The 238,012-nt window shown below is 36.4% G+C and overlaps 25 protein-coding genes and 2 pseudogenes across 54 annotated transcripts; 19 read left to right on the plus strand and 8 right to left on the minus strand.

Moving 5' to 3' along the window:
• Positions 1-336: 336 nt before the first annotated feature.
• Positions 337-8,837, plus strand: LOC109054674 (zinc finger protein 287-like). The gene is made up of 2 exons (XM_019071908.2): positions 337-662; positions 3,600-8,837. The coding sequence occupies exon 2, from the start codon at positions 3,680-3,682 to the stop codon at positions 7,295-7,297; it is 3,618 nt and encodes a 1,205-aa protein (XP_018927453.2). The 5' UTR covers positions 337-662; positions 3,600-3,679; the 3' UTR covers positions 7,298-8,837.
• Positions 8,838-14,098: 5,261 nt separating this feature from the next.
• On the plus strand, positions 14,099-23,490 carry LOC109097277 (zinc finger protein 420-like). The gene is made up of 3 exons (XM_042772482.1): positions 14,099-14,229; positions 15,361-17,996; positions 22,578-23,490. Exons 2-3 carry the CDS (start codon positions 15,412-15,414, stop codon positions 22,870-22,872), a joined length of 2,880 nt encoding a protein of 959 aa, XP_042628416.1. The 5' UTR covers positions 14,099-14,229; positions 15,361-15,411; the 3' UTR covers positions 22,873-23,490.
• On the minus strand, positions 18,833-21,394 carry prss1 (serine protease 1). Its single transcript, XM_042772484.1, has 5 exons — positions 21,270-21,394; positions 20,934-21,093; positions 19,417-19,670; positions 19,174-19,310; positions 18,833-19,068 (listed from the first exon to the last, which is right to left on the minus strand). Exons 1-5 carry the CDS (start codon positions 21,307-21,309, stop codon positions 18,919-18,921), a joined length of 741 nt encoding a protein of 246 aa, XP_042628418.1. The 5' UTR covers positions 21,310-21,394; the 3' UTR covers positions 18,833-18,918.
• LOC109097175 (trypsin-3) lies at positions 23,414-25,432 on the minus strand. Its single transcript, XM_042772483.1, has 5 exons — positions 25,289-25,432; positions 24,955-25,114; positions 23,998-24,251; positions 23,755-23,891; positions 23,414-23,649 (listed from the first exon to the last, which is right to left on the minus strand). The coding sequence occupies exons 1-5, from the start codon at positions 25,326-25,328 to the stop codon at positions 23,500-23,502; spliced, it is 741 nt and encodes a 246-aa protein (XP_042628417.1). The 5' UTR covers positions 25,329-25,432; the 3' UTR covers positions 23,414-23,499.
• A 2,267-nt stretch (positions 25,433-27,699) lies between these two features.
• LOC109097276 (myb-related transcription factor, partner of profilin-like) lies at positions 27,700-31,981 on the plus strand. Its single transcript, XM_019110896.2, has 4 exons — positions 27,700-28,011; positions 28,127-28,839; positions 30,004-30,429; positions 30,525-31,981. The coding sequence occupies exons 2-4, from the start codon at positions 28,533-28,535 to the stop codon at positions 31,310-31,312; spliced, it is 1,521 nt and encodes a 506-aa protein (XP_018966441.1). The 5' UTR covers positions 27,700-28,011; positions 28,127-28,532; the 3' UTR covers positions 31,313-31,981.
• A 518-nt stretch (positions 31,982-32,499) lies between these two features.
• On the plus strand, positions 32,500-37,818 carry LOC109054688. The gene is made up of 2 exons (XM_042772485.1): positions 32,500-32,922; positions 34,133-37,818. The coding sequence occupies exons 1-2, from the start codon at positions 32,550-32,552 to the stop codon at positions 37,660-37,662; spliced, it is 3,903 nt and encodes a 1,300-aa protein (XP_042628419.1). The 5' UTR covers positions 32,500-32,549; the 3' UTR covers positions 37,663-37,818.
• A 13,996-nt stretch (positions 37,819-51,814) lies between these two features.
• LOC109054671 (trypsin-like) lies at positions 51,815-53,767 on the plus strand. Its single transcript, XM_042772486.1, has 5 exons — positions 51,815-51,948; positions 52,177-52,333; positions 52,622-52,881; positions 53,275-53,411; positions 53,504-53,767. Exons 1-5 carry the CDS (start codon positions 51,909-51,911, stop codon positions 53,651-53,653), a joined length of 744 nt encoding a protein of 247 aa, XP_042628420.1. The 5' UTR covers positions 51,815-51,908; the 3' UTR covers positions 53,654-53,767.
• A 4,216-nt stretch (positions 53,768-57,983) lies between these two features.
• LOC109054686 (myoneurin-like) lies at positions 57,984-65,328 on the plus strand. Of its 2 annotated transcripts, XM_042772487.1 has the most exons (5): positions 57,984-58,143; positions 58,837-58,877; positions 60,562-61,225; positions 61,485-62,003; positions 62,299-65,328. In XM_042772487.1, exons 3-5 carry the CDS (start codon positions 60,613-60,615, stop codon positions 62,697-62,699), a joined length of 1,533 nt encoding a protein of 510 aa, XP_042628421.1. In that variant the 5' UTR covers positions 57,984-58,143; positions 58,837-58,877; positions 60,562-60,612; the 3' UTR covers positions 62,700-65,328. The 2 variants fall into 2 exon arrangements, with proteins under 2 accessions (XP_042628421.1, XP_018927469.2); XM_019071924.2 differs by lacking the exon at positions 58,837-58,877.
• A 50-nt stretch (positions 65,329-65,378) lies between these two features.
• LOC109054670 lies at positions 65,379-69,572 on the plus strand. The gene is made up of 7 exons (XM_042772488.1): positions 65,379-65,731; positions 65,880-66,105; positions 66,456-66,617; positions 66,756-66,845; positions 66,933-67,122; positions 67,213-67,420; positions 67,922-69,572. Exons 1-7 carry the CDS (start codon positions 65,390-65,392, stop codon positions 69,161-69,163), a joined length of 2,460 nt encoding a protein of 819 aa, XP_042628422.1. The 5' UTR covers positions 65,379-65,389; the 3' UTR covers positions 69,164-69,572.
• Positions 69,573-69,750: 178 nt separating this feature from the next.
• On the plus strand, positions 69,751-74,428 carry LOC109054669 (zinc finger protein 436-like). Of its 4 annotated transcripts, none has more exons than XM_042772490.1 (5): positions 69,751-69,907; positions 70,682-70,857; positions 71,313-71,428; positions 72,651-72,794; positions 73,044-74,428. In XM_042772490.1, exons 2-5 carry the CDS (start codon positions 70,713-70,715, stop codon positions 73,800-73,802), a joined length of 1,164 nt encoding a protein of 387 aa, XP_042628424.1. In that variant the 5' UTR covers positions 69,751-69,907; positions 70,682-70,712; the 3' UTR covers positions 73,803-74,428. The 4 variants fall into 4 exon arrangements, with proteins under 4 accessions (XP_042628424.1, XP_042628425.1, XP_042628426.1 ...); XM_042772491.1 differs by having other exon boundaries at positions 69,755-69,907; positions 70,685-70,857; XM_042772492.1 differs by lacking the exon at positions 69,751-69,907 and adding an exon at positions 70,038-70,407.
• Positions 74,429-76,468: 2,040 nt separating this feature from the next.
• On the plus strand, positions 76,469-83,350 carry LOC109054668 (zinc finger protein 586-like). 6 transcript variants are annotated; one of them, XM_042772498.1, is made up of 5 exons: positions 76,469-76,741; positions 77,022-77,633; positions 79,225-80,201; positions 81,618-81,648; positions 81,760-81,962. In XM_042772498.1, exons 2-5 carry the CDS (start codon positions 77,027-77,029, stop codon positions 81,825-81,827), a joined length of 1,683 nt encoding a protein of 560 aa, XP_042628432.1. In that variant the 5' UTR covers positions 76,469-76,741; positions 77,022-77,026; the 3' UTR covers positions 81,828-81,962. The 6 variants fall into 6 exon arrangements, with proteins under 6 accessions (XP_042628432.1, XP_042628434.1, XP_042628431.1 ...); XM_042772500.1 differs by having other exon boundaries at positions 76,470-76,741; positions 81,618-81,671; positions 81,760-81,897; XM_042772497.1 differs by lacking the exon at positions 81,618-81,648 and having other exon boundaries at positions 76,471-76,755; positions 76,962-77,633; positions 81,760-83,350.
• A 320-nt stretch (positions 83,351-83,670) lies between these two features.
• On the plus strand, positions 83,671-85,809 carry hcst (hematopoietic cell signal transducer). 3 transcript variants are annotated; one of them, XM_042772503.1, is made up of 5 exons: positions 83,671-84,178; positions 84,629-84,712; positions 85,062-85,082; positions 85,250-85,381; positions 85,486-85,809. In XM_042772503.1, the coding sequence occupies exons 3-5, from the start codon at positions 85,064-85,066 to the stop codon at positions 85,527-85,529; spliced, it is 195 nt and encodes a 64-aa protein (XP_042628437.1). In that variant the 5' UTR covers positions 83,671-84,178; positions 84,629-84,712; positions 85,062-85,063; the 3' UTR covers positions 85,530-85,809. The 3 variants fall into 3 exon arrangements, with proteins under 3 accessions (XP_042628437.1, XP_042628435.1, XP_042628436.1); XM_042772501.1 differs by having other exon boundaries at positions 83,672-84,178; positions 84,629-84,708; XM_042772502.1 differs by lacking the exons at positions 83,671-84,178; positions 84,629-84,712 and adding an exon at positions 84,744-84,854.
• Positions 85,810-88,210: 2,401 nt separating this feature from the next.
• LOC109105263 (TYRO protein tyrosine kinase-binding protein-like) lies at positions 88,211-90,300 on the plus strand. The gene is made up of 5 exons (XM_042773347.1): positions 88,211-88,706; positions 89,274-89,297; positions 89,395-89,553; positions 89,632-89,696; positions 89,854-90,300. The coding sequence occupies exons 1-5, from the start codon at positions 88,661-88,663 to the stop codon at positions 89,908-89,910; spliced, it is 351 nt and encodes a 116-aa protein (XP_042629281.1). The 5' UTR covers positions 88,211-88,660; the 3' UTR covers positions 89,911-90,300.
• A 1,121-nt stretch (positions 90,301-91,421) lies between these two features.
• LOC109104689 (kelch-like protein 38) lies at positions 91,422-113,043 on the plus strand. Of its 3 annotated transcripts, XM_042772506.1 has the most exons (5): positions 91,422-91,599; positions 105,278-105,431; positions 110,327-111,680; positions 111,776-111,881; positions 112,139-113,043. In XM_042772506.1, exons 3-5 carry the CDS (start codon positions 110,511-110,513, stop codon positions 112,426-112,428), a joined length of 1,566 nt encoding a protein of 521 aa, XP_042628440.1. In that variant the 5' UTR covers positions 91,422-91,599; positions 105,278-105,431; positions 110,327-110,510; the 3' UTR covers positions 112,429-113,043. The 3 variants fall into 3 exon arrangements, with proteins under 3 accessions (XP_042628440.1, XP_042628438.1, XP_042628439.1); XM_042772504.1 differs by lacking the exons at positions 91,422-91,599; positions 105,278-105,431 and adding an exon at positions 109,162-109,506; XM_042772505.1 differs by lacking the exons at positions 91,422-91,599; positions 105,278-105,431 and adding an exon at positions 109,170-109,496.
• On the minus strand, positions 100,404-102,546 carry LOC109104698 (protein LRATD2-like). The gene has a single exon (XM_042772507.1). The coding sequence runs from the start codon at positions 102,242-102,244 to the stop codon at positions 101,258-101,260; it is 987 nt and encodes a 328-aa protein (XP_042628441.1). The 5' UTR covers positions 102,245-102,546; the 3' UTR covers positions 100,404-101,257.
• Positions 113,044-116,744: 3,701 nt separating the features above from the next.
• On the plus strand, positions 116,745-124,189 carry LOC109104694 (F-box only protein 32). Its single transcript, XM_042772508.1, has 9 exons — positions 116,745-117,005; positions 117,695-117,804; positions 117,882-117,931; positions 118,010-118,102; positions 121,076-121,169; positions 121,697-121,881; positions 122,320-122,502; positions 122,649-122,792; positions 122,888-124,189. The coding sequence occupies exons 1-9, from the start codon at positions 116,884-116,886 to the stop codon at positions 122,975-122,977; spliced, it is 1,071 nt and encodes a 356-aa protein (XP_042628442.1). The 5' UTR covers positions 116,745-116,883; the 3' UTR covers positions 122,978-124,189.
• Positions 124,190-128,163: 3,974 nt separating this feature from the next.
• Positions 128,164-130,097, minus strand: LOC109105264 (annotated as a pseudogene).
• LOC109104699 lies at positions 130,073-134,512 on the plus strand. 2 transcript variants are annotated; one of them, XM_019117987.2, is made up of 5 exons: positions 130,073-130,224; positions 131,946-132,209; positions 132,339-132,389; positions 132,721-132,855; positions 133,620-134,512. In XM_019117987.2, the coding sequence occupies exons 2-5, from the start codon at positions 131,987-131,989 to the stop codon at positions 133,808-133,810; spliced, it is 600 nt and encodes a 199-aa protein (XP_018973532.1). In that variant the 5' UTR covers positions 130,073-130,224; positions 131,946-131,986; the 3' UTR covers positions 133,811-134,512. The 2 variants fall into 2 exon arrangements, with proteins under 2 accessions (XP_018973532.1, XP_018973531.1); XM_019117986.2 differs by lacking the exon at positions 130,073-130,224 and adding an exon at positions 131,196-131,338.
• A 352-nt stretch (positions 134,513-134,864) lies between these two features.
• Positions 134,865-138,023, plus strand: LOC109104708 (annotated as a pseudogene).
• Positions 138,024-139,519: 1,496 nt separating this feature from the next.
• On the plus strand, positions 139,520-149,248 carry LOC109104687 (cytoplasmic dynein 1 intermediate chain 1-like). Of its 9 annotated transcripts, none has more exons than XM_042772513.1 (18): positions 139,521-139,714; positions 140,545-140,669; positions 140,765-140,879; positions 142,249-142,390; positions 143,060-143,065; positions 143,256-143,315; positions 143,516-143,631; positions 143,762-143,848; positions 143,941-144,103; positions 144,312-144,411; positions 145,189-145,314; positions 145,844-145,990; positions 146,275-146,388; positions 146,483-146,616; positions 146,747-146,891; positions 146,975-147,115; positions 148,321-148,446; positions 148,618-149,248. In XM_042772513.1, exons 2-18 carry the CDS (start codon positions 140,562-140,564, stop codon positions 148,729-148,731), a joined length of 1,944 nt encoding a protein of 647 aa, XP_042628447.1. In that variant the 5' UTR covers positions 139,521-139,714; positions 140,545-140,561; the 3' UTR covers positions 148,732-149,248. The 9 variants fall into 9 exon arrangements, with proteins under 9 accessions (XP_042628451.1, XP_042628447.1, XP_042628449.1 ...); XM_042772515.1 differs by having other exon boundaries at positions 139,521-139,706; XM_042772521.1 differs by having other exon boundaries at positions 139,522-139,714; positions 142,333-142,390.
• A 272-nt stretch (positions 149,249-149,520) lies between these two features.
• LOC109104682 (zinc finger protein ZFAT-like) lies at positions 149,521-161,126 on the plus strand. Of its 2 annotated transcripts, none has more exons than XM_042772509.1 (16): positions 149,521-151,492; positions 152,414-152,575; positions 152,791-153,051; positions 153,134-153,310; positions 153,391-153,544; positions 154,113-155,431; positions 155,720-155,952; positions 156,034-156,118; positions 156,191-156,340; positions 156,424-156,597; positions 157,598-157,686; positions 157,774-157,912; positions 158,038-158,162; positions 158,949-159,069; positions 159,147-159,295; positions 160,446-161,126. In XM_042772509.1, exons 1-16 carry the CDS (start codon positions 151,474-151,476, stop codon positions 160,659-160,661), a joined length of 3,573 nt encoding a protein of 1,190 aa, XP_042628443.1. In that variant the 5' UTR covers positions 149,521-151,473; the 3' UTR covers positions 160,662-161,126. The 2 variants fall into 2 exon arrangements, with proteins under 2 accessions (XP_042628443.1, XP_042628445.1); XM_042772511.1 differs by having other exon boundaries at positions 149,521-149,711.
• A 1,315-nt stretch (positions 161,127-162,441) lies between these two features.
• Positions 162,442-167,404, minus strand: LOC109104705 (activity-dependent neuroprotector homeobox protein 2-like). The gene is made up of 4 exons (XM_042772512.1): positions 167,119-167,404; positions 166,650-166,767; positions 165,961-166,053; positions 162,442-165,756 (listed from the first exon to the last, which is right to left on the minus strand). Exons 2-4 carry the CDS (start codon positions 166,755-166,757, stop codon positions 163,051-163,053), a joined length of 2,907 nt encoding a protein of 968 aa, XP_042628446.1. The 5' UTR covers positions 166,758-166,767; positions 167,119-167,404; the 3' UTR covers positions 162,442-163,050.
• A 1,887-nt stretch (positions 167,405-169,291) lies between these two features.
• LOC109078126 (partitioning defective 6 homolog gamma-like) lies at positions 169,292-172,503 on the minus strand. Its single transcript, XM_019093436.2, has 3 exons — positions 172,415-172,503; positions 171,686-171,908; positions 169,292-170,772 (listed from the first exon to the last, which is right to left on the minus strand). Exons 1-3 carry the CDS (start codon positions 172,478-172,480, stop codon positions 169,835-169,837), a joined length of 1,227 nt encoding a protein of 408 aa, XP_018948981.2. The 5' UTR covers positions 172,481-172,503; the 3' UTR covers positions 169,292-169,834.
• Positions 172,504-174,360: 1,857 nt separating this feature from the next.
• On the minus strand, positions 174,361-177,136 carry LOC122147988 (probable 2-ketogluconate reductase). Its single transcript, XM_042772523.1, has 6 exons — positions 176,944-177,136; positions 176,454-176,829; positions 176,195-176,366; positions 175,180-175,358; positions 175,006-175,102; positions 174,361-174,866 (listed from the first exon to the last, which is right to left on the minus strand). Exons 2-6 carry the CDS (start codon positions 176,824-176,826, stop codon positions 174,713-174,715), a joined length of 975 nt encoding a protein of 324 aa, XP_042628457.1. The 5' UTR covers positions 176,827-176,829; positions 176,944-177,136; the 3' UTR covers positions 174,361-174,712.
• Positions 177,137-180,020: 2,884 nt separating this feature from the next.
• On the plus strand, positions 180,021-210,427 carry LOC109061591 (protein Jumonji-like). The gene is given in 19 exon segments (XM_042772524.1): positions 180,021-180,629; positions 189,894-190,017; positions 191,784-191,928; positions 192,924-193,015; positions 193,018-193,089; positions 197,196-197,366; positions 201,396-201,559; positions 203,400-204,378; positions 204,991-205,469; positions 205,557-205,649; positions 205,746-205,864; positions 206,588-206,658; positions 206,824-206,938; positions 207,022-207,127; positions 207,285-207,467; positions 207,617-207,741; positions 208,043-208,220; positions 208,385-208,492; positions 208,728-210,427. Coding segments are annotated over 19 exon segments (3,525 nt in total). The 5' UTR covers positions 180,021-180,584; the 3' UTR covers positions 208,884-210,427.
• On the minus strand, positions 210,231-225,804 carry LOC109104769 (dysbindin-A-like). Of its 7 annotated transcripts, none has more exons than XM_042772528.1 (11): positions 225,328-225,804; positions 224,636-224,689; positions 223,883-223,933; positions 223,631-223,691; positions 223,409-223,541; positions 221,047-221,179; positions 220,327-220,349; positions 213,632-213,787; positions 213,096-213,197; positions 212,877-213,020; positions 210,231-211,663 (listed from the first exon to the last, which is right to left on the minus strand). In XM_042772528.1, the coding sequence occupies exons 1-11, from the start codon at positions 225,381-225,383 to the stop codon at positions 211,374-211,376; spliced, it is 1,203 nt and encodes a 400-aa protein (XP_042628462.1). In that variant the 5' UTR covers positions 225,384-225,804; the 3' UTR covers positions 210,231-211,373. The 7 variants fall into 7 exon arrangements, with proteins under 7 accessions (XP_042628462.1, XP_042628461.1, XP_042628460.1 ...); XM_042772527.1 differs by having other exon boundaries at positions 210,231-211,666; positions 223,883-223,930; positions 225,328-225,777; XM_042772526.1 differs by having other exon boundaries at positions 210,231-211,666; positions 225,328-225,772.
• A 428-nt stretch (positions 225,805-226,232) lies between these two features.
• On the plus strand, positions 226,233-232,484 carry LOC109104770 (E3 ubiquitin-protein ligase MYLIP-B). Its single transcript, XM_042772525.1, has 7 exons — positions 226,233-226,576; positions 227,079-227,269; positions 229,474-229,659; positions 229,803-230,000; positions 230,106-230,270; positions 230,717-231,134; positions 231,911-232,484. The coding sequence occupies exons 1-7, from the start codon at positions 226,490-226,492 to the stop codon at positions 232,076-232,078; spliced, it is 1,413 nt and encodes a 470-aa protein (XP_042628459.1). The 5' UTR covers positions 226,233-226,489; the 3' UTR covers positions 232,079-232,484.
• Positions 232,485-238,012: the final 5,528 nt, after the last annotated feature.

Genomic DNA, 238,012 nt, shown 5'->3' on the forward strand with positions numbered 1-238,012 from the left:
AGTCTGGGATCAGTAAGATTTAACATAACCATTTTATATTTTAATATACTTTAAAATATAATTTATTCCTGGGAAGCAAAGCTGAATATTCAACATCATTACTCCAGTCTTCAGTGTCATAGGATCCTTCAGAAATCCTTCTAATATGCTGATTTATTATCAGTGCTGGAAACAGTTGTGCTGCTTAATATTTTTTGAGACCTATGATATTTTTTCAGGATATATATATAATAGGCCTGTGTGTGTGTCCCTTATTATGTCCCTTATTTTTCTATGAAAAACCACGATTTTCATTTTATGAAGTTGGCAACCCCAACTTGTGCTGCAGTTCTAATCCATGGATGCTTTTTCCCGCCAGTTCTTCGGTCCAGTCACGTGAATGAAAGCTATGAATTAGTAATATCTGTATTTAATGAGAAAGGTGAAGGTCTGTTTCTGGGGGTAAATCGGACCGGTCCCTCACACCAGTTGATGGCGGTGTATTTAAGCCTTACATGTGAGGAATGGGAGTGAGCGCTCAGATATACTGCCCTCTATAGTGAACGGCGGGAATTACACATCTCTACAGAAACTGGGTGCAAAATATATACCGCTACTCCGATTGAAAATAAATAACTTATTTTATTAAAATCATGCAAGTTTGCAAATTGTACTTTCCCAAGGTGAGTGCAAGCTAGTAACTGTTTGAGGTACTTGTTATGGTTCGTTTTTATTTCGTGCATACACAGCCCTTATAGTTGCTGTTTTTGTCATTCAGGTCCCTTGTGCAGCACGCGAATGACATGTTCCGCATGCACTGTATCCCCCCAAGAAGAATTAGCTACAGAGCGCGTTTGATTTTGTAAAGAGGTGTAATTGAGCGTTGAAATGTTGCGGACTGATTGTATAGTTCTATCTGTGTTTATCAGAAGAGCATGCTAAATCTGCAGCATCCATTGCAATGCTTGTCATTAGCATTTGTTAGATTATTCACGCTTTTTTTATACTTTCGACTAAAACTAAATGACGATTAGTCTGCAGATTACCCTGGTTTTGCGTTTTAATTGATGTGAAACGGCGTTTATTTAAACATTTTAGTGAAGTGCAACGGTAAGTGGCCAGGCCTATCAAAATCGGTAAGCATGAGCAGGCTTGCTTTTTTCTGCCTCGGTTGTTGCTAAATTTGAAACGTAGGCTGTGTATAAGGAATACTTGAACTCAACTTAAAAACGAAAGCTGTGCAGCAGTTTTAGAAAACAGCTGGAGAAATGAGTTGTCTCATTTAAATATGCATGAACTCACTGACAGTTGTATGTGATTGGTTGCATGCGGTAGGTGATTTGGAAAGATTTCCGCTTTTTAACCAAGTATATAACTATAATTACGGTTGCCAAGTTTTTAGAAAGCTTATCTTTGTATAAAAGATGGTTTTACACAAATTAAAAAGTACTTAAAATAAATTCCAGATTAAAGATGCTTTTAAACATATGATTACGTTCCCCTAATGTCATATCAAGAAATGTTCAGTATTTAAACATCACATTTGTTATGTTTTTGTTTAAATAATAATAATATTAATAACAAAAATGTAAAACAATTCATTGTGTTACTGTATTGAATATTGTGCTTTACTGTATACATTTATTCTGTATACACATATATTTTAATTTCATGCGTCCTAGAAAATAGTGAAGAGTTTGTTTTTGACGCTAGTTTATTAATGTTTTTTTTTTTTTTTTATTTGTTTTGTGCATATTTATAAAATTGGTAAGTAGTTTGTTTTTTTGATTTTTTTTTAATTTTTTAAATTTTTTTCTTTTGTTTTGAAACATCACTGAACTCATAGGCAGTGTTAGGTGTAATTAATTACAGTAATTTAATTACTTTACCCTTGAAAAAGTAAAGTAATGGATTACTCTCAATTTTTTATTTACTTCTAAATACTGTCCCAGATAGCACACGTACATCTGCAAGATGTTTGTTAAAGATCGCTTCATACGGAAAGCATCTGCTATGTACAAACATCTGATAGACGTCTTTAAGATGTCCGTTTTACATACATTCTAAATCATAAACCTCTTAAAGACATCTTCTAAACATCTATTTGACATCTGATGGGAAACGTCCTATAGCCTAGATGTATTGCTGATGAGCAAACACTCAGATGTAAATGCAGACATCTCCGTGATGTACGTGATATCAGGGGTAGATTATAGAACTATTCAATATTAAATAATAGTAGATTTACCATCAAAATGTAACCTCTAATGTTAAAATTTATGTTTTTACTGTAACCTTCTCTTATTAAATACTTTGGTTAGTTCATGAATAATTTATGGAATTATATATATATATAAAAAAATTTTTATTAAAAGAGCAGTTTCATATCTGTACTCCTATTGTTTAAGGTTGAAGATGATATGGGATTTTAAAAGTAATTAGTAGTAAGTGTGCAATTCTTTTTTACTTTTTAGAATAACTTACCTGACAGTGCTCTTAGTAGGGCTGCTCGATTATGGCAAAAATCTTAATCACAATAATTTTTGTCAATATTGTAATCACAATTATTTAACACGATTATGAGTGGGCCACATGACCAAAACTTTATATGAGTGATTTATTTAAAGATAGCGATATATATCAAATATATATTTTCTGTAAATAAGGTCGCTATGACATCTATTTTCGAGAAATTTAGAGAAATTTCACATTTCTCAATACCACAGCAGAATACTAGGATAACTAATATTAGTAAAAAAAATAGTTATTGAAAATAATTAAATGGTCATTAACTGTGTTTATAAGTTTTCATGCAGTATTCAGCTAACAGCCTACTACAGAAATTGAATGTAAAATAAAACAGAATACTATTCTTCACTGTAAGAATTCAACTTCCTTTGTTTCTAATTAAAGCTACAAAAGTCCTTCAGTCAAGAGCAGTGATTGATTTTTTTTCTTTGTCTTTTGTTGTTTGATTAATGTTAAGCACACAGTTAGCAGCAGGAATATTAACCTGCTGCCACTTTAAGAGATCCAAGATCCAATTTACTGTTACACATGTATTTTCATTCTCCTGTTTACGTTCACTTATTACATGCGCGATGAGGGTTCATGTGAATAATCAACAAGTGCCGCATTAAACACCGTTTAGGCACGCACCTTAAGCTAAAAGTTGACTTTACACGTTTGTGTTCTGTTCCGTCTCTGAGTGCATGCACAAAAAGCCTCTTGAGGAACAGTGCAAGTTCTCTTTCGTGCTTTTAAAAACATGAATAAATCTAATAAACTTTAATAAATAAATCATGTCCCATTTTGCGAAAGTCATGTTACAAGATTTTACTGATTTGCATGTGAAATTGGGCTTTCATGGAGGAGCAAAAGTGCACAGCTGGGAAGGGGGCAGAATGATGTGAAATATTTGTTTTATCTCGATTATTGTATTTTAATAATCGTTGGAGGCAAAAATGTAAACTGTATTTTGATTAATTGCACAGCTCTAGCTCATAGGGCCCTAAACATTACATCATATGTAAATATAACATTTTATGATTTATTTCTGAATTGAAAACATTTGAACTCATTCTATGCCACTAATGTTGTTTGTTTGCTTTCTTTTTTAGGCGATACTAAAAAATAACAAAGACATTGGTATCATTTATTAAATTTAACATTGGCAGAGGAATCATCTGGAGCCTACAAAATGCTTGGACTTCAAGAAACAAGTTCTACTGGAAGTCCTAAAACATACAGCTGTGTGGCATGCTCAGCTACTTTTCATAGTTTGGCATCACTCCTGGTACACCAACCGTCTCATGCAAGTGAAATCTCTCAACAGCCAGAATCAGCACTACCTACTTGTGTCAGCTGTGGAAGCTTATTTGCGAGCAAAGATCTCCTTGAAAAACACCACTGTATAATGTTGCCCACTCCAGCATCTCCAGCCCTCACCTACATATGTGGCTGTGGCCAGGAGTTTAGTGGTTTTACAGCTCTTGAGGACCATAAAAAACAACATGGTTCAGAAAACAAGGTCAAATCAAATTTGGAGAGTATTCCAGTTGTGCCAGATGGCAAAACAGACTCCAGCCATCCTGTCTCAGACCAAGTTTTTCACAATCTATCACCATCCCATTTAAATGAAAAATCCCTTTCACAAGCTCCACCTCCTACTTCAAATACTGACATCAAGGAGAATGAATCCACTGCAGATGTGGAAAGCAACACCTTGAAGCCATCTGAATCCCACCCTGTGACCGAAGAGCAAGTGCAATTACCTGAGAAGGACAGTGATGCTTTAAAAACCTCCAACGTGGTAAACCATTCTGTGGAAGACCATGAGAAATCACCAGAATCTGGCGAAGATTCAGCTGCATTTAATAAAAAATCAATCCTGAAGATGCTAGCATCTGCCTACATGAGTCATAGACAACCCATCCAAATTAAACAGAGGAACTTGCCCCCCAGAAAAGCTTCACCGAGAGCACCCATGCAACCTGCGATCACCATGATGATATCAAAACCCAAACCACTGGAGAATCAATCAAAGGTGAAAAAAGACACAGTGGTCAGTGTGAAAACTGGAAAAATGTTGCCTAAAAAGGGCAAGATTATATCTGTGACACAAACTCTGTGTCCTGTGGTGGTTCTTGAGACTCGGCAAAAACTTTTTGGCCGGGACAACGTGGAAGGCAGACATCAGTGCAGACTCTGCCGTAGGGTTTTCCAGGACATAGACACCTTGATAATGCATCATGCCCTGCATAAAAAAGAAAGAGTTAAATTTTGTCTTTGTTGTCAACAATTTGTGATAACTATAATCTCTGTCCCCGAAAGCCATGTCTGCTCTGATGGATTTTCTAGAAACCATCAACCTTTGATGGGAAAAATGTCTCTGAAACCAATCAACCCTACAGCTCAAGAGGCAGAAAAAATTTTCTACTGTTCTTTATGCAAGCGTGGTTACAGACGGATGCGCAGCCTCAAAAAGCACAACTGTCCATGTAAAGCTTCTCTGAAATCCTCGGCCACTCCAGGGACCTGCGGTAATGTCAAACTCCAAAACTTGGAGGCATGCAATAGAGCTGTCCCAAACTCAAGAAATAATCAAATGTCAACACAACATAAAAATATTGGAATAGGCACAGAGCTGATAAAGACTGAGGAACAAAACATAGAACTTCCTATTGGCAAGAAAGATCAGATTGGGTTGAAGATGCTGCTCAAGGATCAGTTGAATCCCACAGAAACCCTTGAGTCCATCTTTGCCAGTGTTTCTAACTCAAAACCAACTGAATCAACTGAAAACTCTGTTGGAGTACCAGCCGACATGGTTGGAATAAAACAAGAGGAAAGAGATAAACTGGTTGAAAAGCAGTGGACCATGCCTTTGGATGATGCTGAAATTGATGTACTAATAGATGTGGATCAAAAGGACTCGGATGAGGATGATTTGACAGACGTGGCTAGAGACGACTGTGATGAAGGTGAGGATGTTGTCATCGTAGAGCCTCGTGAGGACAAGGAAATGTCAGCTGTACCTGGTAATGGCTTTCAGGTGCATGTGACTAATAAAGGCTTAAAGCGGTTTGTTTGCAATGGGTGCCAGAGAAGCTATTCCCGCCTATTTACTCTAAAGGAGCACCTGAAGATTTGCGGGACAAGAAAGTTAAAGCCGCAAAATGTTACATCATCTAATATAATTGGGCCAATTAAAAGCTTTCCATGTCCTCATTGTGGTAAGTTCTTTAGCCGCAAAGACAATATGAATAGCCATCGAAAGAAGTGCCATGCAACAAACACTAATTCCGCAGTAAGTAACAGAACTGTAGAGTTTAAAACACCTGTAGCTCAGGAAAACTTATTCGTCCTGTCACCATCTACAGAAAACCAAGCAGTCCGACAAGAAAGCACTCAGAATACTAGCAGTAACAGAAACTGGGGGATTATGTCACTTCCATCTGTGCTTCCAAGAAGAGTGACGTGTGAATGCGGAGCCTCGTTCACGTGTCCACGACTTCTCTTCGAACATCTGCAACAGCATGCGCAGGAGTCCTATATTTGTCCACACTGTGGTGAGAACTTGCAGTCGTGGATGGACTTCGAGGCACATCAGCAATTGCACAACCAATCTCAAAGCTCTACAAGTGAGCAAAGAGCTTCCCAGCAACAACCTCATTCATCTTCCCAAGCGTTACCATCACACGCTCCGACTCGGCCGCAACTGTCTTCAGGTTTTTCTGAGCATAACATAAAAGCACAACCGCCTGCACTCTTGGCACCTCAACATTTGAACCAGAGGCCATTTCCTGAGACATTGACTTGCCATAAATGCAAAAAGAACTTCAGCCTTCGCAGTTCCTTGTCAAGACACATACGGTTGCGTTGTACTGGCGATACTGCAGGTCAGAAGAAACACACCTGCTCTCGTTGTGGTACAACATTCCAAAGCCCATTGATGCTTAAAGTTCACATTCAAAGCAATACCTGTAAACCTGCATTTAAACCGATTAGGTGCCCGGTGTGTGTGCGTTGGTTCAGTTGTCTAGATGGGCTCAAGAGACACCTGGTCTCACACAGCAGGCAATCCATCTTGACATGTTCGATTTGTGACCAGAACTTTCCAACTCCTCAGGCACTCGAGGAGCATAAAAGAAATGTTCATAGAATTAACAGCAGAATGATGCCAGTGGAGAATGCACAGGAACAGTTGCACCAAGCAGGTGTACAAACCAATCCATCTACTCTATTTCAATGTCACATCTGCCTTCGCAATTATCCAAAGCTTCAATCCCTGAAGGATCACTTGAGGAAAGTTCATCGCCCTAAACAGCCTAAACAAACTAATCTAGGAACCGTGGAACCAGTCCGTTCTGGACCGTTTCAGTGTCAGATATGTGACCGCTCCTATCCTAACATAAAATCCTTGAAAAACCACAGAAGAAGAGTGCATCACATTGTGGGTGGTGTGTTTCTGCCATCAAAGGGAGTTGAGCAAAACATCACTCCCAATCAGTTTCAGTGTCACATTTGCCCACGCAGCTATCCAGATGAAAAGTCCCTCCGAAACCACAGAAGGAGGGTCCATCATATAGTGGAAGGTCTTCAGCTGTCGAGGGGAATCACTCAACACAATCTATACAAGTGTCAAATTTGCCAGCGCAGCTATCCTGACGTAGTGTCCCTTAAAAATCATAGGAGGAGGGTTCATCGCATATTAGGGCCAGTGCCTGAAACTACACCACTACCACCACCACCACCAACAACAACATATAATGACACAGAAGATGCTCTAGAGCAAAAACCGATACCTTTCCTGTGAACGGTGTCCATGCATTCCTAAAAGGTGGATCTGCTGCTTGCATTTATTGCTGTGTATGCAATCAAAATGTTGAAATGTTGAAAAAGAAGTCATAAGGCAGCACCTGTTAAGTAGATCTATAGCATTATAGAAAAAAAATTAATAGCTAAAAAAAATTATATCTGGGCATGTATTCACAAAACATCTTAAGGCTAAAAGTAGCTCATAACAGAAGAGAATTTAGAAGAGAATGTTTAAAATAATGTCAATCCTAAATTTAGGACTTCTAAACTTTTGCTTTAAGAGTATTTTACAAAGCGTTTTAGCTCTAAAACTAGCTCCTAAATCTGTGAAATGTTAGGAATAGTGAAGAGGACTCCTAAGTCACTAAGATCAAACCACAAATTATCCTAAAATGGCTGTTGCCGGCAATCCGTCTCTGAATTTAAACATTTTAGAAACATCTGATGAGAATGACTTTTTAAAAAGGTATCGCCTTTGGTTTTGAAGGTTATCCCAACTCTAAATTTTCCTTTGATTATACCCTTGTTTTTGTTAACCAGTTGGGTAAGAAGTAACAGCTGGGCCCGTATGTATAGAACTTCTCAGAAACTCTCTTAAGAATAGTCTTAAGGTTTGACTTAAGTGTCAAAAAATTATTAGTAAAAAGTAGGACTTTTCTAAGAGTAGGAGACTTGTATAAAGAAGCTAAAAGAAACTTTCAGTAAAGTCTAAGACTGATTCTTAAGTGTTGACTGAGGTGACACTTAAGTGTTGTGAACTAAGAACTACAATGATGTCAACACAAAATGGCTGACCTCAACCTCTAAATCAGCCAATAGTGAGCCTGCTCATGTAAAGTCACAGCAGCACAACACCAATCATTTAATGTAACTACAATAAAATCATTTAATTAAGGCACTGAAATATTTTAATATTTAAATGTTGTTGTTGTTTTTTTTTAAACTTCACATTGTGCAAAATTATCACAAATTATTACTGATGCTTCATTTTCTATTGGTATGTCTCCTCGTTTACAGTTGGAGCAATGATGTGAACATGAATTCCATCAGTGGCTCCAACAACTCCAGGAAAGCCCACAATCCTCAAAAAAGTGGCTTGTTTTTGCAATATGTTTTGGCAGTCAGTTGGAAAGTTAATTCACTGCCATATAGTAGTGGCCAAAAGTGAGGTCCGGCCTAGGAAATTGGACATCTTCACCCTTAATTAAAATAATTAAGGGTGCGGTCATATTTTTTGGCATGCTGTCATACAAAGAAATTATGAACACATACAAAAACAAGAGGACCAATGAAATAATAATTTATATTGTAGTCAGTGTGCCAGTGTTGCCAATTTAGTGAAGTCTAGCAATAAAATCTATTTCTTGGACAAACCTTATGTACATTCCGAGACGCTCCCATGACGTCATAAAGGCGAGTTCACTGATCTATATAAATATAAATATAGATCAGTGAACTCGCATTTAGGAGATCATCTAGCAACATTAAATGACCAGTTTTAGCTACTTTCAATTGCAAGCAGTTGGCAACACTGGTCAGAGTCTTTATATATATATATATATATATATATATATATTTATATATATATATATATATATACGCATCACTTTTGGCCACTGTTGTGTTTGGTGGGGTTAGTGCCACAATATGTTAGACCCTGCTTACTGTGTCATCACCAGTGCATTGCTGCATTTTTCAAATTTTCCAGCCAAAAAAATGAATTACTACTTTCATTTCTGCAGTTAGAGCAGTGACTTATAGAATGGAAGAGGTTATTAAATTTCTTACTTTGTCAGTTACAAAAACAAATTGACAATCAAGTTTGTATCATTTTATCAACTCCATATCTTCATATAACTCCAATATGTGATATCTTCGTTGGGGAGTGTTTGTCTCCTCTTTTTTTGCTGCCGTCTTGTTACTCCCAGCTAGGTTAGGAGACCTCTCCAGCTCTCTTAAATAATTTAGGAGCTGAGTCCTAGTCTTAACACTTAGGAACCTTTATGAATCACACTTATTGTTAAGTTAAGGAATAAGAGTAAAATTACGCCATTCTTTGAATTTTGACACACTTAAGACTAAACTTTTACTCTGAGCGGCTTTATACATATGGCCCTGTTCTGGCATCCAGGTTTTTTGTTTGTTTGTTTGTTTGTTTGTTTGTTTTTTTACATTTGCATGTATTACTATCAGCCATGATTATTCTACTCAAGATTCTTCTACTCACATTCACTAATTGTTTACGAGAAGCATACATGTAAGAGGCTGACAATTAGCTGAACATATACTTGTTTAATTAGTGACAGCCTGCATTTTAAAATCTTTAGTTGAATGTGGCAACATTTTTATTTTTTAAACCTTTATATATGGCAACATCGTGCTCTACAACAGTGGTTCCCAACCATGTTCCTGGAGGCCCCGCAAAGCTGCATGTTTTCCATGTCACCTTAATCAAACAAACCTGATTCAAAACATCAGCTCATTAGTAGAGACTCCAAGACCTGAATTGGGTGTGTCAGACTAAGGAGAGATGCAAAATGTGCAGTGTTGGGGGGCCTCCAGGAACGTGGTTGGGAACCACTGCTCTACAATATTTCTATGAATTAATCTCTGACAGAGACCCCTTCCCTATCAGCCAATCACTGTGTGTATAGTTAGTAAGTATGCTGACATCATCCACAGCAACAAGGTCAGCCTCGCCCTTAATCTTACTTTAAGACTTCTCTCTATTTGTTAGTAAAAGTTTGTCTCAGCAGCTTTGTGAATAGGTTTTAAGCGAAAACTCTTAGCTAAAAACTTTTACTGCTATTTAGGAGAACTCTTAGTGGTAAGATAAAATGTTTTGTGAATACGGGCCCAGATCAGTAGTCTAACAGTGTTTTGTTGTTGTTGTTGTTTGTTTGTTTTTTGTCTTGTTAATATCATTGTTCAGCTTCCTCTGTATTTCATTGATGTTGCCTTAATTTAATTCATCTACTGAATACAGATTTTTTTTTTCAATACAAATAGAAAGATTTTTGGTGAATGCACTGTATAAATGTAAAATAGAACAGTTGATGGCTGTTTTTAAGGTAGCCAATGTGTATTGTTAGTGAACTGTAAATACATTTTGATGTAAACATCCTACATTGCCTCAATAAACACAATAGTGACACCTTTCCAAGTCTCCCGTAGACCAATAACAGGTGAGGTCCTGCACACGTTCATTTAAGATTAAAGTTTGAGTGTGTTATACTGTGCTTAATGTTGCTAGTAATAGTAAAACTGGCAGGACAAATCTAAATGATGAAGATTGATTTGGTGAGCTGATTAAGTACTGATGGAGGACTGAACGAATAAATGGATTAATTGCTAAAGGCATGAAGCTTAGTCAAACAAATTAAATTAAATTTGCATCTGATACAAAGCCTTGGGAGGGACACAAAAATGTCAGAATTGTCTTTCAACTATCATATGTGGTAGGAGTTCTGTAGTGCTTGTGTAAAGATTATTTTGGCAACTGTTTACAAGTTTCTATATGTTAAAGTAATTAATGCAATAGCAAACATGAAAAACAATGAACAATATTTTTACATTTTGCAAGGATAATATTAATTTATATGTACTGGTACATTTTTAACACAAATAAGTGTAAATTAATATTGGTTCATAATATGTATTAGGAACAAACAATTAACTGATCAATAGTAGGCTATTTATAATTTTACATTAACTTTAATATATTATGTAAATATTGTTCATTGTTAGTTTGTGATGCCTTTTAATGAATCAACATGATGCTCATTTCTGTGTAAATGTAATACAGCATCACATCAGCCCTAATCTTCCTGTTGTCTTGACATGCACAGTCAGTTTAATGGCTTATCATTTATGGTTTCATATTTTTCATTTATAAATTCATACTTTCATGTATAATTTCATATTTGATTTTAAGCAATTTCTGCAGTTGTAATTTTTGTTTAACTTGTGCAGTGTCAAAACACTTTGTTTTCTGAAACATTTTAATGTATCTTTTAACTGTAAATAAAACCTATTAAAATTCATACCCATACCCAGCCTTTATATGCAATTGATGGTATGACATACATTATATGTTGCGCGTTAAATGCAGTCAACTAGAATGAATTAACATTTATTTATTTGCAAATTAGGTGATTGCCTTCACACAGCCACACATCCAGAAAGAGATTGTGTCGAAGAGGCTTTTATTGGGAAACAGAAAAGGAAACGCTGTTTGAGAGGTACAAGAATAAATATAAATACGGGGAAGGAATCGGCAATAGATCTTACTTTAGTATCTAACTCTCTAGCTGGTGTTAGTAAATGGGAAGTTTGGACAAGTGATACAGTAGTGTGACGTGACATTCAGCCAAGTATGGTGACCCATACTCAGAATTTGTGCTCTGCATTTAACCCATCCGAAGTGCACACACACACAGAGCAGTGAACACACACACACACTGTGAACACACACCCGGAGCAGTGGGCAGCCATTTTTATGCTGTGGCGCCCGGGGAGCAGTTGGGGGTTCGATGCCTTGCTCAAGGGCACCTAAGTCATGGTATTGAAGGTGGAGAGAGAAATTGCACATGCACTCCCCCCACCCACAATTCCTGCCGGCCCGAGACTCGAACTCACAACCCTTCGATTGGGAGTTCGACTCTCTAACCATTAGGCCACGACTGATCATTACCCAGTCGTCTGTTCAATTGAAGAAAGAGAGGAAATAAGATCAAGTGATGGAAATCCAAAATGGATATTTGGAAAAGCAGATTGGGACACGTTTCAGAAACTGAGTGAGGAAGCAATTACAGTGGTTGATTTATCTGATGATATAGACACAATGAACAATCAGATTACATCACCAATTATAATGGCAGCAGACGGTTCCATTCCAAAGAGTAAAAATAGGAAAGAGAGAAAACTGGTACCATGGTGGACAGAGGAATGTCAGGCAGTGAGGAATAGGAATAAAGCATTCAGATTAGTCAAAAGAACCCACAATATGCAGCATTTGATACAGTACAAGAAAGCTCATGCTAGTGAGAAGAACAGTATGTCAGGCTAAGAGGGCTAGTTGGAGGAATTTTTGCGATGGAATAGGAAGAACAACACCAGTGGGAGAGGTATGGGGAATGATAAAGATAAAGAGTTTTTAATTGGATAAAATATTTCTTGTTTGAAAGGAATATCCAAGTAAGAATAGGATCAGAATGGTCAGACCAATATACTGTAGAAAATGGTACACCTCAAGGTAGTGTGGTAAGCCCACTACTATTCATAATAATGATAAATGATATATTTTTAAAGGTACCAGCTGATATAGGTAGGTCTCTTTTTGCAGACGATGGAGCCCTGTGGAAGAGAGGGAGAAATATGGAGTATGTAGTTAGGTAAGTGCAAGGAGCTTTAGATAAGGTGGTGGAATGGGGGAGTTAATGGGGGTGTAGATTCTCAGTGGAAAAAACACAAAGTGTTTTCTTTACAAATAAAAGAACTGATGAAAGACTGAAAATAAGGATGTATGGAAAAGAAATAGAAAGAGTTGGAACATTTAAGTTTCTGGGGGTGCTTTTTGATTCCCGGTTAACATGGGCAGAACATATTAGAAGCGTAAAGGAGAAAAGTGATAAATGTAATGAGATGCTTGACTGGTAGAGAATGGGGTGCAAGTTGCCAATCTTTGAATATCATTTATATGGCCTTGATTAGATCTACGATGGACTATGGTAGTATAGTGTATACATCAGCAGCTAGATCTCATTTAAAAAAAAATTGGATGTAATTCAGTCTCAGGCATTGCAAGTGTGTAGTGGAGCTTTTAAGACGTCGCCTGTCTCAGCTATACAGGTAGAGCTAGGAGAAATGCCACTGGAAGTAAGAAAGAAGCATCTGATAGCAAACTACTGGGTTAATTTGCAGGGGCACAATGACTTGCATCCCACAAAATAAGTGCTGAAGGAGTGCTGGATGAAAGAGAGTAGTAAAAAGGACAACTTTGGTCATATAGGGAACAAAATAGCAAAAGATCTTGGGGTGATTGATATGAAAATGAGTTCTGCAATAGTACATTCAGTCATGGCCCCATGGAAATGTCCGGAGGTAGACTGGCATCTGTTAGAGATTAAAAGGAAAAAGAAGAATGTGCTGATTTGGTTGGGGTGTTTAATGATCATGTTACAGAAGTATATAAAAACTATACTCAAATCTTTACTGATGGTACTAAGAACCCGGAGACAGGAGTAACAGGAATTGGTGTGGTGGTTCCAGCAAGAGGAAGAGAAGTCAACAGAAGAACATCTAACAGTTTAGCAGTATATACAGTGGAGATGGTGGCAATTTTAGTTGCATTACGTCGGGTGGGAAAAACGAAAATAGACAAAGTTGTAATATGCTCAGATTCAGCTTCAGTCTTAGTAAGTTTAATGTCTTTCCATTCAAAAAGTCGACAAGTAATACTTTATAAAATTCTCTACTCCGTTACAAGAATAACAAACCTGGGAGGACAAGTTACATTTTTATGAGTCCCAGCGCACATAGGAGTGAAAGGGAATGAAAGAGTGGACATGGTTGCAAAGAAGGCCTTAAAGAAGGAAAATGTAGAAATGCAAATAAGAATCAGTAAAGCAGAGGTGAATTGAATAATATGGATATAGAAATGAAAAATGTTGGGGTGGGAAAGGAAAAAAAAAGGGTTTTTTTGTTTGGTTATCCTTTTTCGCCTCACTTGTCCCCCTCAACCACTAATTTATAGTAGAAATAACTTTCTTACGATCCACACTCCGGAACAGAAGGGGGCGGTAATGCACCAATAAGATGGATACCAACCGCCATTAAAAAAAAAGAAAAGAAGAGGAAGAAGAAGAAGAAACGCCGTTTGTTTAGCCCTAAACCGTAGTTCATTGGTGCTAAAAAGAAAGAGCATGAAAGGTTGGTGTATACTGCCTAGCTTTGGTTTGCTTTTTTTCCTCATGTACTTTCTAAAAGATAAAGGCAGGATCTAATTTAATGCAGTCGAGCAATCAATGGGCAATTTTGCATAAGTGGTTTTCTTAAAATATACGTTTTGAGGTTTTGAAATGATGATTATATAGGTCCAGTGTCGGGTAGCGTTGAATTAACCCACAATCACGTTAATCCTGTTATGTATAAATACGCTCATTTCGCTTTTCAGAATAAACTCGTTCTTAAAGGACAGGTTGTGCTGTGTTGATAGATGCAGTGCTGACTTTAACAGAGCATGCATAAAGCAGTACAGAAAACGTGCATTGTTGATGGCAGGAACGGCCTATGCAGACGCGTGCAGAGCGCCATCACTCTGTGCCACTATCTACTGCGGCACGGGAAAAATATATATTTTTACCCGAGCTGAAGTGCGTTTGCAGTCTGAATTGAACACCATGAAATCAAACTACTGGATAAGAACTAACAAATACAGAGGCAATGAATGGAGAACACTTCTCTGTGTTTCTTCCTTTTTTTCTTTTTTTTTTTTCTTTGTGGTTAGATTCAATAACGAATGACTCGTATGAACCGGTTCTTTGAATGAACCACTGGCGGAATGATAGAAACATGTGAAACAAACGCATCTATAAAAAAAATAATCATGAAGTATTCAGCTACTCATTATTATTTTTAAAATTCTCAATTTGGGTATTACTGACAATATGCATTTATGGATATTTTAATATAAATAATCAAAAATCATAATACAGCGATACTATTTCACCCCGATACAAATTTTTGTAACGTTACATGGGGTAAAAGCTTTTTAAAAAATATACCAATAAAGTCAAAATCATGTGGCAATAAATGTAAATCTACATCAGCCATGCTTACATTATGATCACATATATGAAAATATTCTTTTGTAAAACTGTTTTGTATGTTTATCTTGTTGCTGTTTATTGTTATGTACTTTCACAATTATGTACTACACCTATCTATATTAATACATTAATCTCTCCACTTGGATAACAGGTGAAGCAGCTGCTTAGCATTAGATGCAATGTATCTTATAAGAGGTTGTCTTATCTTTGATTCTTTTTTCCTTCTGTTTAGTTTTAGCTTGAGTTGGGGGAAACTCAGGCACCAGCAGGCAATTCGCACATCATGCTTGAAGAAGAGGCCAAGAATCAAGAAACCAACTCTGATGAGGCCGATACCAAGGAACAATCAGTGAAGAGAGGAATGGGGGAATTCATTTCAAAAGGTCTGGCATTAAGCTCCCAGAACAGAAGTGTGGAGGAACCATCACCTGTAGCCACTAATGTCCTACCCAACTCCTTGCCCTGTTATGCTGAGGAAAAAGAGAGAGAAAAAGGCTCCTGTGAAGCAGATGTAGATACATTTCCACAGCAATTAAACTCTGATTTTACCCCTGTCAACAAGGCTGATATGGATGCACAGAAAAATTCTCATGGTCTTTCCAGCACCACAGATAATGAACCAAAATCGCTGCTGCTTAATGATGAATTAAATGAACCACAAATCAACACTCAGATGTCTGTTACAACAGATGAAATCTCAAGTAGTCAGTCTGACAGGAAGTACTCAACTGTCCAAACATCTGATGAAGCTGTCTGTGATACATCCTGCCCTAATAAAAGTAATAGCCAATGTGAAGAATATTCTGACAAAGGAATCCATAAGGACACTGCAGATGTGAAAGTTTCTGACACTGAAAAACAAGGACCCTTGCCTTCTGACAAATTAAACGAAAAAAATGTAACACTGGATGACGCCTTTGTAGATTATTTACCTGAGAGAAAACAGGAGGCAAATTCAGAGAATAATAACCAAATACCTTCGACCGATGCCAATGCTGAGGCAAGCAGTATGGAAATCACAGAAGGCAAACATGGATATCCTTCCTTTTCTCGCGGACGGCCACGCAAAGAAAAACGGATTATCAAATGTGAACATTGCGGACGCCCTTTCAATCATTCCTCTGCGTATATTATTCATCTGCGTGTCCACACAGGTGAGAAGCCCTTCACCTGCCAGGATTGTGGCAAAGCCTTCGCTCAACTCTCCAACCTTCGATCCCACAGCAAAGTCCATAAATCCAAAAGAAGGAAACATGCACACAGACACCAAGATAGAGCCACACCTGAGAAAACTGTGGATGAGAACAAAGTAATCATGACTGACAAACTGGAAAGTGACTGTCATAGTAATCAAATCACCCCTAAAAGGAGGAGGGGGCGAAGAAGAGGGAAAGGGAAACCCCATACATGTCCGATCTGTGGCAAAGTCTTTTGCTACAAGTCTGTCCTCAATACCCATCTTCGTATTCACAGTGGAGAAAAACCATACTCTTGTAAGGTGTGTGGCAAATCATTTACTCAAGCGTGCACTGCACGTGTCCATGAGAAAGTACATTGGTCCATTAGACCTTTCTTATGTTCAAGATGTGGTAAGGGATTTTCTCAGATTGGGCCATTAAAAGTGCACACTTGTGAGGGTAAAAAACACCCACATGCCACCTTGAAAGATATGGAATTTGAAGGTGTTATCCGCTTCAGGTGTCACCTTTGCAAAAAGTGCTTTGGCACCAGAGATGAGTATGATTTACATTTGCAAGGTCACACTGATACCCAGCGTTACAGTTGTGACCGCTGCAAGCAGACGTTTAGCCTTCTCTCAGAGCTACATACTCACAACAAGCATTGCATTTCCATGCGGCTTACAAAAGCAAAGTCTTCTGGTTACAGTTCCCCTCACAGACTACAACCCAAAAACTCCTTGAAAAGGAGAACTCCTCAAAGAGTGTGGAGTGCAAGTCCAGTAAAATCTTCTCCAAAAGATTTTTCCATTCCGAGGAAGCTCAAAAAATGCTCCTCTTTACTTGCTTGCCCACTTCAGGTCATGGCCACCACTGATTATGACTCTCAGAATAACCTCTATTCAGTCAGTCAGCCGATCAAATCCAGCTATTTCGTAACTCAACTGAACAGTACTCACCAGAAATCAGATCCAAGAAAGTACTTCTGCCCACAATGTGGACGAATGTTCCAGCACATAGGAAGGCTGAGAGCCCATATGCTCACTCATTCACGGGGTCAAAGCTTTAAATGTATTGATTGCAACAGGATGTTTAAAAACTGGAACAAATTTTGGATTCATCAGCGGCTGCATAGACAGAAAAGAGGGCGCTTTTTTTGTCCCAAGTGCGGTCAAGGGTTTCGATTTGTGGGACTGTACAATGAACATCTGCGGAAGCATCCAGAACTTAATGCTCACGCTTGTCCCTTCTGTCCTCACACATTCTCAAATGCGCAAAAGTTGAAAAATCACCAGCAAGAGTGGCACCACTCAACTATGCCCTTTATTTGTGATATTTGCGGAAAAGGTTTTGAAAGTGCAAATATTCTTAAGCGACATGGAGTTGTTCACTGCTCAAATGATCCGATGGAGGCGCATTACACCATTGATCCGCATTCCACTGTGCATCCTTACGAATGCGGTACATGCAGTGCCAGTTTTGAGAACTTGGACTTGCTTTTCCACCATCAACTCTGTCACAAGCCTGTAGATAAAGGCTCAATAGCAATGAAAGGCCAGCTACTTATGACTGAGGAACATCGATCTCACCATCTCCAGCATCAACGCTATGATTACAGCATTTATGATAATCAGATGCAAGAGAAGCCCCTCTCATTCCCCCATTCAAATGGAGGAGAAATGCCTCGTCGGTTGTCACACTTTAGTCCCCCAACCTTACATCCATCACAAAAGCCAAAACGAAGCACTGAAGCCCCAAGCACCACCAGAACTAATTCTCAGAGTAATGAGAGGCAACTGGTTGAAAAACACACTAAGGACAGTTTTTCAGGAGTTGAAGAATTAAATGGTATAAGACAGTCACCGTCCATATTGAAGACAGAAGACAAAACCGGTGACTTAATTTGCTCTGAATGTAATGCTTGTTTTTCCAACCTTATAGAACTGCATGGACATTACCTGGAGCATGCCAGAGGCGAAATATAAATGTTCTGTAAATGTTCTCTTTTTTCAGTGAGTGTGTGATGAACATTTGTATGAGAATCACATACTTCTGAAACTTTTGAAAATGTTTAGTGTTTATGAATATTTGTTTTTCATGTAATATCAACATAACTATAATGTGCTGACACCCAATTTTGTTAGTATATATATAATTCAAATAGAAATTTCCTGTTGTTGACAGTATTGTTTTATTTAGCTATCCTGTTGTTGAGTTAGATATCTGTTAGTGTTGGTGCTGTAATTGAAATTTTATTGGAAGATGTTGTTGTTAACAGATTAAACATCTTGTCTGACATTGCTCAAGTCTGATTCGTTAAATGAAAATTGTCAAGGATGTTCAAAGATGGCATTAGGATATTTTTCCCCAAAAATACTGTCATTTAGCAAAGAGGTTTTAATATTTCACCACATACTACTTGTATAACGGGTCAGATTGTAACTAAATTAATGGTGTTTAATTAATAGGGAAACATTTCTCATAGAACTTATGTTTATATAAAAAATTACGAATAATACTGTGAAACAATGTTTGTACTTAAATTTTTATTTTGGTTTGCCAAATGATATAGAAACATGCCATGATTATGGCTTCAAAAAATCTGTGGGAGCTCAGTTGGAGTTCATGGTGTTTCTGATCCAGGTGGTGAAGTTGCAGACCTTGGCATAGACCCCAGGTTTGTTCTTCTGGGCACAGCCGTAACCCCAGGACACAATACCCTGCAGCTGGTTGTTGCACACCACTGGGCCACCAGAGTCACCCTGCAAAGCAGAAGTGTTTCAGATAAGTCAGTTATTGCCTTCAAAACAAAAGGATGTTTATATCTATTAGCATGACATTAACGCTGTAAATAGCAGTGATCTTACCTGGCAGGAGTCCTTGCCTCCCTCCATAAAGCCAGCACAGAACATGTTGGAGGAGATCTGACCAGGGTAGGCATTTCTGCAGGTAGTGTCACTCAGGATAGGAGCCCACAGGCACATCAGGCGGCTGGGGTAGTTGCCTAAGAAAACATTAAGTGCCTACTAGGTGAGTTTGCATGTGTTCACTGTCTTATTCTAAGATTGCCTAATGATTCATGCAGAAAGTGTTATGCATGAAGTACGCACTTCCGGAGGCGCTCATGTTTCCCCATCCAGAGATCAGGCAGTTGGTACCAGCTGAAGCACAGCTTGAAGGCAGAGAAACGGTCTGAACGTAGCTGTTCAGAGTGGCGGTGCTGGCCAGCTTGATCAGCATGACGTCATTGTCCAGAGTATTGCTGTTGTAACTGGGGTGTCTAATGACCGTTTCGGAGTTGATGAACTGCTCGGTGCCCTCAGTGGTGTCAATGTTGTGCTCACCCAGACGCACCTGGACACGTCTGAGAATAGAGATAAGTAAGTTAAATTACTTTTAACATCTTTCTGCATTTAATTTTTATTCAACTTAAGAAAATGTGTGTGCACTTTGTTGGCTGAAACTGTGATTTCTAATACTTATGTGCCTCTTATTAGATTTATTTTTGAAAGGTAATTTCTAGATACGTATGTTAAAATCTTGACTACAATAAAGCTACTGAACATTTCTATCCCAACAGCAGGGCATATTGTCACACTGTGTACACTACTATTCAAACGTTTGCAGTCAGAAAGCTGAATTTTAAGCAGCTGTTACTCCAGTCTTCAGAAATAATTTTAATATCTTGATTTGGTGCTCAAGAAACATTGTTATTATTGTCAATTTTCAAAACAGTTGTGCTGCTTAATATTTTTGTGGGAACTTTTTTTTTTCAGGATTCTTTGGTGAATAGGACGTTCAGAATAACAGCATTTATTTGAAATAGAAATCTATTGGAACATAATCAGTCTTTTTTTATGTATGTATAATACTGTCTTTTTATATATATATATATGTGACCCTGGACCACAAAGGCTTATGAGTCAATTTTTCGAAATTGAGATTTATACAACATCTGGAAGCAGAATAAATAAGCTTTCCATTGATGTATGGTTTGTTATCATAGGACAATATTTGGCCGAGATACAACTATTTGAACATCTGGAATCTGAGGGTGCAAAAAAAATCTAAATACTGAGAAAATCACCTTTGAAGTTGTCCAAATGAAGTTCTTAACAATGCATATTTTTGTAAAAAAAAAAAAAAAAAAAAAAAAATTAATTTACAAAATATCTTCATGAAACATGATCTTAACTTAATATCCTAATGATTTTTGACATAAAAGAAAAATCTATAATTTTGACCCATACAATGTATTTTTGGCTATTGCTACAAATATACCCCAGGGTCATATATGTGTAATACATCATTGCTTAATAAATTTATTTTACTTCAAACATTTGAATGTAGTGGGAACAGAGAAAATTTAAAGGGATAAAAAAGCACAGAACAATTTATAACATAAAATGTTAAAAGTAACAGAAAATACCTATCTTCTTTTATTAAATAGTAAAAATCATTAAACAAAAATATTCATTCAATTCTAAAGAACTTTGTGCAACTGAATTCAAAACCTTAGTTACTGAGATATAATTATTTTGACAACTTCCCCATGTGACAAATAGTTCCAGTCTTCCCGATATATATGCACATGCCAAAAAACAAAACAAAAACAAATTTCACTTACGACTTGTAACAGTGAGCAGCAGACACAACCCAGCGGTTGCTGATCAGAGAGCCACCGCAAAAGTGGTAGCCACTGTTCAGGGAAACCTGGTACTGAACACCATTCTTAGTACACTCAAATCCACCAACGATCTTATCATCCTCATCCAGAGGAGCGGCGTCTGGGAAAACATACGTATTTTACAAAAATAATTGAACAGAGCAGTAACCACTTGGAATTAAAATAGATTCAAAGTATATTCTGCAGTACATGATGCATTTCTGTTTAGAAAGCCCCTAAAACCTTAAGAAATCTGTATTAATTCCAGTCTAAATTTTCCCTGCCCCGTATACTTACAAGCCACAGCAAACAGAGCCAGAAGAATGAAAGCCTTCATGTTGAAGCTGTTAAGTGGTGTGTTCTGAAGCTTTTAAGACCCACCTTTTATACTCTGTCCACTCCACAGCTCTAGATAACTTTCAAGGACATACACAAACATTTGGTTCCTTACATAAGCAAGAAGTGTGTGACTGTAGCATGTGCTTTAATGTACAGATGTTCTTTCTAGCACGTTACTGCAAATCATTTTTGTATTGTTATGAAAAAAAAACTATTCACAAATCATTAGTTTATGGATGTTTCTTATTATTTTGTTATTTGCAGCAATTATTTGAAAGGGAAAAAGTTTGGTTACATAATTGTCATGAGAAGTAAATATTAATGTGTTCTTTAAAGAAAAATTTTCTTGTTAAAGCATGTTTAGGCACTAATAAAAACTTTTATTTATTTGTTTATTTATTTATTTATCATTTTTTCATGACAAGCTCTTGAATTTTGAAGATAAGGCACTTAATTGTAATCAGATTTAAGTCTTGACTATGTTACATGAGTTGAAATTACATTGTAATGTAATTGTCTGTACAGTCTATGGTTTCACTTTAAAAAGTTATTATTTTTAAACAAAGTGATGCAAAAAAGCCAATTTTTTTCAAACTGTAGACAAGATTTCAAGTTGCACTAATGTGAGACATGAACAGGTTTCATTGAAAGTGGGCACTGATGAATATCTCTTTGTGACATTACATTATTTCCCCTTGATTATTAAAAAAAAAGTTGTGAAATCTTGGCTGATAGTAACCATGTTTTCCATGGTAAGGCTTTTACTAAAACCGTAGGAAATCTAAGGTTAATCTAGTTTTTTTTTTAACCCTTTGAGGCATGGTGTCAGCTACACTGGACAGATCTTTAAAATTCATTTCTAAGCATTGTTACAATTAAAATTCAAATTACCTTTCACCCTTTTTCATAATTCTATATGACTGCCCTCTTAATATTTCTTAGTTTACTTATGAATATTCATGTACATTTATTTACTTTAAAAAAATCAATTTAAACAAATTAATGAACATTTATGTGTGATTTATATACATAAATTCAACGTGGTTAAGGAAAGTAAGGTACCAGGTACCTCTAGAATATCTATCACCTTGTGTTCTAGGAGATACAGACAGCTAATGACACTTTTATTAAGATATTGTTAATTATTTATACTGGACATCACATTGCATTGAAACATGAAAGACGTCACTTTTAAAATTCATATTTTAAAAAGTTATGGCCACCCAGTGAACAATTAAATGTTCACTGGGTGGCCATACTTTAGTGGTTGTCACACTTTAGTCCCTCAACCTTACATCCATCACAAAAGCCAAAACGAAACACTGAAGCCCCAAGCACCACCAGAACTAATTCTCAGAGTAATGAGAGGCAACTGGTTGAAAGACACACTAAGGACAGTTTTTCAGCAGTTGAAGAATTAAATGGTGTAAGACAGTCACCGTCCATATTGAAGACAGAAGACAAAACTGGTGACTTAATTTGCTCTGAATGTAATGCTTGTTTTTCCAACCTTATAGAACTGCATGGACATTACCTGGAGCATGCCAGAGGCGAAATATAAATGTTCTGTAAATGTTCTCTTTTTTCAGTGAGTGTGTGATGAACATTTGTATGAGAATCACATACTTCTGAAACTTTTGAAAATGTTTAGTGTGTATGAATATTTGTTTTTCATGTAATATCAACATCACTATAATGTGCTGACACCCAATTGTGTTAGTATATATATAATTCAAATAGAAATTTCCTGTTGTTGACAGTATTGTTTTATTTAGCTATCCTGTTGTTGAGTTAGATATCTGTTAGTGTTGGTGCTGTAATTGAAATTTTATTGGAAGATGTTGTTGTTAACAGATTAAACATCTTGTCTGACATTGCTCAAGTCTTATTCGTTAAATGAAAATTGTCAAGGATGTTCAAAGATGGCATTACGATATTTTTCCCCAAAAATACTGTCATTTAGCAAAGAGCTTTTAATATTTCACCACATACTACTTGTATAACGGGTCAGATTGTAACTAAATTAATGGTGTTTAATTAATAGAGAAACATTCCTCATAGAACTTCTGTTTATATAAAAAATTACAAATAATACTGTGAAACAATGTTTGTACTTAAATTTTTATTTTGGTTTGCCAAATGATATAGAAACATGCCATGATTATGGCTTCAAAAAATCTGTGGGAGCTCAGTTGGAGTTCATGGTGTTTCTGATCCAGGTGGTGAAGTTGCAGACCTTGGCATAGACACCAGGTTTGTTCTTCTGGGCACAGCCGTAACCCCAGGACACAATACCCTGCAGCTGGTTGTTGCACACCACTGGGCCACCAGAGTCACCCTGCAAAGCAGAAGTGTTTCAGATAAGTCAATAATTGCCTTCAAAACAAAAGGATGTTTATATCTATTAGCATGACATTAACGCTGTAAATAGCAGTGATCTTACCTGGCAGGAGTCCTTGCCTCCCTCCATAAAGCCAGCACAGAACATGTTGGAGGAGATCTGACCAGGGTAGGCATTTCTGCAGGAAGTGTCACTCAGGATAGGAGCCCACAGGCACATCAGGCGGCTGGGGTAGTTGCCTAAGAAAACATCAAGTGTCTACTAGGTGAGTTTGCATGTGTTCACTGTCTTATTCTAAGATTGCCTAATGATTCATGCAGAAAGTGTTATGCATGAAGTACGCACTTCCGGAGGCGCTCATGTTTCCCCATCCAGAGATCAGGCAGTTGGTACCAGCTGAAGCACAGCTTGAAGGCAGAGAAACGGTCTGAACGTAGCTGTTCAGAGTGGCGGTGCTGGCCAGCTTGATCAGCATGATGTCATTGTCCAGAGTATTGCTGTTGTAACTGGGGTGTCTAATGACCGTTTCGGAGTTGATGAACTGCTCGGTGCCCTCAGTGGTGTCAATGTTGTGCTCACCCAGACGCACCTGGACACGTCTGAGAATAGAGATAAGTAAGTTAAATTACTTTTAACATCTTTCTGCATTTAATTTTTATTCAACTTAAGAAAATGTGTGTGCACTTTGTTGGCTGAAACTGTGATTTCTAATACTTATGTGCCTCTTATTAGATTTATTTTGAAAGGTAATTTCTAGATACATATGTTAAAATCTTGACTACAATAAAGCTACTGAACATTTATATCCCAACAGCAGGGCATATTGTCACACTGTGTACACTACTATTCAAACGTTTGCAGTCAGAAAGCTGAATTTTAAGCAGCTGTTACTCCAGTCTTCAGAAATAATTTTAATATCTTGATTTGGTGCTCAAGAAACACGTTATTATTGTCAATTTTCAAAACAGTTGTGCTGCTTAATATTTTTGTGGGAACTTTTTTTTTTCAGGATTCTTTGGTGAATAGAACGTTCAGAATAACAGCATTTATTTGAAATAGAAATCTATTGGAACATAATCAGTCTTTTTTTATGTATGTATAATACTGTCTTTTTATTATATAGTAAAAATCATTAAACAAAAATATTCATTCAATTCTAAAGAACTTTGTGCAACTGAATTCAAAACCTTATAGTTACTGAGATATAATTATTTTGACAACTTCCCCATGTGACAAATAGTTCCAGTCTTCCCGATATATATGCACATGCCAAAAAACAAAACAAAAACAAATTTCACTTACGACTTGTAACAGTGAGCAGCAGACACAACCCAGCGGTTGCTGATCAGAGAGCCACCGCAAAAGTGGTAGCCACTGTTCAGGGAAACCTGGTACTGAACACCATTCTTAGTACACTCAAATCCACCAACGATCTTATCATCCTCATCCAGAGGAGCGGCGTCTGGGAAAACACGTATTTTACAAAAATAATTGAACAGAGCAGTAACCACTTGGAATTAAAATAGATTCAAAGTATATTCTGCTGTACATGATGCATTTCTGTTTAGAAAGCCCCTAAAACCTTAAGTGATCTGTATTAATTCCAGTCTAAATTTTCCCTGCCCCGTATACTTACAAGCCACAGCAAACAGAGCCAGAAGAATGAAAGCCTTCATGTTGAAGCTGTTAAGTGGTGTGTTCTGAAGCTTTTAAGACCCACCTTTTATACTCTGTCCACTCCACAGCTCTAGATAACTTTCAAGGACATATACAAACATTTGGTTCCTTACATAAGCAAGAAGTGTGTGACTGTAGCATGTGCTTTAATGTACAGATGTTCTTTCTAGCACGTTACTGCAAATCATTTTTGTATTGTTATGAAAAAAAAAACTATATTCACAAATCATTACTTTATGGATGTTTCTTATTATTTTGTTATTTGCAGCAATTATTTAAAAGGGAAAATTTTTGGTTACATAATTGTCATGAGAAGTAAATATTAATGTGTTCTTTAAAGAAAAATGTTCTTGTTAAAGCATGTTTAGGCACTAATAAACTTTTATTTATTTGTTTATTTATTTATTTATTTATCATTTTTTCATGACAAGCTCTTGAATTTTGAAGATAAGGCACTTAATTGTAATCAGATTTAAGTCTTGACTATGGTACATGAGTTGAAATTACATTACAAATTACAAATACATTACATTACAAATTGTCTGTACAGTCTATGGTTTCACTTTAAAAAGTTATTATTTTTAAACAAAGTGATGCAAAAAAGCCAATTTTTTTCAAACTGTAGACAAGATTTCAAGTTGCACTAATGTGAGACATGAACAGGTTTCATTGAAAGTGGGCACTGATGAATATCTCTTTGTGACATTACATTATTTACCCTTGATTATTAAAGAAAAGTTGTGAAATCTTGGCTGATAGTAACCATGTTTTCCATGGTAAGGCTTTTACTAAAACCGTAGGAAATTTAAGGTTAATCTAGTTTTTTTTAACCCTTTGAGGCATGGTGTCAGCTACACTGGACAGATCTTTAAAATTCATTTCTAAGCATTGTTACAATTAAAATCCAAATTACCCTTTCACCCTTTTTCATAATTCTATATGACTGCCCTCTTAATATTTCTTAGTTTACTTATGAATATTCATGTATATTTATTTACATTAAAAAAATCAATTTAAACAAATTAATGAACATTTATGTGTGATTTATATACATAAATTCAACGTGGTTAAGGAAAGTGAAGTACCAGGTACCTCTAGAATATCTATCACCTTGTGTTCTAGGAGATACAGACAGCTAATGACACTTTTATTAAGATATTGTTAATTATTTATACTGGACATCACATTGCATTGAAACATGAAAGACGTCACTTTTAAAATTCATATTTTAAAAAGTTATGGCCACCCAGTGAACAATTAAATATTTTACATACAAAGGAGGTGAACAGAAACAAAACTTTACAAAAAAATTACTTGTTGGCACTATGTGAGGTGAAATCTTTGGTGATTCCATGAAATCACAGATAAATCATTAACTCTTGTGGGAGCGTACAGGTGGCAGATGAAGGCTATGGAAAGATAAAAAAAAAAAATCCTGCTGAATCTGTTTTTCCTTTGTTTAACCCTATTATTTTATAGACTTTATTGTCTGCCTTTATTGACTTTGCAAAAAGATTTTGTACTCGTATAAATCAATATCACTTTGTTAAGGAAACCAGGCTGGTTGCCACATGCATTGGCCACTGGACATTGTCACAAGGGATATCTCTAAGATTTTTGTTAAAAGTTCAGTAGCATAAATAGGCCAGCTACATAAGGGAGGATGATTTAAAGGCATCCTGAGAAATGTTCACACTCTGATGAGAGCAAGTAATAATAAAAGTGCAGTCCAAGCCATTGCATGTTTTTTCTTTATAATGTGAGAACTGGGAACAGCTATATCATTCTAATCAAGTGCATCATACTTTTTTCTCATTTAGACAGTATAGACGGCTACATTTATTTCCACTTATTCAAGATTTTTTTTTTTATTCGTCACATACACGATTATATAGGAAATATTTAACCAGTAGTGAAATGTGAGTCTTTATTCTTTATTCTTATTGCTACTACCTATTTAATGCATTGACATTTGGAAGATAAATATAAGTATTCAAATAATTGTGCAAGCCCTGAGTTCTCCAGAAGACTTATGTGGTAACATCTGGAATCGTACCAGATTAAGAACGAAACAGCTACATTGGCACCAAGCCTGCTTTTTGTTTCACCACCATTTGAAAACAATGTTTCAGATAAAACTTTTATTTAGTGTTTTATCGCTTGAAAAGTTAATGCAAACTTGTAGGCCTAATGCACCTCACAGATTTCGGTATTTTAATTTTTTTTTTTTTTTTTTTTTTTTTTTTTTTTTTTTTTTTTTTTTGCGCAAGATGACAAAAGACTGGCGTGTTTAAATATACTGTCGCCGTTTAAATTTGTAAAATATCACTTTCAAAGTTTCAGACAGCCACACGGCAAATATCTTTGTGATGTCATATTCCTGCGACGATTTGGCTTCTGTGTACATTTAGGATTTTAAGAGGTTAGCTTTGCATCTATGCGCTTAAATCGTTTTAGCATTATGTTTTAAACTCTCTAGCCAATTGTCACAGTACGGTGTGAGCACGGATTATTCGTTTCCAAAATTAGATCTTTCTCGTAATGCGGGCTCGTCGCATACATGACTTTTACACGAACAGCAGTATTTGCTTGAGGAGAGCTAGTGGCGGCTAACGTAATTTATGCGGAATGCGCATCCATTGCGGATGTGGTGCAGAATATATGCGCATTGCTGCGACACAGGTAATTTCGGCCTTTATATTTAAAATTCCCTTAATTAAACAATTAGTCAAATTTGAATTATTATCCGAATATATTGTTCTTTGTTTGTTTTTATTTCTCGCCCTCTCCTCTGTAGCCTCGGATCTTTACATGTCATTGCTAGATTTACTGTCAACTAGGAGAGCTCGAAGATGTTTGCATGTCATGAATGATACAAATACATAATGTCAGACATAACCGAATTTCAGAAGAACATCTCCGAGTTTTGCTTTTGGAGGGAAGCCACAGGTTTTGGTTTTCTTGGTCTAATAAGATACAGACAACAAAACATCGCAATAATTGCGCAGAATCAGTGTAAATGAACACAGTCCCTTTCTAAAATGACACGTTAACCTATTGTTGTAACGTAGCAAATATCTATTTTCTGTGGCTGTGTATTACTGAGCCCATTATTAAGGCTGTTCTTGTCAGACATCACAATGAAGCAATGAACGCCTTCCCATGGAGCAGCATGGTGGCTCTTCACCCTGCTTGTGAATGGCATGTTGTCCACCAGTCACATTGGTGTGTCTGTAAGCCACAACATATCCATGACTGAATACTACGAGGAGGGGGGGTTGCTGTATGAGCACTCACCTCCCATGCACATCAAAGTGGAGTCTCCAGAGGGTCCCTTTGGAGGCGGGGTTTCAGAGGACGGTTTCCCCAGGGAAGATGAGGACTCAGAGGGAAGTTGTGACCACCAGAATGGCGGGTTGCCCAGCAGCCTGCCCTTTAATGTTGTGGTTGTGCATCCTAACATAGTCGCACCTGGAATGTCTTCAGATGACCTCATCCCAATCGAACAAAGTAAGTCTTAGATGTTAGGAAGTCTTTAATGATATGCGATTTTATACTGAAATATTACTGCTAACATTACAGTAATATTTAAAGGTGCACTCTGTTATTGTTCCCTCATTACTAAAGTTTTACAAATATAGAAATTTATAGTACATGTAAAATATTTAAAATCATGTACACCCACATAGGATGAAGACTTTTTGAGATTAGGGCTGAAAAATTATGACAAAAATCATAATTGTTGATTATTCCCTTGAAACTGTAATTGTGATTATTAATTATGATTATCACAATTTACATTGAATGATGTTGATGTCTAGCCCTGAAGATAACATGTAGAAAGAAAAAACGCATCTTAAGCATGCAGAATAACATAAGTGGACTTTGAACGATTACATAATTGTGGCATCCATAATTATAATCGCAATTAGAAATTTGATTAATTGTGCAGCCCTAGTTGAGATCATGTACAATTCTACTTACAAATGTCTTTTTTTGAAAATTATGATATGTACACCTAAAGTGAATAGAAGTGTATATGTGTGTGTATATATAAAATGTATGGTACGACAATGAATATTAAAAAATGACATTTTATAAAAACCTGGCATTTGCATTTTGAACCAGATTTATATATAAAATGCATTTGCATTTTGAACCAGATGGAATTAGTTAGAAAAGGTTTTTTTTTTTTTTTTTTTTTTTTTTTTTTTTTTTATGTATGGAACTACCATGAATACAAAAAATACATTTTATAAAAATTTGCATTTGAAGTAGATTGAAAATATGAAATATAAATTTTGAAGACGATTGAAGTAGATATTTAAATATGAAATTAGATTTTTTTTTTTCAAAAAGAAAACCACCATGAATACAAAAATGACATTTTCTATAAACTTTGCATTTGCATTTTGAACTAGATTTTACATTATTTCTCCTTATCATCATCCCAGATATCCTTGTCTGCCATTGACCCTTGAAAAGTGTCATCAGTAACAGAAAATTTTACTTTAATGATGCATTCATGCAGCTATATGTCAATATTAGCCCAATAGACCATTAGTGCCATATTGACCATTGCAACAAAAGCCAAAAAATGTACTTGGTGCACTTTTTGAATAGAAATGCAAAAACTAGTTTTGTGTTATATAAATATTTGCCTTTTATTTAAAGACAGGGGTGTGTCTTCAGCATTAGCGGCAGGAGGTGTAGGGAAAAGGAAGAGCCGCTTTAGCGGGGCAGAGCTGGAGGTCTTGGTATCAGAGGTGACTCGGTGTGAGGGGGAGCTGTTCGGTCCAGCAGGGAGGCTCCGGCGCCGAGAAAGAGAGCGCATTTGGGCTGGCATACTTGAGCGTGTCAATGCTGTGTCTAGAGTACCTCGGACTCTGAGAGAAGTGAAGAAACGCTGGGATGACCTGAAGAGACGTAATGGTGGTAGACTGGCTGATGCGAGGCACCGCACCTGCTACCTGCCATCAAGCAGAGGGGCTGCAATTTTGGGAAGGTCGACCCAAGTCAGTCCCAGGCTCCAGCAATCTCGTCAAAAGCAGAGCACCAGAGGAAAAGCCAGTTTCATGTGTTTGTCAGACACTGATCCAGGTAACCTTTTTGGGTTTGGATTGATCCCACATATCTGATTCTACAGTAAAGTCTGAGAATATTGTAAGTTTATGTATATGGTTTCACTCTTTCAGTTACAGTTGGAGATAGTTCTGAAAGAGATGGTTTCGAAAAGGACGATGAAGCTGGTGAGCAAGAAGGTGAAGATGGAGATGATTGTGAGGGTGTGGAGCACAGCATGGAGGACAAACTGGGTTTGGGCTTGGGTCTGGGAATAGTACCACCTCCAACTTCAGAACGCTGGCTACCTCCTTCACCCCTTTACAGTGCCCCGTTCCTCAACGGCACTCCTCAGCCAAGTCCAGAACCATCTTTAGGAACCCACCAGGGTCCACTGGAGCCCCCTCCACCACGCACTTCCTGGCTGGAAGATGAACTTCGTGGGCTGGGAGAAGCAGCCATGCAGCTTGGAGATCGCATGGAGCAGAACCTGCGCGAGTTTGGAGAAGGCTTCAGACGTGATATGCGGACGCTTGTGGCTTCGCAAGAGGCCCTTACAAGTTGCTTGCAGCAAAATAATGTACTTTTGCAACGTTTGTTGGGTCTACTTGAGATGCAGAATCAGCCGTCTCAGCAACAAATTCCACAACAACAACAACTTCAGCAACAACAAATACAGCAACCTGCACAGCATCAACAGCAACAGGAACCTCCACAACAGCAGCCTTATGAACCAATGTTATTGCCACAGGAGCAGCCACAGCTAGAGCAGCAAATCCCAGCAACTGTTCCACCTCTACCACCACCTCCAGATATTTTAGATGGTACTCGGCACACTGAACCATCGAATGACATAAATGGAGTAACTCAACAGCCACGCCGTGGCAGAACAGTAGACCTCAGACGAAGACGCAGACGTTGATGTTACCGTGAGATGTGGACAAATGAACTGTATTCGGTTACAGTAAATTTATTTATTTAAGCAATGTTTTATAAGGTTAACTAATTGCGGATTGTGCCATGTCATATTGCAGCCACATTTTATGTTATGCCTGTCACAGATATATAATAAAATGTATAATATGTATGCCAAAAAGCTATATCTAAATTGACTTCTCCACTCTTGTTGCTGATAGAAAATTACTGACATTTTATGGATCTGCTTGCTTAAGTTTACATATAATAACTGCAAGTTTAGAAAAAAAAAATCCTCTAGGCAAGCTTAAAAACTTAAGTATTCATGTTATGGCATAATAAACATCATACATTTTTATTTTTTGATTGAGGCACAAAATATCAGTGCAAAATTAAATTTTACTTTTGCTACTTTCGGTGTTTAAGAAATATCTAAATGCTGTTTTAAGGGACATGCTATTGCATAGAATCTCTGGAAATAAATGCAGTTATCTGAATTGCTGGCTAATGTAGAGATCTAAGGTCACCTGGTCACTCTGCATGCAATGCAAGATAGCCAAACACAAATATACTATTTTGCAAACTTTTCACCATGTAAAAAAAAAAAGTCACTTGTTGTACTTGGAAAAAATGTCTGCATATGAACAAGTTTTAATAAAAGCAATCAATATATAAATCATCTTTTTTCTGTTATCACAGGAATACACACATACAACTGCTTTTAACATAATAGGAAATGTTTTTTTTTTTCTTTTAGTAGGACTCAGAATATTAGAAAGATTTCTGCAAATTAGAAAAATTTCTTAAGGACCTTGTGACATATTTCATCACGAAATGAAAACAGTTGTTTTAATTGTTTCACAATTGTATTATTTTAGTGTGTTTGATTCTAAAAAAAAATGCACCCTTGGTACACCAGCTGCATATTTCTGGGTACCAAGTTTTTAGATTTCTATTTTAAATAAAGATTATCTAACGTTACACAAAAAGGACGTGCATACATACGTTACATACCTGGCTGACCAAGGTTATCAACAGAACTGCTAAATCAATAAAACTAGTCCTGTATGTAAATCTAAAATGCAAATAAGTCCCCGATTCCGAACCGGCAATATTTATCGAAAGGTGTCGCTTTAAACGTAAGTTAGTCGCAGAGGGCGCATGTGACGTAGCACGCGCTTCCAATCAATCGTTGGCTTCCATGTTTTTAGGGGTGGAGAAAAGAGAAAAATAATATGTGAAAAATGGCTACAGTGCAGTCAGAATCCGAACAGCCAGTAGATAATAAACTCATTAACGGTACACTCGCTGAAAATAAACCTGAACCCGCTACAGTAACTGATGGTGATGCAGAGGTTTGTGCACAAGGCAGCGACGTAAAGGGAACGACAGACCCTGCTGTTCCGTCTTCACCAGCAAGTGAAAATCCATCTCCACATGGCGTTGCTCTTTCACCACGCAACAAAGATCCATCAGAAATGTCTTGTCATTTTCAATCTAGGGAAGACGTGCAAAACACGGATGTGCTGCTTGAAAATAATAACAGTGATCTGATTTCAGCTGAGGCCGGAACGGACTGCGATGTGAAATCAGATCGTTTGCACAATGAACACATTGGTAAGTACAAGTTTGCATCAAGGCCAGACAGTAAAGGGCACGCAGCGATTTCTTGAACATCGCATAGACTTGTGCAATTTCACACATTTATTCAGCCGTAGGAAGAGCATGCAGAAACTCTTGGAGGGTGTTTTTTTTTTATTCCTGAAAGCAATTAATTAATCTGTAATTGGCCTGTTCTAACCCAGTCAGAAACACAATTGCTTGTTTAACCCTTTCGTGCATGAAGCTAAAGACTCGTTTTAGAGGTTTTAATTAAGTGCATACACTAAAGCGTCGTAAAGGTTAATTGAAAGACATTTTCTGAGTAAGTTATCAGTTTTAATAATAAAAAAAAAATGTATGCAACTGTTTTTAAAGGCTTTATTTATTTAATTATTATTATTTATTTATTTTAGTTTGAAGCCTAGTCCGCATTTTTCAAATGGTTTGAAATAGCTATGTTTAACAGTGGGATTCTTGGTGGTACACTCCCAATAAGCACTGGATTTGAAGTCAGTTCTCCCTGCAGTTTCCAACAGCTTGCATATTTTGCAATAACTGATCAAAAAGTTTTATTTTGCCATCATTTTTAATTCGATTCTGTAACTTGTAGTGCTTCATGAGATTGTAGTTCTTCATCTCATTGAAGCTGTTTACAAGGTCTTATACATTGTAGCTGGTCGATTTGGTTCATTGCTTATAACTCCTAAACAATTACTTTTTTTAAATCCCTGAGGGAAAAATTAATGGGAAAAAATCTTACGAAACCAGGGCCACTGAAAAAGTGGACAAGCAGCACTTTTGATCATCTTATCTATATCTATAGTGAAAACCACTCATTTATACAGTATAGTAATTACAATATCTGTTGGTCAAAACCGTAGTTTGATATGTTTGAGTTTTTATCTTTTAAATCTTTACTTGTTTTTTTATTTAATCATTTATATTTATCTAATTTATAGCTTTTTTTATCTAAAATAATAGCTGAAAAGCCTTTAATAGACAGTTTATAAGGTATGCTGTCACAAAAGACAATAATGGTGGTAGTATTTAATATTTTTTTTGTTCCCAACATGTCAAATTTTTCAAAATTCTTTAAACCTTTTAAAAGATTGATGTAATAGAAACAGTTTATTACAATTATAAATCTGAATGACTAAATTAACTATTGGGTTTGTACACTGGAAATTACTTCATATCTAATGTTTTTGTTGCTATCACTCTACAGGGCAAGAAACAGACAAAGAAGAAACAGACAAAGAAGAAACAGAGGACAAAACTGCAGAAAATGTGAGCAATGAGTCAAAGCATGCCACCAAGGAAGAACACCCCCCAAAACAAGAAGAAGAGTCGACAAATAAAAGTGAAGTATCAAAGTCTCATAGCAAGGCAATGCAAAGCACAGAAGAGAAGATCGAGGAAACAGGAGATCCCAAAAGCATAGAAAAGATTAAGGAAATCACAGAAGAGAAGGAAGGACAGGATGAATCAAAGAGTGATGGGAAAACTATAGTTGTCAAGCGAAGGAAAAGCAGACTGGAATGCAACGAATGTGGTAAAAAGTTCACTCGCAGGGAAACATACAACCTGCATCGACATTTTCACATGCACCAAGATGAGCAGGCTTCCCTTGTTTGTAAAGAATGTGGCATTACTTTTCAGCATCGAAGTGACCTCATCAAACACCGCAGTATTCATAAAGAAAACAGCCAACCAAGCCTGTCGCATTCAAAACGCTCTGAGAGGATATACAAGGAACGGAGGAAATTTCAATGTGAGCATTGTGGTATGTGTTTCTCAACAATGATGCGATTAAGGCTTCATGTTTGTGAACAAAATGTGGAAAAGCCTTTTCGCTGCCCTCTGTGCCGCAAAGAGTTCCAGTACAGGGTGTCCATTAATGCCCACATGCAGAGTCACTCTTTAGACAGTCCTTATCGGTGCCTTGAGTGCAACAAAGGCTTTCAGAGTTTAGTGACGCTTCATATACACCAACGATCTCACGCTGCACTGAAGCCGTATGAGTGTCCAGATTGTAGTATGGTCTTCAGGCATCGCTATGTCATGGAGAACCATCGACGCAGGCACGCGGAAGAAAGAGCCCACCTGTGCAAAATCTGTGGAAAGAACTTCAAATACAGCAGCCTTTTGCAGCAGCACCAATATCTCCACACAGGCCAAAAGCCTTACCACTGTTCATACTGTGGAAAAACGTTCGCTTTTGCACAAAATATGCGAGCACATTATCGGCAACACAAAAAGATCTCAGCTAGGTCTGAGGCACATATTACAAACCATAACGCATCTCTTGTGGGGCAAGTAGGTAAAGAGAATGTGACTGTTGAGCAGCGGCGCAACTGTCCTCTGTGCCCTCAAATTTTTTATAAAGCATCTGATTTAAGAGCACACATGTTAATCCATGAAGCAGAGTATGAAAGGATGAGTAATGGCAAAAGATTTGATAAGGTCTATGCATGCCAGTATTGTCCTCTTAAATTCCAGTCAGAATCCTGCCTGCAATCCCATTCACAAACACATATGACTAACATTTTGGGTTTAAACACAACACGTATCACAAATCAGGTTAAAGCGGTACTTGAAAAGCAGGATGATGTTGGTATGGATGAGGCAGATATTGACAGTATGTCAGGAGTAGGGGGATTAGGGGACCAGACAGAGAAGAAACCGTTCAGATGTCGAGATTGTGGAAAGTGCTTTCGCTACCGATCAGTGTTAGAGCTTCACATGCGCATACACAACAAGGGTTACCAGTGTCAAGTATGTAAAAAGTCCTTTAGATTTAGTAGCTATTTGCAGCAACATTCAATTATCCACACTGGGAAGAAGCCATACAAGTGCCCGGACTGTGGTAAGGATTTTGCATTTCATCACAACATGAAAACACACCAGCGGCTGCATCAACAAAAGCCGTTTCGCTGCACGCAGTGCCGTAAGGGCTACAGCGATGAGAGTCAGCTTCAGCGGCACATGCTTTCCCATACAGGTGAGAAACCTTACAAGTGTCATATGTGTGACAAGAGCTTTGCTTTGGCCTACTTGCTCCGAGACCATCTAAACACTCATACTGGGGAGAGACCACACCGCTGCCAGGAGTGCCATAAGTCGTTCCCTTGGCTTAGTAGTCTGCTTGTGCATCAAAAGATTCATGTGCGTAAACGGCAAGGCCAGAGTCACAGTTATCCACTGTCCATACATTCTCAAAGAGGTAGAGTAAGTTCCGGCAGGAGAGGTAGGCCAAGGTTAGATCGAGACAACCGAAGGATGGCACCTCTACCTGGTAGAATCATGTCAGATGCACTGTTGCCAAATGTGGTTCCACACCATTCCCGTAGCTTCGATGCAAATAGACATCAACGCATGCAGCTTAGATCGCAGCCCTTGCAGACTAGAAATCATTCCCAGCAGGTTCATTTGCAGCAAGAATGGCGGTTACAAATGCCACCTTCATCAGAAGAGCTGCTGCACTCTCAAAAGCCCTTGAATTTATTGGAAGCCCAGCCAAGCAATGCTGTGCAGATACAGTGGCCAGGAAGTCACCTTAAGACGATCTTGCCTAAATGTGATGGTCTCCCAGAGCTCATGCACCAGCAGCAACCTTCTCAAGCAAATGTACCGATGTCAGCACAACCTAATCATTACTCGGAGATAAACGTATCTGAAACAGAGCAAAAAGGAAAACATTCACAGCACCAAGTGGACAGGCCTTCACCTCTGGATGTAAAAAGGCAATCACCGAGATCCATTCAAGACTCGCAGCAATCGCAGTGGCCAGTACTCTGTGATTCAGTGCAAACAGCTGAACCAGAGCTGTTCAATAATTCATTTGAAGATGGCAATGTAACTGCTGACTTAGAAGCACCAACCAAAAGTGAATCTGATAAACTCGCTCATGATTTACAAATGCCAAATTCCTCAGGTCTGGCTAAAACAGAAATGGGTCAGACTGGTGGTATAGTGCTACCCGCTGGTGCTTCTGGTCTACCAAATACCCCTCCATGGGGTATGAAAACATCTTTAGAGATGTCTACATCTGTGGGCTTACAAGAAATACCTGGAGATTCATTAGAGAAGCAGCAAAACAGACTAATCCAGCACTTGCCTCAGCACTTGCCTCAGCACATGCAGGTTCCACAGCAGCTTCTTCAACAACAGCTTCATCAGACACAGCTCCAGCATCAAGCTCAAATACCTCATACTTGGGTTAGTGCAACTCCTCCAAACCAGATGGGACCAGTGAACATGCCGTATGCACCAGCTCGTTTTCCTCTTGGGGACAGACCTCCGATGTGGGGGTTTCAGGCTGCTCCAGTTGTTTCCCAGGCCCTTGTAAATGGACCAGTTCAACAAGGCCACATCCGGGCACAACAGCATGTAACTCTAATTTCTGGCCAACAGATTTCTCTAAATCAGCCTTCATCTTTTATCTCACCACCTTTTCCTCCACCAGCTTTGAATATGCCTGTTCCGCATCAAATGCATTCTGTTGGAAGACAGCTTCCAGGTCCGTTACCACAAGGGATCTTCTTCACCTCACAGGGCACCATAAATGAGATGCCAATCATGCCACAAGTAACAAACTTACCTCAGTTAGCCCAACAAACTGAGTCACACAAAATGGGCAATAAAATGCCTTTTGCCCCAGATCACCTGTTCCAGTGCATGATATGTGGTGGTTCTTTGCCTGGAGAATTAGAATTACAGATGCATTATATGCAACATGCACAGCGAGATGTGTGAGTTTGATTTTAGAAATTATACATACAAAACAATAGTTCCGTTTAGACTGTGTCTTTGCTGTTTTATTGTACATTGCTGTTAATCTGCTGGAGTGTGTTGAAGATTTAAAATGTATAAATGTTTTTATTCAGTTATTAAATTTTCCAGCTGAACATATGTCCTAGTTTCATGTGCTTTGTTATCCTCATACAATATACCATACAAACCAAAGTAACATAATTATTTTTAAATAAACTTTTTATAAAGAACTGCAGTGTTATTTAAATTTATAGTCAACCACATTTTGACTTTAGTTGCTAAAATTATATAGAAATATTGGTAATATGGTAGTAATATGGTGTTCATGTTAGAAGACTAAAAGTTAGTGAGCATTGCTATGCCATTAAGCATGTTAATAATGTGTGCTTTGTTTTGATTGTAAATACTGGAGGTAAATTTATAATGAGTTTTGTGATGTATGTTTTGGATTAGATTTAAAATCTCTAAAGTAATTGGCATGCCATGGTGTATGTGCAATATAAAAATTTCTGAAAAGCTGTAATTATTTTTTTTTTCCCTTAAGTTTTCCCCCCAATGTTTTTCACAACCTTTTAGGGTTCAAATAAAATGACAAATAAAATATATATATATTTTAATGTTTTATTAACATTATACACACATACGTTGGGACACCTATCATTATGAGGACTTTCCATAGGCGCAGGGGCAATGCGCAAGTGTACCAAGGACAAAAGCTATTTTAAACGTAAAAGGTGATCACACCAAATGTTGATTTGATTTAATTTAAAATAATTGATCAAATCTATTTATGAAATTTCTTTAAGCATCTTGGAGATGTCGCCACAGTTTTTCTCGATTTAATCTCAGTTTTTTCTGTTTCTTCATGTCATTCCAGATGGACTGGATGATGCTGAGATCAGATCTCTGTGTGGAGCACTGGCTGGTGTCAGACTCCTTGTGCATACAAAAATCTCAGTTATAACAATTGCAAAAGCAAAATAGTAGTGTGTGTGTGTGTGTGTTGGGGGGGGGGTGGGGGGTAGGTAATGTGAACTAGATCCTTTTGTCTTTTGTTTTGGTATTGCAGAATGCATGTGTATTACCAGAAATAGGCTACATCCTGCCAGACTGAGCCACATTCAATCTAAGGAAGTGTTTTGTCTTATTGGTGACGCTTATGCAAAATACTAGAATAATGGTTTACAACTAATAATTCCAATAATTCATATCATAATATACCACACAGGAAAATTCACCCCTGCATTTTCTATATAATAAATAATAATTTTAAAAAAAGCACCGTGTAAAGTTTAAAAAAATTGATTATTTGATTATTACATCTCGATAGAAACATGACCCGACAAATTATACACAATGTCCGGGCCGAAAAGCTCCTCCCATTTTCACATCGCTACCATATTTTGTATCATTACATATCTTATTTTATATCTATACATTTATATCGTATTGTCCACATCTTATTATTTTATGTCCTGATCCTATATATATAGCCAGCTAAGGCTATTATATATGAATATTAATTTGTTCAGGCCGGTTCAGGCAGACGTTGCATGATAACCTTCTTGGAGCCACAAGAAACCTAAGTAGCCTAATTAATATTCATGAGCGAAGCTTTCGCCATAGTAGAATTCGTAAGCTTGCCTCCCCCCAAAACAATACTCCTTTACCGCGAAACGCGTGGTGCCTTTCCTATCGAGGAGGGCTTGAGCTGGCTAGAACCATTATGGCTGCTGGTAATTCTGCAAATTATGGTAGTTTGCAATCAAATAATGAATGTTTGTCCTCTGAATATGAGAAAGGTGCCGCCCAAGAGGTACACATCGATCCAGTGAGCAATAGCAAACCCACTAATGCTAAAAACACGGAGGAAGACATGGAATCAAGTCCCAGTGGCCCTGTGTTACAAGCCCAGGACCACGCCGAAGTTGTTGCAGCCAATGCTGAAGATCCACCCATGAAGATTAAAGTAGAACAAGAAGAGGAAGATGAATGTGTAGTTGTTGATATAGACGAGGTCGAGGAAGGAAATCTGGCTTTTATGTCTAACGTTACCAACGAAGGAGACTCGTCTGAGAGAGAGAAAAGTGCCGAAGGTAAGCAACATTTGTTGTTGTTGACAACACCGACCTTTCAGTTAGTTAGTTACTAGTTATCTTTTACTTTGAAATAAATAAAGTCACCTAAACACAAATTCTCTTCTTTTTACACAGTCTAGGACTCTGTGCGATCATATACACATAACCCTTACATCATTTATTATTATCATTTAATTGTGCAAATAATGATCTTATTTATTAGGGATGATATTTTGCTCTAAAACTGCTAAATTAATTTGCACCAGCGGAATGACAAGACGACAGTGCAGTACTGATTCTGTTTTAAACATGTCCTTCTTACTGCCTGTTACTATTTCTTAGTATAGGATTGACTGATTTTGGCTGGCATTTCACAAAATGTATTTCGTCTTAGACTAAATAAATTCTTTGTCATTTCAAACCAGGTGTGCAGTCGTTGTAGCAGAAGAGGTTAGTTTCTCGTTCATATAATCTGCTCCACCTTAAATGATATTGCAGTATTGTTATGTTGCCAGTAGAGGGTATGGTTTAATCGAGCGGCAGCCTCCCGGAAGTGACTAAAACTGCAATTCATCGACTGGCCGCTTGAGGCTGTCTGCAAGAGGGAGTCAGTCCCATAGACTCCCCATGTAAAATGCCCAACTTCACTAGCTTGACACTGCCCACTATGTGCTTCAATTATTTTTTACTTTTTTTTTTTTTTTATATATATATAAATAGTGCACATAGAATAATACAACCATCAACATAAAGGCGGTAGACAATAATAACACAAAATAAAGTAGAAACAAACACCAACAATAAAAAAAGGACAAAAAAAATCAGAAAGGGGGGTGTTAATACATTACATCCTAAAAGAATAAAATTGAGACTTACATGTCATTTAAATATAAGAAAAGAGTTACAGACAGATAAAGTTTTTAAGGCTTTTTTGTTCTTTGAGAACTTGATTAATGAAAGGTATTGCTCAATTTCTTTTATAAAAACAAAGAGGTCTAGAGTTTGAATATTTGTATCTGTGGATGTGAAATTTAGCAAGAAGCAAAATCAGATTCAGTACATAAAATTGTTTCTTTTTAGATGGTTCATACTCGATAAAACCCAGTACTACGTCCTTCCAAAATAGAATACATTCATTGTAAATGTTACTCCTAATGAAACTTAAAACATCTTGCCAAAATTTCTTTGTAAATGGACCGTTCCAAAAGAGATGGACAACAGTTTCAACAGAGTCATCACAAAAAGAGCAACTGGAGGAAATATCACTTTTGGATTTTTTTTAAGTAATGCTTTGCAGGATAGAACTTATGAATTATTTTGTAGGAAATCTCCTTTACTTTGTTGGTTAGTAAACAAGTATGAGGAAGCATCCACACTTTTTTCCTGCAGATGTTACCCACTGCATTATTCCAATAAGCAGTCACAGCTGGCAGGGTAATAATATTCTTCTGAAATAATGAACTAACTATCCTATTATTATTTTTGCCTGGAGATGCAAAACATAATCTACCAACAAAAGTATCAACCTAATTAGGAGAAACCGGTGACAAAGGATGGGTACCTCTCAGTAAAGCAACAACACCTGATGGGATAGACCCCATAACTATGGGAAATTCTTTTGGAGAGACAGGAATTGAAAGTGAAATAAAAATTCTTTATATGAAAATAACAACCCTTGAGAGTTCATTAACTGACTGATCAACAGTATGTTTTTATCAAACCAAAAAAATATGGATTTACTCTTGTATAAAACATTACGGTTATTCCAAATAAAAGATCTGTGGGGTGAAAAGTTGTGCTTGAATATTAACGACCAAGCCAAGAGAACCTGCCTATGGAAAGCACATAATATAGCCAGTAGTTTATAAATCTTATAGTTACACATGAGAAGAAAATCAAGTCCACCAAACTGAGACTTTCTAACTGTTTAAGCCAATTGATCTTGAAAGTGTAACTTTAAGACCCCCTTTATCATATGTGTTGATTACAACAGATTTTCTAATATAATGTATTGAACGCTTCCATAAAAAAATTAAAGAGTAGCTGGTCAACACTTTTACCTAGTTTTGGGTCCAGAGGAACAGACTGAGCGACATAAATAAGCCTCGAAAGGCCTTCTGCTTTTGTAAGAAGTACCCTACCTCTCAAAGATAGGTCCCTTTGTAGCCACTGGTTAAATCTTTTCTGTGTTTTATCAATAAGGGGTTGATAATTAAGATTACATCTTTCTTTCTGATCCTTAGCAATAAGCACACCTAGATAACAATTTTTCTTTCCCTGGAATATTATGGACAAAGGATTTATTACAGTCTTTAATGGCAAAAAGTTCACACTTTTGAATATTTAAGTTTAAACCCGAGGCTTTAGAAAATGAATCAATAACATTTATTGCAAGTGAAGTCTGTCTTTTATCTTTAAGAAAAAGGGTTGTGTCGTCAGCAAGCTGACTGATAATTACCTCTCTTTCAGCAATAGTTAGTCCTTTTAAACTACTGGCTTTTATATGAGAACAAAGAATCTGAGCTGCAAGAAGAAAAAGGTAAGGGGAAATAGGGCAGCCCTGCCGAATGCCCCTTAATAATTCAAAACGACGAGTTGTTCCATTTTTTTAAATAACTGAACTACTACCATTCATATATAAAGTTTTAATGGCACTACAAAAATTGTTTCCAAAACCAAACTTTCGAGACATTGAAAAATAAAGAATAAGTAGAGAATAAGAATATAAAGAATAAAGAATAAGTAGGTGAATTAAATATTATTTTACTATTTCCAGTGTTTGTATTTAAATAATATAAGTATTCTAAATAATATATTTGGAAAATATATTTTAACATTTATATTAGTTTTCTAATATTTCGTCTTGTTGATCCATGCGGTCGAAATCATTTAAGGTGGAACAAATCATTTGAATAAGACGCCAACTTGTTCTGTCGTTACCTGGTAACATATTTCTTCTACAGAGCTGCAAGTCAGATCGTCTTCATTTACAGCTGTGCAGAATGTAACAATGAGACAATCATTTTTTGTTTTGTAGTTTTATGAATGTATTTTTGTTATTCTTATTATGATGTTACTAAGAAAAAAGTAGACTGTTTTTCTGTGTCTTTGCTTATAATTTGTGTAATTGTTTCTGCTGGTTGCAATATACCCTTTTTATACACATTTTATAAAAAGCAATAATAGAGACTGTTTATTTTTTGTCTTGTGTTCCTAATCCCCTGTTTACCAGAATAAATAAATTATTTTCACTTTATGATTATTATTGTTATATATATATATATATATATATATATACACACACACAGTACAGGTCAAAAGTTTGGAAACATTACTATTTTTAATGTTTTTGCAAGAAGTCTCTTCTGCTCATCAAGCCTGCATTATATTTGATCAAAAATACAGAATAAACAGTAATATTGTGAAATATTATTACAACTTAAAATAATAGTTTTCTATTTGAATATACTTTTAAAAAATAATTTATTCCTGTGATGCAAAGATGAATTTCAGCAGCATCATTACTCCAGCCTTCAGTGTCACATGTAACATCCAGTCTATCACATGATCATTTAGAAATCATTCTAATATTCTGATTTATTATGAGTGTTGGAAACAGTTCTGCTGTCTAATATATTTGATGAATAAAAGGTTAAAAGAACTGCATTTATTTAAAATAATAAAAAAAAATTCTAATAATATATATTCTAATAATATATTTTCTTTACTATCACTTTTTATCAATTTAACACATCCTTGCTGAATAAAAGTATTGATTTTATTTAAAAAAAAGAAAGAAAGAAAAATTACTGACCCAAAATTACTGACCAGTAGTGTATATTGTTATTACAAAATATTTATAAAATAAACATAGCTTCTTTTTTTTTTTTTGTTGTTTTTTTTACTTTTTATTCATCAAAGTATCCTAAAAAAGTATCACATGTTCTGAAAAAATATTAAGCAGCAGAACTGTTTCCAACTTTGATAATGAATCATCATATTAGAATGATTTCTAAAGGATCATGTGATAATGATCCTAAAAAATTCAGCTTTGCATCACAGAAATAAATGATAATTTAAAGTATAATAAATTTAAAAACAATTATTTTAAATTGTAATAATATATCACGATATAACATTTTTTTTTTCTGTATTTTTGATCAAATAAATGCAGGCTTGATGAGCAGAAGAAACTTCTTTCAAAAACATTAAAAATAGTAATGTTTCCAAACTTTTGACCTGTACTGTATATATATATATATATATATATATATATATATATATATATATATATATATATATATATATATATATATATATGGTGTGCTGTATATATATGTATGTATGTATATATGTGTGTGTGTGACCCTGGACCACAAAACCAGTCTCAAGTGTCAATTTTTTTGAAATTGAGATTTATACATCATCTGAAAGCTGAATAAATAAGATTTCCATTGATATATGGTTTATTAGGATCGGATAACATTTGGCCGAGATAAAACTATTTGAAAATCTGGAATCTGAGGGTGTTAAAAAATTCAAAATACTGAGAAAATCGCCTTTGAAGTTGTCCAAATGAACTCTTAGCTATGCATATTACTAATTAAAAATTACGTTTTGATATATTTACGGTAGGAAATTTACAAAATATCTTCATGGAACATGATCTTTACTTAATATCCTAATGATGTTTGGCATAAAAGAAAAATCGATAATTTTGACCCATACAATATTTTTTTGACTATTGCTAAAATATACCCCAGCGACTTAAGACTGTTTTTGTGGTCCAGGGTCACATACATATATATATAAATATATATAATAACTTTCTTGAACATTTGGAGTAAAGGAGGCTTTTTTTATGTCTTTTTTAATTTTATTTGTTGCCTCTATACATTTATTTTTCTCTCTCATCTGGCAACAGGAGTCGCCCTGACCTCCCATTTCCCCTTTCTGTTTTTAGGGGATTGGCCATTTCGCAGTGAAGATTGCAGTGAGGCATTTGGGAACAAGGAGGATTACCTGGGGCACCATAGTGAGCATATCCACGATGGTCCCATAGTCTGCTTGGACACAGATTCGCAGTGGGATGACCTGCTCATCTCGACTGATGGAGGCCGGAGAACGTTGTTCTGTGCCCTCTGTGGACAAAAGTTTTCAAGCTCGAAAGGCTTTTTCAGCCATCAACTGAAGCACCGGAAACAAGCCATTAAACAGGGGATAGGTGAGGGTGCCGTAAGGCAGAAGCTTTTCGAATGTAAGGATTGTGGTAAAGCTTTTTCCACTGTTGGTCATTGTCTCAACCACCAGCGTTCACATAAACAGGCCTCAAAGTCAGTTTTTCATCAGCTGGCTCATCTAAAGAAAAAGTCATTTCAGTGCCCCACCTGTGGACGCTGTTACTCTCGAGCTTCGGCTCTTGAAGCACATCGCCGTTGTCATGAGGTAAAGCTAGTGAAATCCAAAAGCTGTGAAAATGAGAAAACTTTGTCACTTAATGAAGCTCCAGGTCAAACTGAAGACAATGGGACAAGCTCTGAACAGAATGAGGAGCCGGAGCAAAAGGTTTTTCAGTGCTTCTGTGGCAAATCTTTTCGCACCATGTCTGGCCTTGGCACGCACCAGAGATTCTCAACCAGCTGTTCAGAAGGAAAGGTGAAGGAGCAAATTAAGCATCCGTTTGTTTGCTCTGAATGCGGGAAGACCTATGTTAGCTCTGTGGCTCTGTTGTGCCATCAGCATTGGCATAAAAGACGGGCACAACTTATCTGCAATGGCCAGCCATATAAATGTACTGAGTGCGGCAAGGTCTTCACCTCACTTACGTTCTACAATAAGCACCAACGATTGGCGCACAGTGAAGAGCTCCCAGCAAAATCATTTCTTCATCAAGTTATTCAACTCAAGAAGAAGGCTTTTGAGTGCGAGGAGTGTGGTCGTCGGTTCTCGCGAGCATCTGCCCTACAGTCGCATCAGCTCTGTCATACTAATGTCTTCTGTGACATCATGGAGAAGAAGTCTGACATGAGCACCACCACTCAACCAGTAAAAATATATCAGAATGACAATGCTGACAGTGTTGTTTTTCATTCTCTGGACATATCACATGCTCAAGTTCAAGAGAAGGATTTTAACTGCCACAACACAGTAGAAGAGGATGAGGCCGTAGATGTTGATTATGAAGTTGTCCAGATAACGGCTTCAGATGATTATGAGAACAACAGTGGTCTCTCTCAGGATCAAAACCCCGATCTTGAGTTAGTGTGTGAATCAGACCATGAGGAAAAAGATGGCTTGGGTTTCAACTCGAGTCAAACTGAATGCACGTCCTCCCTGCAGTTGAATCCAGAAATCGATGTCGAAATTGTACAGATTGATTATGAGCACTTAAATGATGAACCATTAATAAACGCAGAACTCATAAGTAAAAGTAGTCCTCAAGAGGCAAAGTATGATTGTCCACATTGTGATCGAAAGTTCGTCAAGGCTTTGTCCTTGCGCTGTCACATACTTTGGCACAAAGGGTGCATGGGAAAAAAATCAGGTGGGAGGCAGAAGTTTGACATGTTGATGCCAACTAAGAGGACCCTTTTAACATGTGAGGTTTGTGGCCATGAAAGTGCATCCAAAAGTGCTCATTACTTGCACATGGCCAAGCATGAGGATAAAGTAGCATATAAGTCTATTTCGTACCAACTTGAAAATCTGCAAAAGAACAATATTAAATGTGAAGAGTGTGGCATGTCTTTTTCCCGACTGTCTGCATTGCATTCTCACCAACAACATCACAATAGAAGCAAAAAAACTTTTGCTTGCCTGGAGTGTGACAGGAGCTATGCGACTGCAAGTGGTCTGTACAACCACCAGAAGATTTGCTGTGGCAGTGCCAAAGGTGAAAAGACAAAGCATTTCAACCCAACCAAGTCACTTTTAGGCCCAAAAGTTCATCACTGTAAAAAGTGTGGTAAAGGGTTTTGGTCTTTGGGAGCTTTCTATCATCACAAGCAAAACCACTTGGAGTGCGCAAATGTTGAGATGAGGCCTGCCGGTACACCAGACTCTGAGAATGGTCACATACGACACAAGAAAAGGGGTCGTAGGGGTGGTTATAAAAAAGTGAAGACAATGAATTCAAAAGAGGAACATAAATGCGAGGTGTGTGGCAAATCATACCACATGCTAGCTTGTTTTCTTAAACACAAGCTTGTCCATGATGCCCAAGGTGTCCAACCTGCTGTGAAATCTTTTGACTATCAAGTCCAGCAGTTGAAAAAGAACTCCTACCAATGTCCTGAGTGCAGAAAAGTTTTCTCCCGTGCCATGGCCCTCCAATTTCACATGAAAAGTCATGGCTTTGAGACTGGCCTTCCTTTAATTGACTCTGACTTATCTGAGCGACCTCAGTGCCCAACATGCTATGCTTTTTTTGCATCTGAGTCAACACTACAAAATCATCAAAAGCACTGTTCAAAACTAGAGGACAATGTGGAATTTCCAGAAGAATGTAGGACAGTTGGGATAGATGCATCCTTGCGAAAAGCGGAAGATGTTTGTGACTCTTCTCATTCGGTTGATTCTGAAAGAGAACAGAAAACATCTTTAGCTTCGGATTTGAAATATAAATGTCAGGACTGTAGCAGAAGCTTTTCGGTAATTGGTGCGCTCAATTTTCACAAGCGAATTCATAGAAAAGGTCACCAATCTAAAAAGCCGAATTCCCACTCGGCAGAACAGTTAAAGCTGGTCAAAGTAAAGTCAGAGATGTTTTTGCCAAAATCGTCTTTTGCTTGTGCTGAATGCGGAAGATATTTTAGCTCCAATTCAGCTCTAGGCACACATAGGAGATGGCACAAAGACAAAAAATTTGCCCGATTTCTCTCAAAGACCAATAAGATACGCTCAAGGAAAATTGTGGACGGTGGACCATATTTATGCAATGTATGCGGGAAAGGATTCTTTTATCTTTGTGTTCTTCGCCGACATCAGCTAAATCACCCTCCCATGAAGGCTCAACCCCAAAAAGAGCACAAAGTTCCTGAATCAAATAGTGTTTTTACCTGTCCAGATTGTCAGATGTCTTTCTCAAGTGGGTCTCTTCTAACAACTCACTTTGCAGAACATCACAGCAAGCCTACTGAGACTGAGAAACTACAGTCTGAAATCCTCCATACAGATACAGAGTTGGTTACATCCATCAAACAATCATACACATCCAAAACCAATGTTACTAAGCAAGAGAAGACTAAGGTGCAACGCCATCGGTGCTCCAACTGTAATAGGAGCTTCTTGAACATACGTGGCCTTCGTGCACACAAATGGCAGAAACACCACAAGGTTGGCAAACAACCCACTGCGTCTCTAGAAGAGCAGAAGCCCTTTGCTAAAATGTTAAAAAAAAGTACCCTTCCTAAAATGTCGACTAAGAAAGAGCAGAAAACTTCTATGGAGGAAGAACCTGTACAACGTAGTCGAAATGTAGAACTCACTAAAAGTTTTTTCAAATGTGATAAATGTGCTAAAGCATTTCCCAGTGAGGAGAAGTTAAACGCTCACAAAGAGGTGGCAAAGACTCGTCCACACTGCTGCGCTCTTTGCTGCCGCGGTTACTGGACTGAAAACCAGCTTCAGCAACATCTCGCATGGCACAACGAAGCACGCCAGCATCTCCCAACCGAACTGCGATACAAACTGAGTGCTTCCATGGCACCTGGGCCTTCAGACAACCTGCAAGTTTTATCACACAGATCTGAGTCTATAGTCAAGCTGCCTGTAGCCCTTGTAAGTCCACAACTCGGTAGCCATAAATGTCAACACTGTGGAAAAACATTCTTGTCTCCTCGTGCTTTGCAGCAGCACCAGACTCTTCACAAAAACGCAGCGCCGTACCATTGTTCTTTTTGTTCACAGACCTTTACTGATATCAGAAATCTTATTGACCACCATCAGGAGTGCTTGGATAATAAAGAGCTAAAAGACAGGAACTCTACTTCTGCAGTAAGAGACATGGTTAACCTAACTTGCATTGAGTGTGGGATATTCTTCAAACGGGAAACAGAACTGCATCAGCATTATATTGAACATGCACGTGGGCTCTAAAATGTGTAAAAATGCATGAAGATGGATATTGGTTTCTGGTACACTGTTTACTGCACCTACCTGATTTAATTTAGTACTTGAGTCAAGATTTTTGTTACCTGCTGTGAGTTATAGTATACAGTAGAAGAACTGTATGTCTTAAAGGGGAAGGAAAATGCCACGATCAGCTTTTAAATTCTTGTAGAGAGAAAGATGTCTGCTAAATTGAAAGCATTATCACAGATGTTCTTTAAACCAAATAGTGTGTTCTCATTACTTACATAAAAGTTGTACATTTCTATTACTCCCTTTAAAATCTCTTTAGACCTCTTCAAAGTGTTTCAGTGTATTTTATGGGATTTTAAAGATTTATATTCTTTATCTTTTTTTTTTTGACTACTAAATTTAGTTTCTCTGTTGCTTTTCACCTTGTACTTTGAAAGAGTTCTTAATTTAAACTACCAAGGTGTTTGTTAGATATTAGTTGTACGTTAATTAAAAAGCTGCTTTTTTGAAAGCATTACAGCTTAAATCTCATGTTTTGTCTTGCTAGACACTGATTTGTGATTTGTGCCATTGTCATTGTTCCTTTATTGCCGTCACCATTTTACAGCTTAAAACACATTTCTCTAACATTGAGGTTTTGGTTTTCCTTTCTTAAATATAATGCTATGTTCCTTGCATAACATCCCTCAAGTCATGTTAATGACATTAAGAATGTAGGAATAAGATGCAAACTGGTCAGTAGAGGCAGTGTTTTTTGTGTAGGTCTGGCATGTTGAATCGTAATGAGAATAGCTCATCATTTGAACAAATGAAAAACCCTTGATAGTAAATTGAACAGTTATGTTAACATTTCATTTTTTCAAGTCTTGGGTGGGTGGTGATTGTGAAAGTTTATAGTTGGTTTGTTAATAAAAGACCATCCTTTAATTTAAGTTGATTCACTTTCAAAATGTGTAAGATTACCCAGGAATTAAACATTGTATGACTTGATTAGGTACAAAATATGCATGCATCCAGATGGAAGAGAAATTCCAAGTAATAATAATAATAATAATTGTGGACTGAAACTTTCATTGATGTATCATCAAACTTTGGACCTCACTTGCACTGAAACTTCAGTGGAACATGGTCATTTCAAATGGTCACTCCCAAAATACTGTACATGTTGTTTGCTGATAGATACAGTGTGTGTTGAATGCCTTAAAGACTTAAAGAGTTTTAAGACAAACATTACTAATTGGGAGTTGTTTCATGTTGCTCTTGGTATGATTGATTGTACTTAACTAAACCTGCTTTTGTTTGGTTTTCTAATAATTACAGTTTTTCACTTTAATGTTTACCCATGTTTAAAAAAACAAACCAAAAGTAAGAAATTAAATGTTGAATTTCAATGAAAAATTGTCTTTATTATTTCACCTTGTTAGATAGGCCTCGTTCATGTAGCTATAGCCTGTTTGTTCTCCCACTCCCTCTTTAAATACAGTGGTGATACAGAAGCCGTGAGAATAAACCAGTTTGATTGTACAGTATCACTGAATGGTATGAAATATTTTTGCATTTGTCATTCTTTTTTTCCTTTTCCAGTGACATCATTCATGGAATGCTACTAACAAAACAAGAAAAGACAGGAGAAATTTGTCTCTAATGGAAATAAAAATGGTCTGGAATATGTTACAAAAAAAGTGAAAGAAGAAAAAGAAACAGATGAAGTTTAATTCTTTGACAGATCTGCCCTGGTGTTGCTATGCTGTTAGAGGAAGAAAAGCCAGTGTATGCAAAGACAAACTGGGTCTACACCTGCGCTGTCTGCGGAAAGGTCTGTTCCTAGCTTGAGTCTTTCAGAAATCACCAGAAACTGCACATAGCTAACAGCCTGAAATCCGCGGTTAAAGATGTGAGAAAACTTTCAATCGTCCAGTCTCTCTCACACTTCATCTACAACTAAGCAAGCAGTGTGTTCCTGAAGAGCCTTGTAACCTTCACTGTGAACGGTGTGATAAAGCTTTTTCCTCTGCTGTGGCCTCTGGTACAAGCAGGGGCCTTTCTGGTGTGATGTATGTGCTAAAGGTTTCAGAAGTTCAGTAGGATTGGAAAGACGCTTGCTTGGCCATGACAACAAAAAACACACCTGCAACATCTGCCAGAAGTCCTTTCGGGTTCCAGCAGAACTAGTACCATTACAACACTGGCGCCAAGCCTTACATGTGCGATGAGCTTCACATGCATTCTATGAAGCATGCAAGTGGGGAAGTTTACAGTATACAGTATATACAGTATGCTTATAATTAAACTGGCACTTTGACTTACTTTTTTCTCAATAACTGAATGTCTCAATGACCAAAGTAAGTCTAATTGACACACAAGACTATTAGATGACTTTAAAATGCATTATATATTATATATAGTTTTACTCTCTGAGTTCATTTTGGGATGATGTTGGTTTAATCACCAGATTGCCTGCTTTGCTTTTGTACATAATTGCTTGCTTATCATTGAAATTCTATGTTTTACCCCATTATCTGAGAGGCCTTAATTTAGTAAGAAATGGAATTTGTCACTAACATTTATCACTGCTTTAAACTAGCTGTTTATGCCCCTGACATGTTTATGTCAGTTTCTTTCTAACGTCTTGAATCAAGAATCTTGGTTGGTTGAAGTTGGGAAATTTTTTATTATAGAATATAGTTTCTTTTATTGCTTTTAAGTTTTGAATTGTTACTTGTTGCTGGTTATTACGAGTTATTATTTGTGTGTTGAGTCAATGCATGATCAATACACCATGTGCAAATGATAACTGGCTGCCCTTAAGTTGTGCTTCCCTAAAAAGAAAAAGTTTTTTATTTATATTTAAGCTTTGTACTCTCATGTGTGTGCACTACCTTGGATTTATCATGCTTATGGAAAACAGTGTGATAAGAACTGTTGTCCCAGGTGCTATGTTTCTCTACGGAATCAATTTCCTTGATCTTATTGGTTGTTGTACAGTTATCAGTGTTAAATCAACCACTTAAAAATATGAATGCTGTTCATGAACTTGTCTGGATGTGAGCACTCCTCTTCTCCACTGCAATGAAGAATATTGTTTTAGCTTTGCTGGTTGTGGCTGTGGGTATGTTGATCTTTCTTATTAATTACTGTGCCAATTATTAGTTTCCTACACTGATCTGTAATATTCCTTAGTCTTTAACGTTAATAAGAGACATACATACTACAGATGTTAACTAGATGAAACTACAAATATTACAAAGAAACACAAGCTCAAGTAATCATTCAATTATATTGTGATTTCATTTGCTTTATCTTGCTTTCTGTTAACAATTAAACATAATTTTTATGGCTTGCAGCGCAGATGATAAAATCATTGGAGGTTATGAATGTTCGGCAAACTCCCAGCCCTGGCAGATCTACCTTACTTATGATAATGGGCAACGCTGGTGTGGAGCATCTCTGATTAATGAAAGATGGGTTGTTTCTGCTGCTCACTGCTATGTTTCGTGAGTATAACATACGTTTGTTAAAACTCATCAAACATGTTTTTAATAAGTTAATATTTTGTGTATTGTGAATGTGTACACTCAAATTGATGACTGTAAAATGTAACAGCTGCAGGATTTCTAAATCAAAGGCTATGGAAAAAAGTTACACATTTCATTCTGTAATAAAGATGAGTACATTAACCAATCATTTGAGACTCTTATCCATAGATGTAATATGTAGATAGACAATATTACTGATAAAAGTTGTATTACAGCCCAGTAATGTGTGGGTTCCTTGTCAAATAGAGCTTCTCGTCTGACTGTCCACCTGGGAGAGCACAATGTGTACGTTGAAGAAGGCACAGAGCAGCGGGTCGGGGCAGAGAAAGTGATTCCTCACCCGAAATATAACGATTATACGTATGACAATGATTTCATGCTGATCAAGCTGAAAGAGCCTGCTGTCTTCAACCAGTACGTTCAGCCAATCCCTCTGGCAACCAGCTGCTCTTTTGCTGGGGAGCAGTGCTTGGTTTCTGGATGGGGCAATCAGATCACCACTGGAGGTGAGATAATGGAGGCTGAGTAATGAAAGTCTTCTGTGTTATAAAACAGCTCGGTCTTCAAAATTGATTGATTGAGCGGCAAGATGTGATAAATCTCCCCCTCTCTCCCCTACTATTTGAGGTGACAGCCATTTGTATGTATAAGGGGCGATTTCGGATGCAGAGTAGGCTATGGTTCCATCCAGGCGGAGGATATCAAACATGTTTGTTATTTTTAGCCATTTTTAGATGACATACTGTGGATCATGCATCTAGAGAAAAATAAAGATAGACATTTTTGATTAAGTGTTCAGTACGACTTGAGAATCTAGTAGTGTGTACGAGCCTCCATTGTTTAGTGTATTATGCACAGTTTTTCAAAGCTTCAGCATTGTTCATATCCTCTTTTTCCAGTTAACTATGCTGATAAACTGCAGTGTTTGGATTTGCCTGTACTGTCAAGGGCCCAGTGTGAGAGTGCGTATGGATGGCAAATAACTAATAACATGTTCTGTGCTGGATTCATGGAGGGAGGCAAAGACTCATGCCAGGTATGTTATTGACATAGTCGTCTTCTTTATATGTGTTATGTATTTTCATACAAAACCACACTTTTCTAATTTTATTTTCCAAACTTTCACAGGGTGATTCTGGCGGCCCTGTAGTGTGTAATGGGGAACTGCGAGGAGTTGTTTCTTGGGGCTATGGCTGTGCTCAAAAACGCTATCCTGGGGTTTATGCTGAGGTGTGCCGCTACACTGACTGGGTCCAGTCCACCATAGCTAACAATTAACTATTTGCTCAGCCAAGTTGGACCTTTTGATTACATGATCATTTTTCTGAAATATCCGCAATTAAATTTAGCTTGGAACAAATAAAAGTGTTTCTATCCTTTGTTTTATATGGATATAGTGTTTTTAAGTTTTTTTTTCAGCCACTTGGGACATACAAATTTCAGGCTATCCACGTCCTGTAGCCACTGCAAGTCCACAGCTTGTCACTTTGTGCATTACAACAAGACCAGGATCTTCATAAAACCGAGGGAGTCACATTACTTTTATTTATGTTCACAATCACAGACTTGTGATATAAACATTTTTACTGATCACTAATAAAGAGATAAGTAAAGGATGATGTACTGTCAGCTGGTCATTATTGCAAAATGAACAGTGTGATCAGGAGGCACTGTTCAAGGTGTTTATTTTGTGATAATGACTGATTTACATGGCTATTAACCAAATAAAAGCATGGACATGATATATTGTTTTGAGTCAAAATTTTCTATAATAAAAAGTCTGTCCATGTATTAAACAAACAGTTGGCCTGTTGGGGTAGTCATTTCATTGGGGAGTCTGAGCTTCACATGCACTGAAGCATGCAAGACAGGAAGTTTGATATATGCTCATTTTTAGACATCATTTGCCTTAACTGCTATCATATTGACACCCAAGGCTACTGGATGCCTTTCAAAAATGCAATAATAGATGGTTCCTTTCTGAGTAAATTTTGGCACTTAAATAATGTTTGTTTAATCACTTTATTGCCTGATTTGGATCTGGGACCCCTTAGATAAACTGTAATCTGAGAGGCATTGTTTTAAGAATTAATATTTGGTCCTAATATTTTTCACTGCTTAAACTAGCTGTTTATGGCCTTGACATAGCAATAACAGGATAACATGAATGAATGACTGCGTGATTGGATCATTTTAATTAATTCAACAATAAAAAATTTTTAGACTGATATTGACATGCAGAGGGCAGACATTTTAGGTGGGGAATCTCTTATCAGTTAGGGGGGAAAAACAGTTTAGGAGCAATGAATGGTTTTGATCAAGAAGGAAATGAAAAAAGGATGCAGAGGAAAAGAAGTTGATGAGATTGACAATGACAGCTACCTCTTTATATGACAGGGAATCATCTGACTCTAGTGATTCAGATTGTTTAGGTGAGGCACAAAAAGAGAATTTGCAAGACCAGGAAATTCAGAAAGACAGGGAGGGTTTTGAATGTGGGAGTATGACTTTCATATGCATTAAATGAGCCATGAAAGTTATATATATATAGTTTTATATGTTCATTCACTCTGCTTTTGGACACAGCCACTAAAGTTTCAGCTAACTGCACAAGGTATTAGTTTATTATTGGTTTAGTAATCATTAATATCTGGCACTAACATTTATCACATTTTTATAAACATTAATGCTTTTCCTGAACTTTGCAGAATCTCTTTGTAAACTCTCCTCCACTGCAATGAGGACTATCATGTTTGCTTTGCTGGCTGTGACTGTGGGTATGTAGATATCTCTTATTAGTTATTATCCATGTCAGCTGTTATAGTTTATAACTTATAGTATACACTGACCTATAATATTCCTTAAATAGTCTTTAACATACTATGATTCATACTACAAAAATGAATAGATTAACTGTAAACATGACAGACCAACAAATATCAGAGACATGCACATTTTGCAAAATTACGTGTAATTTTTTTTTTCTGTGTTCAATAATTCAATAATTTTTTTCAGAAGCTTGTAGCGCTGGTAAGAAAATTATTGGAGGTTATGAATATCCACACAACTCCCAGCCCTGGTAAGTCTACCTTACTTCTAATAGGCAACACTGGTGTGGAGCATCTCTGATCAATGAAAGATGGGTTATTTCTGCTGCTCACTGCAATATTACGTGAGTATAGGTCCTCACTTTATTTATTTATTTATTTATTTATAAAAAGGAAAAAATAATATTTTATTGTTTATTCATGTCTAAATGTGTACACTGAAATCGATGGTTATAAAGCAGGGGCAGGATTTTAAAAATAATTATTTATTACCTATAATACTTGACATCACCATAATGTCTCTATCTAAGTATCCATAGATGTATTATAATGGTATAGGCAATATTACTGATAAAAGTTACAGCCCATAAGTTCCTTGTTAAATAGAGCTTCTGATCTTTCTGTCCAGCTGGGAGAGCACAATGTGTACGTTGAAGAAGGCAAAGAGCAGCGGATCGGGGCAGAGAAGGTGATTCCACACCCAGACTAAAATGATCAGTCATTTAACAATGATTTCATGCTTATCAAGCTGAAAGAGCCTGCCATCTTTAATAAGTATGTAAATCCAATACCTCTGGCGACCAGATTCTCTTCTGCAGGGGAGCAGTGCTTGGTTTCTGGATGGGGCCGCACTGAGGGTGATATGTCAAGTAATAAAATAATTGTATTTATTTATTTCAATTAGGTCAGTGTTTAAAGCATTACATTCATCAACAATTGATATCTGTAAAACATAAGAAACTTTAAAGTTTTTCCACACACACACACACACACACACACACACACATATCACACATATATATATATATTTATTTTTTTTTTTTTTTTTTTTTTGGTTTGATTTTGTTGTGTGGTGTTTTGTTTTGCCTTTACTGTAATGTGAAGGGTGTGGTTTTGGTTTTGGTTTTGTTAGTGTTGAAAAACATGTTCTCATGAAATGAGGCAAAGACTCATGTCAGGGACCTCACTGGCTTAATTGTGTGTTATATATTTCATACAGAGACACATTTCTTATAATTTTCCTTTTTTTTTCTCAGGGTGATTCTGGTGGCCCTGTAGTGTGCAATGGGGAACTGCGGGGAGTTGTTTCCTGAGGTGAAGACTGTGCTAAACAAGGCAAGCCTGGGGTTTATGCTGAGGTGTGCCGCTACACTGACTGGACTAACTTTTCCTCTCTTTTTTTTTTTTTTTTAGAAACATCTTGAAAAAAATCAATTCCACATTTCTAGTTATTGTACAGTTCATTCTCATATTGTATTTTTGTATTTTCAGAAAGTTTTGGAATTTTTTCCTCTCCCCAAATTTGTCATTACTGAAACACAGTAATTTATAATTTAATACGAAGGGTTATATTGACATATTAACATTTTGTTTACATCTAGCTTGTAAATATATATTTTTGCTATTTTATTAAAAGCTTTTCAGAGGTAAATCAATAACAATTACAATTCAAACAATATTTTTATATAATGAGATTTGTTGTATTTTGAATCCAATCTTTCTCAAAAAGGCATAAAGTTGATCATACTGATTTCAAAGTAAAGGATTCATTAGTCTGAATATACATTGAACCAAACATCATCATAATATCTTAGTTGATAATTAAATATACTTTATTTTTGACAAAACATCTCATGTTTCGGTTGTGACTGCACATTTTCGGTAGTGACAGTAATGTTCTGGTAGCGACCACATCACATCACTGAATTTTAACTCACATACTAAAACACTATTAAAACACAAAAATTCTATATATTTGCATAACTGTACTACAATAAAAAATAAAAAAGGTGTTCGGTAGTGATGTTCCTTAAAGTTACACACAGATTTTCAGACTTTTGAACACATTTACCTCAAAATGATGGGACCAATCTACTCACCATGTAGCCATGAGAGAGAAGGACACATGAATATTTCCTGATCATAAATGTAGGGGTGTAGTTAAAATCAGTCTCAGCCAATCGACTAAAACATGCACTGTTTCAGTAGTGACATGATAATACGGTACACATTTTTTTTTACATAAAGTTTCATAATTTAAAAGAAAAATATCAAATAAAAAGAAATTTTAACCAAAAAAAAAAAAAAAAAAAAAGATCAAAAATATATTTTTAGAAACACCATGGAATAAAATGCAAAAAAATATTTCAATGTCATTTTCGTAAGTTGAAATTTAGGGTTTATGGTTCGGGACAACTGCTTCCCAATTGAAAGTACCCAATAAATAAAGATGTAATAAATATTAAGCTTACTGATATTTTAAATATTATTGTGTTTCAATAGAGAATAGAAGGATCTTAGTAAGCATCTAAGATATGAATACTTAAAAGCTTTTTAAATGTGTTTTTTGGTTGTGGGACAGTTTACACCAATTCTAGAATGGCCCACTTATGTGACCTCAATGTTATATCCTATATAATGCTCTGATATCCACGAAATATCTTGGATAAATATCAACTTACATCTATATTTCGCCCCATCTTTGAGGTGCAATGAGATCCCTGAAATCACCAGTATTTATTTCAAGGACTACAACTATTTCTGCGAACTACAACTCCCACATAGAATCTCTGTTTGTGCATGACGTCACACAACCTGCATCTCAGTGAGTGTTGTGATATGGCGATCTCGCATGAAGCCCATCAGATAATGGCAAAACCAATGGTTTATCAAGGAAATGTTGAGTAGAAAAGACGCTGGGAGGATGAAAAATGAAAATCGGTGAGTTTGGGGCTCATATTAGTTATATGCAGTCACATACATATGGCTGTGCACACAACCGCGCACAGACACGCGCCATAACATGCAGTTTTGCACACAATGGGTTACAACTGCAAACCCTCTTGTTGGCGAAACGTAGAAGGATCTACCACTGCATGAGTGGGAGTAAACAGACATATTCTTGTAGTCGTGTTTATTTTGGCTTCTCTTTCTTTCGTCCCTCAAATGATTTTAATAAAGCAGCGAGGTGGGCTGTGTCTCAAATCCTAGTGATGATGTACCTTCATAGACCGCAGATTTATCACGTCAATAACCACTTGTACTGGTTTCATTGTATTGTACACCTTACCAAGACAACTACTACATTAATTTGTTATATGAATGTTTCATTGCATAGGTTGCATTTCCACTATTATTTTATCTAACAGTTCTTATAAGACAGTTAGGTGTAGTTTCATTGAACACTGAGAGTGCTGGTATAATACAATAGCACTTTTCACTGTTTGTGTCACTTCATAATATGGAGTCCATATGTATGTATTGTATGTGTTGTGTGTTCCAGACAGGCTGTCAGTCTGTGCATTAGTGGTGGGGATTGTTCATTGACTCTTTCTGTTGGTTACATTGATAGAGGAACCATTTTTTTGAGTGAGTCATTGAATCAAATCGTTCATAAATACTAATTTTTTTTAGGAAGATAACACCACAATTGTACTTTGCTCGGAGATGCAATGGTAAGATTCTGCTTTGGCTTTGTTCAGAATTATCTCTGTTAGCAGAGCAAAATTTAAAAAGAATCTATGGCAGTATGTCTGTAAAATTGATGTGCCTATAAGTACTATAACAGTAATCCACTTTTTAAATAGATAGCCTGATTAATTATCAAAGAATCAAAATGCATTTATTTAATATAATATGACGGATTTACATTAAAATATAGTATCCCTATATATATATATATATATATATATATATATATATATATATATATATATATATATATATATATATATATATATATAAGTAGGTTTAAAGTGTCCATATTATGCTAATTTAATGTTAATTAATTAAAGTTAATTTTAATTTTGGGGTCTGCTAGAATGCATTTAGGCCTGCATGATTTAAAGTAAAAAAAAAAAAAAGTATGTGTGTATAAATATATTTATTTCACATTATTTTCTCATAACTGAAATGGCCTAACATACCCTCTGCCTGAAATGCTTTGTATAAGTTCCTGCGTCTTTAAAGCCACCATTCGGAAAAGCCTTCTTGTGATCTTGTCATGTTGCCAATTACATAAATCAGTTTAATTTTGTCAGTCTGTGTCAAAAAATAAGAGTGTTCAGGTGAGAGATTAATGTGTAAGGCCCACTTTATTGGAAGCCTGTTCAGATATCCTTAAAGGGATACTCCACCCCAAAATGAAAATTTTGTCATTATTCACTTACCCCCATGTCGTTCCAAACCCGTAAAAGCTCTGTTCGTCTTCGGAACACAATTTAAGATATTTTGGATGAAAACCGGGATGCCTGTGTCTGTCCCATTGACTGCCAAGTAAATAACAGTGTAAAGGTCCATAAAAGGTATGAAAGTCGTCATCAGAATACTCCTCCTGCCATCAGACATTCAATCTGGGATATATGAAGCGACGGTAACATGTTTTGTAAGCGAAGAAAACAAAAATAACAACTTTATTCAACAATTCCTTTGTCAGCAAGCTCCTCTGTGTCTCTCCATATCACCGTATGCTGTGTATGCTCTTCTGTATCTTCCACGCCACAAGGATGCACTGTTTCTACGTGTATTTAGCTTTGATTTAAAGGAAACAGCGCATCCTTGTGGCGTGGCTGATATGGAGAGACACAGAGGAGACCGTTGACAAAGGAATTATTGAAAAAAAGTCATTATTTTTCTTTTCTTCGCTTACAAAAAGTGTTCCCATCACTTCATATAACCCAGATTGCACATCTGATGGCAGATAGAGTATTCTGATGACGACTTGCATACCTTTTATGGACCTTGACACTGTTATTTACTTGGCAGTCTATCACAAGCCTCACGGTTTTCATCCAAAATATCTTAAATTGTGTTCCAAAGACGAACGAAGCTTTTACAGGTTTGGAACGACATGGGGGTAAGTGATTAATGACAATTTTCATTTTCGGGTGGAGTATCCCTTTAATAAACTTAGATATGACTGGGCTTTATAGACTTACTTCTTCCACCATGCTAATTATTGATATTTACATGCTAACATGTCTAAAGAATCCAGAGTTGTACAATTATACAGTGGTAAATTTTGGCTCTTTTGTTATTTCAAAACTGTATGGTGCATTGGCACATTGGATGTGTATTTATGTTTTTAGTGTGTTCCTTTTATTTTTCTAAATTAACTTGCATACTTTCTTTCTATTTTAGGAGAACTTTAGAGATCTGAATTCAATTTAACACCATCAAAAGTTGAGCATCATGGACCTTGCTAATGACCCACTCTGTGAACCATCTGCTTCTGAAGCAAATCTGCACAATGAGCAGCTTTCACTTTCAGACCGCCTTTCTCCTTTGGAAGCACCATTAGATAGTACTGTACATGGAATAGAGGCTACAGAGGGTACAGAACGAAACAGTGGCCTTGAGTTGAAGCTGGACCTCTATGTCCCGGCACCACCAATAATAGAGCCTGTAACCCCTGTAGAGGAAACAGTGGAGCATTGTGCACTTCCTGTAGCAACAGAAAAGGAAAGCACACAACCTGAAGCCGTTAAAGAGGGATCAGATAAAACTGCTAACTTTGAAGGCTTTCATTGCAAAAATCAGACAAGTCTGGCTGAGTCGAGTTCGAATACTGTGACAGAAGTGGGATGTGAGCATTCATCCAATGAAACAAGCTCTTCAGACTGTACAGCTGAAAGTTGTATGCCTGTAGAGCCCATAAGCTCTAATGAAACGCCAAAAAGTCATGCCAGTATTAAATCATCAATTGGAAGTACAGTAGACAATGCCGACAGAAAGAACATCCCTCCAAAGAAGGACAAATTTAACCCTTTGAGAATTGACATGGCCAAAGTAATACCTCTCACCTGTAAGTTGTTTGACTCTTATGTGTGTTTCTCCATAGCCTAGATGAAATATTGTTACGTTCCTCATATTTTTACAAATGTCGGCATGAAACTGAAATTGATATTATTTTCTTAATGCATATTACTGGTCTTATTTTGAAGGATTGATTCATTTGATTTTTTAATAAATACATTTGTTATAAAATTGTCATAACTTGCTCTTTCTGTGGTGTGATTCACTTTTCTAATATGCATTGTTTTGTTTTTAATACCAACTTCTAGCATCCCAACTCTCTCTGCAGTGCCTAGAATGTCACATCATCTTCAGTGACTCCAAAAGCAAAGAACGGCACCTTAAAATGAGCCACCCTGCAGAATATCAGCAATGCATGCTGGGCGATGCTCTCTTTACTTGCTATGTTTGTGATCAGCATTTCACCACCTCCACAGAGCTCATGGCCCATCAACGCACACACACAGGTAACGAGCGATTCAAGTGCCCGTTCTGTAGTGAGGCCTTCTACCGTTCCTGTGAACTAACAAGTCACAAAAAAAAAAATCACTTCAGCAAACATGGATACACCTGCCCAGAGTGTGGCAAGCCTTTCAAAACCTTTACTTTGCTCAGATACCACCAACGGGTACACACAGAGGAAAAGCCTTTTGTTTGCACACATAAACACTGTGGTAGAAAGTTTTCTGCATCCAAGTCTCTTCAGCACCACTTAGAAAAACATCAGAAAGAAGATAACCAGGATAACAAGACTGCTTCAACTACCACAAAGAAAAAGAGGGATAAAGGTAAATGACCAAAACCTTAAAACACTAAAAAGACATCAACGGTAATCTAATATCCAATATCTGTTGATATATACAATACCAATAACTTCAATTCTAATATCTGCTGATAACCAATATGGTACCAATAAATTGTACATCTTTTTATTAAACTGTGCTTTCATCACTCGCTTTAAAGATCAAATATGATTAGAAGGATGAAGATGGATGTTTAACAATTTGGTGCCATTGCAGATTGTTAAAAGTAAATGTTGCTGTGCTGACAATTTGATTTCTTTATACTTTTATTTTTCTGCAGGAAAAAATGTGCGGAAATTTCCATGTTCACAGTGTGCTGCAGTCTTCAAGACTTCTAAAGCCCAACAACTTCACATCAAAAATAAACACTCTCAAGAGTCACAAAGTAGCACTGTGATGGTGCCACAACTGAAGCCAACTGGACCTGCTCTGACACAGACGGCAAATGGACAACCACAGACGTTGATCATGGAAACTGTCGGACCAGCACCACAGCAAATGGATAAGCTGGATCCTGAGCAAATAAAAAGGCTAATTGAGAAACTTGGAAATGTACAGAAAGTGAATCAGTTGGTTATATTGCCTTTGCAGCCACAAAGCTTTGGGTCACCATCAACAGCCATTAATGCAACCATTACATGTGAATTTTACTCAATCAACCATTCAGCCAACACAATGTGAGAAATCTGACACAAACTCATCAAAAACAGAGCAAATTAATCTTCACTTGTCTGCAGAAATGGGAGATTTGCAACAAAAGGAAAATGTTCTGTTACAAGAGGAAAAAAATATTTCATCAGAAAACTCAGAGAACCAAGTAAGAGCTGTTGAACTGACACAAACAGAGGTCCAAACAGAAATGGATGAAATTCACCTTGAACTTATACCAATACAGACTGATACTTCTGTTTTGCTGGATCAAACATCTTTACAGGTTGAAGCACCACAGAATGATTCTGTTAATGAGATGGCACAAATAGCAGAGGAATATATTCCAGTCACACAAGGCATTGCAGCTTTGGAAACAAACAGTGAACTACCTTTAATTCCTCAACCGGAAACTGCAAAGTCTCATCATGTGGAGGAGGACAATGTGCCAGTTGACACCGTAGCATTGGAGGAAACAGTTAGCCATGTAGAGATGCCATGTCCTGCACAAATACTAGATTCAACAGAATTGTCAGTGGAATCTGAGTCAATGGTGGTAAGTGAAAAGTGTGATGTAGTCAAATTAAGTGAACCTCAAGAACTTCAGGAAATCCAAGCTGAATCAGAGAAAGAACCATCCATCCCTGTGGAACCACAATCTCAGCCCGATTCTCTTAACAGTGTGCAGAATGACGCCGTAATTGACCTTCAACAAAGCTCTGTGCTAACACAAGACCAGACCAGAGCCAGCTTACAGGATTTCCCTTTTGTTCAGAAGAAACTTCCAACAAAGAAAAAAAGATCTAAGAAACAATTGGCTGACAAAATAGAGACTAAGGAAGCAAGTAAAGTATGTGATGGTCAGGTAGCATCAACCAAGAAAGTTAATACTTCATCAAAAGTAATTACTAAAAAAAGACAAAAGGCAAAGAACAAAAAGCTTGTTGTCAAATTTGGACCAAGTGAGAAGAAAAAATCCTCTAAAGCGAAGGTAATAAAAACATCAAAAACCAAACAAAACCAGAACCAGCAAATTAGTGATCAAGACCAAGTTTCTGTATTGTCTCAGCATGACAATAAACTGGATTTAAACCAAAAAGTGCAAAAAGATAAAAAAGGAAAGGAGATTGAAAGTCCTTCAGAAGCAGCAGTGAAGACAACGGGTCAGATGACTAATTCATCAGACACTGTTTTGGCTGAACTAGAAGCAACACAACAAGGGAAACCCCAGAAGAGAAAAATAAAGAATCAAAACAATTTGGACAAGAAGGCAAACTATGTCCAGGAGGCTCACGAAAATGAAACACTGGTACCTGTACAAAAGAAAAAGAAGCAGGGAAAAAAATCCGAAGACAAATGTCCCAAAAACCCCAAAGTTAGGAAGACCCAAAGTGATGATTTTAAGAAGAATACCCACAAATTACCCAAGCATAAAGTTACAAAGGGAAAATCTAGACCTGATGTTACAGACCTGGCTCACATAGAGAAACAAGCTTTGCTCTTACTAAAAGGCCACAAGCAGCCTCAGCTGAAGGTACACAAGTTGGATGCTACTGAACTCGAGAAATCACCCCCAAGCAAGTGTGATAAGGTACTGAAAAAAACAAAAAGTGCACCAATCAAATCCTTGAATAAAGCACACCAAAAGAAATCAAAATCAGGTGAAAATAATTTGTTGGAGTATCAGGGAGAGCCCCTTTTATTTGAAATGCCCTCTGTTGAGAACAGCCCTGGTTCTGTGACTACAAAGCCCAAAATTGTACGGAAACGCAAAGCTCCTACAAAGATAGACCAGGAAATTGCCTTGAGCCCCCCGTATTCTCAACTTACCCTTGGGTGCCAGGACTGTGGAAAGACGTTCTCAGAAGTGTCTGCTTTACAGGAACACATGGCATCCTGGCACTCAGCTGGAAAGGTGCCCTTCCCAGATGAGACATTTGATGTTGCTAAAAAACGACTCATAAGACCTGGTCCTAATGAAAAATGTATTTCACCTAATGTCTTTGAAATTCAAGTTGCAACAGATTGGGACATGGAGACTGAGGTGGGGGAGATTGTGGGAGAAAGACTATCATTCCCAGTTAAGTCCGTCTCCTTCTTTGAAAATTGCTTCTGGTGGTGTTGAAGGAAAGGAACAAGGAGGAGTCAAAGATTTTGAAGGAATTGTTTCTGGAATTGAGCAGCCTCCTGAGCAAAATCCTTCCCAGGCTTCAACCCCAGCCTCAGGCAAAAGTATTGTAACCCAGGAGCACACAAAAAATACTAGTGAGTATGAGTCAGTAAAAGAACAGAGTAATGGGGTCGGGTCTATCACAGAAACATCTTGCGCTGAACTCAAAGATGCAGCAGAGGAAGAAATTAAAGAAGAACTGCCTTCAGAGTTTAATTTAGTCATGGTTGGTGAAAAAAATGTGGAAGAGAACCATAACACTCAGATGAATAACATTTCAGGTGACTCTCAAGAGCTTGAAAATGAAGTGCGCAATCTAGGTTCTCAGGCTCAAGAGTCTGCAAAAGATGCCAGTGTAGTAATGACTCAAAATGTTCTTACTGAACCAGAGATAAAGCAAGAAGAAGAGGAGGTACTTGTACGTAGAGTTGATGATCATAAAAGAGTGAAGGGAGAAAATTCTGCAACAATAGATGGTAAGAAGGTTGTTGGAAGAAGTAGTAGGAGGAGGCTTTTTGGAAGAAGTAGTGGAGTAGAAAGAAGTAGTAAGGAGATGGTGGAAGGAAATAAGGATCCACAAGAATGCCAAGTTCTCTATCATCTGTGTGTACTTGATACTCCAGAGGGAAAGAGCAAAGAAAAGGACAAGAATGGAGTTAATGCCTCTGAAACTGGTCAACCATTGTCTTCTGAGGAGGCTCCTGAGGAACAGGTTGTTTTTGAGTTGGATTCTGTTACCACAAGTGTAATGGATATTGTAAACTCTGGAGACAGTTCATTTGAAGAATCTAGAGAGCTGGTTCGAGACGGCAGCTCACCTGGAATCATACTGGAAAAATTCTTGACTGCTCGGGAGAGAAATATGGAAAATCCAAACACCCAAATTCGGATTAGGGTGAGGGTTTTGCATGTTTTTTCAGACTCTTCAGATGTTGGCCTTTAGCATTAGAGTATTGACTTTTAAACCCTTTTAGAGTGTATCAAGTATTTATTGTGTAAAGTAATGTATTATGTATCACATTTACCTAATGTTCCTATTAAAGGCAAACTCCTTGTTGGATACCAGTAAGGTGACTTCAGCTAACACATCAGCTGACGTGAAAATAGAAGAACGTTCTTCAAACCTGCTTCACCACAGTCTGATTTCTTCTGAGAGTGGTGCAATGCATGGAGTACAAATGTTTTTTGTCAAAGCGGAAGACCACTTGACTACAAATGAGATGTTTCAGGCACTCCAGCCCATGGATCATCATCGAGTTACATGTCAAGGTCAGTTTTAACCAAATTATTTAACTGAATAAATGTTAGTTTCTGTTCTAATACAGCAGTATCAGGAAAATCGCTTGTCTGCAAAATCTTGAGTATTTAAACCTTTTATCATTTTTTATTTATAGAAATGCTTTTTATTGATTCATGCATGTCTATTAATTTGTGTTAATACAGCAGTATCAAGAAAATACATTTTACAAACTTTTTCTGGTGTACCCTTTCTGCAAAAAAAGTTTTATTTAAACTTTTTTTATTATATTTTATTTATTGATATACTTTATTCTTTCCAAATTTGTGGAAAAAATTCAGTTTGTGTGTCTTTTTTTTCTTTTGTTTTATTCCTCTTTTAGATAAGACCATTTATAGGAATAGAGATGGCACCTCTTCGGACTCTCATGTAGTACCCCTGCAGTCCTACAGCAAGCAATGTATATTTTATCCTGTTAAGGAGGAAGAGAGGGAACATTTAGTGGAGCCTCCTCGGACATTCTTGAATTCGGGGGAACTTGCAGGTGAGAGACTATGCTGGATTTTATAAGCTGTATAAGAATTTATCTTATTTTAATTGCAATATTGAATACATATGTGTGTTTTTGTATGTTTTGTATTATTGTGTCCCACCTATAACTTCTCAACTGTAACACCTGTAGGGACTTCATCTGGAATTGAAGAATGTGAGGAAGTCAGGGTGGGTTCAGTACAAATGGACATCCAACATCTATACACAACATCTGAAGAGGGTAAATAAAAGAATAGGCAGTTTAATGCTTTAATGTATAGTCTGTCCCATTAGCATAGTTTAAGAAAGTGACCTGTTGTATTTGTAGGTGATGTTAGTGCTGAACAGCAAAGAGCTCAAGGCTTTTTAGAATTCCTTTCGGAGAATTCAGACACGGATGATGCCGATAATGTCCACTCTGAACCAGAAGCTGAAACCACGGTGATGTCCTGTTACCATGGAATACAGAGTAATGGTACAGTACATCAAAATGAGAGATATGGTCCAAGTGGCAGAATGTGAGTATTGTTGGCATAACGTAAAATACTAGGTGTGCCAAATTACTGTCAATCAGCAGTCTTTAACAGCCATTTTTCTCTTTTCTTTAGAAACGTGGGTGCCTCTCCAACAAGGCACACAGAACCAGAGAGGCAGCTCAACTGGAAGCCCATTAACTACTTCAATCAGTATTTTAGTTTGGACGCGTGGAATGAAATTGCTGTTTGCACAAGAGAAACATCAAAACTGCCAAACCTTGTTACAGAAAAAGAGGTTGCACAGTATGTAGGAATCCACATTGCAATGGGAACTCTGAAGGTTAGTACATGACAACATTTGAAAAATGGGACACTCCCAAATGATGGTGAAAAAACATTGTCCTTCACATTTCAGTAATGGAAAAAGATTTTGAATAATCTATGCATAATTCTGTAACGGTTTATTAAATAATATGAATTTGTTTGACTTTATATTGGTTTTGCATGTTTTATTACGTTTTTTTTTTATTATGTAAATTTGTCAAGTCCCCTAAAAAACACTTGCACCATTATTATGACATTTAGTTATTTATTGCTCATTTTGTTTTCTTGGGTTAAACATCAGTGCAAGGTTTAAAAAGTGTGCAAAAAATTATAGAATAATAAATATGAGGTTATGTTGAAAAAAATTAATTACATTAAAAATGTCATTTATTTTATGCCATGTTTAAAATATACAATGTATCGATTTTAGTCTAATCAGTGGTATGTTTTAAGATGATATTGTCTCCATCTTATTGTTGTCTCTCTTTGTCTTTTTATTTTATTTTTTACCACAAAGTTTCCAAGCACAAAGCTCTACTGGGAAGATTGCACACGAGTACCTCTGATCTCCGATGCTATGTCGGCTTCAAGATTCTGTGAGCTTACTCGTGAAGTGAAGCTGGCCAGTTCTGGTGGAGCTTCTGTGGGGACGAGTAGCGATCAGCAGTCTGAGGAAAGCAACAGAGACCAGCCAGGACAGAGTAATGAAGCTCACAGTAATGAAGAGGCACATAATTGCACAAACTTAAAGACAGATCCTTTGTGGAAGGTAATGCCGTTGATAAGAAGAGTTCAAAACGGTTGTCGGGCACTGAAGCGACATGGAAACTATGGGGTCGACCAGTACCCCCTTCCTTTTCAAAGACACCCAACCCATTCATTACTTCACACGGTTGTAATAAATGGTGGAGGGTTGGTTGTGGACTTCATCTTGAGTGTAGATGACTCCAACAGAGAAGATGTAGTTGAGAAAATGGTCTCTAGAGGTAAGGAGGGAAACGAAGGGATGGTGTTTCTTTGCAAACCAGAGCTTTCTACACCTTCTATGCTGGAGCATCTTTTAGCGGCTGGTGTGCAAAGCGCTGGCAAGGTTGGTGGGGCAAGAGGACAGATAGGTGATGAGTTTGTGAGCTCGGATGGAAAACTCAAGCTGTTCAGATGTCATCATGGCTTTATTCTTTCAGCAGTGGTAAAGGAAAAACCTCGTTCAACATCACTTGTCAGTGGCTTCGAGCGAGCAATTAAGGCTGCAAATCTTAACCGTGACTTGAGAAGTCTTTATCGCACACCCTGCACGAACTCGGCAGTCAGTGCTTGGCCGCAGTCTGTTCTCTGGGACTTGATCGATCTGGTTTTAGTAAACGCATGGATACAGTACAAGCAAGATTACAGTCATATTACAGATCTGTTATCACTTATGGCATTTCGGTTGGAGGTGGCCAAAGCATTGATTCTCTCCAGTGGTGTTGACGCACAAGACTCATCACCTCCCTGCCCTCCTGCTCCAAAACTACATGGTCCAGATACAAACTCAAGACCTTCTCAGGTTCTTGAGACCCCTTTGCCTGATGTAAATACACGGTATGATGGCTTTGGGCACTGGCCGGAGCAGCTGGCAGAGGGCGAGGAGGCCAGGAGGTGTCGATTCGGGGGCTGTGAGAGGACATCACGTGTGCGGTGTCTTAAATGCTGTGTGTTCCTGTGCATTTCTCGAAACCACAACTGCTTCCTGAAGTTTCACAGTCAGGGGTCTTCATGAGGCAGATAGACTGTGCCCATTTTAACCTAAACCTTTACTCATTTATTTAAAAAGACGGTTAATCATTAAGTTATTGCTCATCGTGACTCCATCCTTGAACCATCCTTGTCTATTCTTGTCCAGGTTTTGTAGTTGTGCAAATACTCAAATTAGCCCATTTGGATGTATAATGAATGTTATATTTTGATTTTTATATCTTTGTATGTTGCTACTGAAAATGTATTGTCTTTTAAACCTAGCAAACATTAGAATGTATGCCATGCATTGTTTGGTTTCTATTTCCTAAAAGGAAAAGTTGATTTTAGAATGTGATGTTTTCTTTAATTCCCGACTATGTTGATTCCTGCTCATTGTGCTTTGTAAAGGCATCTTGATTTTATTTGTATAAAATAAAAGCTTTTACATTTTATAGTATGGGTTCAGTGTTGTGATAAACCCTTTCACGCATTTATATCTAACCGGTTCAATTATAGTGTAGTTATTTTCTTTGCATATGCATTTAACAATGTTATCTCATTTTAGAAGCCATGAACTTATTTTGGATGACAAACAGGCAATCTCGATACCTGTTCTGCTTTTCTATGAACACAACGGAAAGTACAGCGGACGCCTTGGCACGTGATGCAGGTTTTTTTTTAGTCTTAACAGCGGGTCACTGACTACACGTTTGCGCCCCCTTTATTTTCAAATATATGTTTTGGCCTATGCCTTTTCCCTCCAGCTAAAAAGGATATTCTCTTTAAGGTAAGAGTTCTGCTAAATTATTTTTAAGACTGAAATTTAATTAATTTAAAACATAAATATTTCCCTCTTTTTTGGACATTGTTTTTGGCCAGCGAACTTGGTTGTTAGTCTGCACCAAGTTTAACCTCGAACTCAGCTGCTGGCTAATGTAATAGCAGCTTAATACAAAAATAAAAACGCATAGCACCGTTCAAACAGCTAAAGTTTATTTTTTTACAGCAGTTTCGATGCATCGGTAGTGGGACTAATTTCAACACATTAAGTAATGAGCTAGTTAGCTAAATAGCATTGGTATGGTTTACTGTAGGCCTCGTTAGCCGGTAGCATTTAGCTTAGCGTAGCTTAGTTAATGCGAACAAACGGTAGGCGGCTCTAAAACGCGCGATTGGAGACGTTTGGTTTCCCAACCCCCTGTTTTCTAAAACGAAACCATATTTTAATATTATGAACAAAATTTTTAGGCTGCTGTGATTTGAGTTCTTAGTGTGTGTGAAACAAAGGTATGTAAATATATGTTACTAAGCACGTCTGCTATGTTGTGTTTCAATGGCTCAGGTGACTTTGCTTATTCAGCAGCAGTGTGAAAACTTACATCTGAGAACTGATGTAGAAACGGTTTAGTTGGATCCTTACGTTATTTAATAATTTGAGTGAAGCCTTTTAAATGTATAACGGGTGATAATTGCGATACTTGCATACTGCAATACGTTTATACCGTACATATTTGTATACATAGGCTAGATTGATTGACTGTCATCTCTTCGGTATTTCCAGCAGACGTACATTGAATTCTTAATCCCTCATAATGGACTCTAACATACTGAATATAGAGGAGATAGTAATGGGCGGAGGAGAGGCTGCTGCCCCTGCTGAACTGCCCTCTGAGAAGACAGAGGAGACCTACACCACCTCCATTCAGGAACATGCACCACCTCCTGTCATTCAGTCATGTGAGTGTGAAGGAAAATCTTTGATTCGTACTATAATCAGTTATGGATAGACCTCCGGGGTTTAGTGTATGTTTCTCATGGGCACCTGTTGCATAAAGCTACTGTTATGCCTGTAATGGTGAATGGTGTTTTTGCATTTTTTAAAAGCTGGGATGGGAAAAATAATATATTTTTTAAGTCTTAGGGAGTAAGATTAATAATAATTATAATAAACAGGATTACTGAAATATCCCAGGATACATATATTAATGGATTAATAATATTGTGCTATACTTAATCAAATTTTTTAAATAAGTTATACTTTTAAATGCTTTTTTTAATGTCTGCTGTTAGCCCATTTTATGTCTTGATTTTACACTAGGTATATAGTTTTATTATAAACTTGTAATTAGCATTGTCTCCCATACTGGTGTTTAAATTTGTCCTTCTCTCTCTCTCTCTATATATATATCCAGACCAGCATGAAAGCCTGCAGTGTTTCCAATGTTTTATTACTTTCTGCAACTCAAAAGCCAAGGAAAGGCATATGAAGAAAAGTCATCGGGAAGAGTACAAACAGCAGCTTCAGCAGGTTAGTTGAAGAATTACTTTGATAGTACCATAGCACACATCTCTGATTTTTTGGGATTCATTCAGTCATTTACAGCATTCACAGTTTGATTTGAGTAGATATGGTCAAACTTCTAGATAATATTATTACTAGATACTAGCACTAATCTAGATGATCTTTGTTATTGTCTCCTTATGATTGTCGCTTTTGGTATTCCTGATTTGTAAGCAGCTTTGGATAAAACATCTAAAATTAATAAATGTAACTGATCAAAACAAAATTAATATACTTAATATTCTAAAAATATGAACCTTCTGCTTCAAACTCTAGAATGGTTTCTCAGTTTAGTTTGCTAGTGTCAGTTCTCAAAATTGAGTGAGGATGTTGCTTTGTGTCTGTTGTTAAAGCATTCTTCTAACGCCACTGAATTTCACAGAAGCTTGCAGATGTCCCTAGAGATGAGTTGATATATTTTTGTTGGTGCAAGCACTCCATTATCCCAAAGGAAATGACTAATAAAGTAGGAAAGCAAAGAGAAACAGTCTGTTTATTGTATGTAAATATTATTCTTACTGAATCTGAAAAACACCACTGGCTTCACTCTTTTACACTTGATTATATTTGTTTGGTGATTACATCCTTATTTTGTTGAGCTTCATTTATGAACTGGCAACGTTTTCTGCAACAAAATCAGAGTTTCTTTACCTGTGCACCAAATACATGACTTTTCTGTCAAAATGACTGAATCTACTTTCGAATGATCTGTTTATATTTTAAATGACAGAAAATTCCTTAAACAACTTGCATCCGCTATTGTGTCAGTTTTATTTGACACACTTGGTCAACTGAAAGCTGTGAATTTGCCACCAGGTGAACGAGATGCTTTTTTAGAGGAAGGAGCTGTTTCCACTGTGCTTCCCTTTTATTTTTAACATAGTGGATACTACAGTTTTAACTGTTGTAGCGTGTTTGATTCCATGAGTTGCATGTGATTTATGCCACCATATAACCATTGTATAACTAATACAATACACACATGCACACAAATATATATATATAAATATATATATATATATATATATATATATAAATATATATATATAACCTAAGTCTAATTAAAAACATTGTGCTGAATGGATACTTGTGTAATGAATTCAAACGTATTCCATTATTTGTTTTGATTTTTAATTAGTTTGGTTTGCTTCTGTGTATATTCACAAACCTGTTGTCTTTGCATCAACAGTGTGATACTCTTTTCACATGCTACGTGTGCGATCGAACCTTCCCCTCCTCTGAGGAACTGACACAACATCAGTCGACCCACAACAAGGAGGACAAGCCCTTCAAATGTGCACATTGCCAAGAATGTTTCCGCACATTCTCAGAGGTAAGAGGAGTTTTAAATGAATTTAAAAAGAAAATGCTTGAATTTTTAGGTACTGCATAAAAATTTATTGTTCTAATTAATTGAGAAAATTTAACTTGATTACCAAAAATAGGCAATATACAGCTAAACGTTATGCCATTGTTATCGTAGTGTTTAAGAGCATGGCCAGCTATGTATTGTACACATGCCATGATTCTAATTGTAAGCCTATGTTTAATATTTCAACATGTGCCACTTTCTTTCCACAAGTTAACAACACATCGGCGGCAGGTATGTCCTGAACGTCAGTTTGTTTGCAAAGAATGCAACGAGACATTTCGAAGCCCTGGACTTTTGCGTAACCATCGTTTGGCCCAGCACCCCGTGCCCATGGACGGAGAGGATGCAGAGGATTCCACTAAGACCTACCGATGTGGTAAATGTGGTAGGGGATTTGAAGAAGAGGCAGAGCTCCTGCAACATCAGGAGAACCATGCAGGAGACCGGCACTGCAACGGTAGTGCCGCCGTCAAACGTCGAGGAAGACCGCCAAAAACTGACGCTGGAGCAGCCGGTGAAAAGAAAGCAAAGCAAAAGAATAAGGAGGAAGAAGCAGAGGAGCCTGAGGAAACCAACCATTCAGAAGACGCTTCTGCAAAACCAGCCACAGCTGAAGTGAAGGCAGGAGGAAGACGAGGACGCCCCGCCAAATCTACCCAGGAGCCCAAGGCAGAAGATGATAAAGCAGCTCTGCAGATCCCTTGCACTGAATGTGACCTCACTTTCCCCAGCCTGACGCAGCTTCGAGCACATAAGAAAGAGAAGCACACGCAGCGCAAGCCTCACGCTTGTGGAGAATGTGAGGAGAGTTTTAACCGACCTGAGCAGTTGGAGGCCCATATGGCACGGGCACACAGTGCCGGCCGGCACACTTGCCCCACATGTGGAAAAAGCTTTGGCAGAGAAAGTAACCTGAAGGCTCATCAACAGAGTCATGGAAAAGAAGAGAAGCCACTCGGAAAGAGATAATTCAGTCTGGGAGAATTTTGAGGGTGTATGTTAGCAGAATATGAATTCAGTTTTAAAAATGTTGTGTATAGAAATGTAGGTGGGGACAGGGTTCACTTTAGATTTGAAGTTGTAACATAGCCGGGGATCCTTCAGCTGTGTGACCCTTGAGAGATCAACACTATGTGAACATGTTATTTGAAAACTGGAAACCCAAAGGGTAGTGAGTTCACGGTTAACAGCCTCATTGTGTCTTGACATCTGTACATAGCTTTGGCATGTTAAGGATTCATACCCTGACTGAATTCTCATTTGTAGGGTAACCTTGTTGTAACTTATACCATCAAGAGAAACCCACAGAAAAGCCTTGTTATATTGTCTAAGGCTTCATATTGCTGTTTTCTTTATTTTTTGGAACTTTTAAAGTGTTTTCTATGAATATAATGTGTTATTGTTTTTACATTATTTTTAGAAGTGTGTACAATGGTGAGTGGAAAGATTTACTAAATGATGTTTTCTGCCGAGATCTGACTAAATATGATTTCAGATGTTTCCATTTTTTACAGGTATGACTTGACATTTGACTTGAACTTAAATGTTACCCACAACTGAGACTCTCTGAGTGAAGTAAATGTCTGAATAATTAATTGAAAGTGTTTTATTATTATTAATAATATTATTTATGGGGCACCCTTAGAGAATTTCCATGATGATGAATTATCGCTATCACAGATTAAAGTTTCTGCCTTTTTGCCGTACATCATTTTGGGGTAATGGTAACATTTCTGCCTAATTGTGAAGCATTAAATGAAAAATCATTTGATATTATATTTGCATAATCATTTTGCACACTACTGCATTTGCCCTTTAAAAAGATCAGCTTGAACATCTGTTTCACAAGTTGAACAATATCTGTATTTATGGTTCGTGAAGATTGGGGAAAGTTCATACAGCTAAAAGTGCAATGGTCAGAATAAACTTTTCTCTTTCATTACATTTCCAGTTAGTCTTTGGTTAGCAAGCTCAGCATACTTGGAGTTAGAATAGAACTTAAGTGGTTAAGGAAAGCTTGTTTGATTAACTAGAACATGATTTCAGGACAGCACGTTCATGGACAGGCATATGATTTTCTGTGACACTGAAGAGGCTGGCAACATCTTCATTTGGGCAAAACCAGTTTTAGTTGCCATAGTAACCCATACATTTACATTGGAAGAACAAGAAAGAATTATAATACTTCGAGGCAAAAAATAAAAAATCCAGAAATGCATTTTTCTTGCTTTCTAGATTATAATAAAATAAAATAAAAAAAACCTGAAAGAGGACTGTGAGAAAGAACTCCTGTGGAATCCAAGCTGACATTTTACTACTGGTGAATCAAATAATATAATTATAATACAATTATATGCATACTAATAATTTAGAGCAGGGGTCACCAAACTCTGTCCTGGAGGGCCGGTGTCCTGCAGAGTTTAGCTCCAACTTGCCAGGGGCGCCCCCAAGGGGTGGCCACGGCCACCCCTGTATAAACTCTGGCAGGTTTTGTGTCCAAAAACCGTGATTCCCATCCACTTACATTATAAGACTGATAGACAGGGGATCTATTAATTTTAGATCTATATAATTTACATATCATTTAATATAGTTACTATCACACGAAGAGTGACGTTTTTCTCCAGAAGTCTGCATAATTGCAAATGTGACATTGATTTCATACAACAGTTCAATAAACAAGAGGTTAATATCAAGAGTTTTACGTTTTAGACAACATATTCACTTTTTGCGCTCTATTTCTAAAAACAAAAATCATTCCAAACACAGCCACTCTTTTGCGTCTCTGAGCAACATGATAGTGTTTCGTTCCTGAATGAATCAACCGTTTAAATGATTCGGTTCAATCGCAATGACTCACTTATTAACAGTGACTCGCTACACACCTACTGGCTGTTTTTAATTTCACATTTAAGGTACCATTTCATTTTTTAAACAATTTCAAACATCAGTTTTCAATGTTTTATGTTTAAAATATCAAAAACATTATTTATTAATTTGTAACTCCGGGTTAAAGTATTCCATGTCCCTCAGAGCTCCATTAAACAGTGTGTAAAAACATCTAAATGGCACTTCAGATGCAGTTTCTGTTTTCTCTGCATTGCAAAGATCAATTTTGTTGATACTGATAACAGCCCAAATGCAAGTGTCTGACTTAAAAGATGGTGCACACTTTTAGAAAAAAATGGAGTAAAGGTTAAAAAAAAAAAACATAGCCTCAGCTGTCAGCACACTTAGAAATAAGATATCAGCACAATAACACACACAGCAAAATATTGTCTAATTTTCGTTATCGATAAAATCCCAGAAATTACAGAGATATCATTTTTTTTTTTTTGTCAATATTGCAAACCCTTTATTTATTTATTTATTTTTTGATGTGCCACTCCAAGATTTACTGTGGCCTCATCTGGCCACCCCTATTAAAATTTTCTGGGGGCGCCACTGCAACTTGCCTCAACACACCTGCCTGGAAGCATCAAGTATAGTGTGACCCTGATTTGCTGGTTCAGATGTGTTTGATTAGGGTTAGAGCTGAACTCTGCAGGACACCGGCCCTCCAGGACCTGAGAGAAACCCGTCCGCTGTGAGCGGCTTTAACGCTCCCCTCCTGCAGATGGCAACATCCACATTCTAGTCAGGTATTTTATACCGGAAGTATCGGATGGACAGTGGCTCACCTTATTTCTTATATATGCTCGCGCAACTTGATTTGAGCTTGATTAGTGACTAAACAGTTTTAACACTGGCAGCAGTTACAATCACGCATTATACATTTGTGGTTTATTGCCATAATAGATGTCGCTGAGCAGCTAATAAACACGGCATGATCAGGGATTGACTCTTGCATTCCTGAACAGTAGATCCTGAAGCGAAGGTGCTTTCAAATGCTCGTCGAAGACTTCAAGGTAATATGAATGAAGTAAGCTTGCTTCTGTATTCACTGTAGTGATTGAATTAACAGAACAAAATGTCTTTAAGCCATGCAGTTCATCTTAGATGATGTAGACACTGTATGTTTGCAAATAGGAAAGCCCTCTTTTGCTATAATACCACCTTAGTAATGTCAAATATATATATATATATATTTACATATAATAATAATTACAACCCTTAATGTCTCGACAGCAAAACTGAACAAACCTGCACAGACGGTTTTTCCTATTTTCCTATTTTTTCTTCTTCAAGGCACCATGTCAGAGTTTACCCTCGATATCCAGCTGACAGAGTTGGGGTTCTCAAACTGGAGTTTCCCTCTCTGTGAACCACAGAGTGTTAAAGAGAACATTTTGCCGACCCAGACTGGCACTGAAAAGCCAGCACCAGAGACTGAAAGGCCTGCAAACTCTCATGAAGATGCTTGCATTGTTGCGAGTGAATCTGCTGACAAAAGCTTTCTACAGGACCATCAATATTCCACTCCCTTCAAAGATAACTCTTCAAGTAATGCAGAAACCGCTCAAAGCAATTCCAAAATCATTTCCACAGGGCAGAAGGATAAAGTCATTTGCAATTCGTGGAAAAGAGGAAGAAGAAGAGAGGGGACAGAACTGAGAAATGATGATGTAGGGCAAAACGGAAAAGAGGGAAAGGAAAATAATGACAAGGAACAGAAATATTCAGAGTTGAGCCAGGAAGCCTCTGGTCTCATGACAGATGATGTTATGTCTAGTGAGGAAAGGACAGATGAGGATGCAGAATTAGTTTTGACTGAGGATGATGATGAGGAGGATGAGGAAGATGATGATGGTGAGGAGGAGAAGGAAGAAGAAGATGATGATGGTGGTGTGTCCTGGTCAGGTACTCCATCATTTTCCAAATAATGGATTGTGATTTAATTTATACACTATTTTGCAGGTTTTGTTATTTACCTTATTTAAAAATAAGAATTTTGTTCCACTGACACAGAAAAGGTTTACTTGCTCCACCACAAAAAATTAATACATAAATAAATCTACACACACCCACACACACTACCAGTCAAATGTTTGGGATCAGTAAGACTTCTAATGTTTTTTTAAAGAAGTCTCTTATGCTCATCAAGGCTGCATTTATTTGATAAAAAAAATACAGAAAGCAGTAATCTTGATAAATGTTATTACAATATAAAATAATGGTTTATATTTTTATATTCTTTAAAATATAATTTATTTCTGTGATGCAAAGCTGAATTTCCATCTGCCATTACTTCAGTATAAAGTGTCACATGATTCTTCAGAAATCATTTTAATATGCTGATTTATTATTAGAATTATAAATGTTGGCAACAGTTAAGCTGCCAAATATTTTTTTGGAAACTGCGATACTTTTTTCAGGACTCTTTAATGAAATAAAAGTTAAATAGAACAGCATTTATTCAAAATATAAATATTTTCTAATGTTATAAATATTTGCTATCACTTCTTAACAATTTAACACATCCTTGCTAAATAAAAGTTTTAATTTCTTAAAAAAAAAAGAAAGCATAAAAATGTACTGACCCCAAACTTTTGAACTGTTGTGTGTATTGTTAGAAAATATTTATATTTTAAATAAATGCTCTTTTAACTTTTTAATTCATCAAAGAATCCTGAAAAAAAGTATCACAGGTTCCAAAAAAAAAAAATATTAAGCAGCACAACAGTTTCCAGCACTGATAATAAATCAGCATATTAGAATGATTTCTGAAGGATCATGTGACACTGAAGACTGGAGTAATGATGCTGAAAATTCAGCTTTGCATCACAGGAATAAATTAGATTTTAATGTATATTAAAATAGACAAACGTTATTTTACATCATAATAATATTTCACAATATTTTTTTTTTCCTGTATTTTGAATCCGATAAATTCAGCCTTGATGAGCATAAGAAACTCCTGTAAAAGACATATATATGATCATGAAAAGTTGATCCTTACATTCACAAATAATTTAAAATTAAAAATAATAAAATGTAAATTTTAGCACATAAGCTTTTGTTCTAAACAATAATAATAAAATGTGATCTTTAGTAAACCTAGAAATATAAAATTTTCATACTGTGTTATGTAGAATAAAGCATTTTAAATAATTGATTAGAGTTTTTATTTTTTTATTTTTTTCATTTGTTTAAAAAATGTTTATCTGCAGAATTTACATTTTCTAGACTTTTTTTTTTCTGTGTCATTAAGTCTATAATGAAATAGTTATTTTAAATTGTTCAGCAATTATGTAACTCCTTGGCAGCTTAATTGTAAATCCATACACAATTTTTATTTATTTGTTTGCTGGAAAATTATGGTATATAATTCAAAACATTACTGATTAGTTGGTAATTTCCAGCCCATTCTAACTGATGATTGCAAAAGCCTGACAAGACAAATGATTTCCTGTTACAGCAGCTACTGATGCACGTTTTTCTTCAATTTCAGAGACAAATGGATCTGGAGAGAATGAAGAGAATCGCTGCCATGTATGTGATCTCACCTTCTCCTCTCTCTTCTTACTCCGAGAACATTTAAACATGCATACGGGTGTTCGCCCCTACCGCTGCGATGAATGTGGCAAGCAGTTCTGCCAGTTAGTCAATTACCGTGCACACCTTCGCTCGCACTCCCAGAAGGCCTCCATCCACTGTCGCGTTTGCTCAAACACCTTTGAGACCGAGGACCAGCTCCAGCAGCACTTGGACACCAACCATTTTGAGAAAGAGTTCTATCAGTGTGATTTTTGCAAGCAGATTTTCACTGACCTGGATGTGTGCAAGGGTCATGTCGAAGCACACAGGCAACAGGCGAAGCGACACTTGTGCCTCAAATGTGGCACCAGTTTTCGTCTTCGCAACTCACTGCTCCGTCACCTGGAATGGCACAGCAGAGGCATCTTCTCCTGCTCGGACTGTGAGCGGACCTTCTCCAGCAAGGCTTCTTTGTTACGCCACAGTTTCGCTCACTTGGGAGTCTTACCGTACACGTGCCTAAAGTGCAAACGCCATTTCCGTTTGCCCTCTCTCTACCACAACCACGAGTGTAAGCCAGAGAACATCCAGTGCATGGCGTGTTTGGTTTTCTTTCAGAGTCAGGAGGACTTTGATAAGCATAAGAAGGACACAGGATGTTGGGGTCATCAAGGGGCTTTGCCTACCAAGACAGACGAGATCCGCTGCATGGAGTGTGGCCAAGTCTTTGCAAGCATTGAGAAATTAAAGAAGCACGGAAGCACTCACCAGAGGGTCCTAAAATGTGCTGAATGTGGGATGGGTTTCCGCTCGTCACTCATGCTTATGTCACACATGGGAGGGCATGCGGGACAGCGGCCATGTCTCTGCCAGGACTGTGGCCTGGGCTTCCCACATCAACAGGGTTATGACAGCCACCTGAAGACATGTGGAGTTGTGACACCTCCAGTGGTAAGCTTTTTTCATTCTTCAAATACCTAGTGTCTTGTAATAAATAAAAATGGATCAAATTAACATTGATTGAATTTGACATAACAGTTTAATTCCAGTGTTGTTATTGTTAATTAAAACTATTAAAATCTTGATTGGAACAAAGCTAAAATAAAAGAAAATATATTAGATAGCCACATACTATTCTCTGAATTTAAAATTTAATCAGATAAGAAAGAATTTGGTTATATTAAAGTTTTAGGACCTTTCAAGGACTTTCCAGGTCCAGTACCCTCCAATTCAAGGACTTAATGTGGGGACACATTTCAAGTGAGAGCGAGGTTACATCGTGTTATCTTGTAAGATACATTGTTACAGTTTTCATGTGTCAAACACAACTATGCAAAAAACTTTTTGCATTTATTTTTGGCCATATGACAGAGATCTGATATTCTATTTGTTTTGCATAAAACTGAAGAATATTGGGTATCCTATAATGTATTCTAAAATGATCTGATATTAACTTTTGGATGGATTTTATTGAAAAGAGCTTAGGCTCATGTAACCAGAAGTTTTAAGATATATGAATATGTTTTTCTTGCCTCATGGGTTTACATTATCTTAACAAGCAAAGCAATTCAACATTAATTTCCACGAGTGTCTGTGAAACATAGAGGTACCATCCTAGTAGTTTTGTGCATTCATGACCATAACATGTACTGTGACCATATTTAAGTTTTCCAAAAAGAGGACAGTGGATGTGGGCGGGGCGGGGGGCTGGTGTGTGGTGTGGTTAGTTGGTGGTTAAAGTAGTGCCCAAAGTAGTGCAATGACCATATCCCAAATATCAAAACTGAAAATATCATTTCCATACCTAAAATACATATTTTACAGTCACTGTTATGCATATTGTTCATAAACACAGCTAAAAAGCTTCCTACCAGTGGCCCTCCTTCACAAAACTTAACATCTAGCACAGTTTTATCATAGGCATAATGCAAATGTTTCTATACAAGCATTTCAGTCAAATGAAATTAAGCAACATTTCCTACCCTTAACCCACGGGGGAAAAACAACCCATTAACAGTTTAAAAGTAGGAAAAAAAATGCAGACTTGGCAACCCTGCATTCAACATGAGCTGCGGGAGTCAGATTTTACTGATCACGGGTGAAGGAGAGAGAGATGGCTGATTCAAAAGAGATTTAAATACTCTGTGTATTGATAGCGGCTCCCGTAAAATAATGTAAATCAAGCAAGCTTGTATGATTGGGCATAGATGTGTTTAATTAATAAAGTTTAGAGTGGGCTAGGGGGTGTTGTATGGATTTTTTATTGAAGGATTATTGGGAAAAATAAATTCAAGCACTTTCAAGGACCTGCATCAATGTATGTTTATTTTAAAAACTTTCCAGAGCCTTGACATTTTTTTTTTTCAGATTCACGAACTTTCAAGGATTTCAAGGACCCGTGGGAACCCGGTTTAATTTACAGTTAAAATTCATGCTTAACATAAAAAATGTTGAAAACTCCTGCTTTAAAGAGCTTCAAGCTATATAAATCTGTTACTTCTGTTTACAGGCTGCTGTGAAGAAACCCAAACCGAAAGCAACTCCCTCTCCACAAATAATGCAACCAATTACTCCTAACTTAATTATCCAAACTGTTGCTCAGGCATCAACGCCTGCCACATTCCCCAATAGCTTGAAGGAAGTCCACATGGTTCCATTCGGTGACAAGAATAAGCCTTCTGATGGTAGGTGGAAGCTTACTTTAAATAAACAGCCTCCTCCAGGTATGCCTTTAGTCATGCTTCTGCCAGTTTCCACTACACAGTACTCATCTACCTCAGATCCTACCCAGAGCTCCCAAAACGTTTTACCATCCTCTCTGGTCTTAGAAACACCCTCATCTGCTCCACGTGTGGTCTCCATGCCGGTGGTCCCATCCGGCACTGTCATTAATACAGAGGCAGAGAAAGACTCAGTAGAGTCCTGCAGAACCAATATTCCTTCAAATACACTCATTCCTGAGCAAAGTCATGACAGTACCTCAAAGAAGAGGTGGACCGTTTTAGAAGATCAGGGTTCTGTTCAAGTGTTTAGGGCAGAAAATTTAAAGGCAGGTGAACAGGCTGCAGTAGCAAATCAGGAAATGAACATTACTGCTCAAGTAGAAGCAGAGAATGAGCAGAAAACTTCAAATTTGACGCCTAATGCACTGTGCGTTGAAAAAACGCTTCCAGGGAGTCCATCGGATACTGCATCTCTCAATCTCACATGCCCCATGACACCATTATGCCTAAAGGAGGAGAAGGATGACGGTGACAGCATCAAGAAAAGGTCTTCAATTTTGAAGGACCTCAACTCCCTGCCTGTAATGGCAGGAGTAGAAGTTTGTGCCCCTTTAAAAAGAAAATCAGAAAAGGAAACGCTGGATTCCCCGCAAACAGGGTCTCATAATCTACTTTCTGATTCTTCAGAAATTACTTACCACAAAAAGGCCAGTAAAGATCAGAGATCGTTCAAAGAAGTTGTGTCATCTGACAGGATGTGCGCACAAATGGAATTTACCATGACGGGGGACAAATCAGAAAACTGTCCGCAGGGGCAAAATGAATCTGGATTTGATGTAGAGGTGGAAATGAATGAAGATGTGGAATCGAGCAGCATGGAAGTGGAGATTGGGGATGAAGACAGCGGAGTTGATATGTTGGAAGGTATGCTTCATGAGTGTGTGACTTGTGGACAAGTCCTTCCTGAAAAGGATTTGATCCAGCACTACATGAAGCATGCAGCCGACACCGACAGTCCTGAGCTCTCTCCTAACTGTGCCTCTCACACTACAGAACAATCCCCTGCATGTAGTCCATCAAGAAAAAGACTGCGATCTGGCATGGAGTTTTGACCCTCAATTCAAGAGTATTTCTTATTATAATTATTATTATTTTAAATTGATTTGGAGTTATTGATATTACACAATCTTTACTTCCATTCCATTTACTTGGAAAACCGGGGCCACAATAATTTTTACCAAATTACAATTTGGGAAAGATTAGTGTTTCTTAAAACCAAGTGTGTTTTGAATGTGCTATACTTTTGACATTTCTTTCACAGTATCTTATTTCATTTTCACATTGTCACATAAGATACAATAAATGTAGATTGGAAAATTTGGAAAAAAGCTTTCTTTTGTTAATTGTTCTGTGTGTGTCTGTGTATAGGTTGAGAGATATGTGTGTGTGTTTGTGTGTGTGTTTGTGTGTATGTATGTATATATAAAATGTAAGATATCAGTAAAAACAATAATATATATGAAAAAATAGATTTAAAAAAAATGTCGTGCATTTCTGTATCAGAAATGTTGGATATAAGGAACCATGTCTGTTTACTGAATGTAAAAGCATTTACTCATAAAGTTTAATTGGTTTATTCCAATTATTATTTAAATTGTCTAAGGAGTTGTTTAAAAAAACAACAACAACAACAAAAAAACAGTTGTTAAGGGAAGCTGTGAGCTAGCGGAGATTGCAGGTGGTTTGTTTTAGACTGAAATGTGTTTCAGCACGTTCAGTTCTTTCTGGGTGTATGCCAAATAATTCCTCTTGGCGGCCGTCACTTTAAGAATTTAGAATCATGATACTGTATTTGTGAAACAGAACTTAATGAGAAATATCGTTTTTCATAAATAAAAATAATTTTAAGATCATTTCAAATTGAGAACACGGGTGTTTATTACTCAAAATAAAAGTGTGAAATAATCGAAAGTGATATCGTGGTGTTTTTTTACTCAAAATAAAGTGTGGAATAATCGACAGTGTAGGCTATATATTCAGGTCTTTGACTGACCCATAAAGGTCTCATAAATATTCCTTTGGGTGGTGCGCATAAGCTACACCAACTGAAATGATTCATAAAGGAAACTTAAAAACCGAGTGGGCGGAAGGTTAACCGATCAACAACTTCATTTCCAAAGTAAATCGCTGCACAGCACTTCATTGGTAAGAGCAACTCTGTTCGTTGTTTTAAAGTAGGCCTATTTAAATAGCTTTTAATTGAAAAAGTTTTTTTAATTGTAAAATGCGAGTCAAAACATTATTTATTTTTGTTAAAAGCGTCCTCGTGTGGTCGTCTCGCTCAACTTGCATGTGTTAGACTTGTTTTAATAGTCAAGTATGTTTATAAGGCTTATTATCATATATGCTAAAACTTGTGATAATCCGTTATATTTCGTTCTTGTATGTAAAATACGGTCGGTAAAGTATGTATGTTCCCTGCTTTGACGTCAGTTTAAGTACACTTTTATCGTAAATTGTATAACTAGTATTTGTTTTAGTAATATCTAAAGTAAATGATAATGTTTTATTTGAACACTAGTTTCAGTATGTGATATTTTCTGAAATTGTATATATTGAACACGGCTGCATTTTATTTTTTCTTTCTCCTGTTAGATGAAAGATCTAACATACAAGTGTTACACAGGAAATGACAAAGAAAAGCCTTCTTGCATTTTTTCCCCTCTCTCTGCTAGGTAGGTGAGACAATGTTTCTTTCTGTCTTTCTTTCTTTCTTTCCACACCCACTCTGCCCGAGACCACCGTGCACAGTAGTTTGCAGCAATATCCTTTTAGATGGGTGCACTTTCTGAGGAAGCAAATGAACGCTTTGTTAATAGAGGTGTTATTTTCCATATATTGTTTAGTGTTGGTGGTTTAGGCAAATTATGCATAACACTGATAATTGTGTCCATCATTACATGAGCATGGTGTTATTTTGTAGTGTATCACATTGTAAACAATGTCCAATATTAAAATAACTATATTACATGTGTTTCTTTTCTATTAACCACCTTCTTCTTCTTCGTCTTGGTCGTCGTATGTCAAGCTATGGTCAGTGCTGCTCAAGGTAAGAAAGATTTTGTTTTGCTCGGCATGTTCATTATTTGTTCAGTCACTTGCATAGCTACAGTTCGTCATATAAATTCTTTATACACTCGACAGCCTCCTGCACAATCATTTGTACCTGTTTACATGAATGTATTAAACAGGATGTACTGGTGTTGTTTCTCATAGACAAAGACTTATGTTATGGATTCGGTTCTGGCACCATAGCAGGGATTATATTCGCTGATGTTGCAGTGACGGTCCTCATTGTCACTATCACCTACTGGTATGCCAGCAAGCGCAGACAAAAGAAAGAAAACGGTGAGATATTACATAGACACACACTGATTTTCTCTAGCAATCTTTAAATAGTCATATCAGTGCACAGAAATATTTAACATGCATGTGTTCATGTGTTTCTTTAGCTGACGAAGTCTACATGAATGTCAGAGCAAACTGCAAAACATGAAGATCTTTGGAAGGCTGACATGAACAATGGAAGACCTACTGACATTCAATAGTATACGACATTTAATCGTAGTTGATTTATATTTTAAATTGCCACAGTTTAAATATAGCTTAGCCTACGGCTCTGCACAATTAAAGCAGTGTTCATATCTTAGTTGCTTTGTAAATAAGATAAAATTAGCTTATTTATGTCACACAAAATCACACTGAAAACTTTAATAATACATGTAATGGAACTCTGTCTAGCACGTTATCAACAGCAATAAATGCAGTGAAAAACACTGACACCTAGTGGATAATTCAGACCTGCTACTATTTTCTTCCACTAGAACAGAGGTGTCCAAACATTTCAGTGTGAGGGGCCAATGATTAAACTGGACTGCACGTGACCCAAAAATAAATGTTGCCTTATATCCAACTATACAATATTAAAATGTATTAAATGTATTTTTAATCATTAAATTTAAATATATTTTATTATTATTTTTTATATATATATATAATCAAATGCAAATAATAAAACAAAAAAATGAAATAAAAAGATAAATTAGAAATTAAGGTTGTTAGTTTTTTTAATGATTTTTATGATGACTTTTTTTTAAACAATTATTTCCTTCCTCTTGTGATGTGGCAAGGCGGGCCAAACAGCGGGCTCTGGTTTGGGTATCTCTGTCCTAGAAGTCACTGTCACATCAACTTTCCTTTTAATTAGAATATTTAATTGTTTGGGATCTGTTAAAGTTTTGCAAGCAAAATTTTCATCAAATCTCGCTTGATACAAGACTTCAGATGCTCAGCAGTCTGTGATCGTTGTTGTCTGATTCTGCTTTTCATGATGGGCTATACATAGGAGACAGATCCGGACTGCAGGCAGGCTAGTCTAGCACATTCACTCTGTGTCCACAAAACCACGTTGTTGTTGCACATGCAGAATTGAGACCTGGCATTGTCTTGATCTAATAACCACGGACTTCCCATGAAAGACATCATCTTGATGGCAGTATATGCCTCTGTACAATTCTAATGTATAACTCCATGTCAATGGTACCTTCGCACATATGCCAGGCACCCATGCTGTTTGTCTCGCTGCACCCCATACCACAACAGACGCTTGCTTTTGCATCTGATGAAAATCTGGATGGTCCCTTTGGTCTTTGGGACTGAGAAGTCGACATCATTTTTCCCAGAAACGAGTTGAAATGTGGACTCATCTGAGCACAGCACACATTTCCAGGGTGTTTTTGACTATCTGAGATGAGCTCTGGCCCAGAGAACCCCATGGCATCACTGCATAGGATTGATGTATAGTTTTCTCCTAGAGTAACAGAGATTTGAGTTGCATTCATTGATGTGTTAAGTGACAGCATTTTATTTAAGTACTCCTGAGCCCATGTGGCTATATTTAACATCACAGCATGACAGTTTCTTGTGCAATGTCATCTGAGGGCTCAAAGGTCATGCACATGCAACTGAGATTTCCTGCTTTGTCCTACACAGACTGAGATTTCTCTGGATTCCATGAATCTTTTCACAATATCATGTACTGTAGTTGATGAAAGACCTAAATTCTTTGCAATTTTGTTAAGAGAAATGTGATTTTGATTTGTTTGACATTTCTCTCATGAAATTTGGCACAAAGTGATGAGCCATAATCCAGCTTTGCTTGCAAAGACTGAGATGCTCCTTTTATTCCCAAACATGACACCCTCACCTATTACTTACTGTGAACTGTTTCAAAACAGTTTAACATGGATAAACTATAACCTTTTCACTTTTATTTTGCCTCTGTTCCAACTTTTTTGGAGTGTGTTGCAGCCATCAAAATTTGTTTATATTTACAAAATACATTTAGGTTGGTCAGTGAAAACTTTGGAAATCTTTTACATTAGTGTGTTATTTTTTGAGTATTGTTATAAATATGAAAAGTAATAAATGACTGTGACCTGGAATCTCCCAGAAATTCCTATGTCCAGCACAAGACTGTGACTCTTCCACTGAAAAAAAAGAGGAAACAGAAATTGTCTTTACAAGCCAATTTTCATCACATACATTTCTACATTTATTTGGCTATTCAGTAATGATAGATATTATGTTAGAGAACTTAACAATTTAATTGCTTTAACAAAATGTTGCCTGTTTGCATACAAAAATGTGGATTCAATATTTATGCAGTAAACAGTAAAATAGTATACCCCTCCCCCATGTCCATTGACATTAAAATCTACAAATTATTTTAAATACACTCAGTGCATAAATATAAACATCACAAACACTTTTTTGAAAATTTTAAGTTACGAAACTATGCAGAATAATCTTTAAAAAGCTCATGTGCTTTAAGGTACTGTAAGGCAAAGGTCATTTATCTGTCCGACTGAGCTTTAGGAAATAACCTAACAGTACCTCATCAATTTATCTGTCTACTAAACAAGGCAGGTCTTCAGGTGAAACTGAACTACACACTCCTGTTTCACTGATGTAAAAACCAACATCCTTTTTTTTAATAAAATGATATTGTAAGTGGAACAGGATATACGTTTTGCTTTTTACCTGTTTGGGGTTATCAGATACTGGCTTTAGTAGTCACATCCTGTGCTGTGAGGCTTTTAACCGCATTAACACCCAGGTCCCTCTCACTAGCCTCTTGCTCACATATCTAACTTACTAAGAAATGAAACTATACATTTACTAAGAAGGACATACGAAAACGCATATATTTTCAGCTGCATGTAATGTAAATGAACTGCATGCTCACTGTATGATTTAGTTTTCAATTTAATTTTGTGATTTAAACCTAGGAGTATTTTAACAGTGACAGGATAAAATGTAAACAAATTAAATACTGAACTAGGTTAAGTGTGTGTGTGTGTGTGTGAGAGAGAGAGAGATAGAGAGAGAGAGAGCGAGGGATAACACATCAGCACGTGTAGCTCCTCCCCAGTATCCTTTGGTTCTATTTTGATGGATGGTGATAAGTCATCAGCACATATGCTGTGATTTTTTCACACACAGGCAATTTCCATATCATTCAGTCTCATATTCAAGGGGTTTTAGCTTCCTGTGCTCTTTTAAAGAGACCTCAAGTCAGGGCTGCACCAAACCCTGAGAAATTCTCTCCCAAAACCCACATTCATTATGAGAAGGATACTATACCTAATGGTCCCCATGAATGGACTACTCGGTGAGTGCATTTTGAAAACTTTCACATACTCGTTTCAAGATTAAATGAACTTCAACATATTTTATATATATACATTCTTCACAAATTAAATTAAACAAATTTTGGCATCATTTTCAGCACAACAATCAACAAGATGATAGATGGTAATTCAATATCTATGTAGAGAAAGCATAACAAGATTTCATTTTTTAAGTTACACATCACCGTATGAGAAGTGTTGTATTTTCTGTATTATATACTTTATTCTACATTAATATATAATAAGTATGTACATACATTGTATAATGTCTGTAATAGTATATCATGAATAGATTTTTATTTCTGGAAAAACCTGCCTAGGATTCCAGCCAATATAAATATAAATATAAAGCTGTATAGGTTTAATGGAGTTGTGAAAAAGGGAATTACATAATTATTTGTGTATGTGTTTTGTTTGAGGATTTATATGAATTCAGTGATTAATGCAAGAGATCAAGAGGAAATGGCATTTTCAGTTCTGTTAATTGGCTTGAGAACACGCTATTATAAAAATTGATCTTCCCTCTCTTCTGTTCTCACTTTCATCAGCTGGCCTTGTTGAGGGGAATCAAGGTAATTCCTCTATAGATATCTGAAATTCAGTTGTTGATTTTTTGACTTGTTTTGGCATATCACAATGAATGTGCCGATGTATTTTTCTGATTCTCAGACTGCACTTCATGTTACCAGTTGGACACTGGAGTGGCTATTGGGATCATCACTTGTGACATAATCCTCACATTCCTCATTGCTCTCTCAGTCTATTGTTTCATTTCCCATCAGAAAAGAAGAAGCAGTTTACATACACATGCCAGATGCTGTGGGTCAGGTATGTCTGTTCGTAAGAGAAATCAGTACAGAATTACAGCTGTTCCAGTCAAAATGACAACATTTTTCTGATGTTTAGGTAAAGCAAAAACTCACCAGCCATCAACGAGGCCAAAGACAATTGAAATGGAATCACCTTATCAGGTAAAATGAGCAATATCAGCTATGCGTTTAACGTACCAAAAAACTTTTTTTCTTTTATCTACAAAACTAAAAATAAAGTAGTATTTATAAATAATGCAACACATTTGTGATTTTTTTTTTTTTTATTATTATTTTTTTTTTCATAATGATTTGACAGGAACTTTATGGAGTCCAGTCAGACATATACAGTGATCTTCAGCAGTATCGGAAATGAGATGACCATGTGAAATGTAATCTTAATCGTGGGTCGTGTGAAAACCTAAGAATATGTGGAGGTTGCATACTTTCTAAACTGTGTCACAAATATGTATTTGGCATAAATAAGCTACAATAATTGATTTATACAAAAAGATTTTTCTTTGATTCCATGTGATTGGTCATGTGGCTTATATACAAACCATGAATATTAAAATATTTTCTTAGTTTGTGGAAAGGAAAAATTATCTTTAAGAATTTGTAGTTTTTAATATCACTGTAACAGTTGTTTTCATCTGTAATTTTTTTATTTATTCAAAACCTTTGTAATGCAGTTAGGTCAGAATATAATTCCCTTGCTCTTTATGTAGAAATAAACATTTTATTTTGATTGTGTGGTCTTTGATCATTTCTTTTTCTACTTTTATAGACAGCCTAGAAAGGTGGATGATGGATGAAGCCACACTTAAACATGCACTGTTTTTATTTTATTTCCCAAAGTGGCTAAGGAAGTAGCAGTGTAGCGGACCTGTTTAGAAATCACATGACCACAGTGAATCAGTTAGACAAAACGGAAAGACTTTGTTTTCTTATGTCCTGACTTTTAAGTCCAGAGTTTTAAATTCTGAAAAATGCTGGGTTGTTTCAACCCAAATTTGGGTCAAATATGGGCTAACCCAACTTTTGGGTTAAAATTTAATGTAAAAAATTATCCCAATGGTTGGTTAGTCCATATTTTACCCAAAGCTGGGTTGAAACAACCCAGTATTTTTTAGAGTGCATACTTTCTACGTTCTTATGAGCATTTTCACTATTGCTGATTTATTGCTCTGTGTACGCAAGTCAAGTGTGATAATTGTAAAACAAAGAATATCAAGGAAATGAAACTGAATGGTGCTTGACTTTTGGCTTTGCACAGAGAGCAATTTAATTTAGCTCTTAATTTGAGTGTGACCACTTCCAACGTCCACAAGAGTGCACTATTATCTCAGTGTGCTACATGTCACATTTAGCCTATACTGTAAATTCTGTCTGCCTCAGATCTATCATTCATGTTTTATTTTGAGACTTAATTCAGTGCAGCTTACAGTAATGATGCATGATTGTTCTAGGCCTAACAGAATAAATTTCTCGCTTGTCGTTACACACAATGGACGTTTTAGTCAATATTCTGAGAAACTTAAGTAGCCTACCAATATTTCAAATGGGTCTCACATGCTGGACTAACATCCAAGACTGTCGAAATTTAAGCGGAGATTTAAGACATGAGCCGTCAGACTGTTTATCAAACAATGAAAATTATGGTTCTCCCCATCATAAACAACCAGACCTTAGACTGACGGCAGAACGCTATGACATTATAAGCCAAAACAGAGCTCGAACTGTGAAGACAGCTTTGTGTTGATTTTCAAGCAGCCTAACAATTATTAATAACAGATAAGAAATGTTGACAGCATCCTGTAGGCTGATAGCATAGGAAGCTTGTATACCAGTTTTAGATAGACTGTTACAAACCGTTGCTCCAACATGACAGTGCTGAACTGAAATAGAAAACTGATGGTAAAGAAAGACATTTATACTATTTCCCGCTATCCCGTTACTTACATCAGTGTCAACGAATTTCGGAACGCAAACACGCACGAAACGTACTGTAGCAAGACGCGTCATTGTTTACGTACATGCCTGGAGGAGTGTTTCGGGCGTAATGGTAAGTGGTGTAGTGTTTTCTACATCTTTACTCAACTGTAGGTGAGTTAGTCAAAGTCAATCAGCAGATTTTGTCTTTCACGTGGCTGGTATTCTCCCTCAGTTCTGCTGGATTTAGGAAAAGGCAAATACAAACTAAACTTTGAATTTAGTATTATTTCTACAATTACAGTTTGAAATCAGTAGCATGTCAGTACGTATTTCCTAATTCTGTCTTAAAGGCTATTTGTTTGCGGGACACATGGACAAACAAAGAAAGCGTTCAGATGAAACTAGGTTAGGCTAATCTTTTAATAATCTTATCGGGCTTTTTTAAATAGGATTTCAAACACTTTCTTTTGCTGCTGTGCACTATTTACCCAAAGCCTGGTATGCTTGAACTACTCAGAAAGAAACAGCAGGAACATATTCAGTGAAAGAAACCAATTATTTTCTGAATTTGGATTGTTTTCGCCCTCAATGTAAGAGGAAATACTCTACTTGACTGTTTATGTGCTGTTTTCAGCTTTTGATTCGCATTCGAGTTTGCAGCAGCGTTGCCAACTTAGCAATTTTGTTGCTAAATTTAGCAACTTTTCAGACTCCCCTAGCAACTTTTTCTTCCAAAAGCACCTAGCAACAAATTTAGCTATTTTTAAAATTTATTTGGCAACTTTTAGCAACTTTTGATAAGTGACTCAAACAATAAAAAGGCACATTTTACCATTTAAATTATAAGAGGAAACCAAAGATGTCTAGCAGTACACACATCACAGGAATTAAGTTAGCTGCTATTTGCAATTGTTTAATTTAATAGTAATAGTAATAATAATAATAATTGAAGACTGTTATTGTATTGACACTTTGTTAGTAGCTTGTACCTGCGATTGTTGATGAGTTAGTTACTAACTCATCAACAACCGCAGGTTGTTTTTTATATATATATATATATATATATATATATATATATATATATATATATATATATATATATTACCACTGTACTGTTAGTGCACTGTAAGAAAAATATGTAGAAAAATGTAAAAGGTGCCAGTAATTTTCCAGGACATAATCCGATAATCCGTTATCTGTTGTAACCCTGTAACCCGAAAACACAAAGTACAATGCGTTTTTACAGACTTTTCTTAGAGTGTAGCATACTAACTAACTACTAACACACTGCTTAAAAGTATAACTGTTCAGAATGTGTAGTTTTACTTGTTTACTAGCTAATAATTATAAAAAAATTAATAAATTGTAATCGTTCAAAAATGTATTTAAAAATGTCTTTATATTTTAATATTATATTATGCATTATATTGTTACGAACTAATCAAAATTAACATATTGGAATATATGTTTTTGCTAAGATTTGACAAAATTTGGCGTCCTGATTACGTAATGACATCATCCCGCAATGACATCACAACATCATTTAGCAACTTTTAGCAACAAATCAACCTTCCTTTAGCAACTTCCCCTGAAAATGAGTTGGCAACACTGGTTTGCAGTGTTGATAAGTATTCCTGCTTTTCTGACTCCATGGTCCCTTACTATTTGAAATATGTGGAGTAATGAACTTTTCAACTTCATCTACCCAGTTTATGCTGTTGTTATGCACTGGGCAGGACATTAAGAGGAGCAACAAGAGGAGTTTGACATCTGTCCTGACCTTTGCATCCAGTTATCATCTTCAGGCTTATAGTTTGATAATTTATCATACTATCAAAACACATTCCTTAACTGAACAACAAAAGCACAACAAATGGTTTCTTTTTCACAGGCCATTTTTAATGTTTTTTCAGAACCAGAGAATGTGGCTTAGGATAGCAGTAATGTATGTGGTCTTAGAGTAAAGTAGACTTACTCTGAATGCTTGTTCTGGTGAATTGTTATGAGGTATTAATGTGGATGTTGGAATTATAATACATGACTTAAAATGGTACAGGAATGGAAGAGTTATCCATATAACATAAAGCAATTGATAAACTGAACTATAATTTGGCTGATTTATAAGACTTTAAGATAGTTGGGGCCACCATAAATTACCTTACAAGTCAGCTTTCAAAATATCCCACTGTATTAGTGAAGACTTTTTTATGTATTTAATATAGCCAAGCATATACACACACACACACACACACACACAGTCTCTCTTTTTCCTTCTTGCAACTGAATTACGGAATTTCTGTGACCTTTCACTGAGCACACAAGCCTTACTTAGGTTAGAAAATTAAACCTTTGTGAATCCCTCCCTGCATAACCCAACAGTGTTGATACTGAACTGCTATTAATTCTCCATTTCTTTCATGAAGTTGTAGTTAAAATGATTAGCTTCCTGACACTGATCACTATGTCGTCCACCATAACGCATGTTTTTCTGAAACTATGTTGCATTGGTAAACATGATGTAACCATTTCAGCTGCATGATTCGTGTTCACTGTGGATGTGTGATAAATATTGTCTGCAATGTAGTAATGTGTACAGTTGGAGTTCTGTAAACCTGTGAGGTCTAGTAACACGCATGCTATTCATAAGAACTCTTATTGTGCAACTGTTTGAAACACAAAGTTATGAAAAATGCCACATACTTCTCAGTAATCTGATCATGTCAGGCTGGGTGAATGTGATGCTGTAATTAGCCTCTGCCTTGTTATCTTCCTGCCCTCCTCATTGCTACAGTATGAGGCCTGAACGGTGCTGGGAGATTGGGTGCCCTGTCAAATCAAACAAACTCTCTCTGTGTTAGCACTCGGGTGGTTGGTGTTGATAAAAACAAAAAAACACCATGCTGATGGGAAAGGAGTCACTTCAACCAACACCAGCAAGGAGTGCTAATTCATCTTCATTGTTTTGCTGATGAAGGACAAAACCATTTTGTGTAATTTTATGTAGCCGGTTAAAGTTTACACAAAAAAATATATATATATATATATATATATATATATATATATATATATATATATATATATATATATATTTTATATATATATATATATATGTATTTTATATATATATATATTATATATATATATATGTATATGTATATGTATATGTGTGTATATATTATATATATATATATATATATATATATATATATGAAAACAGCAACATTGGTAAGGATATGAAATGTTTCTTGAGCACCAAATCAGCATATTAGAACGATTTCTGTGGGCACTGGAGTAATGGCTGCGGAAAATTCAGCTTTGCCATCAACCGATAAATTACATTTTAAAATATATTAAAATAGAAAATAGTTTGAAACTGTAATAATATTTAGCATTTTTAGTGCTTTTACTGTATTTTAAATCAAATAATTGGTGAGCATGAGACCTTTCTTAAAAACATTTAAAAAAAATCTTACTGACCACTAACTTTTGAGTGGTAGTATATTACACTAATACATTATATATCCCATTGAAACAGGAAGTTGGTACATATTGATAATCTCTCTCTCCCTTTTTTTAAATAGCCATTGGGGAGGGTAATTCTTAGTCTAAAAAGCATTTGATTGGACAAAAATCTGTGTAGTGCAGGATGAGTCATCAATATATCGTTTAGTATAGTTAACCTTTTAATATACTGTAGTACACTTGCATTCAAGTGGCTTCAAATATATGTTTTTTCCCTCAAAATTTTGTTGACACTTCTTCTTATTTTATTTTGTATTTTATTAATATACAAATTTGATAAATGCAAATAAATATACAAATTGGGTACACACACATAATAAAATATTCCATTATAGAGAGAGAGAGAAAGGAAGAGTTCTCTTGGTAAATTCTAATCATAAATTTTTTTATTTGCATTACAATTACACAGAAAGATGAGAAGAGCCAGAAGCAGGATTCTCCTTAGCAAGTTTCAGAACATGGCGTCAAGTGAAATAGTTCACTATCAAAGTTTCTGACCCACTTATGATTTTCCTGAGCCAGTGCTGGTAAATAGATTGGATAATTTGATTCTGGCTTGCCCTGGTAATTTTCTGCCTCTGCAAGTGTGTGTATTTGTGGAGAGCACTACATTGTTCAGTGGCAGTGAGTAAAGGAGTGTTGTGTGACTAAAGTGCCAGTCAGAGTGAGCTGGGTGAATACATGTCACATTGATGATCTTTGGTCTGAAAAAAGTCAGTAACAGGGTCATCCTCTTATCTTATCAGAACACTGGAGCTTTGCAAACTGACAGGGCCTAAGGGGCATATTCAAATTGGTCTCTCATTTTTCCTGTTTCTCTTTTATTGTTGTTTAAATCATCATGCGACTTTATAGGACTTGTGAATCTCCAAAATCAGTACATATATGTACTTTTTTAGGATGCAGTTTATGAGAAAAAGCACAAATGCATTGCCCTTAAACCGTTTTTTTTTTCTTTCTGTATACTATTTGAACTGAATTTCTTCAACACACTGGATGGAGCACCCAAGCACCCTCCTTCATATTGGAGGGTATTAAGAGCTAGTCATAATGAGCGTCATTCACCGCCTCTGTTGCTCTGCATCATGGGGGCACATCAATGGCTCACCAGTGACTGGCCACAAATTAGCCAGACAAGAAGCACAGGGAGCTGAACGGGTGGCTGTGCTCTGGCAAATATGGGATTAGAGAAGATTCAGGATATAACACAAAAGGGAAGGATGACTGTCAGATGCAGTGGAAAAAAGCAATGGATGGATTTAAAACTTCATCTGATGCTTGTGTAGCAGGCCATGAAATCATGTCATGAATGAATAGCTGAGGGTTTGTCATGACTCAACATGGTGTCAATCCCAGAAACATGGCTGCCTTCATGTTCCTTCTTCAAGTCTTAGGCCTGTGATGAATTTTAGAAGTTAAAGTTAAAGCGTTCATAGAACACATTATGAAAAAGTTTTGTCCTCGGCATTATAAGCACTCCAGATGCACTGTGGCAGAATGTTCTTGAGAGAGTGGTTTTGACTGGAACGATGCAATGGCCTAAAGTGTTCTTCAGCCAAGGAAATCCTGGAAGCTGTACAAGTCTTCTGATAAGATGTTCCTGGAACAGAATGTTCTGCTCGCCGGAATAAAGGAGGAGCCTCTGTTCATTACAAATAATAAAATCAGTGTCTTCAGGTAATATACAATATATCAGTTTTTTGTTTTTAATGATGATATGTAGGGAGTTGACCTGATTAATGACTGCCTTTCACTATCCATTTTTCATGTGGGCCTGTACAGCTTGTACAGTATTAAATGCTCACTTAAACATGTAAGCATTTCAATTTTGTAAATAACATTAAGGTGAATCAATACAAAGGCTCATTTACATATTTAAAATCCCATTTCTTTTAGGTAAGGCTTAATGCCACTACCTCTTCTGTGTCCCTTAGTTTTCCTGTTTATTCCCAACAATTGCCTAAAGAATTCTCCCAAGGATATGAGGAAGGGTGTTGTACTTCCTCTTGTTCCTCTTATTGTACACAACCTAAGCAGATAAAAGTCAAACTATCCTCATTTGTACTGAGGCAAAAGACCATTTTGTAAACCATGTAAACCAAAACCTGAAGGTCAGATTTTATTTATTTTTATGTCTCCTAAAAGTCAAGCCTGCTTTGTCTAAGTTTTAGTTAATAGACTTAAGACCTATTCTTGATACATTTCTTTTTATCATACCATCTCTCATAATTCCTTACCAGTGTCAAATGGCTAAGTACGAATAGTTCTTTCCATTTCCCTCTTCCTTTACCATGCTACTGAATGTATAAAGATTTTAATCTGTCTTTTACTTTTGGGAGAGAGTTCTGATTGCTGTTGGGAGTGTAATGATCCCATGTAATTAGTCTCACAATAAATTGCAATAACACGCTGCACAGCTGGGAGATGTATCTTTGTTGCACTGGAATAATCCTTCCCTGCAAATGAAATACTTATTTAGACCTAAGAGTCCTGCTGTTTTAACATTTGCTGAGAAATATTACCATTATGTGAAACTGAAATTTATTAAGTTACTGACCACCACAACAAATATAATGTTAAATCCAAATGATTGATTCGCATTCAAATTGCATACAAAATTTACTGAAATAGAATCTTACTTATAGTGTCTCAATGGTTAGGATAATAATAGATATCCTAACCACTGGTCTATTGTTATGCAGTGCTGCATTTTTTTTATTTGCATTTTGGGAAAACAGACTCAGCCCATGTTTATTTCCAAGAAAAATGCCATTTGCATTGCTTGCTAGCCCAGCAAACTTTAGTCATACCGCTGTGCACACCTGCTTTTGTGTGTGTGTGTGTGTGTTTTGAATTTCATACAGCTGGTCATTGCACAGTTTTAATAGTGTATTAATTCTAAATAAAATTCTTAGTGCAGGATTATAGCTATTTCAGTCAGATGAACCTGAAGGACACCTTTCATATCCCAGCTGCAAACAGGAGAGTTCAAACCCTCATCAGTAATGGAATTATAGATGGCATAAAATCATCAGGACAATACAGCTTATTATTCCTCTTCATTAGCCTTTTCTCCATGAAAGGGGCATTTTAACCAAATTAGCATAATGTTATTGAAATGGGTCTTTTTATTTTATACGCCGATTTAAATTCACATTATCCATTTGAACTTCAGAGGATGAGCAGCAAATTAAAATTGGAGCAGTATGAAGGGAATTGATAGTTATCAAATCAAAGAGCTGTAAATAATTGTATTGTGTTATGTGGTTTTAAGCATCTCCACTTATCTCATTTGAGAGGAGATCTTAACACCAGAGCTGTTTAGATCATTTTTCTGGCTGTTGTTGAAGTATCGGTTATACTATTATAAATGTTTTTTTTCAACAATTAAACTTTTATATTACATGTCCTTAATACTAATTCATACTGCAATGCCGTTGTTGTACTAGAAAAATGAAATGTTTGATGATCATTTATGCCTTTTGCTATATAGCAGGTTAGAAGAGGAGCAGCAGGTCAGTGAAAGGATAGCTCTCATTTTAGTTCCCTGGCATTCAGACATGTTTTACTATCACCAGACCTTCTAATGTAAACAGTCTCAACATTTCCATGGAAGTGAGGGGTGGCATGAGAGTCAGAGCCACAGCCTGACTAACCAAACAAGCCCTGGAAAAGAGACAATATTAAAAAGAAAACACAGAGTAAAGATATAGGCTTGATCTGACAGCTAAATGCAAATGTTACTTACTACTAAATATAATAAATATAAATGGTACTAAATTAAAGTCCATGATGGCCAAACAATGTTTATACGTAACAAACATTTTATCTGAAAGAAATAATTTCCTAAAAATGTACTCACCCTTAGGCAATCCAAGATGTAGACAAGTTTGTTTCTTCATTGGAATAGATTTGTAAAAATTTAAACCGTCATAGTAAATCACAAACCAGTGTCCATAACCCATAACAACGCTTCACAAGCTAGAGAAAAGTGAAGTTAATTCCCTTTTGTCCTCTCACATCAAACCAACATATTTGTTCATAACTGTTTTTGCTTGTAAACGTTTGTTGATCTGTGAATATTTCTGTCCTGATTCAGGCTAAATGATGTTTTCAATAGTGAAAGCAATGTTATGTCTAGAGGACTCATATTTTAGCTGGAAACAACGGTTTGAAGTTTAATAGTGGATTTGTATATTACAAACTCATTTTTTTCACTGGATGTGGATGAATTGTGGATTATTGTGATGTTTTTATCAGCTGTTTGGACTCTCATTCTGATGGCACCCATTACCTTCAGAGGATCCATCTGTGATTTAAGTGATGTACTGCTAAATTTCTCAAAATCTGTTCCAATGAAGAAACAAATGCATCATCTTGCACTCTCAGAAAAAAAGTATGAAATCTATCACTGGGGCAGTACCTTTTCAAAAGGCACACCTTTTTTACCTAACAAAGAGTGTACAAAAGTGTACCTTTTGAAAAGGCACTGCCCCAGTGACAGCTTTTGTGCCTTTTTTCTGAGAGTGTGGGTGGCCTGAGGGTGAGTACATTTTCAGCAAATTTTCATTTTTGGGAGAATGATTCCTTGAAGTAATGTCAGCTCATTTTGAAGGGGTAATCAGTTATACAATATCATTTGACATCCTGTTCCTGCCTTGCGTAGAAAACCTCACCCTATTGAACAGCAGGGGCAGTTTGTTTACATGTTACATGTCAGTACATGTAAGTATTTCCATCATAGTCCATAAAATCTTTGCACACTAGACAGCAGTGTGGCCCAATGCTGTGTTTGATATACTGCGTAGTAAAGCAGAAGACAGCTTTATGTGGCAAAAAGGATTTGGGGATGAATGTCACTCATTGGTAGCTGCAAATACTCTTTAAAAGTAGCTATTTTGTAATTGAGTTTCTTTGTGTGACCTGTGGGGGATCTCTTAAAGGCATTTTTGTGCCGTTGAGTTACACTAAAGTCATAACTGATTAAGATCAAACTTTAATTATTTGTCTAAACCAGCAACATTATTTGATTAACATTGGCTTAAAAATCGGAGTGTAATCAGCTGGTATCTTAAATTAGATGAGAAATTAGTTTAAATTGAGACTTAAAACTAATTAAGACTTCTAGTTTCAAAAACTTCAAAAAGCAGCAGTTATCTTTTCAGAGCATCTGCACATCTTATCTTTAGAGTGCAGTTAACTTCTCCAGCAGATCTGTACAAATCCTCTCTTCTTTGACCTTCTTTAGGCAACATTATCTCACAGATACTAACAACGGGGGGGATCTCAAGTCTGGTATCATGAAACAAAACACATCAGAAACTCAGAGACCACATTTTCTCTCTTGCTATGGCCCCTATTGAACAGATTAATATTAAATCCTTAAAGGGGCACAAAAAAAAAACAACAACACAAAAGGCAAATATATGCTTTATGAACATAAAAATCAGAAAAAGAGATTATAAAAATGATTATTTCAGCCCAAAACTTGATGGTCAGTCTTCAGTTTTCTCATGCTAACTCTCCTAGTACAATGCTGTCTATGCCTTTATTATGTGGTAAAATATAATCATGAACATCATGAACATTTTAAACACTTTCTTATTACTTAACCAATTTCAATCATATTCATAAATGAGTGTTTACTTTTTCCCTTAGGGGTGTTTTTTCATCATGAAATGTTTGGATGTGCGTGAAATAAATATGACGGAATCAGGAGTCAACTCTGGACAGAAATATACCAAATTTCATCAATCAAACCAAACAGAAGAGTTGATCTGAATTGAAAGCTGAATGAAAATATCTTCTCTGCATGCATGAATAACACTTGAATATAGTAAGTTCAGTAGCAAAAATATAGGATAGTTTATACAGTACTTGTTGAGTCAGCTGAAGCTAAACAACAAAATGTCATTTTGATTATATCACAATCCAATGCTGAAGAACAAAACAGTGCTTACGTAAAAATACTCAGACTCTATTGAAATAATGTGTCAAGGGAATACATACTTTGCCAGTCCTCAAAAGAAAATACTATGATCATTAGAAGGTGATACGGAAAGGCTTTCATAAAACATTCCCTTGGATGTGAATACAGCAAAGTGAGGGAATGATCAAATCCTTATTACAAAAACAGCAGGATTAATATTGCAAACAAGCTGAAGCTGTCCAATTTATAAAAGTGTTGCTGAAGGAAAACTCTCTTGAGAAACTGATGAAATTGCAACACTGCCCCTGTGCTTGAGGTGATTACAAATGATCCATCATCAGTTACAGTTGTAATCATTCTCAGTGTCTTCTGTGCAATTTAAATGATTCTCCAGTTCCTGAATAACGGCTTCCCTTCCCATTTGATCGTTTCTCCTCTTTTCCATGATCAAATCCTCTAAACTTTGAAAGTCCAAAACGTGACTTTTCTTCTCCGACAGCTGCAGTTTCATCTTGTACGGCTGCTTCCCGATTCGTATCTCGCCTCCAGTTTTAAACTCGCGTTTGCCAAACCTGCACCAGGCAGCGAAGCATTCGGAGTTCTTCCAGCAAATGTCTCGCTCTTTCATCCCCACTTGCTCCGTGGCATTCTGCACCACAACATCCGGGCTCAGCGCGCGAAACTTATACAGCTCGTTCACAATTCTGCCCCTTTTACCTTGACTGGCATCGAAAAGAAAGTCGCATTTAATCTCGTTTCTATGCAAATGAATCACCTGTTGGTCGTCAACACAAACGGCCCAGTGCGGGTACTGACCGATAGCCACAAACTCCACCAGGTCACCGGGTTTGCATTTACTCGCCAAGTTCTCCCACGACAGGGTTCCCACTTCACCGAACCTGCTATTCCTGTCATATATGCACTCGTCGCGACAATATACCGCGCATTCTAATTCATCGCGGCAGTCGTAATGTTTAACATCTTCTTTTTCTGTCTCATCGATGTTGTCCTGCTCGTCGTCATCCGCGGAGAAAATATAAGACACGCCGATCCGTGGAGTGTCGTCCTCTGGGTCGAATCCATTCGGGTCAGTCGTGGGTATTTCATTGTAATTCAAATGGGTAAGTTTATCCACTTGATTCCCCATAACAGTGTCCGAAACTCGTGTGAACAGTTTCGCGTCCCACCTGTAGTATAGGTCGCGGAGGGGCGATTTCAAAAGCGCAACACGTAATCCGGCTTTGGAACCCAGTTCAGGTCTAAGTCCATTTCTTCTTTTTATCATGTTTGGAATAATTGCGTGATGTGCGTTTTGGCATATCATACAGCTATCCGACCTGTTTGTCAGCCATACGATATTACGCCATAAGAGTTTCAGTCTGCGTTCTGAACAGGTGCGTCTCACCTGCTCACTCACTTCCTGGTGTGAGTCACAGACAGAGGAAGCCCATCAGACACAGCGGTGAACCCACGGGGAGTCCTGCACTTAACGTCTCCAGTAAAGAATTGCGCTTTTGATTAGTTATTTCCTCTCTTTCCAAGTAATGGATGGCGTCCACGCCTCTTTGAAGTTCTGGCAGAGGCAGCAACAGCGCTCTGTGTGAAATAGTAGTGCGCGCAGTAATGTTTACTCAAGGCTCGATCAGTTAAAGAGACAGTACACATTTAGACTGGAAGCGGAATTATTATGGTTCTTCAGCTCAGTGAGCTAAATTCATACAGAGTCTACAGTTTAAAGGGGTCATTAACTGAGAAATCAAAATTTCCTTGATCATTTGACAATAATGTACTATAAAAAAAAATACTTGTACTATAAAAAAAAAACATCCTGTACGTTTCAGAACTCAAAACTTTCTTGTTAGTCTAAAAACAGCTTATATTGAAGTCAATCTGCCAAAATGAAAGGTTGTGGAATATGCTACTTTATGACATAATAGTGTGTCTATAAGCACCGCCTCCGCAGAAGAAGATCAATGTCTGCTTCTACATCACTGCCTGTTTAGCCCCGCCCACCGATTCATGCATGCAGTATAAATAACGAGAGAAACAATGAAGATGGGCCCGAAGACAAGATGCTGTGTAGTGCCAAATTGTGGAAAAACAAAGTATTCTACATATACTATCTATCTATCTATCTATCTATATCTTTTTAATTATTATACACAGGGTGCATGTAGTATTCAGTTGTACAATTAAGGCTGTAAGGCCTCCAAATAAAAAAGCTCAACTGTGTAACATATGATTCAACCACACCTTGAAACATTTGCGAAACGTCTGCAAAATGTATATTGTAGTAATGTTTAAAATAAAGCTACTCGAGCTCACAAAGAAGTCGCATTCAAATCAAGCAGCTTTTTGTTGGTCAATGTGACGAATTTTGTGTGACCAACTTGAACTCATTGCTAAATCTGCAGTGCAAATTGTTTTGCCTCGCCCCTCAACCACAAGTGAAATTCCAGATCGAGCAGATTCCTTCTGAAATTACTGTATTTCATCTGGGGGGAAAAACACTGAACAATGGTAAATGTGTCACCTTTGGGAACCATAAGAATTAGTTCATGAAGAGGTACTTTAATTACAGCAACACCTTTTCAATTGCTGTCTTTAATGGATGGTTCGAGAAAGTCATTATTTATCACATTATTATAGACATCAAATTTATATTTAAAACCAATTAAATAAAAATAAATCAATGAAATCGTAAATCATCTAAATTACTTTATTCATCTACCCTGAATAAAGTCCATTACAGTGTCCTCCTTCTTCACATTTAATGCAGTGGCAGCATCTTCAGAGGCATCTCCCTGTAGGTACTTCAGCTTGCGGTATCCAGTCTGAGGCACGTGGGTCTGTAAACCACTGCAATGTTTAGTCCCGTGTTGTGGATTGCCAAACAGCTAGCCTCTGGCTGTCAGTCCATCACCCCCAGTGCAGGGGCTTCTCATACCCAGAAGCATGCCTCAGCTCTTAATTACCTAACGTAACAGCTGGCCAGTGAGTCTGCTGTGTATTTGCTCACTCCAGTGTGGGAATGTCTGACTGTCGCCATGAGGCATATCACCAGTTACACAAGTTGCAATCTGAGCATCCATCTCCCATCACCATATCAAAACAAATCCTAAAGCCTCCTGACAGTACCTTAAGACCAGACACACCTGCTTCCCCATTAAGTATTAATATTAAATCTCATTAGCATAATGTGCTTAAAGTTTAAATGCTGTACAATCTTGTCAAGTAACCTTTATTTATATGGTGCTTTATACAATACAGATTGTTTCAAATCAGCTAAACAGGAAAATAACAGAATCAATTATGCAAACTTCTTCAAATATGAGATAAAATTCAAATTCTTTAAAAAGACAATAGTGTCGTTATTCACCTCCAGTCAGTTCAGTGTTGGTTCTTAAAAATAAAAGTTCCATAAAAAGACATTTTTACAGCAGTGACACTGAAGAACCATTCTGGTTTCTTCGTAGAACCTTTCAGTGAGCAGTTTTTAAAAGTACCAATTTTTAAGTGTAAAGAACATTTTAATAATAACATTTTAATAAATTAAAGAACCTTTTTTCATTATGCACTCTTAAAAATAAAGGTTCTTTATTGTCATCTATGGTTCCATCAAGAAGCTTTAACATCTATGGAACCTTTCAGTTGTACAAAAGGTTCTTTAGATTATTAAAATGCTTCTGACATTTTTTTTTTTTTTTAAGTGTAAAGAATATCTTGTGCGATAGAAAGGTTCTATGGATGTTAAAGTTTCTTCATGAAAACATCAATGCCAATAAAGAACCACTATGTGCCAAAAACTTTGATTATCACTTTATGATTCAGCGATCGTTCCTCAGAGTGACACATTCACTGAAACCTTATATGTTATAAAGACCTTGCATATCTATCCTGGTGAGTAAACAAAGGAATTTCAACTACCTGACATTTCAGTATTGGTCTGACACAACCACAGGAATTCCTCTGAGTGTTTTGACTCTACAAAGATCTTTTTTTTTTTTAATTTCTCTCACCCCGAGAGCCTGTACTCTGGCCATTTTGAATGCCAAGGCACCTTGTGTCAGTATGCCTGTGACACTGTATGAAGCTGTCTGCCACCACTGAAGATTGTTGCCTTCACACTGACTCGCTCAGTGAAAGAACTCATTATTTAGTTCCCTCAACTGTTAAAAAAAGACGTCTGGAACACAACACCACCAAGAGTAAACAAAAATGGGTGAAAGTGCCAGTCTGGTGGGAATGCATCAATGTTTTTGTTTCCAGTGGCTATGCACTGGTTACATCAGAAGAATTTTAAGCAGCTAATAGTAAGCCCCTTAAGACCCCTCTTTCTCTCTCTTGGTCTCCAAAGGCAACTGCCTTCCATCAAAGGTGTATTATCGCTGAAGGTGCACGGCGTGTGTCTGTTTGTCTGTTTGCCGATGAAGCGAACCAGAAGCCTGGACTGGCTGCAGAGAGAGAAATGAAAAGAAGGCTGAGGAGATCGTCAGGTGAAAATGACAAAGGTATGTTAATGATATTGAATGCAACTCTGTTATCTGTAAATTCTTCTGTTTTCCCACAGTTCTTTTGATATTTGTTTTTCTTTAATGAATAAATAGCTGCGTTGTCCTATAGTACAATGTGAGTTTGCTGCAAAAATCATGAAACCACTTTTAGGTAGTTTAGTGATATTTAATTTTCTATTCATAATACCCAGCATGAGTAATGAGTCTGAATATTTATTTTATTCCAGTAAATTCAAGTATCATTTGAACTGCACTGACCTCTAGAGGAGCATGACATTTTAACTAAAATATAGCACTAATCTCACAAATATGCCAGCAGGCCTAAAGTAGTGGTCTGTAGACCAGGGGTTTTCAAACTGGGGCAAGTGAGTGGTGGTGGTGGGGGTTTCTGTTTGTTTGCTTTTTATTTGTTTTGTTTATTTGTTTGTTTATTTATTTATTTAGTTTTAAAATGTGTTTTGTTTTTCAGGGCTGTTAGGGTTAATTATTTTTATGTTTACATTCACTAAATTTAATAATACTATTTAATTCTGGACAGAATTCAATTGAATTCAACATTTGTATTTGTATTTTTTTCTTTTGTTTTTCCCATAATTTGTTAGTTTTATAATTATTTTCCAGATAATTTATTTGTATTTGTATAAAGACAAAGTAAAAGGCAATTATTTCATTTTGGGAACAAGTACTTGATTGTTATCTTTTTATAAATAAGTAAATATTTTCTAAATAATAGTTTTTGAATAAGTATAGTGACAATGTAAAAGCCAATTATTTTATTTTGGAAATAATGATTTCCTTTAGTTTTCTTACATTTGCACACAGTAAAAATTGATTTTTACATACAAAAATATACAGCTGCCTTAATATTTATCAACAGCTGTAGACAATATAATGCTGTAGACAATATCATGTTGTGAGTTTTCTTAGATGTTCTCTTTCTTGCATTTGTAAACACTGTAAAATACCAATACCAGACTGCTGATTACATTACAGCTGGTTTGTTTGCTCTGAACTTCGAGGATGAAACTTTTTTATATTTGCTGTTTGGTGACTGTGATTAGAACTTTTGCCACTTTTGAAAGTAGAACATTCTCTCCAGTCCATATCAGAAAAAACGGCCGTAAGAAATAGGTCATTCAGATCTGATACAACATGACCCAATTTGCTATCTCGCTATTTGTTATGTTCCCTAAAATTTCTGCATGAGCGAAGCAAACTATGTTATATATCACTGTCATGCTGATCTTTTAGAGGTCAGCTTGCGATTCCTAATGGACATATAGCATTTTGCACTGCAACGCCATCAGTGGCACCACTTAATATGACGATACTGTAGAGCAACATACATGAGCACTTGTTGCTTCTACCCAAATCAGTGTTCCACAAAAAAAGCATATATATTCTCAAATAGATTTCTCTTGTGCTGGGCTCTTGTTTTATGGTGGCCTGTTTTTAAAATGATGCAGTGTTGTAGCGTATGAGGAGAATCACAAATTAATCCATTATGGGAAGCAAAAGGTGAAAATGCTCTTCATTGTGCATTAATATATCTAAAATGTGCCTCTTTCTATTATGAATACTTTTTGCTCTTCTCATGATGAATGCCAAACAGAAATTTCTAATAAATTGGTGCTGTTTGGTTAGTGTCAATTACTTTAATACACAAAAGCTTGTGTTCGTAGAACATGTGGAATTAACAGGCATACGTATGAACACAATACAGCCCTTTACACAGATTATGAATAAGAAATATCATATAGCTATATCTAAGCCATAAAACAATAAAATAATTGTAATATATAAAATGTTATCATTAATTTTATATCATTTTACTTCAAATAATTTAATGCTTTTATAGTAATATTGTATATTATTATTATTATATATTATTTTTTTTATGATGTCTAGAGGTCATGTCCTTCCATGTCTTGATGTGACTGTTATTTACCCTTCATTTACTCATGCAGTGATAAGCACTGTTAATCAGTAAGGATGCTCTCCTGAGGCACAAGCGTTTTGGAATTGAGTGCCTAGTATGAGATAATTAAATTCACATCAGACTCACAGTAAAACCTGTGGATGCAGTAGAACAGAGCCAATCTCAGGACTACTCTGTACCTCCTAAGATATGTGAAGTATCTGCAGGCTTTAAAAGCACTATGAGCTCTCCTGACAAATTACTTATGAAGATTTCTACCAAGTGACCATTATTTTCATAAAGTTCGGCTCGGGAGAATTTAACTTCCCAACATGCCAGTACAGCTTCATTCATTATTTTGAAATGAAAAATGTTTTGAAAATTATGTGTGTTTGTATATGGATGTTAGGTGACAAATAAATATGTTTTTTTTATCTATATTATTTATTTTATTTATTTATTTACACCACCTTTTAAATAGATTATAGTGGACAATATATTAGCAGTAAAATCTTGAGGACAACTATGATGTTCTACAGCAGAAGTTGGATTTAGTATGATGTTCTAGAGTAAACAAATAAATAAATATTGGAATATTATTTATTTATTTATGTGCTTGCTCTAGAACATCATACTAAATTCACTCTCTGATTTTACTGCTAATATATTGGCTGCTGTAATCTTTTCAAAGGGTGTTGTGTATAGGGCTCAAAGGGAAGCTATTCATTTCAAGCCTTACAATGGGTAGGGAGGAGCAAAAATCAGTTTACCGTGAATTTCTTAACCTGATATTCTAGTTTTCCATCATTTTGTTTCATCAATTTGTTTGTACCATGATTCTGGTGCTAGGGTAAAAAGTAAAGTAATTCCAACTGAATTCTGAACTGTTAGTGCAGAAAAACCAGGTTGCTAGTTGCCTTAGGCTATTTCTTGCTTCTTTTTTTTTTTTTTTTTTTTTTTTTTTTTTAGCAAAAGGTTAAACTGTTACAGAAATTTCTCAGTTTTTTCTTCCTCACATCTTTGTATTTTTTACCCTATATGCTTTGAAAATAAACAAAATATGTTTATTATATATTTTAATTATTTGTAAAAAGATTTCTGAAAGTAACTTGCTGTGATTTTATCTAAATATAAACATTTCTGTTTGAACAAATGTGGAGACTGTTAGTTTGTGGCTTGTACAACAACATGTTATTTTACGCTAAAAGAGAACATATTTATTTTTGAAGTTGTTGAACATTTTAGCTTACAGCGTGAGAAATAGATGACAGCACAGGTGCAACTATTGCGTAATACCCCTCAGGGTACAAGACATTAACACAGTGCATTAACACTGGATGGCGCTGTTGATCTAACGCTATACTGCTAAAGAGCCTCAGAAGTTCGCACAAATAATCTAACCATCAAAATTGTAAAAACTGTTTAGATTATTTATAATAGGTCATAGAGTTATAGATTGAGATTTTGAATTAATTAACATTTTAATTTGTTTAGTTATTACAATAGTTTATTGATGCTTATCCAACTTCATACGCCTAGAGTGCAGCCTAATGTGGGACATATGTTCAAACAATATCCCATCACTCAGCATTGTCTAATTTATAACTGTGCATGTTTGGCTTCAAAGCCTTCAGCTGTTATGTCTCCTCACCCTGAGCCTTCATCATCCCGATGTTTAGTAACGACTGCTGTAGTAACAGAATGCTGGCTTTGGGAGAGCTTAGAATATCATTTGGGCACCAGTGGTGTTGTTTACAGCCCCAGTAAACATACACACGTGGTGAAGCATGGAGCAATTTAGACACACTTTGCAGACAGTGAAGAAACTTGTGTTATGGAAAAACAGAGGGGGTGAGGGCGTTAGCAGTACTAGCTGCAGTTCTGACAGAGAACAGCGATTACTATTTTTAGGGAGACTGGAATGTACACCGAGGCCTCTGGAAGGATTTCTGAACAACAAATAACATACCACGGTCGCCCCCAGTCCCTATAAACATCCACCTGCCCCACTCAGAAAGTGAAAAATTTTCAGAAGTGAACTGTTTTTGAGAACAGAGGGACGAGTTTGAGTTCTGTTTGAGGTTTGATGATACATAGATATTTACAGGACCATCTAGAATGTGCTTCAAATCAGCTGAGACAAGGTAAGGCAAGGTATGGCTGACACACTACGTCTCCGAGCAGATGCTTTGACTATAGGCACAACAACACCTGTGCAGATAATGGCGTGGCGTGTGTTTGTTATGATATGTCATTCTTCAGGCAAACTGGACAGCTGTAGTTTTTAGGGATTACTGTGATTGTGTGGTAAACTTGCAGAATTGTTAAACAAGTATGATTTATGTTTTCTGGCTATAAGATATGGTGATGAGGGATATTTTTCCATCTTATTCTATCTTCTTCCATTCCCTATAGATATCTTAAAATGTGCAGTTGCCGAAATTTTTTATATATGATGCTTTTGAAAATATGCACTGAACAATATGACTGAGCTTCACAGATGCAACTTCACAGTCATGTTTAAGCATGTCATTGTGCCAGTTAGAAAAATATTGCTTGTTTATCATTTATTTATAGCATTTATTTTTATAAACATACTGTGATAAGTACACACACAAACTGAATATATACTATTTAATACTGTATGTGATTTATTATATATATAAAAATTATACATTCATATATAGCATGATGCTACCAGTGCCAAGGTCATGGGCTTTAAATGGAATACATGAGTAAAGAAAATGTGTATCTTGAATGTTGGATAAAAGTTAAAAGATGTAAATCATTTCATTTTCAAAATCGATAGATTTAAAAAATGAAATAGTTATATGAAATGCATCTAAACTGCTGCCATTATAGTTTTTATGTACATGAGGTATAATATCTTCTTCCATTGTGGCAACCAGTATCCGAAGTAAAGAAAATGTTATGATTATAAAACCTCCCTTTTATTTTTTTATTTTTTTAACAGCTTAGATGATCCAATATCAGAAGTCCTGCATTTTAAAGACAAAGACCTGACTTCCACTCTCCTCCTGGAACTGAACACCTTAAGGAAGGACCGAATTCTTACTGATGTTGTGTTTTGTTCTGAGGGCAAAGAGATCCCATGTCACCGAAATGTTCTGGTGTCCAGCAGCCCCTACTTCTTTGCTATGTTTTGCAGCAGCTTCCTGGAGACCCAGAAGCCCCAGATAAACCTCCAAGGTGTTCCTTATGACATCCTTGCGAGTATTGTGGAGTATGTTTACACAGGGTCCATCAGCATCACCATGGAGCTGGTTCTCCCTCTGATGCAAGCTGCCTCTACGCTACAGTATGGAAGACTTTTTGAGGCCTGCTCCACCTTCCTGCAGGCCCAGCTCAGTCCAGACAACTGCCTGAGCATGATCCGGCTCTCAGAAATCCTGCATTGCACAAGCTTGCTGGAAAAAGCAAGAGAGCTGGCCGTGAAGAGCTTCTCAGATGTGGTTGACTCTCAGGACTTCTGCGAGCTCTCGCTACCAGAACTGGTGAGCTACTTGGAAGACGACAGACTCTGCGTTGAAGAAGAGCAAGTATTTGAGACTCTTTTAGCTTGGATCCACCACGACCCATTCTCCAGGTGTGGCACCATCCATGACTTGTTCCGTCGTGTGAGGCTGAGACACGTCCACCCTTCATATCTTTTCCAGTTTATAGCCAACGACCCTCTAGTCCAGTCATCGTCTTTATGCACAGAAATTATCGAATCTGTTCGTCGTCTGCTCTTTTCCGTTGGCACTCATTGCTCTGGTGATCTTGAGCCCCTGTGGGCCGCGCCGCGGCGTCAAAACTGCAAGGAGGCTCTTGTAGTTGTAGGAGGTCGTAAAAATGGCGAGCGGACGTCTCGTGATGCGCTGCTCTATGACGAGCAAACTCACTGCTGGCAGTGGCTTGCAAAAGTCCCTTTGCGACTCTACCGACCCGCTTATGTCTGCATGCACAGCATCCTTTATGTTCTGGGAGGCTTAACCATGAGAGCAGGAGGCCAGTACACACCTAGCAACACGGTTTACACGCTTTCTCTCAAAACAAACCAGTGGAGAATGGGAGAACCCATGGTGAAGCCTCGATACGCCCATCAGAGCTCCACCTACCTGCATTTCATTTTTGTCCTGGGTGGATTGACGGCTGATGGACAGCTGTCCAATGAGGTAGAGCGATACGACACCATGTTTAACCAATGGGAGGCCATGGCCCCCATGCCCACCGCAGTTCTGCACCCAGCTGTAGCTGCACATAACCAGAGAATATACGTGTTTGGTGGAGAAGACGCCATGCAGAAACCAGTTCGAATGATCCAGGTGTGATATTTCAGGCTTATTCAGATGTTTAATTGTATTGAGCACAAATTTCACAAATTGATTTTGAAGTCGTAAAAGTTGGTTTTTTTTTTTAGGTGTACCACATAGGAAGGAATCTGTGGTATAGAATGGAAACCAGGACGGTGAAGAACGTCTGTGCACCAGCTGCAGTGATTGATGATAAAATCTACATTGTAGGCGGTAAGGAGGTTTTTTTTTTTTTTTTTTGTGGTATTGTACAAATATTCCTGTGTATTGGTCTTAAAGTCACCATGAAATCAAAAATGTGTTTTTTTGTTAACTGTTAAAGTGATTATTATAAATTATCCATGAAAATCATTATCTTTTTTATAATTTATATCTGATGTGCCCTTAACAACTATGGAGAGTGGGGGTGGCAATAATCCTCTCTCCTCGTCTTACATTTTATCACATTTGAGCATTATTTATTTCAACAGGCTATACAAGAAGAATGGTAGCCTATGATATTAAAACCAACAAGTTTGAAAAATGTGAAAATATGAAGGCCAGGAAGATGCATCACTCCGCTTCTGTAGTCAATGACAAGATCTATGTCACGGGGGGGCGTTTCATTAACAGCCACGAGAGTGTGGAAGATTCAGACAGCTTTGACTGCTACAACCCCAAGACAGACTCATGGGTGTCAATGGGAACACTGCCATTCAAGCTATTTGACCATGGCTCAGTACCTCTGGTCTATCTCTCTGATAAGTTTCTGCCTACATGAATGCATTTGTGTGACAATGTAGCTTAGTCACTTCGTACAGGTTTTTAAATATGTCTGTCTCTAAGCAAAATGCTTGCTGCACTGTTTTTTACAGATCATACTGAATAAAAAATAGAGTAAAAACACAGCATATTACGATAGCAAAGTAATGAGATGCACACATTTTTCACCTCTCTGAAGGTGTTTGCACATGATTGTGTGTGAAATATTAGTAAACTAACTAGTAATAGTTGTTAATATAGATGAAATTAAAATTAAGAATGAACATTTTTAACCATGTAGCAGATGTAAGTATGATACATTTTCAATTTGATTTTCAAGTGTCTTTTAGATCACCTGTTCTAAAAAATTATTAAATAATATTAGTGTTTACTACAGAATACGTTACCTTTGAATCTCTGTTCTGTATTACTTTGCACTTGAAACACTGAATAGTTGCACATTGTATGTTTACAGGAGTACTTTTATGTAAATACATTCCTCCATTTTGTAAACTGTTTTTTTTTAAATGTTTTTTCCCCCTAAGTATGAAGTGGTTACATACTGTTAAAAATTAACTGAATGGAACAATTACATATGCAAAATGATGTTTATCATTAAATGCTTCATAAAAACTAATAATGCTTTTGTGTGTTATTTGTAAGTTGGCTTATCTGGCCGTATTAAAATTTTAAATAAATTTAAAGGGAACGTTCGTGCAAAAAGTAAATTAGAAAACACTTTGTAATCATTGTAATTAAAATACTATAAAAGAAAAATTGGACCACCTGTCATTTTTCAAAAAACAACACCAAAACGACAGTCTTTTCAATGGCACACATTGTATAAAAGTCCTAGATTGTAATTTTCACAACTTTCAAAACTTTTTAATTGAGTTTTTGTCTACTAAAAGTTTTCTGAAAGACACTTTGTCAGCTGGACAAACTATTCCTCACAGCCTCGCTTTCATTTCTGTCAAAAATTAGGTTTATTAAATCATGACAGAATTCAAATTTTTGTTGAATTATCCCTTTAATTGCTAATGAAAAAATCCTCTCCCCATCAATAACTGACATCTTTGTATAACAACATATTTGTTATACTGTTTATTTGATCCTTTTTAATGTAATATTTCTTCAATTTGAAATGAAATGCAATCATATAAACCGTTACATAGCTCTGATGTGCCCTATACATCATCCTATATCACAAGAGATTAAACTCATCATGTGACATGCCACGGGAGGTGTGAAGACAGAAGGCAGCAGATGTGTGAGAGAAATGTGTGACTGAGTCTTACATGTCTTCCTGTCACTATAACAGGTGTCAGCATGCCCAGACATGAAACTTAGTCACAAAGGAGGTTTTGATGAGCCATTAGGAGACTTGCTACTCTCTCTTCTGATAGTGTGAATTATGTGGTGGTATAAAATCACAATACCCATTTCACTTACACAAGTTATCCATGTTCTTTTAACTTTGATATTAAACTTAAGGATGATAAAAAAGGTGAACAATAATCTCCATGTTATGATTACTCAAAGCAAAGTGAGATCTGTGGTACTGCATGTACTTTACTAAGCCAAACTTGTTCATATCTGAACATGTTGTGATGTCTTGTTGGATCAGGAATGATGGGGTCCAGTCCAGGCTATAGGTGATCTGATGTTATTTTGGGAAACAAACAAGGGTGAACTTTACAACCCCAGAATCATGTGGCTGGCCCAGATTGCAGATTTGTTGGTCCAGGATGTAAATTGAAACATTTCACAGAGTGAACCTGAGGGAATGATGAAATCAGTGTAAGAGCAACAGCAACAGCTGTGTTAGTGAGCATGTGTGAGTGTGTGTGTGTCCGCTGACATGAACACAAAACAAAAACACTTCTAGATAATTCCATCTACATCGTTACATGAACTTGGCATTACATTTACTTGTTTTGCTCTTCTTCACATACAAATGTTGAGCTTTTCTTAGCTTTAAATCATAAAATGGAAATATGCTTATCATCTAGCCATCTACATGTCTAGGAAATCCCCTCATAGCACTTGCCCCTAAGTTAAGAGCCAAACAAACTGTGAGCATGGCTTGGAAAAAGATATTTTAGGAGAGCAAAAAATGTCATGTTGTTGAATGTATTTGGCTCGGAACTGAAGCAAATGCCTTCCTGATGTGCAGTTAAACCGTTGGAATGAACAGCTAATGAAATTAATGGTTACTAAACCATTTCAAACATCTCTTTTAAAAAATTTTAGACTACAGTAACATCATTTATACTGGATATCTGCCTAAATGTTGTGCTTGTTGATGTTTCCTAAATTCTAATGTGGAGATCAGATTAAACCAAGACTCTATGCGACCACTATTCCTCCTTTTGAATAAAATGACAAACTAATTGGTATTTTAATATATATAAATAAATGTAAACTACATGTTTGTGTGTGTGTGTGCCTGTGTTTTCTATTTTAATATTTTTAAGATGTAATTAGCAATTTGTTTCTCAAGAACCATATCTTATTATTATCAATGTTGAAAACAGCTGTATTGCTTGATGTTTTTTTTTTGGAACCGTGATACATTTTTTCATGATTCTTTGAAGTATAGAATGTTCAAAAGAACAGCATGTGTTTGAAATTATAAACCTTTTGTAATATTACTTTTGATATTACTGACCCTAAACTTTTAAATGGAAATTATAATGCACATTTTTTTTATATTAATTTCTAAATACACATTTCTAAAGTGAAATATCAGCCTTACTGGAAATAGATTACTTCTTGGAAAGTGAGGATTGGTATTTGGTTCTGTGAAGCAACATGGTTCTCTGTATGAATGTCACTATATGCAGTCACACTCTGTACTTGAGCGTACGCATCATGTCATGTGCTCCTGCTGATGCATGTTTCATTTGCCTCTTAGTGAGGGCTCTGTGACCTTTTGCATCCCTGATACCAGACTGGCAAGGGGCAGTAGAGAGAGACCAGTTCTGGAGTCTTCTTTAAACACTGTGCCTGGAAAAACATTCTAGAAATGCTCTTAATTATGCAAAATCTCTCTCTCTCTCTCTATAGAAGAAATCCACTTCAAAATATAATATTTCCTTATCATTGTGTGAAGTGTGGTTCTATATATATATATATATATATATATATATATATATATATATATATATATATATATATATATATATATAAGCAATATATATATATATATATATATATATATATATATATATATATATATATATATATATATATATATATATATATATATATAAGCAGTTTTGTATTATAAAAACATGTATATGCATAACTGCAAATTTTTATTTTACATCATTTGCAAACATTTTATTGTGCTGACTCATTATTTATTCAAGGTATCATTGTCTTATTGATGTAAATGCATCTCTGTGGGCTCTGCATGGTAATTACAATGCAGTGTTAATTTTTGCATCAAGGAAGTGTAAAGCACTGTTAATATACACTTTCTAAAATCTGGTCTCCATTTTCAGCTCAAAAGAATGAAAGTGTCTGAAAGTAAACAATCAACACAGAGAAACTCTTATGTCTGACTTAAAAAGATTAAAAGATAAAAGGAAGCTGCGAGTTTCTCATTTCCATCAGCTCTCATTACATCATAATGTAGGGCAGCGGGGTCACATTTCTTGCTCAGTATGCAACTCATTACCAAACAAAAGTGAATAGGCATTGAAGAAAACGAGTTCAAAAGATTATATTTCCTTATCATGGCGTGAAGTGCTGTTCCCTGCCAGTTACATTTTATGAAATTGATGGTGTTATGTTAACAGTAGGTCAACTGGACTCTGATCATGTCACTAAAAGGTTAATTAATAAGCTAAAAACATACACTCTTTTTTTTTACATAATGGATAACTAGCCTTTGTTTGACCCACTTCTTTACAGTCATTATAATCTGTTTATTCTGATTACAAGTAAATTACAAAGGTCATTCACACACATCAAGTAATTCTTTTTTCCTCTTGATCCAAAACTTTCACACAGATTTTCTATAATTTATGAATTATACAATTATGCATGGGTAGCTACTATATTTAATGTTATGATCTTAGTCATAAGGGGAAATCAACAGAGGATCAACACCAGTTCCTAAATTGCTTTTACTGTGTATGATATTTCATAAGTGTATGAGGACACATGATCCAGCAGCGTACTGAACTCTACGTGTGATTATGTTTCTAGTGAGGTTTTGCAATATTGAGGAAAATGATAAACAAAGCCACGTGTTGGTGACCGTCGTCCAAAGGGGGCGGGACCATGAACATTTCCGGATTCTCCTCCTGACAATATAAATACAGCTGCGCACTTTTATCATCAGAAACGCGTTCACAACGTGATATAATATAGCAGTCAACGCGCGAGAAAATCACTTTAACAGCTTCTCAAGTTTAACACTATCAAGTTTTCTTTCGTTGTCACTGGTTTTCGCATCTTGACAATGCCGTTTCTTGGACAAGACTGGCGGTCTCCTGGTCAAAGCTGGGTGAAAACCGAGGACGGCTGGAAAAAAACGACGAAAGCTGAGAACGATACGAATAACAGTGTTTCAGAGCGGAAGAGGTAAGTGTTTAATGATTCAGCATATGCATTTGAATTGTTTTGATCTGAAATCTTTCCGTTGTCCACCACTCACATCAAACAAATGGCGTAGTTTGCTGCAGACGCAAGATCTGCGTCAATTTGATAAACAAAAGCGTTTAAACATACTGACAGCAGATTCACGTTACAGTCAGAATGTTGTTTCATGGCTGAAGATTATTATTATTGTTGTTAATAATTTTTTTTAGTTTGTGGTATACGTATTTGTATATTAATATTTTTAGATTTCTATATTAAAATATGCGTCTGTGTAAGTATATATACATTATTGTGTGTGTGTGTGTATTTATTATATAATATATGTACAAAAAAAAAAAACGAATTGCATTATTGATGGAGATGCAGCACTCTCAGGACTGCAGTAAATAGCTGTGGTAAACATAAAATGCCTTTGTGTTTACTCATCATCTGTTAATCAGCTTGCTATTAATACATTGACAGTGGGACAGGTCATATGCTGGAACTATTTACTGTTTCTAGAACTGTTGCTGTAGGTACAGATGAGAAATTGGTTAAGGGCCTGTTAGCAGGCTGCGTGTTTGTATTTTGATAGTGGCTGTATTTTGTACAATTACCTATCAAAAAGGTTGCTAAAATATGGAGATATATCCTACACAAAGCAATAATAAACTACTTCACTGTGCTTTCAGTTACTGCAAAGGGGAGCATGACAAGGAGAATTTGATCCTAGGCATTAATTATGATGTGGCTGCAAAGAAGCGAAAGAAGGACTTTCTGAACAACAACACAAAGATTCCTTGTGAGTATCGTCACTGTTTCTCTGTGAAATTCAAACTGCTGTAACTGCAAAAACATCAACTTATTTCTTCATTGCAGATTTTCACAAAGACAAATGGATTTATGTCCACAAAGGGAGCACCAAGGAGGTAAGGCCTGTTATCTCCTGCAGTACGACAGAGTGTGAATAAGTAGTTGGCTAACTCCTCTTTGATCATTTCACACAGCGTCATGGATATTGTACTCTGGGTGAAGCGTTTAATCGCTTGGACTTCTGCAGTGCCATCAAAGACACCAGGCGATTCAATTATGTCGTAAGGGTGAGTTTCCGCCCATCTATTTGTGGCAAAGCACACAGTGACAATAGCCAGGCCCAGTTTCTGAAGAAGAAAGAGTTAACTTAAGTCTTGGGCTCTGGGTATCAGCCTTTATTCTTATCATCGCACACCAGACAAGAAGGCCTCTGGGGCAGTTTCATGGCAAGTGCACAGGGACTATGTTAGTGCTTTTGTATACGTGTCTGTGTTTTTATTTTACCTCTTTGTGTAGCTAAAGTCTCTTAAACTCAAGTGGCCATTACTGCTCTGGTCACTAATGAGAGGATGTTCTTCTAGATTTACTTGTTCCATTAATGAAAGCAAAGGTCACTGGCTAAGAGCAGATAAACACAGGTCGGTGTAATGTTGAGGTCACTGTCACACAGTGTCCCAACAGACAGCTGAGGTTGAGAAAGCTTATGAAACCAGAACGGAAAGTCAAGTGACTTAGGTGCCCATGAACCCCACCTCCCCACCTCACGGGCCCTTCACTCTATCTGTCTGCTTTGTGACCCTGAATTCTGATCTGATCATTTGACTCCACTGTGATATAGAGTCAGCTATGATGGGCTTAAGGTGTGGGCGAATTGGGTCATGAATCCTTGTGATGACTTCAGATGACATGTAAACACAGAATCAGGATCAAGTTGTTTACTTGAACTTTTTGGCTAAGGTCATTAAAATTCACTTCAATGCATCATATGTGCATCATTTATTTTCCTAGAAGTTTCCAGGTGCTGTTGAGACACAGTAGTGTCAGGTTTATCTTGCAATTTGTCTCTTACTTGTCTGGCCTTGCGCTGGTGTTGTGTTAGAGCTCAGTTACAGTGATCAGGTTTAGTAGGGAGGGAAAAACAGAACTTTGAGATAACTTATGAAAAACAAAGACCACTAATACCTCATTAGGGCTGCCCCCTAATAGTAGACTAAACTTAAGGCGACGAGAAGAGGCTTGGCTGACCAAAATTTTATTAGTTGTTTAGTCACAGAAAAAAAAATCCACATGAAGTGGTGAGGTCACGCAGTCCGTGACGATCAGATCGTTAACGGCAGGATGTTGTGGTAATACAGTACAGTACATTCAAATGCTCGCCAGTCATTCAACGACCTCAAATATATGGCTTATCATCTAAAATATGTAAGTAGTAGCAACTTTACATGGCCACTCAATCTAATGTTAACCTAGAAAAATGTGCGCTATTCAAGTGTCTGTGCGAAGTGTGAAAGCTGAACATTAGCGCGCTCACAGCAGGACAGATGGAGGCGCCAGTGCAGTCACTTGCTCTTAAAATACTGTCATTTTGGTCATACAGATAAGAGTAATACATCTTTTGAATCTGTAAAGCCTCTACGTTTATTTGTGTGCACTCACTATAACAACAAAACTGTGCGCTTTTGTAAAATAATGAAAGCAAACAGGATGCGCTTTCTGCCGTCTCTGCCTCTGTGAACTTGAGTGCGAAACTCAATGTTTGCTTCCCTTACAGACATGAAAATTATATCTATAGAGACTGAAATGTCTACTTTCAAATAAAGCAATTCATATCTTAAAAAAGTCTCAGATTATGTATCCATATCAAACTTGCACTGAGGTGCATCCACTACTGTGGAGATGACAAGTCAGTGTCGCTGAATTCATCTCTTAAGCCAAAAACACAGGAAAACAACGTTTTAATCTTACTGTTTTTCCCTGACACATTCATCATCATTACTTCTGCCAGTGTGCTGTAGCAAGCTTTATGCGTGCGCTTGAGCACTTATTAGGCTGTGTAGGCAATTAAAGGCTCATTAGCATGATTTAAATAGTTTATTAATAAACGTGCGATTCGACCAGAAAAATCTTTAGTCGAGGGCAGCCCTATACCTCGTAATATCATAGTACGTCATATCACTGTCCTTTAGTTGAGTGAATTTACCTTTTATAATGATAACTGTTTAATACAAATAGCTTTTGCATGTCTTTGCAACTAAACCTGACACCATTATGAATAATTGTCATAATATTCCAAAGGGCTAGCCAAATAAAATATGCATCAAGGTAGTAAATTTACATCCTTTTTTTATTTTCAAAAGTTCAGAGTCTGTAAGGTTTTTTTTAAGTACTTTCGTAATACTTTATTCAGCAATTAAATTGATCAAAAGTGACAGAAAAACATCTTATAATGTTACAAAAGATTTCTGTTTTAAATAAATACTTTTGAACTTTCTATCTGTCAAAAACAAAATCTGATTTACACAAAAAAAAAAATAAGAAATGTTTCTCGAGCAAAAAAAAAAAAAGCTAATAATGGCTCCTGAAAATGAGCTGTGCCATCACAGGAATCATTTTTAAAATGTTTTAAATATATTACATTTGAAAACACAGAAAAGAAACTTTTTTTTTTTTTTTTTTTTTTTTTTTTTTGGTTCAAATAAATGCAGCCTTGGTAAGCGTCTTTCAGAAACCTAAAAAAAATCATACCAACCCAATTATTTTCCACAAAAAGGCACTTGGAGCGGCTGTCATCAGGGGCTTGCTTTAGGGGAGGGGGAGAATGACAATGGTCACATGTTGCTGGGTCGAGTGTAGGTCAGTGTTGCTCCATGATGTGGATTGTGCTGATATTACATGCCAGTAATGCCACCCAACACGACACGGCTCTCACTATCTGCTCTTGGCTGTCCTTCCTTTTGAAAATGAACTTGGTGTTGGGAATCTATTCTTGTCAGACTGATTGCATGCATATACACAAACAGAATTACAGTAAAATTAGCACTTTGTTTTACAGTCCATTTGAAACATCTGAAGGAACGGTTTGTTGTCTAAATAACAACACTGCTGACACAGACATAAAACCAACATGCATTTGTAAGGGGAGAGAGCATCCCATTTCTGAGCCTTTTGTTTTTGCCAAGGCTAAAGAGAGTGGAATATAACAGTCTGGAAGTAATGCTGGAACACACAGTCTCTAAAAAAATGTTTGTCTAACATTTCAGCTGCTGGAACTGATCGCCAAGTCCCAACTTCCTTCGCTGAGCGGAGTGGCACAGAAAAACTACATGAACATTCTGGAAAGGGTTGTGCAAAAAGGTAAGTGTTCCTGAAATTCTCTTGTGGTTAATAAGATATAAAAATTAGGCAAACATCTGTCACAACAGAATAGCTGTTTATTCTGTTGTCTGCAATCTCTTGCAACAAAACTAGTTTGGTGGGCTTCACCAGTAGCTCATAGCTGAATGGAAATTTCATAATTGCCTGCACTGGAAAGAGCAACAAGCCTCAGAGAGCAAACAGGAACCTCAGCTGTATTGTAAACCAAAAGTCGTCTCAGCTAAACAAAGGTGCAGGTTGTTATATGAAACTAAACTGCTTACTTGTAGGCCGTGTCATACCCAAACCTCTTTATTCATTTACCTGTCACTCCTCTTATTCCTCTGTTTATGATGTGTCTTAATCATAACGGAAAGGTGTTCTGTTTTGATATGTGTGTTATGAAAGCATCAGACATGAACTTAAAGTATCCTGTGACACACACCAGATCCTGTCAGCACTGTTGTACTGTTGTTGTGCATCCTTGAACTGGTAGTTACTAACTAAACATTTGCACTCTTTTTCAGTTCTTGAGGATCAGCAGAATGTTCGACCGATTAAAGAACTGCTGCAGACACTATATGCATCGTTGTGCAGTCTGGTTCAGGACATGGGCAAGTCCGTCCTTGTGGGGAACATCAACATTTGGGTGCACCGCATGGAGAACATACTGCAGTGGCAACAGCAGCTTGACAACATTCAGATCAACAGGGTAAGTGTAAAACTCACTGCTTTATTTCGTTAAAGGTTAAATTTCTGGCGTCTTTTATTCCCTCTCATGTCACTCCAAATATCTATGACTTTCTTCCACTAAAGGAGAAGTTTAGCAGTATGCTTTTGCAGCTCTTTTCTGAAAAATGAAAGTGGATGAAAAAAAAAAAAACAAAAGCAAAAAGACTAAAATTTTTATTTTTTCTGATTAGCTTAAGTTTAAGTAGAAATCTTGACTTCTTTGGACACCATTCACCAGCATTTGTCAGTTTTAGTTGACAATAACAACACTGGTGAATGATTATTTTTTTTTGGGGGGGGGGTGAACTATCCCTTAATTCTACAAAAAACACTGTCTGATGGCATACAGAAAATACTTTATATTGTGCTCAGATTGTGAATGTAAACAGAAACACTTTTTCTTCGTTCATTTGTCCAGCCCACAAACACAGGGATGACCTTCCTTGATCTTCCAGTTAGCTTAAAGCTGAACATCATGCACCGTCTCTCAGACGGACGAGATCTGGTCAGCCTGGGTCAGGTATGCCCCGACCTAAGTGTGCTGTCAGAAGATCGGCTGTTGTGGAAGAAACTCTGCCAGTATCACTTCACAGACAGACAGGTACACGTTTGTGGCTCTTAAGGTCTTACTTGATGGCAGAGAAGATGAATCTTGCTTATTTATGTGACTGTTTACATCTTAAATCTGTTCATAAATACCTTGCATACACTAAATATGGCTAAAGTAATTTGCTATGATCTTCACAGATCCGCAAGCGCCTAATGATGTCAGAAAAAGGACATTTGGAATGGAAAAAGATGTATTTTAAGTTGTGCCGGTGCTACCCTCATAAGGAGCAGTACAGTGACACATTACAGTTCTGCACACATTGCCACATCCTGTTTTGGAAGGTGAGACTAAATTCATTTCTAGCTTTTCACATTTTATTTGAAAATATATCAGCCAATTTATGGTCCTGATTCTTTTTCTTCCCTGTTCACTTCAGGATACTGATCATCCTTGCACTGCCAACAACCCAGAGAGCTGCTGCAAGGCCGTGTCTCCACAGGGTTTTATCAACCTTTTCAAGTTCTAGGGGGCACTGCATTGCTGCCATGTACATAGTGTCAATAGTGCAAAGGATTCCTGGATGACTTGAGACAGGGAAAAAATGGGGTTGCATTAGAAGCAGGTGTCATAATGTTTTGTGGAGAAGCTTGGAAACTGAATGTACTTGAGAAATATGCAAGATGAGAAACTAAAGAGTTGTGTTGGGGGAAAATATGCTCGGTTTATTTATAAAGGATTTATTTATATTTATTCAGCATGGATCTTGTTTACTCAAGAAAAAAAGTTACATCAAGGATGTTTAAATGAATCCTACATGCATGAAAAGTTGCCCTTATGCTGTCAGGATGCCCTAGTTTCTTCTGTGAATGTAATATAGGTTTGATTTTTGGCAACACAGACATTTATTGTAGGAATTACAGATAGCATATTGGTGCTTTAGCAAGTGCATGAAATGGGAATGTTTACCAAAATGGCCTTAACACTGGTGTGCAATACTTTTCTAAATACTACTTTTTTTTTTTTCACTTTTATACATTTGATATTTTCAGTGGTTTGTGATTTAAACATTCTTGTTTTTCTAAACACAATAAATAAGTAATCCAAGGTGCCTTATTCTGAGTGGTCATAAGCAAATTTAAAAGATGTCATTAATTTCTAAATAAAACGTCTGAATCATATTAATTTAGTTCTATAAGAGAATTGCCAAATAAAATATTTATATAGATGCTGTAGTGAATTTATCACAATTCATAATAACTCATCACCTGTTGCATGTTTTGGATTTTCTTTTTTCCAACTTGTTCCAACTCTGCTTACTATGTTATCTTTGGTATTGGAAGAACATATCTGACAAAGAAATACAGAAATCTATACACGAGAATATATAAAGAACAAAAAGTCACTGGACTTGTTGATGAAATAACCCACAATCTATCATTACCTTGCAAGATTTTTACTGCTGTCTTGTGTTCAAGATATATATGTATTATTATTATTATTATTATTATTGATAAATTATGAATATAATATATCTGGTGGTGACTATGGTTTTTGTTAAACTATAGATGTGGTCTACAAGTACTTGTGATACTGGGTATTTACCTAAAGTTACTAAATTCAATTGTGACTGCGTCACACCAATCACTAAATAATACTGTACTAAAAATGTGTCCTTTTTTATAGATTAGTTTTATTGTTGAGTTACATGTTATTTTGACATTAAAATATATCAAAGAAATATTGTGCTATGAGTCATATAAATATCATTAACAACTCTTACACTTTTATGCAGTAAAGTCATGTGCTGCATATTTTGCTATAAAAAACATTGGCAGCAGTAAACAGCACAATTAACCAATACTGGCTCTTCACTGTTGGAATCTGTATCCACTGCATATTTATACATGAATACAATGTTTAGCTCTCCATGTGCATAACCATTCAAATAAATACATATCACAGAAAAACTAGCATTACAAGAAGAATAAATTCCACACAGGTGAAAAAACAGGCTTTGGGCTCACATTAAAAGAACATTTAATACCATGGAACAATGACAATAACAGATAAGGAAAAGGCAAATATGCTAGCCTAAACGTGCTTGTGTGCATAGTGGTAACCATTTAAATGACACCCATAGAGAATGCAAAGAAAAGGTTTTAAATGAAAATAGGGATATGTTTTTTTTTTAAAGTATGACAATGGAAGCAGAAATGAATATGAATGAACTATTGGTAGTATTAAATGAAATCAGGAATACTGCTACAGGAGATGATCAGTTGAGCTATGTCATGTTCCAGAAACTGCCTGACAAAATATTAGAGATAATACTAAACCTATTTAATAAGATATGGAAGAAGGGTAAATGCCCAAAAATTGAAAAAGTGCATTAACATACTGCCATTTAATAAACCTGGAAAGAATGGTAACAGTGCCAACAACTATAGATCGATTGCTTTAACACCTCACTTATGTAAATGGATGGATGGAGAAGATATTAATTAGAAGACTTAATTATTTTCTTGAACACAAAAGAATAACTGCACCATACCAAAGTGTTTTTTTTAGAAAAGGACGCTCTACAATAGATGCCTTTGTGAAAGTAAGTAATGAGATAGAGAAAACTTTTAAAATGAAACAAATAATGAATATTGTATTATTTAAAATTGAAAAGGCATACGATTCCATGTGGAGGGAAGGGTCATTAATTAAATTAAATAAGATAGTAGTAAAAGGTAGGTTTTATAACTTTTGTTTTAGATTTTTTGTCTGAAAGAAGATTTAGAGTTAAAGTGGGATGTGAAATGTCTGAGGAATTTAAAGTGTTATAAGTCCAATTTTATTTAATGTTATGACTATTGATATTTTTATGCATTTAGACAGAAGGATTGGGTCAGCTCTATATGCAGATGATGGGACCATCTGGGCAAGAGAACGAGATCCTAGAAGTGTAACAATAAAATCAAGGATGCGATAAAGAAAGTAGAACAATGGTCGTATAATTGGGGTTTTAAACTTTCTCCAAGTAAATTTTGTAATATGATATTTACTAGGAAGAAAGGGTCAGATAAACAAACCTTGAAGTTATATGGTCATAATATGGAAACACTAGATCATTTTAAATATCTGGGTATGTGGTTGGATCAAAAAGGTACTTGGAAATTACATATAGATAAGATAGAATCAAAATGTAAGAAAGTTATAAACCACCAACATTCAGTGTAAGTATTGGGAAAAATGATTTGATCACTTATCAGTATACACGGCAGAGATGATGGCGATTATTGTAGGTTTACAGTGAGTATAGGAAGTAAAACCTGATGTAGCAGCTCTTTATATTATCCAAAATATGAAATCTAACAGAGAAGATTTAATATTAGAAATACATCAAAGTTTGTTCAGATTGCGGAGACTCCAGATCGATGTGAGATTCTGCTGGGTACCTGCTCATGTAAATGTAAAAGGTAATGAGAAAGCAGACAAAATAGCAAAAAATCAACCAGGAAGAGTTATATTATAAATATTTTCTTTGGTCAAGGAGAGGTTAAGGCAATGACCAAAAAAGAAATTATAAAGAAATGGCAGGTCAGGTGGGACATGGATAATAGCGGAAGAAAATACTGCAGTATACAGAAATCTAATGCACAGGGGGTGTGTAGAAGGAATAGTTTTAAATCCTGTAGCTCTATGACTAGTGAAAATAATAGCTTAACTTATAGCTGTGATCGATCACCATTTCCTTATACTTAATTAAAAAAATACAAATAAGGAAACAATTAAATAGGTTACAAATACACAATAATAAGGCAGTCTTTAAGTCAAGTAGTAAAATAATAATAATAAAAAATGCTAAAACAAAATTTTGTCTGGCTGCTCATTTGAGCTTTTCTAGAGCAATTTCATATTTATTTTTTTAAACAGTTTTTCTTTTTAACTGTCTCGCCAGTAGGGGGCTCCATCGACCTTAACATCTATTTGTTTATATACTTTGACAAGCAATGTTTGTAAATATCAAATAATTTACAAATGTAAGTTACATAAGTTTTGTTGAAGTTGATACAGTGAACTGTTAAAGAAAACAGACAGTTAATAATTTAACAAAGATATGCATTGTAACATTTTCTTTCTATAAAATAAAGCAAACATGCTTTTCATTCTGAACTACAGTAATATTATAAGAATAAAATAAAATAAGTTGTTATTTTTCATATAAATAACCATAAATAAGCATTCTACTAAATAAAATAAAAGCCTCACATACAGTAACATAAACTTATTTGAAATATAGGACTTTTTTTTAAGTAAACACTACAAAATGACTTTTGATAAGTTATAGTATATCTATCCTACAAGTTTTAGCTATATTTTATCTGTTAATTACACTTTATGACTACTCATGCAAACTTTAAGAAGCCAAAAACAAAATTACCTCATATTCCCCTTGATCATGATTTTAAAAAAAATTAAGAACACACCAAAAAAATTAATTCCATTTCTATATATTCTGAACTTTAAGGAGCTTAATTCCAAATCACCATCCCATTGATACCAGGATCCCTGATTAAAAGAACTCTAAAATAGGAGGTAGTCAGTGCAGTGCATATTTTGTAGCGACATTCAAAACTATAAGTTTTTTTCTGTAATAGTGCAATTTTATGAGGTTTTAAAATCAACAGTGCATAAATGAGCACTAATTTGACTACCTTCGAGTACAAACATCAACACAAAGTGAGACAGGGCAAAGTCAGGCAGGCCAGATGTGGTTTCAGAGCTGGTGCTGCTGCTGCTGCTGATCATGTGCTCCTCATTCATGGGCTCTGAAATCACAAAAGAAACACATATTTAAAGTAAATGAACATTGTTACATGCCTCCCCTTGTCCTAGGGTCAGGGATGCAGCAAGAAACAAGGAAATTTTTGAACAAGTAGAGAAGACAATGTGGAGATTCTTTTCTCTGTCCCAAGCACTCAGGAAAATCACACAGACTTTCAGCACAGTCTAGAAGATTTTTATTTATGAAAAACTATGCTCACACAGAAAAACTGCCAAAAAACAAACATAACAGATCTAAACTTACACAGAACTTTCTAATCTCTCAAAATAAAAATTCAAAATAAACAACAGTCTTACCTTATCTAACCAAAAACAGGTGAAAACATGGACAATAAAAGAAATGGCATTATTCCAAAAATAAACATTCATGCTTGTCACCTTAGGAGTCTCTACAGAGTTTCAAATTGTATACCCCAACAACAACGCAACAGACAATCAACACACACTACGGTCTGGGGCAGGGCAAAGAAGTCTCCAGCACAGCAGAGGCCAAAGGGCACCACTTCAGATGGAAGTCTCCAGCTTTATCCACAAGCTCTCCCTCCAGCAGCCATCAGAGCAACCAAGTGATTGATGACAACTAGGACCAGCTGAGAAATGCAAAGACAAACTGAAAAAAAAAACATATCAGCAATAATCAAATCCCGCCACAGAAAACACAAAATACAACAACAAATTATAAAAACTTCATGCCTTGTCTATGTCTCTGTATGAAACAGACAAACAATTATATTATATATGTTTATATATTGATGTATATTTGTATACAGAATAAAATATAAAATATTTATTTTGTAAAAATGTATATTATTAAATAACCTACATGTCATTTCTGTTTTGCACCACCCAACAACAGGTGCTAGATGAAACATTTCCTGTTCAACACACGTCACACAAAGGGACATTTTCCCTTTCAGAGTTTTAGATCCCTATGACAAAAAAAAAAAAACCTTTAGAGCTTCATACTTTATTTAGAGGCTTGTATAATGTTTCATATATGCTATATAAAATAATAGATTTTTAGAATCGCTAAAAGACAAAACTATTAATGAAACTACTTATTGTTCATAGAAACAAAAGCAAGCAAAAAAACATCCACAAAAACAACAGGGTTTCCTAGATAGGGACAAAACCACATTATCAGTGCTTTTAAGTTGCTTATTTTTGGTCCTTCTCTGATTGCGTCAGCAAGAAAATAGGAACTACTTAGTTCCCATTTATTCAGAAAATAGCAAACTTTCATCAAGGATTTGTAATGAACACGTGACATGGTGACACGATGACATGATGTTAAGTGGGATATTCCAAGGATATCTGGTCAAATTCATATTTTTCATTACATTCTACAGAATGATTTACCTTTCTTGCATCGGCTGACATGGTTAGAGCCATCAGCCCCTCAAGGTAGCTGCTCAGACTGACCCCCTTCACCGTGATGATTGCCTCTTGGGTTAATACAGTGCTGCAAAAGTAAAGCAAACATCATTTTAAGAAACTGGTATTACCAGTTTGATATTTGATTTAACTTATTATAATATTACTTTATATTTTTAAGGCTTGCCTGTATGTGCATAGATATACATGCAGATATTACAATAAGATGACAATTGCGTAAAATACGATTACAACTGGATTTACTTTCACCTCTGGATTTTCTGGATGAGGCCTGTAGACGAGCCTTGCATCAACTGATATTAAATTAGTTAGGGTTATCTCAAGGAGAAAAGGAATTTCTTTAGTACAGCATAAAATGAAGATAAGAATTCATGTCATATCGATAAAACCACTTTCTATCAACAAAATAATCTGATTAGAATAGCTTTCAATAATTAATAGCTGTCAAATGGTAAACAAACACTCAAAGCTCCATTTTTTTTTCTTTTGGGTCCACAATAGAATGTTCTTTAACATACATGATGGTTCAGTTTGTCCCTAAAATTCTTATAAGCCAGATATTCTCAATTAGAAGGCCCCAGCAAACTTCCAAGAGAGCCTCAATATGATGAATAATTATTTCAAGTGACCCAAAACAAATAAAAATCAAATATATTTCTTATTTTAATTCACTGCCTAAGTGACAGTTTTTTGAAGAACCAAGCTTCCAATAGTCTTGAAAAACCTGGATATATGAGGTAGTCTACAGTAATATTATAAGTTTGATTTCTAGTTATGCTAAGCTCTAATATTTATCAGGTAGAAATTATGAGTTAAAAATATTGTTTAAAAATCCTTATCCTTAATCTTTATTCAGTAAACCATGAACAACTGGAAAAATCATGGGGCCTTTGAATACTGTTGTGGACAAAAGATGGCCTTGGAGTCAAAAACATTGCGAACCTCTGTTACATACTGTTAGAGTGTTATATACACTTCCATATTGCTAAAACTATTAAATATCGCTTCGGATTGTTAATCGGATTGTTAATTATGTGCTTTAGATGCAAAATACATATGATATGTAAGATGTAAAAGCTGTAAATGTAAATAAGATGTCAAACGTATAAATAAATATGAAGACTAAATATTTCAATAGACATGAAGACAATATTTTTTAGCAGTGTGAAGCATATCTTCTAACCGCTCTGACAACCCCTGGAAGCCCCCACTCTGTGCTGAGGAGCCGATGACTGTGATCCAAGTTCCTATCAAGAACGTCCACTCCAACAACACTAGGGTTCATTGGATTAGATACTTCCTCATAGATGCTTTGATCACTGTCTCCCAAGGGTAGCTGCGTGAATACAAACAAAAACTCGTGACAATAGATTTCAGTGGTTTATGAGGAACATCACTGTACTCAACACTGACCTCATAGGCAAACCATATTCAACGGAATTTTAGCTTAAATGCAAGCAGGAAGAATTTGTTGGCCAGTGTAGTTCATCATTATCAACAACGAGCATCACGTCCATAACAAGAGACGCTGGGACCTTAAAAAAGGTTTGTTTGAAATTACTGATTTCCACATAATGAATCATTTCTGAGTGAAACTAATGACAACTAAACAGCAAAAAAGAAACTAGGAAATATACGGTTTGCACAATTCTGTTTTGAATTTGTGATTAATCATGCTGGAAAAAAAATAACAGATTGAGTTTGTTTGGTGGTTTTAGTTGGTTTAAGGTCTCAGCTCGTTTGAGGTGGTCTTGTTGGTTTGTTTAGCTGGGTAGCTAAAAAATCCTTTCTAAAACAGGCCAGCCTGACCAGGGTGAAAAAACATCAAACCAGCTTAGGCTGTTTATCAATATGAATGAATGAATGAATCATAAAATATGGAAATAAACCACATTTTATTCAACTTTTGAAATTTACTGACATTCAGGGGAAAAAAAACACAATGTCATTAGGTTTCCGTAAAAAACTTAATTAATATGTAACTACATTTATGAGTTTTGTTAGTGACACAGTTGTGATGAGTAGTAACAGTCGTTACGCATAACTGTAATAGATCTCATACACTCGTGTTTTCACGCTCTGCTCCCAGTACACCGGCTCCGAGATGCACCTCATCTAATCAAGTGCGTCGGAACCTCCCTGTTAAACCAGCAACTACCAATAGAGATCAAGATTTGTGCTACTGCTTGTAGACTAGGCTACTTGATGTAGCTACATCAGTGTTGCGATACAAACGTGCAAAAGTGACTTTATGGTTAATAAATAATGTGTTGTTCATTTAAATTAGGCGCACAATAAACTAGATCAATTAGCCTACTCCCTTTTTCTGTTCATTTGACTGATACATCAAAGTGTTAGAATGCCACTAAATTGGGATTATTGAATATTAAGCACATATTTAAGACTTTAAAAGTTTGCTGTTGTTGTTGTTCATATGACATTAAAGGCTGCGGTTAACCAGAATGACAAAATGCACGAAAGGGGAATTCATGTCTGGAATTTACATTCTTATCGCGCATGCGCATTTACTCCCACGTATATTAATGGCAGTAGAGTTTCGTTTTCAGATGCCATCCGATTCGAACCACTTTACTTTGTGGCATTATTGGTATTATTTGTGATTACTCATAGATGGACAGCACGGTTGTTAAATCCTCCGGTAAGTTTCGAACTCGTAGCCTAGGCTATATCTCCTCATGTGAAGTATGTTGGTTTTTTGTTTTGGGAAAGTAGTAGCCTAAAAGATTGTGACAACAAGGAAGCGCAAAAAAATCATTATAGCTGTCAATCAACTGTATGCCGTATTCAGTAGTAAAGCAAATATAGGCTGAACGATGCAAAACAGTTATTGGTACAATATAGTAGTACTAGAGGACGGATTAAAAATGTTACTTTCAAAAATTTTCATTTTTTTTTTTTTTATTTTTTTTTATTGCCACAACCTTCCCAAATGTAAATGCTTAAGAAATGATTTGATTGATAATTCTAGATTTTTGAGCACAGATCATGATACTGTTAGATAAAATGGCTGGTGGTTTTAAGTTTTTATCAGATGTGTTTTCTGTAATTTAAATAGGCTACTACAAAAACACAGCAACTTTCTTTTATGAACAGTTTCTGAAAGTTTAATATATTAAGATCAAGGCAATTGAGTATTAAACTTGTTCGTCACACTTTATCCTAAGTACAACTTTTTATGCATTTATTGGGTGTATTCTATTATTTCTTTTCACTTTACAACTCTCTCTTGTTCTTTTTCCCAATAGATAAGCAGCTAAAGTGCTATTTGGGCTTCCTAAGTAAGTGTATGACTGGGCATTTGGTTCAAAGGATGTCCAACTGTTTGTCCCGATCCCGCACAATCACGGCGTATGAAGCACAGTTTATCACATCCCAGCCCACGGACATGCAGAAAGCCTCCAGGCTGATACAGATTGTCATTAAAAAAGGCCAAAATGCATGCAGTTCGTTCCTCACATGCCTTGGGATTTGTGACCCGGTGTTGTATGAGAATGTTACAGGATTTCCAGGTTGGACAATCTATCAAAAATGAACACACTTTTGAAACAGATCTTTGCTACTGTCTGAATTGTTTATTCATTACTTATTTTTCTTTCTTTTTTTGTTTCTTCTTTTTTTATGCATTTGCTGTCATTCAGCACAATTTAAGCAAGAGGACCATCAACATGAAGAGGAAATTCCTTTTTCAGGTAGATATTTTAACATATTTTGCCTTACTGGTGACATACCTTGTCATAGACTATTTATTATTATTAAGGAAGTATCAAGCTAGAGAAATTATTTAGCGATTCCTGTTCAGTGGTTAATATTCCACCTTACTTCCTTTTGTTGTCTCATTATTGTTTGCAAGATTACCTCACCCATTTAGTATTACAGGTATTGCTATGGAAAACCACATACTTTACTTCTCAAAAGTATGCATGACTAAGAGCCTTGTTTTGCTGTCCCACATCTCTTTAATCCAATGTGTTGTGTGGTTGCTCATATTGATGTCTTTTGTTTTTTGTCTTCTCTTTTCAGAAAAATTGCAATTTACACCTTGTATTATAAACATACAAAACTCTTCCCTGACCAACTGTATTATTGGGAACAACAATAGCCAATGCATTACCTGTGACCAGCATTATTTGCTCACTCAGAATGATGCAAACAATGGTAAGTGCTGTGCAGCAGGAAATATAGGTCAATTTCTTTTAGGGTTATAGAGGTTATATCTTTATGCATGAACATTTTATTGTATTTTTATACATTTATATAAAGTGATAAAAATGGAAGCATAACCTATATAACTATTTAATACTGTTATTTTGTAATTAATTATTATATAATATAGTTATTTTATTGTTCCTCACATAAATTAAGCTAAGTTTGATTTTAGACTTAAAAGAACAGAAGAGTTTCTGCGGGTCTTAAAAAGGTGTTATAAAGTCTTAATTCACACCTTCCAAAAAACAAGACCAGAGAAGAGGTCTTGAATTGGAGCAGAAAGTCTTAAAGGTTGCAAGCACTGCAAAAAAAAAAAAAAAAAAAAAAAAACATGTCAATTGGGAATTTTTCTGAACCCATTGGCAGATATTTATTTTAATCAAAACCCACTTGATTTTGATCAGTTTCTCAGGAAAGCAAAACTTTCTGTTTTATGTGATTTTGCTTCTTAAGTCTTTAGACTCAATCTTTAGACATTTGCTGTGAAAAACAAGACAAAAATAATTTTTTTACAGTGTGATCAGAAAGTACAGTAAAAGTTATTTTTATATTTTAGTGGTTGGGACAGAGGTATTCAAGTCATAATTTATTAATTATGGCTTAAAATCTTTAAATGTACCTTTATAAAACCTACAGAAACCCTGAACAGAGTATTATAAGAATGATTGAATAGATGAATAAAAAACACCACTTTATTTCTTCTTCCTCAACAGTGAATGAAATGGCGGACAGTCAGAGCCATGATCAGCTGATCCCAGTGCAGGAGACAATAAGTGGCAACAGCATTCACATGGAGAGATCCAACATAGAGTATGTTATTATAGGTGACCATAACAGTATGACAGTCACTGAGAGCTCGGAGGCTGAGGAAGATACAGAGATTGAGCCTGAAGTGATTAGTTAAAAGATGTGAAATAGTGGGCAGGAGGTCAGACCCACAGTTTTGGAGAGCTGCAGATTGTCAACTCGCCTTAACAGGCCTGACTTATGATTGTACACTGGAAGCGTAATATATGCTTTAAACTGACCTATGCTCAGGTCTTCAGCAGGAGCTGCCAAGCACACTGAAACATTATCCTTTATCGTGGATTTTTCTAAACCTGTGTGCCTTGAGGTGGCAATGATATTTGATACTGCTTTAATTGCTACTGAACATGACTGCTACTGAAGGTTTTAATGGGTATGCCGATATTTATTTGCTAAACTGTATGAAACTGTATGAAAGTAAATGTGTTGACTGACACTGCAATCAGTTGTTATTCAGTCTTTTATAAGCTTTCTGTAAATATACATAAATGTTGTTTACACAGGCTTGTGTCTTTTCAGTAATATTTGTATATTTAACTTAACTTCTATATATAAATTAAATATCTATTGACACTGTGATGGATATTCTCCTGATGTTTCATTAGTTATTCTGTAATAGCAGTGTATTTCTGTATTCTTTTTTTTTTATTTCTAATTATTTTGTTCATATTACTAGGTGATAAAACCTATGATGTACTGTACAGTCATTTTATGTACTGAATAAGGCATGTAGCTGACACGTGTGATTTTGGAGTGATATTTTGAAATAAATGTGAAATTTGAGTGTTCTCTCAGCTGATGTAGGTGTCAAGACAAAAATATTACAAAATGAAAAGCCTTTACTCTAAATAAATGTACATCTTAAAATATTTATTTAATTCATAGCAGTGTACCTACATTTAGACGTGTATTTTTAAACACTGTCTATTTTAAACGTCCTTTGCGAATTACAAAATAAAAAAAACAGAAGATGATTTTTGCTAATTAACACATCCACCCAAATAATGTTTTGATTAATTTAAACTATTGAATGAATTCACTGTTATTATTTTATTAATTTATTTGTAATATTGTTTATATACCTACTTTTATTTTATCACATAAGGTCACGTGACACTTTCTGACAATTACTTCAATACCCATAATGCCAACAAGTGTTTACATGCGTCACTTCCTCCAACAGAAAGTTGCGTCTTGCTGCCTGGTTCTTCATTTAACAAATACTAGCATAAATGTTTCTTTGTCACTAATACAATAATGCAAGTAACAGATATTGGGTCCAGAGAAGATGGGAAAATATGGCACAGAAAATCAGTATCATCACAATATGGGTACGTTTGATACAACCAGCTCGGTCAAACTGTTTTATGCAATGAGAAGAGATTCAGTTATGCATTTATGTATTTCCAGTGTCTTGGCCACTGTGATCCGAGCGTCTGCTCGTCAAACCAAGACGGTTCGATTCCTGCAAGTGGCTTTTGACACCACAGGAGAGTCGTTTCTTGCTGGTGATCATCATCATGGCAATATTTATGTATTTTTACTGGTCTTCTAAGAAGCTTAAACTACTGTTTCCAGACACCGGACAGCTAGTGAGCTGGATGCGTGGTCACGAAGGTGCCATTTCTTCCCTGTCCGTCCACAGTCCACACAGCTATGCCATCAGCACTTCCTCAGACAACGCTCAGCTCTGGAACCTTTACACCTTTCAGAGAAAGAGGAAGCTTAATGTTCGTCAATACGTTGGCATACAAAAGGTTTGACGTCACTTATCAGTGCTTAAGCATTATATTATGGTAACAGCTCTGCGTCATTCCCTCATTCCTGTGTTTTTTTTTTTTTTATTATTATTGTAGGTGTTCTTTCTCCCACACAGCAACACCATTCTCAGCTGCTTTAGTGATGACTATTTTTGCTTGGGAGATTGCAAGTATCAGCTACCTGTTCCACAGGATGGACCCAGAATACACTACAGTACAGTAACACTTAGACCCTAAATTGGCGAAGCTCCCACTGGTTTTGTATGTAATCATTTTGTTTCACTGTAGAGATGGGAAAACACTTGCTGCGGCTGAATGCTCCAACTTAGTCCATTTGTGGTGTCTGCACAGTCAACAGCACTTGAGAGTAATACAAATGCCTCCAAAAGTCAAGACAGTAAGATTTGCGGATTTCCTGCCAGATAGTTTTGATGCGGATCAAACCAGGTACTGATCGGTAGTCTGCTAACCTAAAAAACTGATTTATTATTAAAAACATATTCATTTTATGTACGTTTACTGTGTAACATGGAATCTTTATGGTTTGCTTTCAGCATATTCTGCCCTTGTTAGAGAAATTATCTCATTTATTTTCTAACACTAAGTCATTAATGAGAAGAATAACAACTGGTGAACTTGAAAAGTTCATGAAAAGTTTTGTCCCTATTGTCCAGTTTATACATTAATTGCGGAAATAACTCGTACTGTAATATTCTCTCCTCAGATTCTGGATGTTTTTTTAAAAACAATTTAAAATAACAGTTTTATAATTAATTATACTTTAAAATACAGTTTATTCATGTGTTGGCAAAGCTGAATTTTCAGCAACCATTACTCCAGTGTCACATGCGCCTTCAGAAATCACTCTATTGTTCGGTATGAGCAGCCTCTGGTCTCAGGTAAAATTATGTGCTTTTTCTAAATGGACCCGATAACACCCGAATTCTTTTAAACTATCCCGGATGTGTGCTTGGACGTTCATGTTAAATGAGAAACGCACATAGAAAAGGATCATACGTTTGTAACCTCGCACACAGGAATCATCTTATAGATATGAGATCCATCAGGAAAATCCACTCGCTTCATTATGCTGCCTGTTCATGCAGGGCTTTTCTTTTTTGTGTGCAGAAGCCTTTCGCCAGAGATTAGGTTGCAGACAACACTATCGATTTAGTTTTTATCAAACCATCACGTTATTTTTCAAATCCACTGGTCACAATTGAAAGCTAAACTCAGAAATAAATTTATCAAAGTAATGGAGAAGGGGCCAAATCAGTCAACACCAGGATTTTTCTTTACTGACATTTCACAAATAGTAAATGTATTTAGAAAGTTTCATTTAGAAAGACAGTTAGGAGTTGTCTAAAGTTAATTTTGCAGGTTCTTTAAATTTTCAGGAGACAGCGGCTGCCGTTCAAGATATAGAAGTAAGACAGATGGAACTGGATGCCCAGAGACAACTGTTTGAACAGGTTGGCCCCTATAAAAACTTTATTTCTTTGCAAATGTCCGCAACGTTTATGTACTAGGAGTATCCTTCTCCTGGATGGCTGTCTTCATGCAGAATTTAGCTCCAACCTGCCGCAACACACCTACCTGGAAGTGTCATGTAATCCTGAAGACCTTGATCAGCTGGTTTAGGTGTGATTAATTAGGGTTAGAGTTAAATTCTGCTGGAAAATGGGCCTCCAGGAGCAGGATCAGACACTCCTGAGATCATATCGAATCTTTGTGTTTTGACTGCTAGCAACTGGCCAAAGAACAAGAGAGAGCGAGTCAAATGGTGAGAGCAGAAGTGGATACGAGGAGATGCAGGGCTGAGATGGAAGATTCTACATTTCAAAACCTCATTCAGACAGATGCAGATATCAGCCAGAAAAACAAAAAGGTATGCCTCGCTTCAATTTTCATGAAGTGCATATGATTATCCACCCTGCTCCGGTTTCTTTTCTGCCTAATAGACTTATGTGTTGGAGTTGATAGTTGAATAAAGTTTGGATGAGACTAATTAAAACTCTTTCAGATGCTGGAAGAGTCTCTGGCAGAGGTGGGACAGATGGAAGTGGATGCTGATTGGCAAGCCGAGGTGAACAAGCGACTGGAAAAAGCAGAGGAGAGGCAGGAGAAGCAAAGAGAGCGACTTGTGAACCTCAGCAAACAAACACGTGCTAGAGAGGAAGAAGTAGTCCAGCTAATGCTGGAAGTAGAGGGGAAGCAGCTGAGAATTAACATGTTAAAGGCATGTGACACATTAGCGAAATTTCAGTGAAATTTTGCTGGCAAAAAGGGTTCATTGTATAGTACAGTAAATCAGAAACAGAAGTCACTTTCAAACCAAACAGATTTCTGCTGGTCAGCGTGGTGAATCCACATGACCAACTTGAACCTGTTGTGAAATCTGCATGGGGAAAACTTTCACCCACACACAAAATTCCAGATGACAACGGTAAATTTGACTGCACCTTTAGGGTTTTGTTTGCTGTATCAAGTGGACAAAATTCATAAAAAATAAAACTTCCTTTCAATAAAACATGCAAAAGAATGACTTTGTTTTCGTCTCAGTGGGATGATGTAGTAGCTAAACAAGCTTAACTAGAGGAGGAAAGACGGGTGGCCACCACTGTTCTTATCTCTCAGGAAACAGAAGAGACTGAGAAACATCATGGCAAGCTGCGAAAGAGTCTAGAGGATTCATTAAGTGAGTTAAGACAAACACTTCTCACAAAATGTAATGAAGTTGTTTGTTTGTAGATCATCAGAAGGAAAAGAGACTCAGATCTCCCTGCTTGTCTAGAGGCCTGCTGCATGAGACCCAGAGTAAGACCACCAACATTTCTTCATCAGTCAGTCAGACGAGTGAGTATTATTAGTATAAACAGTGAGTTTTGCTGTCATAATCAAACAAGATTTAATAAAGCAGTAAGATCACTTCCATGTGTATTCCTACTTTATAGTTTCTTTAGATCGTGGCTGAGGGGAGTTCGACTCTAAGGAAAGGGAGTTGATACAGAAAATCAGAGAACTGAGGATGAAATTAGCTGCCAGAGCCAGAGCGACTGACTTCATCTCACCCTCAACCAGCTCTTTACACTCTCACTGACCACAGTCACCACCAATACTCCAGCAGTGTGTGTGTGGAACCAGGCACACGTTAAAGAAAATGTTTTTAGATCATATGAGATGCCTGCTCAGTTTATATTTGCCTCACAATGACACTAATCCCAGTTGGACATAGATTTAGTCATTGATTTCAGATTCATTCTGATGATGGTTTTAATATTTTGTAAATGTAGTTTATTTTTTTCTTTATTTTTTTCAGAATTGCTCTTAAAGTAAATGTCTTTTGTATAACCGTTTTTGTATTAATAAATGAAAAAGGTGTCAATTAATCAAAACTGAAATATAATTTAACAGTGTATTTACTTTTCATTACTTTAAATATTAGTTATTACAATATATTAAAATTAGTGCTTTTTAATAAAAATGTTTCTAAAAATAATTCTCATACTTATCATGTTTGCATTTGTTTAAAAATACAGTAAATATTGTGAAAGATTCATACAATTTAAAATAACTGTTTATATGTCTTTTATTATATTTAATATAATTATATGTTTTTAAAGTGTAGTCTATTCCTGTGGGGGAAACGTTGAATTTTCAGCAACTAGTCTTCAGTGTCACATGATCCTTCCAAAATCATTTTAATATGCTGATTTGGTTCTGGATTCTTAGATGAATAGAACGTTCAAAAGAACATAATTTATTTTAAAATTTTAACAATATAATCGTCTTTACTGTTGATAAATGTAACGCACCCTTGCTGAATAAAAGTAGGATTCTTTTCTTAAAAAAATAAGAAAAAAAATAATATATATATATATATATATATATATATATATATATATATATATATATAGGCTATATATATATATATATATTTTTTTTTTTTTGATTCTTCTTCTTCTTTTTTTAAGTGCTATATACACGCTATTTCACTGAAAATCATCTTCGGGTATGTTTCAAAAACTAACGTGCCGCCCAACTAGACTGCATTTTTGGGCATCATAAACGTATTTTATATAGCTATATGACCATAAACACATTCAAATGTTCTCTATTAAGCCGTCTCACTAAGGTTTGAAACATTCATCATCTTTCTGACGACGAAACACTTGCCGGTTGATGACGTATCGGTATTGAGGACTTCCGGCTTTGGGTGCTGATGAGACTGAAGTGAGCTGGTGATGCTTTGTGTTTTTCTTTAGCTGGTGATGCTCATGTGTAGATTTACAGCCTCTTATTTCAACATTTACGTGAAAGAGCGCAGCAGACTTTGTCCTGGTTGGTTCGAAATAAAGAAGACGGTATAGTTCTATTAATGCATTATAGCTCACAACAGGCTTTGTTGCGGACTGCATCGATGCTTTCATTCATTGAAATGCAACGACTGCCTTTTGTGAATGAACAGGATTGTGTTTTTAGTTTACCTGCCTATGTGTTTTCTGTTTTTATCTCTTGTCGGTAGTGCATTTATAGACCACAATCCCTTAATTTCTCATTGCAGAATGTAAAGATAGTGTGCAATGTATTTTAAAGTAATTTTCCTCATCCCTTTTTTAATTTCTACGTGCAGGAGGTTCACCACACAGATTTGAAAATTGGTTTCAATTACATTATGTATCTTAGTTTGTATTGATTTGCTTATTTGTTCATATATTGCAGATGTATTGTTGCATATAGTGTGCTTTGAAATAAATCTTAAATTTCTCAGTGTATATGTTATTCATTGTTCATTCAGACAGTTTTTCGGCTTGCACAGTTTCTGTGTCTATAAGATTAATGGGACTCCACACAGGCTGATCTTTTCAGTAAACATTAAAATGAAACTGAATGTATATTCATAATGTAGACACATAATAGACCTTTACAAAATGACAGACCTTTCTCTGGATGGCCTCTAATGTTTCTCTCTGTCAAAAGTTTGTGTAGCACAGTTAATGAATGTTGAAGCATGACAAAATTCATGCACGAGTACTAAAATTAAAACTAAAACTGTTCATACTGTGCATAGATTGAACGACACAGAAGATGGCTGATAGAAGTGACCTGAAAGCTGAGCTTGAGCGCAAAAAGCAGCGCTTAGCCCAGATTCGAGAGGAGAAGAAAAGAAAGGAGGAAGAGAGAAAGAAAAAAGAGGTAGGTGCTATTTTTGTTGGATATAATAGACATTTATCATTTTATCACCTGCAAATATTTGTTCTGTGACACTTAATGATTGACCTTTGATGCAGTCTGAGATGCTTCAGAGGGCCGAGAATGTGTCAGAAGACTCGGACCTGGACAGAAAGAGAAGAGAGACAGAGGCTTTCCTGCAGAGCATTGGAATTTCACCAGAACCACCTTTAGGTATGCGATACAGAACATACAACTGTCTGTGCATGTACATAATGTGTGAGATACATTTTTATGAATGTGCATGCCGCCTGTTTGAATGAAATTATAAAAGGAATCATCAAAAGTTTTTATAATGCAAAAAAAAAACTCTCACTCAGGAGTCTTTAGTGCTATACCAGGGTTTCCCCTTAACCTTGTGGAAAAGAAGTATAGTTTTTAAAAGAGTGCATATAAAAATAATACACTTATGAAATATATTTAAGTATTAAGACACTAAATTGCATGTTAATTGTAATTAAACATATATTATAGTTTAAATTTAGAATGAATGCAATTAGCTGAACTTAAGCTGAGCGGAGTGCTCTTTGAACCACTTAAGTAGTACTTTAGTACTTTTAAATATGTAATTACATAATTCTAGTGTTTTTAAAATATGTTTAATGTTTACTGCTGAATGCACTGACAAGCTTTTATAGTAATCTAAAATCTACTTCATGCAGTCATTTCTTTTGAAACTCATATGTCATGTATTTGCAATGGTGAACTTGCAATTTAGTACATTACATATATTAACTTGAAATATAATATTGAATAACATCCTACAGTTCAAATTACAATCAAGTACTTTACATGTGCTTTAGTACAATAGTCAACACATCACAATAAGTGTACTTTGAAGCATAATAAGTGCACCTTTTAAGTGTCTTAAGAAACAGTCATGAAAAGTGCGTTCTCTTTAAGTACATTTAAGTAGCATTTGTTTTATCTGCAAATGCAGGTTTTTAGAATATACTTTTATTTGAAGTACACTTCAAGTTTCACATTCGATACAAGTAAGCACTCTTCTTTTTCACAAGAATATGGTTCATGTTTGACTGATTTTTGCTGTTTTATATATAAAGGGCATGTCGCTTGTCCTATATTTGGGTCCTACATTTTTTTGGATCTTCTTTGCGGGAATGTCTCTTGACCTCTCTCAAATTTTTGCAAGATGTAAATCCGATCAGAGTTATTTTAGGTCATGGATTCATCCCCAAAACAATCACTACACTTTTTACTATATGAATATCTCTTGTCTATAAGAAGTTACAGTAATTAATATACAGTTTATTGACCTCCTGTCATTTACACAGTGGCTGTACTTGAGTCAAACTCAGATTGATAAGGTGGTATTTAATGTAAAATTGTCATCACATCATTATTAGATTAGATGAAATGATTAAATGATCATATCAAAATTCTAACATTATAGAGAGAAGTGAAATTTGCTTGACAATCTCTCCTGTTGTTTTTCCTTTTGGATTTTTTTCTCTTTGATTTGACCATTTCAATCCATCCTGTTTGTTTTGATTTGCCTGTGTCTGCCACTGCTGGCCATCAGTGCAGCCACTGCAGCTTTTAACATGGGATACCTGTTATTTTCATTATTTAGTCCCAACCCCTATATCTCCCTCTTCGCAATCAGTGAGCCCACCCAGTGAAACTGGAAGTCAGGAGTCCATAGATGGAGGGACAGTGGGAAGGTAGTGTGATTGTTGTTTGTACACTGTATGTATAATCTTTAATCCATTTTAAAATATTTTTAGATTCTGTGATACATGAATGTATATGGGAGGAGTGTTTTAATGGAGTTTGTGGGAAATTTGAGGAAAACAAAAAAAAAATATTTTGTGAACTTCTCTTCAGATTTATACATATAACAATATTCTAATAATGACTATAAAAATACACCAATACAAATATTCAGTATTTTTTCTAGGTTATATTTTAATTTATTTTAATAAAATTATTTTTTATTTGTATTGTATTTTTTTCTTCTTCACACAACATAAATGACTCTTTATATAGAATATTTAGCTGATTTCATATTTTAAGAAGGGGTCCCTCACAATATGATCATCAAATTTAGTTTGACTGTTTTAGACTGATAGTAGTTTAATTTATAGTATGCAGTATTTAGGGGAATTAAATATTTTATGATAAAATTATTTGATGGATAATATGATTTCTTTTAGGGAAGGTTTGCATTATTTCTTAAGTCAAAACAAAAGGTATTTATATATATATATATATATATATATATATATATATATATATATATATATATATATATTTATATATATATATATATATTTCTGTAATCTAAGTCTAATGTCTTTTCTTTTCCCTACGTCTTTTGTTGGGTACATCAGATATCGGTAAGGAGAACTGTTAATGTCATCATTGTTACTGTAGCTTTTGGCATTTGTTATGTGGATGTGGTTCTGTTGTAACTGGTTTAGAGTATGGTGCCACTGTCCATATGTGATTTCATCTAAGAGATAGTGTGTTATCTCATAGTCTTATCCCTCCTAACCATCATATGATGTATTCTTCTGACCTCTCTAGGACATTACAGTGGGACACCGACCCCTCAGCTCTTCAGCTGCTTGCAGATTCTGTTCATGGGTGAGACTGCCAACTCAAATTTCATTCAAATTATTAAAGATAATACAGAAAACATTGAGTCTCAACAGAGAAATGTAGAATAAAACCAAAAGATTCTGCCATTTACTCACCCTCAAGTTGTCCCAAACCTGTACACACAAAACACTCAAACAAACAAATTGAAAATAACCCATTAAAATAGTTTGGGCTTGGTTTCTTAGGGGCAGGATGCAAAGGCTTGGTGCATCAAAAATTGTTCAGATTGATTTTACGCCAAAAGAACTGGTGACATACTCTAAAGAAACACAGACTCCTGTGACATCTCATCAGCCTGAAGGTAAAGAGCTGTTTTTATTTCTGTTTAATAATTAAGATATCCATACATATAAAACTGAGTATGGTGGCTTTACCCACAAAACCAATTTATCACTGCTTAACGTGTTTCCAAAAATGACTATTTTCCACAGAGGAGGAGGATGAGGAGCTGTCAGTGACCAAATCTGAGCCTGCGCCACAACAGCTGGAGGAGGAAAACTCTCAGGAGGCCGAAGAAGGCAAGAAGAATCACAGTTTAAAAAACAAAATAAAAAAATTAACACATCTGTATTGTAAGTGTAACAAAGCTGTATGCATATTTGTGTCTTAGTTCATCCAAGAGAACTGACCAATGAGGAGAAAGAGCAGATTATTCATTCAGAGGATTTCCTGTTTTTCTTCGACCAAAGCATCCGTGTAATGGAGCGTGTGCTGGCTGAGGATACAGACATTTTCTTTGACTACAGTGGGCGAGATATGGAGGACAAAGAAGGGTCAGCAGAGGCTTATGTAACAGTCAAACACACAGATCCCCACATGATTACAAATAAGTTATTCATTAGATGAATAACCTAATGTTTGTTTCACTTAATGTCGGATGAGGTGACCCAGAAAGTGAAGAGTTGCACTGACTCCTAGGAAACTTACTGTACATTGCTTTGAATGATTGTACCAGAATGCAAAGGTTTGTTTTGTTATCAGGGATATGCAAGCTGGATCAAACTTGTCTTTTAATCGACATTTCTGCGATGAGCATTGGTCCAAACATCGAGTCGTCACTTCCCTGGATTGGTCACCACAGGTACTTTATTAGTAAATTGCATTAATATAAGCAGTGCTGGTTAGGAACTAATTATATGTAATCTGGATTATGTTATCAGACTCCAAAAATAAATCATTGTAATTCTATTACATTTTAAAATGCTTACTTTTTATGGATTACATGATTACATATTATTCACACAATGTCATGTAGTTATTTATAAATTATTGATTCACCCTAATTCTTTTTTTCTACTTTACATTTTTTATTCTAAAATTCTTTAGCACTTATACACATTTAGTAAGTGTTCCAATTTTGTGGAATTATTTTTATTATTTGGCATTTTTATGATTTCATAATAATTATTACATTTTCACAGACTCACAAACCCCAGTTTGGGAAACCCTGATGTAATGTTTAATGCACTTCATGATGATAGAAAAGAATGGAACATATTTTCTTTCTCCCAGTTTTTTATATCAGTATGGTACATAGTAATTCCATTCAATGTGAAAAAGTCTTAGATAAAAAGTAATCTAAAAGTAATCAAAAAATGAGTCAGAATACATTGCCTAATATGTGTAATCCAACAGATTACATTACTAACCACAATTTTCAACATGTACAGTAATTTGTAATCAGTAACAGACTACAGTTTGTAAGTAATCTAGCCAACTAATAAGCATGCTTAATGCAAATGTGATAATCACAAATGAAGCATCCCAGAACCAAAGTGACTTTAGTGCATAGAGCATTCTGATATTGACATGTAGCACATTGTATTCAGTCACATGTTGTTGTTGTTGTTTTTTGCAGTATCCTGAATTACTAGTGGCCTCATACAACACTAATGAGGATGCACCTCATGAGCCAGATGGAGTTGTGATGGTCTGGAATATGAAGTTTAAGAAGATGACCCCCGAGTACATATTCCACTGTCAGGTATGAATTCCCATTGCTCACAATTAAATAACTAGTCTGAATGCCCGAATGTTGTTCCTTTTAGCAGCATTTCAGTATACTGTAATAATATTTTTCATTATATATTGAGCATGTGTGTGGGTAACCAACTTTTAATGAAAAAGCCTGAATCTTAATTGAATTTCTGTTATTAAAATTCACAAACAATGCATCACAAAAGCACATGTCATTCTGTGTTTGCACTTCTAAATGAACTCTCATTGTTCAGTTCATTGTCTGTATGCTCCCTTTGTGCAAATCGACCTTGATGTAGCAGAGGAAGTCTAAGACTGGCAAAAGTAATTACTGGTACATTCGACCAATAATGGATTTTTTTTAATTCCTTATACTCTTTATTTTCATTTTCTTGAAATAGCACACACAATGTCACAGAATAGCGACTATACAGGAAAAATATGACATTAAGCACCCTCAGCTGTAACACTGTACTATACATGACTTTGGAGCCAAGAACATTAAGAATAATGCATTTTATGGTTTTCCCTAATAGTCCTCAGTGATGTCAGTTGGCTTTGCTCAGTTTCATCCCAACCTGGTGATCGGAGGCACTTACTCAGGACAGATAGCACTGTGGGACAATCGAAGTCACAGGAGAACCCCAGTGCAACGGACGCCATTGTCTGCAACTGCACACACTGTAAGACCATCAGTTATAGATAAACGGTTTTAAAATATAATGCAGTGTGTTGGTGGTTTAATGGTTAAACATCTGAGCTGAAAACACAGGTCATTGAGGTGACCCAGAAACTGAAGAGTCGCAATCAACCTCAAGTTGTTCCCGAGAGACTCTGCAGAACAAATCTGATGAATCTGATTAAAGACTCTGTTTTTTATTATGTGGCAAAACAATCCCTTATTTGTCTCCTTAACGTGGTATCCCTTAAAAGAATATAGATGACAAAACTATCATATTTTTTGCAGCATCCTGTATACTGTGTGAATGTGGTCGGAACACAAAATGCCAACAACTTGATCACAGTATCCACAGATGGCAAGATGTGCTCCTGGAGTCTGGACATGCTCTCACAGCCTCAGGTGTCCACATTACACATTTAGACAGATTAAATGATTGTCATCTGAGATTTGACTGATATTAAACAATACAGTATATGTCTGTTGTTACTCACAGGAGAGTATGGAGCTGATCTACAACAAGTCAAAGCCGGTGGCCGTCACTTGTATGGCCTTCCCTGCAAGTGATGTGAATAACTATGTGGTAGGAAGTGAGGAGGGCACCGTTTACACAGCATCCCGCCATGGAAGGTCGTGGTTCCTGCAACAGAACATATTAATGACAGAATTTTCATATTTGGGTCAACTGTTCTTTTAGTAATATCTGTGAATATTAAATATTAAACACTTTATGAAAACTTGTTTAACTTGTCCCATGCAGTAAGGCTGGTATTGGTGAAATGTTTGATGGGCATCAGGGGCCTGTGACTGGAATCAGCTGCCATAACGCTGTGGGTCCAATTGACTTCTCCCATCTCTTTACCACTTCCTCATTTGACTGGACAGTCAAACTGTGGTCAACCAAAGTAAGAGTTGTTTTGGAACTTGCTTGATATGTATTTTGATCATTAAGCATTAAATGAATATAACTCTTCCATCTCTCTGACAGCATAACAAGCCCCTGTACTCCTTTGAAGACAACGCAGACTATGTTTATGATGTCATGTGGTCTCCAGTGCATCCAGCGCTCTTTGCTACAGTGGATGGCAATGGTCGTCTGGACCTCTGGAATCTCAACAACTACACAGAGGTCAGGGGCACCACAGCTCATTACATTCTTTACTCGGTCATCTGTCTTCTGCATTATATAAGAGGAACATTCATTTCATACTATATATGTTTTTTTTTACCTTTTTAAAAGACGTCTTATGCTCAGCAAGGCTATTTTATTGATCAAAAATGCAGTAAAAACAGTAATATTATGAAATGTAATTCTAATAAAAAATTTACATTTTAATGTATATATACTGTGTAATTTTTTTTTTTTTTTTGGAACTGTGATACTTTTTTCAGGAATTTTTGATGGAAAGAAAGTTCAAAAGAACAGAATTATTTGAAACAGAATTAGTAGCAATGTAAAAGTCTTACTGTCACTTTTGCGAAATTTAATGCATCCTTGCTGAATAAAAGTATTAATTTCTTTAATAGACAAATCTTACTGATCCCAGACTCTTAAACAGTATTGTAAATGCAATTTGATTTGATACCATTGATAATCTTATCAAATAATGACAACTCAAATAACGGAATTTCAATCAGAGTGATACATTTGAATTACACTATATAATTCTATGGATTATACACAGGCCATTTTGTAATTAAAAGGATGTCATAATAGCAATAAACTATGAATTCAGATTAAATGATCCACTCAAAAAAAATTTTATTATACATTTAATTCATGGAATGACTAAATAACAACTCAATGAATTACGATAATGATTAAATTAAATAAAACACCAACAAAACATGTCACTGGGACTCACTTTGACTTCTTGTAAAAAAGAAAAAAAAAATTGTTACCGTACAAATTTAAATTAATTCCTTACCACAAATCCTCCGTTAGAAAATTACACTAAAACTTATAATATCCAACATGAAATTAATTCATAGGTCACTATTATCCAATAGTAATAAAAAAGGTTACTTAAAACTGTTCAGCTGGAATGAATCTAATACATTTTTTATGTTCACATGACAAGTCAAAATTTGCTAAATGAACATAACCATTGAATAAATGTGCTGAGATGCGATTTAGTGACATCTATAGTCATTGAAAAACAAAATAAGGTAGTGTGTGGGAAAAGCATCTTACCCCGTCTTATTTGCATGCAAATTGTCTTTACTTGATATTTGTGTGCTTGATCTAAATTATATTGCAGCTAAATTGTGTTATCACACAATGTTATTACATTTATATTTTCGCTCCTAAAACAAGTTTCTTGTGTGTACCAGGTGCCGTCAGCAAGTGTGACAGTGGAGGGAGGGTGTGCCCTGAACCGGGTCAGATGGTCATCAGGGGGCAGAGAGGTGGCCGTGGGTGATTCAGAGGGTCGTCTTTGGATCTATGATGTGGGAGAGGTAATAACACCTACATTATCAGTACATGAACACTTGTATCAAACTCTAATATTCAGATGAATTATAAATATTTGCAGTCTCAGACAGATGAAACACTGTGCAAATTTCAAGTCCCTTTTTGTGTTCTACCGTTAAGATGTGATGCAGAAGTTGGTTGTATCTCTATTTTAGAAGTTGGCCGTGCCACATACAGACGACTGGAGCAAATTTGCCCGTACACTCATGGAGATTCGTGCAAACCGAGGGGATGGAGAGGAAGAAGGTGCTTTGGAGCTGCCTGCCTGAGACACACACACAGACATTTACATTCAGTGAGATACACGTAAAGATACGCTGAAACAGATGCTTGATATAAAGTGAGTGAATCACACATACACGCTGCTGTGATCACAGGTCTTTTTTCTTTTGCCTACAAAAGTCTATTTATAGCATGGGTGTTAATTAGCAATAACTCCTCTTCCAATGCTAATAGTTAATTCCAGAACACACACAGGTGACTGTGCTTGATCTAACGTATATCTAGGGCTTGCAGTGACTATATAGGAGTGAGCCAATGCTATCACACTGTATCAAAATAGCTGTGCCTGAATTATAATGTCAACTTATTTTACGTATGTTAAAGTACAAGGTCATACTGAGATATGGAGAATATGTACTGACCGTTATGTAAAAATGTATTACAGCAAAACTTATGAATGTGACTTTATTTTTCCTTTTTTACCTTTTATGCTGTATGTGTGAATAATGTAATACCAATTGCAGCATAAAACATCTGTAAAGTGTGAACTTACAATAAAGGTCATTGTGTCTCAAATCGTGTTTTAATCTTCATTTAAGCAGTTATTTGTCCAAATTGTGGGCTGATAAAAGTTTGAATACATTATCAATGTCATAATACTCCATGATGTTTTCGTGCAATTAAACCTTTTATCTTTAATCACAATGACAAGATTCCTTGTTATCCAGGGTTTTTCCCCCCTCCATCATCATCAGCAACTTTCATGGACGCGCACGACGCGGCCGCACGTAGAAGGCGGGATCCTGTTACCATGACAATTACGTCAATATTAGTGTCGGGTAACTAAAGGTCAAACTAAAGACAAGCCAGAGACGGAAGGAAACAGGCTCGGAATGGCGGAGACTAAAGGGTTTTTTTTTGCAGCAAAAGCCGGAGGAAATCACAGTAATAAACTGTGGTTTAATCGCGTTATCGCTTGAACGGCGGTGCTTTGTCTGAATTGAACAGGATACCCATATGTTACGAGGTACTGGCGCGGCGGGAAGGACACTCTATGCTAGTTTTCTCTGTAAACTGGAGCAGAGCTGTAGAGCATAGCTACCGTTAGTTAGCCTTGCTGTGTTGTTCCGTTTAGTAGCAGAATGACTTTTGCTAACTCTCAGTGCTGTATTAGACACAAACCAAGCGCCTGGATGGCTCTAGATCGCTTTTGTGAGGGTGAAATGCAGTGCAGCTATGGCTCGGCTGCTTGCTTCCTCTTCACCCAACTTGGTAACATTAGCAACACAGGCTTACTTGGTGCAAGTTCTTCTCACGATTACAACTCTTTTCGTGCGATAGCTTGTGCTCGAGACTGTCTCAAAATCGACCGATTGTCTTGTTCCCAAGCAGAGAAACAAGGTTGGCCCAATGTCAGTCTACAAATACGAGTGTTTTTATTATTATTGTTGTTGTTTTGTTTTGTTTCGCTCAAACTCGGGTCGCATACGGTTGTTATTTATGGTGATGCTCACATATAGCGACCACACTTCCAGTCGTTGTTTTAATTTAATAACCTATGTCTAAGATGAAAATTTCACCTAAATCGACTCAAGCACATTTGCGATGGTTTGCATGAAGTGTCTGTGATTAGACCGGGACACTGTTCAAGTCTGCAGGGCTTCATCCTCGTCGCGGTCTCTTTGTCATTGACGTGAAGGAGAGAGGACCTTTAACTTTCAGCTCGGCTTTTGCTGTATTTTCACTGCTCGGGTGGACTGTAGGGGGCAGCAAACCCCCCTCAAACATTTCCCTGGTATTCGTTGACTTCATATAAGAATTCAGTTCAATTATATTTATTTTGTTTAGCTTGTCTGTTCATGTGCTGGTTGTTCATGCCTGTAAACATCCCCGACTGGAAGCTGTGCTGTACGCAAAACAAGCTTTCAGTTGGATGTTTGCTGCCATCGTCCAGTTCTTTCGTCTTGATATGTGTGCTGTACTGTGTCCTAAATGTTGTATAACAACTTCATTATAACTTAATAACAGTGATGTGTACATGTCAACACATTTGCACGTGTGCCATCTGGATCTATTGAAATCTCTGATGTTTTCTGGGGTGAACGTGCTAATATTCCAGTGTAGTCGTTGTAAACATCCTACACTCAGCTGTAATCTGCACATGAGGCTGGGAGGAGGGTGTTTGCTGTGACTGACTGGAGCTCCTCTGGCATGTAGGACACTTTATTGATTGTGAGGAAAAAAACAGGAATGCTGAAAGGAGAAAATATTGAATTCAAATATTACTTTGTTAATCTGCTTTTATTCTCTGTTTTACTTCGTTGTGAATATCAGTTACCCAAATAAACCAATTTGAATTGAATTAATGTTTATTGTTATTATTAATTATTATTGATTTGACTGATGCTGTGTCGAGTTGCTATACTGACACATAATTTTACACGCTGGCTTATAACTGGCCTCTCTCACTTTGAGAAGGGTTTAAACATTATGTTCCCTTTAAAAGAAAATGTCTTGATGTTTCATTACTGATTACAAGATTGCTGATTAGTTTAACCTTTATTAAGATCATCGAGCAATTTGAAATGAACTCCAGGCCGCAGGTGGCGCGCGCTTCTACACCGATGAAGACGAAGATCCATCCGCCATATTTGTTGTCGCAGATTCGACAGAAACCTCTGCAGAAGTATATTTAAGTATAATGGATGCATTTAAAACTGCGCTCTGGTAATACGAACAAGGGTTAAATCTTTTTCGATGCGTTTTTACCTATTGCTAATTTAAAAACAATGGATACAGTGCAAGCAGGTAAGCAAAAACATGATTTTAAGGGGTAACTGCGCTTCGAGGAAACGGCTAGTTCCGACGATTCGATAAGAGACAAATAAATTAGGTAAAACTAGTGGCTTGCACCAGCAAAAGTAACTTTTGCCAGAGGATGCATTATACATAAATTCAGTTTTATGTCCGGTCTTTACAGTTCTTTGTTGAAATAATACCCTTTCCAACTCTTCAAACATAAACGTCATCTTATTTAATGAAAACTAGTTCCAGTGCCTAAGAGAAAAACACGAAACTGGTCTCTTGTTTACAAAAATAATGAGATGGCAGGGAATATTGTTGGTTTCCTTTCGGGGAAAAAATGGTGCTTTAACAATATATTAAACGTTATATAAAAATTAGAAAAATCAGTCTTGGTATGCAGTTTTGTAAGGGGTTTATCAAATGTTTTGTTGCATGCAGAAAAATTAACAATATTCTAATGCCCTGAAACTAAACTGCAACTACTAATCATAATCATAATATCAATGTTAATATATATACTGCTGATATAAACGTGTATAAAATAAACATATTCTTATTTTGAAAGGGCTTTCTGGTGCTTGTGAATAATTACTCCGGTGGATTCTGTGAGGGAACTCATCATTTTAAACAAAATTATCTAGATTTGAGGTTTATGATGAAGACTAATAATAAATAAATGGAATTAAATATGGTTAGATATTATATATCATTTAGAGCCTTATATAATTTACCTATAACAACCTGAGCAGTGGTGTGTATGCTACTTTTTCAAGGATGCATGTTAACGTACTTGGGGGAAGAAAAAAAGACAAATTCTGTTTGTACGAGAGACTTTGTAACTTTATTGTAAAATCATGGGCACATTTCTGATACTGTTTTACAAATAATAAACCAAATAAAGACTTGCTGTTTTTATATTCACAGACGGTTCATCAGTCTTCATGTGCAAAATATGCAACTTGTTCTCTCCCAGTAAACCATTGCTGCTGTCTCATGTTACTGAGACTCACTTCAATGAAGGAGGGGATCCTGACACTTTTATTATAGCACTTAAGCCTTTAACAACTCAGGAGCCACAGAGTTCAGGTAAGCAGCTTTGAACCCAGAAATCAACCTGTATTGGGCATTATTACGATCCAAACACTGAAAATAAGGTAATTAGAGACATGCAATTGCAATGCCACGCTGATTTAAGCTTAAATTTCATAATTTGATGAAAGCTGCATTATCTGATGTTGCGATAAAAGAAGGTTATTTTAAAAGCATTGGAAAAGAAGAATGTTTTTTTGTTTATCTTGCAGAAGTTGTTGTGAAAAGAAAGCGTGGAAGACCAAAAGGCTCTACTAAGAAAGTCCAGCCAGAAAAGGTCCAGAAAGTAACACCCAATCAGCAGGAGAGAGAGTCCACTGCTATACAATCGCTAGCAGTAGCCGAAAAGCCAAGTGAGGATGGCAGTGATCTGGAGTGCAAGAAATGCAATCGCGTGTTCAGCAACAGGAGACAAATTTCCAAACATATTTGCTTTGTAGGACTGAAAGAGGCTGCTGATGAAGAAGAGTATGGTACAAATTCATGCCTGTTAATGTTGTAGCTCTTCTACTTTCTGAACTGCCACATGTTTCACCTGTCAACTTTATTGCCCAGGTAATAATACTGATGCAAATAAAATCAGTGATGGAGAAGAGGAGAAAGAGAGGACACCAAAGAAAGCTCGAGCCATGCGGACTGATAAGCTGTCCAGTGCAAAGGACCCTGAATCAGCAAGCGGCAACAAAAACCCTATTATTAGTGTGGTCCTTACTAGTCACGAGGCCATGCCTGGTGAGATGGTCATGTGATGTCAGGTGCTCTAATAGTTGAGGGAAACATTTCAACTAACTGTAAGTTTTGATTAATTGCAGGTGCCTCTAAGATAGTTCCTATCGAAGCAGCTCCAGCTGAACCATCCACCCAGACTGTTGCAGATGCAGGTTCCCAGGAGGCAGCAATGAAAAGGGGATACCAGGAATATGCCATTCAGCAAGCTGCTTATGAAGCACCCCTCAAATCAAACAGGTGACTTTTTCATGTTTTTTTTTCCACATTTAAAATCTTAACTTTAGATTTACAAATCTAGTAAAACTGTTGAAGCACCAAAGGACAGAATATTCAAATAGTATTCTGTCATTGTATTACTTTAGAAGCTATAGCTTCAGAGGGGAAAAAAAAAGAAAAATAGAAGCAGTTTGGAAATATCAGGGAATTTTGAAATTGTGATTCCCAGACCAAGACAAGTTAACAAAATCTTTCCTATAGTGTATATATAGATTTTTCTTTGGTAAATATAGATTTTTATAATTACGTGATAGCTAGAAATGACTTATTTTATTAATAGTAATTAATTAATAATAACATTTTTTTAATCACTAACCAAAATAGTTAATGAAAGTAGGAATGAAAATAATGAAAATGAAAAAAAAAATCATAGTAATGAAAGTATTTTTAAAAATTTTGTGGATTTTTTTTTTTTTAATATTTTGTGGGATAATTAATGAAGTTTTTTTCATATAAAAGTTGTTGTATTTGTACTGTTCTTGTGAAATTATTTGGTATATTGATATTAACAAATCATATCTCGACGCAGGTTAGGACAGACGCAGCTTAAAATCTTCACATGTGAATACTGCAATAAAGTCTTCAAGTTCAAACATTCACTGCAGGCTCACTTAAGAATCCACACCAATGAGAAACCATTCAAGTGCCCGCAGTGTGACTACGCCAGTGCTATAAAGGCCAATCTTAGTGTTCACATACGGAAACACACTGGTGAGAAATTCAGCTGTGAGCTGTGCTCATTTAATTGCCTCAGTAAAGGACACCTCAAGGTGCACGTGGAGCGAGTGCACAAAAAGATCAAGCAGCACTGCCGATTCTGCAAGAAGAAATATTCTGACGTGAAGAACCTTCTTAAACACATCCGCGAGACTCACGACATGAACGACAAGAAAGTACAGGACTCATACAATGAGTACAGCCTCCAGACCAGGGAGGGCAAGAGACAGCTCCTGTACAACTGTCAAATATGCGACCGCAAGTTCAAGAACGAGCTCGAGCGCGACCGTCACATGATGGTTCATGGCAACAAGAGACCCTTCGGCTGCGAGCTATGTGATCACGGCTCAACCAAATTCCAAGCCTTGCAAGCCCACATCCGAAAGCATCCCTTCATCTACGTGTGTGCCATTTGCCAGGAAAAATTTGTCAGCTCCGTGCGACTTAAGTTGCATCTCAGAGAGTTCCACCCGGAATCGGATGAACCCTCTGCTTTTGCAGACTCCATCAATTCCAGCTTTTGCTTGCTCAAACCAGGCGATGACATTCAGAAGGACATGTTGAATCAGGATGAGCTTAAGATCACAGAAGAGCTGTCGCAGCTCAACGCCCAGGAGCTGTTAACTACAGAAATGACTTGCATGACTCAAGAGGACCTTCAAACTCAATGCTCTGATAGTTTAGTGGTGGAGTCAGACCTTCTTGTACAGAACTCACAGGATGGAGATCCTGTTTCAGACAGTATAAATAGTACAGACACGTCTGCTGTAGCACAAACACAAGAGATGGTCTGTGAAGATGTTATAAATTCCCAAAGACTTCAAGATGATCCACTTAAAATAGAGTGCTGTATGACAGAAGATCAGAATCCTGCTCGAGAAACTGCACCTTTGACGGCTGAAAAAGCACAAACGCACTCAGAGCAGCTAGTATCAAAGGAGACATTTCCTCAAACCGAGGAAGAGGCGATTGTACCACAAACTAACGCCGATGAGGACTTACTCGGTTCAGAGCAAGAAGAAATATCTTCTTTCAAGCAGATTGTAGAGCAGATGCAAAAACGACAGCTTAACATGGAAGTTTTTGAACGGATCCGGAAAGTGTATGGAGACCTTGAATGTGAATACTGCGGTATGAATATTTAATATCTAATACAGGGGTGCCCAGTCCTGTTCCTAGAGATCCTACTATCTTGCAAAGTTTAGTTCTGATCAAACGACTGAACCAGCTAATTAAGATCTTCAGGAACGTGTTGATAATTACAGACGGGTGTTTTGTGCAGGGTTGGAAATGAACTGCAGGTAGGTGGATCTCCAGGATTGGGCATCCCTGATCTATTATCTATGAATATCCCACTTTTTTTAAATAACACCTCCAACCCTAGTCTCCCTATAACTCTCTGTAATGGTCCCTCAACAGGTAAGCTTTTCTGGTATCAGGTGCACTACAATACGCATGTGCGAACGCACACGAAAGAGCACCTCCATTACTGTTCTCAGTGCAATTATTCCTCCATCACTAAAAACTGCCTGAAGCGACATGTCATCCAGAGACATTCTGACATCCTCCTCAAGTGTCCCTCTGAAGGATGCCAGTACTGTACACCTGACAAATACAAACTTCAGGCTCATCTCAAAACCCATTCGGACATTGTGAGTGTTGGTAGTCTGCTTATTCTTATGATATTGGTGAAATTGCTTCTTCGTCAGATCTTACTTCTTTCTCATCTTTAGGTCAAAAGAAGTTTTATATGCCCAGTATGTCAAGAGTCTGTTCCTGAGGACAAAGTTAGAGCTCATATCAAAAGCAACCATCCGGGTAAGAACAAATAAAACACTCTGAAATGTCCCACGAGAGCCCTAAAGTAATGAATGTGCTGTTGCTGTATAGATGTGTCGCTGAACTATATCTCGGAAACGTTGGGACTACGTGTACATGTGAAAGGAGTGATTGGGAAACGAGCTTCCAAATGCCCGTACTGTGATTGTTTCTTCACAAGGAATGGGGCAGATCTTCAGCAGCACATATGGGCTCATGAAGGTGTTTTTCTTACCGTGTTGGCAAACTTATGCACTTAAATGAACTGTTTTAGTGTACTGATTTTGATCTGTTCATGCCTCCAGGACTGAAACCGTACAAATGTTCACAATGTGATTATGCCTCAAGAAGTAAAAGCAACCTCAAAGCTCACATGAATAGACACAGTACTGAGAAAACACATCTTTGTGACCTTTGTGGAAAAAAGTTCAAGTCTAAATGCACTCTGAAAAGTCATAAGCTCATGCACACAGCAGACGGTGAGTCTCTTTCTTTGTATTTAAGAGTGCATGCGGTGTTATTTGGACTTGTGTACCTAAAACAACAAGGGTTCTGTAATCTGACGTATTTATGAAGTCAGAAAGAGCTCTAATGCCAATTACGTTTACACACACAAGGAATTTGTTTTGGTCACAGGAGCCTCCAGTGCAGAAGAAAGTACAGACATAGTGCAAACATACGTGATAGTGCAGACATATTTAGGAATTACACAGTTAGAGGAAATATAACAATAATATAAGAAAAACAGAAAATTAAATAATGCAATGTAATACAGAAGTAGAAATATAGAGAAAAAGAGACATTGACTCCAGTCTTCAGTGTCACATGATCCGTCTGAAATCATATGCTAATATGCAGATTTTATATTGTTATCAGTGTTATGTTATTACCACAGTTGGGGGGCTTAATATTTTTGTAGAAACTGTGATACATTTTTTAGGATAATTTGATGAAATGAAAGTTAAAAAGAACAGCATTTATTTAAAATCTTTTCTACTTTTGATCACAACTTTGCTGAATAAAAATAATTTCCTTTTTAAAAAGTCTTACTGATCCCAAACATTTGAACGTGTGTGTGTGTGTGTATATAATCGATTTATTTCTAAATATTCATCTCTTCTTTTTTTGGAATGTACGTATGTTCAACATTTTATCTATGCAGGGAGTTTTTCTGCACCACTGTTGCATTTTGGAAATAAACAGTATTTATTATGAAATATATACAAATAAATTTGACTTGAATTTTTTTCTCTTATAGTCTAGTTTCAGTAGGAAATATGGATGTAATTTAATACGAAGTAAACATTTTCCATATAATAATAATTTTGAGTTTTTGAGTCAATTTTGGTTTCATGACTTCAATGTTGCTTCAGAATTTAATTAAATTGTACTTAAACATCAGTGGGTTTGATTATTTCTGTGATTATTTTCTTAATACACAGCCAATCAAAAATGTTTTCTTTTTCAAATATGTTGTAGGAAAACAGTTCAGATGTACTGAGTGTGACTTCACTGCCGCACTGAGACCGCATCTCCTTCGTCACATGGAGCAACATGCTTCTTTCAAAGTAACAAAACAAAAGCCTTCTATTTTAGTTTTGTTTTGTCATGTGTCTCAAAACCACCACCAAAGCACAATGTTTTGCCTTTCACAGCCTTTCCGTTGTGCACACTGCCACTACTCGTGCAACATTTCAGGTTCTCTGAAAAGACACTATAACAAAAAACATCCCAACGCTCAGTATATCAATGCTGGAACAGGAGTGTCCACTTCCGAAACTGTGACAGAGCAAGGCAAGTCCTTCCTCACCAGAATGAAACCAGCCTTAACTGCCTAACATATACATTGCTTATTGTTAGACATACAGTGTTGCCTCAAACAGCATCAGTAATTGAAAAGTGTGTGTGTGTGTTATCAGGTGGAGTCAAATGTCCTGTGTGCAATTACGTTTATGGCACTAAATGGGAAATGAACAGACACCTTAAGAGCAAACATGGTCTCAAAGTGGTGGAGACTGACAGTCTTGGTCTGAATCAGTGGGAGGTGAGTAATATTAGAATAAAGTCAAGTCATGTTTATTTAAAAAATGCATAAACAACAATAGAAGTTGACACAAAGTGCTGTACATCAATATTTAATAATAAATAATATATTGATAGTAAACATAATTTACCCAAAAATGACAAAACTGTCATCATTTATTACCTTCATGTCATTCCAAACCCATAAGACTTTAGTTAAATTAAGATTTAACTGCAAGGTTTTTGTCTCCCCTTTGAAAGTCCAGGTAACGTAAACTTAAAACATCCATAAAGTCCATAAATTAAATTCAATCTGTTCATAATCTAAAAAGATTGTATCTCTGCACAAGACTTGGATTAACTGCTTGATTTGTATGGATTAATTTCATGATGCCTTTATGACCTTTTTGGATCTTCTAAGTTTTGGTTCATGGACTTCAGTGAAGGGGCAGAAACCTCTCAGGTTTCATTAAAAATATCAATAAAGATTAAAAATATATTAAGTTTTGTTTCAAAGACAAACCAAAGTCTTATGGGTTTGGAACGGCATGAGGGTGAGTAAACAATGACAGAATTTTCATTTTTTTGCATGAATAATAATCATTAATAAAATATTTAAAAGTTTAGCAAAAAAGGCAAATTACTCCAGCCTTTCCTTTTCTTGGGACTCTGACATTCATAATATATTTTCTTCCTGATAATGCAGTGCATGATTGTTAAAAGGCCATAATTCATGTTCACTATATTCTTAACATTAGAATTAAATGCTACTAGACTTGCTTATGATCTTATTGGTGTGTTCATTCAGGTAGTGGAGTCAGTGGAGGAGTCGGCCATGCAGTACCTTCATATAGCTGAGACTGAGGATCCACAAGGAACAGAGACTGCTGTATCAGCTCTGCAGGACCTGCGCTTCAACACACAAAATGGTCAGAAACGATTGCTTCAATTCTGGAGTTGTTGGATTTCTGTAAAGTTCAGATCTTAACTCATCGTATGTGTTCAGGTGTTGTGTCTGCGGCAGCGGGAGACAGACTAGACCAGGCATCTGTCAACATCCTGCAGCAGATCATTGAACTGGGCTCAGAGAATCATGATGCCGCTGTGGCTTCTGTAGTTGCCATGGCTCCCGGTACAGTTACTGTTGTAGAGCAGGTACGGTTAATATGCATATTTGTGCATAGCTCTGCTTCTGGAGAGCTGCCCAAACTTCTCTCATAAGATTTTATTGACTTCACAATATATCATCTACACTCTCTGCAATATGATTATTGCTTATGAATTGTCAGGTTTATTGTCTTACTATATTTGGTATTACTTTTATGGACATTTTAGTAACTCCCTATAATCAAATGATAGATGTATGTTATATTAATAGTGTCTATATATGAATTTAAGGGGGTCATGACACATTCTACAGTTATTTACTACAGAAATTAATACTTTTATTCAGCAAGAATGGATTAAGCTGATCAAAAATGACAGTAAAGACGTTTATTATGCTACAAACGTTAATGCTGTTCTTTTGAACTTTCTATTCATCAATGTATCCTGGTTAAAAAAATCATGGTTTTCATAAAAATAATAATAAGGAATATTTCTGGAGCACCAAATCAGCATATTACAATGATTTCTGAAGAATCATGTGACACTGAAAACTGGAGTAATGCCTGCTGAAAATTCAGCTTTATCATCACAAGAATAACTTTTAAAAATATTTCACAATGTTTATCTGTACTTTTGATTAAATAAATGCAGCCTTGATAAGCATAAGAGACTTCTTTCAAAAACATTTTAAAAAGCTTACCGACCTCAAACTTTTGAACATTGGTGTACATTTTTTCCTTCTGAGGTTTACTTATAATGTTAACAAAACATTCAGCTGTCATTATTTAGTTCAACAATCATTATTTAGTTTTCTCTTTGACACTTAGAATTAAACTGTCTAATATTGGGTCCAATATATATTTGCTGAAATATGCCACATAAACTGTTCAAGTAAGACTGAAATGTAAAAAATAAACTTCAGCTGCTCATTTCTAATGTTGGCTTTAATTAATCAGCCAGTTTGAATCATTGATATGTGAGACGTGTTTATGTATTCATCTGACGTCAGCCATTTGTCGGTCATTTTTTTTTTCATTTTCAATAAATGTGCTTTTTAGATCTCTGAAAGTTACAGAATGCCTTCAAGCTTTAGAATATTAAGCTTCAAGCTTTAGAATATTAAGCTTTTCTCAATCTCAAGAATGAAGGAACTCCTTGAATCCTTTAATAATAAGAATGTTCTGTCCCTTCATCCTAGGTGGAGCAGGAGGAGCCGCAGGACAATCATGCCATGATGATCCAGGATGCACTGCAGCAGGCCACAGTGGGCCTGGGAGAAGAGCACCATCTAGTGGTGTCTTCAGATGAAATGGAGGGCATCAAAACTGTTACAGTGTATACGCAGGAAGACGCATCCCAGTTCATAGTCTATGTTCAGGAGGCTGTGCAAACTGAGGAGGCCAGCACAGTATAGAGCATAGTAAGACAATACATATGGGGTTTTAACTACTAGCTAGCTAGTTCAAATGCTGTTCAAGTGTTTTCTTCTAGTTTTTCTTTTGCTATAGTTACTCCAGTCAGGTCTTGAGTGGATTATTGCAGTCATACATATAGATTATAGGGACCAATCTTGCACAACTGTAAATAATCTGAAATGAACAGTAGCAGTGAATAGTCAGCCTCATGCTACAAAAAAGAAAAAAAGATGTTAGTTTTAAGTCTTTGCAAAAATCTTGAGACCTTATCACAGTAAAGCCAGCTGCACATAACTAAGAATCTATTTTAGAAATGTGTTTTTTTTTTTTTTTTTTTTTTGGCCATCATTGTAAGTATGTATGTAACAGAGTTACTGTGTGACTCTGGACTTCTCCGCACTTTTTATATAACGCTCCCATACAGTGTATGGCTATCATAATAGTAAACTGAGTTATTTAATGGGTGTTGTTGTTTATTATTGAGATACTTCATTAATTAACATCATAACATTTAATAATTTCATATCATTCATGATTTTGCAAGTAAATGAAACTCACTTTAAAGCTGTGTACCAATACAGCATTCAACCACACTACCTTTTAATAGTTTTGTGCTAGGTGAGATCTTTGAATTTATTTAAAACAGTAATATTGTGAAATATTACAATTTAAAAATAACTTTATTTTAATATATTTTAAATTGTAATTTATTCCTTTGATGACAAAGCTGAATTTTCCCCAATCTCAAAGATTTTTATTATACACCGCTAAACAGTATAATATTGCTTCCAAGTGACCAAAAGATGTGATTTCAGTGTCTCTTCCATCAACTCTGTGAGCTGGCTATCCAGCAGGCTGTCCTCATCACTGTCCTGCTCCTCTTTGTCCTCTTTTTGAAGGCTTCTGGACAACAGAAAATCCTTAGGAGTGATATCATCATCCTTCATCCATTTGGACTTGTTCTTCTTTTTCTCTATGAGTTTCTGCTTCCTAATATCTGCGAGAATATCCAGTGGCTCTTGAGTTAGTCCTCCAGCAGCAGGACTCTGTGTGAGAGAGTCTCTAGTCCTCTCCCGTTTATAGGCTTCAATCTGTTTGTGCAGAGCATCGTGATTGACACCAAACAAAACGGCTCTTTTCTTGTCTTCAGATTCCATCAGCTGCAGTTTGGCCCTTTGGAAGATTAAACAAATTAGAAATTCGAACTAAATTCTTCCTACCTGACATCGTTGGTGGATAAATTATTTATGTTATCTTCATCTGGACCAAAATCTGCTTTCTTGAGAAGATTTTCAGCCGGATTAGAATATATATATATATATATATATATATATATATATATATATATACACACACACAAGCTATTCCATCTTTTATCACTGTAAACTCAATATAAAATTTATTGTTGTTTCCACAGTGACAGCACTATATTGTTTATCTCTGATGATAACCGCAGGAGGAACATTGTCAAGGATTTGGTGAGAGATCTGAAGGTGCCTGAAAAATACAATAAGCCAAATTATGCAATTCTCTATCTTCAACTTATTAAAACAAATGCAAAGCAGGATAATGAAATATACATATACAGTGCATGATTCCTGATTCCTCGAGCATTTATATTCACGTTCTCGTAATAACTGTAGTCCTTACAGCGACCTGTTAACTTAAAACAACTTATTTAACTTTTTAAAAATAATAATCAATTAAAATACCAATAAATTGATAACATAAACTTGTTCAATCAATCACAACTATTTTTTTGAGTGAACCACACACCTGTAATATTTAGTCACGTTTATTCCAAGAGGCAAAATACAACTGCAAACTTTAAATAGGACACAGAGGCACTTGTCTTTTTTCACATGTCTGAAATGATTACAGTGTATTTTGTGAAGCACAAAAAAAAGAACATGAAAACCGCATAAAGTGCCCTTTTCTGTGATACAGCTATGAAATGCAGCCTAATTTGCCAGTTAGTAGTAATAGTTAACCAAATCTTCATTTTCTGTACAGTTCTAATATAAAATGTTAGAAGCAGAACTATTTCACTACAGATGTCCCCAAATGTATATTACACGTGTCCACAAAAAGAAAACAGTATGACTTCAATTGAGTGTTTCCTTGCAATAAAGATATGTAAAAAAAAAAAAAAAAAAAATTTTTTTACCGTCATCATATGAACTATACACAACAAAAATACAAAGAGTGTAGGGTCTTTTCAGCATTGCTGGAGGTTCCCCTTTTCCAAATATACTAATAACAAGAGGCAAACCATCTTATAAATGTGTAAATCGAGTATTTTTAAATAAACATTTTGCAATGATTTCCATCCAAGTGTGAACATGCTGCATACAAACATAATTCATCTAACAAACTGTTTATCCATTTTTACAGAGGCCGTGCCTCTGGGATGAAGAGACCATCTTCCATTTCGCTTACATCCTCTTGTTTAACAGTTATCCCTGGAATGAAGAGACCATCTTCCATTTCATTCACATCCTCTTTTTTAACTGTTACTGGTACCGCAGGAATGAAGAGATCATGTTTAATTTCATTCACGTCCTCTTTTTTAACTGTAACCTGTGGAACGAGGCCACCATGTTTCACCTCATTCAAGACTTTTTTTTTAACAGGCTTTACTTCTGGAATGAAGAGATTGTGCTTCAGCTTGTTCACTTCAATCATTTTGAACCCGAGACGTACACAAACCCTCTTCTTCTGAATCGCTTTCAAGCATTTGGTGAGCTTGCTGTTAAAGTGAGCCTTTACGTCAGCCTTGTTTATCCACAAACGGGAAGCTAGCAGTTCAATTTCAGTCTTCGTCACGTATGGCTTCCTGTGGAAGTACTGCGAAAGGAAGTCTTTCCTGTCCTCGAACGATGTCATCTCCATTCCCATTGGTTCCAAGACGAGCTCGACTGGAGTTTCAGGGACTTCTACCTTTGGAACTTTTGAGTTCCTTCTCCTGTTCTTCGGAGTGATTACTTCTTTCTTTGGTTTGACAAATTCAAGGCCCCCCTGACAGGCCACTTCTGAAGGACTCGCCATCTGAGGAGAATTACATAAATCCCCATCATCATGTTCTGTTGTATCTGGATTCAGTTGCCTCTCTGCTTCCTTGACAGCTTTGGGAGCACAACGGCACCGTTGCACGTGAATGGAGATTGTTTTCGGTGTCGATTTTTCAGTATACACGCCAAAGCAATATATGCATTTGTATGCAGGCGTTTTTAGTATTGCATGAATGGTGGGAACGATGTGATGTTTTGTTTGAAGATGACGCTCATAGTCCTCAGAGTTCTGGAGCTTTACTTGGCAAAACGGGCAGGCGGTAGGTGGTGTTTTCAACGAGGCTGCATATTCTGCTTTGTCTGGATACATTTTTATGTATAGCTTATCTTGAGAGCTGGTAACCAGTGCAAGGTTGAGCTCTCGGTTTTCAAGAAGGTCTTTGGGCACATCTGTGTTTAGATTAAAAGTGTTGAACACGAGGTTCCCCTCGTCGTCACAGTCGAGACTAAACTGTTCTTTAATGAAATGCCGATTTTCCTTGATTTTCAAACTGTGCTCTTTATTGGTGTGCTCCATTATCTGCTTGAAAGAGTAGAACATCTGAGGGCAGAAAAGACACTTCAAGCCATGCAACAAATGCTGGAAAATCCCCTGCTCTGTCAGTAAAATCTTGCACCTCAGGCACTTGACAGAGTGATCGTCATGTTTCTTCAAAAACGGCGCCAGCACAGCCAACTCATTCGGTACGGAATTTCTGTTTATCGCCCTCTGAACTGTAGGCTTGAGACCCTTGGGCACCACAGCTGAATTGGTAGGTTGGCTGATCTGGTTTTGCGTCAGTACCACTTGAGCGGGACCACCGTGGACAGGAACTGTGACTTGAACGGGCGCTAGAGTGTAGGTTGGGACACCGTTGACGTTGTTGCCCGTGGGAATGAGACGCACAGACTGCGAGGCTATGAGGGGAGCTCTGGGAACCGACTGGTTCAGCTGAAGACCTTGAGTAACAAGAAATGGTGACCGTACACCCATTTCGCCCGGGAGGTTGACCTGAACGCCGGGCGGAAGAAGAACCTGCTGTGCTGGATGGGTCTGTGGTAGCCTGGGCATGGCCATAGTGATGGGTACTGTCTTGGATGCACCTTGCCGCATGCTTGGCATCATCATATTAATCGGCTGCACTACTGGAGAGGTAGGCAGGACTTGCGGCATCCCGCTGGGGGACTGCGGATGTTGTGCGTTCTGAAGTGCGGCAACAGTCGTGCCCGACAGTAAAGCCTGCGTTTGAGGGGACAGAAACATCTGCCCTGCACCAGGAGAGCAAAACAAAGCAGTCGTGTTTCTTGGGCCGGCCAGAAGAACAGTACCATTTCCATTTGTTTGTTGCGTCTGCTGTGGCACATAGTTGGGCCTTGCGAGCAACGTGACCTGTTGCATTGCTTTTGGTGTGAGGTTCAGCAGATTCTGTAGTCCGGACATTTGGCTTGTGCAGTCTTTTTCGATTATACAAGGCATTATTTGCCAGTGTAGGTCTTTGTGCTTCTCTGAACTCAAAATGTGATAGAGTAAATGTTCTATGGTCTCTGCAGGCAGTTTGCACACTTTACAGTGATATTTCACTGATGCGCCGTCACGTATCTGCTCACCATCAGTCTTTTGCTTACTGTCCGAGCCGAGCCCAAAGTAGCGATCCAGCATCGCAGCATAGTGGTTTACCAAGACGTGCTTCTTCATCACATATAGTAAAGAGTCATGATAGCCGCAGGTTGCGCATGTGTATCTGTCATCGGCAGCATCAGCAGAAACTGTAACTGACACGGTTTTCGGTGTGTGGGCCAAAGTGTGGCTAGGGTTGCTGTGAAGAGGTATACGATGGGTTTTTGACGGCAGCATGTGGAAAAACTGAATGTGTTGCTCTGTGACTTTTGGAGAGCTGACAAATGGGCAGTAGGGGCATATTAACAAGCAGGCCACATCAAGATCATTCCAGTGACAGCGATGGATGTGACTTCTGAATGTGGGTATTGACCGGCTGGAGTACCAACACAGACTGCAGCACAAAGCTTGGCTCCGGTATGGATACTGAGGAACAAAAGTAATATCATGATAAATATGAATTGAAAGGACATTTACAAATAGTGTGTACAGTGTAAAAAAAAAAAAAACAGTCCACTCAAAATTTAATCACCACCTTTCTTTAATAAAATAAAATAAGTGCAAATGTTTTTAAAAATACAAATGTTTTAAGATATTTTACAGTGCAATATGTGTTATGTACATATTCACCTTTTTTTTCTTTTTGCCAACATGACCATCAGTAAAATCATCCCATTCTGTGTTGTCAAAACTTGCATCACCAGCATCAAAACATTTATATGTCTGTTGGAAATAATGAACATTTAATTAGCAGAAATAATGACTTTCGTGTAAATTATAATAGATTTTGTGTAAATATGTTTCAAATAATCTAAGTGAATTAGGCACTGCAACATTATAACTGAAAAAGACACATTATTGATTATTAAAAATTGCATCTGTCATCGTCTAAACTGACTTAAAACTAAATGTAAACATAGGCCGAAATAAGCATGCACAGTTAAATATACAATATCAGTTAACACTGATAAAAAAATTAAAAAAAAACCACTAATATCAGCCAATAATCATTGTGCATTGATTAACTTCTGTTGCATTGAAACTTTAACAGTAGTGTCTGAAAAATTGAGAATATCTTTTTTTTTTTTTGGTCAATGTTTTTCTTTTATCATTTGCTGTGATAGTTTGTAAGGTTCTTTGAAATAACTAAATAATTCGGTCATAATGAACTGTAATGCAGTGAAGACCTGGAACGACTTCACGCTGTAAAGTGCATTTATTGAATAATCTGCACCTTGGTACGTCTGTCAGCCAATCAGAATCAAGCATTAAACAGATGCCGGTATGAACAACATTTTATAAATACTACAGTAACCTACCTCCAATAAACCTTGACACTGCTGCATCCCGATATCACACAAAATACTTTTGACGCGTTTCCTCGGCCGTCTTAGTTTTGTCAGGTTCTTCACTGGAATTTGATACATTTTGCTGATCCTGAAAATGAAAACAAAAATAATGCGAAACGCTCAATAGCCTGTCAAATGCACTGCGCTTTTAAACACCAAATTCAGTCTGTTTATTTGGCGAGAATCTAATGCCCATTTAAGAGATCTCTAAATTAACAAATTGGTGAGGCCTATAACATAATTATAATAAATAGCCTATTTAGTTGTAACTATGTACCTAAGGTCTGCATTTCAAAACCAACCTCGGACATGTCGTTCTATATATTTTTTGAAGTAGTCATGCATTTTAAGTAGTATTTAGGCAAGAAAGACCTACATATGTCATTCATTATCCGAACTGTATTGATGACTATGAGGTCTATTCTAAACCAGTGTCTACCTTCAGTATTCTGGCACAGAGCTGCGATTGACTGGATGGATGGATTCCTGCGTGCGTCCGTTTTCTTCCGGCGTCACTGGAAGGCGCGCAGTACGGAATCAGCTACTTCATCGACTGATGCATCCGGGCTGCGCTCAATCCGCGCTCCTTCTCGCCCTGGCGATCGCCTGCTTAAAGTTCTGAACAGAGCGCAGGATTGCCCACTTTTGATTTTATCTCACTAAACCATCATCCCACTCCTGCTAAAAAAACATGGCGTACAGGAAGACGGGAAGTGACGTTTTCTGATTTACATACTGCATAGTGCAGATCCACCAATGGGAGAAAGGTGGGCTGATCTTGCAAAGTTGATCAATGTGATAGTCATTGGTGATTGGAATCAACCATAAATCCAAGGCTGTGGTCTTCACCTGTGAGGGATGTAGACACACCTGTGGCACAGCTGCTTCAGAGGTGCCTTTATGGGAAGATGGATTGATGGATTCAGTATGACATGGTGAGAAATGATGAGAAGGCAATAGGAGTGTTCGTGTTGTCTATTATAATATGCAGAAGATACCTGTTGCAGTTTAGGTGGTCTCTTGCATTAGTGCTGATGTCGCCACAGCAGATGAGTTCAGTTTAAAACTATTCACTATGCACAAGCGCAGTGAAGAACATTTATGCATGTACCTAGAACATATCTGGACTAGGGCTGTCACTAAAGGACCTGGAATGATATTTTATGGGTGGGAGATCTATCCAATGGTCCCAGTGAATACAAGGACTTAAATGGGCCCCCTATCATCACAGTGCCTGGGATGTTCCCTTACAGTTTGAGAGTAAATTTAAAAACACAGGAACTGCCAACTTCATGCTCATTCATGTACACTCAAAAAAAAAAAAAAAAAAAAAACCTGAGTTTTACCAAATCCTTTCTTGACCGTGTTACTTAGTAAACGCATCACTTGAACCTAAAGGTAGAGTTCATCCAAAGATGACAATTCTATAATGATTAAACCCTCATGTCATTTCTAACCTGTGTGACTTTTTTGATTCTGTGAAATATAAAAGATATTTTAAGAAATGTCCCAGGGTTTTTATTTGCCAGTTCAATGGAAGTCAGTTGTAAACAAAACTGTTTCTTCAAAATATCTTCTTCTACAGAAGAAAGTTAGTAATTCAGGTTTGAAGCAACATGAAGGTGAGTAAATAATGACAAAATTCTTAGTTATGATTGAACTATCCCTTTAATTTAATAGTGTAGTTGCAATGAAATAAAAAGTCTTGTCAGCTTTGCTTTACAAGTGTTCTCTCAATATAAAACTGGTGAGAAAAACAGCCAAACTTAGGAGCACAATACAGGATGTCCCTTTGTGCACAACATGATTATATGGTGGTGTGGAAGATACAGCTTTTTCCACAGCTTATATTGATTATATTTTTCATTGACAAAATGGACGAAGAGTTAATGGGACGCTTGTGGGGACCTTCTGTAACAGCCAGCAGCTGACAGCTCCTCTGGCGAAGCTTAGGTTAGTGATGCCAGCAGGGGGAGCTCATCCTGTGGTCTGTGTGGGTCCCAGTGCCGTAATACAGTGATAATAAAGCTACAGAATGTACTGTGTACAAGTTCAGTACAAAGTTCTAATAATGTGTTAGTTTCATTTATTGTATGCATCTTTGTTTACTTAATAATGTTATGAAACACATTCAGTATTTCTACGCAGTCCTAGGTGTGGAGCACCAGATCTCAGCATTTGCCGTGGCTCAAACGGATAATGTGAGTTATTGTTTTATTATTAATATATATACAATAATATGTATATAATTATTTGTTGAATTATTATTTTTTATGTGCACATTCAGTTTTCATGCAAACAGAGTGTTGTTTTTTGGTGTCCAGCTCAGTGTCAAAGACCACGGAAACCACAACAAAAAAGCAACTCTATTAAAAATACTGATCAAGTTCATTATACTAATGTTATGTTTGGAATAAAAAAATGCAATTATACACAAATTATAAGTAAAATTATGTTGTAATGCAATGTTTAAATGCATTCAGACTTCCACCTCCAAAAATGATTATGCTGCTGATTCAGTTTCCTCAATTAAAATGAGCTAATACAATTATATATATATATATATACACATACATACATACACACACACACACACATTTAATCAGCACCTATTAATCTCAGTTTATTGGAGTTTTCAGTTATGTTTATACTATACAAAGTATTTGAGCAGACTTTACATTCAGTTAAATGTAAAATTACTGTATCTTCCAATTAATTGTATTTTAAGGCATAGTTCACCCAAAAATGTAAATTCTGTCATCACTCAACCCTATGTCATTCCAAACTTGTGATTTTCTTTCTACTGTGGAACATAGAATATTTTGAGGCATACAATTAAAGTCAATTGTCACCACTGACAACAACATTTTTCAAAATTTCTTCATTTATGCTCCCAAAAAAATAACAAAAATAAAAATCATACAGGTTTGGAACAATATGAGGGTGAGTAAATGATGACAGAATTTAAATTTATAGTGTATTTTTATGATGGACAACAAAAAATTCTCATAACATACCTAATCTACTGTATAGTAAAAAGATACTATAGATTAAAAGATATCAGTAAAACTTGACATGCAAGTAATTATATATAGAGTCATTTATAAATTGTAGTGCAGTTTAAAATTGGTGGTTTATTTTCGAAAGTTTATATTTTACAAAATGACAACAATTCCATCTTCCTCCATTGCCCCCTGAGGCAGCAGTAAATGGCGACTCAGATCTACGTGCCACGTGTTTAGAATGTCATGGGTACTGGAGCTTCCCTGTCTGATAGCTGGATTACAGCTGAGATGCTGTTGGGAGGTTCGTTTCCTGTGAAGAGGGACGCTGTGTTCAGTGTGAGCTGTATGGGCGAGACAAGGCTGAGAGTGATAGGAGGCTGCCGAAATTAGTGAGTTGGGCCGTCTAGCAGAAACTTGGGGCCTGTAGGAAGTATTAACATGTGGCTGAGAAAAATGAGAGGCGGCAAAAACACCCAAATGTTGGAATAGGTGTTTGACCACATCTGCATCTTCTTTGCTCTCAGAGCCATTACCTAAACCATAAGCTTTCATTATCATAGGCAACCCTTGATAGGTTACAGTGTGCATACTATTAAAATAGTGTCCTGAGCTTGAGGAAATGCAGCTTTTTCGCCTTATGTTGTTACGCTGGTTTGCAGGTTTCACTGTGATGATGAGATTATGGCTGTTGGCGATCATCATGTCGGTTACCTGATCCAAAGACTTCCCCAAAACATCAATACCATTCACTTCCAGGACCTGGTCATTAATGGCCAGCAGTCCCGTGCAAGCCGCCAGTCCACCAGGTACTATGCGTGAGATAAAGATGCCCGGAACCTTTTCCAGACCGTAAGGAGTAACCCTGACAGTGGTGCCATCACGGATGTAAAACCCCAGAGGTCTGTCCGAGCCTTGGCGATACAGACGCACTCTTCTGTGGCATTCTGGTATGGTGTCAACATCAATGATGGAAGAAACAGGGCGGAAGTTCTGTGGCATGCTGATCTGAAATGGTGTTTTTCTCTGGCTGACAGGTTTCTTTCGCTTTGTTGTATCATCAGCACCTGCCAGATTCTGGTCAGCTTCTTCTGTAAAACAGTGTGGGAAGTAAGCTGAGCTAAGCATTTTCTGCTGTTCTGAAATTATGAAATCATAGACTCAGATGATTATGATTATATTTTTAAATTGTATTTAAGTGTCATCGCACTTTGCTATGATGATGTCTATAGAAGAGACTTTCAACTTGAATTTAAAAATGTAGCTACTTAAAATTTGAGTTAATATTTTATTTATTTATTTGCATGTAAAACACTGTTTATGGGGGGGGGCAAGTATGTCCAACTTAATAAATAAATAAAAATAAATTAATTAAATTACTGAAACAAATAAATAAATGTCCTGATGAAGAAAACAAATTCTTCACTAAATTTAGCACATAATTTATATATCCCAAACTCTCATTATTTCCGCCTGTTAAATTACTAAATGTAAATTATAGTTATTCTTACATTCATTTATTTTCAGAATTATTTCCATATAACTATGGAACTTGTAAAAATCACATGAGGGAGAGCAACAAGAAAATCTACTGTGTCTGGCAAACAAACACACCACAAGGGAATACAAAGCAATTACACTCAAGTACATGATTCTTAGCTAGATAAATTCCTTCCTTTTCTTCCTTTTTTCTATTCCGTCTGTTTTCAAGGAGCTCAAAAAAAAAAAAGAAGCCTTGATTAAAGGCCTTAAAACTATATTTTCCATGTAATGAAATATTCACAATTTATCTTGAATCAGAGAGAAGTCTTGCTATATTAGTATAAGATTTATATCCACGTTATGTTTGGAAAATAGTGCTCTTTGATACACACATAACATTATGATATTTAAGTTAACAGTAAAGAGAAAAGCAGAGGAAAGCAGACACGTGGAGCAGAGAGTAACCTATTTAAAAGTAAATTAGAGCTATTAAGAGATAGCTTCTTTACCCTTCCCGTATACCTTGAAGCTGAATGAAGACACGCAGTAAAGATTGTGTGGAGGTCACAGCTTTGCAAAAGTTGTCATCATTATTGATGGGCAGTAGCTCTCCTTGGACATCCGCATAGCCAATAAGGACATCCATTTGCCATAAGTGATGTAAACGCACAATGAGCCTGTGGAAGTCTTTATACCTGCCAGGCTCACAACAATCCAGGGAAAACCTCCTAAATTCTGCCCCATACTGGAGAGAGACAAGTGAAACTGTATGAAAATAATACAGGCTATTTGAACACAATATCTTAATCACACTTTTAAGTTCTACTGGACAAATCGGTTCATTTTTGATACTATACGGTTTATATCACAGTAAATTGCAGAAGCAGTGAGTGACCTGGGATTGCATTTAATCAGCTGAAACAATGGACATATTTTAGAAGTGAGCCGTTTCTGGATGTTGTGAAGGTTTTGATTGTTTAAGGTATTGTTTACAAAGGTATTTCCCTTCAGTCTAATAATACTAAACTGAAAATAAGAGCGCCAAGATAACCACTGAGACACATGTGAGATACATTACAAGAATTATGTGAATGAATTTCAAATCTGGATAAAGAATGAGTAATTAAAAAAAAAAAAAGTCTCATAAAAGATATGCATACCACCAAAAACAAAGATGCTGTATGGCAATATAAGAACTGACAGATACATGGTACAGATCAGTAATGAGAATAAAAGTACATGTCAGCTTACTTTACTTTTGACTTCGAGGAACGAGCAGCAGCGCAGAGACTGAGACTTTCTAAGTGGCTGGTTCATGTTGTCTGATGAGCGCTCAACTGAGCGCTCTGCATGACTAGCGGTACGTGTTCGCATCACAGAAAACACGGAAAAGCAGGATGCATAGCTTGACCCTTTCCTGACACTAGTTATTTGTTTCTTATAAGTCTCCTGTATTTGGTATACTTTATATACAGATAGAGAGAGAGAGACGAAACGAACTGTATTATATTCTAAGAAGTATTATTTAGATTATAATCATTCCAGTTTTTATTTATTTCTCTCTGTGTTTGTGTGTGTGTGTACATATAATAGGCATATATTGTGAATTTGTGACTATATAGTAACTACATCTAAATAACAAAGGAACAAGAAATAAGTTACCTAAAAATCCACATAACAGCATGTGTGCAGTATAAAGTACGACAAGACACCATTCCTGACTGTATTGTGAAGTTTATTTTTGAGTAATTCTTCATTAGCATCTGGATCATTTTTTTTAAAGAACAGGGCCCGTATTCAAAAAACATTTTATCTTACCACTAAGAGTTCTCCTAAATAACAGTAAAAGTTTTGAGCTAAGAGTTTTATCTTAAAACCTATTCACAAAGCTGCTGAGACAAACTTTTACTAACGAATAGAGAGAAGTCTTATACTGTTTAAGAGAAAGGGCGGGGTTGACCTTGTTGCTATGGATGATGTCAGCGTGCTTACTAACTATGCCCAGAGTGATTGGCTGATAGGGAAGGAGTCTCTGTCAGAGATTTATACATAGAAATATTGAAGAGTGCAATATTATGTTGCCATATTCAAATAAAGGCTTAAAAATAAAACTGCTAATTGCCATATTCAAATAAAGATTTTAAAATACAGGCTACCTGTCACTATTTAAACAATGTTCAGGTAATTGTCAGCAATTGTACATTGTACATGTACTTCTCATAATTAGTGAATATGCATATACACAGCCTTTTAATTAACAGAGTAGAATAATCATGGCTGATAGTAAGGCATGCAAATCTAAAAGAAAATCAAACTGAATGCAAGAACAGTTGTTACTTCTTGCCCATCTGGTTAATGAAAACATGCTCATTATCCTCAAATGTTTCTAAAACGTTTATATTCTGAGGAATATATTTTGGAATGCCATTTTAGGATAGTTTGTGGTTTGATCTTAGTGACTTAGGAGTAGTCTTCACTACTCTTAATGTTTCATAGATTAAGGAGCTAGTTTTAGTGTAAAAACGTTTTGTGAAATACTCTTGGAGCGAAAATTTAGGAGTCCTAAATTAAGGAATGACACGCCCATTATTGTAAAGATTTTCTCCTAAATCAGCCAGTTATGAGCTACTTTTAGCCTTAAAGGGATACTCCACCCCAAAATGAAAATTTTGTCATTAATCACTTATCCCCATGTCCTTCCAAACCTGTAAAAGCTCCATTCGTCTTCGGAACACAATTTAAGATATTTTGGATGAAAACCTGGAGGCTTGAGACTGTCCCATAGACTGCCAAGTAAATAACAGTGTTAAGGTCCATAAAAGGTATGAAAGTCACAAGGATGCGCTGTTTTATTTCAAATCAAAGCTAAATACACGTAGAAACAACGCATCCTTGTGGCGTGGATGACAGAAGAGCATACACAGCATATGTGATATGGAGAGACACAGAGGAGACCGTTGACAAAGGAATTATTGAAAAAAAGTCATTATTTTTGTTTTCTTCACTTACAAAAAGAGTTCCCATCGCTTCATATAACCCAGATTGCACGTCTTATGGCAGATGGAGTATTCTGATGATGACTTTCATACCTTTTATGGACCCTGACACTGTTATTTACTTGGAAGTCTATGGGACAGTCACAGGCCTCCCGGTTTTCATCCAAAAATATCTTAAATTGTGTTCCGAAGACAAACCGGGCTTTTATGGGTTTGGAATGACATGGGGGTAAGTGATTAATGGCAAAATTTTCATTTTGGGGTGGAGTATCCCTTTAAGAGGTTTTTTGAATACGGGCCCAGAAATCGTAAGAGATTTTGTTGGAAAGAGAAAAAAAAATAATTTATACTATGCTGTTCAATTTAACAAACACTTTAAAATTCTATATTGAATTACCATAAAAAGCATTCATTAAACATTTAAGAGGTGACTCATATTCACAAATCACAAAACTTAATTGTGAAACAAAATATAATGATTTCCATCTATTCGTTTTTTCTATGTTTTGCTGGTTAAAAACCAAAGAGGAACAGATGGCTCTGTGCTCTGGCTCTATGCCTTGACTTCATCAGGAAGCTGGCCTCCAGTTACAGCGGCCAAGGCATTGATCACCATCCTCTCCACCATGATCTGGTAGGTCTCCACGGTGTGGGTTCCTACATGGGGCAGGATGATGACATTTGGGAAGGACAGCAGGGGATGATCCCTGTGAATAGCCAAGAAGCATATAATTTATACTACAACAGGGATGAAAAAACCCAAAAAACATTCAGGCTTGCAATTTCACTATTCTACTTATAGAGGCTTAAGCAACTTTAATTAAAAACATGGCAAGCAATGCAAACCTGGGAAGTGGTTCGGGATACGTGACATCTAATGCAGCAGCTCGTATCATTTTCTTCTGGAGAGCATCTACTAAAGCATCTTGGTCCACTACCAAGCCTATGACAAGAAAAGCAGTTCTCAAACAGGGCTGCTTCTCTTTAATTTGATTGCTTTGTTCCAGCCTATTACATTACCTCTGCTTACGTTGATAAAGGTGCTATTGGGTTTCATCATGGCAAACTCTTTGGGACCAATCAGTTTGTGCGTCTGAGGGGACAGATTGACCACCACCATGACGAAGTCTGACCTCTGTAACAGCTCCTTCATGCTTGCACAATATGTGGCCCCAACTGCTCTCTCATCACTCTCAGGCCTGAACATATAAAACATTGTAAAATTTAATTTAAGTATTACATTTAGCCAATCTAACATTAAAAATTCCTGACCACAACCTATAAGGCCTTGTATAGAAGCTTGATAATTAAAATTTTTTCCAATCACAGACTAAATATGTAACCTATCTGAAAGACCCATTGTAATTTCACACTTAATTTTAAAAGGAATATTTGCAATATTGACCATGTGTTGATACAATATGTGTTGGGGTTAGATTTTTTTAATGTTTCTGAAAGCCTCTTAAGCACACCAATGCTGCATTTATTTGATCAGACATACAGCAATATTGTGAAATACTATAACAATTTAAAAATATATTTTAAAATATAATTTATTCCTGTAACAGTACAGCTGAATTCTCAGCAGTCAATACTCCTGTCTTCAGTGTCACATGATTCTTCAGAAATCATTCTAAAATGCGGATTTGATGCACATTTCTCATTTCTTATTTTCAAGAATTTTGTAAGCAGTTGTGATTCTGAATTTTGTTTTGTGGTAACGTTTCTGTAAGATTTTACAAAAGATACAAAATGTTACAATAGGTCTTTTGCAACATCTTGCTGTCTTTACTGTCACTATTGATCAAATTAATTCATCTTTGAATAAAAGCAAGGTAAAAAAAAAAAAAGACTGACCCCAAACTTTTGACCAGTAGCGAAGTGTATATCGGTGACTTTTCAAATATTTTAAAGCAATGGCTAACCATGTCTTGTGGTTAATGTACATAAAACTGTCAGTTTACATATTACTCAAGCTGGTGAGAAGTTGTTTAGTGACAGTGTGAATATTTTAATCAAAGTCCATCAGATTCACCTTCGATTCCTATTGTGGTAAAGGATTTTCATCTCAAACCCTTGAGCTCTCTTGGCTATTTTGTATCCTATTCTACCCATGCCAATAATGCCCAGGGTGGCCCCGCTAACATCAGTGCCTAGAGAGGACTCTGGAAAATCATCAGACTCCCGGAACTTGGAAAAATTGTGTCCTGCATAGAAAAAGAAATTCACAATGGATTCACTGAACAATATGATAAACCAGGAAGAAATTCTAGAAAGAAAACTGCAGCTCTCACCTTCAACTATCTTCCTGGCAGATGCCAACATCAAACTCATGCCAATATCCGCAGTGGCATTATCCACCACATGAGGAGTATTGGAAACTTTGACTCCAAAGCTATTGATCAGAGGAATATCAAGATGGTCTACTCCCACCCCACCATTAACAACCGCTTTGAGGTTAGGCAAAGATTTTAACAGGTTTTGGTCAACTTTAATAACGCCACCCCACACAAACAACGCCTGGATTTTGTCAGCAAAGTCTGCTTTCCTCTGTACAAACCACTCATATGGGATTATAGTGAAGTGTTTCTCGATACAAGGTGCAAAACACTTGTAGATGCCTCCGGGCGCTCCAAGTGTGGTAGCTAATATGCATGGTTTCTCCATAACCTGTGAACAAATGAACCCGTGCTGGCATTAAAGAGCAATAACTATGTAAACAATGCAACAAGCAAACGCATTCTTCTTTAAACATCTTAGGCTATATAAAATATTCTTTCTCACCACTTGTGTGACAGTCGATCGTAGTCTGATTGTTCCCTGGATAAGTCTGCTTGTCAAGTCTTTGCATTTTATGTTCCAGACATTGTTAATCAAGTACCGATTAAAGGTGGCTTCCTGCAAATCATTATACAACCGTTCAGCCTAAAAAAAAAAAAAAAAAAAAATACAAATCAGGCGACTTTCAAAAAACAAGTCAGCTGTTGTCACGTTTCGTCATCGGAGAGTTTGATAGTTACTCGATAACCAGAAGGGGGCGTTAGAAACTCATGAAACGGATTAGATGCATTTCTGTTACAAGACATATGTAGCTGTTTGATGGACATGTGCTTCGTGTTTTTGCTATTATTTTCCAGATTTGATTTTCTATGAATTGTATGATCTTCTTTGATCACAAGCACTTTATAATGAAGGAGTATGCTTTGCTTTGACAACATCTTTGGTACTTTGGTTTAGCCAATAGTTCATTAAGTATGTTTCAGAGTAGAATATGGCAACTAAAAATATTGAAGCTTATCATATATTTCGTCAAAAACTCCCTCACATTTACAAATCCTTTGAATGCCATAGTTTTATGACAATATAACACTTAAATGATGGACCAACCACGTGAAGAGTGAATTTGCTAAACATTTTAAAGCCATAAATTAAATGTTGGAGGCTTTGACGGCTCTGAGGGACATTGCATTAATTCCAGAACCGTTAGTAGATGGCTTTTACTGGCTGCAGCAGAGCTCCAGCTTTGCCTCCATCTGTTTGAAAATTCACATGTAGAGGTTCAGCATCAGAAATCAACAACCAAATAATTCAATACACTGAAACTCTAGCAAGTACCTGTACATGTTTTCAGTTCCACTATAAAGGATGCTAAATGCATTTTGAGCTATTATGAATTATCTTAACAAACAAAGTGAGTCATAATTTGTTTATTTGCAGGATATTTCAGCATTGTCTACTCTAATACAATGATGTCAACAACCAAATCTGAGTTATTTTTCACCACACCCACATTGTATAGGGTCAGCATATTAGTTTTTGATGACAGTAGATAAATAATCCAAAGAAACATGGATAGGATAGTTATAATACCTTGTTATATTAATGCTACTGAATCAATCTCTAAATGAACTTGAATTGTGTCGTGTCTTTGTATGAAAACTATACTTCCTTGAAAGTTTGCTTGGTTTGGCAATCAACCAAAAATCTTGTCTGTTCTGCTGAGTATTTCTCTTCAAAGTCTAGTGCTTCACAATTAGCCTACATCTCTGACTCTGCCCCGGGGACGGGCATGTTTTAAAGTGATGAACTGATTCTCTTGCCAGCAGGGTGGCCCATTATTAGTAGTGAATTACAGCATTCATAGTCTACTTAAAGCCCTATTTTTAGAACAAAATGGGAGAAAATACCAGACAAGCTCTTGTTTTGCAGACTTTAACAGGTTCATGTGATTTAACAAATCTGAGGGTACTACAATGTTCCTCTTTTTTTAAACTCAATGGACAAGAAAATGTAAACAGCCATCAGCCATATGCTCATGAATTCCAGTGTATCCCAATTGATTCAGTGACTGTTACCTAACTTTAAAGTCCATAAAACACATCTTAAAAATGTATTTTCTCTTGTGGTTCTTTGTATAGTTGTTTAATAATTTGTATCCTAAAACTATTACCAACTTCTTTCAGTTTGCTTTTCCTGTCTTTGGCATGATCAACTCTAGCCAAAATCTCTGGCGTAATCAAATGGGCACTTGTGCTGTGATATGCCCCTGATACTTCTTGAGGTTATTTTTAACGCTGTTCCAATTAAAGAGGCCTATCTGCCCTCATGGTCAGGCTGAATGATAACGTTCCTCCTGGTAGAAAGACAAAGAACAGACTTCAGCAGACCTTGAGATGCACAATCACAGGAATTTCCCATCTTGCAAAAAAATTAAGAAAATATAATTCTAAAACCAAAGTTTTAAGAGATATTTCAAAACAATATATAGCCAAAACTGGAACTCATGAAACTCCTGTACAGTTTTCTAAGCATTATGGAGATGACACATTTAACTAACCAACCAATAACTAAATATTTAAATCTCTAATTTTCTTTTCTTTATTTTTCTAAAATGTATCCTTCTGCTCTATGTTATTTTTGTAACTCGGCAGCACATTGTTGGCTCTTTTTAAATTGCTTGTGATTGACCTCATTTGTAAATCGCTTTGCATAAAAGTGTCTGCTAAATGAATAAATGTAAAATAACTGAATATGATGTTTTTTGTAGCAATTTTCCCTGTTGTCTAATTCAAATGAATGACACTCATAACATTTCACACTGTAATCTGAAAGAGTATCACATTAGTTTTATCCCCATATACTGGGATTGCTGATCAGGGTGTTTATTTTTAGAAATAATCTCTGGATTATCACAGAGAGGGGTTTGCTATAATCCTTACAGACTTCTTGATTTCACCAACATTGGCATAGAACAATGCATTCTGGGCCGTGGGTTTCCAAAACTAGCAACTGTTATCATTTTATTTAAAGCAGTGTATAGGGGATAACGCATATATGGGTTTGCATGTGAACTGTAAGTAATGTTTTTGTAGGTTTTTGATGCCATCAGTTAGAAATCATTTTAATATTAAACTGACACTTCCAATCTGACTTTTGCATTTTGACTCTTGATCAAGATGCATGAAAATGATTGTTATTATTATTGTTGTTTTAATTTTGCATTTTATTTTTCATTGTTTGCAAACTGATATTCTTCTAATGTCATTTACGATCATGTGAATCACCTAAACTTCGTGATAATTCCAATAACATGCAAAAGATTCCAAAAGTGTTTAATCTGTATGCACATGGCAAGGTGTTTTTTGTGTTTTTTTTTTTTTTCATGCATCTTTGTTTCTCACAATCAGGCTATTAGCTCAGTCTAAAAATACTTCGTGATAAGATTTATAATTCAGATGGCTAAAAGACATTAAGACGGTAAACGGCACAGATTTGTGCCATGTTTCGAGAAAGGCTTTTTAAATGTACCGCTAAACGTGCTGATGGTGAATGATAGGACGGAGTCTCCTATGAAATACTCCACTAGGTCGCAGTAACATCGCTGCCATTGAGTTCACACAATATGAGGGAGCACAGCGGCAGCCAAAACCTAACTCTAGACTTTCCAAATTGGTGTGCTTGACTGTTTTGCACCCGCATAATGTAACAATAAACGATACATTACAGCCTTCGAGAATGGAAGCCAGAAGCTGGCTTTTATTTTGACTGCAAGAATGTGCTGCGGGGATCCCTGACAATACGCCGTTTAGCTTTCAAGTGGAAGACTGGCTGCTCCAGCTCATTTCGGTGGATATGTTGCCGTTGTTGTTTTTACACAGACCCTTTCTGATCGGCATGGATCTTCGGATTTGGATTCGTTTACCTCTTTGGTGTACTGAGCTGTGAAAACAAGACAGGCTACGCCGATCGACCGGGATACAACATTCTCTGCCTACCTCGACATTTTGCTACCAGGGATTTAAATAATCACGTGCTACAACAACGGAAAGATTTATATATATATATGTATAGGCTATATATGTAGCCTATATAATCAGAATTGATGTGGCCGTCTGACCTTTAATGAATTCAGTCTGGAGGGCAAAATGAGTAGGGAAAGGCCGAAGAGAAATATCATTCAAAAGAAATTTGTAAGTGCAAATTTGACGTTTAATCCATTGGTTTTTCAACAAATTCAGAGGCAGCTGCCTCTTAATTTGCATTAATCACATCACTGTAGTGCCCCCTTGTTAAGTTATCATCAGGTTTGGGACAGAATTAGGTCAGATGTTATAAACGACCAGTCCATGAACCATCTTCTGTTTGAATTAGAGGTTAAAGATAGGCTGGCCGATCTGTATCATGCGGTTGACCCAAATAATGCTTTGGGCTTTTTAAGTACCTTGTTACGTTTCGCATTTCCGGTGTCTGTGACATGTTACTGTGATCAATTCCAGTTTTGTCATATAGTAGCTCCAGTCGATGTAGACGACCGTCTCGCGACACTAGCGTGGTCAGTTTGTGGTCGTGTGTGTGTTTGCGGTCATTATAGCCTACTGTGTGAGTGTTTGTGTGTGTGTGTAGGTTGGTTTTGCAATGTCACGAGAACTTAGCTTGTCAGATCGTGGGCAGATGCTTGTATTGTGGTAAAGACTGAGGTAGTTTACATGCCGCTGGTTAGATGGTGTAAGCAGACTACCATCTTTATTATAAGATATATGCCAAGACTGACCCTGCTACCATCACTGTATAAGATGTGTCTGTTTTAGTCCAATCGAGTCACGGCGATATGATCAAACCCTCCTCCTGGTGAGTTATGTACTAAAACTGAAATAAAAATGAATAAAAACTACAGACATGGGGAAAAAAATAACTTAAATCTTAAACTAAATGAAAGAACTAATTCTAAATGTGAATAAAAATATAACAGCATGTCAACTAGAATAACATTTGATAGATTTGACTCTGTGTTAAAGTTCTCTGTAATTTAAAGTAGTAAAATGTTCAGGTCCACATGCATTATTTTATTTGTGTTAATGTTGTATTAATTTCAAACTATAACAATTTTTAATTGTTTGATTTGTGCTTTTTAAGAATAAATGAGAAATAGCTTAGACACTGAAGACCTATTACTTAAACTTGCATCTATACCAGAGGTTGTTGACCTTTTACCTCCAATGCCCCTTTTGTCCACAACTGTATCTGATGGCCCTCCTCTATGGTATATTCTTTATAAAATGCTTATGACATTTTGGTAATTTATATGACTTTTCCGGGTCTAAAAATTACACTTAAAATTAGAATAGGCTACCTCGTATATCAAGGTTTTTCAAGACAGTTGGAAGCAGGTGGAACCCTGGTTCTTCAAAGAAAAAAAGCTGTTGAGGGGCTGAATTAAAATATCAAATTTCTTTATTTGAGTTATTTCAGCTTATTTTAATTGTATTTTGCCTTATTTAAAATACTTTTAAGTCACCTTGAGGTCCCCTTGGAAGTTTGCTGCTGCCCCCTAGTGGGCCCCAGACCCCTGCCAATCTATATCCCAAATATAAACTTATCTGGGAAACATTATAATCCATCTTGGGTGTAAGTAAGCTGGCTCCAGGACAAAATGCTGACATACATTTCTAGATTCCAGCAAAAAAGGAAAAGAAATGGTATAACAGCAAAGTATTCAAATGAATGATCTGTTATTCTTTGAGGGTTACCATTTCTTTCAGTAGCAGTAGTGTCTTTGCTTACATCAATTCTCTGATGTTTAATTGCCACATGGCTTGAAGTACAAGCTCTGAACATTGAGTTTGGTTATATGAGGCTGGGAATGATCAGTTTAAAGATGATAGCTTCTTTGTATGGGGCTCTCTGCTTTGGCTTCAGGTGGTATTCACTGTAATTCATTGCAATCCTGAGACTGGTTATTAAATCAACAGAGGGATCAAGATATTTCTGATTAGAACTGCATGAATCAGCAGCTAAGTTGATATGTCACTTACCATTGTAAACCTGCCTGTATTTACATAGTAACTCCTCTGTTACAGTTCGCATTATGCCATTTGAACTCATTCATTCTGTTAAAGAATATTACACAATGTCATTCAGGATTAGGTGAGGTTACAGCACACATTGTTACTGGCAATTATTGTAAAATGATTGAAGTGTAGTGTAAATGAACAGGCTGCAGAAACTAGGAAAGGCTGTAAGAAATCAGTTTCACACTTTCTTCCGAGCACCATATGTGAAAACAAATCTATTTAATGTGACAACATCAGAGAAATTGGCAGGTATATATTGCTCTGTGTTTACAGTGAGCACAGGCCTGCTGCGTGTGACAGAGATGGCCATCTAAACGGGAAGCTCTTATGTCTCACACATTTTCTTTGGCCTCAGCAGTCAGATATATGTTTAGCTCCTTTAGACTCATCCTTAGCATCAGTTTGCTTTACACAGTAGCACAGAACTAAAGCCCACACTACACTGACCCAGTTTAGGTAGAGGTACATTTAAAAACACTAGAAAGACTAATCCATTCAAAGTGTTTGCTTTAAAGGTGCTGAATGTAAGATTTTGACTCTACTAAAGCATATAAATACCATAATATGTTTGCAGATATTTAAGAAACATGCTAAGTTAACTGAAAAAACAATGCTACAGTCAGTTATTTTCCTTTGAAAATGTGTGTTCCGGGCCGGAATGTCGGTCTCTATTTTGGTTTGTGAAAACCGCCCACTGCCAGTTTACCCAATTGTATTTTGGCACCCCGGGTTGCCAGTTGGCGGAAAACACAGTGTATTTCATTTCATTCATCGTAAAGTGCGCTCGTTCCTGTTTGTGTCATCAATCTGGCAATGTCAAGTCTGAGGAGGCGGGGCCTGGTGAAAAAAAACCCCTCTCCAATATTTTGAATTTGGACTGCAATACCTAGTTCAACCACTCGGTGTCAAGCCTATATACAGCACCTTTAAACATTATTCTTTTAATCTAGGAAGTGTTGACTGTCATTACAAATCTTGAAGAACTGGTTTAGTGGGGTAGCTTAACCGATAAGAAGCCAGGCTGTTTACTCAAAAATTGTAGGTTTAATCCCAAATAAGGGTGATGATAATCTATTTCAGTTATAATCTAACTGTATTTTCATTTCTGATTTATTTCATTCTCGTTTTACACTTTTGGTCCTCATCCCTGTAACTGACTTATGGGCCTTAGATTTGTCCCAATATGTTTTCACTTCAGTCACTGGATTGTTTTTATATGTCTCAGTGCAGATTGGGGGTTTTGGTCTGCATTCGTATGATATATGATTCCTAATGAGGTTTGGAATATAGGGCCCGAGGAAATACGTGGTCACACTTTATATTAGTGTGTTTATTTTACTGTGTATTTACATAAGTAATGAATAATGCTAATGGACCACATGCACTTGCTGTGTAATTATTTTGTAGAGCTGACTGTTATTATATTAATTATAGTAACATGCTTATATGAGATGCCTGCACTGTACAATGAAGTGTTAAATAAGGTCAAAGTTTGGTATATTATTCAAAGCACTATTTTTCTCTGTCTTGAAAATGTATTTAGAATAAGAATAATTCTTTGTGCACACACACAGCAGTGAACACACACATCGAGGGCAGCCGTTTATGCTGCAGTGCCCAGGGAGCAGTCCGGTGCCTTGCTCAAGGGCACCTCAGTCGTGGTATTGCCGGCCCGAGACTCAAACGCACAACCTTAGGGTTAGGAGTTAAACTCTCTAACCACTAGACCACGACTTCCCCTTGGTGCTTGACATGTTAGATGTCATCAATTCATCATATTGATCTCATTGTTTCACTTACAATTGAATGTTTTCATGAATTTGAGTGCTCATCATGACATTATCTTATTGGAAAATATATATATACTTTTGTTCTGCAAGCATGCATGAAATTGATCAAAAGTGACAGTAAAGACATTTATAATGTTACAGATTTCTTTCAATTAGATGGTGTTCTTTTCAACTTTCTGTTTATCAAAGAAGCCTGAAAAAAGTATCAATGTTTACAGAAAAATATTAGGCAACACAAGTGTTTTCACCATTGATAATAATAAGAAATGTTTCTTGAGCACAGAATCAGCATATTAGAATGATTTCTAAAGGATCATGTGACACTGAAGACTGAAGTAGTGATTGAAGTTGTGTGTGTGTGTGTGTGTGTGTGTGTCATATGCAACATGAATCTTTGTACACTTATAGCACTGGATAGTATTCGGGTGTGATGAGCTGATAAGTAAGGAAAAGAAAATTATTAATATCACTGGTGCCATCTACAATATTTTCTTGTCATTTCATTTTATCGGTATAATAAAATTTTGTGGCTGTGTTACAACTCTTAGATTAAACAAAGGATGATGTAAAAAAAAAAAAAACTGCAGGCAACTTGTAATGGCTGCTTCATCCCTCCGTCTCAGACGTGTCCAGCTGTGCACTAATTGATGCAGTCATCCCAAACTCCAAGGAGACATATTGTATCAGAATGGGCTTGCTAAATTGGGTATAGTTATTACTGTGATGTTATTATCAAGAGATGTGGGTTTTTTTTATCAAGATATATGTCTGGCTTTTGTCTATTGATTTAACGGCTTTTAAATTTCTTTTCTTGAGAGATATGCTTAGATGTCATAAATAGCAGTATGATATATTTAAAGGCTTATTGCTGCATTTAGTGTATTCCAGCTTCTAGAATGTGATTCATTGTACTTCAAATACCAGTACCCTCAAATCCAAGAGGATTCTGTTTGTTTGCAGCTGCAGAGCATTTTTAGCTTAAAAGTAATAGTTTTACTCTTCACTTCATGTTCTCAAATGAATGAAAAATGGGTGAAAATCAGTGATAGGGGACTCCTCCAGCGTCTGTTGTCTCTGGAGACTTCATACAACTGTCATGCATTGTACTAGATCACTGAGTTTTACATTGGTTTTAAATTCATCCCACTACAAGCTTATTGTTTAATGCTGCTCATGTGTATGGAAATAGAGGGTGGAAGGTGCATATGGTAAAGCCTCTGGCATTCTCCTGTTGTCATGGCAGGAGAAGGGATTGTCATTGGATGGGTCTGTGCTTCCTTGGCTCTGTCTGCAGCAATCTGTCTTCACAGCTAGGTGAATGTGTAGAGAGAGCTGTCACTGGAAACAAAGTGTCCTTGATAAGCAAACCTATAGGATGAGGCGCTACAAACAGGCTTGTGGGAACTCCCCTGAGTACTGAGTCCTTTGTTTTTGTACAGTCAGTGAGGACTGTGTGGCACAGTACTGAACCTGGGAAGACCAAAGCAAGTGTAAAGATCAGCAGCTCTGTTGTTCTTTATGCACTTTTGTGATGAAATGTTCATTTTTCATCAGGACTGTATGTGCTTTAACAAAGCAAAGAATTTTGAAATGCAAATGCACAATTCTAAAGAAATGTACATTTTTTAGGTTCATTTTGTCACTGTGGTTGTTATACTAGTAAATATTCCTGAAGTTTCTGTGTAGTTTGTTGAAGCCTTCTTTTTTCTGCATCCATATTGAAATTCTAGTTGAGAATTATTTTCATGTTACATCCAATAACTGAGAGGAAAAAAGGATCCACACACAAAAAAATAAACATAAGGTTTTGTTTTTATTCCTCCAAGGCCACAAAAAAGTGCAAATGGTCAAAGAGACTGGCAAGTGCAAAACATTTTCGGGTCAACCCTTTATCAGTGCCATACCTGAGAACTGGCTGATATTATTCATCTATTCTACACTGAAGCTGGAAATAAAACAAAGATTACTACATTATGTTTTACTAGAAAGTACTATTTAAGTCATTCCAATTCAGAATTCCATGTTAAACTCAATGTTACCTGCAGTTTCTTTGTGTTTTTGTGAAATTTACTAGCAGTTTATGAGCAAATATTGTTTCTACACCAAATGTTTTCTTGTGTATTTGGGAAAAAAAAACAATTCTTAAAAACTAAATAAATGGTTTTGTGTGCTATACATTTAAGCCTCACAACAAAATAATGTAGAGAATGAAAAACAATATAATAGATAATAAAAATATGATTATTAATAAATATGAAGATGACTAATATGAACTTAACTCATTTTTATGCACAAATGCATGCACGCAGCAACCCACTCCAACATGTACTTTCAATGTAAAGGGCTAAACTATTGCAATAATATATTACTATCCCTTCATTTACAATATAAAATATGCAGCAACAATTAAATATCCAGTATTGGTGATAAAATAATTTCCAATATATATCCTATCCTATCCTATCCTAAATATAGATAGATAGATAGATAGATAGATAGATAGATAGATAGATAGATAGATAGATAGATAGATAGATAGATAGATATTCTCAGATAACTGGCAGATATATCATGCATCCCTGTTTACAGCCCCTGTGAATTCATTTCCAGTTTCATAATATTTCATGTTGTCACTCGATGATTTTTCTTCGTGAATGCAGTGGATGAGTGACAGTGAGGGATGTTGAATGACTTATTTTTAAAGCTAATGCCAGTCATCATTTACAATCGACTGCCTGCTTGTACCGTGCTGATAGGCCGGTTTTAACATCAGGTTGTTGACTCTGGGTAAATAATAGATCCGTTTTACTTTCATGCCAGCTTGCTTTTGTTAACATTAGTAGTAAGTCAGCTGTGTGTGTGTGTGAGTGGCCAGTGACTGGTCTGAGACAGATGGGTAGCAAGGTCAGATTTGATATGTTGGCAGGTTGGCCCACAGCCCGTGTGCTCCTGCTGCCCTGTTTAAATTTGATCTGTGCAAAGCAGCGCACGCAGACCCAACTAACATTGGTGAGCTCTGTCTGAATCAATGTCTCTGCAAAACTTTAGGTAAAGATTAAAGCTTATACAAAAATGTTCCTGATTATAATGCAATTTGCTATGGATTCAAGCTGTAGAAATTCATAAGGGAGCAGTTTGCTCATTAAAGCCATCATGTTTAATAAAAGACATTTTACAAGTTAATCTGTATGCAAATCAAACCTACACATTAGAATTAAACTAGCTTCTAGTCTGCAGCCTAATATTCTGCTATTATCGCCTTGACTTTGTCCTCTGTTGTTGTTTGTTGTTGTTCTGTTGCCTCACTTGATCTTTGGGTTATAGACTCCAAATGTAAACATGTAAAAAGTCCTCTAATACAACCTATATGTGTCACTAGCATGAAAGATCTGCATTGTGCTTATGGTGACAGACCTATCCTCATGACTTCAGACACAATACCCCTTAATCAATAATTGACAGGGTTGCTGTCAGCGTAATAAAAACCAGCTCACGGTTCAGAGATGTGTGGTGAGAGATGCTAGTGTAATTGTAAAAGCTGCTCGGAGCTACACAAATGGCAAACTGATGTGGTTAAGAGGAAGATGCATATGAGGCCGTTATCAGAGAGGAACTGATTATGACAGTTAAATGAGCAACATGAATCTTGTGTTAAATTGATTTAGGAGATACTGGGCTCAAGTGCTATCTGTGATTAATGTACTGATATGAGACCTTTCCTTAAATGGAAATTTCTATAAGTGCATTAGTGCACGGTGTATTTTATTAGGCCAGACGGGCATGTTTAGTGATAATTGAGAAGTTACATTGTTGCTTTTCTTTTATGATGTGTGTCAGGCCTTCTTAATCAAATAATAGACCAGGAGAATCATTTACTTAACTGCCAATTTCCAAGCATCAAGCATTGGCAACGGACCTTGTGCTGGCATAGGATCAGTGAATTTGGCCTTAAATCCAGAGTGCTTCCATCCTCCAGTAATGCACAGGCTTTGAGCTTTAAATCTAGTGCGATATAGACCCCTTTATCAGTCTTATAATTGAAAGAGAAAATCACAGTTTAAAGCCACATGACATTCATAATATCCATACCTTGGAACCTTCAAAATTAATATAGAAACAACATAGTTTAAAGTGGTTTAAGTACAGATGAGATTTTTGGGGTTTCGTATTATCAGAGAAGCATTTCCTTTTCTGTCTGGCATTTTATTGATTGTGGGTTCCACTTTCTAGTGGCTCTTTTTGTGGGACCCTGCTTGCATAATCTCATAAATAATACAGCTTGGCTGTTGCTCGTGAAATGTCATATCGTTTTGAGTTCATCCTGACAGGGACTTTCACATGACCGCCACAATAGACCTGTGGAAGACCGTCACCATGATGACCAGAAGTTCCCTAGAGAGTGCCACTTTCTTCGTGTGCCATGGGGAGGCCCTAAGCTGGGGTCAAGCACTTCACATCATCCTAATCATCTGGGGAGTTGGGGTTGGGAACATAGAGAAGAAAGCATGATTACGATTCTTGCTCTCAGAATCAGTTTGCTAAAATAAGGTATATAATTGTAGTGATAACAAATCACATATGTAAAATATCAAATCTGACTTCCTGAAAGTGCCAAATGCAGTGACCATTAAATGACATTCCTCTGTGTTTGGCCTCTGGCCTCTCATGCTGTAGAACTGCTTTCAGAGGGCTATCTCACTTCAGTTCAACTTCAATGCAGGAAACTGGGTGAATGTGAGCAGTTCACATATTTGGAGATTATTGGCATTCAAACTTCCCGAACCATTGTATACTCTCAGAAAAAAGGTACAAAGCTGTCACTATGTACTCTAAGGTACAAAAGCTAAAAATGTACTAAAATGCACCAAATGCACTACTATGTACCATTTAGGGGTAAGTAAGGTGCAGTGATGTACTTTAGGATACCTAAGTGACAGCTTTGTACATTTTATTTTTCCTGAAAGTGTCTTGTTTCTCTTGTAACTAGCCTGTTGGTGGGCAATTTAGTGACAGTTCAAAAGTAGAGGACATGATTGAGAACAAATTTGGTTGTTACCCCATTTCTGGTGATTTATTGTGATGGGCTAAGACAATGGACTGTTATACTTAAGAGATTTAACAGTTTATAAGAGATCACGTTACTGAATGAAAGACATGTTTTGAGGCTTTAAGAGAAATGTGAAAAACAGTGAGGTCATTCAGCTACCCAGTTTGAAAGATGTCTTACTACAACACATTAGCTAATCTGTGGGGAACAAATGTTATACTAACACTGAGAGCATTTGTTGTGATTGCTTTTGGAGCATTCAGTATTAAAATGCTTTCTGACACGTGCTGGGATGGAGAAACTGCAGCCAACTGCACTATTTATAGCACAGCCCTCTGTCTGCAGAGCTGTGGTTTCACAATACAAGAATATTTTTTTCCTCCTTGTTCACTCTCAGTGTTTGTCATTTCATTGATTTGACTGTTGTTTGACTAATTAACCCAAAACTGTTTATTCAGAGAGCAAATTTTTCTTGTGAAATTACTTCAGGTCACATCTGTTTCATTTTTAGAGCTCTAAATTAAGCTTTTTTTTCCCCTTCTGCAGGATGACAACGATGGGATCCCATGGTCGGAAGAGAGAGTGGTCCGCCGGGTGCTCTACCTCTCACTTAAAGAGTTTAAGACGGCTAAGAAGAACAAAGTGGAGAATGGCACTGGAATAGTTAATGGTGAGCATACATCTTTTCTAGAGCAGTGCTTTCAGTGATCTCGACTACAGATGGGTACTGACCTTTAGAACAGCTGCAGCAAAGATCTCACCTCTGTGACCCTCAACATCTGACGCTGACATGCTGACATTCGAGGCATATTAGCTAATTAATATTGATAAGCCAAGTCTTCACTTTGGTCATATTCATGAATTCATATCCTGTTCTATGTGAAATAACACTGGCTCATTCTTTTTGATCAATTCACAGGCACAAATGAATGTATTACATAATCTAATTGATGTATTCGCCCTTCTATCTACTAAAATGCTGTGAAATGTGCAGTCTGATGTGGTATTTTGAAGGTACATTGGTATTTGAAGAATTCTTTTAGCTTAGACGCTGAGATCATGAAGCAGCTGTGACACTCAGGGAGGCACATGGCGCTGTGGGACTTTTCTTGATTTCCTCAGCATCTCAGTGGTCCATCAGGAGTGTTATTGTTCTGCCATGATTGCACTGAAAATGTGTGAACAAAGTAAATTATGCCCTGAATAATGCCCTCTCTGTATGGGTTTCATGTGCTGGGGCTGTGAAGCACTCTCACTGCTCTCAAATCACTGCACTCTAATGGGGTGAACTCAGTGACCTGCCTGCCTGTGTATGGTGCAGCGCATCATCTCAGAGAATGTCAAGGGCATGAACAGAACACCTCACGAGCTCTCCGCTTTATATGCATTCAGTAACTAACACTTAAGGATTCCTTTGGAATTGCTTTGTAATCAGAAGCACTGCATTGCTGTCATTGCATTCAGAGATTCTTTGACATTCTCTGTAATTATTAGGCGTCAGGCAGAATTCTAAAAATTCTTAAAGCTGCGTTCTGATTCACAGGATTCTGCTGAAGTTCACTTCACTTGACAGAATTTATTTAGAATGCCCTGGAACATCATCAAACGCAGACATACTTGTGTAAATAAATAATTAAAGTATTAAATTAATTAATCTCTCTATATGTATACACGGTATTGGCATTAAATGATTTATTAATGTCTATTTTAAAATGTCACTTTTAATACCAATATTTTCTTTTTATGTCTAATGCAAATATATTTATATATTATAAATATTTACATAATATAAAAGATGTAGTTAATAATTTTATATTATTAATCAATTTATGTTATGAATGTAATATTTATATTATAAATGACCATTTTTAGCATGAAAATAAATGTAAATCGGTTAATGTAAAATAAGTTTGTACCTATTTAACTGTTGTGTTACCCATGGACATGATCTTTACATTATAAGGGTCACAAATCTTTTATATCTTTAGAGAATTTATTTATTAAGGTTTCTCATATGGTCCCATAAATGCTGATAGAGCCATTTTATTCTCAGGTTTGTGTGATGGGGAAGAGGATAGACAATAACTCATGCACATGTTATATTTTTTTTAACACACATTTTTTTTGGCGACTTAACATGACTGAAACCTTAGATAAATGTAACAGGACACTGGAGGCATTGTGGTTTTCCCTACTTCCTGTCAGTTTATTCTGAGTGTGCTCTTAGTCTGAGGGTCCTCTTGTGTTTGCTCACTAAGACTGAATGATTTGAAAAATCCTGTTTCAACCCTCTTCTTCATTTCAGAGGCCTTGAAGAGTTGCTGTGGGTGCTATACCCTTTAAATGAGTTTATTTCACATGTGAACATATCTGTGTCATAGCAATGTAACAGTATATGGTTTTGCTTAAACTTGAACCACACCTTTTTTTTCCCAGGCTCCTTTGCAAATGGCCATTTAAATGGTTCGGGAGCTAAAGCTGGGCTGTTCGCTGGAAGCTGTAAGTCAGACCGGACACAACATGCAGTTCAGAGCAAAGACTACAGCCATGAGTACTCAACAGAGGGACCTGTCAGAAAGAGGTGAGTTTACTAAGACTATTCTGTGTGAGATTTCCTGCACAGTATATTGTGGCACTATAGTATAAACAACTGATCTATAACTTTAATTGCCAAAAAGATAAAACATCAAATCAGGGAAGTCTTGTTTTTAAGCTTGCTGGGCACATCCAAATATCAAGTCACAACATACTGTGCTGTTGGCCAATTAAAAAATGACTTACATAGCCAGACTTTTTGCTGAGCTTTTATATATCAGACCAAACTGCTTCCCTCTGCAGGTCTTCTATACGATTAGATTAACATCTCTTTTCCTACCAAAGGATGTTTCTGTCTTTTTTTTCTTATATGGATTCCAAAAATCTGGTTATAAAACAGATAGTTCCGGTTCTTGATTCTGATTGGTTGAGCCGCTTCCAAAGCTGTTGTAAATTACACTACAAACATACACCTTTGTTTACGTCTGTGTGTTGCTCGGCAACCACTTTGTTGGAACCACATCTGTTTCTGAGGAACTACATTGTTTGGTGGAAGAATACTGTTTTTATTTATATCATTACACTTCATTTGCTCTGTTTTATTCTGTGAAACCTTACTATGTATATGGAATAACCGTTTTATAAAAGCAATAAGCCTTGTGAAGCCGTGGTTTACAGTGAATTTATAACAGTTAAGGGGCGTTGTTAGGCATGACGCGAAGCGGCTTCTTGGGGCTTAGTGCTTTATTTGTGAACTGGTTTTTAGCCTCAATAAAACACGAGCCATCAAATGAAAGATACTAAAAAAATACTAACTTGAAAAATCTGTTATCATTTATTCTCATTTTACTCAAAACCCACATGATTTTCTTCAGTGTAACATAAAAGGGAAAAGGAAAGGAGTCAGTGTAAATGCTTGGAAAAGTTTGACTAGTAAAAGATTTCAAAATGTCTTGATGAATACATGAAGGATGGAAATATGTATAAATAATGACAGAATTGTAATTTCTAGGAGAACTAACTCCCTGTTTCTCATACTAGGCCAAGACTGCAGGCTCAGAGGAAGTTTGCTCAGTCTCATCCCTGTTCTCCCAGTGCCACCCCGCTGAAAATGCTGGAGGCCATGCCCCCAAGCCAGCCATGCTCAACCATCTCACAAGACGCAAACCCAAAACCGAAGACTTCCTTACCTTCCTCTGCCTAAGAGGTGGGTCTGCTCTCTGTCTGTCTTCATTTTCCCATTCTATCAACTCTTAAAATGTTTATTGGCTCCATAATTTTCCACCTCTGGGCAGCACACATTCACCTCTCACATGGGAGTCACGGTTATTGCTGGCACACTTTTGGGTGACTCTCTTGTGTGTGCTGCTGTTATTTATTTTGTGTCTTGGCTGATCTCACAGTCTACGTTTTAAATTCCAGTAAGCAGGTCAAAGGTGACAATGGCAATGAAAAGCTTCAGAGGATGAGGAATTTCTTCTTAATCATTGGAGTTATTCAAGTTTATGAGAAGAAATAATTGGAAATTAATTTGAGATTCTGCTGTATACATGCCAGTTGCTTTTGTTTTCTTTTTAAATATAAAATTCCATTGACTGGACAAACATATCTGTGGTGTATTGATCCAAACATCTGTTAAGCAAGCTGAATATTTCAAGTCAGTTCGATTTAGTTGGGTTGCATATAGATGTTGTAAATATTAAGAGAGAGAGAGAGCATCAGTGAATATATTTACATGTACAACAAAACATTAATAAATGTGATAACTGACATTAAAAAATTGAAATTTTAAAATGTTAAAATTTAAAAATGTAATTTAAATAAAATTTTCATGTTTTACCAGTGTTGTTATTGTTAACTAAAATTAAAACTGTTAATAATGCATTAATTAAAATAAAGTTAAAATAAAATTAAAATGATAAAAATAAAAGATTTTAGATGAAAATAAAATAAAATAAAATAAAAACTTAAATGAAAATTATAAATAATGCCTCGGCAACTAACTGAAGTAAAATAATTTTGAAGTACTAAAATTACTCAAATTAAAACTGAAATAAAAATAAATGAAAACTAAATAGAAATATAATAGAAATAAAAATGACAAAAGCACATAAAATAGCTAAAAACTAAAATGAAAATAAAACTGAAAATATAAAAATAAAAGCTAATTCTAAATATGAATGAACACTGTAATAATATATAAATAATTCTAAAGTAACATTGGTTGTGAAATTAAAGCATAAACAGATAAACTCACATGACATGCAAATAGTAAGTCACCAGAACTTTGAACAATTAAAACGTTTACATATACCAGATAAAAGAATTGAGCTTAATTGGTGTAAATTCGTGCATGTAAAAACTGTGATAACATCACCAAGGTCTGGATTGGTGGCGGCTATACATTCTGCTGCAGTCCTTCATCATATTTTTCTTCTCCACTTTTCTGGCAGAACAAACATTGAGGACACAAATTGAGTTAACGTCATATTTTCTCTTATTCGCTCTCCCTTCCCACTCACTCACATTTCCCACATTACTTTGAAATGGTTAACTTTCTAAGTCTCTCTTCTTTCTCACACACGGCTGTGTAAAGACAGGGAACAGACTGATTGGATTTGCCATTGACTCTTGGCTGAGTTAAAGTGGGTTAATGGATTTTCGAACATAAAGAATGTAAATGAGAACATCTTATCCCAGTCTCCATTCCTTCCCTTCATCATATCAAACCTCTTTTCATTATTGGGTTAGAACTGAAAGCGAACATAAATGTGAGAGCAGCATTATGGATCAGTTTATGGATTTTTAAAATATAACCTGAGCTTGTAGTGTCACATAAGTCGAGGCTGATTTAATAGATGCCATAAGCCATAACTCAGATACACTGGTGGCTGGTGCTTCTCATGAGCGAGGAAGCACAGATGTCACTTGTAAGTGTAAAATCTTTTATTTATGTATTTATGTATTTTTTATTTATGTAAGCTGCTTCTTAAACCTCTACTAAACAGTGAAATTACTTAATGAAAAATAATTACTTTTTTGTAGTTTATTTTACTGTTGTTTATGTACACTAGCATTCAAAAGTTTTGTGGCCAATAAGATTTTATTTTTTGAAAGACATTTATACTTTTACTTTGCAAGGAAATATTAAATTGAACAAAAGTGACAGTAAAGACATTTATAATGTTACAAACGGTTTCTATTTCAAATAAATGCTGTTCTTCTGAACTTAAAAAGAATCCTTAAAAAGTAATAAAACATCAAATATTTCTATTACTGTAGTTTTATCCAAAATTAGATTTAGATTTAGAGTAGATTTATTTCACAAACATTAAAAAATCTTAACAACCCCAAACTTTTGAATGATAGTAATATATATATATATACTATTTTATATATTATACATGTGGTTTGGATGCCATCATTCAATATTAAATAATGCATATGCATTTTAGTTCTGCTGTTTTAGCCTGTCTCTCTCTCTCCTTGTCTTTCTCTCTCACTCTCCTTCTCCAACAGCCCATAAGGGACAGATGTAAAAACAGATCAGATTCATGCACAAAAATCCTCAAGCAAAGGCATGCTTTGCTTCGAGAAAGAATTAAAAATCAGAGGACGTCATGAGTCGTGATGCTCTTTCTCTTTCCAAAAATAATAGGATACTTGGACAAAACCCAGACATATTCCCTGCAGATAGTGAAATTATGCATATCATGTTAATTAATGAAAGTGAGAGCTGAATACTTTATCACAGCAAATGATCGGCTGTATTACTGCAGATCAAAATCACATTCATTAATATTTGTCCTGAAATGGCTCTTCAAAAGCTTTGGCATTTTCAGAAATTAATCAAAGAATCATTCAGTTGCCTCTTGTGATCTGAACAATAGCCAATAGCTCAAAGCCTCCAGGAGCCCTTATTAAAGCCCTTGATGATAGAGGACTGGCCTAAAGAGCCTTGCTGCGTAATCTAGGGGGCCCAGAGATCCTTTCTTTCACCATTCAGCTGGGCTCTCATTTCACCTGGAGATTATAGCTTGCTGTCCATAACCAGTCGCTAATAGGGTTTCACATAGTTCATTTCTATTGATCTCAAATAATGGCAGATATGACCAGGTTGCAATATAAATGTAACACTCTATTTGTTATTGTGGTTGGAGAAGTGGTTTGATTCAAAAGCAGTCGGGCCACTTCTCTTCTCTATTTCTCTCTCAGTAGTCTGTCCCGTTCCCCACCCCCTCCTCAGGCGCACATATACACTCTCTCATGCATGCATACACAATCACATGCTACAGCACATGCAAGCACCATGGGCCCAGTGACTCGGGGGCAGATAGATGGCTATTGAGGGAATGTGGAATAAAGCTAGTGAACAGGCTTTCCATTGTAAGCACTGAACGCTTCAGTGAGGATCAGTAGCACATGAGATGAGTGCTGGACTGGACCACTCTGCTGTCACAGTGCTGGGACAGTGAAGTTAAACAGAATATGGAGCTTTGCACAGTATACAAATGCTCACCATCAGAGTTTTAGGAAGTTATCTTCCAGTTATAGTGCTCTCAGAGAGAATGACTGTGCAAAACAAAGAACTCAGAAACATCTTAAATCTGACTGATTAATGAAAAAGTTTTTTAACTTACCATCATGTTGTTTCAAACATATATGACTTTGTTTCTTTTGCAGAACACAAAATATATTTTGAAAAATGTTTTTTTTTTCCCTATACAGTGAAAGTCAGTGGGGTCCAGTGTTGTTTTTTAAAATACAAACTGAAGTCAATCATTGTAAATTGTTTTAATTAAGTGTACAATACCCTTTAAAGATTCAGAGTCTCTAAGATATTTTCTTTTCTTTTTTTTTATAAGATGTGCTCACCAAGGCTGTATTTATTTGATCAAAAGTACAGTAAAGCAGTCATTTTTATGAAATATTAACATTTAAAATATGTTTTCTATTTTAATACATTTTAAAATGTAATTTATTCCTATGATGGCAAAGCTGAGTTTTCAGCAGCCATTTTTTCACGATTCCTTGATTAATTGATAGAATAGAAATCTTTTGTATGCATTATAAATGTATTCATAGTCATAAAGGTTAAAGTAAACGATGACCAAATTTTCATTCTTGGTGATCTCTTTAAGGGTATTCAGGTTTCTTACAAAGCAAGATATGTGAAGACTGAAAGCGTGTTCATCTCAGCTGGTAGTCATTACTACTGTTCTGTTCTCTGTTTCTGACTCGTACTGTGTGTCTTTCTGTCTCTCTGCATGACACACCCTCATTTTGTCTTCACCCTTTTTCTTGTTGGTTTAGGCTCTGCTGCGTTGCCCAGCAACATGACATACTTTGGTAGTGCTAAAGATGATGAAGATTTAGATGAGGAAGAGGATGAGGAAGAAGACAGTGCTAGCAATGCCACTGCTTCCTGCCAGTCCACTCCACGGAAGAGCAAAGGACCCAACAAATGCATCGCCAACGGTCATGGTACGTACACTCCTCAAACACACTGAATAACCACAAACACACCTTTTCTCATAAACTTTATCTTGCTTTGTGTTTTATAATCCTTTTTACTTAACATAGGGATTTACAATCCATTTTACTGTGTAGCGTGTGTAGCGTTCAGTTTATTATTGCACTGCCAGTAGCAGACAGGCTGGACATTTGGTTCCATTTAGGGACCCCAATGAGGTGTGTTATGGTTCTGCCTCTTTCCACACCATACAGTTAATGAGCTGTGACTATATACAGCCCTCACTGTCAGATTGACTACATTTGCTCTATACCATCCATATAATACAAGGTGCTCAATGTCTGAGTATGCACACATGCAAAAAAGCAAAGCCTTTACAACAATATGATGTGATATGATATACATGATATGATATGATATGATATGATATTCAAATGTTTGAGGTCAGTAAGACTTTTTAAAAGAAATTAATACTTTAAGCAAGGATGCATTAAAATTGATCAGAAGTTACAGTAAAGACATTTTTAATATTAAAAAAGACTTACATTTCAAATAATTGCTGTTCTTTTGAACTTTTGTTTCATCAAAGTATCCTAAAAAATGTATTGCAGTTTCTACAAAAATATTCCTTTTTTTTTACAACTGTAAAAACAAATTTTCAACATTGATAATGATAAGAAATGTTTCTTGATCATCAGCATAATTAAGTATTAAAGTGATCATGTGACTGAAGACTGGAGTAATTGCTGCTGAAAATACAGTTTTGCAATTACAGGAATAAATTAAATTTTTATTATATTAAAATGGAAAATCTATTTTAATTTATAATGATATTTCACAATTTTTACTGGATTTTTTGATCAAATAAATGCAGCCTTGCTGAGTGTGAGAGTCTTCTTTAAAAAAAAATATAGAAAATATCTTATTGACCCCAAACATAAATGTTAGTGTATATTTATTTATAAACGTATATGTTTAAATAAATATTTCATATAAGTGTTAAAATATAAAATGTTTCATATGCTATATATACATATTTTCATGACTATTTATGCTATATTTATGTGTACTGATAATTATTTTCACATTAATTTTCATATCCCTGCTAGGGGTGTCGCAATATACCGGTTAAACGTTCTACGATCTATGATTGACGATAACCGTGATGCTCAAAGCAACAATTATCGATATTGTGTTCATTTAGTGTGTGACAACCGCAGAAGAGGCATTAAGTGCATGGCACTGCGACCAACTTTATATTTTACTGAGTTTAATGTAGCAGTGTGGTCCTTCAGTTTTTCAAGATCAGTTTTAATCGTTTAACTGTTAGATTTGAACAAAGAAATAAAGTGTTACTACGCAACAGCTGTATTGACTGCAAATACAAAAATAAGACGAGTAAAGAAAATGCAGTACTTATTAAAATAATCACCCTTTACTTAAATATATGAACACAGAAAACTGCTGTTAACAGGTTAATATAACGTTTCTCATTCTATGACTAGTAAAATAATGGCAATTTACTCTGCTGAACATGCCTCTCCTCGGAGTAGCTGCGAGCGCTGCGTCTTCTTCTTGTGTGACAGTGTCAGCGTTAAGGCACAATACTCTGCCACCTGGGCGCTCAACCAGGTACTGGCGCTGGAGTATTTACAGGTGGTGTTATCATAAGAGAACTGTTCACTTTAAATATTGCGGTATATGGGCACACACTAAATTAACACGATATCGATAATTGTTGCTTTGAATATCACAGTTATTTTCAATACCGGTATATCGCGACACCCCTATCAGTATCCTTATGTTCGTTGGGTGAAAAAGAAAAACTCAGTAAACAAAGTAAAAAATAATTTCCCCCAAGGTTTCTGTAGATATCACGATATATCGATATCATGAATTCTTATGGCCACAATAACCGTGATATGAAAAATCTAATATAGTGACAGCCCTAACCTGCTTATAATTAAAGGGGGGATCAATATTCACTTAATCTTTTGACATATAAGAGATCATTGTACTATAAAAACATCCTATAAGTTTCAGAACTCAAAACTTTCTTGTTAGTCTAAAAACAGCTTATATTGAAGCCAATTTGCCAAAACGACAGGTTGTGGAATGTGCCACTTTATGATGTAATAGTGTGGCTATAAGCACAGCCTCCACAGAAGAAGATCAACGCCTGCTTCTACATCACTGCCTGTTTAGCCCCACCCACCGATTCATGCATGTAGTATAAATAATGGGGGCAGCAAACGCAGGTCTATGCAGAAATCAAACAACGTGTCACATCAGTAAGAACTTAGTCATTTTTTCACTTCATTTACAGCAGATTCGTTTACAAACAAGGCACAATTCGATGCTGGATTAGATTGAAACTAAAAGAGTCTAGAGTCCGCCACTTCTATTCAAACAGAGCATTGTGATGGGGGAGGTCAAAACAGGACAGAAAATAGCCTATTCTAAATTATAATGTTTTTTGATGTAAAAGTCTTGATAACATTGTAAGTGGACCTCAGAGAACAGTACAAAATAAAAAACAAAGGCTGGTCATGACCCCTTTAATGATGTCATTGGCCACTGTGCTTGTTTCCTCTTTCTCTTTAGATTTGTGCCCTATTTATTGCTAACAGATCAAAACAGGCCAAGCTAAATTTAGCCATTTAGCTCAACGTCACTCCATCTCCATCTATTGAGTTCTTGCCCCATTTCTTTCTGTCTCTGCGTTTGTAACCGGACCCTAATGCCCACTCAGCAAAATCTGCAGTGTAATCTGACACCTCAGCAACCCAATACTGCTCCACATACTCAACACATGTCTGAGGGGCTCCTTACAAACTACAACCATACACCCGTCACCTTGCTGTGGTTTCCAGGTCAGACTGGGCCTCGAGGATAAACACAGTGTTTGTGTCTAAAACTATGAACAGCTTTCAGGGTTTTTAAATTTATATTATTCTTCTTAAATGCGCCCCATGCTTATGAGATACTTGAACACTGACCAAGAGTTTTTAGTGGAAGTTCTCCTGCTCTAAATTCAGTCTCTGCACGGTGTAGTGTGTCTGCATATTGCTGAAAGGAAACTGTGTGCTACCTAATGAAGATGGGAGTCATGTTGAGCATCCAAAGTTTATAACGAAACCAGAGCCAATTCTCCTTACATATTGTACGAGACCACACGCTAAATATAACACTTTTATGTGCGCCATTGGCCGAGCTCCAAACTGTTTGAATGATAAGTTGGTCCCTCTAGAAGCTTTCATTTACTAAAGTGACCCAAAGAGCATTTCAATACTTGTTTAGTGTTTTACTGCTAACGTTGTTCAGTTCACTATCTGTTTAGCTAATAGAGGCTTAAAACTTTGAAAACTTTGCTGCTTTTGTCCATGTGCAATGTGGGTGGCTCTCAGGAAGAATGAAGATTTTTTTTATAACAGGTTTTCATGCAATATTATGTTGTTCTTACAGTCGAAAGCAAGAGATTAGTCTTTAGCTGTTTCGAAAAAGTGAGCACTTTTAGTGGCATTCGGTCATTTGTGTTACTGCGTTTTGGTGATTTATTGATGTTCGTCTGAGACCTGAAAGCAGCTTTTCTGTTACAATATTTGAGCTTTAAAATCCCATAAATTCTGGTGTGTTAGGCAAGGCCTCTATGCAGACTCTGTTAGCTGCTTGGCAGTCTTCTTTTATAAGAGCCATTTACAAGTCAAGTGCACAGAAAGTGGAAAGCAGAGCAGTCAGGTACAGCAGGACCATTCAGCAGAAAGACTCAGACCTGGGTCTTTTTCCAATGCAGTACTAAATCATCTGGTTTAGGTCACCTAGGAGGGAAACCATCTGGTTAAGTCAGTCAATTTAATGCCAATAACCATCAGGCATTGTGCACCCTTGTGTGTTGTAATACAGACAAATAAACCCCCCATCAAATTAAAGACATAAATACATTTTCTTTTGCTTTTAGAAAGTAAATAAGCTGATATTCAACTAAATTTGCTGAAAGACTTCTTAACATTATATCTGTTGTATGCTCTCTCCTCTACCAGTATTTAATGGACAGACACGAACTGCTGAGGAAAGCGAGAGCAGTTTAAGGGCCAGAGGGAGAGACGGGGTCCATGGAAAGGAGAAGAACACTGTAGCATCAGCTAAGACCTCCACTACACACAATCTAAGACCCAACAGGGCTGTACAAGGACAAAACCAACAGGTTTGACTGGATTTCTGTTTTGTTTTGCATTGTTCAGACATTTTTCTGTATTGTTTCCCTATGACCTCGCCTTAATTTTCTTGTGATCTCAACATAATAATAGTTCTTTACCAATCTTGAGCTAATTTTTACAAGAGAAAAATAAGTATTGCTCATCATTTCTCTGGTCAACTGCAAAGCATTTATGATCAACTAATTTAATATCAAAGCATTTAATCAACATCTGTCAAACATTATTCTGACATCCCAGTCCCTCGAGCTGCCTCGAAGTGAAACTGACCGCATGTTTGCATCACTATAGTATTTGCAACAATAAAGTTGTAGCTTCCTTCCCAAGTGTATGACACTGATATGGAAGTCGTCTGTCACTGACAGACATATAGCTATTTCAACTTAAGTGAGTCCCTGATGAAGGTAAAATTGAATTTGCTCATCCATGATGCAGTAGGATATATATTGGGTTTAGAAATGGCTTTTGTTACCTCCAGACCTACAAAAAAAAAAAAAAAAAAAAAAAAAAAGGGAAAATTTGTGGTGACGACAAAAACAGGGAAAAATTTATAAATTAAAAAACATTATTTCACCGGGATTCAGATGTATAAATGTTAAAGATTAAATGAATTTCAGAAAGTTTCTGATCTTGAGGAGGTTTTTAAATTATTTATACTCTTAAGAGCTACAAAGCCAGTTTACAGTAAGATATTTTGTAACACAGATTTATTTTTATATGCTGATATTTGTTGTAGTTATACACCAATATATGCTTAGCTGCTCTCCGAATGACCTTCACTATGAGTGAATGATGAATAATTGAAAAGCAAGAAATGTTCCACTTTCATGATAAACTGTGCCATCTCTACATACAGCATTATCTATTAGAACATTATTTTCTAATGCGGTGTCATTTGCCTCTGTATTACTGTTTGCTAATTCAGTCAGTACACTACAGATGGATAACAGAGACTAAGTAGGACCCATTTGTGTTCATCAAAATTTCCTCCTTTTTCTGCCAGAGCGTCCTATGGGCTCACAGAGTAGCATAAGTTTAGCTTTATCCTATCCCTACTATCCTGCAGCAGGCATATAGCAACACATGATGTCATCTCTCCCCCACCCAGCCCCCCTCTATCTCCACACACAGTCAAATCCAGTGTGCAAGTACCACATACTGTGTCCAGTTTTTTGTAAATATGAACTGGCTCCATGTGGTGGACCATTTGTAGACCTGTTGTAGTTTCTGTCAAGAACTTTGGTTCTTGAGTCAACTTAATCATCTCCCATCCCCCATCGCATGCAAATGGAACAATCATAGTACATGGCCCAGATCACGTGCAAGAGCTCCCTAAAAAAAGAAGGAACTACTCCACTGAGCCCCCTAGTGGAAGAATATGGTCACTTTGAGAGTGAATAATTGGAGGTCACTGTTATGCATTCAATTTGAGGAAGTTGTGTTTGCTTCTTCTTGAAAACAACACACTCAGTCCTTGCCTTTAAATCACGTCGTCTGTGAAAGTAGAGCAGACACCAAAGTGTTTACTGTAGCACAGACAATTGCAGCAGGATCATAGTTTTTAATTCCTGAGCAATGTGTGTACTGATAAAATTAAATGAATTGATTTTTAAAATAGATTTAGATAAAAATTGAGTGATTTAAGTTGCTTTAGATAAAAGTGTATAGTATATACATACGATGATGTATGTAAGAACTTGTTGTATGCATTTTAAACTTGTTTAAAAAATAGAATTGACAGCAGCTTGAATGTTTTGTTTACTGCATATTCAGTTTTCTAGAGTGTAAATAACTGAAATAACAAAACAAATCATCTTTGTCATCCCTCAGCTCTCCAAAATGAATGGAACATCGGGAGCATCCGCTGTCAGTTCTAGGAAGACGAGAGAACTCCGCACTCCACCGACCAAAGCTGTGAAATACCCCAAGGGCCACGTGACTTACACCAAAGCCAGACTGCTCAAAGAAGCCAAGCTTAGCCTGAGCACACATACACACCACACCCACACACACCCTCAGCACTCCAACTCAGGAAAAGCCCAAATCAGCCACGCCAAGATGCAAAAACAGGTGCTATCACCAGCAACTGCTGGGAGGCTGTGTGGGACGGACACTTTCCCACCCAGACGAAACGGACTGAGACAGTCAAAGAGGCAGTTGGAGTTAGCCGGGGTTAGTCTGACCGGAGCAGAGGTCGAGGTTAAGAGGGTCAAACTACAAGTGGTTCCCTTGGAGACGCGGTGTAGGAAAGCAGCTCAGGAGACGCCAGTGAGATCGCAAGTGGCAGGATCGCAACGGCCCAAACGGACCTCGGCGGGAAAGCTCATGTTCACCAAACAGATGCACTGTAAAGCCAAGAACAGCCCCACTACCTCAACACGAGACATTTTAAAACCAGCCAACTCCCCCAAAATATCAGATACCCCCAAAACAAGCAATTCACTAAAACAAGGCAATCCTTCTTATACCACTGAGCCCCTCATCCAAGCTGAGCCTAAAGATCGAGGCCGGCGCGGCGTGGAGGTCACGGATGTTCCTGTTTTCCATCCCAGCACACGCGAGTTCCATGACCCACTGACTTATATGGAGTTTATGCAGGGGCGAGCGGAGGCGTATGGGTTGTACCGGGTTGTTCCACCGGTGGATTGGCGTCCCGAGTGTAAGCTTAAAGAGGAGATGCGCTTCGTCTCGTATGTGCAGCATGTGCACAAGCTGGGCAGACGCTGGGGCCCGAATGTACAGCAACTGGCCTGCATCAGGAGACACCTGCGAACACAAGGCATTAATATGGAAGAGCCTCCACTTATAGGTAATAAGCGCTGGACAGGAAAACAATGTTTTGTTGGCATAATTAACAGTCAGAGACAGTGTGGGGAGTAAATAAAAGTAGCAATGCTGCTAATGACAGCTACATTTTTAGTGGTGTGACAGAAGCTTAGATTTTAAAATGTGTGTTTTTGTCATTTGTAGCATGGGTAAGTCTGATTCATTATTAAGAATCCATTCATCTTTAACAGATGTAACATTTGAGAGTAGGATTCATTCCAGTAAATCAGTTTGTCTTAAATGCTCCACAGAAAAGTCTGATTCATTGTGGTGAAATATTCTTTCTTAAACACTCTTCTCATGCTATGTTTGCATGTCATAAACGCTCCTTTCTCATTCATATGTAGCATTTCAAAAGTCTGATTCATTCCATTCAAATCAGTTCATTTGGATGAATCATTTTGTAGCAAAATATTCACCCAAATCATCACTATTTTTAATTTTAATTTTGTTGTATTTTATTTTTTACTTGTATTTTGTATGAATTTAGCTTTCCTTATACTGGTCATAGGTCCAACATATTTTTATATTCATACCCATTACATCATTTGCAGCAACGCCGTTATTTATTTGCATCCTTTTTGCGTCCTTTTAGGTGGCTGTGAGCTGGACCTGGCCAGATTCTTCCAGATCCTCAATGAAATGGGGGGAATGCAGCAGGTGACAGACCTGAAGTCGTGGGGCCATCTCGCAGATCTGCTGGGCATCCCGCGCTCGGCTCAGGATCGGCTGGCCAAGCTCCAGGAGGCGTACTGCCAATACCTGCTCTCCTATGACTCCCTGTCCCCAGCCCAAAGGGCCCAGCTGGAGAAGGAAGTGCTGGCAGAGAAAGAGGCCCTGGAGAGAAGAAGTGGGCCCCTAGAGGGCCAGGGAGACATATCCCAGCATGCCGCTCTGCTGCTTCCACGCTCCGAGCCCAAAAATGGGCTGGTGAACGGAGCGTTGCACCGAAGCGGAGCACGTGAGCACCTCAGAGAGCTGGACCCCATGGCAAAGACCACCCGGCAGAGAAGACTAGAGAAGAGAGGAGAGGAAGAAGGGGTGATAAATGAACATCACAAGTGCATATACAGGGTATTTTTGCTTTATTTTTTGGAATTACATTAATGGACATGGTCTTTTTAAAGCATCAGTCGTTCATTTTTTGTCCTTCTTTCACAGGGAAAGTCGTTCTCTCTGACGACATTCTACAGGGCAGCCAGGAATACTATGAACATGTGCTTCAGCAAAGAGCCAGACACTGCTGAAGTTGAGGTACATCTTCATGTGGACAAGCTGTTTTCATCATGTGCAGAAATAAGTCATGTTGTTTTTAGTCATGTTTACTGTCATGTCTTTTCACTGTTACAGAGGAAGTACTGGAGACTGGTTGAGGAAAAGGAATGTCATGTTGCTGTGCACTGTGGGAGGGTTGATACAAAGACTCATGGGAGTGGATTTCCTGTGGGCAAGTCTGAGCCATTTTCAAAGTAAGGGTTTTTAAACATTTTTACATTAAAGGGATAGTTCCCCCTAAAAATGTGCCATTGAAAAATCTGTCATAATTTACCCACCTTCCATTTGTTCCAATCCTGTATGAGTTTCTTCTGCTGAACACAAAAGAAGGTATTTTGAAGAATGTTGGTAACCAAACTGTTGATGGTAGCCTTTGTCTTCCATCAAAATCCAGCAATTTTAATAGGATTCATGATATGAAATTTTGTGTGAGGGTGAAAGATTTCCACACACAGATTTCCCAGCGGGTTCAAGTTGGTTCATCACGTTGACCAACAAGAAGCTGCTTGCTTTGACAGTGACGTCTGCGTGAGCTTTGCGTCATACATCGCTACACTGTTGACAACAGACAATGGATCTTTTTTGCCTGTGCAATTTCTCAAATATGACTGCACTATTGTTAAATTATAAGTGTTTTTAAATATTAACTTGGTGTAAAAACATAGGAAATAAGCAGGCACGATTAAATATCTAATACTGGCTGATATTGTACATCCCTAGTAGAATATGTACAAATGAACATCATTTAACTTTTTATTGATATTTATAAATGTATAAACTTTTATAAATTTTTTATACATTTTATACATTATATACAACCTTAATGTAAAGTGTTACCTGTAGAAGACAGGGTTTTATTTAACCCTGTTTTTGTGCATTATTTTTAGATGGTAACTTTGATTTCTTTGTGCTCTCAAGCATGGATGGAATCTTACTGTCCTTTCTAATAACTCAGGATCCATCTTACGTCATCTTGGTGCTGTGCCAGGTAATGTTTTCTGAAAAACAAAACTTTCATGCATACAATAAAACACTTTGACTTCAATTAGAATCCCATACTAGATGATTTAGAATGATGTGTATATTTGATCTGCTTTCGAAGCTGACCAATCTGTGCAGCAGTAAGCATTCATCTGTTTGTGTTTGAATGAAGGAGTGACCATCCCCTGGCTGAACATAGGCATGGTCTTTTCTACCTCATGCTGGTGTCGGGACCAGAACAGCCTTCCATATATCGATTATCTACACACTGGTGCTGACTGCATTTGGTAAGAGTTTAAAGAGATTGTTAGCTGCGACAAACTGAACCCGAATGGCATGTTCCCTAATAAAGTGTCTCTCTCATCCTCAGGTACTGTATTCCAGCTGAAGAGAAATCAAAACTTGACAAAGTCGTACACACACTGCTACAGGCTAACGGCACTCCAGGACTGGAGATGCTAGAGAGGAACATTATGGTGAGTTAGGAACATAAACGGGTTTCTCTTAAAGGGATAGTATATCAGTAAAACTGACCATTTTTGGTGACTGTCCCTATACTGTCCCTCCTTCTGTAATGTAAAGGAGAATGTGGTTTGATGTGAGGTCACTCATGTGATGTCATCCTCATGACAGATTTCTCCAGAGGTGCTCCGTCGAAAAGGGGTGAAAGTGTACCGGACAGTGCAACAGAGTGGTCAGTTCATGGTATGTTTCCCAGGGACCTTTGTGTCTAAGGTGTGTTGTGGCTACAGTGTCTCAGAGACAGTGCACTTCGCCAGCCCCCAGTGGATGAGACTGGGCTACGAGGCAGCTAAGGTGAGAGACTCAATGCAGGGACAGACAAAGCCAGCTGGAACTTGGCTTGGTTCAGCAAAAAATAGAGCTGTATTTTTGTGAGTGAGGTTGTGCCTATTTCCTGTGGGAGTATGGCGCTTTCACGCTCGTGTGTCGTGTTTGCTTTGCAGGACCTTAAACAGCGTCGTATAGAGGAGCCTTTCTCCACCGAGAAACTGCTCTACCAGATCACTACATGTGAGCGGGACAACAAGCAGCTCATGAATGCAGTCTCCAGTCTCATCAAAGATCTCAGGTCTGTCTGAAACACATCCTGAGGCTGGTTTTGACTCGTTGATTGAGCTTCAATGACCAGACACTCACACAAATTTTGTTGTTTTTTTCAACTGCACGTTGATTGAGGTTATTTGAAGTGAGGATATTATAGAGGTTGAGGATGTACAAGTGCAAGTTTACTGCATTACCATTTTTATATTCGCGAAAGATTATATTTAACAGCATTATCAAATTAATACAGTTTTTAAAGATGAATATTTTTTTAGATACAGAAAATATGCCGAAATGTTGGGTCAAATTCCTGTTCCGTGGTTTTTCAGGGATGCAGAGATTAGTCAGCGCAGGGATCTGTTCAAGGCCGGGCTCCGTCTGTCTGCGCGCTACGGCACGCACTGCGAGTCTCAAGCAGACAAGAAGAAGCAGCAGCGCTCGAGATTCACAGAAGACACGGCTGACAGGCGCTGCCAAGTGTGTCAGCATCTGTGTTACCTCTCCATGGTAAATTTACAATAATACCCATCACTTTATATTCTACATTTCATTGTAAAACAATAACCATCAGTTGATGTACTTTAGACACAGGGATTTCCCCGGGCTTATTGGTGTAGCTATGCTATAATATATTAACATATGCTGTACTCTCCCTGTCTCTTCTTCAACAGGTTGTTCACGAGAGTGACAATGTAGTTTTCTGTCTGGAATGTGCTTTTCGATACATCCAGAAGCGCAGGTCCCCCCGTGGCCTCAAGATGATGTTTCGTTACACTGAGGTACTTGACTGTCTACAGCAAGTGTATATAAAATACCAGTATATATAATAGCATTATCTGTACACTCTTTACTTTTAAGTAATAAGTAATGTCTAAAACAGAATCAGAATTGATTTCTTTACACACTACCATTCAAAAGTGTGGAGTCGGAAAGATCTTTTGTAGCAATGCAGAAGTCTGTATTGTCTGTACTTTTGCTTAAAAAACTTGAAGCATCCCACCCTACTTTGCGCAGGAGCAGATCAACAGTCTGGTAAATCGAGTGTGTGGCAGAGCATTGGAGAACGGTGGAGTGAAGCAGAAAGCTGTTGGCCCCAGCAAGACACCAGCAAAACGAAGCCCCAGAAACAAGAGCTCTGCCCTGGTCCCCCTCTCCTGCAGCCGCTCCTAACCAGACCAGACCAGACCAGACATTCCTCCAGGTCTCCTTTTATATCAGATGATCCTAATACTTGTGTACAAACACTCTTCAATACTCTTTGTACCTAGTGTATAAAATCAATACAAGCTGTTATATTGCACTTTTGTATTACAGATACGTGTAGTTACTGGCTGGTTAGTCCAATATATTGAATGTTTCATCGCATTTCATGTCAGATACAAGGGGGCGAATACACAATTGTTTGGGGCGCCTGACATAAGGCTATTGGGTCTCATCCAACAAGCACGAAACCTTTTGCACTAGTATTGAGATTGGTTTTTAGATGAGTATTTTCGGGTTGTTTTAGCATTAAATCGAGTATAGATATGCGTATACATAGATATAAATATATCCTATCATTTGTGTTTAACTGGTGCTGTAGTGACACTTTTCTCCATCACCCCTACAGCCTGTTTGTCTCTTGGGCTCACGTTTATTACGTCTTAAAGCTGTCAAGAACAAGAACGAACCTGCGAGATTACAGCCCACAAGTCAAACGCTACATCTATTGCTGTTACTGGCATTTCGGTTCTTCAGCTACAAAATAAATAAATAAATATTGTGGGCTTGACGCTTTTATATAGATCCGACACGTGAAGGAGCCTGTGAACGTTTCTGACTGCACGGATTGAGTACACTAGGAACTCCCCACATTTTAAAGCACAGTTTGAGGCCTTTTACTAATCTTTGGAGTTCAAATAAGTTTGATGTTGAGGGCAGTTTGTACTTGTTTTTAAAGTTACTGTCAATTGTAAATGCACTTTCCCTTTTATCCCACAAACTTTTGTCCCCTTGACTTTTATATTTGTAATTGGTTACAAGTGTTTCTTGAAAATACTCCACCTTTTTTGCCATTAAAAGTTCAATCTTTAAATTTTCTTTCATTTTCATAGAATATTGTTGCAAAATACTGATATCTAACAAAAAAGCCCCAAATATGTTTATATGCCAGTAAATGTTAAATTGAGCCTTTGAGTTCGGGTCTTTTAGGGGTTTGGATGAGAGTCGAGATGAAGAAAAAGCCTTACTTCTACATTGGTTTCTTCATCAATATAAATTAGATGTTAACAGGGTTGCTACAAAATATAAGTGCTGCTTAAATCACTGAGAAGTATGTCATAGTGGTGATCCCTAGTTTTTTAGCTTTACTTTTTTTATTTGAAAGGAAAAATCTTTTACCCAAAAGTTAACTATTGTGTAGACAGTATCGAAGTCCTGTAATCAAACATGGTAGTCGCCCCTTTCCAAATGACTCGCTTGTATTTAAGGTTTTAAAAAACTGAACAGTGTTTCCAAAATGTGGTTGTATACTTTTTATGGCCTTAAAATGTTTTTTTTTTTTTTTTTTTTTCCTTTTCACCCTATTTTATACAGTAATACTCCTGATCCTTGTACTGTTTATTTATATGCACTGTTACTCAGTCCTCCAGTCCAGTGGAGATCTTTTTGGTTACTTTTCAGGATTGTATATTTTTGGTTTTAATAAATAAATCACTTGTCAATCCTTCCAAAAATGTGCTGGCCTCAGGTTTTTTTTTGTGGAGATGCACAGAGTATTTTCCGATGTTATGGACAAGAACTGGGAAAATGGCTAAAATTATAATTCTGTATTATTTTGTATTAAACACTACTGTATACAAAACACTAAAAGTTTAAAAATAAAATAAAATTGATAATTTTAAATGCTAGAAGGGAATTTAGGCATCACAACAATCCTGGAAAAGTGGAGCTTTTTCACACATCCCTCATTTCTTATCAAAACCCATACAGTCAGACTTTACTCTTCCTTTTAAACCTTCAATCTCACTGTCTTCATTTCACTTCAGTTACCGTGATAACTCTGTATTTTTCCCAGAGGTAACAGGGTTTGAGAGCAACAGCTTGCTGTACGGGGAGCCTGTAAATTCTGTGACCACAGATGGTCCAAATGTTCCCAGCTATTTTTATATCAGACTCTGTGAAATTGTTGGTGGAAGATATTTGCCTTAGATCATTATGATATGAAATATCAGTCCTACACTTTGAGGCCCGTCTTATTTCAAGGTATATTTTTTTTATTTCAGAGTCTTTAAATCAGCTCAATAATGTCATATACAAAAATGAGCTCCGCATTACAAATTCATGCAACATACATCAGTTATATTAGCAGAAACATTGTAAAATGTTTATTATTATTATTATTATTATTATTATTATATAATTCTGATGCAATAGGTAATATGAAGAATTGTATCTTACATTGAGTGGATTTTTTATATTGGGAAAGAATAAAAGAAAAATCACAGTGCTAACAGGCTGAAAGAGCTGTTCTTTAGGCTGAGCACAAACAGTGTTCTATAAGGCTCCAAAATCCTCATCTCAAAGTGTCGCATGAAGAAACATCTGGCTAGTCTTCAGCACCTCTCCAGGTTTTCATTTCCAGAAACCAACTTAAACGAGTGCGTTTGCCATCCGTACCCACTAGGGGGCCTGTGTGTCGCTGTCGTCTGAGCTTTTGAGTGGCTCTGTTTCTGGGAGGCCCATGAGGGCTGTGTCAGCATGTACTTCCTCCTCATCTGACTGGACCAGTGGAGAGTCTCCGCTGCAGCTTTCCTCGCTTGCATCCTCTTCATCCGGACCCTCGGTCACACCGCTGATGGTGTCGGTGCAGGAGGAGGAGATGGAGGAGACGGTGGGCCGTAGCTCTGTCTGTGAGGGCACCTTCAGGCTGATCTCTGAGGGGGACGAGCCAGGTTCCAGAGCCGGGCCACCTGCTGAACAGACAGAACAAGTTTATAAAGCGTCACTTCATCTATTTCAGAATATTCACTAGTCCTGACGTACAGTTGCAACCTTGAATACTTGCATGCTATGAGAGACAGTAAGAATCAAATGTGTTCACAGTCATTCTACTCATTCCAGCACTCTTTCTTTTCACATTTTCTGAGTATTTGCAGTATTTAGTGAAATGATGAAACTAGTTGAGGACAGAGTAAAAATCAGTACTATATTACTACTACTAAACATTTCTTGTGCTGCTTAATATTTTTGTGGAAACCATAATATCAGAATTTCAGAATGATGAATATAATTTTTTTTTAAATCATAAATGTTGTTACTGTCACTTTTGATCAATTTACTGAGTGCTGGAATAAGTAGAATGAATAAACATTAGAACTTATTGAGGACAGAGTAAAAATCAGTACTACATTTTTATTGGCAGCTGAAAACAGCTATATTTCCCAGAAATACAGAATATTTTAATAGTTAATCTTAAAAAATATGAATAATTGAACACTTAAATCTTTAGCAAATCTCAAAATGAATATCCATTATTCATAAAATTGTAATATTGCTTCAACAACTGATTTTGGTTTTAGTGTTTTATATTTCATGTGGGCAAGCTAATATAGAACTTTAATATTAGTGTATTCCTGATCATGAATGACATACACATCACATCCTGAGAGGTGAGAAAACTCTTGAATTCTCATCAGAGTTCAGACTGCAATGAATCTGCAAAAAGTCCTATTTTAAAACACATTTACAAATGTGGTTTGAGTCAGATATGTTCTAAAATCTGATTATACTAAGCCAAAACACATTAAAACAAATTCAGGTTTTGTTTTAAGAACAGTTTCTTCCCACAAGCCACCTCTATTATGAACACTTAACACTCAATAAAGACTCCATAGCACATCAGTTCTACTGAATGCAATATGTTCTCCTCGTACTTATTTATGCCACCTACTTATTTTTGTCACATTTTCTATTTATATACCTGCACAAACAACATATCTCAGCACCCCCACCATCCTATTTTTTTTATACCCACGTAAATAACAACATGCACATATAATTGTGTAAACTGGATTTGTGTATGCGTTTTTTGTTTTCTTTATCTTGGATTTCAGTTAAGTACTGTGCTTTCCAATGTCACAACAAATTCCTTGTGTGTGAGCACTTGTGTGAGCAAAGCCCAACCTGTGTCAGGAGACCGAGCGCTGCTCTCTTCCCCTACAGAGCTGAGGAAGACATCAAGAGCCTCATGATCGGACACATCCGTGAGATCCATTTGTTCCAGGAGGTCAACATTCACTTCCATTGAGGACATACTGCCTAATGGATCTGCCCCAGAGAAAGAAATAAACCTTTCACTTTGTGAACTCTAAAACCAAACCAGCTGATCACTTCAAAACCTACCGAACAGCAGGTTTAGTTCAGGAATATACAAGCAAATTTCACAACACAATACAATGAAAACACTGACACACGAACAGAGGAGCATAGGACAAAGAAGATGTCCTGAAAAATGGGGGATTCAGGGGAAAGCATAAAGTACCTCACACATCAGGGCAGCATTAAGGCAGGAGAGAGGAAAGAGAAGACCATCAGTTTGGCATCAACATCCTTGCACAAGCACTTTAACCTCCCATTTAACATAGTAACAGTATGTTTAAACATTCATGACGGGAAGGAACACCATAAAGAGTGGCTGTGATTCAAACTGTTTTGCTGTTATTTTCTGAAGCTAACTAAGAAAAACAGAACAATCGCATTCTCACACCTAAAATATTGTGTACTGTCATATATGTTTGCCACTAGCCACTAAACACATATGACACTACGTGAGAAAAGTAAATATGATGAGAAAAAGGGTTGTTATGAGCATTACAAATCAATTTCAGACATTTGAACAAGTATGTGCAGAAGTGGTCTTTCTAAAAGAAGTAACTGACCTCTCCTGTCTGTGATCTGGAGGTATCCTGTGGAGAGGTACTGCTCCATGTCTTGCTGAAATGCCTCTTCAAAGTACTTCTGCCGCTCCTTTAGCTTGACCTGCTGCACATGCTCCATCTCCAGCACTTTCTGAGCATGTTCTGCATCGAGCTCCGCTAAAGAGAGACATAAATCATCAAGCAGGGTACAAAATGATAGAGAGAGAGAGAGAGAGAGAGAGAGAGAAGGAGAGAGAGAGAGATAGAGAGAGAGAGAAGAGAGAGAGAGTGTGTGAGAGAAGGAGAGAGAGAGAGAGAGAGAGAGAGAGAAGGAGAGAGAGAGAGAGATGGGGGGTGGAAGCACAAAATGAACTGGAAACCCTCAGAGAATCAATGTAGAAACATGAAACATTTGCGTATAGCAATTTATAAATGAAAAATATAATGAATGAAAATTATAAATGTTGCATTTATTTGATAAAACGGTATTAACAACTGTAATATTGTGAAATATTACTACAATTTAAAAATTATTGTTTGAATATATTTTAAAATGTAATTTATTTCTGTGATGGCAAAGCTGAATTTTCATCAGCCATTAGTCCAGTCTTTTAAAAATCCTTTTAATTTGATGCTCAAGAAACATTTCTTATTATTATCATAATTGAAATTGGTTATGCTGTTGAATTTTTTTTTTTTTGGAAACTGTGAAACATTTATTTGAAATATTATTTATTTCTTACAATGTAAAAGTCTTTGATCAATCATTTTTGATCAGTTTAAAGCATCCTTGCTAAATAAAAATATTAAATTCTTTTTAAAAAAATAAAAAATAAAATACATTACTGACCCCAAACTTTTTTTAACCAGTTGCTTTCTAAAAACACATTTAAAGGTAGAATGATAATCTCAGAGATCTCAGGAAATAATCTGCCCAGCTCCACACACAAAAGTTTCAATAGTAATACAATATCAGCTCCAATATCTGCCTGATATACATTTTCCAAGACACTTTGCAAATATCTAAACCAAACCTCTGACATCTGAACTTCAAGATAACATTGCATACATTTTCAAACATGTTTCACAAGTGTCTTTCAACCAGGCTAGCTTACCGCAGAATGTGATGCTTTTCTAGTAGTTGAGGCAGAGAATGCAACGCTTCTGTTGTGTGAGCGGCACAAGACCATAAGTGACACGAGATGCAGTTAAATTCTTTATCTTTCACAGGAAGTGCATTCTTTTCTCTGAAAAGCAGGAAGTCTGCCTGTGCTTTTTTAATGTCACTGTGGTGTTTATGGGTGTGATGTACGCTTAAACAGATATGGTATAAACATCCTGCCAAAGCTTATGGTGACACATACTAGATGCAACTTTCTAAAATGAAAGGTTAATTTGTCCACCAAATCTACAGTTTAAGCCAAACTTTCACTAAAACATTCCAAACACAAAATATTTCAAGTCTCGGCCACCAGTCAGCCTACATTCTTGAGAAAGAAACATTTAATACATATGCACATAGCAACATCAAATACTGTATAGAGCAGATTTTGCCTGCCGTCGTAAACCTCCTGTGTATTGTGTGAGGAAAAGAAATTCATTGACCAAGCAGTGAAATGCGCCTCTTTTATTAGGATGTGGTCTTAACCAAAGTCCTGCCACATATTCTTTTTAAACAGGTGCTGGTTGAACAGTGTTAAATGAAAGTGCTAGGCTGGAAACAAGCATGCTCACTAGGAAACCACTGTTGACCATTTCAGCCTAATATTAGCCTTGCAAAAAGGGGCTATGTAAAAGAAGTTGATGCAAGCAGATTTAAAATGAACCAAATATGTATGCATGTATTTTTATGACACTGGTTTAGTGAAACCTCTCACACTCGTAAAATCAATATTTTACAGCAGGATCATCATCATCTTGTAAGTTAATGACAAATCACATGATTCTTTTTCTCATTCAATAGTATACTGTATGGGAATGTTTCTAACCATTTCATTCAAAATTTTGAGTCAGTAACTTCTTATGCTCACCAGGGCTGAATTTAAGCTAACCGTCTTCTATTTTAATATACTTTACTTTAAATTTAAATTTATTTCTGTGATGCAAAAAAGCCATTACTCCAGTCTTCAGTGTCACATGATGCTTTAAAAATCATTCTGATATACTGATTTGGTGCTCAATTATTATTTGTTGTATGTTTCTTTTTTTTTTTCTTTTTTTAATAGTAGTGTATCATAGTTTCCACAAAAATACTAAGAAATACTGTTTTTAAACATTGCTAAAAAGAAATGTTTCTCTACAGAAAAGAGTTATTTCACACTATTAATGTTTTTACTGTATTTCTGACCAAATAAATGCAGATTTGGTAAGCATAAAAGAATTCTTCCAAAAAACATTTTAAAAAATCATAATAATACCAAACTGACCCGGTAGTTTATTTCTAATTACACTTTAATGTAATAATTAAAAAAAAAGAAAAAAAAAAAAAAAAAGGGGGAAGTCGTGGCCTAATGGTTAAATGCATAAAATGGCATAAATGGCTGCCCACTGCTCCAGGTGTGTGTTCACGGTGTGTGTGTGTTCACTGCTAAGTGCGTGCGCTTTGGATGGGTTAAATGCAGAGCATGAATTCTGAGTATGGGTCACCATACTTGGCTGTATGTCACGTCACTTAACTTAGTCACTTAATTAATTATTTAATAATTATAGAAGATTACTCAAGTTATTTGAAGGGTTCTACATGCATGAATTGGATTTATTATTGCTTTTGACATCACAAGTCAGAATAGCTGCTAATGAACAGTTTGGGACTGTTCTTAATACCCCATGAATATAGCTATTTTTTTCTATTTAATGCATTTGAGCTTCAGGTGATTGGCTCAAAAAAAAAAAAAAAAAGGCAGACAGAAGAACAGCAGCCTTGAGCTGCCATACTTCCAGGGCGGTCCTACAGCCTCTGAGCAGATGCTACTGAGATGAATGGAAATACTAATGAATAGCTTCCTCCTCCTTGAAAGATTCCATATCAACAAGAACTAAATCATGGATATGGAATGAAAGAACAAGATCTGCAGGGATAAGCTGTGCTTTTCGTCACATTTTCCGTTGTGTGCCTGTGACAGCTAATGATAGATGACAGCACAGGATGAGCCCCAGGCTCTCTGATCACACTTGTCATATCCTCCACACACGTTCCTCAAAAACAAAGGAAACAACTTAAGAACATTTGTGAGGGCCAATGCACAGAAAACTACAGCTAAAACTTTCAACAACACAGTTTCATGAACTGCTCACTGTGAATATGGCCAAATTTCACAGATGACAATTTTCATAAAATGTCCATTAGTCTTCTATTAGGAAAATGCAGCACTGCCGATCAAAGCTGGTGCATCCTGAAGCTAATCAGTGGAGGATCTGGCAGGTTCAGCCCTAAGACCAGACAGGTTAATGACTCATTCTAATGAGCTGACCTGCTTCCACACACAGAACAGAACCACAGAGTCCAGCAACAGGAAGAGGAAATGTATAAACACTGTCTTCTGGACTGACAGTTCATTCAACACATGGATGGTTCAATATCAGTCATCTGTCCAACACCCAGTCAATTAGAATGGACAAAGAGCTATAAATAGTCCCTGGTTTGTTTCTAACTGCATCCTTTGAAAATCCTGTGGGGATGAAATCATCTCTAGTTACATGTTTAAGGTATTCTTCAAGGTTTAACCAGTCACCATCACAACCACCTCGAGATATCAACCAAAAACACTATGTTCACAAGAAACGTGGCATCACAGACAAAAACACAATGCTCCTTTAATTTATATTATAATTCATATCTAGTTATGTTGCAGTGATGACATATAATCCATAATATTCAATAGGTTAAACTGCCCATAAATAATACAAGTGAGAAAATATGAGAAAACATCAAATAAACATGCTACAGTACATATAATAATTTATTTTTATTATTTTTTTTATCTTGTCTGCTTATTTGGCTACTTTAATAGTGAAAACCATACTTGAGTTACTAAAATGTAGAATAGAAAATAAAGATATTTATATTCTTCCTTAAAATTCTGGAACTTAATTTGGATTTAACAATTCTCTGTCACACACATAAAAAAAAAAAAAAAAAATCTTGTCCCAGCAACAGGATTGATTCTATGCAATTCGAATGTTAAGCACTCATTCCATTCAAATATAATGTAATAAAATATTTCTCATTATATTACTCATTATCTACTCTCTAATGAATGCTGGATCTCTGAGATAACTATGAGATTGAAATGCTTGAGTCACCTAGAGGTTGCAGGTCTACAACTCATCCATTTAAGCTTAAAGTCAAAATTGAACCCCTTGGCACAACGTCATGAAGGAATACAAGTTAAGCAAACAGCACTGTGGCTCTTTAAAACATCACATTGCAGCAATGCTATAACCCCAACTTAAGGTTAATAACTATAGCAGCTCCAACAATCCATGACAAGCAGGTCTTTCAAACAGATTTAGAGCAACATTTCTTAATTTGATGTATCCAAAAGTCTGTTATAATAGTATAATTCTATGCACTGCACAGGCTTGCATTATGATGGCTGGTAATGAAATGGCATACAGACACAAAAGCCACTGTAGGCATCCTAATCTGTGCTGAAATTCCATTACTAAACCCAAAGATGATAAACAATGACTACAAACCACCAATTCAGACCCCTTGACATACTGCCAGAACTGTGATACACTGGCACATCAAATTAACCTTAAAAAAAAAAAACGTGCCTGGAAACCTACAAGAATCTCTCATGCTGCTGTCCAGAGTTCCCGATGTGGACATTTTGTATTTTTCCTTGAAGTGTGCCGATGAGCTGAAAGCAGGACCGATAAACCAGAAACTGCAGTTAAAGTGAGGCTGAAGAATGGCTAAAGAGCATCTTATATTCTGCCGCTGTTTTTACTCCATAAGCAGCTCTTCCATGTCCAGAAATGCTGAGACATTGCCTGCTCAGGGACACAGAGCTAGAGATGCAGCTGGAGTGAGGAAAGCAGGGAACGTACCATTCACAAACCTGTTATAGGGGTGAGGGTCTGTAAAAATCTGAGTTTCATTTAAATATTTACTTTCATCTTCTACTTTGTCGATCTTATACTTTATACTACACTCAACTACACTTATGATTAATGTTACAATTAGACAATTAGAGAACATGAATAACGTCAATGTTAGTGTGGATAATCATTAGTTATTCAGTGCCATAAAACACTGCAATCTGACAGATGCGCATTCACTAAAAAACTCCAGTTAACTATCAATATAATGTCATTTATATATATTAAAGCAGAAGTTTACACTGCATATACTATTGCAAAGCAAAGCTCCCTTGCTCACAGACAGGAAAAAGGAATTTATAACAACAATCATTTTAAAAACTAAATATATAAATAATGAAGTGTGAGGTGTGAAGTCTTGAAGCACACTGCCCACACAAACGGAGAGCCAATCTACCACCTACGTACCAAAGGAAGTGTTATAAACAGTCTTTTGCAGTGACAAAGACAAGGATGTAAAATATATGTAAACAAAACAAACAAATAAAAATCTTATACTTATTCTTAACATTTACTTTTTCAACAATACAAAATCTCTAAGCTCAGATGACCTGCATTTTCTGAAAATAAAGGGCATGGATAAATGAACAACGATGCACATATGCGTAAAGGAAATTTCTGTTTAGTTCAATGTCTCTAACAGATGCATCAATTATTGATACTGGACTGTAGGTATGAACAGATGGAGCAGGCAGCTTCCCTTGGAGGTCAGCGTGTGTAGTCTCAAATAAAGATAGCAGCGGCCACTCACCAGAGCAGTTTTGCCCTCCCTGAGGTTAATTAGTGTCGCCTGGGTAATTACACAGTTCTTCTTTTTCTGTTGAGCACTAAACCAGCTTCATGTGGTAAATAAAAATTCTAAAATATTATACAAAAAGACTATGTGAACTGTGAACTATTTATCCCTCAGAAACCTACACTTCACTATCAATTGACTCTCTGACCCTCCTTCTTTCTGCCTTTTTTGGTGAGTGGTCATTGACTCCTTTACTGAATTAGTTTCATATACTTCTTGTGCACATATGATCCCTATATGAGTCTAAAAACTAAAAAATTATATAGTTTTAAATAAATAATTAAAATTATAATATTTTAAAATAAATAATTATATCATGTTCTAAAAATTGGGGTTTTTAAAGGGGTCATATGATGTTGCTAAAAAGAACATTATTTTGTGTATTTGGTGTAATGAAATGTGTTTATGCGGTTTAAGGTTAAAATAACTATTTTCCACATACTGTACATTATTGTTTCTCCTCTACGCCCCGCCTTCTGAAACGCATCGATTTTTACAAACCTTATCGGTCTGAAAAGCAAGGTGTGCTCAGATTGGCAAGCTATCTACTATAAGGCTGAATACCTTAAGAGTGTGATGGAAATGTTACGCCCCTTAACATATTGTGATGTGACATTTATTGATCCAAAAAATGATCCTATTATATATGACTTCTGTCCTATAATTATAAATTATATAATTATAATAAGAATTATAAATAAAAGAAAGAAAATGTTATTATGATTGGTAATCACAGATATAATCTATGTATGTTTATTAGTATTAGCTGTGGAGGTTGGCAGGTTGTACTCTTAAAAAAAATTATAATTCTTACCTTTGAAAGACTCAAGCTCTTTCCTAGAAAACAAATAAAGGGGGAGTTACGTCAATGTATACATATGTAGCCAACTACACGGCACATAATCTCACCAGATGTCAGATTAAGTCAGCCCCATTTAAAACTGGCCCAGATTCCTGAGATAAAGAGGCTGCACTGACAACTTTTGCATCTGTGTTTGTACTGAATACCTACATGCAGAAGGCACTGAAAACTGAGCCCAGCTGCTTTCCAACTCACTGGGCAAAGCTAGAGATGTATGATTGAGCTGCAGGCTCAAACAGTGAGAGCACGCAGCATCAAAAGAACCACAGATGCCTGTTTGATTACACAATTCGCATACAAGCTTTCCTTTAGTCTATATGTTGTTTGTGCTTTTCATAGAGTAAAAAGTCATACGGGTGTTCTCCTTCAAGCTTATATTCACTGCTTCTGTGCAAATCTGCAAAACAAACTGTGCGCAGTTTCACTGTAATGATGATCAATCTAAACAGCAGGTGTCATACTGCTTGTTCCACAGACTCTCATTTAATGTAGATGCTAATATGTCCTCTAATATGCAAAATATTGCCAAAAGGACAAGCTATGCTCTGTTGTTTCATTAAGTTAAAGGGGAAAACCCTTGACAGACGGATCCTTCATGTTCTGCAGTTATTGTGACTTAATGACATAAAGGACACATTAAACTTAAACTTAAAAAATTAATACTGTTTTTACCTTTTCTTCTTCTTATGGTTTTCCAGCTGCAGGATCTGAAAGTGCTTAAAGCGCTGATGCTCACATTGAGCGCACAAATCCTCCAGATATAGCAGACGACTGTCCATCTCCTCAAAGTCAGCCTCCAGATGAGCTGTGCAAAAGCATGAAAGACTAATAAGGTTTATACAATATTAAAGACAACATTCTGTACAGTATAAAAATGCCAACGCCCCTGTGAATGTTTCCATTCTATCAAACTGGAATATACTAGCAAATGAGTTCTACAGTTCTTTTTTAAGATGCAAGGTATAGGTATAGTGACATTTTGTCAATTCATTAAGAGAAGTACATTTCCTCTGTACATGCAATAATGCTCATTACATTTCAGTCTATGAGCACAAATGGCTAAATAGTGAATAATAACTGACATAAAGGCTAATTGTTTGGTGTCAGTGTGAGTGGCACAGAGGCAGGACTTCATACAGCTACATAATACCACCAAGTGGCAACACTAAAAAGTGCCTTTGATATAAATTCATGAGAATTTACAATTCTCTCTAATCCTGGCACTGAAGCCTCTGAAGAAATGTGATATGTCTTATTTCATATCTGCATTCATTGGAAGAGAAGGATCACACCTGATCACTTCATGTGTATAAATGAAACCGCAAACCAACTGAACAAATATGCAAATTCCATGTGTATTTGGAAGTTCACTTCTTGCATTTCCTGCATTAAACATACAGTACTGTTCAAGAGTTTTTTTTGTTTTGTTTTTTTAAAGAAAAGAAAATAATACGTTTAATCAAAGTCAAAGTACTTTAATAAATACTTTAAATCAAAGACATTTAAAATGTAACAAATGATTTATATTTCCAATAAATGCTGTTCTTTTGAAAAATCTATTCATCAAAGTATCCAGAATAAAAAATGCATCACAGTTTCACTAACGAGATGCATATTACACAGAAAAATTATTTTTTCCAAAGCACTACAAAAGAAAACACTGCATAAAGAGCTTATAACAAATGAACGATCAGAGCAAGTACTAGACTTTATCTGGCTATTGTGTAGTCTCAGCCTACACAATACACTTTGTAAGGGAGCCAAGTCTGAAGATTAATGCCTGAAGCCAAAAGGTGCAATGTTACAGAATGAACAATCAGCAGATGGAGCTCCGCAGGAATCACTCTCATTACCAACCTATATCGCAGTTACAAACAGAGTGTGAAGCTTTGTGTGCAGACAAATGCTTTGCAAAGGCAGTCAAGGTGATCTTATTTCTCTACTGTTACAGAAAAAAGCACCATTTAAGGCTAGATGAGAAATACAATATACATTAATTTCAAAGGTATCATAAAAGTAGTTTATATTACTATATTTCAAGTTTTCTAATCATAGCTTTGTATGAGGAACAAATTGACATTTAGGCCATATTTCACTGCTAATCCTCCCATTCACAGCAGCTCATGTTATATTATTTTCAAATTTGGCAAGACAAGAGAGATTGTCCCAGCTGGGGATGAAATTTCAATATATGGGAGTGCATATGAGTTTTAAGAACTACAGTAGAGGGGAAGATTTGTCAGTGAATCCAAATGAGCTGTTTAAAACTAATGTAATATTAATAACCTGATTCTCTAACAATTTTAACCCTTTCACACATAAGTTTATTCTAGCTAGGCACCCAGTGTGAGTTTTCCTAGGCATTATTTTAGAATGTATCATCTTCTTATTTCCATGGCGAACGGCTTTATAATGATCATGTTGATCTATAACAGCTGATGGGTGCCGCCATGTTAATTCGCGCTGCAATTCAGAGAATCGGAGCTGTCAGATTTACAACATCTAAATTCACCCTCTCGTCCCAGAAGACATGAAATTAAGTGGCCGGTGAACTGGGAGAAGAATAGAGTAAACTTTATAGTTACCCACAAGGTGTATCTTACATTAATAAAACATGTCGTCAAATTACTGGTATATTTGAAAGGTTCATTATTACCACTTCCATAGACTTCAGACTGTATTTTACAAACTATAAATGTGTCGTTTTTACTAGTAGTTATGTGTGTTTAAATGTCTTAAACCTGAAATAAACATTATGTGGTTAAAAACACTGAATAGTTGTGATAATATGACAAGCGCTGAGCTCAGTGCCAGCCAAAGCGCAAAAGCAGATTTGATTTTAGCAGCTGATCATGTGATGCACTGAATGTTCTCATCACACCGGTGTGATCGTGCACTCCAGGGACCAATCTAAAGTGATCACACCAGTGTGATTGTATGTGTAAACTTATTAAAAAAACATAAAATATCCCTAAATGAATAACTCAGCATTGATTAAGAGTTTTATGTGTGATGATGTTTGTGAATGTCTCACCGATACGTGAGGTGATAGTCTCCAGGTCCGAGAGGAAAGCAGGGATCTGCTGCAGTTCTTCCTGCAGCTCCAGCACTGCTCCTCGTCTCTTCTCCCAGTGTGCACACAGCATCACAACCTCCCCGTCCACCGTCTGACAGACAGACACAACCACAGGGTTTAGTTACCATAGTTACAGCACAACAAACCCTCAACTGTACAGAGTTAGATGTGTGAACTTACTTCCCCGGCATTAGCACACTCTTTAGCCCGTTTATGAAGAGCCACCCAAGTGTCTTCATATCTGATGATGACAAAGGCCATACATTTCAAAATATGTTCATGAATACATTAATCAACTTTTTTCAAACTTCTGGTATTTCTGAAAATATTTCCTTGACTCTTTAAATTGAGTTTAAACTGCATTAACATTTTTGTTGACAACTTAACATCGCTGACATTTTTGATATGGTTGTGTAAAGTAAAGTAACTTACCGACTGAGCAACTCGACTCCAGCAGAATATTGCGGAAAGTGTTCATCTCTTCTGAGAGAATATATGACAAAATATTCATATAAATGAAAAAAAATAATAATAATAATAATTGAGATATATATATATAAAAATATGTCAAAGATGAGACATACCGTTTTGGTCTCCTTTTTATATACATAGAAAGCATATTAAATGTAACTAAAGTGTCAAATATTTCAATATTTTTAATGTTTAATGTTAATCAAAGATTTTATATTTCAAATATTTCAGTGTAACATATATTTATGTTAAAATGACACAACATACTTTTTCTGAATCTGACCTGTACTTATTAAACTATATAAAAGAAAAAGGGATCAGACTAAATTTTATTATATTTTAAGTGATTAAAAATTCTTGTTGACAAATGGGTAAAACTCTGAATGATCATGTTAAAGATATGTATTGATTTTTAATTAATATTAACAATTTTTTTTTTTTATTTTTTGTTGTCTTTGGTGTTTTATTTTTTTATTGAGTATTAATGATTCCTGCTCTAAATATGCCTAAAAAGATTTTTTGTTACATTAACTATTGTTATACGGCATGATATTTTAGTGGCTGTCTTCTGTAAACCATAGTAAAATGTATGATAGTCATAAATTTTCCTCAGAACAAAAATGAATTAAACAGGACATAAAAAATCTGTAATAAATTGTTTTGTATTATATTATATTAAATACAGTGAGAAGTTTTAAACTTGTTACAGCTTACCTTTGTTTCTTCTTTACTTTCGTCTCCTTGGTTTTGTCACTTAGGGTCTTGATTCTGAAAAGTTTTTAAATATGAGACCGTAAATATCTAAATAATACGCCTAGGAACAAAACCACAATATTGTATTGCTTTGTGTTTGGTTATTTATGTGTTTTGGTTTGTGCGGTTTATTACTGTTGTTGAAAACCCAGTGTCATTTTCAAACATTTATATTTAAGTTTTCACTGTGTTAAAAAGAAAAATGGATTTATATAAGAAACTGTGTCATAAAAACGCAGAAATACTGTCTCGCCCATCACATGACGCTCAGCCTGAAGTTATTAGTGTAAACCAGACTCCAGTTGTTAGCATGCGGCTAACTTGACAGCACTGAACATCTAGAATGTGTCATTCATCCTATAAAAATTCATTATGAAATACGCTTTCTTTTTAAACCAACCAACCTTTGTTTTGTCAATATCTAAGACAAAAACAAACTACACTCTTCGCTGTAAGTGAGGTGATTAGCAGGCTAATTAGCTAGCATCCACTCTTCGCTGAATAAGTGGACACTCTCATGAGGGAGCCAAAACACAAGTTGTGTCAATATTGTGTAATAACTGTACAGGTCCTAAAGGTCACCTCATTTTGCTTTCTCAACACCTTATTAAGACTCTGGGGAATATAAAAGCAGCCAGGCAGTAAATACATACCCTGATGTAAAGTCCTGCTGCACCGTTTGCAGTCTCTCTCTGAAATTCTCAAACATGTCCTTGAGCTGCTTTAATCCTTAAGCACAGGCTTGGTGACATTTAGATTAGATCTGTGTTTGCTTACAGTATTTCACGAGGGCTCCAGTCATCCTTTGTCAGATGACAATGTCCTAATGTCCCGTTGTGGGCTTTGTTCCGTCGGACAATGTCTGCAGGGCTAGTTGGCTTATTCATGCAGTCACTGTTTTACCTTCTCAATTATCAACAGTGGACTTGGGTCACTATATTTATTACACCCAGTTTGTTTGAAGTTAAAATTGTTATTCCTCGTTGTCTGTCGATAGCTGTACTAACGTGAGTCCTTCCTGTAAAGTTAAACACGCCCCCAAACTGAGAGCGAAAGTGAGTGAAGGGTTGTTCAGCGATTCTCTAATATCTAATTCACTTTAGCGAATCGGTTCATTATACAGTTCGCTTCAATGAACCGGTTCAAAAAACACTGTAGTTTTACTACACTATAGTACAGAATATCACATATACAGGAGCTACCTGAATCACGTTTATGTTGCCATATTCTAATATCTAATTCACTTTAGCGAATCGGTTCATTATACAGTTCGCTTCAATGAACCGGTTCAAAAAACACTGTAGTTTTACTACACTATAGTACAGAATATCACATATACAGGAGCTACCCGAATCACGTTTATGTTGCCATATTCACTTGTTATTGGTGTTCAGATTTTTAAAGTGGGTCGGTGGTGCTATGCCATTTTTATGCTATGTGATGTATTATGTCACTCAGCATACTGTGTAGAGCCTAGTAACTAACCTAGTTAAAAATTCAAGATTTAAAATTCAATAGTTTTATGTAAATTAGCACTAAGACCTGTAGAGAAACGCAATTTCGTTTCTTCTTGTACATAAATGGTCGATTGTCGACGAATATTATTTGACTTGAGTGTGGAACAAAGGCTCTGCGAATCAGTCCGATCGAATCATTTAAAAGAACCTGTTCAAAAGAATGATTCGCGAATCGGACTTCAGATAACGTAGAGGCGGAGTTCGAGCAGGGTCTCATGAATCTGCTCTCGCTGCTCTGAGCCACGGGACCTTCTCTCCGCTGTCCTGGACTGTGTGTGAAACAATAACTGCATTCACCATGTTATGCCACATAACTCGACCGGACTCGGTGGTTCTGGAAGTGGAGGTGGACCCAAAAGCAAACGGAGAGGACATTCTCAATAAGGTGAGTGTCGGGAATTCACGTTTCAAGTTTAGGTTTTTAAAGTTATCTAAGCATTTCTTAATTATCACATGCTCATTAGCATCATATAGGATAGCAAAGGTTATGTATCATCTTGAATGCATGAACACAAATGTTTGACAATTTTCATCTATCGTTTAAAAATAATGAATTTTATTATATTAAATGATTAATTTTATATTATAATTATTTTAACGAATTATTTTAACATTAATTCATTTGCAGCATTTGTGATTTTCTACAGCAGATGTGACTAAGAACTTCTCATTATTTTGTATAATTATTTATGTATCAGCAATTTACTTTGAAAGCAGGTGTTCTCATACCATATTACCACTTCAGAAGCCCCTCTTATGTAATATGTCTTGTCTTTCCAAAGGAGGAGGGGTGCTAAGAGCCCAAGTCCCAGCATTCTTCAGATGAAAGCACACATACTTATGCATCCAAAAAATTACCATTTAATGTTTTTGTATTTAATCCACAGATATGTCGGAAAATGGGAATCATAGAGGTAGATTATTTTGGACTTCAGTTCACCGGTACAAAAGGAGAGATTTTATGGATGAATCTCAGAAACAGGATTTCTCAACAAGTGGACTGTATGTCTCCCTGCAGACTGAGGCTGCGAGTGAAGTTCTTTGTTGAGCCACATCTAATCCTGCAAGAGCAAACCAGGTGAAACTACCAAAGTGAATATAAGTGGTCATATTTTGAAATAGTGCTCATAGTTTGTGCATAATTGTGCACAAAACACAGTTTTTTCATTATAGAAAAAAAACAGGATCTGTCTATTGCTGCAGAGTCTTTGAGGTTTTACATTTTTGCTCACTTTGGAGAACTTGAGGCATATGGCTAAAAGCTGTTTTTTTGGGCGCAAACAGGAAGCAACTGCCTATAATAATAATAATAAACTTTATTTTATATAGCGCCTTTAAAGTAGCATCTCAAAGCACTTTACATAAAAAATATAAAATGAAAAGATACACATAACAGTGCAGAGGCAGTAAAAAAACTAACCAAACAATAAAATAAAAAGCCAATATAATAACAAACAAAGTAATCACTTGAATCACATAAAAGCTACTCTAAAAAAGTAAGTTTTAAGGGATGATTTAAAAACACTAAGGGATTCTGCATTCCTTATCTCAGAGGGCAGGGAATTCCACAATTTAGGAGCCAAAGAAGAAGCCCGATCACCTATAGTTTTTAGCAGAGTTGTTTGAACAGTTAAAAGACCAGCTTCAGAAGAGCGTAGAGCACGTGTAGGAGTGTAGGGAGTTAAAAGCTCACACAAATATTGAGGGGCCAAATTATTCAAGGCCTTATAAGTGAGCATGAGAATTTTAAAATCAATACGAAAACTAAAAGGAAGCCAGTGCAATTTTTCCAGGATAGGTGTGATGTGCTCCCTTGCACTGGTCCTAGTCTGAATTCTAGCAGCTGAATTTTGTGCCAACTGTAATTTACTTAGCGTAGCTCGTTGATTAACTTTTCAGCCACAGAGAAAGTCAACATGGGACATAATTTGCCAACGTTTCTGAGATGAAAAAAAAAGATGCTTTGACTGTGTTATGAACATTAAGATCAAATGTTAAATTGGTGTCAAATATCACCCCCAGATTTTTTAGTTTAGTTTGGAATTGTAAAGCAGAGCCATCCACACTTAAGGTTATGGACTCTGCTTTTCTTCTATAGAGCTTAAAGTGCCGCTATAATTTAAAAAGCCATGTGCTTTGGGAGTTTTGTTGTTTTTTGTTCATACCTTTGATCCAGATCTCCATGTATCTATTCATATAATGTCTTTCTTTTACCTCTGTGGCAGGGAGTTACCAGTGTGCATGTTTGCTCTTGAAACTTGCACTCTTTCAGTTAGGGAGTGCCTCATATAGGCCTGCTGAGGTAAATCGTATTCCTCTGGAGGCTATTTTAAGGGACATCTGTGTGTGCATGTTCAAAACTTTATAAATCTTTATAAATCTTTATTAATTCCCTAAAGTTCAAGAAAAGTAAGCATTTTTGTGGGATGCTCTGGAATACAATGGTAGTACAGTGTGTTCCCAACTAGAGTCTAGTGGAGCTGTTCGGTCACGTCTGATGAGGAGTGTTGGTGAGGGTGGGGAAGTGTCAGTATGTCTGATTCTGAGTTGAAACGCTCTGTAATGTAATTCCCCCTGTTGCATAATCTTATACAATAGCGGGACTAAATCCAGCTCACTCTCCGTCAGCCTTTGTTATTCCTTCTCAGTCTTTAAATGCATGACTATGCCAAGATATTACTTATTGTAATGCAGACTGTGTGTGAACTTTATTGTTTTATGTTAAAATGCATATTGGCTAATAGGCTACTTGTCTTTATGTGATGCAATACTAATCATAGTAAATACAGTATGTCAGTTGGTAATAGGTTTGATCTGCATTAAGTTTATAAATGTATTATACTAGTTCTTCCCTGTTCTCACATATACAAGTGATTTATGTCAAGTTAAAGAAATATGTTCCAGAAGTCATAAGTCTGCTTCTGTTACTAAAGTTCACTGGGTTTAGACTGCTGAGTAAACTTGGCCTTAAGCCAGCTCATTTTTTAGATTATATCAGTGGGCCGACAGTACATTAACGTGTTTGAGAGATACAACTACATATTGTAATGATGATTAAAAAAAAAACACAAAAATATTCACATTATTATCTGTGTCTATATTCCATACACTACATCACCCATTTACCATATACAAACAATTAAGGAAAATAATGAACACTGGTGTATAAGTATATAGAACTGACTAATGTGCTTCCTGTTACTTAATGATTAGACTTCACAGTCTTGTTATGAAATATGGATTTATTAAGTGTTTCCATGTGTTCCCCCTGTTGCTTTGCAGGCATTTGTTTCTGATGCACATCAAAGAAGAGCTTTTTAAAGGAAGCTTGCGCTTGGACGCAGAGCAGGCGATCGAGCTCTGTGCACTACTGGCTCAGGCAGAGTTTGGAGATTACACCCATAACACAGTGAACTACTGCTACTCCCAGATATACGGTCAAGACCCCAGCCATGATACCATCAACAAGTACGAACACTGGAAAGTGTTTATTCTCATTCAGAATAATATCTGTTCTTCCTCCAAATAAAACTAAAGTGATTCTTCCTCTGAAAAGAAAGTGATTGAGACAGTTTTGTGGAATAACAGTGGTGTCTTTTGTGTTTTTATAGTATTTTTTTGAGGCATAAGTCACTGGAGGGTGTTAGTCAGGCTTCAGCAGAATATCAAGCGTTGCAGCTGGTTTCCTCCCTCAACTACTATGGCGTCGAGTGGCACTCCGCATGTGATTCTGAGGGACAGGAGCTGCTCATCGGGGTCGGACCAGAGGGCCTGTTTGTCTGCAAAATAGATTTCACCCCTATTGAAAGGTGTATATATATGACAACAAAACAAGAAACACTGTTAAACACCGGGTCATTCAGAGGTTTTAAATAAATGTGTCTATAACATCACACCTAAATTTTTTCTTTCAGAATCATTTACCCAGTCATTCAAATGGCCACTCAGTCTGGAAGGATTGTGTATGTGACCATTACAAAAGACCGTGGGGACAGTGTGGTTCTTCTTTTTAAGTTCATCAGTCCCAGTGCTGCCAATGGACTATATCGTGCTATCACAGAAATCCATGCCTTCTACAGGTGAATATTGTTATGACTCTACCAAACCTACTTTAGTAAAGGGATTTCAAAAGAGAAAACTACTTAAGCATTTGCTACTGTTCAACCAGGGCTGCTATAGTTTTGAATTTTGAATTTAGTTTCATTTCTGTTTTATTTTAAATCTGTCTAGCTTAAGTTTTTTGTTGGATTTCACTGTCATTGTTAGTTTTTTCATTAAAGTTTATTGTAGTTTTATTTTATTTAGCATATTTTATTTTTATTTTAAAAGCAAATTTGTTTTCATTTCATTTTCATTTTAAGTTTTTTTTTTGTTAACAACAGTGCAACTGTTTAATTAAAATTTAATTTAATTAATTTTTACATTAAAAATATAAACATATAAACCATACATATAAACCATAAAGCAATTTAAAACTATTTCCTACCCATTTTTAATTTAACAAAATTTGAATGTAACTCTTCAGGTGTGACACTGTAATGAGCACAGTGAAGATGCAATATAGCCGTGACTTCAAGGGTCATCTGGCTTCCCTCTTCCTCAACGAAAGCATTGACCTTGGTAAAAGGTACATCTTTGACATCCAGCGCACATCCAAAGAAGTATATGACCGTGCGCGTCGAACCCTGTTCAAAGCAGGGGTGGCTCTGACCGGATGTGGTAGCTCAAGAGACGGTTGCAGTCACTCTCCCCTGAGACAGACAAAAGCTGAAAGGGAGGAGAGGATGTGTGGCGGCTGCAGAGAAACTTGCTTTCTGAAGGAGAAGCTCCAAAGTCTACAAGAGGCCCTGACCTGCTCTCTGTGTTGTGAACAGGAGATCAACGCTGCGTTCTGCCCTTGTGGACACATGTTCTGCTGCTATAACTGTGCCGGCCAACTTCAGGTGATTGTGGCATAATTACTACAAGATTAGTGCCATTTAGAACTATAAAAAAATACATATATGTATATGACTTAGAATTATAAACAGTATATACTGTAAGTACCAAGTCCAATTCTACCCATGCAGGCTGTGTTAATCATAATCTAACACAATAAAGTCTAAAAAATTCATCATAATCATACTTATTTCATATTTTTTTTAATATTTTACTTTTATTTTATATGTATATATATCTATATATATATATATATATATATATATATATATATATATATATATAGAATACACTCACACATATGTATACGAATACATATATTAATACTTATTATATATTTATATAATACTATATTACATATAATATTATGTAATATCATGGAATTTTCAACTTATTCGACACTGATGACAAATAAAATAAAGTAATTTTTTTCCTCATGCTTAGCAATCATCTAAATTGACCAGTTAAGTTAATGATTAAGAGAACTTACACTCTTAGGTTTACATAACCTCTGGTTACCCTCATATTTCTCGACATGAACTGTCAACCATTAGCGGCTAAAGATCTTGATAATCAGACATTTCTCATTACGCAGCAGTCCTGCGACCTTTTGAATTTCACCCTCTGACATCACAGAAGTGTTCTATCACTTCAGTGGTGAATGACTGTATAGTTAAAACTGGCACTTCGCCTAACTGCATAATTAACATGAACAATAAAGTAGAAGTTTAGATAGTGTGTTAACACTCATGATATTTTTCCTTCTTTCCTCTCTTATCAGTGTTGTCCAGTGTGCCTGTCAGATGTGTACCGTGTTCAGCATGTATATTTACCCACCTGTGCCAGTCTACTTGACCTGGCAGAGGCAAAAACGACCACCTTCAGTGTGCCCAGAGGGACTGCTGTCTCAGTGGATTGTGGCGATGAAGAAAATACCTGCCAGATGTAGATGGATAACATCTGCTCACCATACATGGACACCATTGGCAACAGACTATTTTAAAAATACAGAAGAAATGTTATGATAAAGTATACAGTGGTTCTTAAGAGTGAGCTGAAATGCACAGAGTAAGGCCAGCTATCCAGAAGTAGGCCTACCTCAAAAGAACAGTTGCTACTGTTAGTTTTCACAGTATGCACATCAAAATACATACTAAGTAACGCTTTACTGTAATAATTTTTTTCCTGATAAGAGAGAAAAGACCCCCAAATAGTCAGTTACAGATAAGACTAAGACATTAATCGAATCTGTAAAGGGTCTACTTTTATTTGTGTACACTGACAATAACAACAAACATTGTGCCTTTGAAAAATAAACAAAACAACCAGGGTGGGCTTTCTGCCATCTCCGTGAACTACTGTCTGAAACGCGTCACAAAAATGAACCAAAACTCAGAACCAATACTTGAGACACAGACGTGAGAAATATGTCTATAAAAAACGTTGAAAACAAATATTCTTTGATTATGTCATCTGTATGAAACTAAAGCGAGATACAGTCTTTCCCATCTGAGCTCATTATCTGCAGCCATACCTGCAACCAAACACCCTCATCAACTGCATTAAAAAAAAAAAAAAATTTTTTTGGAAGAAGACCTGCTATGAGGAATAAGCCAGAATTAACCTAATTTATTCTTTCTTATATTAGTTAACATGTTATTTTTATAAAACTTGTACGCATTTTACTAGTTGGGTTTTAAACTATCTTTCCAAACTGAAATTTGTGAAAGCAAGTGAAATATGAAATATGTAGGCAACTTTTTATCACAGGCTAAATGTCGTACGAAACAAGGATGTAATTTTTTTTCTATCATATAATAAAAATATGAGATATAATACTGTGAATAATGTGAAAGTTTACACTGGGGCATGATGAATGTTACAGTCCATGAATGTTTAGATCAGTGTTTACTGATCTACTATCAGATGTCAATGTTTATAATGTGCTAAGCAATAAGAATTTATTAGAATATTTTGCAGTGTAATTCTATTTTTTAACCAAAGAAAGCTACAGTTTTTTAATGTTTATTACAGTTGTTTTAAAGCTAACAGGGTAAACTATTCCATGTTTGACTCCAATTTAAATAAGATTTTCATTTCCATTGTCTATGCATCAAGGTTTATAGGGATTTCAAGATGTAATTAACGATTCAAGTAATTACTGAGTAATTAAATTATTTTTCAGACAGAGTAATTAGAAAAGTAATTTAAATACAATGTTGATGTTGTAATTAGTAATTAATTACATTTTGAAGTAACTTACCCAACATTGATTAGAACACACAAGTAAATACAAATGTAGTAGTTAACACTCTACATCAACTATATTCTATATCTAAAAGGATTTTTAAAGGTGTATTTTATATTTGTCTCTGTGTGTATACAGTTTTATCTTACAAATATTTTAGAAAATACATTGTTAAATTACATGACAAGGGTTTCTTTCTAGTGCTACTGCAGTATTCATAAAATAAGTCTATTATGCACTATATTACAAAAGGGTCCAAATAACAAATAATTATGTCCTCTTTCATATTGACATGTATTTCATCCATATTTTGTTATGAAATAAAGAGCATTTACATACATTTTAATACCTGCCTGATATTTTTTACTTATTCATTTATTTATTTTTAAATTAATTTTAGGATGTTAAATCCCCAGTATTACATCTTTCCATGTGAACTTTTGTTAATACAAACTATAACACTATACACACAAACTCTTTTTCACTTGGTCCACCCATATTTAGCTGTATTATATTTTTGTAAATATGGATATTATATTTAAATGATTGAATAAGCAAATCTTGATAACTTACAGTCTTTAAACCTTACTGTATAGTACAGAGTCCCATTTTAAAGTTCTGACACTCACGTTTTGCACTTATAACTGTACCGATATACTGTACGTGTAACTATTGATATGCTATATATGTTGCAGTACTGATATGTACCCAGTGTCTGATGTGTCAAAAGTGAATTGATGGCAAAGGTCATACCTAGTATAATGCTATGATAATTCTGAAGAGGCTAAGCAAGTACAGTAAAGATAGCTATAAAAAATATAGCTGCAAGAAGCAATTAAGGGGCCAAGCACAATGAAGGCAAGATAAGTCATGCCAAGTTGTTTTTGCATCTTGATTCAACGTCGTTGATGCAGTATATGAAAACAATTTAATCTATCAACACATAATCCAAAAATTTCTCCATGGTCTGTAGATGATCTGACTTTAGTTTGGTGAAAATTAGACCAATGGTCTAGGAGGAGTTCAAAAAAGTAGGTTATCAAAGAAAATCGAAATGGCAGACAGGAAGCTTGGCCAACTATGGCAACATTGGTATTTATGTTTTTAGCGTAACCCAAGGAATCAATCTACTAAGATCAGTATCATGACAATAGGTCAAATTCATCAAAAGCTATTAGCATTTTTTCAATCGCAATTGATCAACTTTTGTCTCAAAACATTTTGAGTACCTTCAGGGCATGGTGCCGATAGAGTTTCATAATGACATACCAATGCATTCATAAATTGTAGCATTTTTTTTTTTTTATCATAATACTGAACTTTAATTAGTGCCAATTTCTTAATTGTTTAATTATAGTGCCACCAAGTGATACAATCCCGCCCATTTTTTACTTGTCCTCAGAATGTGCTGAAAGGGTGGATTCTGGAATCCACTGCATCTTCAATATATATCCTTTCGAGTGGTTTATTAAGTGGTTAATATTATTCTTCAAAATATTAAATTTGAAGGACTCCATGTAAAACTTGAATAGTAATGAAGTACTTCATATCTGGATGATTGGGGAAAGTTACTGAAAGTTATACTCAGCCTTGAAGTAGTTGTGTATTCTCTCTCTCTCTCTCTCTCTCTCTCTCTCTCTGTGTGTGTGTGTGAGTGTTTTTTTTTTATTTTTTTTTGATGCAGGCCTTTCCACAGAGATTTGTAAACAGCACACAGGATGGAATACACACATGGACATCTTCCGTCACCCTGATGCATTGGGTGTCTGATATACGTCTTGCCAGCAGGATGTGCGTGTGACCTCTAATCTCATGTCACCTAAACAACCTTCGGAGATATGTTTTGGACTTTATGTTCATCTGTTAAGATTTAAGTGTGTTCTTCTACAATTGAACCAATCAGAAAAAATTTAGCTAAGTAGGCCTAATGACGTAGTTAGTAACTGTAAATCCCCTACAGTGTACATAAGTGTGTCAAATTCTGCGAAAATATATTATTTCATTTTGGAGTTATAGACACTTTTAATGAGAACATAAAAAATGGTCCATGTCTGACTTTGATTGCCTTTTTTTTTTTAACTACTATCAGAATTTTGAGATTTGGACATTAGTGCATAGGCAAATACCTATTTTCTGTTTGTTTTTCTACAGTGGTTTCGATCCGATAACCGTTTTAAAGATATTTGTAAAAGTTGTTGAAAGTGAGTGAGCGAAGAAATAAATGCCAAATCACAGCAAGTAGTTATTACTCACATAAGTAGTGAAACACTAAATCACAGCATTGCACAAACCATAAGGCAAATCTTGTTTGGTATCGTTGGACTCGGCAAGGATTCAGGAATCAAAGGAGATAACTTCCCTGAAAATAAGTCAACCACATCCAAAGTTATAAGCATGTGAATATTTGATTTTGAAACTTCTCAGGCTCCTTCAGGGCATCATGCTGATGACCCATATGGAGTTTCGTAACAATATGCTAATGCATCCATAAAATAACACCATTTTCCTACAAAATTCTAAATCTCCTGACCACTAGGTGGCTCTGCGCCTCAAAGGTCATGGTTGTTATATCACACACCAAGTTTGGTTTGAAAATGCTGAAGTGTTGTGGGGATATAGCCTCATCTCCATTTTGGCATGCTCTTTGTAAAATTTGTTTGCGTTACCTACCATTATTTGAGAATGGTAGGGTTTTTCAAAAAGCAAAAAGGGTTTTTCTTGTAATAGCTTTTCAACATCATGTTCTGAAGATGATCTGAGACAATTTTGGTGAAAATCAGACAGTGTAGGATGAGTTTGAAAATGTAGGTTTTATTAGAATAATCAAAAATTGAAAAAAATCGTGATCCCATAGAATTTTACATTTTGTATGCATTTGACTCGGCATGTGCTGAGAATCAAATCATAATTTTGAAGAAAACTACAGATACAAAAAGTTGCTTTACACCTTCACTGCTTGGCCCCTAAGTGTCCTGACAGTGTTATGCTTCTTTACAGAGCATGCCATTTAAAAATACAGTTTCAGTCTGTTTTAATATGTAAAACCTATACATGCATATATATATATATAAATTGTCATAAATATTCTGCATATATACTAAACATGCATTTTATTAATTAATTAACTTATTGAATTATGTATTATCTTTATTATTTTATTTTGTTTATTTTTTTAAAAGCCAGAGAGGCTTTTAGTCTGTCCATCAGTGGTGAAGATTTTCAAGTGACTCTATATACAGGATAGGCCCTACATCAATATGCCAGTAGGGGGAATAATCCATGATAAAATATTTACTCAATGAGTCAGTAATTAATTTATTCACCTGATTCCTTCAAAAACACTGATTTGGACAAAGGTGACAGACTGAATTCGGAACAATATAATATTCCTGTCTGTAATATATTGCAGAAATAGAAGGAGTAATATGCTAGTATACTATTCTGAATGCAGTCAAGTCTTTATGAGTGAGTCATTGAATCATTTTGTCAGCAAATTAGTTCAAACACGTTGACTCATTTAGAAATGAAACACTAGTACTAATGTGTTTGTTGCTCTAGGAAACCGAGCTGTTAGTTTTGCTTTGGATTTGTTGGGAACTATTTTCTTTGGTTGAGCAAAACCAGACAAACTAACTGGCAAGATTGTGTATACAATGTAAGTTAGTCAAAATGTACTACTTGTTTATTGAACTGTTGTATGAGAGCATTCGCGTAACAGTGTGATATTGGATATATAATATATATATAAGATGCATAATATTAATCTTATTTGGTGGATAAAGACATGATATAAAATAAGGAAATAATGTTCTCTGCTTATAGACAAACCTATAACCTAAAGTTCATAACTCTTGCACAATCTCACCCATTTGAGTCACTGGATATTTTCATGTTAAGTTATACTTTGAAACTTTAGACAGAACACATCTGAAAACGTGTGTTGGGTGGCTGGAGTTTTATGTATCTACCAGCATCTCAGAAACGTGCATATCTACGAGCTGTGACACGGGGCAATAATTTTAGTCTCTCCTCTTAAAGAGATAGTTCAGCCAAAAATGAAAATTACCCCATTGCTTCGCAAAATGATTCACTGTTTCGAAGCACTCAAAACACCAAACGCTGGTGATGTCTGCTGCTCAAAACTGTGTAAATTCAACAAAATCTCAGGCCAAAACATGCATAAAAACAGCTTTTATGCACCCAATGAAAATGCTTTCTTGAAAGTATAATATATAAAATGCAATCAAAATAATAAAGTAGCATTAAAAATGAAGTGTCTGTAAAATATGTGTCTTTAAAATAATTATTATTAATTTGCAAGGGCTTGTTTTGTTTGTTTTATGGAGAGCTTGTCTAAACAGGCCCGTAAGAGACTATTAACTACTACGCATCCTTTTAATTACACAAATGTCTCATTAAAAATATCTACAAATTGATCAAACTGATCCGAGATCGTATAACCATGGACGCTGATGCAGTGGTTTGCCGCTGCGGGGCGATCTTAGTGAACTCGCATGATTCAAAGGTTCACAGAGATTGCCCCCAAAGGTGAACTATTAAAATTTAGAAACATTTCGAAACAGTTATGACGTAACAAAACCTCGTTTACTGAAATCACGTGACTTTAGCATTTTG

The sequence above is a fragment of the Cyprinus carpio genome, chromosome A16 (assembly GCF_018340385.1).
Source record: "Cyprinus carpio isolate SPL01 chromosome A16, ASM1834038v1, whole genome shotgun sequence".
NCBI lineage: Eukaryota > Metazoa > Chordata > Actinopteri > Cypriniformes > Cyprinidae > Cyprinus > Cyprinus carpio.

What these genes read in the sequence shown, in the direction of transcription:
- LOC109054674 (XM_019071908.2), top strand. Translation starts at nt 3,680, where the DNA reads ATGCTTGGACTTCAAGAAACAAGTTCTACTGGAAGTCCTAAAACATAC.
- LOC109097277 (XM_042772482.1), top strand. Translation starts at nt 15,412, where the DNA reads ATGCTTGAAGAAGAGGCCAAGAATCAAGAAACCAACTCTGATGAGGCC. An exon ending in GGAGGAGAAATGCCTCGTCG is followed by an intron (nt 17,997 to 22,577) that starts GTTGTCACACTT and finishes CATACTTTAGTG; the next exon opens with GTTGTCACACTTTAGTCCCT.
- prss1 (XM_042772484.1), bottom strand. Translation starts at nt 21,309, where the DNA reads ATGAAGGCTTTCATTCTTCTGGCTCTGTTTGCTGTGGCTT. An exon ending in GCTGCTCACTGTTACAAGTC is followed by an intron (nt 19,671 to 20,933) that starts GTAAGTGAAATT and finishes CTCTATTCTCAG; the next exon opens with ACGTGTCCAGGTGCGTCTGG. An exon ending in GAGGCAAGGACTCCTGCCAG is followed by an intron (nt 19,069 to 19,173) that starts GTAAGATCACTG and finishes TCTGCTTTGCAG; the next exon opens with GGTGACTCTGGTGGCCCAGT.
- LOC109097175 (XM_042772483.1), bottom strand. Translation starts at nt 25,328, where the DNA reads ATGAAGGCTTTCATTCTTCTGGCTCTGTTTGCTGTGGCTT. An exon ending in GCTGCTCACTGTTACAAGTC is followed by an intron (nt 24,252 to 24,954) that starts GTAAGTGAAATT and finishes CTCTATTCTCAG; the next exon opens with ACGTGTCCAGGTGCGTCTGG. An exon ending in GAGGCAAGGACTCCTGCCAG is followed by an intron (nt 23,650 to 23,754) that starts GTAAGATCACTG and finishes TCTGCTTTGCAG; the next exon opens with GGTGACTCTGGTGGCCCAGT.
- LOC109097276 (XM_019110896.2), top strand. Translation starts at nt 28,533, where the DNA reads ATGTTGTCCACCAGTCACATTGGTGTGTCTGTAAGCCACAACATATCC. An exon ending in CCTCATCCCAATCGAACAAA is followed by an intron (nt 28,840 to 30,003) that starts GTAAGTCTTAGA and finishes TTTTATTTAAAG; the next exon opens with ACAGGGGTGTGTCTTCAGCA. An exon ending in TTTGTCAGACACTGATCCAG is followed by an intron (nt 30,430 to 30,524) that starts GTAACCTTTTTG and finishes TCACTCTTTCAG; the next exon opens with TTACAGTTGGAGATAGTTCT.
- LOC109054688 (XM_042772485.1), top strand. Translation starts at nt 32,550, where the DNA reads ATGGCTACAGTGCAGTCAGAATCCGAACAGCCAGTAGATAATAAACTC. An exon ending in TTTGCACAATGAACACATTG is followed by an intron (nt 32,923 to 34,132) that starts GTAAGTACAAGT and finishes ATCACTCTACAG; the next exon opens with GGCAAGAAACAGACAAAGAA.
- LOC109054671 (XM_042772486.1), top strand. Translation starts at nt 51,909, where the DNA reads ATGAAGAATATTGTTTTAGCTTTGCTGGTTGTGGCTGTGG. An exon ending in TTTGCTGGTTGTGGCTGTGG is followed by an intron (nt 51,949 to 52,176) that starts GTATGTTGATCT and finishes TAATTTTTATGG; the next exon opens with CTTGCAGCGCAGATGATAAA. An exon ending in GCTGCTCACTGCTATGTTTC is followed by an intron (nt 52,334 to 52,621) that starts GTGAGTATAACA and finishes CTTGTCAAATAG; the next exon opens with AGCTTCTCGTCTGACTGTCC.
- LOC109054686 (XM_042772487.1), top strand. Translation starts at nt 60,613, where the DNA reads ATGGACCTTGCTAATGACCCACTCTGTGAACCATCTGCTTCTGAAGCA. An exon ending in CAAAGTAATACCTCTCACCT is followed by an intron (nt 61,226 to 61,484) that starts GTAAGTTGTTTG and finishes ACCAACTTCTAG; the next exon opens with CATCCCAACTCTCTCTGCAG. An exon ending in AAAGAAAAAGAGGGATAAAG is followed by an intron (nt 62,004 to 62,298) that starts GTAAATGACCAA and finishes ATTTTTCTGCAG; the next exon opens with GAAAAAATGTGCGGAAATTT.
- LOC109054670 (XM_042772488.1), top strand. Translation starts at nt 65,390, where the DNA reads ATGGTGGAAGGAAATAAGGATCCACAAGAATGCCAAGTTCTCTATCAT. An exon ending in ATACACAACATCTGAAGAGG is followed by an intron (nt 66,846 to 66,932) that starts GTAAATAAAAGA and finishes TTGTATTTGTAG; the next exon opens with GTGATGTTAGTGCTGAACAG. An exon ending in TATGGTCCAAGTGGCAGAAT is followed by an intron (nt 67,123 to 67,212) that starts GTGAGTATTGTT and finishes TCTTTTCTTTAG; the next exon opens with AAACGTGGGTGCCTCTCCAA.
- LOC109054669 (XM_042772490.1), top strand. Translation starts at nt 70,713, where the DNA reads ATGGACTCTAACATACTGAATATAGAGGAGATAGTAATGGGCGGAGGA. An exon ending in ACCTCCTGTCATTCAGTCAT is followed by an intron (nt 70,858 to 71,312) that starts GTGAGTGTGAAG and finishes ATATATATCCAG; the next exon opens with ACCAGCATGAAAGCCTGCAG. An exon ending in GTTTCCGCACATTCTCAGAG is followed by an intron (nt 72,795 to 73,043) that starts GTAAGAGGAGTT and finishes TCTTTCCACAAG; the next exon opens with TTAACAACACATCGGCGGCA.
- LOC109054668 (XM_042772497.1), top strand. Translation starts at nt 77,027, where the DNA reads ATGTCAGAGTTTACCCTCGATATCCAGCTGACAGAGTTGGGGTTCTCA. An exon ending in TGGTGGTGTGTCCTGGTCAG is followed by an intron (nt 77,634 to 79,224) that starts GTACTCCATCAT and finishes CTTCAATTTCAG; the next exon opens with AGACAAATGGATCTGGAGAG. An exon ending in GAGTTGTGACACCTCCAGTG is followed by an intron (nt 80,202 to 81,759) that starts GTAAGCTTTTTT and finishes TTCTGTTTACAG; the next exon opens with GCTGCTGTGAAGAAACCCAA.
- hcst (XM_042772501.1), top strand. Translation starts at nt 84,663, where the DNA reads ATGACAAAGAAAAGCCTTCTTGCATTTTTTCCCCTCTCTCTGCTAG. An exon ending in TATGGTCAGTGCTGCTCAAG is followed by an intron (nt 85,083 to 85,249) that starts GTAAGAAAGATT and finishes TGTTTCTCATAG; the next exon opens with ACAAAGACTTATGTTATGGA. An exon ending in CAGACAAAAGAAAGAAAACG is followed by an intron (nt 85,382 to 85,485) that starts GTGAGATATTAC and finishes GTGTTTCTTTAG; the next exon opens with CTGACGAAGTCTACATGAAT.
- LOC109105263 (XM_042773347.1), top strand. Translation starts at nt 88,661, where the DNA reads ATGAGAAGGATACTATACCTAATGGTCCCCATGAATGGACTACTCG. An exon ending in CCCCATGAATGGACTACTCG is followed by an intron (nt 88,707 to 89,273) that starts GTGAGTGCATTT and finishes CACTTTCATCAG; the next exon opens with CTGGCCTTGTTGAGGGGAAT. An exon ending in AAATGGAATCACCTTATCAG is followed by an intron (nt 89,697 to 89,853) that starts GTAAAATGAGCA and finishes ATGATTTGACAG; the next exon opens with GAACTTTATGGAGTCCAGTC.
- LOC109104698 (XM_042772507.1), bottom strand. Translation starts at nt 102,244, where the DNA reads ATGATATGCCAAAACGCACATCACGCAATTATTCCAAACATGATAAAA.
- LOC109104689 (XM_042772504.1), top strand. Translation starts at nt 109,439, where the DNA reads ATGATACATAGATATTTACAGGACCATCTAGAATGTGCTTCAAATCAG. An exon ending in CTGAGACAAGGTAAGGCAAG is followed by an intron (nt 109,507 to 110,326) that starts GTATGGCTGACA and finishes TTTTTTTAACAG; the next exon opens with CTTAGATGATCCAATATCAG. An exon ending in TAAAATCTACATTGTAGGCG is followed by an intron (nt 111,882 to 112,138) that starts GTAAGGAGGTTT and finishes TTATTTCAACAG; the next exon opens with GCTATACAAGAAGAATGGTA.
- LOC109104694 (XM_042772508.1), top strand. Translation starts at nt 116,884, where the DNA reads ATGCCGTTTCTTGGACAAGACTGGCGGTCTCCTGGTCAAAGCTGGGTG. An exon ending in AGTGTTTCAGAGCGGAAGAG is followed by an intron (nt 117,006 to 117,694) that starts GTAAGTGTTTAA and finishes CTGTGCTTTCAG; the next exon opens with TTACTGCAAAGGGGAGCATG. An exon ending in ATCACTTCACAGACAGACAG is followed by an intron (nt 122,503 to 122,648) that starts GTACACGTTTGT and finishes TGATCTTCACAG; the next exon opens with ATCCGCAAGCGCCTAATGAT.
- LOC109104699 (XM_019117986.2), top strand. Translation starts at nt 131,311, where the DNA reads ATGGACAGCACGGTTGTTAAATCCTCCG. An exon ending in CACGGTTGTTAAATCCTCCG is followed by an intron (nt 131,339 to 131,945) that starts GTAAGTTTCGAA and finishes TTTTCCCAATAG; the next exon opens with ATAAGCAGCTAAAGTGCTAT. An exon ending in AGAGGAAATTCCTTTTTCAG is followed by an intron (nt 132,390 to 132,720) that starts GTAGATATTTTA and finishes TTCTCTTTTCAG; the next exon opens with AAAAATTGCAATTTACACCT.
- LOC109104687 (XM_042772513.1), top strand. Translation starts at nt 140,562, where the DNA reads ATGGCTGATAGAAGTGACCTGAAAGCTGAGCTTGAGCGCAAAAAGCAG. An exon ending in ACATGCTCTCACAGCCTCAG is followed by an intron (nt 146,389 to 146,482) that starts GTGTCCACATTA and finishes TGTTACTCACAG; the next exon opens with GAGAGTATGGAGCTGATCTA. An exon ending in GGATCTATGATGTGGGAGAG is followed by an intron (nt 148,447 to 148,617) that starts GTAATAACACCT and finishes TCTCTATTTTAG; the next exon opens with AAGTTGGCCGTGCCACATAC.
- LOC109104682 (XM_042772509.1), top strand. An exon ending in TCAGGAGCCACAGAGTTCAG is followed by an intron (nt 152,576 to 152,790) that starts GTAAGCAGCTTT and finishes TTTATCTTGCAG; the next exon opens with AAGTTGTTGTGAAAAGAAAG. An exon ending in GCTCATGCACACAGCAGACG is followed by an intron (nt 156,598 to 157,597) that starts GTGAGTCTCTTT and finishes AATATGTTGTAG; the next exon opens with GAAAACAGTTCAGATGTACT.
- LOC109104705 (XM_042772512.1), bottom strand. Translation starts at nt 166,757, where the DNA reads ATGTATCAAATTCCAGTGAAGAACCTGACAAAACTAAGACGGCCGAGG. An exon ending in AGTGTCAAGGTTTATTGGAG is followed by an intron (nt 166,054 to 166,649) that starts GTAGGTTACTGT and finishes TATTTCCAACAG; the next exon opens with ACATATAAATGTTTTGATGC. An exon ending in TTGGCAAAAAGAAAAAAAAG is followed by an intron (nt 165,757 to 165,960) that starts GTGAATATGTAC and finishes TTTGTTCCTCAG; the next exon opens with TATCCATACCGGAGCCAAGC.
- LOC109078126 (XM_019093436.2), bottom strand. Translation starts at nt 172,480, where the DNA reads ATGAACCAGCCACTTAGAAAGTCTCAGTCTCTGCGCTGCTGCTCGTTC. An exon ending in TCCTCGAAGTCAAAAGTAAA is followed by an intron (nt 171,909 to 172,414) that starts GTAAGCTGACAT and finishes GTCTCTCTCCAG; the next exon opens with TATGGGGCAGAATTTAGGAG. An exon ending in TGTCTTCATTCAGCTTCAAG is followed by an intron (nt 170,773 to 171,685) that starts GTATACGGGAAG and finishes ACTGTTTTACAG; the next exon opens with AAGAAGCTGACCAGAATCTG.
- LOC122147988 (XM_042772523.1), bottom strand. Translation starts at nt 176,826, where the DNA reads ATGGAGAAACCATGCATATTAGCTACCACACTTGGAGCGCCCGGAGGC. An exon ending in TACCACAATAGGAATCGAAG is followed by an intron (nt 175,359 to 176,194) that starts GTGAATCTGATG and finishes TTATATGTTCAG; the next exon opens with GCCTGAGAGTGATGAGAGAG. An exon ending in TATCCCGAACCACTTCCCAG is followed by an intron (nt 174,867 to 175,005) that starts GTTTGCATTGCT and finishes GGCTATTCACAG; the next exon opens with GGATCATCCCCTGCTGTCCT.
- LOC109104769 (XM_042772526.1), bottom strand. Translation starts at nt 225,383, where the DNA reads ATGTTTGAGAATTTCAGAGAGAGACTGCAAACGGTGCAGCAGGACTTT. An exon ending in GACTATCACCTCACGTATCG is followed by an intron (nt 221,180 to 223,408) that starts GTGAGACATTCA and finishes GCTTTTGCACAG; the next exon opens with CTCATCTGGAGGCTGACTTT. An exon ending in CGCTCGGTCTCCTGACACAG is followed by an intron (nt 211,667 to 212,876) that starts GTTGGGCTTTGC and finishes CTGTCTGTTCAG; the next exon opens with CAGGTGGCCCGGCTCTGGAA.
- LOC109104770 (XM_042772525.1), top strand. Translation starts at nt 226,490, where the DNA reads ATGTTATGCCACATAACTCGACCGGACTCGGTGGTTCTGGAAGTGGAG. An exon ending in ATCCTGCAAGAGCAAACCAG is followed by an intron (nt 227,270 to 229,473) that starts GTGAAACTACCA and finishes GTTGCTTTGCAG; the next exon opens with GCATTTGTTTCTGATGCACA. An exon ending in GATTTCACCCCTATTGAAAG is followed by an intron (nt 230,001 to 230,105) that starts GTGTATATATAT and finishes TTTTTCTTTCAG; the next exon opens with AATCATTTACCCAGTCATTC.